Below are 288,358 nucleotides of genomic sequence, written 5' to 3'. Positions count from 1 at the left end.
AAACTCCCTGCCCTCAATAAAATATAATAAAATGAACAAAGCCAACAACCCAAGCAACCAAAAAAACCCTAAGTTAGAATTTTATCTAGAGGTGTCTGGTTAGACTGAGTTATTAGAAGTTTTACCTGCTGCTTTGCTCAAGGAACAGTGATGCCATGGCCACAGGAAATAATTGTGATTTCTTTTCTTTGTATCAAAAAGGATCAGCATTTATAAGAACTATGATTTGACGTAGTAAAAACAGTTGTACAGATAAATATGCAAGCAGAGGGTCATCGTTTGCTACAAAGCTGAAGAAAAGAGCTTTCTGTGGAGTGAGCTCATGCACACATTAGAGAAGAGATTATCCTGAAGTCCTGCCTCTTCCATGCATCCGAGAAGCTGGGACCTCCCTTCTTAATAGAGAGCAAGTCAGTTTTCATTAATAGGGGAAATGAATTTCACAGAATCACACAGAGAATCACAGAATCACCAAGGTTGGAAGAGACCTCAAAGATCATCAACTCCAACCTGTCACCACAGACCTCAAGACTAAACCATGGCATCAAGTGCCACGTCCAATCCCCTCTTGAACACCTCCAGTGATGGTGACTCCACCACCTCCCTGGGCAGCACATTCCAATGGCTAACAACTCTCTCTGTGAAGAACTTTCTCCTCACCTCCAGCCTAAACATCCCCTGGTGCAGCTTGAGACTGTGTCCTCTTGTTCTGGAGCTGGTTGCCTGCGAGAAGAGACCAACCCCTTCCTGGCTACAACCTCCCTTCAGGTAGTTGTAGACAGCAAGAAGGTCTCCTCTGAGCCTCCTCTTCGCCAGGCTAAGTAATTGCAACCATGGAGCCTTCTCTTTTCCAGGCTGAACAGCCCCAACTCTCTCCCAGCCTGTCATAGAATAGAATCAACAAGGTTGGAAAAGACCTCAAAGATCATCAAGTCCAACCTGTCTCCCAAGGCCTCATGACTACTAAACCATGGCATCAAGAGCCACATCCAATCCCCTCTTGAACACCTCCAGGGATGGGGACTCCACCACCTCCCTGGGCAGCACATGCCAGTGGCCAATTACTCTTTCTGGGAAGAACTTTCTCCTCACCTCCAGCCTAAACTTCCCCTGACACAGGACTCAAGGTGTGTCCTAACCAGTGCTGAGTACAGGGGCAGAATGACTTCCCTGCTCCTGCTGGCCAAGTGTGGGGAACAAGAAGGGATAACCTGGGTTACCTGTGGCCAGGTGTTCATGTTGTATCATATAGCAATCAGGCTCATTAGGAAGCCCCTGTCGATACCCTCTTCCTCCACTTGCTTCTATTTCCCCTTTAACGCAGACCCAAAGAGGAGGTGCACTTAAGCACTGCCTAAATCCTTTGCTGAGTCTATGGCTTGAACAAGGACACACAGAGTGAGGTCAAAGGTGTCAAACTACAGCTGTATCTCTAAAGCTGAAAACCTCACTTGCCAGTGTTTGAAATGAAGAATTGAGGTCTTTAGATGGAACTATAATAGACATACTTTCTGTATATTGACACAGGTAGGTCTGTAACACATCTTCAGCAGTAGGCTATATGTTACCTCTGACAATGTCAAACAGTATTATTATCTCCCCTTTCCTTTCTTTGTTTGTGCTTGGATAGAAGATATTTGATCTTCCTTCCTGAGGAAGATCCAATTCAGAGGCATAATGCAACAAAAGAGGAGAGGGGTGATCTTTTCAGGTCCTGGTGTGGTAGTAGCAATCAGAAATTGGAAGGAAAAGATTCCTGTCCCTGAAGATTTTTCTAAGGATTTCACATATTTGCTCCTCCCAAACCTGAAGCCTGCAATCAACTGGGGAAAAAAAAAATAATAGTGCAAATTGTACAAAAGAAACAAATAAACCAAGAATTGAAATGGAGCTTTTCTAATGTTTTTTTCTACAATTTGTGTTGAGTTTGCTAATAAGTTTATTAGACTAGACTAGACTAAACCAGGTTGTAAAAGACCTTTGAGATCATCACGTCCAACCTACCATCCAACACCATCTAATCAACTAACCCATGGCACCAACCCCCCATCAAGTCTCCTCCTAAGCACCTCCAATGACAGTGACTCCACCACCTCCCGGGCAGCACATTCTTGGTGTCATCTGCAAATTTACTGTTGATGGACTCAATGCCCTCAGCCAGATCATCAATGAAGATATTAAAGAGCACGGGGCCCAGCACTGATCCCTGGGGCACACCACTGGTGCCTGGCTGCCAGCTGGCTGTGGCACCATTCACCACCACTCTCTGGGCTCAGCCTCCAGTCAGCTCCTAACCCAGCTCAGAGTGCTGCTGTCCAAGCCAGGGGCTGACAGCTTGGCCAGGAGTTTGCTGTGGGGGGACAGTGTCAAAGGCCTTGCTGAAGTCCAGGTAGACTACATCCACAGCCTTCCCCACATCCACCAGGCTGTCACCTGATCATAGAAGGAGATCAGGTTGATATTTTTTAATCAAAAAATGCAGTGAAATAAGAAATTAACCTGAAACATCAACTGATCGCTCAGAGTGAAAACTCCATGCAATCAACTCCACCCTATGAAAGTATCTGAGCACTCTTGTTAGTCAATAAATTCTCTCCTTGTCCCAGAAGAGAAAATCATTGCATTCAAAGTGGGACTTTCTTCCCCTTCTCATCAGCTGCTGTGGCTCTCCTAGCTACACCCAGCAAGGGCACCCACCCTACGGACACACACACGTCCATGGGACAGATTCTCTAAGACAACATACAACTCCCAAAATGGGGGAAATCACTTTCCTAACACAATGGTGATGAAGCTACCTATACAGACCCTTTTTTTTTTCCCCAAATGCTATGTGCTGACTATTCAAGGAGAAAAATAAAAATGATTGAGAAGTTATTTTTGCTCAAAGTGAAGCTGCAAATGCAGTAACATCTCCAATATAACTCCCCAGGGAATTTTCAGCTTGCCATCCTAGCACATATTCATCACCAATGAATAATCCATTGATTCCAAATCCTGTGCAAATTCATGCACAGGCTGCCCCAGGAATGCTCAAAAAATACCATAAAAAAAGAGCTGTCACAATCTATTATTTTGCAGCCGAGCTTTTGAATGAGCTTTTAATTACAGACACACACACAAAAGATTAAGTTTAGACAGGTAAGTACAGGGAATGCACACAACGCACACCTTGAGACCCTTGTTCAGTTTTGCATTTACCTGAGAGACTCAAGTGACTCCTACAGAGCAATTATGCCAATCCAAAAGCAAAGTACATTTCAGGACAGTGCTGTTCTAAGGGAAAAATCCCTATAAATATTCAGAGCGTTCCTCACACCGTAAGAAGACAATTCAGAATGTAAAAGGAGGCTGTGTCTTGCATGCATTGCACCCAGAGGCTGGCCTTTCCTGCAGCTCTGAGCCCTGCTGAAAGCCAATTAAAGTGTGTGACTGGGGAAGGAGGAAACTTTTTTTGTGGTGTTGTTATTCCAAACAGAATTCCTCTGGAACTGTGGCTGTAAAGCGACCCCTTACATTTCTTTACATTTCAAATGCAGCTCCTTCCTTGAGCAGCAGTGTTTAGTGTTTTAGGTGGTGAATTTCAAAGCACTCTACTTGTTTCTGCTCTTATCTCACAGTGCAAATGTCACAGAATAATTCTGCTGTTACATTGCGATGTTATTTCTTGAGTTAAAAGACCTGACCACTATACATTCTAAGGTTGCTGACTTCCACTGCAATTCTTCTGCTTTCAAGCTCACATAATTTATACTGCTTTGCCACCTTCATACCCAGCTGTCATCTTCTTAACTATTAAAGTAATATAAGCAACTTTTAGGCATGCTTTATACTTAAAACAATGTCATATGGCACACAAAGTCCTTGCACTGTCAAAGGGCTACAAATCACAGAGGAGCTTTTTCCTCTTATTCCAGTCCTGCTGGGCTCTAAGCTAAAGTATCCTGGCATATATTCCACTGTATTGTTTGCATTTGAGAATCATAGAGAGGCACTATCAAATGTCTCTGTAATCATGTAAGATGATGTAACTGAAGAAAGATCACATAAGGTACTGTCAGAAGGATAGGATATATTAATGAAACATGATAAAATTAGACAAACAAACAAAAACACAAACAGAACCCCAAAGAAACCCAAAACAACAACAAGAAACAAAATACCACACCATCAAAGCAGGCAGCAAATGAACCAGAAGAATTACCCCATCATACAGTGCCTGTCACTGAACTAAGGTTATACAGCAATAACAAAACTGTCTTCAAATAAACCACTTAGGTAACATCATTGATTCTTCATTTCAAAAAGATGCTGCTCTTTGGGGACTAGATATAAATGCTGATGTGCAGAGAGTCAAAACTGCTTCAGAAAGGAGCACTCAGGTGGGTGAAACAACTCTGAGACCTGCTCAAAAGACCTTTTGGCCTGTTAAGGAGGTGGAAGGTATTTGCTGTTCAGTGGAGGGATCTGCAAAGGAGTCTCCCTTGGGGTTGAAATGGCAGGAGCTTTTGACCCATGCTAGCCATCACTGTGGGTCTGGCCACCTGAGTGCAGGGGATCATAAGAAAGGTTTGCAGTGGAGGAAGTTACTTTGCACCAAAGACAGACAACACAAGAGAAAGATGCTTACAACACGAAAAAGACTACATAAAGCGAGGTCATGCTTTCAAAGGAAAGATGGCAGCTTTCTTGCTTGTATCCAGGCTGTGGACTTTTTTAACCAGGGTCTGGTGGAAGAGTGATAGATTTTACAAAGCTTTTGAAGAACTGATTATAGCAAAAGCCTCAAAAAGAAGCAGTTCTAGAATTTAAACATCAGTATGCACCAATAACTTGTAAAAGATAGGGAATGCTGACTTCCCATACAGAGACTCCTGTAGTAGGAATCAAATGAATTTTTAATAGCTGCCTTCCCCTTCCCTGTGTGTAGAGTGTCCCACCATTGCTGTATGCATATTGGAAACACAGATAAATTGTATAAACAAGAGATGAAGGACATTTATTTTTATTCTATGCTGATACTGAGACAGAATATACATCTCCTCACAGACAAAGGAGTACATTTTTTTTCACAGAAGAGAAAGAGATTTTCACCTGAGACACCCATGTTTCCTGACACAAAAGAGCATTAGTTCTGAAATAGCATTTCCAGTTTATTGTGGCATAACTTCATTTTCTAATAGGAATGGATTGCCTTCTGAATCTGCAAAGCTGCACAGAAAATTAGCTGCTGCTAACTATGTCTTAAATAGAGGCTGCAGAGGAATTTACCTCTGGGTAGAGCTGCTGTGGTAAGACTAATCTCTCACAATTATATAGTATCATGCAAACCCTGGGGATACTGATTCTATTATATTTGATTGTGCCTGAGTTCAGTGAAATTCTTTAAAGAGACCATTTTACCAATCAGGCTAACAGCAACTCTGAAAGTGCTGTAGTAATCTGTATTCTTTATTAAGCATGCATTTGCTGACTAAACAAATGACTCCTGTTTGTTTCCATAAGATAATAGCTCTGATGCTCTATTTGTCTGAAAGTCTACTGTATGATTTGCTGCCACAAAGAAATAAGAGTTTTGTCAATGAGCAAGATCCAGCTGCAGAACCAAAGGTTAATTTCACAGGACCCACCTGGACATACCCATAAAATGGTATATTCTGCTGCTCTTTATTAACAACATTGAACATTTAAATCTATTAAGATGCAATTCATTACCTCTGCCAAATGCAAATGACATTTGACCTTTTCAGAGCAGTAAGATTTATTGTACAGTTTAAAGAATGATTGTGCCTCCTTTCTTGTGAAAACAGGATTTGTTTTCATAAGTTCCCAGCAATTTAGTAGCTATAATTCAGTGGGCTTGATATACTCCTGTAAATATTTGCAAAGGAATTTGAGTAACAGCTCTGGCATACCTACTTTGATTTCCTGAGATGCTTGCAGGAATGCTGCCACAAATCACATTGCAGCTAACAATATCAACTAGTGAACCAATGGCACAGTTAAAATTCACAGAATCACAGAAAACATCCAGTTGGAAGAGGTCTCAAAGATCACCCAGTCCAACCCTCAACCCAGCACTGAGGGGTCAACAATAAACCATGTCCCTAAGCTCCCAGTCCACATGCTGCTTAAACACCTCGAGGGATGGTGACACTACCACTGCCCTGGGCAGACCATGACAATGTTTAATAACCCTTTCAGTGAAGAAATCTTTCCTAATATCCAGCTTAAACCTCCCCTGGTGCAGCTTGACATAATTTCCTCTAGCACTGCTACTTGCCATCAAGGAGAAGAGGCTGGCCCCCTCCTTGCTCTAACCTCCCTTCAGGGAGTTGTAGAGACCAATGAGGTCTCCCCTCTGCCTCCTCTTCTCCAGACTGACCAAGCCCAGCTCACTCAGACACTCCTCATATGCCATGTGCTCCAGGTCCTACAGCGCAGAGAATAACTCAGTCTCTGTCTCCTGTTACAAATCTGGGTGCTGGTTTATGACAGCACATGGGATAAGAGTTGCAGCAAAACATAATTGTTATGAACACATTTTCATCCCCACTCAGGAAAAAAAAGAGTTATAGAATTAACTAAGTTAGTGTAAACATTTAAATGTGCCCTACAACATGTAGATCAAAAAGTAAATTGAAGTTCCAACACAAGTTCAGCATTCGTGTAAGTTTTTATAGGACTATAGCCTTAGAGGGTCCTTGCCACTTGAGTGGAAAATAGTCTGTGCTATGAAGGTAACAAAACTTCCCTCAAATCACAGCAAACTATGTAATACTACAATCACTTACTATTCCTTTTCATCACCTTCTGCTCCTTTCCATCACCACTCTAATCTGATGGCTGCAGTCACTGTTTCTTCCATCCATCACCCTCTGTTCCCTGTCCTCCCCTTCATTATGACAGATTAACAACTCCAGTAGTACAGCTGATAGGGTAAGCACATATGCAGTAGGTCCACCTCACTACACTAGCAATTACTATCATGGGATAAAGACAAAATAGCTGCCTTGGTCCAAGGACTGATGAAGACGTTTCCCAGTCACAGGCAGGGCTGCAGGCACAGCAAACTAATCCATAGTAATACAGCAATAAAGTATCAAATTAGATTATGACACTGATCGTATTTGTTCAGTGTTTTTTTTTCCACTTACAGGTTCCCAAAATTATCTCAAGCCTTTAGTAGTACCTCCTCAGAAAATAAATTCTCTTGATACAAAAACATTGCCTACAAGCAGAGTACTCAATTATGTAATTGTCTACATGATAACATTTTGTTTTTGTCGGCCTCAAATCCGAACACAAGTAACAATCCCACAAACAGGCAGGCTTTTACAATGAGTGAGAGTGTGTCTGCATTAGAAGAGCATCTTTTTGACTTAAAAGTCTCTCTCACTGGATGTGAAACAGTGATTTGAAGTCAGTAGATGCCCGGAGGTAGTTCTACTCTTCAACACCTTACAAAAGTTGTTACTCCATTTGTCTTCCTGGCACCCTAAAGATAGATGCTTTGCAAGCCCAGAGGACAGGCTGAGTAATGTCACTCTCGTGGGTCTGAAATTCAGCACTAGATGTCACCAAAACCAGGAGAAAACTGAATAAAAATTACAAGTTCAGTATCACAAGGTTTTTTTTAAGTCATCTAATTCATTCAGAGAGCAGAGAGTTAAAGCTATGGTAGCTGGTATTAATTCTGCCACGCAAACACCTGACTCGATTGCATCCTCTACCCTCCATCCCTTCCTACATGCATATTACTCAATTTCAAGAACTAATTTTACTAGAACAGCACAGTAGCTTTCAGTTTGCTGCTTCAAGCTGCAACACTTTTGCAGATTAGAAAACATATTACTATTTTTTAAACAAAAATCATGACCATGATCAAAGGGAAACTTTTACACTGTGCTGCCAAGGCAGGTTTATGATTCGGCTCCAGGCTGATGTCATTCCCTGTGAAATTATCAACCTTTATGAAAAGGAGCAGTTAAGTCCAAGTTCAGCAAAGACTTTCAATTTCTGCCTCACATGTAATCTGAATGCAAAAAGTGCACTAGTGAAAGAATATTTTACACTGTGATGTCTTCAAAACCTGGTGAGTCCTATAGGGGCTATTGGTACAGATGGCACAGTACACAGTTAAATTTGGGGGACTGAACTTGTGATAGGTAAACTTATGGATAATATCACATTTTGCCTAGAAAAGCAGCAGCAACAACAACAAATCAAAACAACAAAACAAAAACAAACAAACAAAAAGAACAACAAAAAAAACCCCAAACAACCCCAAAATAAACTATGATAGAGGGCAATAATTGGAGTGGTTTAGTCTGAAGAAAAGGAAGTTGAAGGGAGACCTCATCACTCTCTAGAACTACCTGAAAGGAGGTTGTAGCAAGGGGAGTGTTAGTTGCTTCTCCCAGGACAAGCAGAAATGTCCTCAAGTTGCTCCAGGATGTTAGATTGGATATTAGAATAAACTTCTTCACTAAAAGAGTTATCAAGCTTTGGAACAGGCAGCTGAGGTAGGTGGTGGAATCTCCCTCCCTGGAGGTGTTTAAAGGACACATAGATGTGGTGCTAACGTCTTGGTTTAGCACCAGACTTGGTAGTTAGATAATGGTTGGACTCAATGATCTTAAGTGCCTTTTCCAACCAAAATGATTCTATGAGTCTACCTAATATTTAAAATACACAGGCTAACCCTAGGTATAGCTTTTCAATTCTCAGCAACAGAACTGGCCAGTGGCTATCAATACACACTGCCAGATGGAGATTTTTACATTTCTTCATAAAAGCCCTGGAAAGATCTGAAGTTTTCTGTGCAAGCTGTTACAGATGCTGACTCTAGCACAGTTTGACTGAGGTGGATGTAAGAGGTTATGAAAATGAAGTGCTCGAACCCCTTAAAGGAAGCCTGAGTTATTTTGGAGACTTGCCAGGGATAGAAAGTCTCGCCCTCAGGAAAGCGGGGCATAAATCCTTCCTTTCATGAGCAGCATAATGGCATATGGCTGGGTTATGTTCAGAGTACAGGAGTTGAAGTGCTGCATGTTAACTGAGACCGAATGATGCAAAGTAAGGTTTTGCAACTCACAGCCTTGTACATGAATTTGTTACTATGTCAAATTATTTCCTCCTACAACAGTCAGAGCACTAGCCCTAGGTCTCCAACCAAAAACAACAAAAAAAACCAACCAGAATTAACCAGACTGGAAAAGACCTCAGACATCATCAAGTCCAACCTATCACCCAACACCATCTAATCAACTAAACCATGGCACCAAGTGCCTCATCCAGTCTCTTCTTCAACACCTCCAGTGATGGTGACTCCACCATCTCTCTGGGCAGCACATCCCAATGGCCATTCACTCTTTCTATGAAGAACTTCTTCCTAACATCCAGCCTAAACCTCCCCTGGTGCAGCTTGAAATTGTGTCCTCTTGTTCTGGTGCTGGTTGCCTGGGAGAGGAGACCAACTCTCACCTGGCTACAACCTCCTTTCGGGTAGCTGTAGAGAGCAATAACCTCTCCCCTGAGTCTCCTCTTCTCCAGGCTAAGCAACCCCAGCTCCCTCAGCCTCTCCTCATAGGGCTGTGCTCCAAACCCCTCACCAGCTTTGTGGTCCTTCTCTGGACACGGTTAAATGATTGCACAACTGGTACTGCAATGGTGAACCTGGAGTGGCAAAACAAGGTCATATTTTGGAATGTAATATGTACCTCAATAATATACTTTTGTATAATGAGAGGTAGACATCAATTTGACTTACTCTTGCCCTCCACTAGATTACAACCCCCTGAAGATGTAAATTGTGTTAATTATCCTTGGACTATATTCAGAAAGCTAGGACTTGCAAAAGAATAGACCTTCAGTTTGGCCAAACAGTTAATTATGAGGGTATAATGAAGTACAGAATGTGAGTACATTTGGCAAAATAGCATGGTGCCTAATGAGCCTCTTCAGGCCCAAGAGGCTCAACCCAGCAATGCCACCTGTCAGTGCTTTTGCCAGCCAGAAGACAGCTAGATTGACCAGGTACCAGAGAAAAGGGGGGGAAAAGAGGAGTAAGGGAGTAAAGAGCAATCTCCCTAGTACAACATTCAAAAGACAGAGAAAGAGAGATATCATTGTCCTGTATCTGGTCTGGATATAGAAAAGACAACTTTTAGTTTGCAGCTGTTAAATTTAGTTCTTTGTCATTTTACTGCCATAAGAGAAAAGAATTAAAATGAGTTCCTGCAAAGAATCGTGCAGGGCTTCTCATGGTTTGGGGAGTTTGGCTTGTTAGCTTTTTATGGTGAATTTTTTTTGGTTTGGTTTGGGTTTTGTGTGTGTGTGATTTCAGTTTCTTGTGGGTTTTGGGGTTTTTTTTTGGTGGGTTTGGGTTTTTTTGTTACTTTGTTTTGATGTGGTTTTGCCATAGAACAATTAGCATTGATCTAGTCTGCTGAACTGAAACAAGAAAAGGAAAACCTAGCTTTTTGAACACATTTTTGTCAAAGTCATTTGGGTAGTTTAACTCAAAATCATTAAAGGAAACAAAGATTCAAAGCAGCCATGATCCAATTAATATTTCTTTTGTCTTCAAAGACTTTGTATTAGGATCCCACACAAGCTAAAAACTTACAATAATTTACTGTACAAAAGAAAAGTAGGAGAAAAATAGGATGAGAGCATAATGCAACAACCCTTGGAAATGTTAAGTTCTTAAGGTAGAGTTTGTTATGCTTTTTTCTCATGCCATGCTCTCTTCTGCTTCTACTCATCTGTTGGAGAGCTGCTGTCATGATCCACATATGCCTCCCAGGTGTGTGGCATCCAGAATTCACTGGACCTGGCCATGTCAGGCAAGGATGGAACCATGACAGGACTCCATCAGCTTCTGCAGCTTAGTGTTCCCTGTCTTGTCCTTCTGTCTTCAAACAAATAGTTGTGCTCTGGCAATGTCAGTGCTGCTACTGCTGCCATGCTATTACAAGATACTGAAAGGTAAGGTTGGGAGTTTTCTCTGCTTCTGCTTTGTATTGCACATGTGCTTGCCACCAAAGTTCTACCAGCCCTACTTCACCATCTAACCCTAATCAACAGGTCCTCAGAAAACCAGAGACAGAATGGAATTTCTTACAACATCTAAAAGCCACCAACCTAAACATTAATTTAGCAGTGGTATCAGCCTATTATCTGAAGTTGCTTTAGAAGGATTCAGAAGCATTGACTAATCCTGACCCAGGCCCAACTCTGATCTGCCTCAACTTCATAGTTACACAAAAGAAAGAAATTTCTCTCCCTGTAAAGGATTACATTGCCAAAGGAGCAGAAATTATGCCCTGCCACCTTCGCTGAGAGGCCAGTTCAAGCCTAAGAACATGGCCTCAAGAGACAAAGATTCTCACTGCCTTCTAATTTCTCACTGGGTTCCTGGGCTGATATTGCTTGTGTTCTCCTCAGCTTGGCAATCTTCCCTCACTGCTGCTCTCACTACAGCTCAGCCTCTTTCCACTCTACAGTAGAGCCTCCCCGGCTATGTGAGCTGTGGTTTTCATAGGAGCTCCTTTCAAAGTGGAAGCTTGTGCAAACTGAGGGACACAAGTATTCCCTTCTTGAGCTGTTACAGCAAATGGCAACTGAATTCATTCTCCGGTGAAACTGGTCACGACCAATGGTGGAGCTAACAACTTTGCCTGCTCAGACTCCTACAGTGGAAGTACAGATGAGTTTCTGCCTCTCCCACCCTACAGAATGATAGGCTAGGCTTCTTTTTGTAATGAAAATGCTCCCCCCGCCTTCAGTGCTTTTATGATTACATGTATGCTAGAACAGCTTAAGAAAGGGAATTATGGGTACCTGTTCCTTTTATTGGTGTCCAGAGTGAAGCGTCAAGCAATTAAAAAGTGTTTGCTTTTCTCTTTTTGTTAAAAATCGTGAAATGAAGAGCCATGATCTACTTTATTCCTCTGCGTGGTCTTTAAAGCATAACTGTCTAGCTTGTGGCAAAAGAGAAGCTTAGCACCTGGTGATTTTTATCCCAAAGAAGGCTCCTTCCCTGCTGTTTGAGGATTTTTTTTCCTTTCCCCAAAAAACATTTCATAGATGTCTGTTTCCCGACTGAACTGCACACAGTCGCCTCACACCATATAGTGTGTGACCCAGATATGTACCTTACTGCTTTGCAAAGCACATTCTCCAGCACTGACATATAAATCAGCTTCTTGTGGCTGCTTAAAAATAGCAGCTATAGCTGTTGGGAAAGTTCTCTGCAAGTGCAACTGAAATACAAAATTGTGAGAGTAATCCACTGTGCTCTCCATGAGCCAAAGGAGAACCAGATGCACGCACTATCACCAGCCCCCACATGCAACCCCACTGGCACAGCAACAAAGCTGGAAAATCCTTGAGGTATGGTGAATGCTGTCAGCACTGCTAACATGATTAGGTAAGGGGATCTGTCTGTTTTCCTCATGCAGACATGTGAAGCACTAGTATCATTCAGCTTGGGCACTCCTCTCAAACTGGGTCATCTCTGTTGTAGGCCCTAAGCAGACATAAAATCCTCCAATTCATGCTAATGCTGTCAAAGCTAGCCTGATTATCTGTCTTTTTTTTCTCAGGTGTCAGCATTGGGCTTGGCCAAGAGGTAAGTCAGCTACTTGTTTCTGTGTTGTGGCTTTCAGCTATGGGTGCCTATTCCATTTTGCTCTCATGTCAAGTTCCATTAGAGATAAGCCCCTGAAGTAGACCTGAAGAGGCAAAAAGGCTTGCCAAAACTGTATTTGCTTCCCCACACTGAGAGCATTAATGACCAAACAGGATGATAAACAGGGGAGAATAAGAGTTGCCTTCCACCTAGCTTGATTTATGGTGAATTTGTCCACTGCAGTAATTAGGTCAGTAAGGTCTACAAGAAAGTAAACCATTCTCAGTAAGAGATGAACTCTCAGGATGAGTAAGGAAGTGAGCGCACATAGATGCACTAAAGAAAAGGATGATACTGTGGTGACTTCATCTACCATGTAGAGAGAACAAAGTCATCCCTGTGCTAGCTTTGATCTGCATGTGGAAGCAAAGGGATGGTGTTTCCTGACCCTTTGCCCAATGACAGGAAGACGAGCCCTTTGTGCCTAGGTGACAGTGTTAGGGACAAGCCATCACAGAGTCACAGAACTGTGGGGATTGGATGGGTACTTCTGAAGATCACCTAGTCCAAGCCCCCTAACAATGTAGGGTCACCTGGAGCAGGTCACCCAGGATTGCAATATCCAGGTGGGTTTTGAAAGTCTCCAGAGAAGGAGACTGTTCAACCTCTCTGGGCAACCTATTCCAGTATTCTGTTACCCTTACAGTAAAGAGACTTTCCCTTATGTTTTGGTGGAACATTCTGTGTTCTAATTTGTGCCTGTTGCCCCTTGTCCTCTCACTGGGCAGCACTGGAGTATGGCCCCATCCCCTTCCCACCCATGCTTTAGCGATTGGTCATCACTGAGAGGATCCCTTCTCATCCTGCTCTTCTCCACCCTAAACCTAGGTCTCTCAGCCTTTAGGACATCCCAAGGTTGAATCTTCCTCTTGCTCCCCACATCCCTAGGTACCTCTAGAGACTCCTTCCAGCATCTTCCCCAGGCAGATAGCCCAGAAGTAGGCAGCAAAGGACCAGTTCATTTGGAGGATTTCTCTTCAGCACAGATTTTGGTAGCTGCACATGAAACAATCATGCAGACTAAACTAAAATTGTCTAATGGGAATTTTCTCTGTTGAATGCCATTTGTCTACCTTGGGGACCAATCTAAATGATATAAAACTGCAATGGGGGCAAGGAATGGGAGGGAATTCATCAAAGAATATAAACCCAGCTGTATGCACACAAGGTCTAAATCCTTAAATTTGGAAATACTAAGTCCAAAATGAGTTATTAAATCAGGGATATTTTTTCAAGTGTATAAATGCCTCAAAGCCACCAACATAATACTTTTCAAGAGAGCTTATCCTTTTCCCTCAGGGGTAATAGCATAATGTTTTGAAATAATAGTATTTATGGGAATATATCAGCTGTATTTTCCCAGCTAGTGTAAATCAACAGAGCTGTGTAGTAGGACATGGAGTTGGGCCAAATCATACCAGCTGTTAGGATCTGGTAGGGCATGTAGTAAGAAAGGGAACTGTAGCATCACCCAGCAGACACAGAACCACAGAATCGCAGAGTGGTAGGGGACAGAAGGAACATCTAGAGGCCATCTAGCCCTGAAGGATACAGAATCAGAATTGTTAGGGTTGGAAGGGACCTCAAGGATCATCTAGTTCAAATTCTCCTGCCATAGGCAGGGACACCTCACACTACATTAGGTTGCTCACAGCCACATCCAGCCTGGCCTTAAAAACCTCCAGGGATGAGGCTTCCATCACCTCCCTGGGCAATGTGTGCCAGTGTCTCACCACGCTCATGATGAAGAACTTCTTCCTAACATCCAATCTGAATCTGTCCATTTCTAGTTTTGTTCCATTCCCCCTAATCCAATCATTACCTGACACCCTAAAAAGTCCCTCCCCAGCTTTCTTGTAGCCCCCTTCAGATACTGGAAGGCCACAATTAGGTCTTCTCGGAACCTTCTCTTCTGCATACTGAACAGCCCCAACTCCTTCAGTCTGTCCTCATAGGAGAGGTGCTCCAGCCCTCTGATCATCCTTGTGGCCCTTCTCTGGACATGTTCCAGCATGTCCAGATCCTTCCTGTAATAGGGGCTCCAGAACTGGACACAGTACTCCAGGTGGGGTCTCACCAAAGCGGAGTAAAGGGGGAGAATCACCTCCCTTGACCTGCTGGCTATGCTTTCCAGGATGTGATTGGTTTTTCTGTTTCCTTTCTGAGGGGGCCCACACCTTCTCTAGTTGTCTTTTTACCATCAATATACCAGCAGAAATTTTTACTGTTCCCTTTGATCTCCCTGGCTAGATTTAATTCTAACTGAGCTATAGCTATCCTAATCAGGTCTCTTGCTGCTCAGGCAGCTTCCTTATATGATCCTCCCCCCCCCCCCCAATTCTAGCTGTCAGCAGGAACACAGTATAGGATAACAAGTCACCAAAGATCATATGGACTTCCATTGCTTGTTTTGCTTCTGCTTTATTTAAAGCCAGACTCATCAGGATAAGTCAGCTACTGTGTTCTCTTGCTTTATCTGCTTGCAAATGAGTTGGCTTCAGGTTTTGAGCAGTAACTCATGAATCTCTTCAATAAAGAGCTCTGTCACTGTTGAGTACAGGTCAACATCTAGCTTTCAGCTAATACATGTTTCACTGATAGAATTTAGTTGTATTGCTGTAAAAGGTAATGTTTATTCAATGGAGTCCCACAACATCTGTTTGAAAGTACCCACCTTATCCCTTAGAAGAAAAATAAGGCACAGAGTTTAACTCACTGGCTTTTCCTTTCTTAACCCGTGGCACGGTTACAAGAACTCATACCACTATCATGCTCTAACAATAATCCTCAAAGCTTTATATTCTACTACCCATTTTCATGCAAATTTAGAACAGGAAATAGAGTGTCAGCAGTCAAAACTCCTTCAGTGCACGGGTGAGTCAAGAGACTCAGTTTGGAACCCTCTGCCTTGGTGCTTTCTGAGGAAACGTACTGCTTGGTGCTGTGGTAGATGTTTTGTATGGTAACACACTGCAGGCACACAAAAACCCCACAAATCCTAAAGCCTTTGACAATTTAGGTTCATTTTCTCTCTGAGATTTTAATCTAGTAGAAAAACTAGAAGCTGCATCAATCAGTTTAAAAGAAACCTCCTTACGCAGTGATCACATCTCTTATTTTTCTGCAGCGCTGGAGATGCACATTAGCTGCCCAACTGCATTATTACTGCAAAGCATTAATCTCATTTGTGCATTCTGGTTGCTCTCCAATGCTAAACATGCCTCTAGCAAAGCAGATCTCAACTTATTAGCAGAGATTTAACAAATTTCTCCTTCCCTTTGCCTCTCTCTCTCTTTGTTTTTCATATGATCCCTTTTAAAGTGTTTTCTTTTGGGGTTAGACATTAAACTTAAGTTGATGTGCTACATAAAAGCCTGCATTATCTCAACGGACAATAAATACATTTAAGCTACAGATTTATTTCTCTACTAGCTACGTGTTCTTCCTGAGTCACACTCCAAGGTTTATTGCAAGGCATCAAGCTAAAAAATCTTGGCTTATTTTTGGGTAAAAATATGGATGCTTGCTGACAGCAAAATTTTATTGCAGAGGTATTGGAAAGTACTGGCTGTTCACTATCACAAGCTCCCCTGAATCCATGCTATCAGCTAGAACTCTGTCATGGGTCATTTGTTGCCCCCCCCCCCACCCCCTTCTTTCTCTTAAGCAAGTGTGATCAGAGGAAAGCAAAAAGGCATCTTTGAAGCACAGATCTCAAATGGTCAGCCTTCAAAAGTGTTAAGCAGTATATATTGCCTGTTCAAAGGCTATCAGTCAGTGCACTTCAATACCCTCTTATATGCAGAGACTGCTTGTCTCACATTTCAGCTGCATTTTTGACAGCTGGAGTTTCCCTTCAGGTCTCTGAAATAAGAATATTTCCTGACCCAATACACCTGTTCCCACTAACAATAGAAACCTCAACATGTGAGCAAGGGATTCTTCCTTACTAAAACAATTCCTCTTGAGCATCTTTTGAACAAGGCTGGGCACAGGTCCCTTGAAGTAACCACCAGGTTTCAGAGAAATACACTGGTCCACATTCTTACTCCTTCAGAGAAGATTTTGAGAGAGATACTTACATTCCTTATTGACCATATAGAAATGTAGGATAACCTTTTAGCTGAATTATCACCACAGTAAGAGCCAGAAAGCAAAAAGAAAGAATGATAAAACATCCAGGGAGGGCCTACCAAGTTATACTCACTTTAATGTAATTGCAGCAGTGCCTAAAAGAGCAAAGAAAGCAACAGAGATATTCAATGTAACACATTAAATGTGTCCAGTTCTGGGCCCCTCAGTTTAGGAAAGATGTTGACTTGCTGGAATGTGTCCAGAGAAGGGCAACAAAGCTGGGAAGGGGTCTGGAGCACAGCCCTGTGAGGAGAGGCTGAGGGAGCTGGGGTTGCTTAGCCTGGAGAAGAGGAGGCTCAGAGGAGGCTCAGAGGAGACCTTATTGCTCTCTACAACTACCCAAAGGGAGGTTGTAGCCAGGTGGGGGTTGGTCTCTTCTCCCAGGCAACCAGCATCAGAACAAGAGGACAGAGTCTCAAACTGTGCCAGGCGAGGTTTAGGCTGGATGTTAGGAAGAAGTTCTTCATAGAAAGAGTTGTTGGCCATTGGAATGTGCTACCCAGGGAGATGGTGGAGTCACCATCACTGGAGGTGTTTAGGAGGAGACTTGATGAGGCACTTGGTGCCATGGTTTAGTTGATGAGATGGTGTTGGATAATAGGTTGGACTTGATCATCTCAAAGGTCTCTTCCAAACTGGTTAATTCTCTTCCATTCTAAGATAAATTTGCTCCAAGATCCTCTGAAGAGACAATCTTTACCCTTGTATTTGAGGCAGGTTTTTTATCAACAATAAGAGATAAAAGCAGAAAAAGTCACTCCAGAAGAATAAAAGTATAACCTTCTGCACTTTACAAATCCTGGTTCATATATACATATATGTGTATTTTTATATGTGTGTGTGTGTGTGTTTATTTGTGTTTTATTTATATATGTTTTTATTTTATGTATTTATGTTTTATTTATATATATGTTTGTTTATTTACTTATTTACATAAGTATACATATATACACATACATATGTACATATGCATGAGACATAATTATACAAATATACTGGTCTCTTCTCTTCTCTTCTCTTCTCTTCTCTTCTCTTCTCTTCTCTTCTCTTCTCTTCTCTTCTCTTCTCTTCTCTTCTCTTCTCTTCTTTCTCTTTCTATATATATTTAAGGAAGAGAGAAACTCTTGTCATGAACAGGACTGGAAAGAACCCAAAATTGAAACAAACAAAACATTAATGTTTCTAACATGAAGGCTATACACATTTTGCTTTGACTCTCTCTGGGCTCTCCTTCCTTCTTACATTCTCCATTTTAATATTTACTCACATTAATTTGTTTTTGTTTTATGAGCAGTATTTCCATATGAAATAGTCATAGCATTCCTGCTTCTACTGAAATATAAGATGCCTGTGAAGATGTAAATAACAGTTAGGAAGCAATCTCAGAAGATTCAAATAACACTTTTTGTTCTTTAAATTATTCTCATTTGTAATGTTTTAAGGCTCCAAGACAAATCTGCCTCTGTGTATTACTATTCCTCCTAGAACTCCTTCACCCTGTTGGCAGAGCTCATAGAATTGAATGTTAATGATATTCTAGTGACTGAGATTTTTCCTACACTGTTACTTTTCTCACATCCAACCATTCTGTTACATGTAAGAGCTGTTATATCTTTCAAATGTATGAGATTACTGCAGTAGGCAATAGGTGATTCTTACTTGTAACAGACAGTTTGTCAGTGAACTGGCATATTACAACCCTATGTGTTACAAGTGGGTGACTCTGCAACTGACTGTAGTTAAGGATTTAGCATATGAATCCATAGTGTGCCAAATGATCAAGACATGAAGAAGCATTACTGGGCAGACAATTACCTGCTTGCCATCCTCTATTCATAAACAGTGCTGAAGTGATTCCTGCACCAGAGGAGGTTTAGGCTGAAAGTTAGGAAGAAATTCTTCATAGAAAGAGAGATTGGCCATTGGAATGTGCTGCCCAGGGAGGTGGTGGAGTCACCATCACTGGAGGTGTTTAGGAAGAGACTTGATGGGGCACTTGGTGCCATGGTTTAGTTGATCAGATGTTGTTGGGTGATAGGTTGGACTCAATGATCTCAAAGGTCTTTTCCTACCTGGTCTGGTCTGGTCTGGTCTGGTCTGGTCTGGTCTATTCTATTCTATTCTATACTATTCTATTCTATTCTATTCTATTCTATTCTATTCTATTCTATTCTATTCTATTCTATTCTATTCTATTCTATTCTATTCTATTCTATTCTATTTCCCTATTCCTTCATGTACTGTAAATATTAACATACTGCTTAAAATGTTAGCAAGTATGAAAGTCATCTTTCCCTTTTCACGCAGGAATGAGAACAGTTGAACTGATACCTGCACTCGGGTCAATGAAATCAACTGCTAAGCCACTGGCAATGGTAAGTGGGCTCAGGTCTTTGTGGCCCTCAGCCAGCCATCTGGCCTTTATAGGCCTGCTGAAACAGATTTATAAATCTATTTGGGCACATATATCCTAAAGATTATTACAAATGGAACAAGTCAACTGTTTTGTTAGCTCATAGATTGTTCAGAAATGGCCTGATCTTCATACCATAATGGGAATCATCATTTTCAAGGCCTTCTGTCACAGATAAATAAAATAATAACTTGGCAGAACAAGCTTCAGGAGTTTGATCACCACAGCTGGGGTGATTCTGGCCCTTCCTGTTGACCAGCAGCTCAGTTCACCACATTTTGTCTATTTAGTCTTCTGTGCCTTGAGACCACCTCTTTCTTTTTGTCTTGGTATTCTTAGTTGGTTGTTCTCAATCCATTTAATCTTACCCAGAAGAAGTTTAGGAACACATAACAGGGGATGCTCTGGAAGCAAAGGGCTTCTCAGATATAATGCTCAGAGGTGATTTATTAAAAAGTCCAGATATTTTGCAAAGAGACACAGTAGTGCCTGAGGATCTGTTGTATAATAATGATTTAAGGCATGTATACACACTTATGAACACACACATTTGTCTGTCATAGAGTATCTTTCCTCAAAGCATCAATGCTTTGACAAGGTGATCATGACAGGAATCAGAAAGGAAAACAGGAAGCTCTGAAGAATGAATTACCATCTTTCAAGTGCCTGTGTACTTTGCCTTAAAAGTTACTGTAGCATAACAGTGATGCATACTTGTGTGCCTAGACACAGAGACTCATTTTTCTCACTTACTGATATTGGTCAGGCAGGCTATAAAATCAGATTTTCAGATGTTCTTCATATGCATGTATCATCCTAAATGCATGCTCAGCCATGAGTTGCTACAGAAGGACTTTCCTCCTTGTGTATATGGTCAGTATAGAAAAGATGAAAACAACCTATGCAGAACATCCTATTTATCAAATATGTCAGGAGAAATGATGAATTCACAGCAACAAAGATGGATTTCTCTAAGCCTTTTGAAGCATCAACCACATAGAGTCCATGACCTGGAGTGGGAGTAACAATAAAATGTGAACAGAAATCCACTGTGAAGTTGAAGGTGACCTGGAGAATGTTAGTTGCCTGTCATTTTAAGCTTAATTCCTGTCTATGTGTTCTCTTATGAGCAACTGTCCTCCTGGGAAAGCTTCAATGTGAAGTTTTGCTGGGACTATTGCAAATCCACTATGTAGGCACCAAATGATAATCATGTTTGAGTCAGATAAAGTGATTGGAAATATGAATGAAAGCAAGATATATTTTGCTCTAAGGAATAAACAGTATGGCAAGGGAAAAAAAAAAGGCTCAGTTCATATCTGAAGCTAAAAGAAAATTAACCAACTATTAACATGAAAAGTTATATATAGGGAAAAGTCAAGACATTTTATCATAAGATGAGATAAAGGCATAATGATTCACATATCACCCTTACTATTCTTCCTTATACTTGACAATAGAGATAATTTTCGCATTAGAGGTCTAAAAATCTCAAGGAATGTCACCTGCCATCCTCATCCCTACTTGCAGAAGTTTGCTAAGGAATTTCATAATGGATTTCTAATCTACATCAGCTGGCACTAGCTACAATGTCAAAGATCTGGTTTAAAATACATGTTAGCATGTGCAGATCTGGAGGGTAAGTGTGTTAAGACAAGTATCAGCTCAATCAAACTAAATATCTTGTAGTCTTCTGCTCTTCAATCAATTGGGGCAGAACAACATATTGTCAGTTTTGCCAGTTTGAGAATGCTGGCCAAGAAAGCAGCACCATATTCAGAGAGTAGACTCCTAACCCAGGACCTGTTTACCAGTACAAACAGCCTATATTTTGTAAACTGTAAATATCTATTTTAAAACTTGTTAGACATGCATAGAATGGATCTGACCTTCTGTTATAGGATACCTTGAGCAGCCTCTCACTCTAACATACGTTGCATTCAAGGCATTGGAAGCAGATACCATAGTATCATAGTATCATAGTATCAGTCAGGGTTGGAAGGGACCACAAGGATCAGCTAGTTCCAAACCCTCTGCCATAGGCAGGGACACCCCACACTAGGTCAGGCTGCCCAGAGCCTCATCCAGCCTGGTCTTAAACACCTCCAACCACCTCCCTGGACAACCCATTCCAGGGCTTCACCACTCTCATGGTGAAGAACTTCCTCCTCACCTCCAGCCTGAATCTCCCCACCTCCAGCTTCATTCCATTCCCCCTAGTCCTATCACTACCTGAGATCCTGAGAAGTCCCTCCCCAGCCTTCTTGTAGGCCCCCTTCAGATACTGGAAGATACTGAAAGATCTTATTCATTGGTCTGGATCTACCTGTAAAAAAGGACATTTCTAAAACATCCCTGCAAATACAGCTTGAAAATCAGGCTGATAAATCTATCCTTCATGGAATCTAGCCAGTGCCATCAGGACAGAAAGCAATTCATTCTTTTCAGGTGAATCCTGAATGTTGTTGACTAAATACAGGTTTCAAAGGGGACTGTAAAAGGTGATAATTTATCTTTAAGATGTTTAAAATACTTTACATATTCCAGATTATGACCAAAAAAGCCTCACTCTTATCTATCAGATCCATTAACTTGAACATCAATCTATGCTCAGACATTTGAGGACTTCTCTTCATCTCAGGTACATCTAGGCAACCATTTTTATCTCCGTGTCTCTCAGCACAGGCAAGGAATTCCACCACTCCAAAGCACTTTCACTCTTTAAAATCTACCTATTAATTAATTCAAGCCTTATGAAAAACAACCTGTAATTGTTGCTTAAGAGCAGGATATCTGTACAGAGTGCAACAGCCTCTGTGACAGCAATATTACTTGCTTAGCTAAAAAGTCAGGCAAAAGCAGGCACCCTCATGCCACCACACAGCTGGAACAGCACAGAACTCTCTAGTTCTAAAGGCAGTATCTGTGTTTTCCAAAGGTGCAGGCTCTTCTGAGAAGCAGCTCTCCTATTCCTTCATCATCTTATATCTTTCAATGTAAGTCTACTTAGAAGCCTCGAGGCTTGAAGTCTTAGAAGCTGCAAAAGTGGAGCAGAAAAACTTTCAAATGTGTTCAAAATACCAAGGAATTCATGTGGCAAAAAGTGCACCTGAAAAGTAATCTGCAACCTGTCTGCTCAGCATTCTTTTCCTAAATTTTCTCTTACACCTAATAGTGAAAACAGACTGACTCCAGAGGATTAGAAAGAGAAAAGAAAGTTTGTATGACTTCAGTGCCATAGCTGCTTGAAACATTCACTTTCCAGAGACAGCAAGGAGTTGCTGTTGAGTTCATCACATGATTAACACTTTACATAAAATTTGATGTAAATCAGTAAATCTGTGCACTTTAAAATCAGATTTATCTCTTGCTCTACTACCATATGAAATCACAATCCTAATTTCATGGTGGTGAATCAGCCTCTCTTATTCAGTGAGGCTGTGTCCATAAAGAGCACTGCCACAGTGCATCAGAGACACCCGAGCTCATTCCAATCACTGTACACACCTGTGGAGAGCTCTTGGATTTCAAAAGCATGGCAGCTGTGTTAGGAAGGTATCATGCTTTGCTGAACTGATATACTGCTCCTGGTTCTAAAAACAGAGTATTGGATTCTCCTTCAGGGATCTGATGCAGTTTGCTGGGCTATATACTAAGACATCTAAATAAAACAAACCTGACATATTTCATAACCTCATTTAAAGGTCTTGTCTGCAGGGGAAACCTGCATCATGCTAGAATATGGCTTGAGGAGTGCTAGGAATCAGGAGAGATTGAAATGTATCATGTCAAGAAGGATTGCTAAATTTAGCAATGGGCCAGATAGTTAATTCAAGGTTTAGTCTTGGCTACCACTGAGTATAAACTATTTGAAGAGGTTTATTTTTTTTCAAAAGAAAGGAGCTTATGATCTTAACAAGTAATGAATAAACTCAATGTACTGCAAGTGAAACCCAGGGAGCACTTGGTCTCTTCTCCCAGGCAACCAGTGCCAGAACAAGAGCACACAGTCTCATGCTGTGCCAGGGGAGGTTTAGGCTGGAGGTTATGAGGAAGTTTTACACAGAGAGAGTGATTGCCCATTGGAATGGGCTGCCTGAGGAGGTGGTGGAGTCACCATCACTGGAGGTGTTCAGCAGGAGACTTGACAGGGTGCTTGGTTGCATGGTTTAGTTGGTTGGGTGGTGTTGGATGATAGGTTGGACACAATGATCTTGAAGGTCTCTTCCAACCTGGTCTGGTCTATTCTATTCTATATTCTATATTCTATATTCTATATTCTATATTCTATATTCTATATTCTATATTCTATATTCTATATTCTATTCTATATTCTATTCTATTCTATTCTATTCTATTCTTTTCTACTACAGGACATTAGGTCAAGGCACACTGTAGTCTGCCCTGTTTACTTCAACCTAATACTAAAATGACAGCTTTTGCTCCGATTTCTGTTGTGCTATTTAATGTATTATGTAATGCCTGTTAAAGTGGTGGGGGATTGGTTTGGTCTTTTTTTACTGTGAGTTTGCTGTGTGCACAGTTGCATCTAATGCTGCCCTCACTACTTGACCTGAATGGGTGCTCCAGCATAATGTGATTATTACTAAAGTGCCAGGACTGGGCAGGTCACATAATCTAACTCCTCCAGCTCCCTGATGAATGCAGAAAGACATGTCTCTGCAAAGGCAAACAATTATAAAGCTGCACAAAACCCTGTATGGGCTTGTACACTCATCAACCACAAGGCACAGAAGTGAACAAAAAGAATGAGTCCAAGTAAGAAAGAACAGACCAAGCTAACAAACAAACACAAAAGGAATTCAGTTTCCAGCCCTGTTTAGTCATTCTGTATGTAAGACTCTGTAGATCTAGCACTTAAAATGTCAGCTTTAGGTGGACTTAGCCTTTCAGAGTTTGACAGTGTGCACCAATTTATATATAGATTCCACAGCAGTGAAAAATCAGGGCAAGAGCTACTATTCAGACCTTTGAAGCCAGTCAAATGTAATTGCAAATGGAATTAGGAATTATCTTCTTCTACACATCTATTCTGAGATTTCAATGGGAAAACAATGGTAAGGAAAACAACAATCATGCTGACAGTCTGTTAAGTGTTTCTACACAACTTTTACTCTGCCCTCTGTTGTGATCTTTTTTTAGAGGCTTTCTTTCAACACTGCCTGCTTGAAAGAATAAATCTTGTCTATCTTACCTTTTTAAAAAACCCAACAGCTTATAGTCAGGTCCTAAAGGAGTCCAAAACCCAAAGTATCAATTACAGAGGAATTAACTATTTACTACAATGTAGTAATTAGAGAGTTGAGGCTTCTCACATGACATTTCCAAAGGAACAACCTGCATTTTCAAACACTGCACAAAGTGGATTTCCAGCAGGGCTGCAAAAAGACTGGGAAAAAATGACCTTACAAGTCAGTTCACTTTATTTTTAAAGGCTCACCAAGGTCAGAAGCCCAAAGAAAGCTTAATTAAAGTTGATGGAAGATCCAGAAGTGAGGCAGAAAGAGTAAGATAGCAGGAAAAATCATTTTAAAAAACATATTGGATTATGTGAAGCCAGAAAGGCTTGGCACCATCGATTTCAGCAATGGGGTGAAGATAAGGAACTAAGTATTGCAGGAATTAAAATGAGGCAAAGCAGGCTGCTACACACATCCACTTTCTAATTCCAAGAGTTACAATGCAGGCTAAGACTTAAGGGTGCCTAAACCATACTTAACCACATACTTAACTCCCAAGTCTCCAATGAAAGAAAAAAAGAACAAATTAAAATGAGACAAGTCATGCTACCAAGCAAACATTTCAGACTTGCTTCCTGTTAATTGCTAGCACAAACTGCAATATTTTCCCCCCCACACACCATCTCAACCAGAAAAGAAAATACACCCACCCAATGAGCAAGAATGAAAAGCTAGGAACAACAGATGAGCAGAAGGCTGAAGTTCTCAACACCATTTTTCACAGGCAACATCTATCCTCACACCTCCCAAGTTGAAGGACTACAAGATGGGGTCCAGGAAGACCCTGATAATGTAACTGAAGACAAGGTTCATGACTGTTTAAGGAACCTGAACACACACAAGTCTATGGGACCTGATGAGATGCATCCCAGAGGCCAGAGGCCATTGGCTAGTGCAGCTGCCATGCCACTCTCCATGACATTTGAAAAGTCCTGGCAGTCAGATGAAGTCCCTGGTGACTGGAAGAAGGGAAAAACTGCACCCACTTTTTAAAAGGGCAGAAAGGAGGATCCTGGAAACTGCTGACCTGTCAGCCTCACCTCTGTGCCTGCAAAGATCATGGAACCTTTATTAGAATAAACCTTTATTAGAATAAACCAAACCAGGTTGGAAGAGACCTTCAAGATCATCGTGTCCAACCCATCAACCAATCCAACCCACCCAAACAGCTAACCCATGGCACCAAGCACCCCATCAAGTCTCCTTCTGAACACCTTCAATGACGGCGACTCCACCACCTCCCCGGGCAGCCCATTCCATAGCGCAATCACTCTTTCTGTATAGAACTTCTTCCTAACATCCAACCTGAACCTCCCCTGGCGGTTCAGGTTGGATGTTAGGAAGAAGTTCTATACAGAAAGAGATCCTCCTAGAAGTTCTGATAAGGCACATGGGGGTCAGGCAGGTGAAGAGACAGCCAGCACGGCTTTACTAAGGGTAAGTCCTGCCTGACCAGTCTGGTGGCTTTCTACAATGAAGTAACTGCATCAGTGGACAAGGAAGGGTAATGGATGTCTTCTATCTGGACTTCTGCAAGGTCTCTTCCTACCTTATTGATTCTATGAAGCTTCTCCACATCATTTTTCTGCAGCTGAAGAGAGCCTCCACAGTAATATGGAGTTATGTTCAAAGTAGTCTTTCATACAAGTGCATCTTAAACTGGCTTGGATGCCAATCAGGTCAATGTTCAAATGCATAACCCCCATCAACAGAGCAATTTTCATTATGTGAGTAAAGATTTTGCATCTTTGCCTCTAAGACACTCAAGCCCTCACTGACCACCAGTGCATTTTGCTACAGTTAGCAACACAACAGAGAGGCACAAGCTGGGTTTGAAACAAAGGTTGGAAACTCCTCCTGTGCTGCCTGACAGACAGTTACAAACTTTGGAAACCCGCATGGAGGAAAGCTTTCTAATGGCTTGTGGAGAGGGATCTGGGAGCTCATGCATCCCTGCACAAACTGGCTAGGTGCATCTGTAGAATGAAAATGGTAAAGGCTCCTCATGCAAGGAACTCCCCCAAATTAGTCAGGAAGTTTTCAGATGAGAGATGAATAGGATTATTCTCTTCCTTTTTGAATAGCAAAACACTAATTGCTCTTTTTGGCAAAGCATTTGAGAATGCAGTTCAGTATTTCATAATGCAGAGCTAGAGACTCTTGAGGGAGCATGAGAGAGATCTAATTCTAGCATGTTAACTGCTTTTTAGCTTGAGGCTGTGCTGGCTAGAGGAATACTACACTTGCAATCAATTTCACTAGCCCCTCTGTCATTTTCCAGATGTGCATACTGAATATTAGTTTCAAATAGGAATAATTAATCAGAATAAAATATGAGTAGTTAAGAATTACACAGACTTTTAATTATTATTTTTTTTTAAAGCAACCACAGATGCAAGTCTACCAAAATCTATCACAGCTTCCCTTACAGGCTGCTCTCAGTCAGGAGAATGCAACACTTGCTTGAGAGAGAGATGAGATAAGGAATAAAGAAAGTACATCCTCTTGAAAACACCGGAGGACTTTGAAGGGACCTAACTGATCTTAGAATGAACTGTTTGATTATTGCCCAAAGAAAGAATTTAGCCAAACACCAATATCATGACGTGTTTGGTGCTGCTACAGTTGTGAAACACATTCTCACTGTCGCTTTGGCCACATTGTCTTCTCACGTTCACCACCAGTCACGCCATTCCCATGCTTATTGAAGTCACTCACTGCCTCCTGAGCAGCGCATGAACCATATGTTTTATTTACTACAGCCATTTGTGCCATATATAGTCTGTGTGGAACAAACAATTAAGTAAATTAATTGATCACAACCATACTTTTATTTTTATGAGTCTGACTGCAGTCTGCAATTATTTGGAGATCTTATGTCAGCAACATTTGGCCTATGACATGCTTGAAGATTGTGCTTAGAGAATTAATATTGCTGTTCCCATTAGGTCACCTTGGCTTATGTTTCCACTCTACCCTTTCTTCATATTTAAGTGCATTCACTAGGAAAGTAACTGAAGCAAAGACAATTAAAGGAAGTCAGGTGAAGGGATTAAAAATCTAGAGGGCATTGTTTTTTCTTTGTAAAATGTTCCAAACCTGCATCTTTCTGAGCCACTTTAAATATTTCTGGACACATGTCTGGATTATTTAAAGGAAATTAGTTACAGTCCTTCATCTGTGTTTTCTTTCACTGCAGGGGTATGTGGCTGTGTTGCTTTGAGTACAGTCTACTTCAAAGGTTTCTACTTCAGCAGTACAATGAGGCACCTCCCTCCCAGACCCAGCTCTCAGTGTGGCACAGCATTGCCTTCGGCAGTTCCTGGCCTGGCCATGCACTGCTGGTCCCATCATGACTCTCGGTACCCTAAGGTAACAGTGGGGATACTTGCTGAGCTGACTGGAGCTATATAATAAATACCCTGTTTCAAGAGAAGTCTATGATCAGTGCAAGCTTGCTTGTCCCTATGACCCCGGCTGCAGCCTGCGGGCAGAATCGCTCTCTTCACAGGTGCCTCTGTCAGACCCATGCAGCAGCAGCTGTTTGTTTACATGTAAAGGCCATGCATGAATATTTCGGTCTTCAGAATCCTACTGTTCACTAATCTTCACCTGGACTGCTGTGACAAACTAGCTGATTGATTTCATGTCCAGTCCTCCCTGAAAAACTGAAGGGAAGTACCCATAGGTATTGCAAGAATAATATCTTCTTGATGAACCTCTGGCAGAGTGTACTTCAGTGAAGATTTGCTTGGTTCAGAGAAGGACTCCTCCTCTTGTTATATATCTTTCCTATTGTTGGAAGTTATCATCTGCACACAAGTGACAAAAAACAGCAAAGCCAGCATGGTAGGCAAGGAATTTCTTTAAACAGTTCCCCCCAGGCTTTCCAAATGCTTTCAAATAATTGTAATTTATTTTTCTTCATATTTGCCTGGCTTTAAGTTGAACATAAAGCCTTACCATTTACAGCTTTTAGGGGAGAACACAAAGATTCCTGCTCCAGGTAGGCTGCAGTAATGCTCTGTCTGCTCCTCCACAAAGAAGTTTTACCATACTAAACCCTGCACTTTGATTAAAAGATATAACATTTTAAAGACACCTTAACTTTGTTTCTAGGTGTTAAGCTGGAAGAGTGGACAACTTTAGCTTCCTGTGCTTTTCATGGGGTGCTTTGCTTAAAATCTGCCATGTCAGTCTCAGGCAGTTCTCACAGTATTCCCTAATGTGAAAATTTGCCACTGGCACTGCCCTCATAACTGTAAGCCTTACCAGTGGTGATGAAATGAGAGAGAAAGCCCACTGCCACTTGGTTTCAGTTTTGATAGCACAAAGGATACTGTGCAACCTTTGTGAAAACCAGAGATGCAAAACGTGGCTTGATCGTGAAATTCATTTCATTTCTGGCACTTGATGCTTTTACTGGATAAATGCCCAGTGATCTACACCTCTCACAAAGTCAAGAGACCATCCTATTAAATCTAAAAGGTTGGTTTGGCTAGTATACAGCAGATACTGACTCAAAGTACAGAAGTCATATTGACTTACTGAGACATTTATCTGCTATAATACATTAATCTCCTGGAATGACTCAGACACTTATCTGCTGGAATACATTTCTCTGCTGGAATGATAGACCACCTTTCACTCTGGTCTTCTGAACTACCACACCTCATACATCCACAGACACTAAGATCTGATAAAATGGATGACACAAGGCACGTGTCAACCCAGAGATCCTAAGGTGCATGGCAGAAATATTGTTACTTATTTTTCCCCGCTCAGGATCTAAAAGCCATGCAGTGTTTAAACAGTTGACAGAAATACTCTTTTCTTTCCATGGCTGACTTTAATGATGTGTGACCCATTCCTCTCTCTGTTATGAAGTGTCCTGCTATGTCATCCATGGTGAATAATGGGGAAGAAAGCAGAATATGAGCTAAATTCTACCCAATCCCAAGATCTAAGTCCAGCAGCAGAAGAAGGGAGTTGCTATAAAGCAAGGTACCTGGGTTTTTTTAACATTTCCATGAGACTTAGTGCCTTGGCAGAGGCCCCATCCAGGTTGTTATTTCATTGCATCCTGATGACTAACTCTAAAAGGACTTCTGTGGCCTCAAAGAAAAGTTTGCACTCTACAACATCCTAACCCTAACCCTCCTCTGAGGAAAGGCTGAGGGAGCTGGTGTTGTTCAGCCTGGAGAAGACTCCAAGGAGACCTAATAGCAGCCTCCCAGTACCTGAAGGGGGCCTGCAAGAAGGCTGGAAATGGACTGTTTACAAGGGCCTGTAGTGATAGGACAATGGTTTTAGACTAGAGAAGAGTAGATTTAGGTAGGACATTAGGAGGAAGTTCTTTACCATGAGGGTAATGGAACACTGGAGCAGGTTGTCCAGGTTGGTAGTTGCTGCCCCACCATTGGAGATATTCAAGGTCAGGCTTGACAGGGCTCTGGGCAACCTGATCTAATGGAGAATGGCCCTGCTCACTGCAGGGGGGTTGGGCTAGAAGACCTTTGGAGGTCCCTTTCAATCCAAAATGTTCTATGATTCTATGTCCATGAACCCCTTTCTCTACATAGTACTTCTGTTTCTACGGAAAAGAAATCCTGTGAACTGGAAAAGAGCCATGTAACATCTGAGCTGGTGAGAGAGAGCCCAGGTTGTGCTGTGGAACAAACTGAAAGGTCAAACTGGACAAGAATTACTGCACTTGGTCTTCTCTTCTCCACCAGACAAAAGGACATAATTCCTCCTTCTCAGCTAGCATCTCATATAAATAATTGCTGCAGAGCCAGGTATTGCCCTTGGTAGTCAGCAGAGAATACCAAGTCATTTGATTTCACAGGTACTGGAGGTGTCACTCAGCCATCTCCATCCTCAAATTCCTTCAGCCTCAGATTGAAAACGAGAATGAAACTGAAAGATGAAATTAACCCTTAGGTAACACGCATGAACATGTGAATGGGGTCTGTGTCACGAGTGCAAATAGCTTCTTTCTGCTCTTCCTTAAAAGCAGCCAAGAAAAATAATGTCAGATTCCCAAACCTTGCTCTTGGTTTTAATGAGCAAGGGAGAGCAGCACTGAAAGGACATGTAAGTCTCAAGTTGCAATACATCAGGCTGTCAAAAACATGGTAATGCTACACACCCTAATCTCTTTTTCACTCACCATAGCACAGTCAGTACAATTATCTTACAGCTATAAAATCTGCATTGCAAGTTGTCTCATTTCCTATTAAAGTTAAATAAAGGAAGATTATTAATTAAAGAGGACCTGACTATTGTTTTTTTTAGAGCCTCTTTCTTCTTTCCACAAGGCTGCAAATTCTTTTGGTACACAGTCATGTGGGTTTGCAATACTAGTGATGATAAGGGGAAAAAAAATGCTAAAGTTGGATGACCTGCAATTTTGGAAGCTATACATAACAGCAAGCAAATCTGAAGGAAAACACCAACATAGTGAATGTTTGCTTGCAAAAGATACGAAGGGCAGGGAAAACACTGGATAAAATTTGAAAGATGAGAATACAAACTGGGAGAAAATAACAGTTTGCTATTCATGCAGATACCTTTCTCAGTCATGTAAATCATTTGGAAAGCCTTACCTCTTCTCAGGTCCCTGGTGAGTTTGACACTTTTTTTCAACCTTCCAGGCTGAATTCATCTACCTCTAGCTGCTCACAGGTACCAACCTAAAGGAACATGGAAATAAATGACTCTATTTGATCTCTTCATTAAGAGGAGGAAACTGAGAAGAAAAAATATTGTAAAAGCAGGCTGATAAGATTTATTTTTTTCCCCTAAAATCAGTAGACTGTGGCAAAGTAGGCTATCTTTTGTCAGTGCTGGAACATTCTGCCCTGTACTCAGCGCTGGTTAGGCCACACCTTCAGTCCCATGTACAGTTCTCGGCTCCTCAATTTAAGAAGGACATTGAGACTCTTGAAGGTGTCCAGAGAAGGGCAGCGAGGCTGGGGAGGGGTCTGGAGCACAGCCCTGTGAGGAGAGGCTGAGGGAGCTGGGGTTGCTTAGCCTGGAGAAGAGGAAGCTCAGAGGTGACCTTCTTGCTCTCTACGACTACTTGAACGGAGGTTGTAGCCAGGTGGGGGATGGTCTCTTCTCCCAGGCACCCAGCACCAGAACAAGAGGACACAGTCTCCAGCTGTGCCAGGGAAAGTTCAGGCTGGAGGTGAGGAGAAAGTTCTTCCCAGAATTGGCCATTGGAATGTGTTGCCCAGGGAGGTGGTGGAGTCCTCATCCATGGAGGTGCTCAAAAAAGGCTTGGATGTGGCACTTGGTGCCATGGTTTAGTTGATCAGATGGTGTTGGGTGACAGGTTGTACTTGATGATCTCCATGGCTGCAGTCTTTTGTGGTTTTTAGCACTCAAACTTCTGCTATGATTCACTTAATATCTCTAAACATATTAATCATAACTGACATATTGCTCACAATTGTTGGTTTGGTTTGGAGTCTGGGTCTACTTTTAGCCAGACCAATGGATTGCCTGTGAATTCATGTTAATTCTGTTGTAAAACCTTACCTTCTGATAGTGCTTCTGTGGCTATAGTGATTTAAGGATGCAAGCTAGTTGACCTTTTCAGGATTGATGTTATGTTTTGTTGGGCCAGTTTTAATCTGTATACCATTATTTCCACCAGCATCATTTATCCACAGAGAAGCTGCTGCTAGATTGGAATTAACAATTCAGTGCTGCTCCTGCTGAGCACCAACTCAGAAGACCTTTTCTTGGGTAAATCACACACTTAAACACCTCTGTCCCTGGAGGTGTTTAAGCCCAGGCTGGATGAGGCTCTGGCCAGCCTGATCTAGTGTGGGGTGTCCCTGCCCATGGCAGGGGGGTTGGAACTAGATGATCCTTGTGGTCCCTTCCAATCCTGACTGATACTATGATACACTTTTTTTCCCTAGAAGCTGAATGAAACTAACATAGACTATCATTCACAAACACAAGTAATAGCTAAATGCAATGGAGATATGTTCATACCTAGCCTAAACTCTGAGGCATCTGGCATCTTCAGCTGTAGTGCAGTCCATAGTACAAGTGCCCTCCACTTCTCAGACACTGACCTGGCAGGAGATCCCCTGGCTGCCTACCAGTGCCTGGCTACCTCACCACAAAAAGACTTAGAATCATAGAATCATAGCATCAACAAGGTTGGAAAAGACCTCTGAGATCATCAAGTCCAACCTGTCACCCAAGACCTCATGACTACTAGACCATGGCACCAAGTGCCACGTCCACTCCCCTCTTGAACACCTTATACTTATGGTGTATAGGAAGACTCATGCCAGAGTGTCGTTGTTAGGTAGACTGGGTGTGTGGCTAAGGCACGTGACTCAGGAGCACAGGAATTCTTGGTGCCACAGCGTAGGTAAATCTTCTCTTTCCTTGTTGAAGGGTATTGTTTCCCAACTACATAGGCAAGTGTTTATGAAAAGGAATTGTGCACATGGAAGCAGTTATGTGCTATGGTAATGGAAGCCATAAAAGCCCTAAAATCAGTTGTTCCTCTAATTAAATAATTCCTCTCAGGAGAATCAAGAAAAAAAAAAACCCTACAAATGGACACTGTTCAAAGTGAGTAAAAATAAATGTATAAAAAACCACACAGGTTAAATGAGTTTTCCATTAGCAGACTGAACAGCTTGCTTTCAGGGAATAAAACCATGAAAGCTGAAGATATTCATTTAGTACTCACTGGGTCTGTTCTAGCTGATGTAGAATATAAAGTTTTGGGGGTTTAAAGCAGATTTGAATGTCTTGTTGTTTGGGTTTTTTTATTATTATTGATCAGCTGTCTCCCATCATTCAAGAGGAGGCTCAGGGGTGACCTCATTGCCCTCTACAACTACCTGAAAAGTGGTTGTAGCCAGGTGGGGGTTGGTCTCTTCTCCCAGGCAACCAGCACCAGAACAAGAGGACACAGTCTCGAGCTGCACCAGGGGAAGTTTAGACTCAAGGTGAGGAGAAAGTTCTTCATGGAGAGAGTCATTTGTCATTGGGATGTGCTGCCCAGGGAGGTGGTGGAGTCCCCATCCCTGGAGGTGTTCAAGAGGGGATTGGACGTGGCACTTGGTGCCATGGTCTAGTCATGAAGTCTGTGGTGACAGGTTGGACTTGGTGATCCTCAAGGTCTCTTCCAACCTTAGTGATACTGTGATACCAAAGTCCACAGATGAATGCTAATTAGTAATTTCATATTTGGGTGGATTGGTGGATTGTTCTCATGTGTGTACAATTTAGCAAGTTGTGGTGGTGTTCTTGTCCTTTAGAGAATTCTAAAGTGTTAGTTCCCTGTGGCACCCTCCTCCTTGAAAATACCTGTTCCAGTTAGCTAAGGCTTCTTTGTTTCTATGCAATCACACCATTGTGCAGATTAGGGAAGGCATTTGATTGTATTGGTACCCCTTGCACAAGGGGCTACCTTCAACATCAAAAGTGAATCAATTTTATAGGCACAAACAATAAAGTCCTTGAAAAGCAAATACATACTGAAGAGGCTAAGCCTTTTCTCTACATCCCTCTAACTCCAGCATTCAGTTCCAACCGAGAAAGACAGTATTCTTCATGCAGTATTTTTCCTCCTTTCTTTTTTTGGTGATTAGCCATAAAATGCAGTAAAGTGCCTGATGTTCCACATTAAGAAGGAAGCTAAGTAGTTTACAAGTCTTAGTAATTAATGACTATTTTTATCACAGTGAATATAGACTACTTTCTTATATCTATCTGAAACTGAATATAAGCCTCTATAAGCCTCCAGGCTGCATAATTGGTGCAATAGAGCTGAAAATGAGATGGAGGATATAATACAGCTCAAGTAATCCTGCCTTTAGCTGAAATGGAACAGTGAAGGCTCTGAGAATCCAGAAATGTTGTTTCCACTAAGATTTAAAGCCAGCTAGCTGTCTGCTGCTGGAGTGAAAATTGAAGCATTATTTATTTATTTAGTACACTTTAACTACTTAAAGCAACACAACCATATTTAGGGGTATTTTTTTATCTCTATCAACTTAAGTAATTTATACTTTCATCTTTTTTTCATGTGAGGGGACAGACGAGTGTGTATTCTCCATAGAAGTCTCAAATCAAACACTCTGGAAATTACTTCAGAAATTGCTAAGGGATTGGTTTTACCCTCTATGCACTGATGTAAGAAATAAAATCTGTTTTTAAGTCATAATGGGTTTAGAAAGGGTTTAGAGAACAGGAGGGAACACTGGAAAGGTTTACAGAGTCGTGACATGTTAAGATTGAAAAAGAGTGCTTGTTCTACAGTGCCTTGATGAAATCTGTCAGATTAGGATTTACTATTCAGCACATTTATCTCAGGTGTAAAAAAAAGTTTAGAAAAGTTATATATAAAACCCTCTCTTTTCTTTACAGTTTGCATTGCAAACAAGATTGGAATGGATGAATGATGATAATGACAAAATCATGTGCTCAAAATTATTGTATCTCCTTATGCTGTGAGAGCATTGGAAGCAATCCCCCAAATGGAGTAGCCTAGCTAAAATACAGATAGAATAGAATGGAATGGAATGGAATGGAATGGAATGGAATGGAATGGAATGGAATAGAATAGAATAGAATAGAATAGAATAGAATAGAATAGAATAGAATAGAATAGACCAGACCAGACCAGACCAGACCAGACCAGACCAGGTTGGAAGAGACCTTCAAGATCATTGTGTCCAACCTATAATCCAACACCACCCAACCAACTAAACCACGCAACCAAGCACCCCATCAAGTCTTCTCCTGAACACCTCCAGTGATGGTGACTCCACCACCTCCTCAGGCAGCCCATTCCAATGGGCAATCACTCTCTCTGTGTAAAACTTCCTCCTAACCTCCAGCCTAAACCTCCCCTAGCACAGCCTGAGACTGTGTCCTCTTGTTCTGGTGCTGGCTGCCTGGGAGAAGAGACCAACCTCTGCCTGCCTACAACCTCCCTTCAGGTAGTTGTAGAGAGCAATAAGGATATTCAGTTTAGTTTTCCTTTTATGTTTTCCTTCTCCCTCCCAGGGAAATCTTGGTTATTTTAAAGCTGCAGCACATGAAGTGCAGTCAGTAACCTATGCTTATGGATAAGGATTATATATTTTTTTAATTGTGTGCAAGGAGCCTAGCAGGGTAGAGCCCTGGGGCACCACTGTAAAACAATCATTAAATAACATTAAGCCTGTGGCAATAGAGAAGAAATCAGTATAATCATTGTACACCTTTCCTCCCAGATCCATCCTTAGCCTGAAATGTAGTTCTTGGTCTGACAGAAATGCCATCTTTTGATTACCACAGAAAAATCCTGTTAGCAGTCCTGCTATCGCTGCAGTCCTGCTATTGCTACAGCCCTACTGTGTTTGCCCTTGCAACAGATACATTATCACATTCTGCTTCATTTGCATCAGTAAAATAAGAACAACACAGATTTTCAATCTCAGAAATGCACTGTGTGCTTTCATTAATGATAGTCATGCATTTTGACACTGCTGGACTGAAAGTTGTGTGGAACTGCAGAGCATTGTTATTACCATTTCATAAGACTGAACTTCTTTAGCTTCCTCATTCCCACTCAGAAAGTGGAAACATCTCTTGGAAAAGAGGACTGGTAGATAATCACAGTATCACTAAGGTTGGAAGAGACCTCGAGGATCACCAAGTCCAAGCTGTCACCACAGACCTCATGACTAGACCACAGCACCAAGTGCCACATCCAATCCCCTCTTGAACACCTCCAGGGACGATGACTCCACTACCTCCCTGGGCAGCACATTCCAATGACCAATGACTCTCTCAGTGAAGAACTTTCTCCTCACCTTGAGTCTAAACCTCCCCTGGTGCAGCTTGAGACTGTGTCCTCTTGTTCCCTCTTGTTCTGGTGCTGGTTGCCTGGGAGAAGAGACCAACCCCCACCTGGCTACAACCTTCCTTCAGGTGGTTTTAGAGAGCAAGAAGGTCTCCAGAGCAACAGAACATTTTGATGATGTTTCTGGAGCTGTAGGTAACCAAGGGATGAGTGGTTTGGTTGGAAGGAGCACAGTATTACCACAGAAAACTTCAATTAAAAAAGTAAATGGTGAGAATGTCTCATAACAGAAAGGAGAGAGCTGTCCTTGTGCTCTACATTCATGCCTTGAAATAACTCATAACATTTTAAATATTTTTCTTTTTAATTAAAATCTCCTCTAATTTGCTCTGTAGGTTTTTATACGCTTCAAAATTTCATATTTTAATACTCTCCTGTCTCTGCTGCCATCTCTTGCTCTGGATTTCTCATCAGCATTATCTCCTCAGTATCACACAGTTAATTTTCCAGTTCTCAGAATTGTCTCTTTGTTTCCTCACTGTATTGACTTACTTAAAAAAAATGAAACCTCTTCTTCTCCGAAGGCAAATCCAGCAGAGCACACCACAGAATTAATTTCTTTAAATCAATCCACAGGGGAAGACACACAAAAACCTTTTAGCAGTGTCATATTATTCTCCCTTCCCCTCAAAACAAGCTGAGAATGACAACATTGTTGTCTGGATATATATACACACAGAGTTACTGGCTTTTAACTTGTTCTACACATTCAGGTGGGATGATGGATAGCACAGAAAGTACATAGCTCATGTTAATCAGAAGTTTAAACAGACTTCTGTTGCAGGCAAAAAGTGCTGTTAAAAACATATTTATTATGTTTGCTTTACAGAATTAAGTCTTGCAGGCAAATGTAGAGTTCCTAAACCTCAATAATACAGACTTGTGCACTACGTTATCCAGTTCATAATTACATGGAAACAACAGGTTTGGCAACTGTGCCACCTGCCCACAAGATAATGGGTACCTGCAACTTTCAAAGCAGCCTGCTTGCAGACCTGCATTACCAAAGTTGTGTTTGGTACATCAGGGAGCAGCTGGGGAGAAGGGACAAAAACATAAAAAGGAATAATGATATTTGTCATCAGGAATTAATTATGGGAAGACATTTTTTATATATCATCTAATATATTATTAAAGCCATAGAATTGGTCTCTCTTGAGCCTATGGGTGGATTAGATGCTGTACAAGCTGTGCAAGGTAGCACATGAGTAATCTGGTTGGGTTAGTGGGGGAAGATGATGCCAGAGACTCAAAAGATGAGAAGCTCATGGGAAAAGGGAATTTGTTTCTCGTATATTATCAGGGATAGCTTTGTACAATCAGTCTCCTGAAATCTCTTAAGCTTCCTGTGTCCTACTGAATGATAATGAGGTCTTGCAATGCATGCAGAAGCCTATGAGAAGTATTTACATCTCATCTAGTCTGACCTTGACATGACCACAGTCTAAAACCTGACCTGCAGGAATGGCAGTCTAGGTCGACCTTTATAAACCATCTCCCACTGCATTAAATGCTGTTCCATGGTGGCAAGGGCCGTGGACTGACAGCTCTCCTGCCCCTCCCCAGAGGCTCAGCTGTACCATACACAGTAAGAGTGATACAGAAACCAGTAGGGAGCTAATGTGAACTGCCAAGAAAAGGGCAAGCAGTTTTCCTTCAGGGAGTCTGCAACCTTATAGGCCAAGGGAAAGAAAAATGCTGAGATGCTTCTTGCTGTTTCCCATGTGAAAGTTATTTGCATATTTTTGCCAGCCTAGTGCTACAGATATGTAATTATATATATATATATAAGACAAAGAGACAGACAGAGAGGTGTGGTGCTCCTGTGTGGGTTCATCTGCACAGAAGAACAGATGTGAGCATCATCGGGTGCAGAAGAGACGAGGGCTAGCTCTGCCACCACAGCACTGCACAGTAAAGGTCATTTAAACTTGCGTGCTGTCATCACTCTGGCACAACAATGCAGCACCTGGGACACCTCTACAGGCCACCATATCACTCTGGAAGGATATATTGTGACAGTCAGGCTCAGATCTGACCCTCCCTTTGCTGCAGCGCAGTGACACAAAGCCTGGTACTTACCCTCAGCGACCCAGGCTTCAAGAGGCTCTCTTGATTTTCGTGGTTTTGCTCAAGAGGGGCATTTCTGTATAACTTGAACTGGACACAATAACGTCTGCTTTGGTGTCTGGGATTTCAAACCAAAGGGAACAGAGCTTTGATCAAGGAGAGGGAGGAATCAGGAGATGGGTAACAGAGTAATCCTGTCATGAAAGAAAAAAGAGCGTTGACCTCTCCCTTCCCGGCTGGTGCCCTCAAGAGGCCAGTCGTGCTCCACGTGGCTGCTGAGCAACAAGCCTAGGGACTGTCTGCACGCCAGCAGGAAACAAAAAGTAAGCCCCCAAAAGGTAAACAAACAGAATTGATTTGTGTAATTAAAGAAGAATATAATACGGCAGAAACATCTCATCTCCACAAGAAACCCCGCCACCAATTTCCAACGTGATTAAACTCTCATTGCTGCAAAATGAAACAATCTAATCAACAGTCTGTGCTCTAATTATGTCTACCTGATCTCAAAATATTTCTGAGCCTGTTCATATCCCCAGGCCCTTTTATCTTGACATATTGTAAAATCATTTCCAAAATGAATCAAGTAATGTGTTTTTTCTCTCCACGGCAGGTGCAGTGTTGTGAGCATAGAGAGGGTTCAGAGCCCACTGCTATGATATGATGATTGAAAGTCTCAGGCAAGTGGGGGGAGCAATGGAGAGGGAAATGAAAGTGCTCAAGGGGAGGAAACATGCCTAGTGCTGGAAACTGAAAATACACTGTATACAAATGAGGGTACAGAAGACTAACAGTGTGCTAAGAAGCTACACAGTGTAGGAAAAGAAGGGAGAGCAAAGGCAGGGCAATCGGGAGCACATTAAAGGAGGGTGCAGATAGCAGAGAGAATTTAAGGCTCTCTTTAAATTACCATCACTTAAGTTAAAAAAAAGAAGTATTTCTTTCTCTTTTTTGTTGTTGTTTTGTTGTGGTTTTTTTTTCCTCATCTTCACTCTCACAACCATAGGTCAAACAACTAATGAGGGTTAGTCAAGAGGGAGATGGATGAGAAGTGATTTAGGAATACAGATGAATAGTTAATACTGTAAAACACATATTAAGTCACCTCCAAATGAAAGTGAAACCCTGTCTCCCTTTTTCACTGTACAGTAAAGTGCATTACAAAGTGTTGATGCTGGCTTCCAGATCCTACTGCAACATACAGAATTAACAAGCGTGGCATGGCAGTGGCAAAAGATAAGATGGTTTAAATTTCAAAGACTAGAGGTACAACCCTTAATAATTCTACCAGTAGCCTAACAGCACAAATGATGAAGAGGGAAAAAGAACTGCAGGCATTCAAGGCTCTGTTTGCCATTATAAATAACTAAAAAACACACACTACTTAGAAACAACTTTTCCCTACACACATACACATTTCAATTCCAAGGTTATGCTTTAAATCAAGCTTGCTTCTTGGAACACTGAACATTAAAAGAACCTCTAGCACACAGTCAGAGTTCCCATTAAAAAAGCTCCAGACAAAACACCACAGACTGCTGCTTGTTTCTGTAATAATTGGGACTTATCCCAGATAAGAAAACTGTTACTTTTAATCAATATTACAACAGCAAGACCATTTGGACATGGGAAAAGACACAGAAGATAGTTTGCTCCTGCTGAATAAGCAATTTTCTGTGCTTCCTATGAAGGCAAAGATTACTACCTTTTCATGTATTTATTTTTAACATTTATAAACATTTCAGAGCTTTATTGTGAATCAGCAGCTCCTCTGGTCTCTTGTTTCTGTGGGTACTGAGAAGTAGATTCTGAAGAAGAAGATACAGGAATTCCTTGTTAAACATATGAGGAATAAAATTCACTATGTGAAACCTTTGATTTCCCATCTTTCATTGTTGTTGGTTTGGATCCCATAGACTTAATGCCTTTCCCACTGTTAGTCACTATTAATGATAGCAACTCTTTATAACAGAGATCAATACCTGAGAGAGTGGTCTGCCCTTGCTGAGAAGCAGCAGGGCTCTGAAATTTCAGCAGGCTTCTTTCTGGACACATCTAGTAGGTCCTTCAGTGCAAATGGGTACTCAAAGAGGCAACAGCTGGAGACTGAATAGATGAAACCCCATTATTTTGACAATGACCTCTATAACAAGATGTAAAACAAACAAACAAACAAAAACCAACCAACAAACAAACCACAAACAGCTACAGCTCTATCAGCTGTCACCAGGAAATACCATGGATGCAGCTTCAGAGCTAGAAGAGAAGGAAGAGAAGAAAAGCCTAGCTCAGACTTTCAGATCTATTTTGCACAAGCCAGAAGAGCACAGTAAAATTAAAGCAGCTTCTTCCATGAAATATTAATCTCTGTTGAGAACCTGCTGTGTGATACACACGTCCCACAGGAGGGTCTAAAGGCCTTGGGTGCCCAGTCCCAGGGCAAAGGCTTGGAGAACAACTCCTTATGGTGGAATGCCAGCAGGGATCAGTTTAGGACACTTTCCTCAAGAGTTAAGAGAGAGAAGGAAAACGAGCTAAACAAAAAATGAAACAAATCAAAACATTCTGGGCTGAAAAAACAAACAAACCACAGCTTTAGAACAAGGCTAGTAGTTCCCAGAGAAACTTACAGAGCTTAAAGGGCTTGCAGTGCCCATAATACAACAGAGACACTCACTTTGTAATAGGGCAGGCCTGATTATAGGTAAAAACCTGTGGCTGCACAGAGATCACCTTTTTAAACTCATTTCTTCTCCTCTGAATTAAATGTCTGTGTTACTTAAAGTGCTCAAATCTCATCTATTTGTGTACTCCATCTTTAAGAACCTTGCTGAGCTGATGAAGTTTTGCTGCTTCTCTAAACACAGGGAGACAAAGAAACAGGGTGATTATAAACTTCCAATTATGCAGAGAGTCGGTGCAGTTGCTGATGATTTATATATAGTTTGATCTTTTATAGGTCATCTTAAAAGTTAACATTTAAATTATTTCAGAAATTCTGACTCTTAAATTGGCTGTTTCAATAATATTATTGCTGCTGACTCCCTCGAGTGCTTGTGCTCCTAGTTTCCTGTTTTTAATTATTAATCTATCACCACATGTTGTGCTTCTCCCTAGCAACAGAAAGGTTAATATTCATCACTATTTTTTAAAGGTATTTTTAAAGGTAGGTGAGGAACAGTACAGAGGAAAATAGGGACAAGAATCAAGATTTAATTACTTGTTATTATGGCCATCTAGGTAGCTGAGTTGATTGCAGCTCTGCTTCTTCTCAGGCTCTTTAAGAGCACATCCATTAGTGCAAGTCTCACTGGAGGCTGAACACTGCTCCCTGTCTCTCTGACATTACCTCTGTGCCAGCTGCTTTTGGGAACCTGTGACCAGCAGCTTTTGTAATACTTGTCTGCTGAAGTAATAAATAAATAAAGATTCTAGAGAATCACTGATAAAATATGAAAGCCTGCACACATCTGTAATCTTATCTAATCTCATGCTTCATTGCAATACAAATAAGGCAGATACACTTCTAGTTTAGGAAGAATCAAATCCAGCTTCCATTCTCAGAAAGCCACAGAGCCTGCTGAAGACCTGAGCTTCTGCTTTACCCCGTGGATTGATTTTATTCTCCTGAGGAAAATCCAGACTTTAACAACTGCCACAATTTCTTCCCCACTGACAATTTCCAGTTCTCCAGAAAGCATTAAACACTATTTAACACTTCAGCTAGAATTTCCCTCACAGACTCCATTCAGTGTTTATTACCAGAATATAATATTTAGACCTTTCTCTATAACTGCTGTACTCAACTGCATCATTTATAGTGAAGTGAAAGTGAGAAAGGAAAAAGTAAATGGAGAAAATCCTTTCCCTAGCAATCTTTCCACCAATTCACATAATTAGTCACCTCTAGAACCTGAATCAAAGCTCAAAGTTGCCTGAGATGATTACTGCACGCCTCTGTAAAACCTCGGTTCATTCAGATGTGGAAGTTCTTGATGGACCTTCTTGTTTCCATTCTACTCTGAAAATAAAGATGCAAATGGAACAAGCTTAAATGTTCCTGTCTTTTAAACAAAAGCAATTCAAACACACATACTTTTGTCCCTTTTTAAATCCTCAATCCACTCAAAACAAGACTAGAATCCATCTGCATCCACTTCCCATTCTCTCTCTTCCTCTTGCTCTCAGAAATATACCAACAGGAGCTACAGGGTATAAAGCCAAGTTTTCCCTAAGCAGCTGAAATGAGAAAACTGCAATCTAAAAGGTATTCCAGCCCATATTTCTGGCAGATAGAGTAGGATATGTACTATAACGTTATTTCTCCTCATCATACCCAAAGGCACAGAATCCATCATTCTACTGAAAAAGCACTAGATCACAGGCATCACTCAAATTCAAAATGTAATGATTGCTTGATGCTCATGCTGTATTCAGTCACACAAAATACATTGTAAAGTCCTTTCTCCCATGCTTTAAAGAGATGCAACGACTATCCTGCCACAGAAATGAAGTGCCTGTTGCATGTCACCTTGACAAGAGCACCACATTTAACTGATGAAAAAGCAAGTTAGGGATTACAGATCTTTCTGGTGCAAGAAAGAAGTGGATGCAAGATGATGTTTTTATCATCTTGTAAGATTGTTAAAGGATTCCTTTTCTCAGAATGAACCTCATGAACATTGTTACTGCTCCACCTTTAAAAAAAAATTCAAGCAGATTTGGTTTTTAGTTTATAAAGCTTTGTTTCACTACCTGTGAAGCTAAAGGAAGGACCTAGGAATAAAAGTTCATTCATGCACTCATTCTTCCGGTTTTAGATAGTGTCAGGTGTCTGCATTCACAAGAGGACATTAATTTTCATAGAATCATAGAATCATAGAATACATAGAATAAACCAGGCTGGAAGAGACCTTCAAGATCATGATGTCCAACCCATCAACCAATCCAACCTACCTAAACAACTAACCCATGGCACTAAGCACCCCATCAAGTCTCCTCCTGAACACCTCCAATGATGGTGACTCCACCACCTCCCCAGGCAGCCTATTCCAATGGGCAATCACTCTCTCTGTGTAGAACTTCTTCCTAACATCCAGCCTAAACCTCCCCTGGTGCAGCCTGAGAAGGTTGGAAAAGACCTCAGAGATCATTAGAGTCCAACCTGTGGTTTTGATTCATTTATTATTCTCTACTGTAGATGATGCAAATATTTATCATGCAGAAACATGTGAAAAGCCTTTTTTTATATTCTGCATCAAAAAGATGAAGTAAAACTGAAAGCTTTGGTATACACAGGTGAGATAGAAAATTTAAGCTGTAAACTGCAAGCCCATTTTGAACAGGGGTTTTTTTTTATCAGAAAAAAAAGTACTAATCATGAAACTGACCTTGGTTTACTTGCTGTCACCAGTCAAAACATTCACATCTGCTCATCGTTTCATGCAGTTGAATTTCAGTTGATTTAGTTGGTTTAGTTGATTAGATGGTGTTGGATGATGGGTTGGACATGATGATCTCGAAGGTCTCTTCCAACCTGGTTTGTTTTGTTCTATTATATACTATATTCTCTCTTCTCTTCTCTTCTCTTCTCTTCTCTTCTCTTCTCTTCTCTTCTCTTCTCTTCTCTTCTCTTCTCTTCTCTTCTCTTCTCTTCTCTTCTCTTCTCTTCTCTTCTCTTCTCTTCTCTTCTCTTCTCTTCTCTTCTCTTCTCTTCTCTTCTCTTCTCTTCTCTTCTCTTCTCTTCTCTTCTCTTCTCTTCTCTTCTCTTCTCTTCTCTTCTCTTCTCTTCTCTTCTCTTCTCTTCTCTTCTCTTCTCTTCTCTTCTCTTCTCTTCTCTCTTCTCTAATTACACATGGTTAAGACAAAATACTTCCAAAGATACTATTGCAGTATCTCTCTGAAGACCCTGAAGTGTTATTTCTTCCTCAAAGACCTCTAGATGGCATACTTTAGTAAACTTTTGTGATTACACACAGACACAGTGGCCTCAGCACAGTTTGCAGCGTTTTCACCAATGTTCTTGAATTAATCTACTGTAACAACTGTCAGTTTAACGAGTTGCTAAAAAATATTCATGCTTTTGTGGTGCAAAGTGCATGGGAAAAAAATAAAAATAGGATAAACAACATTTAATTTATTACAAAAGTTCCTAAAATAAATTTCTCTGTCTGAAGAGCATTACTGGTTCTGGGGAAAATGAGCAGGCTTAGGGGGAAATTGAAAGTTCTAGAGAAACAAAATGTTTTCTGGAATAGAAGACATGCCTACAAAAATGACAGGAATCTGTGTTCCTCCTGAAGTCAGTAAGGTCCTTCTGAGCAAGAACTACACCAAGTTGGAACAGTTTATTCAAGAGGGGTCTCTGAGGAGGGACTGAGGGAGCTGGGGTTGCTTAGCCTGGAGAAGAGGAGGCTCAGAGGAGGTCTGTTCCTACTGAACAGTGCAAGGTATGGGCTGGTTCTCTCATGCTTTTGCTGTTTTCAAGCTTTTTTGAGTGCAGATGGACTGAGGGTTGCATGCAACCATATGCTGACTGTTCTCAGATCATCACTACACAACTTGGCTTTGCATACACACTGCTTTCTCAACTCACCTTGAGGTGCCTCCCTAATTACCTGCTGCACTCTCTTCTCTCAGCCACCACACTCCTCCATTTGTCTTCCTGCAAAGTCCTTAATGATTGGAAAAAGACAAGAGAAAGCTTTTCCACCTCACTCTCAGACAGCTCCCAAATATTTAGCTAGGTTATAGATCCTGAAGCACACAAAGCTACCTAATAATAATTTCTCTGGGGTCCAGGTGCAATCATACACACTTGGTTTAGGGCTGTAGCTATCAGATAAGCATATTTGAAAACATAACCCAAAAAACTGAATCATTAGGTAGTTATGTTTGATTCAAGAGGAGGAAGCTCAGGGGAAACCTTATTGCTGTCTACAACTACCTGAAGGGAGGTTGTAGCCAGGAGGGGCTTGGTCTCCTCTCCCAGGCAATCAGCATCAGAATGAGAGGACACAGTCTCACATTGTGCCATGGGAAGTTTAGGCTGGAGGTGAGGAGAAAGTTCTTCACAGAGACAGTTGTTGGCCATTGGAATGTGTTGCCCAGGGAGGTGATGGAGTCACCATCCCTGGAAATGTTCAAGAGCAGACTGGACATGGCACTTGGTGCCATGGTTTAGTAATCATGAGGTGTTGGGTGACAGGTTGGGCTTGATGATCTTTGAGGTCTTTTCCAACCGTATTGATTCTATGATTCTACATGTTGGGTTGGGTTTTTCTAACTCCTCAAATTAAGCCATAGAAGCCCTCTTGTCAGTATTGCAGCAGGTGGATGCTACTCTCTGCAGTTGTCAGAACACTATAGGAAAAAGAAAATTAACAAATGCTGTATAAAATAAGAATAAACAATACCCTGAGGTTATTGCAAACTCCAGCAGAATTTTGCAGGTGTTCTGAGCTTCAACAGCACAGCGAGACTTTTCCATTCATGTTCTGCCTGCTCCCTGAAAAACAGCACTGATGTGAATATCCAAGCTAAAGAAAACAAAACCCAATGTATATTTCAGACAGAGAGCTGGCTTTATATCCCATGGGTTATTATATAGCTATGTTCACAAACTGTGCCCAGGCATCTCAAGCATTTTGAACTACTCAAGCATAAAGAGAGCCAAGATTATTTATAGTCCTTTTGTGTGATATTGGATGAGGCTAGGTTGCAATTGGACAAAGGTAACACATACTATAACATTAATAGAGGGGCAGAGGGGGAAATTACCAAACTGAAGTGCCTGGAAGCCTGCAACCTGCAGCACAAACAGCCAATGTCAGAAGAAAGTCATTCCTCTCTAACAACACATGGATTCAGGTTCCTTTTAATCATTTTGTCTAGTTGTGTACTCTGTTTTATGATGGTTTAATTGTAGCTGTACTTCAAACGTGGAACACTGATGGGGGACAGCAGGGGAGCATTAGGCATTAAATTTAACTGCAAAGCTCAATGCAATTCTAATTATGGTGCTGCTATGACACCTCCATAATTACTCATTCTTATCCACTGGCTCTACTGAAATAATTCATAAGACAAAAAGCAAACTGACAATGCCAGCATTGTCACCACAGCCCAAATCTAGACAGGACTAAAACATAGTGATGGTTGACTTCTCAACACCCACATCCCCTCACAAAATTTGCAGAAGCCCTATTTTAAGCACTCAGTTTCCACATAATTGAATTTTGCTTTTCAGCCCAGTCTCAGTAACTGCATTTCTTGCAATCAACAGCATGTTTTTGCAGGCAGTGTCTGCTTCTGGAGGTGATAACACTCAGTGTTTCTAGTTCACCGCTAAATCTCCAGCTTGTCCAGGTCCCTCTGAATGCTGTCCTGTCCCTCTACAAAATGTACTGGATTCACATCTTGCTTTTTCTTAAGATGTAAAAATCAAATCCCACACCATCCATTAAATGGCATATTGACTCTTCTCCTGATTCAAACATATGCAGAAATCCAAAGTTGGTTGAATTTTCTTTACCCTCAGAAACATAATTTCTGATCTGATGCCAACCGTGGAATACAGCAAACCAAAAGGGATTTGCTGAGGAAGGAAGCTGAGGTGAGAATGGTTAATAAAGCACAGTCCTAAATGCTGTCATGCTATACCAGTGCAATATGAATGTTTCAGAGGTAAAAATGCTTCGCTAAGAAAGCCTCTAATAAAACCCCCAACATGTATATGTGTATATATGTGTGTGTATCTATATCTACATAACATGCAAAGAAGTCCTTAAGCAGCATCTTACCCTTGATTTCTTTATGTTTTTCATTTTCCCCATGCTCCCCAGTCCTGGGTTAGCACAGCCTGTTCTCACAAGCCCCTCTTCCCCCACACAAACAGAAGAGAAATTAACACAAAAAAAAACAACCAATTCTCTGGGTGTTTTACTAGGAACTATACAATGCACAATTACCTTAGCTTGTCTCACAGAAAAGCACAGCAAAAATGCCGAAGCAGCAGCAGAAGCCAGTGATAAAAGGATTCCCCCAGACCCAAGCATGCAGCAGTCAGCCCAGCAGAAAAAGAGCGACACCCCAAACCCAGAAACCAGGCTCAGCAACTGGAATGGGAAGCCTCTCATGTTGCAAGCTGAACTTCCAGCCTCATGACACTTTGCTGCAGCCAGCACTTTCATTTTAAAGCTGGCATGCTGGCTGCAAGGTATGGAATACAGATCAGCAGATTCAACTCAACCCATGACAGCCCTTTAAGAGTCGGAAGAACATCCACCTAGTGCCTGATACCTCTTGTAAGCGCAGCAGGGAAGGGCTGGACACATCTGTAGCAAACAGGATCTCAAGGGAGAGGTAACAGATTCACACAGTCACCTTCAAGAATATGCAGCACAAATAGAAGAAGAAGAATAAATGTGGCTGCCTTTTTCCTTTCTTTTCTGCAAAACAAATGGCATCCAGGGGTCATGTAAAGTGTTCTGCTTTATTAGTAGGTGTTCACAGATAAAAGGTAAAGTGCAGGTAATAAAACTCTTAAACCCGGCCTGATTTGGCAGTAAAGAATATAAATACATGTCTAAATCTCCATTTACCGCTGCTTCAGTGGATCAAAGCTTCTTGTCTACTGTAAAAATGATAGAATGGACTGCACTGGACTGGACTGGACTGGACTAGAACAGAATAGAATAGAATAGAATAGAATAGAATAGAATAGAATAGAATAGAATAGAATAGAATAGAATAGAATAGAATTAACCAAGTTGGAAAAGACCTTCAAGATTATTGAGTCCAACCTATCACCCAACACCATCTCATCAACTAAACCATGGCACCAAGTGCCCCATCCAGTCTCTTCCTAAACACCTCCAGTGATGGTGACTCCATCACCTCCCTGAGCAGCACATTCCAATGGCAAATCACTTGTTCTGCAAAGAACTTCTTCCTAACATCCAGCCTAAACCTCCCCTGGTGCAGCTTGAGACTGTGTCCTCTTGTTCTGGTGCTGGTTGCCTGGGAGAAGAGGCCAGTCCCCACCTGGCTACAACCTCCCTTCAGGTAGTTGTAGAGAGCAATAAGGTCTCCCCTGAGCCTCCTCTTCTCCAGGCTAAGCAACTCCAGCTCCTTCAGCCTCTCCTCACAGGGCTGTGGTCCAAACTCCTCCCCAACTTTGCTGCCCTTCTCTGGACACCTTCCAGCAACTCAACATCTTTCCTAAACTGAGGGGCCCAGAACTGGACACAGGACTCAAGGTGTGGCCTAACCAGTGCTGAGTACAGGGGCAGAATGACCTCCCTGCTCCTGCTGGCCACACTATTCCGGATCCAGGCCAGGATGCCATTGGCTGTCTCCACCTGGACACACTGCTGTATGTATGCATATATGTATGATCAGACATCACAGTATCACAGTATCACCAAGGTTGGAAGAGACCTCAAAAATCATCCAGTCCAACCTGTCACCACAGACATAAGGGGAAAATTAATAATTATGGTGATGACCTCTCCTGTCTGTGTAAAAAGGAAACCTAGGCACATGATAAAGAGATTTTCTGTCTTCTGTAGGAACAAAGCATCCTACTCACTTTTTAACAATCCATCACAACTTTTTTGCCCTCAAACTACCAGCTGAGGGGATTTTGCTAATTAGCTACAAATTGCAAGATGCAAAATTCAGGCAGCAGCTTGTTTCTTCTCAAAACAAAGCCAACCACAAACCATAAGAAATAACCAGAACATTCCAATGTCCTTGTTTGCTTTATCTTATATCTTTCCTAAACAAAACTGAGAGATGTGTGATCCAGAATAAACACCAACAGTATTAAGTAGCAAAAACTAATGGATGATACAGGCTCCATGATGCCAAACATAATGCCAAAATACTTCAAGCTAGGTCATTAAGATTTTCATCCACTACTCTGTCAGTAAAGGAAATACAATTATTTCACTTAAATAACTATCTGCTGCTATTTACAGATAATGGAAGCTTAAGCCTCTCAGTGTACAGTAGGCCACTCAGGGAAACACAAAAACACATCAGAGAACACAGCAAATACTGCAACTGTGCAGCTGTGTGACTAGGTTTATCCAGAGTGACCATGATTCCTGGTTACTGGAGCAAGCATATAGGTTGTTGTTCTTCTACCCCTGATTCAGGGGTGATGAATGAAGGCATGAACCCCACTGCCGCATAGCAATGAGATCACAGAAATTCAGAGGGCAGAGAATCTCAGAAGTCCTCCCAGAAGTCCTTTATTGCTGTGTTGTAGAATCCCCAGCATTACAGAATCTCACAGTCTCTCTTACAGAAGTCCCAGAAGCCCTGAACAGATGAAGCAGCTAGCAGAAGTCCCAAGCATGTCCCTCACAGCATCCCTACACCAAAGCCCTTGCCAGAAGAAGCAGCAAACTAACAGAGGCAGAAGTCCCTAGCAGCCCTAACCAAAGAGCCCTAACCAAAGCCTAACCAAAGATCCTTGAGAAGCCCTAAACAAAGTGCCTATTGCTCAGACTGGATGTTTTTTATACTCTCTGCTATCAGTCTCTTAACCAGTAAAATCTAACCACATATATAAGCTAATTGTTTTTCCCAATGAGAGGTGCCAGCATGTCAAGGAGGTGGCTTCTGCAGCATGATCCAATCAGAGGGTGCCAATGTGGGGACGTTGTTCCTGGCACACATGGAGTGTTACTGTTTTGCTCTAGGCAGCATGCTGAGGAACTGGTCAGCTAAGGAATCCTGCACTCTGCACACATCCAGCAGCTGCCCTCAGAACAGTGGCTGCAACAGTAGATGAAAAGATGACTACATGGATAAACAGATATTCACAATATAATATGGATATTGAAAACCTGGCCATAGACCAAGGCTGCACGGCCTTGAGCACAGGGCTGAGCCTGCCATGCAGGCACCTTTGTAATGCCTGCATGCCCCAGATAAAGTCATAATACTCACAGATAGCAACTAGAACAAATGAACTGATGCAAAGGGCTGTTGCAAGGCACTCCCTTACTATACATTGAAGTACCATTTTACCTTTGTGTGCTCAGTGCCATCTCTAATCCAAACTAATTGCTCTAAGGTGCCAAACGTATACAGCATAACAGCCAGGAACAGAAACATTAATCCTTGCTTTCCCCAGATAATAAATGTTGCTGGACAAAAAATTGTTGCTGTATTCTGACAGTGTTTCACCATTCCAGAAGGCATAATCACCTCAGGTGTTGCTACTCAAATAACCACAGTAATTCTGTCATGAATGTGGTGCTAAGAGAAAAATAACGTAGATTCATTCCGTAAAGAATGTACCAGCAATGCAAGCCAGTTTAATTACAAGCAGGATGATTTACTTTTGGACAGTTCACAAGTTAGATTTTTGCCCAACCATTGCAGCAAAGTTGTTTTATCTGATCATGAAGCAGACCTTGAAACATCAGTTTGCCGTGCAGAACTGCACAGTAAGTGGAAGTAGTTGCTGATTTTCACTGAAGTTATTTACACTCTGCAGCTGAGAGCAGTAACTTCTCAGCCAGCTTACAAAAGATACTCATGCTCATGCAGAAACCTTGGGGGTAAAGGGAGAAGAAATATGTAGAGGGGTTATCAGTAAATGTTTCTAGAATCAAATGTTCTCCAGGGGATGGTGAACTCCATAGATCATGCTTTAAAGTAGGGAAAAATAATGGAATAAACTAGGAATGAGTCTGGATTCTCAGTCCGCAGACTGAATGAGAAAAGTCTCTACAGCCTCAGCAGTACTTCCTTGACATTATGAGAAATCAAATATTGAAAATCATTCAAACATAAAATACTGGGGGGGGAAGGATGGAGGGGAGGGATGGCTCTGTAGGTAGCTCAAACCAGCTTTGATGCTCAGGTACTCAAGTCTCCAAAAGATCAGCGTAAGGTGAGTTTTGCAGTTTCTCACTGTCCTTTGCTGCTGGCTCTCTTCTTGTCTCTGCCTAGCAGACTCATAGCATAAGTAGTATAGTAAATGAAATTACCATCAGGAAATTAGCATCTTGGATTATCAGTAGTCACATAACACAAGGATTAGACGTAGAAAATGATCAGAGGAATTGTTTAGTACTCCAGAGAAAATACCATCCCACCAGAAGAAACTCCCAACACAGGCAGAGTAAAACTTTTTCCAGCTTCTGATGTGTGGTGGTTTTCCCTCTGTAGTAACAACACAAAGATACCTTAGATCAATCTGTTGTTGGATATAAAAACAATTAAGAAAGGATTATCCATCTCCAGCCTGAGATGAGGATGGACAGAGAGACTGTGCAGCTGCTGTTTACTAGAGGGGTCAAAAGCATCTAGGCAGAGAGGAAAGCCATCAGCAGAGCCCACAGGTGGGCTTCTACTTAATGGCAAGAAAAAGATCTCTCTCATCTAATGCACAACTTTGGGGTCTGAGTTTTAGCTGGTGGGGGAAAAAAAATCAGTGCAGGCTCACTGAAGCCATCCAAGTAGAGCTGCTCCTGCACCTTTTTGAACTGTGCTACCACACTTGTTTAAAGTGATGAGAAACATCTGGGCTTATGGATGCTTAATAGGAGAGGTACCAGAAGTCAGCACCAGTGGAAGACAGAAATCAAAGTACAGCCATATTTCTGTCCAAAAAAAAGGGGCTGATTTGGGTCATCTATCTGCAGCTATGACCTTGGCAAAATCACTTTGCCTTTCCATCTGGAAAGTGTGTTGGGAGCTGCTGCCTATATACTTGTGCTGTCTAAAACACACAAATTATCCTTTCATAATTAGATGTGATGGATGCAATTTTGATTTGAACCTCTGTATTTTGAAGCATTTCACATATCTCAATGGAGGCATAGCTCTTATTTCTAAGGAAACACTTGACTCCTCTGGTGTTAATCACACAAGACATATCTGTTTCCCACTAATATCTCCGTGGCGCAGAATTTAATTTACTTTCCACTATTTTACTTTTAATTATTGCAAGACTCCCAAGCAATAACCCGGAGCAACATATTGATGGGACAAGTCTTTTAAATGATCAGACATAATAATTATTAATTGCAACTTAAAAGTCCCTAGCAGCAGGTTTTTTTTTTTGGCCATAAATACTGCCTGACTTCAGAAGTGGAAAAGACTAGTATCATGCAACAGGCAGTTAATTAGGTATATACTGCAGATACCTTTGTGAATGGATTTGATTGTTAATAGGGTAGCTCTCAGATTCAAATACTGACTCAAGTGTTAGCATTCACGTCTCTTTTCCCCCCCAGGATTAATAAATTAGCATGCATGGGCCATCTAATTAAACTGCACATTATGATTTTCTCTCCTGTTGTGTAGCTACAGCATATGTGGAGTTCACATTTCTCCACTTTCACAAAGAGCTCAGCTAGGTGGCAAACCTTTAAATCATCCATAAAGGCAAACAATAGTTTTCATTTCTTTTCTCTGTTCTCTAGGTTGGTTTGGGGTTTTTTTTCTTCTGCAGAACATGACAGAATTTTACTGCAAGCTTGACTAGGAGAACAGGACGGTAAAACAGTGTGCCTGACACAGGTAAACCGCTAAATTATCCTTCTTAAAACATGCTATGAAAATAATTAGCAAGTCTCTGTTTCAATGCCAACCATGTTTGGGGAACTAATACAATCTTTTCAGAGGAAAGGTAGAGAAGATTTTTTTGTCAGAGTTGTGAAAGAGCTTTTAATTGCCCACATACACATGGGAAAATGATTTATGAGGTTTACTGTGTCTACAACATAGCTCACCCACTAAATCACTCCTTTCACTATCTACTTACCCCACCTACTGTCGTGGAATCATAGCTTCTTGGATTTTGGGGGGGTTTGGAGGGTTTAGGGTGTTTGGGTTTCACCATTGATATGAGTATTAGTAGTAATACCATTGGTATTCATTAGTATTTATTAGTATTAGCATTAGCATGAGTATTAGTTTGTTTTGATCTGATTTTGGTTTTCTTTGGTTTCTTTCTTTTCATAGATATTGAAACCACAGGTATAATCTTCTGGTACCAGTGCTGGTGAAAGCAGCCTGAGTCAGGGATTAGGGCATGTGGCCAGAAGAAGCTAACTGGATTTTGTTCTCAACTGTCCAGTTAAAGTGTAGGAGACTGGGCAAGCCATGTCACCACCTGCCTAGCATTTGCATCAGTGTGGACACAAGCACTTATAGGTTGGTGAGAAGTGGAAAAACCCTGAACCCTGCCCCATAGGAATAACATAGTGAGTGATTGCTTTGTAGAAGACCAAACACTAACTCCTGCCAAGATAAAAGTAAGCAGGCATTTTCTAATCTGTTTCTATTTGCAAAGCAGATTAACTTTAGGAAAATCTGGTGATTTCCAGTTGTGATCATAATTTTCTGCATGGAGACTGGGAAGGGAAGGCAGATGGGTAGATGCTTGATAAAAAAATGTAAATACTTGAAGTGCAGCAGAACCCAGAGGTCGCAGGAAAGACCAGTACAAAACTCCCTCTCTTCTGATACGCTGCTCAGCAGAAGGGGTAGGTGGAAAAGGAATAGCTCTAGTGTTATCATGGGGAGGTTCAGGCTGTGCCTGCAAAATTTTCCACAGCTCTTGAATAGAAAGTGGTAGAATGTAAATAAATCGCCATTGGGTGTAAAAAGGAAAATAATGGTAAGTTCTAAACAATCCCATCAGGAATAGTGTGGCCAGCAGGAGCAGGGAGGTCACTCAGCCCTGTACTCAGCACTGGTTAGGCCACACCTTGAGTCCTGTGTCCAGTTCTGGGCCCCTCAGTTTAGGAAAGATGTTGAGTTGCTGGAACGAGTCCAGAGAAGGGCAACAAAGCTGGGGAGGAGTTTGGAGCACAGCCTTGTGAGGAGAGGCTGAGGGAGCTGGGGTTGCTTAGCCTGCAGAAGAAGAGGCTCAGGGGAGACCTTCTTGCTGTCTACAACTACCTGAAGGGAGGTTGGAGCCAGCTGGGGGTTGGTCACTTCTCCCAGGCAACCAGCCCCAGAACAAGAGGACACAGTCTTAAGCTGTGTCAGGGGAGGTTTAGGCTGGATGTTAGGAAGAAGTTCTTCACAGCAAGAGGAATGTGCTGCCCAGGGAGGTGGTGGAGTCACTGTCCCTGGAGGTGTTTAAGAGGAGACTGGATGAGGCACTTGGTGCTATTCTATTCTATTCTATTCTATTCTATTCTATTCTATTCTATTCTATTCTATTCTACAGGGGAAAAGGAAAGCTACAGAAAACATTGACCGTACACACTTAATAGATTCTTCTTCCTAGTCCTTAGATCTTTACTCTGTGAAATCCCCCCACAAAGGAAGATTAAAGCAACCACATATATAACAAATGAGAGGAAAACCATCCACAAAGCAGGCACAAGGGTGTGGTACTAACTGTACAGGCAACCCAGTCTCCTGAAGAGCTGTTTTTTAAAAGTGGCTTTAATTCCTTAGGAAAAAGTTAAGGCATTTTCCTTGGGAAAAAATAAAAATGAATGCAAACCCCAAGAGAGAGAGAGAACCTCACCTCTCTCCTCAGTTCTTCTCCCTAGCCGTAATTAGTAGGGGATATTTGCATTGAAACAATCTCTTTTTCTTCTTCATTCATTTGATCAACTGTTTATCCCTCACCTGGAGCAGTAATCTCTTGTCTGTAGCTTCATAATCTTCTGCACTGCTGAAGGGATTAGGCACCCAGGTGAAGTATAAACAGCAGGCACAGATGAGCACAGAAGGCTGTTCTTATTTTTCAGATGCTATTTTCCTCACTGGTAGTTAAATAAGAGGAAACCCTAGCTACTAAGATAAACTTCTTAGGAAGTAATGCAGCAACCCTGCAAATGTAAAGAAGAAAAAAGAAAAAACCTCCAAAATGAAGATATAGAGCTGAGAGTGCAGATAATTGCAAAAGGAGCAGCACAGAAAGAGAATAAGAAGGTTTTCTTAAGAGAGAGACAGAAAGAGTTTATTCCAATGCTTTAACAAATCTGCTGCAATCTTTCCAATGCAAATCCTCTCCATCCTGAACATAGATGTGCTTTCCAAAAGAATGGCAAAGCTCAGCTGGAAGTGGGCAAGCTACTTTTTCACTCTATGATTTTCACTGAGCAAGACAGAGTCAAGATGAGCCCATGATTATTTTATAAACCTATGAGGTATTTCTTGCATCCAACTGGTTGGTTTTTTCTTTTTTCAAAGCCAGTGCACCTACTGAAGTAAAGCTTGGTGCTGCCACAACCATCTGCTGTGACTGAAAATCATTCTGATTACTCGTGCTCATTAAAGTGTATGAGCAAAACAGCTTTAAAATTCAGCATGTTTTTCGAAACCAAGACCTAAATCTAAATCTAGCCAGCTCAAGTTCCTTTGACACACCCTTCTCCTCTGATATTTGTCTTTGGGAATGGAATGGAATGGAATGGAATGGAATGGAATGGAATGGAATGGAATGGAATGGAATGGAATGGAATGGAATGGAGTGGAATGGAATGGAATGGAATAGAGTAGAATTAACCAGGTTGGAAAAGACTTTTGAGATCATTAAGACCAACCTATCACCCAACACTATCTAATCAAGTAAACCATGGCACTAAGTGCCCCATCCAGTCTCTTCCTAAATAGAATAGAATAGACCAGACCACGTTGGAAGAGACCTTCAAGATCATTGTGTCCAACCCATCCAGCAATCCAACCCACCTAATCAACTAAACCATGGCACCAAGTGCCTCATCCAGTCTCTTCCTATACACCTCCAGTGATGGTGACTCCACCACCTCCCCGGGCAGCCCATTCCAATGGGCAATCACTCTCTCTGTATAGAACTTCTTCTTAACATCCAACCTAAACCTCCCCTGGCACAGCCTGAACACCTCCAGTGATGGTGACTGCTGTTCTTTACCATTTCACTAGAGTTCTGATACTAAGCTCAAATACAGTCCCTGCCAATATTGTACACCTGGAGATTTTTCAGAAACTGCTCTGATTGCCTGAATTTGTGAGAAAAGAAACAGGTATTTTGAAATGCATTGTACTCATATCAAGCATGGATATGCCACAACTCTTACAAAAGCCAAGCAATGGCCAATGAACATGACTTTTTGATTATTCAGTTGTGCTTCTGTGTTGGAATTGGGTAGGCTCTCTCTGAAGCAGACAGCATGACCTAGAAAGTGAAGCCACTGTCAAAGCAAAATGAAAGTCAAACTATTAAAAACCAAGTACAGCTTCTTCATGCCTCCCTTCTCCCCTTAAAGTTACAACATGTTCCTACTTACATGGAATCATAGAATCAATAAGGCTGGAAAAGACCTCAAAGATCATCAAGTCCAACCTGTCACCCAACACCTCATGACCACTAGACCATAGCTTCAAGTGCCACGTCCAATCCCCTCTTGAACACCTCCAGTGATGGTGACTCCACCACCTCCCTGGGCAGCACATTCCAATGGCTAACAACTCTCTCTGGGAAGAACTTTCTCCTCGCCTCCAGCCTAAACTTCCCCTGGCATAGCTTGAGACTGTGTCCTCTTGTTCTGGTACTGATTGTCTGGGAGAAGAGACCAACCCCCACCTGGGCTGGTCTACCCCCTTCAGGTAGTTGTAGAGAGCAATAAGGTCTCCCCTGAGCCTCCTCTTCTCCAGACTGAACAACCCCAGCTCACTCAGCCTCTCCTCACAGGGCTGTGCTCAAGGCCTCTCCCCAGCCTTGTTGCCCTTCTCTGGACATGTTCAGGAGTCTCAATGTCCTTCTTAAATTGAGGTGCCCAGAACTGGACACAGGACTCAAGGTGTGTCCTAACCAGTGCTGAGTACAGGGGCACAATGACTTCTGTGCTCCTGCTGGCCACACTATTCCTGATGCAGGCCAGGCAATATTGTCTGAGGCTTAACGTGTTGATTTCTTCCTTATTAGCTATTACTTATTAGCAATGGACCTGCTTCTGTCACTGGTGTCTGGAGCTTTACATTGAGGCATGTAACCCAGAATTTATTCCTGAGAAGTTTTCTGTCCCTTTCACCAATTAGAATAAATTTCTGTGAGTGGACATAACAGGTGGAATAACATTGATAAAGTGTTAAAGGTGTGAAAAAACTCCAGTCAAACATAGACCCATACAGTTTTACTGATGCAGCCAGTCTCTTCAGTACTCCTGCCAACAACTCACAGGCAGCATCTAGAGACCTGTCAAAAGACTCTAGCTGAGCAGACAAAAACGAACACCTGAGCCAGGCATGCTGAAATCTGCTTATGCCTACATTTCTTCTGAAAAGGTGTTTAAAATTCAGCCCATTTAATAAAACCCACTGAAAAGTAATTCCCAAATGGATTGACAGATTGCACCAGGCTGGAAGGCAACCTCAAAAGTTCTCTTATTCAATCCCCTCCACTGAGCAGGAACACTGCTAAATACATCAGGCTGCTCAGGGACACAAGAAGTCTTGTCTTGAATGCTTCCGGGACAGTGCCTCAACCATATTCCTGGGCAACCTGTTCCAGTATTTTACCACTTTCATTGCAAAGAGCCTCTTCCCTATGTCCAAATTACATATACCCTGCTCAGTTTAAAACCATTGCCCCTTGCTACAAGCCCTTCTACACAGTCCTTCCCCAGCCTTTCCACAGGTCCCCTTCAGCAGTGTATGAATGAGGTGATGTGCTGAGGGCTGCTTCTGGTGGCATTAGATGTAAACGGTGTTTTAAACAAGGGTTAAGCCAATTTCAACACAAAATAAAAGCACAACACAAGAAATTTAATTGAATGATGAAAGTAATGTGAAAGGACACTCACTAGGAAGATATTTTTTTTCTCTGTGTGAAAACATCAGTCTTCTAAGTAAATGCATTCACTGCCTGGAGGTTTGCAGGGAAAGTTACCTCACCCAAACTGTTTGTTGCTAAACCCCCCTACTGAACTCCAGCTGTGGTCAAAGGCACAGCAACCTTCTGAGCAAGGGAATAGCTGCAAGTAGGCTTTGCCACAGTGCTGGGCTCAGTCCCCTTATTTTTCAGAGCAGCTGCAGGCTACTGACCTTCCAAAGTAAGCTGCAAAGCTCATCTCTTCCCTTGGGTCATGGAAATAGAAAAATGACTTAAAAGGCAAGAGATGAGACTAAAAAAAGCTACAATATGGAACTGGCTGTTTTTTCCCTCCTTCACATTTATATTCATTACTTCAATCACCAAGGTATACCTGAAAAGCCCAGAATCTAGGACAAGTACTTTAAATGCCATACATAACTCCCACTATCTCTGAAAATTAGAACCTCATTGGCTATTGCTCAGGAGCTGTTAACAAGGAAGGGAAATAATCAATGGAAATGTGCTCTTTGGCCAGGAACCAACTAAAAAGTAAAGCATGGAAAAGGGAGTAGGGGTGTGTTAATAGAACAGTCAACATTTCAACCTCAGAAGGAAACAAAGTCATGCTTTATCACACTGCTTTAAACCAAACCAAACCAAACCAAACCAAACCATATCAAACCAAACCAAACCAAACCAAACCAAACCATATCAAACCAAACCAAACCAAACCAAACCAAACCAAACCAAACCAAACCATATCAAACCAAACCAAACCAAACCAAACCAAACCAAACCAAACCAAACCAAACCACGAATTTAGGGGTCATTATAAAAATAAAAAGTCAATCTTGAGTAGCAAAGCTTCAAAAATATTTGTATTATAACCCCCAAAGTATGTAGGTGTTAGATTATGCAAAAGAAGAATTTAAGTTAAGCTGGGCTTTATATTAAATACTAGTTGCTCAAATGCAGGTTGATCATCTATGCTATTCAACCAAGACAATGTTGAAGACACTTATGACAAACCTGCCTTGAAAAGTGGCATTGCCCAAGCACTTGCAAGTTGTTATAAATGAGGATCTTTAAAAGACTACAGCTTTCTGAGTACACATCATCCTGGGTTAGCACAGCTTGATCTCACAAGCCCCTCTCCACCCACACAAACAAAAGGGGAAGCAACACAGAAAACCCCCTGTGGGTTGGGCTAAAGAGTTTTATTGGATATCCTCCAATGCACAATTGCTATTCACAGAAAAGCACAGCACAATGCAGAAGCAGCAGCAGAAACCAGCGATAAAATGATCTCCCCCAAGCACACAGAATTCAGCCCAGCAGAAAAGACCAACACCTTTTCACACCCAATAGTGATTTATTCATGTTTTTTCTGCTTGAAATCTGTGGGAAGAAATGTTAAAGGCATAGGCCTAAACCACCACAATTCTGCAGTTTAATCCAGCACAAACACACCAGGCAGTACCTAACAGAGGTTTGATGATTGCTTAATTAAAATTCAACAAAGACTTAGAATAAGCTAGAGGAAAGAAAATGTACAGTATAACAATCTGACTGATATTCAGTGCTTGCACTGGGTAATTTCAACAGGAGCTATCCAATGTATGTTACCAGAGAGGGGATGCTCAGTGTTCTTGAACGTCAGGTAACCTTTCTCTGTAAAGAAAGAAACGGCGGTGTTACCGAAGCTCAACTGATTTGTGCTGTGTTGCTGCCAATACAAACACATTAGTGACAGAGAAAATGCTTATTTTGTATGTATCAGGACAAAATATGATGCATTAGCCAAGAAAGCATTCACTGTGTCTCATCTAAAACTACTACTTGTAACCATTTGGTCTAGACTATCTCCTGGTTGCTCTTGGCACGTTTGATGTCTCAGCAGGTATTCCGACACCTACTGGCCCTGTTTGGGCATGGTCTCATTTTGTTGTGGTGCACAACAAAGAAAACTTGACTCAGACAGGTGGAAACAGAAATGTGGATGCAGAACAGTGCACAAGAAGAGGTGGATGAAAACCATGGAAGAAAGAAAGGGACAGGTAGAGGGGGAAATAGCAGAAAGCTCTCCAGGGTATAGAGTTATGTGCTCTCCTCTTTCAGTAATATCTCCAACTAATCTGCTGAACTCTAGGTAACTCTTCTCCTTGTCATCAGTTTTTTTAGGTTCTTTGGTTTTGTTTTGAAAAATGTGATGGAAGATTTAATTCAGGCAGGTTCAGTTTCTGACTTGCTACTTTCTGAATTAGTTGACCAAAGCTATCCCCCTCTCTTGCTTTATTTGATGTCATACATGCAGTCCAGGGATTCACCAAAATTCCTCCTCTCTGGGTTAAATCAGTTTTGTCTACCAAACCTTTCCATTAACACTAATTGTTCTGGAGTGTGCTGAATGTCCACATGTATTCTATGTGTGAGCTCATAGTGAAGGTATCATGGTCTACACTGAAGCATCAAAACACTAACCCTAGGAGCAGTTCAGGAGTTCAGGGAATCTGTAATGTTTCTCTTTCAATTACTCTAATCTGTGTTTGCACTAAGTAGCACATTAGGCTCTTAAAACAGTTGCAGTAGTGAAAGCAAATACTCGGACTCTATATTAAAAAACATACTGTGTGTCTGCCCTGCTAGCATTGCTAATTCTGACCAGAGCAGCTTATTCTGGGAGCATGTCAATGGGCTGCAAATGAGGTCAAAATAAGTGCACTAAGAATGCCTTATTAGCATGTAATAGCATTGACAAGTTTCCACAGGGTAATATTTTAATGATGATTTAGGGATATGTACTGGTAATGATTGAAGAAAGAAATAAACCACTCTGAAAAAAAGAGAGAAAAAGAAAGAGAAAGAGAAAAACAGAAAGAAAAGGAAAAGGAAAAGGAAAAGGAAAAGGAAAAGGAAAAGGAAAAGGAAAAGGAAAAGGAAAAGGAAAAGGGGAAAAGGAAAAAGGAAAAAAGCTTGGAAGGAGGGAAGGAGAGAAGGGCTGAAGGAAGGACTAGAAGAAGGAATTGTGAAGGAAGGACTAGAGGAAGGAATTGGGAAGGAGGGAAGGAACTCAGGAAGGAAAGAATTTGGAAGGAAGGAAGGAATTCAGGAGGAAGGAAGGATGGGAAGGAAGGGAAATAGAGGCTGACATAGCCCAAATGCTTGCTATCAAGAATATGTATCAGTCTCTAAGTTGTAACTCAAAGGAAACAGTGGGAATACCAATACTTAACCCATTCCAAAGGCTGCAAATCATGAAGAATTTTGCATTATGGAACCATCTGGGCCTAGGAGGGACTTGGAGTAGATGAAATAACCAATTTCAGCCATCTCACTTCAAGGCACTAAAAAATCTGAGTTTCTAGTTGCCATGGGTTGGGTTGAATCTCCTGATGAATATTCAATACTATGCTGATGTCATGACAGCTTCAAAATGAAAGTGCTGGCTGGAGCAAAGTACCACGGGGCTTGAAGCTCAGATTGTAACATGAGAGGCTTCCTTTTCCGGCCGCTGCTGCTGGTTTCCAGGTTTGGGACACCAGCCTTTTCCACTGAGCGCGTTTCTGCATGCTTAGGGTTTGCTGCGTGCTTGGATAGGGGGAACCATTTCATTGCTGCCTTCTGGTGCTGCTTCTGCCTTTGCTAATCTCTCAGTAAAATCTGTACCTCAACCCAGAGGGGTTTGTTTTTGGTGTTACTTTCCCTTCCCTACGGGGGGAGGAAGGGGCTTGCTTCTGGAGTGAGCTGTGTTAACCCAGTTTAGTTAAAAAATGTTGAATTTTCCATTCCATCAATCCAACCACCTCAGAGTTGTCACTGAAATGAGAAAACCTCAGAAGGCAAGTGGAAAAAAACATGAGCAATAAATTAATGTGGGAAGATGAGATGAAGTCAAGGGTATAGCAAAAGATCTTATATTGAAAATGAGCAACGTTTTTCTACTTCAAGAGGAACCCAACAATTTTATTCTCCCCCCACCCCATCCCTTAGCAGAACTGTAGTTCAAGCAGCATAATATAAAAATAGGCTTCTTAAGATGTGAAATGTGTTTAACTCTCATGATAAGCACCCTAGTCCTTCAACATTTAATTTAAAAATAGACATAAATCAGGAGAGCATAAAACAGTTTGCACTTGACAATAATTAAGGGGAAAAACATATTTACCATTGAGAAACTCTAAGCAAAAGGCAGCCAAAAGAATAAATGGCATAGGTTCCATTTGGCAGTCACTGAGGGTACTGCGACTGCTTTCATTGACCTTAAAGGAGATTTTGCAGCTTTTTCTACAGAATATTCCACCACCCCCCAGCCAAGGTATAGGATATAGAAGTCCAGTGTGATTTAATGTAATAATAATAATAATAATAATAATAATAAACAACCAGGTTGGAAGAGACCTTCAAGATCATTGTGTCCAACCCATCAACCAATCCAACCCACCTAAACAACTAACCCATGGCACCAAGCACCCCGTCAAGTCTCCTCCTGAACACCTCTAATGATGGTGACTCTATCACCTCCCCAGGCAGCCCATTCCAATGGGCAATCACTCTCTCTGTGTAGAACTTCTTCCTAACATCCAACCTGAACCTCCCCTGGTGCAGCCTGAGACTCTGTCCTCTTGTTCTGGCGCTGGCTGCCTGGGAGAAGAGAGCAATCCACTCAGGCAGAGTAATTTCCTGAATATTTGTACAACAATTCTCTAATGACACTGAGTTCTCCAGTCCTGAAGGAAAACATAATGAAAAGCTTACAACATATGCTCAACTTTAAGGATTTTACCTTCCTGGCATCCCTTAGATGCCACAGAAAGCACACAGGATGCCCTGTCGCAGTAAATGCTGCCTTGTTGGCACACAAGACTAACAAATTTGGGTGGGCTAGATAACTTAGATATCATAGAATCATAGAATCAATAAGGTTGGAAAAGACCTCAAAGATCATCAACCTGTCACCCAGCACCTCATGACTGCTAAACTATGGCACCAAGTGCCACGTCCAATGCCCCCTTGAACACCTCCAGGGACGATGACTCCACCACCTCCCTGGGCAGCACATTCCAGTGGCCATTCACTGTTTCTGGGAAGGACTTCTTCCTAACATCCAGCCTAAACCTCCCCTGGCGAAACTGGTTTTGTCTGAAACTGTTTTTATCTGAACCTACGAGTTCTCTCTTTCACTTCTACCCTTCCGCTTCTGTCGCCCATCCCAGCAGCGGGGAGAAGTGTGAGCGGCTGGGTGGGGCTTAGCTGCCTGCTGGCTCAAATCATAACACACAATAAGACAAATTAGTTTCAGCTAAAAAAAAACCCTCCCAAACCAAACTACAACTGCCATCTAAACATCCTGTCGGTAATGGCTTTGTGCACTGAAATGTTACACACACTACTTCAGTTTCTAAATCTGCATTTCAGATGAAAAAGTGCAAAATAAGGTTTAGCAAATTAGATATTAAAGATTTTGCTACTGCCTGCAGTTTCTGTTACATTAGACAAGCACATTATTTGCCTTAGCAAGCAGAAGAACAATGACTAAAAGCTGCTATGATGCCATAACAGCTACATTAAGATAGCTATAAAAAATAATTGTAGATTCACAACATCAGCTCTGTGCAAACATTTTAAGAAGCATTTCTGTATCTTTAATTTGGTTCACAGCCCTATATAAAGGGCAGAGCTTAAGACAAGGAACAGGGATTGACAATGGTGAAGTATTGCAAGTTCAGAAATACTAGTACTGGTCTATTTTACTCTATCTACGTGAGCAAATGTTTTAGGTGAGATCAAAGTGGCTGCTGCTGAGGTCCTTGCACTGCTATTATGTGTGGTTTGCACAACATACTGTGAACTAGATGCAGCTGCATCTCCTGTGCTGAAGTCTAAACTTCATGGTGTAATTTGAAGCTTCCTGATAGGGAGATTTGTTAGATTCATATGGGAAGTCCTTGCCATGGGTGGAGGCCAGACATAGCAATATTGGAAGTAAACTAATTAAACACCGTGGGACATTTGCAGTGTCTTTGGAGAAGAGATTGTTGCTTAGCTCCACCTCTAAAGAAACTCTTTTGCCCCAAAATCGCTCTGGGAACTGAGTTAGCACGTGGTAAGTGGAGACCATCAGGAGACTTGCTTCAAAACTTTTTTCATGGTGAGGGTGCACTGGAACAGGCAGACCAGAGAGGGGTTGTGGTGTCTTCTTCTCTGGAGATACTCAAAACCTGCCTGGATGCACTCCTGTGTGATCTGGTATAGATGATCCTGCTCTGACATGGGAGATGGAGGTCCCTTCCGGCCCCTAATATTCTGTGCCTATGTGATCTGTGTCATGCAGCATTACTACACATCACTTGGTTAGTTAAGCAGGATAATTAACAGAAATACTGTGCAGCAGCAATAGGTTGCTGTTGCTAGCAATAGAAGTGGGTAAAAAATAGTGGAGAATGTGTGCTTAACAAAATAAAGCCCAATTCCTTCCTCAGTTTCTGTGCCTGCAAACCTGCCTTCCCCATAGCCAGGTTTGTCACACAGATACCTGCTGCTGGCTGCTTGCATATTCTGCCCACAGTAGTCACAGTGAAAGACAGGATGAGCAGCTGGTCGATTCCAGTAAGAACTGGAAGAGAGGTAAGAAAAAGTATATTTTATGTGTGTTTTGTGTGTGAGGCTTCAATTTCTTGCTCATCTTCATCATTCTGTCATCTGAGTTCTTGACATCGTACCTGTAATCCCTGGAGCATATGCAGCACCTGCATATTGGCACGGATCTGACTGCCTGCCCTGAAAGAGACAGGAAGAGGGTGGATTTCATTTTACCAACCCAGCAGGTTGCAGCAGGGTTCACATCAATTTTGACTATTCCACTGGGCATCAAAGCAACCTTGGCAGGTGATGTATCTTCATAAGCCCTTTCATATCTTCAGAATTTGTTTTGCTTCCTCCAGTGCAAAATGCTCTGCATCTGGTGAGTTGTGGAGTGATTCTCTCAAATCCTGGGCAAGTCATTTGCCACATATCAGCTTCTCAGATTAGAGATGCATGGAGCACAAAGGAAACAGACTTCAAAATAAATGCACGGACATACTCAGACTTGTGATTTTTCCTCATGGGGAAAATTCCCCCAGAGCAACATTCAGGCATTGCTCAGCAGCTGACAGCATCAGAGGAATAAATGTAAGAAGCTGATGATTCATTTGCACATCTCCAATTGAAGTTTACTTCTCTACTGTTACGGTAATTGCTGTGAAAGCAGTGGATGAAACATAACTGCCAATCCTTGCAGGTCTGGAATGGTCCTGAAAAGAAGCCACCAAATGAGGCTTGAAGAATATGCAAAAATTAGGAAAGTTAGTATTTCGAAGCTGGGCCTCTCATGGTCTTTAACTGTCAAGTAAAACATGAGCCTCACCTTCATTTGTACTGCAGCCTTCTGCTTTTCCAAGCACCTGAGAGATTTGGCTTTTGCAGATCTTTTGGTGGACCAAAACCCCTTGCAAATCTCAGAATTATAGGGCTTAGAAAGGACCTTTGGAAATGATCTGGTCCAACCCCCTGCATCAATACCTGCATCAACATACTCACCTTGCTTGGTGCTGGGATCCAGAGAAAGAGGAAGGGAGAAGGGCACAAGCACTACTCAGGAGGTCCATATGATTCCATGTAATAGAAAATAGCCAGAGGCATGCAGGACTAAGCACAGCAGTCCTGTGAGGTGGGGGGACTGTGTAGGGACACCTGCCTACACTGTCCAAAATGAACAGGAAGAGTCACAAGCTCTGTTCACAAAAAAGCAATAGCAGGTAATGCAGGTTGGAAGATTATGCCCAGCATCAAAGCATGTCATGGCTTGGAACCCATCAAGGCTGTTAATACTAAAGGTCAGTGTGTTTAACAGGGATGTCTACCTATGAGTTACTGTCAGTGAAACATCAGCAATTATCTTTCATGTTCAAACAACCTTGCATGCTGTTTTACATCTTGTGTGTCACCACTCAAGTGTAAATGGACTATTACAATCAACCACTGTAAAAAAGCATGCACTGCAAGGCAAGGATTTCCTGACCAGGGCTTCTATCACAGCAGCAGATGCAGAAGGCTGAGATATTTGCTCCTTTCATGTTTTGTATCAAAACTGGCATGAAGATTTCTGAAAGAATAACTCTCTGTGTAGTGATGGAAGATTAGGACTCACCCCTCTCCACCCCATCATCAAGTACTGAAATCCAACACAGAACTCACTGATAATTATGTTTTTTTCCCCTCTCTTTTGGTGTTGCTATGCAAATAGCTGGGCCTAGGTAATTTCCAGCTATATGTCAGTATGGTTTGATGCTCCCTTTAATGTGTGTGTGCACACTTGGTGATAGCATTTCCAGGGATGCAGGAGCTACCAGTGACACTTTATGCCTGCCACATTCACAAGAAAAGATTGGGGGGGGGAGGAAATGGAAAAACCTAAAACTGCATTAAACACATCTGATCTTTTCATTAGGACTTTCTGCCAGCTATCCTCACATAGGCAAACCATGTCCCACTGGGTTTAAAACAGTCAATCACATTACTGAATGAGTCCTTGGGGATTGAAAAATAAAAAGAAATAACAGGTCATAGAATAGAGTAGTACAGCACAGCACAGCACAGTACAGCATAGCATAGCATAGCATAGCATAGCATAGCATAATTTAGCGTAGCATAACTATCATCGCATAGAAGAATAGAATAGAATAGAATAGAATAGAATAGAATAGAATAGAATAGAATAGAATAGAATAGAATAGAATAGAATAGAATAGAATAGAATAGAATAGAATAGAATAGAATAGAATAGAATAGTCCAGGTTGGAAAAGATCTCAGCAATCATCAAGTCCAACCTATCACCCAACACCATCTAATCAACTAAACCATGGCACTAAGTGCCTCAGCCAGTCTCTTCCCAAACACCTCCAGTGCTGGTGACTCCACCACCTGCCTGGGCAGCCCATTCCAATGGCCAATCACTCTCTCTGTGCAGAAGGACACATGGCCACTGTATTAATCCATGAGTATAACATACTGTATTACAATGCATCCCTTGGAGGAACAGCATATCGTAGATCCAGGAGGTTATTGAAAAGTAGAAGGAAGAGTTAGCTGTGTGTAATAGCAGGCTGTTAGCACAACTAGAAAAAACACATTTGTGTTGGATGCAGCACAGTCACTCCCACTTGTAAGCTGCAGGAAGACTGAAACGTCTATGAATTGTAAAGAGCCCATTTTCCAGCTAGGGTTACATGTTTTGGCAGCCTTACAACACTCCAGAGAGTTACACTCCCACCAAATCAGTTTTCCAGTCTCATTCACCAGGTGGCATCCCTGATATTTGTGCAAGGACCACCAGTGGAACAGCTTGGACCATCTGGGAAAGGAGATGCTGAGGCCAGCAGCCTGGCTGAATCATCACCTGTCAACACCTCCCACCCCCCAAAGACGTCAGGCAGAAGCTACACAGCTGATTTTAATTTTAGCAGCCAAAGGAGGCCTATGGAAAGCTGAGTCTGTAATATCCCTAACTCTTTACATGTTATTAAAACAAAACAGCAACCAACCACATTGCTTGTTTCTAGAAGAACAATGTAGGGATTCATGAAACAATGACTTTAGTGAAAGCCTCCTCCACATAGCTGCTTACACTGACATGTTAGAGATGTTGTGTCCATCCTTTACACACAATGCTGCAAGCACGGATTTTGCCCAGTATCTCTAATTTTGTGGAACTGCAGGCCATGTTTTAATGGGCTGAGGTTGATTGCACAAGGTTTAACAAGGCCAGATGCCAGGTCTTGCACCTGGGTCAACCTCATGCTCTACAGGCTCTGGGGAGAGTGGCTGGAATGCTGCCCAGCAGAAAAGGACTTAGGAGTGATGGCTGCCGGCCACCTGAACATAAGCCAGCAGCGTGCTCAGGAGGCCAAGAAGGTCAACAGAATCCTGGCCTGCATCAGGATGGTGCAGCCAGGAGGAGTAGGAATGTGGTGAGGCTGTACCTCAAATACTGGGTTCAGTTTTGGGCTCCCTACTACAAGAACAACCTTGAGTCGCTGGAGCATGCGCAGAGAAGAGCAGTGAAGCTGGTGAAGGGTCTGGAGAATAAATGAAGGGTCAGGAGAAGCTGAGGGAACTGGGATTGTTTAGCCTGGAGGAGAGGAGGCTCAGGGGAGACCTTATTGCTCTCCACAATTACCTGAAAGGAGGCTGTACTGAGGTCAGTGTTGTTCTCTTCTGTTGAGGGTGCTCCAAACCCCGCTTTCCCCACCTCCAACTGCAGAGGTTTGAATGCAGGAAGAATAAGGTGTGAAATCGCCTTCCCCCCTCCCTGGGGGCTCGAGCTGGGAAAGGTAAAAAAGTGCCCTTCTTTCCCTCACGTGTATTAGTACATGTATTCGCTGGCACTGGGAATTGTGACTGGCTGGGTTCTTTGCGCCCCGGATCCATTGGCACAGGACTGTTGTGTAGGGAAATCTTAAACAGAGTGACCACAAAGCGGTCTCCGACTCGCTGGGGACTCGGTTTCCTGGGATTCGTGCTGGGACTCACTAGATCTGTGGAGACATTAGCCGGGAGCACCTGGACCTGGCGTCTCCCTGGACCTGCCTACCCTGGGGTCCTGCTTCCTGCCCCTGCTGGAGCGACCCTGCCTGCCGTAACACTGCGGCTGGTGGCTGGGAACACATCGGCAGCGCTGCTTCTCTTGCGATGCTCTGACAGTGCTGCTCCAGGAGATTTCCCTCGTGGGAGCTGTGTCTAAGGACACTTTAACTTTGGTGGCTCCCTCTTCCTTTGGATTTGTGCCGCGTGAGTCACAAACCGGATTATAAAGGCTGCAGTTCTGGAGGCTGCTGTGCGAGGAGAGGTCCAGGGACCGCCTCCAAATTCCTACTCCGTCCTCATGAGTAAAATCCGACTCATTGGCTTTCCCTGGGGTCCTGGCTTGCCTCTGATTTTATAAGTGGGTAAAGCTATTTTGTGGCTTAGCCTTTTCCATTTTCTGAATGCTCTAAATTGCACTAAAGTTGCCCATAAGCATGCTGTAGAATTCCTGACTGAACAGAACCCGTTAATAAATGTAACCAGTTTTGTACACAATTTTGGGGCAGGGTGTTTGGGAAAACAGAGATAACTGTATTCTTATAATTCCTGCCTCGTTAATTTAATCACAATCAAAACATCTCCTCCCTACTATCAGGCGATAGAAAGAGACAAAACAGCCTCACATTCTGCCAGGGAAGGTTTAGACTGGATATCAAGAAAGCATTTTTGTACTGAAAGTGGCCAGGCATTGGGGTAGTTCGCGCAGGAAGGTGGTGGAGTCACTGTCCCTGGAGGTGACATAGGAACATGTGGACATAGCACTTCGGGACATGGCTTACTGGCCATGTTGGTCTTGAGCTGGTTAGTTGGACTTGATGATCTTGGAGGTCTTTTCCAACCCAAACAATTCTATGAAGTTATGGTTCTATAAGTAGTCTGGGGGGAGGGGGAGGGAGGGAGGTGTGTGTGTGTTTCACAACGTTCACTTCTCATAACCAGTATTTCTCATAAAACAATTGGAAATCTTGGAATTTTTGCCTTGGGAAAACAGTTTTCTGCACTAGCAATTTTTCTCTATGCCATGAAGCTCTTCTGTTCCATTTCATAAGGAGACCAATGCTCGTTCCTTCAGACAAACAAACCTAGATAGAAAAAAGACATTTGGTTTTTGGACATAATTGGCTTTCTCATGCAAATCTTTTTGTGCTGCCAGATAGAGTTTGCTGTTGCCTGACAAAACCATGCCACAGTCACAGACTTGAAGCAATTAGTGGAATGGAAACATAGGAGTTTAAGTGGCATTTAACAAACCCACCAAACATCTGAAGCTTCCTCTCTTAGCCCTAACCTAGAAATCCCCAAACCAAAGCTAACCCAAACTTATCTGAGGACTGTGATTGCCTCAAACATTCATAACTGCAGGTTACAGACTGCAGGACTCAAAGAAAGTGCTGCTTCAGTCTAACAGCATTGTGCAGAATGAAGACAGCAAATCCCAACAGCAGCAGTGGGAAATCCACGAGGGGAGCTTTGCACAAAAGTAGCAGTTAAGATTTCACACGTTCTGAAGATCGGGGTTTTGTTTCTGTTAGTTCTCCCTATCTTTACCATACCTTCCTTTCTAAATGTACTGTATCTGTTTTGCCATAAACCTCACACCCTGAGCAAAGACTGAGTGATCAACACGTTAAGCATACATCATCCTGTCATAGGCTGTCCTTGTTCTATATCTTTAAATGATCTGTTAGGGACAGTCAGAAGAATCAAGCAAGTTCAGAGGGAGTTCCCTCCCATCTTTTAACAATGCTGAGGATTATCTTGGAGTCAAATGGCATGGGGGGATTTTAATCCTCTCCTAATATTCCGAGCAATTACCTTTGCCTTAACTGCAGAAGAGAGTTTTCAGAACTAGTTCAATTAAGCATGCATCTTTCCAGGGTTCAGAGCAGCTTTGTAAATATGCCAAAATTATCAGCTAACCTGTGACCTATTACCTCAATGCCTCCAAGTGCTCACATTTTCTCATAATTCATTTCAGGCTTTAATTCACCATGAATATCCAGGAGTAATTTATATTTAGAGAGTACATATTGTCCTCACAGGCATGAAAAATACAATTTGTCTCATCTAATGAGTCATCATTAGCTTTTGTTTTTACTTGTCCATAAGCAGAACAGTTTACATGCATTCAGATGGAGTTGTTTTTAATGCTACAATTTATGTAACTTTTAAACAAGAGCAGTCACATGTCAGCTTATCACTGCTACTGCAACTTGTTTTTTGGATGAAACAAAGAAAAAGCCTACTGTTGAAAAAGCCTACTGTTTCTGACCAAGACAAGTCCTGATTAACAAGACCAAGGGCAGGGTCCTGCAGCTGGGTCGAGGCAACCCCAGGCACAAATCCAGGCTGGGCAGTGACTGGCTGGAAAGTAGCCCTGAGGAGAGAGACTTGGGGGTGCTGGTGGACAAAAAGCTCAACATGAGCTCTCAGTGTGCACTTGCAGCCCAGAAAGCCAATCAGATCCTGGGCTGCAGCAGGAGAAGTGTGGCCAGCAGGGCAAGGGAGGTGATCCTCCCCCTCTACTCAGCCCTGGTGAGACCCCACCTGGAGTACTGCGTCCAGTTCTGGAGCCCCTATTACAAGAGGGATCTGGAGGTGCTGGAAGGTGTCCAGAGCAGGGCCAGGAGGATGAGCAGAGGGCTGGAGCACCTCTCCTGTGAGGACAGACTGAAGGAGTTGGGGCTGTTCAGTCTGGAGAAGAGAAAGCTCCAAGGAGACCTCATTGTGGCCTTCCAGTATCTGAAGGGGGCCTACAGGAAGGCTGGGGAGGGACTGCTCAGGATCTCAGGTAGTGATAGGACTAGGGGGAATGGAATGAAGCTGGAGGTGGGGAGATTCAGGCTGGAGGGGAGAAGGAGGTTCTTCCCCATGAGAGTGGTGAAGCCCTGGAATGGGTTGTCCAGGGAGGTGGTTGAGGCCCCAGCCCTGGAGGTGTTTAAGAGCAGGCTGGATGAGGCTCTGGCCAGGCTGATCTAGTGTGGGGTGTCCCTGCCCATGGCAGGGGGGTTGGAACTAGCTGATCCTTTTGGTCCCTTCCAACCCTGAGTGATACTATGATACTATGATTACAAGATGGAGCAAAATCTAACACTGTCCCTCTGGGAGTAAGGCTACTGTACAATCCTTTTACAGCACAAGCAATGAAACCACATGCATCCAACTGTTTTATCCTTCTTAGAGTTTATTTTGCATGTAATTTTACACAGTTCACATCAGACACTTATTTCTTCTTTGGAAAAAAATGATGACATTGACACTTGCCTTGCATTACATTTTGAAACCTGGAATTGGTACCATCAGGAAAAGAAAATGAATCACCCTATAAAACATATTAGATCAGTACAGGGTAAATGGGACATGGATTAGAAGTTGCTCACGATTTCAAACAAGGGAAACAATCTGGAAAACAAACAAAAAGAAAACCCCTAAAAAAAGGAAAATGAAAAGAAGAGAATCAGTTCCAGTTGCTAAAACACTTCATTGTATTTGCTTTAAAGTCTTAATGCAATGGGAATGCTTTTATTAGCCCACTACCAAACAATGATCAAACTGGTGCAGAGGAAAATGAAGCATGATCCTAAACAGGATGATGGTACTCAACTGAAATGTAACAGCCTCTGTCGCACAGAACATAGCAGACTGGGGGATGTCATAGTTTCATAGTTTCATTCAGGGTTGGAAGGGACCACAAGGATCATCTAGTTCCAACCCTCCTGCCACGGGCAGGGACACCCCACACTAGATCAGGCTGGCCAGAGCCAGATCAGGCTGGCCAGTAAAGTCCTTTGGGTGTGAACTATTCTCTGTCACGCTGCATTATTCCATCCCCTGTTTTGTTCAAGAAGTAAGCCACAAGCAAGCATTCCAAAACCAGCGATGGATTTTCAGTGTTGGCACAGCTATTCAGTAGTTTACACAACGGCTCACACAGGGACCTGGGTCAAATGATGACTTGTAAATGGTCACGGACATCTTCCTCTTTGGCTACTTTAAAAGTTAGAAAATTCAGGTTTGTACAAAAGACATTCATCTCAGAACCAATTCAAATAGTCATGATGATTGTTCTTTAATAAATGGAACAAAATCAAGCATGTGTTTTGTTGGTTTTGTTTTTAATTGGGTATTATTTTTCCAGAATACTCTGCAATAAAGCTTCAGATATACAAAAATCTTACTCTTTACAACAAAAAAGTTGCAGCTCATGAAAGAACTTACTTTGACAATCGTAGCAGCACTCCAGTAATTAAATATCTTGATCTTATTGGAAAAAAAAAGCCCCACACCTTAGTTTGATCACTGTATTCTGAGACTGCTTCTTCATGAGAAGCTATGCTTCAAACGTTACAAAAGTGCAAGAACATCATCGTGTCCCAAGCTGAAAGGCAGCTTCTAGAAAGAGTGAAATCAGTATTGCAAGATCCTGGCATCAGAGAAACAAATGCAATGGGAAGGATCACGTTTTAAGTACACCTTGCAGCGTGGCAGCACTGCACTAAGAACAGAACACTCCTCTGGCTGAGCATTTCAGTCACTGAACTAATACAGCTGTGTGTTGTTTTCTCCCAGCTGCAGCAAGCGAGATGCACGTTCGACTGGGAGCAAAGAAGCCGTACACGCCCTGGCCTCGGCAGGCCACCAGCCGGCTGACCTGCTCCTTTGGCTGGTCAGCATCTCTGTGCAATTTCAATGACATTACAAAAATGGCAAGGTGTAATACCCTCAGGGGACCTTGCCCTTTGTTTGGATAAACATTTCTAATCCTATGTTGGGCTTCAGTGAAGAAGAGGAGCCTCGGATTAGGTCCCACAAACCGTTAAGGCTGCCTTTTAACCCCAAACTTGTTTCATTGAAGCGAACTACTTACTTTTGTGAGAAGTGCTGGTATACAATGAACATTTGGCTTCACTATCAAAACAAGGATTGTAAGAAATTACAAACTTTGGAGCAGGATCACTCTTGATGTTCCTGATGAACCTCTGTAAACAACAATTTTAATGGAGAACGCCTGCTCTTCTGCAATATCTTAAGTGTAATTTTGTACTACAGAACTACAAACCCAACGTTTTTCCTTTCTACTTCTTCTGTAGTTTCCTCAAAAGAGGTTCTAGCAAGTCAAGAGCTCTGTGATTATATGTGAATATTAACCTTACATTTTAAACACCTAATATTTCTATACTCAGTTTCAGAAAGCTTCCTTAGAGCAAGTTTTGTTATGCTTAGTACTAGCAGAGTGTATCAGCACTTCTACGACTTCTTTCTTCGGTGGCAGAGCAGTTCATTTTGGGATATCCGTATTGTGAAGCACAATAGCCACTCTGCTTGGAATGTACACCTGGTAAAAATATGACAAGAAGAAGAGCAGCTGAATAAAACATCAACCTCAGAACACAGTTTCTAAACAACAGTATGTGGAAAAACACATGACATTTTAATTGCTTAAGGTTCCTAATTCCTGCAATGCTGTGGGTCATCTTAATGAGTGATTATGGACTGCTTAGTCCTCAGCCCTTGAATTACACAAGATAACCTTAAAGTTTAAAAGGCACATGCATTGCAATCTCTCCTCTTTTCCCTCATTTAAAAGATAAAACCTCTCACCTGGGCATATATTAAAGTGGCTACCAGCAGAGGGCCTCATACGACTGACAATGGTCAATTTAGAAAGCCTGAGGGCATTTACATCAAAAAACTGTACAAGGGAAAACGTCAAAGTTTCACAACATTCTTCTGATGTGAATTAAAGTTGCCCCAAGGTCTATGATGTAATCTCATACAGATAAATATCAGCAATATGACACTCTTGGTATCTCTGGTGTTTCAGTGTATGTGCAATGAAACTCAAGACTAGACAGTCACCATTCACCACTGCACTACTGCATTGCACTTACCCTTTTTATCCACGATTATCACCATACATAACAAAAAATCACCTCCTAGCTCACTAAAGAACTTGTGGCAATGTGCTTTCCATGACATTCCTTCTGAGCATGGTAGAGTCAAAGTCTGCAAACAAGATGATTTGTACTACCTACGAATTACCTGGATATATGATACTCCATCAGGTGTCAAGTGTATGAATGTGTTTGCTGAATGAATCGATAAAAACACAATTATAAAAGGTATCACAAGACTGAAGATTATTGGCTTCATGCTGACAACATCCTTTCAGACAGCTCTTCATCCCCGTGGAATGTCTAATACTCTGCAATTTCAACTATGTTATCTGGTAACCAGAGCCTGATGGCCTGAAAAGGTTCCAGTTTTTGAAACAGAATAAAGCCATGAAGTGAAATGCTTTAGAAGAAGGAGGAAAAAGGGAAAGAACAGCTGATCTTCTTTGAAACAGAGCTAGGTCCAATGCTTTTTGGAAGACAATGAACATAATGATTCCCCCTAAGGTTTCTGTGATAAATAGTTTCAACAAATCTGCGTAGGAGAGGGAACTACTTAATGAAGTCAATAAAAAATGTCTGTATTGAGCAACGCAGCGCTCGGCTTTTGTAGGATGAATGGAGAAGGAACAAACCCAAAAGTTCTAAGAAAGAACATGTGAAAAGTTGTTTCAGTTTGGGCAACAAAACATTAATACAGGACACAGCAATTCTCACTTACACTCTGGTCAATAAAATATCAAATCCTAAGAGGAGTAAATTAGCCCAGCTCCTTTAAAGTCTATTTGCATCAGTGGTGCATCTCCAAGCAGTGGGGAACCATACCACTCCTCCCACTTCATCCTCCATCAGAATTTTAGAACTGGGTTTAATCACAAGTTCAGAACTTGGGCAAAGGATTGCATTTAGACTGATGATAGATATGTTTTCTGTTTGCTACAAAAAGATGCAACTGCCAACTTACCACTTTAGCCACAGGCTTTTTTCCTTACCTGGACAGATTAGACATGCATTTTAATGTGGTTTTGTCTTGGCAGGCTTCTTGCTAAATCATAGAAAAGCCATATACAGCATTATCTCCTAATCTTAGCATTATTTATTTGGTCAGTATAGCCACTTCTAAGGCTTAATTAAAAGTGCAATAAGCAACAAAGTAATTAGAATAGTAGAATCATTAAAATTGGAAAAGATCTTTATGATCATGTCCAACTGTAACTCAGACTACTGTGACCACTAAGCTAGATCCTGAAGAGTGACATCTATGCAATTCTTGAACACCTCCAGGGATGGTGACTCCACCACCTGCCTTGACAGCCTGTGCCAATGCCTCACCACTCTCTCAGTAAAGCAATTTTTCCTAATATCCAATCTAAACCTCCCCTGGTGCAGCTTAAGCCCCTTTCTTATTGCCCTATCACTAGTTACCTGGGAGAAGAGACCAAGCCAGCTCCACTAGAAACTCCTTTCAGGTAGTTGCAGAGAGCAGTAAGATCTCCCCTTAGCCTTTCCTTCTCCAGACTAAATGCTCTTTACATGACATGCCCTCCAAATTCCTCATCAGCCTCACTGCTCTTCTCTGGACATCCTCTAGCTCCTCAATGCTTTCTTTATACTGCAGCACCCACAACTGAACGCAATACTCAAACTGTGGCCTCACCAGGGCTGAGTACGGGGGCATGAACAATATAGAAATATTGATAATTGATTAAATATAGCAATAATAATTAAACAGGATTAGTCATTATTATTTTCACTACTATACAATTTCCTTAAAAGGCAAGGTACTACAAAATGATTAGGCAATTCCTGTAACAAATGTGTTGGGATTATTCCTTCCCCTCAGCCCAACAGTATTTCCAGACATACTACAGTTCTGTATGCTCTGGCTTTACTGTTTATTTAAACAGAAAACAAAACATCCATGTGAGGGCGAAATGTGACCAGTGAGGTTGGGAAAATTACTTGTTGTTCCTGAGGTAAGGTGAAATCTGGGAGATTAACATGCCAGGATCCCAGCAGCATTTTCAGTTTCCTCAGGCCAGATTTCTTGCCTCCTGCCTCTTCTGACATTCTGAATCCAGGAACATCCTCAGCCTTTCCACTCCAGTATCATTCCTCTTCCTTCAGCTGAGCTACCTGTACTACTGTACTTGTAGTAACATATACCCACTAAATTTAAGTTAGTGTCTCTGTCCTTTTCCTGAGTCTGCCGAGGTGCACTGAAGAGATCCTGCTCCAGCCATAGCCTACAATTCACCAAGTGGCACAATTCAAAAGAAGGCAAGGATCCATTACTGACAGGGTGAGCTGAAATGCCAGCACCTTATTGCATGCTTGAGTCCAGATACTTTCACATATACAAAAATACAGCTAAAAGATAATCACATTTTAGCATTGGAAGTACTTTAATTGATGTCTCCCTTTTGATTAAGAGCTCTGCTTGCACGTATGCTCATTGTTCTGATTTATATCAAAACACATACCTACAATCCATAACATTATAGAAACACATGAGCAACAGCATACAGTAAAAGGCTCACATCCTTAGACACTGAAACAACCATGCTTCCATTCTACTACTACTATCTGTCTTCCCAAAGAACTGGGGGGAAAATGGCAACCACAGTTCCTAGGTAAATTACCATTGATTTTTATTCTCTCTTTTTTTTGTGCCTCTCAGTTAGTAAGGTGCAAATTACAATAACATTAAAACAAATAATTTCAGTGCACTGAAATGAAGGTGCCTGTTCCAACATGCTATGATACGTGTCTGTAACAAACTCCATTCAATTCAACCTGGTATCCAGCACACCACCACTCCTTTTCAGCTGGGCTGTTATGCCACAAGTCAGTTTCTAATCTTTACTGATGCATGGGATTCCTCTGCAGAATTTTTCTTCATTAAGTTTTATGAAGTTCCTGTTCACTACATCCTCAGATTTATCAGGATGCACCTGGATTGGATCTGTAGCATTCAATTTATCAACCATTCACTCTAATTCAGTGTCACCTATAAATCCACAGAGGGTACGCTCTGTCTCATTCCAGTCACTGCTGCAGACTCCAAACTGTATCAGCCCCAGGAGCAATTCCTAGGACACTCCATGATACCAGTTGACAGTTGGACACTGCCTTTGATTACTACAACTGTAGCAGCCCAGCAAGTTTTTAAACACACCTAACAATCTTTCCCAGCCTGTGTTTCCTCAGCTCCTAGGTAAGGATGCTGTACCGGACAAAGCTGAAAGTCTTGTTGCATTGATTGTAGCAACCTCTAGCAGGTAGCTGGAGCCATTTCAGCACAGAAAGCAATTAGGTTCTTTAGGTGTGTTTTGTGTTTGCTAAATCCATATTGGCTTTCTGATTGACCCAACTAATACACCCCAGTTGTCTTCTCATGGGATTGAGGGGAGAGGATGACCAGCCTACAGATTCCTCTGCTTTCCTTTTCGCTTTTACTACATACAGGTTTTGTCTGGTAGCCAGAAATAATCCCCTACCACTGATTTTTCACAGATGGGAGTCAGCAGCCTGGCAATTACATCACTGAAATCTTTCCAGACCTCTGAGTGTATCCCTTTTATGCATAGTGTCTTTAAGATGTTCCTAGCTTCTGCCACTGCTGCTTTCTTTTGGATAGGGTACTCCTGTACTGTCTGTAGTGGTTATCACAGACTTGACTCCTCCCTTTCTCAAAGGGCTTCCATTTTTATACCTATTTTTCCTATTAGTATGCTTGTAGAGTCACCTTCTTGTCACTCTTCATTAACTCTAGCTACTTTTGATATATATAGTACATGGCCTGGGATATATATCTATCTTAAGATATATATCTTATAAGTATAGTCAAAGTATTTACATACTTTGTGCTGATAAAAACCATCCTAGGGAAGTTTGGTATTCACCAGTAGCATATATTATTATAGAAGAGAAATTTTTGACATTTTCCTGTACCCTAGAAGAAGGGCCTGAGAAGTTTATTCTTATCTTCACTTTTCTCTTTCATATGTTGTTGCTGAATTATATACTCCCAATTTCCAGATGTAATTGTACTGTTCTTTGTTGCTCTAACCTGCTTTATTTTGATCACAAGTTTTACCACATTTGTATCTTCTTCACCATTTCATGAGGCTCACTTGATGAACATGGACAGAAATGAAAGTCCAAAGTACGTAATACCAAAGAGAACAGCCTTGTAGCTATCCAATATCATGACTAGCATTTCATCATCCTGTGAATTTCTCTTCAAGCTTTCTGTGTTCATCTTACACACCATTCCCAGCTCTTTCTCTCCCACCAGACTCATTCATATTGGAAGGGGCCTCATGAGGCTCAAACTCCCTGCTGAAAGCAGGATCAACTATGAGGACAGACCAGGTTATTCAGGGCTTTAGCTATCTCAATGCATTGTCCCTCTGCTTTCTACATCAATTGCTTGTTTACTACTTTAGTTCCTCTGAGGCCTCACACAAACTGCACTATTTTAGGAAACCATGAAGACCACATGCAATCACACGTGAGGCTCACGAGGCCTTTAGTGATGGAAGAGTGCAGTAGGGGGAAGGGGAGAACACCAGATCTGTTTGGGACAGAGGTGCAAGGACTGATATGTAAATACAAGGTTTTGAGAAGCTAACGTGCAAATATTTAGTCAAACTACCACTGAGAGTCTTTTTATCCTCAATTAAGTATTCAGCAGGAATGATACACAATAATTGCAGTTGACTTCACAGGCAGATGTGCTGACAGAGAAGATGATGGAGGATAGGGATGTTGTTTGTAAGTCAAATGCATTAAAAAAGTTATTATCTCTGACCTTTTTATACTGCATGTCCATTTAATCTATGAGACACTTAAACTGTTTGAAACAAGGCAAATCCCATAAAGATCAAAGGCTTCTGGCAGTGAAAAAGTACAGACACTCTAACACAAAGTCCCATTTGTTGCAATCATCTTGTTTCCCACAAACTTACATGCTATTCTATCAAGATCACAGTCCACTCATGCAGGGTATCTCACAAAGGGAAATACCAACTGGTGGTCCCACTACTTGCCAGGAGCCTAAGATGCTTTTTGGCCATGCAAGTGCTTACTCCTTATGCATTTGGTAGGTTGGTTGGTTTGTTTATTGTAAATATACAGACATTTTCAATACAAAAGAATGTAAGGATGCCAAATAAAGTAAGCACTTGTAAACAACAACAGCTCTAAGAAGAAATCTTAATTTACAGATTTTGGTAGAGGAATACAATACATGGCATCCTCCAAATGTACCTAAAAACCAACAAGCAAGAAGTTCTGTGAATGACAAATTCTGCTTTCAGACCTGTCAGACTAGATTCTGTACCAGGTGCAAGCGCGACTAAAATTGGCTGGGACTGCAGTGAACTACTCCTCATTCCACTTTCAGGGTTGGAAAACACCAAGTCCTAGAAATCATTTCAAGGTCATTTTTCAACAGATGGGAGAATTACTATAACTCACAGCTAGATCAGGCACTGCAGAAAAATACTTCATAGTGCATATTGCAGCTGGTAGACGCAGAAGGCAATGTCACAGGAGTCTGTGCCAACATTATCCCAAACTTTTAATTGAAGGCTTTAGACAATCTCATGTCTCTATCACTACTAACTGTCAGACACTGACACTATTCTGAGGATATAATTAACCATCAATGAATAAAATATGTGATAGCATTTGCTTCCTGACTGTAATTTGTGACAGGAAATCTCAGACGTTTTGGGTTTCATTTTGCTGTATACTGCACACGACCAAGAATGTATGCTTGAAATACTGTGAACTTCTGCCTTCCAATTTTATTCTAAGTTTTTGCTTTCCAATGTACAGCAGTGGAGCACCAACATGTAGAAAATGTCTCAGGCTGACTTGCTTTATTTATGCAAAAGAAGTCCATGTACTGCTGTCAAGGGTTAGGCCTGGTTCAACTCAAACCAGGACTTCGGTGCAGGCTGTACCTCAATTTTTTTCCTCTACTATATTTTGCACTTCTTCTTCAGATTAAGAAAGGGTATTGTAAAGAGACAAAAACCCCCAATCCTGTAAAACACAAGCAGCTGACTGAAATATAAGATGGGACAAACCAAAGTGACTAATGGTATAACCTTGGAATCATTACATGTGCTTGTGGTTACAAGAAGCCTAATGATCAATAACTATGAGAAAAATGAATTTATAAGTCTTACTCATTAAGAGGTAAAAAAAAGAACTTGTTGGTATTAAAGACTTCCTGGTCCCCATAGTTAAGAGTTAATTTTCTAACTGCAAACATTCTTTCATATAATTTGTGTATCTGTGCATGCCAGGGCAGAAAACATTGAAAGACTACATCAGTCCCTTAAAATTCAATATATAAATCCTTATCATGGATGTTATGCAAATGAGCAATTTGAAAGCTAAGGTCACTGAGGACTTGAGATCATTTCAGTCTATGTGAGTATTTTAATTTGTCAATAGACTCAAGGAAGTGGGACTTGCACTTTGACAATGAGTAGGACACATTAAGGTCAAGGTTAAAAGATTCTATCAGTAGATGTCAAAAATAGAGTATCAGAAAAAGCCCCCAAACAGCACTGTCTGGGACAGGGGGGAAGGAACACTCTGAGGATTTTTTTGTAAATTAATTGGAAGGGACTACAGAAAAAAATAAATCTATAAAACCCCCAAATACCTGAAACAATTCTTTCTCTATAAACTGTACACTACTTTGTCAATGGTACAACATACTCTGCAATAGTCCCTGGAGCCTGCTTATTACTCACTTCTGCTGGTGGATGAAGTATCAGAGTGTAAACCCCATTGTTTCCTTATAAATCCTAACTTTCTGCATGGTACAGAAATATTCAGGTTTCTAGGACACATCTTGATCCCTAGTTCCATTTTACAGTAAGATTTAGTCAAGACAGAAGCCTTAGAAAAGACTGACAAAACATTCTGAAACTTGGGTGTTATTAAAAGTACTTTTTTTCTTCCCCTTCCTCAGTCTTAAGTTTCACCTCCAACTGCAACCACCAAGTACCAACAAAGGACTTCATCCATAAAGGGGCATGAGGATCTGAGAGGATCCATGTGTGCATGGCACTTAAGTTGTATCTTGCAAAGAGACGATAAGACATAACCAGAACTAAAAGTTTACAGAAGCAGTGAAAAAAGCACATACCCCAGAAAAAACACTTTTAAGGAGAATACCACAGTGGAGATAAACAGGAATAAAACTGGGAAAAGAGTCTGTTTTCACCATGACAAGATGGTTAATAGCTTGCTATTAGAAGGCTGATTATGTGGATAGCTATGTACATACATACATGTGTGTGTATGTATGTGTGCGTAGAAATGCATACTTGCTGAAAATTCAAAACAAAGCAAAGAGTGAAATGGGAAAAAAAAAGAGATTATTCTAGTTATATAAATCAGTAATATTACAGAGGAATTTTTCTAGGGCATTTTTCTATGGAGTTTTGAAGGTATGGTTTTTGATTTTGAAATCTGGTCCTCTACAGCATTACCAAACCAACCTGAATGGCCATCTGTTCATCAACTAAATTTTAGAGTGAAATGCCTAGCAGTGCTCACAAAGCTTCCTCTTCATCCAGGGTTCCTTGCTCCAGGAATTTCACATCACCCTTCTTCTCCTTGTGCAGTGTCACTTTGAGTATTTCTTTTCTGAGGTGATGTTTCTAGAATGAATCATGTCACATCTAATCTTCTATTTGTGTAAAACTCAAAACTATTTGAGCTTGACTTGAGAAGCAGAATTACTGCCTGTGATTTCATTTTGCCAGAGTCCTTGGACATGTTTTGCTGACAATGTTTACTTACACACCTTAAAGAAGGTGCATCTATCATTAAGAAAACATAATTGTTTGAATTTTGTGGTGGAAGAGGATCTAAAATTTTTGAAACAAGAAACTTTAGTCTTGTCCATTATGTCAAGAGAGTAAGATAATCAAAACAGCAGGAAAGGAACCATTAGAGTTTACTGGGGTGGCATCATATGTTTGTTGAAAAGACATTTGAGTGGAAGACTCCTACTTGGATCTTAGAAACTGCAGCTAAGAGTAAAGAAACTCCCAAGGCTGACTGATTACCCCAGAATTGGGATGCAAATTGCTATTAAAAATGAAAAAAAATCATTGTTTCATTGTAAAACAGGAGCTGGAGTTTTCTCCTGTAACTATTGTTCTTTCTTACTTGGAGTTCTATATTGCTGAATTTAGTGAAGTTTTGCAGATTTTTTTCCCTATTTACTTGGTGTTGTCCTTTTATTAACATTTTACCTCTATGTGGTGCTTGTGGTGTCCGCTGTGGTTTTGGCTGGAGGTGGTCTGTGAATTGGATTGCTGAAGGACATAAGAGAAAGTTTATGTGATCCATGTTACCGGGTCAGAAAGAAACCCAGGAGTGCCACTGCCATGCCACACTTTATGCTGCAGTAGTGCATTTTTGTCACATGCCTTATGTTCCACATGGTTCTGTCTTGAATGATTTGCATCTAACACTACATGTGAAAAATGCATTCCAAGTTACAGTTAAGTCAGTTGTACAGTTAAGTTAGTTGTAGATAATCAAGATGCATTCCCATCACCAAAGCAAGATAGTTGAATTGGACACATGAAGCAAGAGTTCTGGAGGCATTCATTTGCTACACAATCCTCAGAAATAAAATCACAGAGTGTTAGTTTCTTTATGTGCAGGTGAGCATAGATACTATGAAGGCACTGCCACACAGATAATAACAAGTCAAAATAAAACAGGTTCCCAAGATCCTTTATACCAAGCACGATGAAAGCATGAGACTTCTCGTCATGTATTGAAACTACATTAAAACAAGCAAACAAGATGTCAGTACCCTGAATGCAGTGACATAGAGTGAATGTGAGATTAGAACAGAACAGAACAGCATAGAATAGAATAGAATAGAATAGAATAGAATAGAATAGAATAGAATAGAATAGAATAGAATAGAATAGAATAGAATAGAATAGAATAGAATAGAAAGAATAGAATAGAATTAACTGGGTTGGAAAAGACCTTCAAGAAAGCAAAGCTCCAAAACTCTCTGGAAAGTTTCCTCCTGCAAAACATCCATGCAGTGAGTGCCATTTTTGCTTTGTTTTGCAGTTGCATACTTGGATTATAATCTTGCAGCTCCAGCAAGTTCTCTTTGTGAGGTATTGCAGGAAACAATCGCATTTGCTAGAAAGTCTCTTTAAAGGTTTGGTGCCAGCCACTCCTCTAAGCAGACTACGAGTTCCCCCGCTGTGGGCAAGCCAGCGCTTGCAGCATTACCTCTTCCCCAAACTAACTGATGTTTCTAAATCTCTGATTTGTCTTAAATTGCTTCAACTCTTTGTGTCTACATTTTGTGGAAATATTGTTACCCAACCGAATACCTGCACCTGTAAAGATAAATAAGTTCCAGCAGGACTTTTGGACTCATAAATAGTTTATATATGTTTTATAATATTCCTGCCTGGTTAAATATTAATAATCATGACAACATGTGAAGGTTTCAGGCTGTGCCTTTAAACATTTTTTGAGCAAATCTATAGTTGGATGTAAAAAGGAAAACAAAAGATTGTTCTAAATGAATTTCATTGGTCAGATGTGAGATGTACCGTAGCAATATCTCACATTAATAATAATAATAATAATAATAATAATAATAATAATAATAATAATAATAATAATAATAATAATAATAATAAACAACCAGGTTGGAAGAGACCTTCAAGATCATTGCATCCAACCCATCAACCAATTCAACCTCATTTCCTCATTCTGTCTATCCTGTCCTGTCCTGTCCTGTCCTGTCCTATCCTATCCTATCCTATCCTTTCTGCTGGCATTGCATGTCTGCTCCTGGACAGAGACCTCTTATCATCTAACAACCTTGAGATAAGACCACTGACTTTTTTTAACAATGCTTTTGAACTAACTGAAATTTCCCTAACATTTCTCCTTTTCTCTTTTCTTCTAGTTAACCAGAGGAAAAAGGGAAGGGGGAGGTTAGGGAGGAGCGAGGCAGAATCCTCCTGCCCTAGGAGGACTTCTGTGCTCTTTTCTCTTTGTAAATACTTGGATAACATTGTAAATCCTGTATATTTTGTACCTATTCATTGCATTCCATTATTGCTTGTCAAATACAGCTTCATTTGCTTCCCCGACTGAGCTCAGCTGAGCTCTTGTTGATGTGGGTGGGTTAAACCCTCACACAACACCATGCCACAAAAAAGGACAAATCAAAAGTATACTAGAAGGTTTCCATGCGTGTTGGCAAGGAATGCTGTGTGGCAAAACACTGCAAGAGGGCATGCAAACTTAGCTGATTTTTCTCTTTTAACATTACAGGTCACAAACAAATCATAGCATTGTCCTCTCTACTGTATTCATGCAAAGACTCATTTCAGAAAATAAATGAAGCACACACCACACCTCCTCTAAAATACTCCTAGAACAGACTCCATAGGTGTCCAAAAATTGAAAAGGTTATTCAGATGAAGGGAAAATGCAAATGAGTATTACTTACCAAAAGTGAATTGGGTCTATAATTGTGAGGATATTCTTCAGAGAAGTACTCTGTATTGTGGTCCAGCCTTTGATGTCCTCCATATTCAGCAGCATCAGAATCCAAAAGGATTTTATACTTAAAAATGACCATTAAGGAATCATGCCAAGTTACTGTTATATGGGAAATAAATCAAAGCAAAAAAAAACCCCAGATGAACTGCTGCAACAGAATTCATGCTAACATTCTCTCTCTACATATGTATGTACACAGTAAAAGTAATGCTAAAAAAGTCAGAGAAAACTTGGTGGAAAAACACACAGAACAGATGTATTGCCTTCAAAATTTCATAATTTCATCTTACCTTAGCGACTCCTAATAAAGAAAGTACCTTTCAGTCTCTTCTGGAATCTTCCATGATCAAGTTTACAGTAAACATGCACAACATTTTACTGGTATGAGTGATTTGAATTGTAGCACAAGCCCTGTGAGGAGAGACTGAGGGAGCTGGGGTTGCTTAGCCTGGAGAAGAGGAGGCTCAGGGGAGACCTTATTGCTGTCTTATTGCTTCTGGGTTTGGTCAGCCTCTTGAAAATAGGCCTGCTCAAAAGTCTAGGGATTGAGATATCAACAGAATTCTTTTAATCTAAGTCTTTTTACAATAAAACCTATCAGATTAATTAAGGGTATTTCAAAACTGCTATCTTACCAATTTAAATCTTCAGCAACAGGAAACATGATACAACACAAAAAATGGCCTACAAGTAACTGCACATTTACTCTGAGTTATTTCAGTCTAAAAGACTGCACAGATTTTGCTGACAGAAGGCAAAGAAGACCAAAAATACGTGCACATGAGGAAAAAAGCAAAGCTGTCAATTAGTTACCCAATCACTAATGTTAAGTAATCCCTTTCCCAAAAAGCATTTGCAGAAAAACTAGGGAAAGGTCCAGAACTGTTGGTCGTTGATTTCTAAATGGCAAGTGCCCAAAGGGATTAAAAACTGATCACATCTTCTGGCAGAATCTCTGTGTGGGATTTTTGTGTGTGTGTGTGTAGTTTTTTTGGTTGATTGGTTTGGTTTGGTGGTGGCTTGTTTGGGTTTTGGGTTTTTTTAGGGAAAAAAAAAAAGTTAGGAAAGTTATACTTTGTCAGCTTTAGTCCTCAATGGCTTATATTAGAATAATAAAACAAACTTTATTAGAATAAACCAAACCAGGTTGGAAGAGACCTTCAAGATCATCGTGTCCAACCCATCAACCAATCCAACCCACCCAAACAGCTAACCCATGGCACCAAGCACCCCATCAAGTCTCCTTCTGAACACCTTCAATGACGGTGACTCCACCACCTCCCCGGGCAACCCGTTCCATAGCGCAATCACTCTTTCTGTATAGAACTTCTTCCTAACATCCAACCTGAACCTCCCCTGGCGCAGCTTGAGACTGTGTCCTCTTGTTCTGGTACTGGGTGCCTGGGAGAAGAGACCATCATCAGCCTGTCTACAACCTCCCTTCAGGTAGTTGTAGAGAGTGATAAGGTCACCCCTAAGTCTCCTCTTCTCCAGGCTAAGCAGCCCCAGCTCCCTCAGCCTCTCCTCATAGGGCTTGTGTTCCAAACCCCTCACCAACTTTGTTGCTCTTCTCTGGACTCGTTCCAGCAAGTCAACATCCTTCCTAAACTGAGGGGCCCAGAACTGGACACAGTACTCGAGGTGTGGCCTAACCAGTGCAGTGTACAGGGGCAGAATGACCTCCCTGCTCCTGCTGGCCACACTGTTCTTGATGCAGGCCAGGATGCCATTGGCCCTCTTGGCTGCCTGGGCACACTGCAGGCTCATGTTAAGCCTACCATCAACCAGCACCCCCAGATCCCTCTCTGCCTGGCTGCTCTCTAGCCACTCTGACCCCAGCCTGTAGCACTGCATGGGGTTGTTGTGGCCAATGTGCAGAACCCGGCATTTGGATGTGTTAAATCTCATGCCGTTGGATTCTGCCCATCTGTCCAGCCTGTCCAGGTCTCTCTGCAGAGCCTCTCTACCCTCCAGCAGATCAACTCTTGCCCCCAGCTTGGTGTCGTCAGCAAATTTACTGATGATGGACTCAATGCCCTCATCCAGATCATCAATAAAGATGTTAAAGAGCACAGGGCCCAGCACTGATCCTTGGGGCACACCACTAGTGACTGGTTGCCAGCTGGATGTGGCACCATTCACCACCACTCTCTGGGCTCGGCCCTCCAGCCAGTTCCTAACCCATCGCAGTGTGCTCCCGTCCAAGCCATGGGCTGACAGCTTGGCCAGCAGTTTGCTATGGGGGACGGTGTCAAAGGCCTTGCTGAGGTCCAGGTAGACTACATCAACAGGCCTCCCCACATCCACCAGGCGGGTCACCTGATCATAGAAGGAGATCAGGTTGGTCAGGCAGGACCTGCCCTTCCTAAATCCATGCTGGCTAGGCCTGATCCCTTGGCCATCCTGTAAGTGTTGTGTTATTGAACTCAGGATGACCTGTTCCATGATCTTGCCTGGCACTGAGGTCAGGCTGACAGGCCTGTAATTCCCTGGCTCATCCAACCGGCCCTTCTTATGGATGGGCACCACGTTGGCCAGCTTCCAGTCCTCTGGGACCTCGCCAGTGAGCCAGGACTGCTGGAAAATTATGGAGAGTGGCTTGGCCAGCTCATCTGCCAGCTCTCTCAGCACCCTAGGATGAATCCCATCTGGTCCCATGGACTTGTGGGGATCCAAGCTGCTAAGGAGAGTTCCAACTACCGCCTCATGGAACATAGGGAAACTGTGCAGCTCCCTGGCTCCTTCTGCTAGCTCTGCAGACCAGCTGTCAGGAAGACGTTCTGCCCTTCTAGTAAAAATTGAGGCAAAGAAGGTGTTAAGTATCTCTGCCTTTTCCTTATCCTTGGTTACAATGTTCCCCTCCGTATCCACCAAGGAGTGGAGGTTTTCCTTCCCCTTCCTCTTACTATTAATGTATTTATAGAAGGACTTTTTGTTGTCCTTCACAGTAGAGGCCAGTTTAAGTTCCAAGTGTGCTTTTGCCTCCCTAATTCTCTTCCTACAAGACCTAGCAACATCCTTAAACATTCTGTGGGTTGCCTCCCCTCGCTTCCAAAGGTGATACACCCTCTTTTTTTCCCTCAGTTCCATTAAAAGTTCATGAACCATCCAGGCTGGCCGTCTGCCCCGGCGGCTCATCTTCTGGCACATTGGCACAGCCTGTCCCTGAGCCTTCAACAATTCTTCATTGAAGTAGGTCCAGCTCTCCTGGACCCCTTTGAGGGAATGTTCTTGGTCCCTCAGTTTAGGAAAGATGTTGAGTTGCTGGAACATGTCCAGAGAAGGGCAACAAAGCTGGGGAGGGGTTTGGAGCACAGCCCTGTGAGGAGAGGCTGAGGGAGCTGGGGTTGCTTAGCCTGGAGAAGAGGAGGCTCAGGGCAGACCTTCTTGCTCTCTACAACTACCTGAAGGGAGGTTGTAGCCAGGTGGAGTTTTGTCTCTTCTCCCAGGCAAGCAGCACCAGAACAAGAGGACACAGTCTCAAGCTGCACCAGGGGAGGTTCAGGCTGGATGTTAGGAAGAAGTTCTTCATAGAAAGAGAGATTGGCCATTGGAATGTGCTGCCCAGGGAGGTGGCGGAGTCACCATCACTGGAGGTGTTTCAGAAGAGACTGGATGAGGCACTTGGTGCCATGGTTTAGTTGACTAGATGGTGTTGGACGATAGGTTGGACTTGATGATCTTGAAGGTCTTTTCCAACCTGGTTAATTCTATTCTAGTCTAGTCTAGTCTCCTTTAAGCATTCTACTCTTCTCTCCTGTGACCTACCCCACCTTATACATTAAATTTAATAATTTATCAAGGAGTCTAATTGTCCTTTCAAACTATGTACAGCAAATGTGTTTGTCATGGCCTATGCTAATTTTAAAACAGTTTATCCTGTGTCCTTAATGCAGGCTATAAAAGTCCCTCTGGCAGTGCTCTCTGGCAATACAAAGCTAACATGGCTGCCTCTCCACACCGTGCAAGCTATCATATTTGGTCTAAGTACTGCTATCCAGATCCTCAACAATGGAGCAAATAAAAGAATTAAGATGTTGATATATCACATATTTCTCAGGGAAAAATAACTACCTTGATAAACCCACCCATTGGCCTCCCAGATTAATCCTCACAGAAAAGCTGCTGCCCACGTTTCAGAATCTTACTAACATCTGTTTTTAAAAGATGACTTTCATGAAAACATTCAAGCCCAATTGTGCATTGTAATGAATGACATAGTGGAAGTAATTTCTTTTGCAGTAGGGTCTCTCTTGATTCAGCAACAGACTGCTGGAAAGGCTAACCTGTCCTCTGAAGATAAAAGCCCCATTTCTTTGATGTTCTGACTGCACTTCCTAGACACTACAGGGAAGGAGAATAGAAAAGTGAGGATCTCTTAGAGAGTTGGAAATGGAAACCCCATCGTTATCTAACACATTTGTCACTGGATTACTCTGCTTTTATGCATTTTTAAATACATACTTTAACAGATTTTTAATGTAATCTATTGTATGTTTAATGACACATAAACTGCCACTGAATACATGCAAATCAGAAAATGGGATCATTTGTATTTTGTTCCTCAGCCCTTACGACTGATAAAAGAATCCAAGTGTTATATAAGAGGCTGATGGTCCAGCATCATGAACAGATTTACAGCAGGGCAGAGAATAATTTCTACTAACCAGCTGCAAAATTATATGTCTGAGTACTTATAAAGAAATTACACTGTATGGTTTGATTTGATTCACATAAACAGGGTAACCAAACATACAAAAAGACTGTAGGTGAACCTTCATCTTTTCATGATTTCTTTTAAAATCAGGATTAGGAACTCTTAATTGATTTGATTTGATTGCACAATTAAGTGTTTAAGCATCCATGCTTCTGGTTCTTTGGGGCTTTCCAAGCATGCAGCTGTAGTGTAGATATGCACACAAATATATGTTTTCCTTTTAGCTCCTATCTACATCAGCTTTCATATTCTCAATATAGCAAAAAATACCTAATGAAGATTTAATATTTATCCCTTGCTACCATTTCTTAGCTTACTGAATGATCTTCAGTACTAGAATAAATGGATGCACAGTGGTCAGGCTGAATAAACTGGCAAAGCAATGTAGAATAACTTACACCATTCAACCAGATTTAGCAGCTGAACATACAAGTCCAGCCAGCTTTACTGACTGAAAAATGTCACTCTGTGTCAACAATGCAGACTACAAATAAGTAAGGAACAACCCTTATGAAGTGTGGTTTAGAAAACTATCATTAAGACATCAAGGTTTCCTTGTACTGCCTCTCCTGCCTCAGGAAGGAGTGTAAAGAGCCTGAAGTGGTTAGGCTCTTTTGGGTTTAATAATGGGGTCTGTGTTGATGGGTTGGACTCGATGATCCTCGAGGTCCTTTCCAACCTAAGTTATACTGTGATACTGTGATACTGTGAATGTCACTGAAAAGTCCAGCCAAATTAATTTCAAGATAAAGGATACCTCTGCTCTTCCTACCCACACACTCCTACATTCTGAAGAAAGGTCTAATGTACAACTGAGAAGAAGTATATTAGAGCATATATGGATGAATTCTCTCTTTAAACTAAACACCTCAGCTTGATGAACTTCAGCTCTGACTGTTGAAGTTATTTGGCACTCAGCTCAGTCCTGAGCAGAAGGTAACACAACTTTCTGCGTTAATCAAATATGGATAGTGTTTGCTTAAACCAGATGTAAATTTAGACATAGGTAAACCTCTATTGTTTGGTAAACATGACTGTGAAATGCTGATTTACTTTGGTGTCACAACAAGCCTTGTTACAATAATGGGGAGGGGTGTGTTTTTGTGTGTGTGTAGATTCAGACACACAGCTAAATTTTAATACTTCCAACACTGCAGACTAATCTTTCATTACAATCACTGCTGGATCTTATGTAAGGGAAAGGAGACACTTCCCAAATCTCTAAGCCACTTTCCTATTCCTTTCTCCTTCTTTCCACAATGCTCTTGGAAAGGTTTATGTGTTGAATTTATACTGCAGACAGGCCTTGGAGCCTGCTGCCAACTCACAGAGAAGTTGTCAGCATTATAAATAAATAATTAAGATTATGAATGGTTTTGATGTTAACACTTAGAATTGTACCTACAATCAGAGAACTAGGCACAGCTGACCCAGATGTTGATTATTCATCTATTGATTATTCATCTATCTCAACACTGAAGTTAATTAGGCAGAAATAATTTGTTAGTTCAAGTTGCCTGTTTCTCACGTAAAGGCTTCTGAAAGAGCATAATTTATGAAGCAAAACTCCAGCATGAGAACAGGAATGGCTTCCTTTTTGCTTCACATAATGAAACAGAATTTGGGGAAAATAGCATACATTGTTCTAAGGGTTACACAAACTCACAGTGCTGGAAACCTGCATCTTTTCCTACACAGACTGAAGATGCACTCCCACATTAGTATGCTATACTTCTTATTCACACCCATTAACAGTCTATCAACTACCTTGATAAAATTTGGCATCCAATAATAATAACCTAAATTAAGTCTTTTGTCTCCATGTGCCAGATACTCCCTGAATTCTAACAGGCAGGGACAGTTACATAACTGCACTTCAAAGCGGCTCTCAAAGCAGTGTCTTTGCCTTCAGCAATCACAGGCCAGTAACTCATTCAAGTGACCTTATTTGCTCAGTAGAAGCTCTAGGTGCAGGTTGCAAGTGTCAGAGAGCCTGAATTATTTTAAGTGTTACTTTCCAGTTCTGGGTCCCTCAGTTTAGGAAAGATGTTGAGTTGCTGGAACATGTCCAGAAAAGGGCAACAAAGCTGGGGAGGGGTTTGGAGCACAGCCCTGTGAGGAGAGGCTGAGGGAGCTGGGGTTGCTTAGCCTGGAGAAGAGGAGGCTCAGGGAAGACCTTCTTGCTCTCTACAACTACCTGAAGGGAGGTTGTAGCCAGGTGGGGGTTGGTCTCTTCTCCCAGGCAAGCAGCACCAGAACAAGAGGACACAGTCTCAAGCTGTGCCAGGGGAGGTTCAGGCTGGATGTTAGGAAGAATTTTCTTCACAGAAAGAGAGATTGGCCATTGGAATGTGCTGCCCAGGGAGGTGGTGGGGTCACCATCCTTGGATGTTGTTATGGGTTAAGCTTTTCCTGGAGTCCAAAAGCTCAAATAGAACAGATTAAGATTGTCTCCCCTCTCCCTTTTTTCCCAGTAGGGTAAAAGCAAATTAGGCAAGAGAAAGGAGAGGTAAAATCACAAAAGAAATGGTCTGAAATCGGTTTGGAAGTAAAAAGGTGATTTTAACAAAACATATACAGCACTTGAGTAGCATGGTTTAGTGGTGAACTTGGTAGTGTAGGGTTAACTATCAGACCTGGTGATCCTAAGGATGTTTTCCAACCTGAATGATTCCATGATCCTATGACTGATTTTACTGCCATACATTAGCACTATTGCAAAGACTTGTGTCTCTGACTCAGATATTAATGTCAGCTCCATCACTTGCAGTTAGTGCATTTATCAGCAACAGTCTCAAATCTGGTGTAGATTAATAAATGAATCTATTACTTGCTTGGGGCATGAGGGGATAGTCAGAAAAAGCACAGTAACAAAAGCAAATACACTGCTGGCAGCTGGTAGTTCCATTAGCAACAAAAACCTTAGTGAATGAAAGCTAATATGGATCATTAGAATTTATCAAAGGCGTTTTATGATCTATGCTATTGTGAATAAACTTATACTGCACACACCTAGGCAAGGATGGGTGCCAAAACCTGACACAAACTGCAAAGACAAAAGCATCTGTATGCCTTGTTTCTCATACTTGTTTTGAACACACTTGAGCTGTTAAGTTTCAGTCTGACTTTTGGTGAAGCAAACTAAACAAAGGATATAAACAATTCCTGCTCACTGACTACTAAGTGAATAACAAACAGTTTCCAATTAAGTTTTCCTTATGTTAAAAAACAACAAACAATGACTGTTTCTGATCATGATGCAGCAGAAAGGTGTTCCAGTGCCTGTAGCAAACCAGCAAAAGATCAGCTTACTGAAACCCATCTGGACCTTGATTTGCAAAGTAAAACCAGCAAAAAGCAGCTTTTGCTATTTGCTTCACAAGAGCTACTACTGAGTAGTCTCAGCTGAAATAGGAACAATACATCCAGGATTCTATACAAACAATAAATGCATAATGGAGGTTCTGGTGGTATAAAATAGATACATTAAATGCTTCTGAAATGACTAACAAATTTAGAGCACAGATGAAAATAAAAACTGTGCTTATATTAAATAGCAGGCATGGTCATAAATATATTTCCATAAATAAAGCAAGCCCAAATAGTTCCAGAAGCCTGAGCAGAGCTCAATATCATCTTACATCTAAGTGCCAAGGAGTGGAACTTTTGTAGCAATGAGTGCAGGATGTTTATACACCCAGAAGACACAATGTCCAGGCACTCAATTCATGAAGTGCAAATCAGAAAATGAAGTTAGGAAAACAGATTCGCATATAATTGTAATTAAATCCAAGCCTGATGAAGATGTGCTATGGAAGGTAGAGAAAATAAGTGATGTAAATTTCTTGAGAGTGAGATCTAGGAAAAAAAAAATATTATTAAGCATTTCTGATAATTGAACCTCTAGCATCTTGGACAAAGAAAGGCAGAAATTGAACAACAACATGTGGATTTGCACAAGTTCCTGAGACTTAGTAGTATCATGGTATCAGTCAGGGTTGGAAGGGACCACAAGGATCAGCTAGTTCCAACCCCCCTGCCATGGGCAGGGACACCCCACACTAGATCAGCCTGGCCAGAGCCTCATCCAGCCTGGTCTTGAACACCTCCAGGGACGGGGCCTCAACCAGGTCAATTCAGCCGTCCTCAGAAGCTAGAGTAACACATTGAATTGAAGCAACTGAATTAGTTTGTTTCCTGAACTTGATGGTAAGTAAAGAGTAGGCCAAAACTGGAAATGCAATACTTTAAACTGACCCAGCAAGAGTCACCAGACCTTGCTTGTCAAAGGACAATCTGGATTTGGTAAAACTGAATTCCTCTATCCAGTTATCCTTACATTTTTTTGGATCTCTCTCAATGCTAAGAATTCAGTCCCAAATGCAAAAGCAGCCAATTACTCCAGAGCAGTGGTTTACTGCTCAGCTGAGCTAAAAGCACGTTCTGAGTCCTCCCAGTTATGAACCAGAAACTGTGCAACATTCTTGATGAAGGCTCAAGCTGCTGCATTTTCCTGTGTGGCTGTGCACACAGCCTCAGCTTGCTGTGGCCATACTCTGTAGCTCATTTAAGAAGCAGGAGTTGCTTGCTTTTTCATGACTCAACATAATGCCAAAACCCAAGGCATTACAAGGCAACTTTACTATGCAGTCTTTGAGTTTCTGGCTGTTGGTTTCTGCAAGAGCTTCTCTCGCGAAGAAGGCAAATTACTAACTTATTTTGTTGTTGTACATCAAGAATTAAAGCCAGATTATACTGAAGACAAGTAAGTGCTTTCTCACCTTTTAACTACAACTTGCATTTGTATTGGAAATCAGAAACAACAAAAGGATATTTTCCTGGAGTTTCAATACCCACTCTGTAGTCCACGTAACTTTGATACGGATGGAAGTTGAATATAAAGATGAGACTAGCTCTCTCAAATGCTATGACCTTATTGGATTCATGCTTTTCACTCACATAGGCCTAGGAAAGAAAAGAATACAGTACTGCAAAAGAGCAAACAAAGCAAAACCAAACCCCAAACAACAACAGAACACAAAAAGAAAGAGAATCCCCAACCCCTTCTTCCCCCAAACCAACCAACCAACCCTCAAAAAGTGCCACTGTTTCTACACCTCCTTTTAAGTGATCCAGTCAAAGATTCAAGCAACACAAGAAAGGTCACTAACATGCAATTTGAAATTGTTTACCTATATAATGTCATATAATTTTTTTCCATCACTTAACTGTACCTTACTTCTTGTAAGGCAATGTGAAATTAGGGAGGTATAAATATGCTAGGTATAGGACACTTCAAAAATTCCTTCTCAAACATTCTTAAATTCCATTTAGGAAAAAAGGCATTCCTTAAATCAATTCTTCAATCTATTTGTTATAGGGATCTGCACCATGTTTACAATTAGTAATTTAGAGAATGAAATATATGCTTTTTGTTTGGTCTTTTAAGTCTGTGTGAGAAATAGCTTTGATAAGCCATATTGAAACTTCTGCATGTATCACCTTTGTTCTGTTTGTTTAAGCCATTGATAACTAGACATCCATTAAAGCAAATAGAAGTCCAGGGGAGGGCCACAACATGGTCAGAGGGCTGGAGCACCTCTCCTATGAAGAACAGGGGCTATTCAGCCTGGAGAAAAGAAGGCTCTGGGGAGATCTTATATCTATGTTTCAGTATTTGAAGGGGACCTACAGGAAGGCTGGAGAAGGACTGTTTAGAAGGGCTTGTAGTGAAAGGACAAGGGGCAATGGTTTTAAACAGGAGCAGTGTAGATTTAAGTTGGACATAAAGAAGAAGTTCTTTACAGTGAGAGTGTTAAAATACTGGAACAGGCTGTCCAGGGATCTGATTGAGGCACTGTCCCTGGAGACACTCAAGATCAGACTCTATGTGTCCCTGGGTAGGCTGATCTTGTGGGAGGTGTCCCTTCTCAGTGGGGGGGAAGTTGGACAAGATGACCTCTGAGGGTCCCTTCCAAGCCAAAGCAATTAACCTGTGACTTATGGCTACTATGACACAATTAAACCTTGATAAATGATAACAACTGAGTTGCTTTGATAAAAAATAGAGGGCAACTTTAAATTTATTTTCTTTCTTTGTGAAAAAAAGGCAAACACAGAAGTGACAACCCGCAGATCAGGAGAGTGTAACTGACACTGCACTATGCTGAAAGTTTCTCAGTAACAGGTTCATTATTTACATGAACTTGTTCTGCTCCAACGCAATCCTCGGATTGGATTACAGACAACTTTATAGTCTGCTTTATCCAATTTGCAGTTACTAAACAAAAACAGCATTAACAATAAGAAAAGAGCTTGCTATGAAGCTCAGAGGAGACTGTCTCAGATTTCTATTACCAGCGGAAGATATTTCACTGACATGTTTTGACAACTTGAAATATATGACAGGGCATTACGCAGTGCATAATAAAGTGCTGTTTAAAAGTCCCCTATGCAAATTTGGTACTGTTGTTATTCTGAACGTGTACTGAGCTGGTGACTGAAAACTTATCACTCAGTCTATACAGCTTACCGGGGGAGATGCAAGCCAGCCAAACCTTTCCTCCAATTTATTCATATCTCTATCAAACGCATTTAGAAATCGATAGCGAAGAAGATTATCCTCAGTAAGATTAAACTGTCTTCTGGCATAGTGGTAGCTCTCATTATTCCCTCTTCTGGGGAAGTCAAGCCATTCTGGATGCCCAAATTCATTACCTGTATTTAAAAAATATTAAGGATCTGTGAAATCATGTGCTAAAAATACACTGGAATGGAATGGAATGGAATGGAATGGCATAGAATAGAACAGAACAGAACAGAACAGAATTAACCAGGTTGGAAAAGACCTTTCAGATCATCAAGTCCAACCCATCACCCAAGACCATCTAATCAAATAAACCATGGTACCAAGTGCCTCATCCAGTCTGCTCTTAAACACCCCCAGTGATGGTGACTCTACCACCTCCCTGGGCAGCACATTCCAACGGTAAATCACTTGTTCTGCAAAGAACCATCCAGCCTAAACCTTCCCTGGTACAGCTTGAGACTGTGTCCTCTTGTTCTGGTGCTGGTTGCCTGGGAGAAGAGACCAACCCCCACCTGGGTACAACCTCCCTTCAGGGAGTTGTAGACAGCAATAAGGTCTCAGAGCCTCCTCTTCTCCAGGCTAACCAACCCCAGCTCCCTCAGCCTCCCCTCATAGGGCTTGATTGAAGCAACAAAATACATTACAGTGTATTTCCTTCATAAAAGTTTTAAATTCCACAGAAATACATAAATTAGTCATTTCACTACTAAAATGTCTCTCAGAACTTTCATGCTTTTTAAACCAGTTTGTTTGGCCATAAAGCTGAGAGAGAAAAACATCTATGCAGTATGAAGTGGTGAACAAATTGTAACCTCTATGCTATCATGTCATGCTTAAATATTTCTTATTCCCATCCCTTAATCAGAGAAACAGAAACTCAGTTAACCACAATGCAAATTCCAGAGTCACTATGAACCCTCAAAAGGTCACTTCCATAGGTGAAATGCATTGGTTTTCGAACACTTGAAAGAGCTGAATGCTACCATTCACATAACCACAGAGACAGGCATCTCCTGTTTTATCAATGAACTTCAAACAATAAAGACAGCTGAATGCACTTTGACCATTCTTTCATTCTTTTTTTTTTAACTTTTTGTCTTATCTATATACTGTCAGTATTGTTTTTTGCAGTGTTATACCAATAACTATTAAAAAAGATGTCTTGAATCTAGGTTCCTCACTTCCAGAAATAAACCAAACCACAAAAGCATTCTAGTTCAAGCAGCAGCCTAGATTACAGAGAGAAATCACAATGCTTTGTGATGCATTCAGTATCTGACACTGAAAACAGGGACTTAAGGGATGTGGCAACTTGTGGATCTAACAGTAAGTGTCAACTCAGCACCCCTGCAAGCAGAGCTCCATTTCCAAGCAGGACACAGTGCCACGAATACACATTTCAGGCTGAGATAAAGCACGTTTGAGTGTCGTGTGCCCACCAGTTCAGGTCCCATTGCATTTGTGTAAATGCTATGATATTCAGCTTGGTTTTCCATAGCACTAAGGCTTCACAGTATTGCCATCCTAATTATCTAGCCTACTCAACTACAGAATAGACTTCACTTTAAGAGAAAGAACAGGTTTATCCAGACTTAGGTCACAGTCTATTTAAAAGGGGAAAGGGGGGAAAAAGGGAATTTGAACAAGAAAAAGCTTTGCTTAAGTGCAATCTATGAAGCAAATCTCAGCTGTCAAAAATAAAAGTTTGAGCCACAGCTCATTCAGGACTCAGTTCTCTTGCTGTATATACTGTCACTATTACAAGTTTAAACCAACATTTCAAAGCCTATGAGAGTTGCTTCATCTCAGACATTTTCAGAAATTGAACACAACATCTACTAACCATAGAAAGTGCTATGGCTGGAAATATGCATGATGATTAAGATGACCAAATTTAAGAGGGTTTCTATTAAAAAAAAAAAATGGTTCAGATAGTAACATTTTGACAAGCAGCTACTCAAGTTATGTCAATAACTGGAGGTCTGGGGGCAGAGAAAGGGCAGGGATGCTGAAAGAAGGCAAGCGGTGCTTCCTGCATGGGTACCCTGCTTGTGCAACCACCATCTGCTGTCTCACACAGCCTGGGCTGCCTGGAGGGCTCAGAGGTAGCAGTCAACAGTGACAGCTACAAATTTAGATTTTCAGTCATTTTTGTGCATTTTTATGCTTCAGAAGAACAAAGAAATTATAGAGAACAAAAGAGAAGGGCTCCATATATACTTAGGAGAATCTTGCACAGTGGTTTCTATTTTGTAAACAAACTGAAAAGTTGCAAATTACATTTCCTGTTCAAGAGCTAATCAGCTAAATACTGCATTGTTCAAAAGCAAAGACAACATATGAAAGAATCAGAATCACAGCAGGACATTGAAAGTGACCTTGGAACAGTGCTGGACTGAGCTCTTAAACTGTGCTAACAATACAGGACGGGAAATGAGGAAAGATATTGCTACAAAGCAGATACTGTAGCTAACCAAATTCAGTGTTCTCTTAAGAGCTCGGCAAGGTATTACTCTCTTTCGTGATCTGCACGCTATCAAAAAGGCAGACTACATGAGGGAGCCCAGTTAAAGACAGCAAAACCCATCAGAGAGTCAGAGATGATATGTATCTCGTAAAGATAGCCGAAGAAATTGTACCTATTTGTTCAAGGCAGAAACATAAAACCAGGGGAAATACACAACAGGAGACAGAGAATAAATTAGCCTAAAGTAGCCCATCATTTCCATACAGTATTTCACCAGAAGTAAAGCATGTCTGCTTCATGTTTATACCACATCCCCACCTCCACTTGCTTTGCCTGTTTCTTCCCAGCTTTTGCTGCATTTTGTTGTTCTATTTTTCGTGCGTTTGTGTGGGGTTTTTTAAGGACAATAGAAGTGGAACAAAACACAAAGTAAGTGCTACTGTTCTGGCCATTACTCGTGGTCATTAAGAAACAAAGGAACTTAACACAGTGCAGCAACTTGACAGAAGACCAAATTACTTGCTGATACCCAAAAAGTACGTTGAGAATCTAAACCACTGACTGCTTGCACTTTGAATGTGTTTCTGAGGGCACCTTCTGGACAAGGCACTCCTGGGTTTCCTGTATGTGTCACTCGATTTTAAAAGGCACCCCTATAGTTTGCTTTCTGAAAAGAGAAATCAAGTTAATAAATAATGACAGGACAAAAAAATTGCATTGCATTTTTGGTTATGTGTTTAAGATGTGGTATAGGGAAAAGGAACTAACATCTCAGGAGCAAGCAGGCCTTCCAATAAAGCCCTGAGAATGCTTCTGCACTTGAGATGCATTAATGCTATATATCTCTTAAAAAAATATCACGACTATTTTTGTCTTAATTGCTATTGTTTCCTAATTTACAGCAAATGAGATAAGGATCTCAAGGTACAGGTAATTGACCAATACTCACTCCTAGAGATAACTAACCCACTATGCACTGCCCCCTTTTCCATGTTCTACTTCCCATCTGTGACAAGAATCAGCACATTCACTTCTTGATAGCTGTGAAAGCCTCTAAGCACTGAGGTACTATTGGGATTTCTTTTCCTGTAATTAACTTGCTGTTTGATGTAAAGGCCTAAACTACAGACTAATAAGAAGCTAGCTGCTAGAAAATGATGCAAGACAATGGAACTAATGTGGGGGGAGGCAGAGAACAAAGATGAAACTAAGCAGAATTTCATTAGAGAAACAAAACACAGACAGATCATTGAAGTGCAATGAATACCCATTTTATCTGTGAAATAATTCAGCTATTTCCTACATATTGCACACATTGGGCAACTTTATCATGCACAAGATTCAAAGTTCACAATTCCAACCAATACAATTAAATTTTTCTTACTCCAATGAAAATCTACATCACACTTTTTTATTAACCTAGAAATTAATTTACAACACAAAATTAGTTATGCTGCTGCTGCTGCTAGCTTTGAAGCTGTGCCCCAACATGTCATTGAAGTTTTCTTGATAGCTCTTCTTAAGACATTTTTACTAGCAATTCCTTGTCAAGAGATGCCTGTGGCCAAGAAAGCCAATGACATCCTGGCTTGGATTAGAAATGCTGTGACCAGTAAGGAGGGGATTGTCCCCTTGTACTCAGCCCTGGGGGGGGGGGGCACACCTCGAGTATCGTGTCCAGTTTTGGGCACCTCCATACAAGAGAGATGTGGAGGTGCTGGAGCCAGTGCAGAGGAGGGCAATGAAGCTGTGAAGGGCCTGAAGAATAAATCTTATGAAGAGCAACTGAAGGAGCTGGGGCTCTTTACTTTGGAGAAGAGGAGGCTGAGGGGACACCTCATTGCTCTCTACAACTACCTGATACAGAATGAGATCCTGAGGAATTTTCCCCTGGGATGTCTGACTCTCTGCTCCAAGAAGAAATCTTCCACTTTATCTAAAAATGCAGTTTAGTGCTCTTCCACCAGAAGAGCATTGAGTTAATTTATAGAACACTAAATGAAGGCATCTGAATTTGCAGTCTTTCTCTCCTTCTTCAGTGCTCCTCAATTACTACTGCTGCCACAGTGAAGTGTTTGGAAGTATGGCTTTCACAGTATCAGCTATGACATTCCAATCCTATTTCTTATTATTGCAGTAAACTCTATCGAATCAAAATTAAAAGTTCATGTGGTTGCCCATTTCCAACAGTGGGCAAAAGCAGGTATCTAGAGAGAAGGACCATTCATTTTCAAGATATAACAATGACTATTTTTTCTTTCTAACCTCATCTCCTCTTGCAGGCTATGCATTATGCACAAAACTAACATGGAATTCTGCACTACATATTCAAGCAGTCAGCATAGGTAAGTAACAATTTCAAATGCCCCATGTAGCATTTGAATATCACTTTTAAACAGTGAACATTCTCCTACTGAGGCTTTAAGCACTCCCCTCTTCCCTGAGAAATACTGAAGGAGATTGTGATGGTGTTCCTCCCCAACATCACCCAGATCAGCGAGACACAGACATCATTCCAAAATGGTTTGAGTTTTAATTATTATGGAGTTAGACACTATCAATCCAGCACCACAAATGTAATGCTTGGCTAGTACATCCAAACCTGCTGTTCAAGAAGAAAGGCCAAAGTCATGACCTGGAATTGCATACTAGCAATGCTTCCAAATACAGAAAGTTTCCCAAGAAGAGAAGAGTTGCATTTTAAAGCCAAGTTTCTTGTACAGAGTTCTCTCAACATTATTTGTTTGTAGAAACAGACTTCCCCCAGTGAGCTGATGAAAAAGCATAGCCCTGGCAAAACCTAGCACTCCTACTGCTCAGCAGAATGTATTTGCTCTCGACAACTACCTCAATTCTACTACTTAGCAGGAAGACATTTGAATTTTTATTGCACTTCTATCTTGCAGCAAAAGAATGCAATGAGACTGATGCTAAGGAATCATGCACTGAGGATTTACAGGTAGATCAGTTTTGTTTGTTGTTGATTCTTATTCTTTGTGAGCCATTTTTTGGCTTTTTTGGTGGTTTTTGGTTGGTGGGTTGGTTGGTTTTTATTTGGTTGGTTTGTTTGTTTTTTAATACACAGCATATGAAAATAAATGCCAACTCCTGACACTGAGAAAGACTGGCCAGCTATGCCCTGCGCTTCAGGACTGCTGGTGTGGGATGGATGAGATATCAGCCACCTGTAAAATTCAAACATGTTGGGAAAAACATTAATTCAGAATGTACACTTTGAGAGTCACACCTTTTGCTAAGAGTTTATAACAACCCTGAGATAGGAGCTATTTACTTTCCTGTGCAGTTATTAAAATAAACGTGGTACATAAGAAGATTCCTGAGAACAACTGTATGAGCAGACACAGGCCTCTGTGCATGGGTAACGATAAAACTGAATGCTCCATACTGCCAGTTTCAAAAGGTCACACTGAAGTATCTTCATACAGTAAGAGGTAAAAGGGCTCCAAATATACCCCAGATACATATGCTTGAATTTACCAGCGAAGAGGTAGTTTCTGTGACTCAACAGCACCATCTGAAGCAAAGAGAAACAAAGGGTAAATCAGAGCCAGCAGAAACTAGAAATCAATGCTTATAAAAAAGCCATGATGTGGCACCATGAGTGGTAGAGGCCATCAGGGCTAGCCAAGACTGGACTACCTTGTTAGTCGCAGGGACTGAGAGGCAAAAATCCAGTTGTAGCTTGAGCCAGCAGCCCTTGCCTCCTACAGCTTCACAATACTGCTTATCAGCTGCTCCACGCTGCCTCGTAAGGAGAGAACTCCACACAAGCCTAGTCTAGCGCACTTGGCCTGCCTGCAGTGACCAACAGACACTCCAAGCATAACTGTTGACCACAAAATTGCAACATACCTCTGGGAAGAGTGATCTTGCTCTCACCTGGACTCCATGATCTCAAAGGTCTTTTCCAACCTGGTTAATACTATTCTAATTCTATTCTATTCACTTGTAGTCCATAGTTCCACTTCAAGCACTAAACAGCAGAATAACTCTGCATAAGATGTTATCTCGGGAAAAGTGATGAAATCTATGTCTAGTTGTTAACATAAATTCAGCATTTTCTAGACCTATTTAAAGACAAAGCAAAACCACCAACCCCAAATCAAAACATGATATGGAATCTTATGTTCTTCTTTTGGCATTGCCATTCAAACCAACACAGTGTTTGCCTTTCCATCTTAATGTGGAATGACAGCTAGCTTTGAAATACACTGACACTCCAAAGAACTAAACTGCTGCTTTGTAGAGTGTGTTTCAAAAACAGTACCTTGAGAGATTCCTATTTATGCTAGCATAATTAATGTGCACATCAGAACACCCACCCATTAATTTACCTGCCCATTTCAACTTGTTCATTGTTATCCTCAGGGTTTGATGGTTTTTGATTTGTGGGAGATTTTAAGATCCTGTTACATGGGAAATGAAAGGAGGTGACTGGTTTATTTAAGACACTCACCAAATACTTGAAAGCAATTTCTCTAAGTGATGCTTATTAGTGTTAGCATATTTCCAAAGTGCTACCATAATAATTGCATGATGACAGCATGACCTGTTGCAAGGTCTCTGCTCATTACAGTCAACTGTAACCAGGATACCTAAATCAACATTATTTATATTGTGGCATATATATATATATCTATACATATATTATTTTTTGGTTTGTTTTTCCATAAAGAACAGTCAGAGATCAGCAGTCAGGGCCTCTGGTACTTCTTCATGCTATGAAGGAAAAGATTCACATCTGCCTAATGATCACATGAACCACTTACGACAATCTAGATTAAATTAAGAAGCCAACTGGTTCATTCCAGGCACAGAAAGGATACGGTTCAAATTGAAGTGCCTTGTCTGTCTGTAAATGAGATCTACTACTCGAGGTGCAAAAAGGTATGTCTTAATGAGCAAAAAACTCTGCAGAGATTTTGCTTGCTCTTCAAGGCAGTAATAATTGTCCTGCTATTCCCGCTCTTTCACTGGAATAAGGACCAAGTCTCCCACAACTTTCAAAGTTATTCTGAACTTCTTGCAAGATGAAATGCATCTGTCAGATGGAGGGCAATTGCATCTGCATTTGGTAGAAAATCAGAATTAATTTTAAATCATTGAGATGTGCTGCTTCCATAGAAATGGTCTTGGAATGTTCACTAAATCAGCTCTTAAAATTTAGCAGAGATCTGCAATTGCTTCGTGTGGATGTTACGCATACAAATGTTTCATAGGGGTGGAAGTGTTACAAAATCTGACATAAAAGCCTTTGAAGCCTGGTGCTGGAACCATCTCTATTCACTTCTCACAATAAAAAGAATAATTAAAAGAAAAAAAAAAGGAAAGTTAAAATACAATATTAAAGTAATGCCTGCCTGTTGCTGTGTACAGCACCAGAAGAGCTGCTAAGAACCAGTCTCTAAAGAACATTACCTTCCAAAACTAATTTACAATTTATTACAGACAGTTGAGAACTTCTGATGCCATGCTTTCAGACTGTGAAATAAAAACCCCAAACTGAATGGTGTTGCACAGTGTAGGCTTACCAACCTTCTGAAGCAGGTCCAGGTCTGAGGGGGAAATTTCAACCCACCACACATGTGGAAATGGCAACTGGGGTTGCTTAGCCTGGAGGAGAGGAGGCTCAGGGGAGACCTTATTGCTCTCTACAACTACCTGAAGGAAGGTTGTAGCCAGGCAGAGGTTGGTCTCTTCTCCCAGGCAACCAGTACCAGAACAAGAGGACACAGCCTCAGGCTGCACCAGGGGAGGTTTAGGCTGGAGGTTAGGAAGAAATTCTACACAGAAAGAGTGATTGCCCATTGGAATGGGCTGCCCAGGGAGGTGGTGGAGTCACCGATCCTGGAGGTGTTCAGGAGGAGACTTGATAGGATGCTTGGTTGCATGGTTTAGTTGATTAGGTGGTGTTGGATGATAGGTTGGACACAATGATCTTGAAGGTCTCTTCCAAGCTGGTTTATTCTATTCTCTTCTATTCTAATGTGGAAGCTAGAGCACAACTCTCCAGAGAGGCCTAAAGCTTGGCTTTTTTTTTTTTTTCCTTTTCCCCTGAGGCAACAGGGGGAAAAGAATCTTGCAATGATGAGAGAACAGGCTTAAAACAAGGTGTTTGATGACATTTAAAATCTAACAGGGAAATGAACTAGACTAACTCAGTGTTACCACAGCCTTTGAAAAATCAGGTGTAGCAGAAAATGCCCTTTCTGCAAGTTCACGCTTTCAAATTCTCCTCTCTTTGTACTTCTGAATATGGCATGCCTAAAAGGAAGAGCTTTAAGACACATCAAAAGATTTACAAGATACTCTGACTTACGTGGTATCATTCCACTACCTTTCCCTCCTTGCCTGAGCTACAGGTATAAAGACTTCAGGAAAGATTTTCACCATTTGCCCCCCAATAATGTCTTTTGGTAAAGGGCTGTCAAGAGGTACTCAGAGTGTGATCAGGCAGAGCTTCTGCCAGTTTTGTATTCCACCTACCAATTCTCAGGTTTTAGGATAGAAGATTGTTCAAATAAATAGGAAATCTGAGAGCTGTTATTGCACTCCAAAATTTCCTGATGATTGGCCTATCAGAGAGGTAACTCTGGACACATCAGCCCGTAAGTTGAGAGCACTACTATGGAGTGTATGTACACAAGCCAAGCAGCACCGGTCAACAAACAGAAGCAGAGGATACCTGCCTGACTTCAGTCTACTGTTGATGATTCTTTTTGTGACACTAGTGATGATTATCAACAATAGTAACAATAAGAATACTAATAACACTAATAATAATAATGAATAGAATAGAATAGAATAGAATAGACCAGACCAGGTTGGAAGAGACCTTCAAGATCATTGCATCCAACCTATCAACCAATCCAATCCACCTAATCAGTTAAACCATGGCACCAAGCAGCCCATCAAGTCTCCTCCTGAACACCTCCAGTGATGGTGACTCCACCACCTCCTCGGGCAGCCCATTCCAATGGGCAATCACTCCTCAGAATAGCTAAAAAAAGTCTAAGAACTGTCTGTAATTTGTTGAATTCAGTCCATTGCTTCATGCCCCCAGCTTTTATAAAAGAATAGACTATTCAGTGTATGATATTTGTCACCCATAAAAAAAACAAAGAGTCTGCTTCAATGTCAGAAAAATGGTGTGTTACAACTCTTTGAGGAAAGCCAAACACATACAAACAACAAGATGACTTCCTCTCTTCCCCTCTAGCAATGCTGGAAATTCAAAGTGAAGAAAAGCAAAGCACAAAGCAGAGACAAGGAACCATTAGAGATTACTTGCACAACAGCATTCTGAATTGGGCACAGGAAATATTTCCCAGTAATGATTTTTCATTCCTTTGGTTTCCAAAAAAAAAATAGAATTGCTGAAGTGATAAATACTTTACATGGATCTTCTTCTTCAAGAAAGGAAACCAAGCCACTGAAACAAGTGAAATTGCATCTTTCACATTTTCCCCCCCTTCAGATAATGTCATTACTCATTCTCTTCTGTTTTTACACAGCCACACTATCATGGCAGCTTATTTCACTACTTGTTTTCTTATTGAGAGCTTAATGGGAACATTCTGTTGCCAGAAAACAATATATCCTTTGAAAATCTGATACTGATACACTGGGAGAAAGGAACAGAGAGACAGACTAGAGAGACTAGTAGAAACATCTTATTTCCTGAGCCTAGCCTCTGAATAAAGATATCCAGTAGTAAGTATATCCAGTCTGTCATTCTGAATACATACAGATGCAACTGTAACCAAAACACATATGTATCTCCTAAAGTCCTCTCTCCTCAAAAGAGACAAACAGCTAGATGAATTTCTCTCTGAAAAAGAACATTATGAATGAAACAACCCCACAAAAATTATTTTTCCATGCTGTGGAACACCAAGGCTCTGCTCAAGCTCTCAGAGTTACAAAGAGTCCATATGACAAACTAAGCTTCACAAAGTGTTAAAATAGTTACAATGTGTAACATTTTAAGGTACTTGGAGACTGCAATAAATAGACTAGACTAGACTAGAATTAACCAGGTTGGAAAAGACCTTTCAGATCATCTAGTCCAACCTATCACCCAACACCATCTCATCATCTAAACCATGGCACCAAGTGCCTCATTCAGTCTCTTCCTAAACACCTCCAATGATGGTGACTCCACCACCTCCCTGGCAGCACATTCCAATGGCCAATATCTCTTTCTGCTGAGCCTCCTCTTCTTCAGGCTAAGCAACCCCAGCTCCTTCAGCCTCTCCTCACAGGGCTGTGCTCCAAACCCCTCCCCAGCTTTGTTGCCCTTCTCTGGACACCTTCCAGCAACTCAACATCTTTCCTAAACTGAGGGGCCCAGAACTGGACACAGGACTCAAGGTGTAGCCTAACCAGTGCAGTGTACAGGGGCAGAATGACCTCCCTGCTCCTGCTGGCCACACTGTTCCTGATGCAGGCCAGGATGCCATTGGCCTTCTTGGCCACCTGGGCACACTTCTGGCTCATGTTCAGCCTACTATCAACCAGCACCCCCAGGTCCCTTTCTGCCTGGCTGTTCTCAGCCACTCTGACCCCAGCCTGCAGCACTACATGGGGTTGCTGTGGCCAATGTGTAGAACCCAGCACTGAGATACTGCATCCAAACTTCAGGGGGTTCTTAAATCTGAGTTAATCACAGCATATGAATTCTAGGATGACCACACTTAATGGCTCACACAATGAATTACTGAATGCATTTGAGAGAAACTTCAGACAGAGCTTTTCCTACAGTCCCAACATTCTGTATGAAAAAGACAAAGGAAAGGAAAGCAATCTGGAAGTAGGTAAACCTATTGATTGAATTCAAGGTGAAGAAACAAATCAAAACATTATTTAGTCAGAATATTGTAGTCTTTAGATTAATCTTCAACTATTGAGCCTTCTTTTTTTCATAAACAACAGCTAATTAAAACTAATCAATGCCAATCTAATCTAGTTTAATTATAGCTCACTGAAAAGTTTCTGAACTTGTTTTTTTTTCTCCACAGCTGCATTTATGAAAGAACAGAATGATAGACACTTCTTGCAGAGTTAGAAATGCAGATGATGTGCAATATTTTGACTGTATCACAGTTTGTTAAAAATGACACTTTTGAATGCTTGAAAAGAGAAATTCCTCTAAAAACCTGTGCTGCAAGTGTGAAGTATAAAGTTACAAGGTATAGAGGCCTATTACTGCATTTGTTCTTCAAAACAACAAGAAAAGTGAAAGCTGGCATATAAATAGAAAGGGAACTCATTTATTTATATACAGGGAACTCTGATTTGTGTTTTTGATTCATTAGCAAGCCCTCACACCACATAAACTACTGCATCAGTAAACCTGCTTGTATCTGCTGGCACATGGTGACAGAGGGGAGGCTGAGGGAGCAGGTTATGACTCTCAGGAAAAGGCCAGGGCACCACCTTGCCAGTCTGTACTATGGGAGCAAGCTTCAACTCACCTCTGCAGCAAGCCTAGTGAGTGGGTGCACGTGCCACGTCCCAGCCATCCAAGCTGAGGGCCAGAAGGCTTGACGGTGGTTTCCCCTGGCTGAAAGCTGCTGAGCAGGGTGAAACACCAGTGGATGGCAGCAGTCACTGACACCCACACACACATACAGCTGAAGGAAAGAAGCTGAGGCATGGGTCCAGCCTTCTGCCTTAGCTTCCCCAGCCCCAGAGCTGGTCCAATGATGGCAGCTTGCTGTGGGTAACTGTCTGAGGGGTTTTGAGCCTGCTGTTGCTTCTCCTGGCCTTCCCAAGAGCCTGTTGATGGCACAGCTTTCTGAGGTGGTGGTTACCTCTGGCTTTTGCTGGTGCTACAAACCCCACATGCCACAAGTGTGTCCAGCACCCTGTGCAGGCTTCCTGTCGTCCAGGGGGCTCTGTGAAAGGGGAACTCGTTATCACAGTATCACAGTCTCACAGTATCACCAAGGTTGGAAGAGACCTCAAAGATCATTGAGTCCAACCTGTCACCACAGACCTCATGACTAGACCATGGCACCAAGTGCCACGTCCAATCCCCTCTTGAACACCCCCAGGGATGGTGACTCCACCACCTCCCTGGGCAGCACATTCCAATGATGAATGACTCTCTCGGTGAAGAACTTTCTCCTCACCTCGAGCCTAAACTTCCCCTGGCACAGCTTGACACTGTGTCCTCTCATTCACAGTCTCATTCTCCCTTTGGGGTAGACGGTTCCGCATGGGTGCAGAGCCAAAGCTGGTGGCGTCCACCAGTACTTGAGCACTGCAGAGCCTGGCATGGACATGCTTAAGATTATGTTTTAAGTAACATTTCCTTTTATGCTGTAATCTAGGTTGTATCATTTTTATTTCAAATGTAATTACTATTCTTGGTGTAACTTGCATGCATACTTACAGCCTGCTGCTAGTGCTACTGCACCAGTTTTTGCACCATGCCTTTTCATGTTCATCAACGAGTTTTCAAAAGCCTTATGCAACAAAATCCCTTAATTTAAAAACAAATAGATTTTAAAATACCTAAGTTTCTCTCTCCAAAATACTTGAAGGAATATTTAATGCATGGCATTTTATTTTTAAGGCCAAAGAGCCTCGCAACACCAAACCACTGGGGAAGATGGTGCTGGTTTTACTGCGTCCAAAAGACAGCCAACACCACAAGTGTAAAGAAAGTAAATGAATTACTGTATAAATGAACTAACAAGTGGGAAAAGGAAGCTTTGCAGATGAATTTCCTATCAGTGAAATAGAGTTAAATGTCAACCCCAACAGTAACACCATCAGTCAATGCTCATGATTACAAAAAAAAGTGTTCTGGTTACTGCAAATCACCTTCTAGCTCCTGCAGAGCTCTCCTGCAGGAAGAGAGGCTTGGTCTCGGGAGTCCTAATTAGGAGTTGTTTTACTATAGAAAAGTCATGAAAAACAGTGCAAGAGGTTCATGTAGGGAACCAATCTCTATTTAAATCAATAGATTTGAGTTTAAGCCAATTTGAAATGATGCAGAAAGCAAAAAAAAAAAAATTGTTAGGAAGCAGAAAACCAAAACCCTACAGTGGCATAAAAAGTAAATATTAGTGCTGTGAAGTATCCCAATGACCTAAAATGCTATTTAGAGCCCCTTGGGATGGATCTTATGCCTATTCTAGGCAAGAAAACAGCTAACCTGGCTTGTCTAACTCTAGACAGACAAACAGATGTATCTGCAAGATAAGGAGACAACATGTAAACAAGTTCACTGAAAAACCTGGCACAGCTATTTCACATGTTCTGCAGGGCTTCCCCTAAGTGCAGGGCACAGGTGATAAGCAGAGCACAGAAAAAGAACATTTCAAGGAAAGGATCAATTATAGTTGTCTAGAGCCTTTCTTCAGGAGCAGGATGGAAAATGAAGCCAAAGGAAAATGAAGGGCTGCACAGACAGAAGAGTTTTGTAGTGCTAAATTAACTATTACTTTCAGGAAATGGGAGTGTCTTTACACTGAAGTTAACCATGGTCTGATGGGTAACAACAGTGGCTACACCATGTTCAAGGTGAGATGAGGAGAAGACTTCTGTAGTAGTCTCTAGGTTTTACAGTTTCTATTAGTCCCTGTTCAGCAAATGAGGATGTAGACTAAATCTTAAGGTTTGTTGTTCTGTTAGGGGTTAAACCAACAACAAAGAATTTTAGTCAGACACTGATTTCCCTTCAAATCCTCCTATTTAAGAGGGCAAAGATCTATGTCTTCAAGTACCTTTCCACACAATTTCTGGTTTTGATTAGGTTAACATTAGATGCATATTGTATTTCAATATCCCTACAGTTGCAGATGAATATACTTGAGTACATATTGAAAGGGGTTTTTTTCTCTTATTTCCAATTAAAGAAAACAAACACTCCCACTATTTAACACAGGCACATAGTGTGAATGCTTGGGGCCTCCTCTTCAAATGTCACTTAAGTTCAGACAATCAAACCTGTATTATCTATGTCAACATCTTCACGGAAACGTAGCTGCAGAGCAGGAAGCCCTTCAAGAAGCATCACCTGTGCCCCTACTAAAACACTGTGCAAAAGAACTTGAAACCTTTTTGCTTTCTCAAAGTCATGTGGTATCTTTTAACCAGTACTGGCCAGTCTCAATATTAAAATCTGTCTAAACCAAAAGTTGGCTTGAAGAAACTCCAGCTACATCAGGATTGTTGCTCCCTACCTGCTTTGGAATCAGAGCATTTAGACACAGGACAGGTTTCAAAGCATTTACTACTTTTTTTTACTATTGCTTTTAAGACAAACTGGCCTACAGAAGGACATTCATCACTGTCATGCTCATTTTTCACCAGGCATATGGAAGTTTTTCCTTTCTAGGTTAAGTCTTCCATGGCAGATGGGCACATGAAGCCCCAGAGGTTACTTGCAAAGCTGCACAGAAAAAGGAAACACAGATCTGAGGAAACAATCCTGCCAATAGGAGTGTTACATGGGAACCAATTTACTGAAATGACAAAACACTCCTATTTGCACTTAAGTTTGCATGCATCATTGATTGCCTGTACTGGGATACAAGCAATTGGGAAGGAAAATAAGAGCCTTCAGTGAAAATTAAACATCCAGACTCATGAAAAGGAAGAATAATAGCATTTTTGCAGTGCTTTCTTCTTGATACCTGTATGAATAATGGGGAACCACAGAGTGAAAAGTGAGAAAGGTGGGAGAAAGCCAGAATCACTGTTTGGTGTTCAGTGGGGCACAACTTCTCTCAATAGGAATCTGCTTGCATGTATGGAGTATAAATGACATGCCAACAGAGGTGCAATTATTCCAGATCTTTAAAGAGGAATTCCAGGATACATTTGAGAACACAAATTTCCACTCCTAAATAAATGCTCTTTAGAAGCTATTTGTTTTCCCCTAAAGTGAATATAGCATTGAGAAACCAGAAGAAAGGGACCTGGGGGGTACTGGTTGATACTAGGCTGAACATGAGACAGCAGTGGGCACACTGCTGGTGGCCAAGAAGGCCAATGGCATCCTGGTCTGCATCAGGAATAATGTGGCCACCAAGAGCAGGGAAGTCATTCTACCCCTGTACTCAGCACTGGTTAGGCCACACCTTGAGTCCTGTGTCCAGTTCTGGGCCCCTCAATTTAGGAAAGATGTTGAGTTGCTGGAAGGTGTCCAGAGAAGGGCAACAAAGCTGGGGAGGGGTTTGGAGCACAGCCCTGTGAGGAGAGGCTGAGGGAGCTGGGGTAGCTTAGCCTGGAGAAGAGGAGGCTGAGAGGAGACCTCTTGCTCTCTACGTGCTCTCTCTATTGCTCTATTCCATTCTATTCCATTCCATTCTATTCCATTCTGTTCTATTCTATGTTGCTCTGATATCTTTGTTTGCAGTAAAAGAAGATAGAAGATATTTATGGAAGGGCCTAGGAAAGCACAGCTGTTAAAGAACATTTCCACTTCTCCCTCCACCCCACAGAAGGTTTCTCTCCCTTACCCTCAGCATCTGCTGAAAACTGGAAGTTAAAGAACTCATTGGTCACTGGAGTTGCTTAACAAGTTAGTATGCTGCAATACATGGGTTATGTACACTGGGTTGCAAGCAGTCTGAATTTCTGTTGTCCTTCAACATTTATTACAATCTTTTCACCTTTTACATACAGCAAACAATAACACAGTTACTGAAACATTTGTAGTATTCAAAGACACACACTATTAATTGCTCTATCAACCTGCACTGAAACCCTGGACTTAAGGTGATGCCATGGAATTACTGATAATTGTTTCAGCCTTAGCAAGTCACTCTGTGACAGAGACATCTGCAGTTTTGCTGGAGTACTTTTAAAACACTGCTTCCTTAACTACTGCAGTGGCATTCATTTGAATGGGAGGGCACACAACTTGCACATTTTGCTGCCTGACTACCTCTGTGAAAAACACTTATCACATTAATTTCTTCACTCCTTGGAAAAATGTCTGTATCTCACTGGAAACAATCATTTTATAATCCTGAGCTGAGTTGTTCTGTGCTGAAGCTGCCTTATATCAAGGAAGAGAACATGTATCAGTACATGCAATGCCTCAAGTGAATACTAACCATTGCCTTGCTGTTTTCCAGGTTCTTAATCAGAAACATGCATTTTGAACATAGTTTAATGGAAGAAGGGTGATACACATCCCCTTTGGTAACACATAAAACTTAACAATAGAAATAGGAGTCAAGATTCAACTAACACTGCTGTAATTTTCAAGTGTTTCACCACCAGATAACTGAGACTGTCATTTACACAATGCTTCCAGCCCTTTTTCCCCCCTGAGCCTATCACAACTGCTCATTGCCTGCCTCATTAAGACACTGCTCTTCACCATGAAGTAACAAAATACATCATCTGCTTCCAGATTACTTCCTGACAGTTGATAACTGAAATAAGCACAGAGCTATCATTATTAAATTTACTGTTACCTAAAAAGCTCAGAAGAATATGACAGAGATGATAGACAACTCAGGTGTGCAAAGCAATGCTCAGCACCTGAAAAACCTGTAGAGCAGCAACTGAACATACCAGTCTGAGTTGTAAATCAGAGTATCCTGAATTAGAGATTATCACAAGTTATTTCTGTTAAAGGTAGGAAACACACTGATTTTATTTTCATGTCTTATGACACATCTCACAGACAGGAAAAGCAATGCATATTACCTCTTGTACTAAACCTCTCTGAAAGCATTTATACTCCGAACTTCAGCACTGTGATGAATACTGTGGATGTAAGATGATGCCAGATCATTTTATTGCCCTGCCAAGTACCCTGTAAATGAGAAAATAAAAGACTTATTCCTAAGATTACTTACCCATGAAGTTCAGATAGCTCTCTCCTCCGAGTGCATGAGTAATGAGACGAATCATTTTATGAAGCTGTATTCCACGATCGATAACTGGAGTGAGAGGCGAGAGCACGCTCATGTTTGTGTACATCTCCGCATCCATCAGCCGAAAGGCCAACGTCTTATCACCAACAAGTGCCTGCAAGAGTTCAAAACAAATGAAGACAACATTTGGGTACACCAGAAGTGGCTCCAGTATCATTTTTATTTCTTAAGCAGCTGCTCTGTATGGTGAGGGGAGATAAGATTGGTGAGAAGATGAGGACACAACTTGGTGGTCGCAGCCCAGTCCCTGTTCACAAAGTAAACATCCTACAATCACTGATGATCACCAGGTCACAGTGACCCTAGGTTCCAACTACTGCAACTTTGTATTTGGGGGTACTGGTTGATAGTAGGCTGAACATGAGCCAGAAGTGTGTCCAGGTGGCCAAGAAGGCCAATGGCATCCTGGCCTGTATCAGAAACAGTGTGGCCACCAAGGGCAGGGAAGTCATTCTACCATTGTACTCAGCACTGGTTAGGCCACACCTTGAGTCCTGTGTCCAGTTCTGGGCCTCTCTGTTTAGGAAAGATGTTGAGTTGATGGAAGGTGTCCAGAGAAGGGCAACAAAGCTGGGGAGGGGTCTGGAGCACAGCCCTGTGAGGAGAGGCTGAGGGAGCTGGGGTTGCTTAGCCTGGAGGAGAGGAGGCTCAGATGAGACCTTATTGCTGTCTACAACTACATGAATGGACATTGTAGCCAGGTGGGGGTTGGTCTCTTCTCCCAGGCAACCAGTAGCAGAACAAGAGGACACAGTCTCAAGCTGTGCCAGGGGAGGTCTAGGCTGGATGTTAGGAAGAAGTTTTTCACAGAAAGAGAGATTGCCCATTGGAATGTGCTGCCCAGGGGGGTGGTGGAGTCACTGTCCCTGGAGGTGTTTAAGAGCAGAATGGATGAGGCTCTTGATGCCATGGTTTAGTTGATGAGATGGTGTTGGTTGATAGGTTGGACTTGATGGTCTTTTCCAACCTGGTTATTTCTATTCTATTCTATTCTATTCTATTCTATTCTATTCTATTCTATTCTATTCTATTCTATTCCATTCCATTCCATTCCATTCCATTCCATTCCATTCCATTCCATTCCATTCTGTGAGTGCCATCACAAGGCACTATAATCTGCTGCCAAAATGGAACTATGTAAATTGAGGCAGGGATGTTCCAGAGTTGAGTTTTGATTGGATGCTAGACTCAGCTTTCTGTTTTCCCCTTGCAGCCTTTCATGATTACTGGGGCTCTTCATGCTGATTAAAATACAAAGCATGCAATCAATACACTAATAGCTGTCTGACCCTTTTTATGGTCCTGCATTTTACCTGACGGGATCAAACTCTGCAATTAATGCTGAGAACTATTTTGCCTACAGAAATCCGATGTGAAATGGTGCTGTCAATTCAGTAAACCACAAAAGACTTACCAGTTTGCTATTTTGATAGGAAACAGTGGAAGGAAAGCAAAAATCTCAAGCAAAGTTCCTGGGATGTAGAAATAAAGGGCTACTCTCAACAGGCCTGATTTACAGATGCAGAATGCATTTGAAATATGCAATCAGGAATGTGATTTGCTTTCCATCATTTCACACAGCAACAGAAACTAGTAATTCTGTCTAAAGACACAGACGGAATTACTAACTTGCTAGTGCTTACTGTTACTTGAAAGGCCACACAAATGCCATGTAACATTTGGAGTGTTTGGATGTAAAGAGCTGGGTTTTGTTCAATTAGCTCCATTCTCCTTTTAGAACAGAATAGAATAGAATAGAATAGAATAGAATAGAATAGAATAGAATAGAATAGAATAGAATAGAATAGAATAGAATAGACCAGACCAGACCAGGTTGGAAAAGACCTCTGAGATCATCAAGTCTAACCTATCATCCAACACCATCTCATCAACTCAACCATGGCACCAAGTGCCTCATCCAGTCTCTTCCCAAACACCTCCACTGATGGTGACTCCACCATCTCCCTGGGCAGCACATTTCAATGGCCAATCTCTCCTTCTATGAAGAGTTTCTTCCTAGCATCCAGCCTAAACCTCCTAAGGTGCAGCTTGAGACTGTGTCCTCTTGTTCTGGTGCTGGCCACCAGGGAGAAGAGACCACACAACCTCCCTTAAGGTAGTTGTAGACAGCAATAAGGTCTCCCCGGAGGCTCTTCTTCTGCAGGCTAAGCATGGGCTTATTGTGGCCATTGTGTAGAACCCGGCACTTAGGTGTGTTAAATCTCATGCCCTTGGACTCTGCCCATCTGCCCAGCCTGTCAGGGTCCCTCTGGAGAGCTCTCCTACCTTCTGACAGATCAAGACTTGCCCATGTATGTAATGTAGTATGTTTTTCCATGTAACACCTGAAGTTCTTTACCAGGACTGGGACTCTTCTCTCATGCCTCAAGTGAACACTGTGTAACAATCTCTGAGATAAGAATGTAATCAGGTACCTAAAACAAAGCTGCTAAACTCAGAACTACTGTCTCTTTAAAATAAAATAAAGGCCCTGTTTTGGAGACTTCTGCTGTCTTTGGTTATAGAAGGTATAGGAAATAGAATATCAATCTCTTTTATGTAAAGAGCTGAAGGTAAATTCCTCTCACCCTTCATTATAAAATGAATACAAGCATTACAAAGATTGTGAGCAATGAGTGCTGTCCAAGCCAATCAGTACTTCTCCATTTTTTCCCATACAGAACCAATACTATTGCTGTGCTTTCATCCAATTGGTTAAAAAAATACTTCATTTAGCTCTCCAAAAAGGAGATGTTTTCCATTCTTCTGGAGATGAAACATTTTCTTGAATGAACACAGCAGTCATAAACATTGATTCAGTGAACACATTTGCTGAATTATGATATTGGTTATGCTTATCATAAATAGTGCTTCATCTTACTTTATGGGAGATGTATTTTAAAGAGCATGGATTATATGCCTTCCTGTGTCACATGACAGGCAGGCAAACCAAGGAGCTAGGACATTTCTTAAAAACAAAGCCAAAGTGGTACCACTTGTCCAACTCCCAGCCCTTTATTTTAAAAACCCCACAAAGCCACAGGAGAGCCCCACTGGAAAAGCCAAGCACAGGTCCAGGCCTCCCTGTCTCTGAAATGATTGCCTGTGCTTCTCAATTTTCTCCAGAGTTTTTAAAAGCTATCCCCAACCCTCTGAACCTCCTCTTTCCCTTGCTTAGCAATACAGATAAATACCTGGTCATGACTCTCTGCATAAGCAATATATTTCTCCTCATACCGCCTGTTCGTTAAGGTGTGCACAATATTGCCCATGTTCCAGTCTTCGTCTTTCAGCTCCTTAATTATCTGCAGGGAAAAAAGTGAAGGTCATTAAAAACACCCTCTTGATGTTTCAAAAGCACATTACTACCTTTCTAGATTACCTTAGCAAAGATATTTCCAAGAGATTGTGAACTCTACTACTTTAGCTTCTGTTTCCAAGTTTTGAAGCAATGAGACTTCCTCCCATAATCCAAGGAGATTTTTCTTGAGAGTTCCACTACATAAATACAACAAACAGAACACTTTCTCCTCTATTTCCGCATATAAGCATGGACAACAGGACTTGCCATAAATTACATGAATCCTCTGATACAGCCAGCAATGTGATTGATAGGAGCTGCAAGAAAGCACTGCAGCAAAACCAGGGAAGAAATATGAGGGCATACTCCTACCTACACATGGTATCGAAAGAGCTCCTCTATTTCAAGCAACCCTGGTGGATGGCAGCTTCCAGTTAACAGTTTAACCACTGGGCTTTGTGGTGGAGAATGCATCACTGCAAGCTAGCACTGTGCTAGTGCCATGAAGTGCACAACACCTTATACCATTTTTGCTGTGCTAGATGACTTTTTAATCATGTTGACATCAACAGGAATTTTCTGTCTCGTATGATATTATTTCCTCTCTCTTCTAAATCTAGTCCAATTTGTTAGTCCTTTCTTTTTTCTATAGTACCTTATAGAACTCTATTGAACACTACAACTTAAATATGTAAATATGTAGAAAGCAAAATAAAAGTGATGAAAGGCCAATAATACCCAGATAGCTAATATGATGCCGTAGCATTCAGACTGGTCAGGTACTCCTAAACAGGCTTATTAAAAAACCCAAAGAAGTGCACAATTTAAGGCTCTGAACATATTCAAGTCCCTGCATGGTATCCTATTATGTACTACATCTCTCTTCAATCCAAACTAGTACAGCCATTGTTATGACAAACATCTTGCTTTACTTTTACAGATCCCTCATCATTAGTTCATGGAACCCTGAGGATGCTTCAGGTTTAAAAGCACTTTGAGGAAATTGCTGGCACGTACTTAAAAGCTGGGGAGAAATAAGAGCAAGTAGTTTAGGACAGTTTGACAGCAGTTGATAGACTCTGATTTTGAATTTTTCCTTTACAACTGTTTCAGCTTGTGGTTTTTGTTTTCACCTCAAGAAATGTGTTAACAAACTATGTCACCTCTTTCCCTAACACAAGGTCTTCTGTTGTGGTTGCTTCTTTTCCCCTGCCTTAGCTAGAAGCTTCCTGTGGGATAACTGCCTAGCTTACCATGCAACAGGAAAGCGAGCTGACTTATTGTGCTTTGGAACCAAGGTTATTTACAATCAGCAAGTGTCTGTCTTAAATGGAGATCCACACAGCTGGCTTGCCAGCAGCTGAAGGAGGGAATTTAGTCAAGATAGCCCTGCTTTGGTTAAAACGGATGAAGAAAGGCTAAACACCCAACTTCAAACTGACTTTGACGGCCAGAGTGCCCAAGAGAAGATCCTTGTCTAATTAAAGGACAGTTTTACATTGGAGTAAACACCTCTCACTATGCTAATTTAGTACATGCTAAATATATATGACTGTCCTGCCAAGCATCACCTAGAAGGCAGGGACAGTCAAGGTGAGGCTGTAAAACCCAGGAGAGGAAAATCTCAGGGAGCGGAAGGGTCAGGCACCAGCACTGGTAGCAGTATTGAAGCTGATGGTGTAAGGAAGCTGATGAACCCTTGCTGCATTCCACTGTACCATTTTTCTACCAGCCCTTCACCTCCTGGTTTCAAAAGTGAAAGGCACTGAAGACAAGTTAATTTAGTATTTTTTCTTTTAAGCTACTCCCTATACTTGTTGAATCATTAATGTTCACATAAAACATTTATTGTTTCCAGGTAATCAGGATAACCTGAGAGATTCAGATGCAATCTTCTAACTGGAAAACATTCTCTAAGACATCAGCAGAAGCCTTCTGAGGTAATTGAGTGTTTTATCCACTTTTTGTGATTCTCTGTATTAGGGAGAAGGTAATTTAAATCCTCATGATGGTCAGAGTTTATTAGTGCACCATTGTTCTTGAAGACCACTTCTACATCTTTTATTATACTTTTTATAACTCCACTGTATCATTTGCTCCTGTTTGCGTAACTCACTTCCACTTGGGTTGAATTTTCAGTGGCAATTACTATGCCAAATTTCAGGAGGGCTTGTTGAACGTTTCCAGGGTGGATTTTTTTGTTTTGAGTGGGTTTATTTTAACTATTGATATGCGTATCTTAACTTATTAGCTACTTACTTACATGCAATACAGATTAGACACTCTACAGCTGTTGCAAGGCACAGGCTATTTTGAACAAAATGAGCCTCTGGGTATTGCACAGGGAAAACAAGCATCAGCTAGAATGTAAAACACAGCCTCTAAACTTGCTCATCTTCTGACACCTACATGACATCTGACAACTCTCATTTTGGCTGCTAACACCTGTGCCCAGACCTGTCAGGACTTACTTTAATAGGACATTAACAGAACACAGTAAAATTTGTCGGTAGGATTCTGAAGTGGTTTTGTATGTGCATAGATAGGGAAATGCAGATTCATAGAATGGTTTGGGTTGGAAGGGACCTTAAAGGTCATGTAGTTTTACCTGCCCTAGCATTAGCAGGGCAGTAGACCTCCAGTAAACCAGATTGTTCAAGGCCTCTTCTAGTTTGGCCTTGAACACTTCCAGGGAGGGAGCTTCCATGACTTTCCAATGGCATCCTGGCCTGCATCAGGAAGAGTGTGGCCAGCAGGAGCAGGGAGGTGATTCTGCTCCTGTATGCTGCACTGGTCAGGCCACTCCTTGAGTACTGTGTCTAGTTCTGGGCTCCTCAGTTTAGGAAAGATGTTGAGTTGCTGGAAGGTGTCCAGAGAAAGGCAACGAAGTCGGTGAGGGGTTTGGAAGACAGCCCTGAGAGGAGAGGCTGAGGGAGCTGGGGTTGTTTAGCCTGGAGGAGACTCAGGGGTGACCTTATTGATGTCTACAACTACCTGAAGGGAGGTTGTAGCCAGGTGGGGGTTGGTCTCTTCTCCCAGGCAGCCAGCACCAGAACAAGAGGACACAGTCTCAGGCTGTGCCAGGAGAGGTTTAGGCTGGAGATTAGGAGAAAGTTTTACACAGAGAGAGTGATTGCCCATTGGAATGGGCTGCCTGGGGAGGTGGTGGAGTCGCCATCCCTGGAGGTATTCAGGAGGAGACTTAACGGGGTGCTTGGTGCCATGGTTTAGTTGATTAGGTGGTGTTGGATTAGTTGATAGGTTGGATGCAATGATCTTGAAAGTCTCTTCCAACCTGGTCTGGTGTATTGTATTGTATGTATTGTATTGTATTGTATTGTATGTATTGTATTGTATTGTATTGTATTGTATTGTATTGTATTCTATTCTATTCTATTCTATTCCTGGGCAGCCTGTTTCAGCATCACAGCACCCCTGCTTCTATCTATTCCCTGCCATCCTATCAGTATGAGCCCACTCTGAAGAACAGAATGTACTGTTATACAGAAATTCTCACCTGTATCCACTTATCTGGAATAGCCATGGCTAGTCGATAATCGAACCCACCTCCTCCCTCCGCCACAGGTCGGCAAAGAGCTGGCATCCCAGAGACATCCTTACATTTGAGAAACAAAACACAACCCAAAGAAGAAGTGGGGTGGGGGGGAAAGAAAATCATCATTTTCATAACACTGTGACTATTAGTTCAGATTTTCCACCATGCAGTTACACTTCTATAAAACCACTCTGCAAACTCTAAACAGCTTTACATTTTGACCTGGGCAAGGGAGGAACAAAATCAAATGGAATCAGTGAATGAGTTCTAAACCAGAATCTGCTGTTGGAATGCAAGAGTTACAGGGAAAAGCATTATGACATTTCTCAAATATTCTACCACAAAATAGCTTAACAGAATAAATATCTGAGGGAGAAGAGACCTCAGTAGATGCAGAATTTGAAATAATTAGCTCTCTTGAGCTCCAGGTAATCAATAGAAAGTAGTCAGAGAAAGACAAATTAAACCTTCATTTTGTTTATTGATATTCTGCATAAAGAACAGCATAAAAATAAAAAAGGCTGAACCCAAAGTATGCTAAGGAAGAAAAATACAATCTGTACTCCTTTCCTAAATGCACAACAGCAGAACTATTGATCCAGCTGGGCCTGGAAAGCCACATGCTGTCACTGCATGATTTTCCAGTCTCATATTGATGGAGGCTGATCCTTCTTAAAATATTTATTTCACCATTTTATTAAGCAGTTACACCACACAGCATTCTCTTTCTAAAGTTTGCTTATCTGCATAGAAAATGCAAATCTCCAACCACTGCAAAATATCTATCAGTACCCCTTTTTATTAACTGAAGCCAGTGAGAAGCCACCCACCACAACAGTTATGGATTAACATACATCTCTCCCATCCTCACAAAAACTTGTGGAATTAGCTTCTGACTAGATCTAGGGCTAAATTAGGATTCTCATTCTGGAAATCTGGATTCAATCCAGTTTCCAATCCAACTGCTGCAGTAGTCTAATGAAAAATACTTTGCAATTGAAGTTCTATATACACATGTGTATACATGCACAATGCACACCCTTCCCAATCTGATGTAAGTTAGGAGACCAGCTACATCATCATGAAGCGTGTGGACAGCATCCTGGGGCATGGAAGGCAGAGCTACCATCCTGAGGGACCTTGACTGGCTGGAGGAATCAATTAACAGCAAGCACAGGAAGTTCAGGAAGAGCAATTGTCAAATGCTGCCTGTGGGATGAACTAGCCCCTGCATTGATACAGGCTGGGGAGTGCAAGGCTGGGGAGCAGCTCTGCGGGGAAGGCCCTGGTGCTCTAGGTCAGCAGCCTACCCTGGCAGCAGAGATAGCCAGCAGCATCCTGGGCTATATGAAAAGCTAAGCCAAGAGGGGATTATACTGCTTTAATCAGCAGTCACAAGATCACACAGAAAACTGCATCCACATTAAATATGCTGCAAATACCAAGTAATGAAACCTTTGCATATAAAGGCAAGTTCAACAGCTCTCCTAAATCAGTCACAAAGGACTAAACACAGCCTAATGCAGGTCAGGATCATCTGAAACAAAAGCCTTCCTCTGTGATGCCTACCTGGACAAGGTCTGAGGCTGAGATTTAAGTAGCTCTGACATACTTTCTTCACAGTTTTAAAAGCCAGATTTTGGGGAAGTGAAATGCCCAATTTGGTGCAATTTACATCTAGCTATCTACCACGGAATTTCTACCTGAATGCTACAATAAATAAATGAATAAATAAAAACAATGCACTGTTAGGTTGGTCAGTATATTCTCTATCAAATTCAAATAGACAAAGCCTAAACATTTGCTCAGACCCATTTTTTTATATGCAGCTATTTTCTAACTAAAGAAATCACAGTGGTAGGGTTTTTTTGCCTCTTTTTAATTTATAATGTCAGGTATGATGAAATTTTATTTCATTTTTTTCTTCTCATTACACCAAACTTTAATCACTGCTTTATTATCATAGTATCACAGTATCAGTCAGAGTTGGAAGGGACCACAAGGATCATCTAGTTCCAACCCCCCCTGCCATGGGCAGGGACACCCCACACTAGATCAGCCTGGCCAAAGCCTCATCCAGCCTGGCCTTAAACACCTCCAGGGACAGGGCCTCAACCACCTCCCTGGACAACCCATTCCAGGGCTTCACCACTCTCATGGGGAAGAACTTCCTCCTCCCCTCCAGCCTGAATCTCCCCACCTCCAGCTTCATTCCATTCCCCCTAGTCCTATCACTACCTGAGATCCTATTTATTCAGAAGGCCATAAAGAAAAATAAGCATATAGCCAGCAATCCTTCAAAGCTTAGAGGTTACTGACAGTGAATTGAGGATGCCAAGTTCTCTTCTTACCTCTGCTATTGTTATGCATTCCGGATGTAAAACTTTAATCATGTGGTTGGCTAGCATTAGATAACACAAAGCATCTTCATCCACATGTAGGCCAAAGTATTCATTGTAATCTCCACTGAATCCTGTGCCTAAGAATAGAACAGAATAGAATAGAATAAACCAGGTTGGGAAAGACCTTCAAGATCATCGTGTCCAACCTATCATCCAACACCACCTAATCAACTAAACCATGCAACCAAGCACCCTGTCAAGTCTCCTCCTGAACACCTCCAGTGATGGTGACTCCACCACCTCCTTGGGCAGCCCATTCCAATGGGCAATCACTCCCTCTGTGTAAAACTTCCTCCTAATCTCCAGCCTAAACCTCCCCTGGCACAGCCTGAGACTGTGTCCTCTTGTTCTGGTGCTGGTTGCCTGGGAGAAGAGACCAACCTCTGCCTGTCTACAACTTCCCTTCAGGTAGTTGGAGACAGCAAGATGGTCTTCCCTGAGCCTCCTCTTCTCCAGGCTAAGCAACCCCAGCTCCCTCAGTCTCTCCTCAAGAAGAAAGGAAGTTTTAAAGGCCCCAGCTGCAGTATGCCCAGGAGATTCTGCAGTATGCAGGAAATTTAGTCCTAATTCCAGATGTATCCCTAAAGCAGCACAACTACGTATTAGCAAAGCTTTTGGTCATCCAGTAAACTTCCACACCACCATTTCTACCACAACAGAGCTTCAGCAGGGCTGCACAGACTAGAGCTGGCTAAGTTGCTTACCGATTCCATGATGGTGATACAGCATCGATGTTACACCATCAAATCGGAATCCATCAAAGCGATACTCCTGGATCCACATCCTCAGATTAGACAGAAGGAATCTCAAAACTTCCCAGCTGAAATGACATTCATATCTTTTATAAGCTCCAGAACCCTGGAGGTCAATTAGCCTTTCTTACACCACGTTCCCTATGTGCACACACAGCACTTGTACCAGACATTTTACCATGTTAATGCCTGTGCCTCCCTTTCTCATTAGCCTCTTCCTACAAAGTTTGTCATCTTTACATCTTTGTCTTTTAGTGCACATAATTTTAAGGTTGCAGGTAAAGGGTTAGGAAAATGGTTAACTATCTATACAGGCATCCAAATATGTTAGTGTTTCATTAAACTCTATCTATCTATCTAGTGCTTTAATATATATAGTGTTTTATACATAGAGTGTTTATAGAGAGAGTTATATATACACATATATTAATACCAATAGTTGCCACTGTACTTTTACTTTTTCCTCTCTAAAGATGATTATATTCTATAAGAAAAGGTCTTATGGAATTTGAAATCAAATTATGATAGGTGTGATTTCATCCCCAAGATTTCATGCATTTATAACATCTAGGCAGAAGCAAACCTGAAAAAACTGTTATTCTCTGCCCCCTCCCACCCCAGCAAATGTTTACACATCACACATCTCCAGCAGATTACCAAATGGCCTAGTGTGTTGCAAATGAATACATTTAAACAATGAAACAACATATGGCAGTTGAGAAGATACTGATGGAAATACAGAAGAGCAGGAATGGCGTCTAGCAGACACACAAAGGAAACACGGACATGACATCAAAATGCAAGAGGTTCCAAAGCAGAGAAGCACATGGAGGCATTTGTGAACAAAATTAACATTCAAAAGCAAAATAGTTTCAGCAATGGTAATATTACTCTGCATCACCTCCTCTCCCAGGACACTGCTCTCAGTCACTTCCAAGACCCCCATTTCTTGTTTTTATTTCCAGGCAGCTACCCTATCTGTGACTCTCAGCTCAGGCTGCCTCAGGTACATCTCTGGCAAGCTATAGCTCCAAAGAGCTCACCCATTTCAAACAGCCAACCACATGAGGTAGTGGAACTTTTCTTGCTCACATCTTCAACACTTGTCAATGTAATGACTTTTCTCAAATTGGTTTCCCAAGACAGCCCAGCTATGATCCCACTTATTACAGGGTATCTGTTGAGAGAAAATGTACACTACATAGCAGCATATAGAGTTTCAACCAACACCACCTGGTGCAGGGGAGAGAAAGAGTACACCTAGCACAAAGCACATCTGTCCCCATCACCTGTGTAAGTACTTGGCATAAGGCAGTGAAGAAGATCTTTCTACATTTAACTTTATTTAATAGACACCAGAGGCACTAGACTTGATTGGCTGTTGGAATGTGCTGCCCAGGGAGGTGGTGGAGTCACCATCACTGGAGGTGTTTAAGAGGAAACTGGATAAGGCACTTGGTGCCATGGTTTAGTTGATTAGATGGTCTTGGGTGATAGGTTGGACTTGATGATCTCAAAGGTCTTTTCCAACCTGGTTAATCCTGTCCTGTCCTGTCCTGTCCTGTCCTGTCCTTTAATTAGTTTTCTGGGCATGCATTGCATTACAAGATTTTTTGCTCCACCCTCATACTCCCCCTCCTTGCCCAAACTCACCCAATTCACAACATACTACAACACTAGGAAGAGCTCAGGAGCTTTTGTACAAAACCTTTTGTATATTTGTTATTTCTCTGATGAGGTAACTTACAATGAATGAACAATATAGAGAGAATGCTCTGATATTGAAAGGTGTCAAAAGCCATGTAAACTGGCAAGCTGGTCACATAAGAATACAACTTGGTGAAAATGCTGGCTGTATCTTTTTCTGACCCAGCATTAAATTTGCAGAAAGCTATTTGCTGCAAGCTAACCACTGTAAAAAAGAAGTCGAAGTAGTAGTTGCAATGCAGTGAGAATACTAGCTCACACAGATTTCAGGCCATGCATGCACAGAGGAGATTAATTGCTAAAAAAAACACCAACCAGACTTCCAAGTTGTTTTCTCCTCATTACAGACTGCTTGACTTTATAAACTCATAGTTACTAAGATGAAGAGGATCTGGGTGTTTGTAAAACATGCAAGTCTCAGAATGGGTACCAAATGTGGGTTTTTTCCACCATTGTTGGCATTGAAGACTTTGTTAAAAAGATGGAGAAACAGTAAGGAAATAAATTGTAAAGACTTTTACATGACAAAAGTGGCTACAGATGAGAACAGACAGGATGAGTTTGTCGAACCCAAAGATTAGTTAGGAAAGTGATGAGATCCAAAACCTGAGTAGAAGCAGCAGATGTTTCCCAACCATCTGATTGCACATGGGAGAGAAGATTGCAAATAAATAAATAAGCATTAACTGATTCTAGTCTAAACTTGTAACAAAATCACTTTTACAATAATGTCTAGAAAGGTTGTCCAATAACAGCAATCACATTGACTTTGAGAGAGAGAGCTACACAATCACTGCAGCATGAGCCAGAACAACAGGGGTTCTGACACATGCAAATCACACAAACAATACTGAGGTCCAGGACTTCATCCAAGGCAATTTGTTTATGGGAACAGCATCATTGGAAACAGAAGCAAGAGAAGTAACAAAACTTTTCAGAACATCAGTAGAGGCCAAAATCAGAGCATGACTGAAATACATTCAGCAAGGAATAATGCAGGAACATCTCTAGAAGTACAGTCTCATCATTTAATAGACAGATAGCGAGATGGGAGAAAACCATGTCTTAAACTATGGCCTAACACTCTCTCACATCTTTGCATACCATAAAACTGAGAAAGTTCTTTCACTGCATAGTATCATAGTATCAGTCAGGGTTGGAAGGGACCACAAGGATCAGCTAGTTCCAACCCCCCTGCCATGGGCAGGGACACCCCACACTAGATCAGCCTGGCCAGAGCCTCATCCAGCCTGGGCTTAAACACCTCCAGGGACGGGGCCTCGACCACCTCCCTGGACAACCCATTCCAGGGCTTCACCACTCTCATGGCAAAGAACTTCCTCCTCATGTCCAGCCTGAAACTCCCCACCTCCAGCTTCATTCCATTCCCCCTGCATGCATGGCCTAAGAGAGGAAAATAAATGATGCATTATCATTCATGAACAGAATGAGTTACCCTTAAAGAAACTTAATTCTGTGTTCACTCAGACATCATTCAAAACAAAGATGGTCTTTGTAGAGAAGTCTTGCTGGTTCTTTTCTCTCTGTTGAGGAGTCCAATAGATCACACATTAAAAACAGAATCCTTAGTCAAAACAGTGAAATAAGCTTATCTAGCTAGATAACCTGGTTTCACAAATTGATGAGAAGTTAACAGCTTTCCCATGCTAGGTCAGCAGAAACCTGAGTGTGACTTTTAAGACCTTGCACACTTAGGTTTTTTTCCTACTGTACTAAAAAAAAACCACCCCGAAAAGAAAAACAACCCAGAATCTAATTCACCATAACAATACTAAATTTGAATCCATGCTGAACATGAAATATTTAGATCCAAGCTAGTAATGCATTTAAACCAGTTCATTTTGCCAATGTGACAAAAAAAAAGGCAATAAAAAATCCTGGTTCTATCTAAACAAGTTTGAAGATGCAATTCTTCAACCATATTAATGCTGACACTCAGAAACTGCATTTATTGGTATGTGCTCTGGAATATGTATAGAATTGCTGACCTTATGATATTCTGGACTCTCATGGTGATTTATCTGTTTTCTATTCTTATTGCTCAATTAACATACAGTAGCACTGAATTGCTACAGTATGATTTTTCCCCCAAACATTTCAACAGCTGACTGGCTTATGTTCCACTAATATAGCCACAGAGAAACTGGCACTCAGCCTGATAATGCTAATTTTCACTGAACTTGACCAAGTTGCTTAGTATTAGTTTGTTTGGTTGTTTTGGGGATTTTGTGTGAGGTGAGATGATCATCCTGGCCTGGATCAGGAATAGTGTGGTCAGCAGGAGCAGGGAGGTCATTCTGCCCTGTACTCAGCACTGGTCAGGCCACACCTTGAGTCCTGTGTCCAGTTCTGGGCTCCTCAGGTTAGGAAAGATGTTGAGTTGCTGAAAGGTGTCCAGAGAAGGGCAACAAAGCTGGGGAGGGGTTTGGAGCACAGCCCTGTGAGGAGAGGCTGAGGGAGCTGGGGTTGCTTAGCCTGGAGGAGAGGAGACTCAGGGGAGACCTTCTTGCTGTCTACAACTACCTGAAGGGAGGTTGTAGCCAGGTGGGGGTCAGTCTCTCCTCCCAGGCAACCAGTACCAGAACAAGAGGACACAGTCTCAAGCAGTGCCAGGGGAGGTTTAGGCTGGATGTTAGGAAGAAGCTCTTCACACTGACATTTATTGACCAAACAAGGTTGAACACAGCAGCCTGGGGAGCCATCTGGGCGTCCTGTGGCGGTTTGCAGGGTCAGTCACACGGGAAGGAGAAGCCATGGTTGCAACTGTACAAAATGTTTTGACAAAAGAAAGTTCTTTACAATGAGAGTGGTAAAATATTTGAGCAGGTTGCCCAGGAATGTGTTGAGGCACTGCCCCTGAAGACGTTCACGATCAGACTTGGTGTGCCCCTGGGCAGGCTGATCTAGTCGGGGGTGTCCCTTCCCACTGGAGGGGGGGTTGAATAAGATGGCCTTTGAGGGAGCCTTCAACCCAGTGCAATCTGTAAATCTGTTCTAAGGTCTCTACTTGTCCCTTACAATCTTGTAACTGGATGAGGTTTGAAATGAGCATTTTCAACAGCAGTATATCTTTACTCAAAATGTAGAAAGCTGTTACCTGTACTGCGTGAATTATAACAGCACTTTGCTGAGCAAGCCAATGGGTGCAGTTCCCAGTTCTTTAAGTCTTCCCCATGCTACTGTCTCAAGACTTCCTTAATAGGAAGCTTTGATCATTAAAAAAGATTAATCTATATCTCTTTCAGCCATAACAATGATAAAGAGAGCCACTTTTTTCCCCCTAAAGCCTCTGAATTTTAAATAAATATTAATCTGTTATCTATATCCCTGAGCTTTTTTCTCAGATTTATCAAATATCTTAATTACTACCCCACTGTCTTCTCCTTCCCCATTTACTGCTTACAATCAATTTCTTACCACTTTACCTCTGTTCTCTGCATTGTGAGGTTTTGTTTATTTTAAAGATAAATTGATCCATACCATGACCTTTCTGTTTCACTTGATTAGATTATGCTTGCTTTGCTACCTGTACAGAATTAATAACACTGAAAGTACACAATTTAGACACTAAGACACAGCCAAGATGTTGACAGAGCTCCCCCAGAACAGACTTGCAATCTTTGATCTTTGGTCTGCAAAGCAGCTTTATCTCTAAAAGCAATAAATAAAACAAGTAACAGTGCATTAGAGGTTTGAGTTTCATCCTTCCTTAAGATCCATTATGACACTAAAACCATTCAAAACCTGTCAAATCCCAATTAGGTAGCTTAATCAGAGCTGCATCTAAATGTTTCATGGCCAGCTCTCTTCACAGCTAAGGAGAAGCTCTCACTTAGGAAAATCTGATTTATATTGCCAGTCCTCAGGACCCAACCATGGGACAAAGAGGATCCACTCCAAAAGTAAAAGAAGAATACAGATAGGTCACTACAAGCAGGTGAAAGGTTTTGACAAATCATAATTGCTATGGAATACAAATGAAATTATTTCCCCACTCAGATTCATGCATGAGTAAACAGTACACTGACATCAGGAAGGGAAGAAAGACCTACATTAAGGACACAGGAAAGATTCTGAACTAGAGGAGATAAATTAATAAAGAACACTACTTGCCTGAAATAAAAAGAAGGCAGGAAAGATGAGTACTAAAAGGCAGGCATCTGAAAGCATACCAAATCTTAACCTCAGGAGGCACAGAATCAACATCTCCCTGAAAGAGCTCTAGATGATCCACGTGGTAAACACTAACCCATTTGCATCTGTCCTAGATAAACACCCTCCTACTGAATCTCAAAGAACAGAGGCCTTCACCAGAACACACTGAACATTATAAACTGGTCTGAAGTACAGCCTAGCCTGAAACCAGAAGGGGATGCAGTCCTTACAAAAGTCTGAAACACTAATCAGTGATTAAGATATGGGGCCTCGGTATGGCCTTCTGCTTGTGCAAAGCCTTAGTATAAAAGTTTCCTGTATTCACAGCCAATACTGTGGCTCTTGGCAATGTTTTGCTACCAGTAGAGACAGTGGGGGAAAAAAATAAATAGTCCCCATGAACTTAAAGCAAAGAGCTACAGGAAGGCATGCCATTCCTAGTTAATCTTGTCATGATAAGGTGGCAAAACGTCACACAAAGTGGTGACCTGTTAACAGTCCCTCTCAATCTGTTTCTGGTCATGTATTTAAGTATCAACTCCACCATTAAGTCTACCAGCTGTGAGAATAGCAGTGGTGGTAGCAAAACACAGCACTTGTTCAGATCAGTGCTATGAAACCTTTGGACATGTAGTGACTGGCATCACTAAACCAGAGCGTAATCTCTGCTGGAAGCACAGATCCCTCTGCACAGCAACAGGAAGCTTAGGGCTCTTCCCTTTGCCTTTATTTTCAACAAAAAAAGGGTACTTAAAGCTAGTGATGGTCACAGATAACAGTTTTCCCAGTAGGAGCTGCAACTTCTGATGAACTGCTTAAGCAGCTTTCCTTTAGAGCAACTGTGATCAGGCAGCCCATTCCCAGAAGAGGGAAGTTTCCCAATGGCTTGACGTTAGAGAGAGCAATCTCACAGCTTGCTGCAAAATAAGAAAACAGACAGGAGAGTAGATGCAAAAAGCATCAGGTGTGTGTAAACCAGTCATGTTTCTAAGGAGGTCAAGATTCTATCTTTCCATGTTCCTGGATGGTATTTCATCATCTTGAACAGAATTTTCAGGCATGTACTTCTCGCAACTGTTAAATGCCTCTCCCTCATTTAAAGCATGACAGCAAATTAAGATGAAGGATGGATGGCTGTAGGAGTGAAAGACCATTCACCACAAGCACTTACCCTCAGCAGTTTTGAGGATGTCTACATAATGATGCAGATCTTTGAAGGGTTGATAAGAAAAAGCCTCCTATGCTTTTACAGGGCTATTCCATTACGCTGGGCTGTGTAAGAGGAAAAATGCCAAAAAATAAAACCCAATAGATGGCTAGTGCCTGACTGCCATCACTTAGAAATCTGTGCTGCACAAACACTGGAATCTTGCACTTGTAAGATTAAATGAATACTAAACATGCAACCCAGGCACATTTAAATCCAGGAAGAAGGTTTTATTCTTAGCCACATAAACTGAGGATGTATTTATGCCATCATAATCAGAAAGCCAATGAGACTGCATTATTACAAGAATGCTTCAAGTAAGATGATGAAAGTCAGAAAACTTTTTTGTCACAGAAAAAAAAAGTACTTTAACCAGTAGAATAGAATAGAATAGAATAGAATAGAATAGAATAGAATAGAATAGAATAGAATAGAATAGAATAGAATAGAATTAACCAGGTTGGAAAAGACCTTTGAGATCATCAAGTCCAATCTATCATCCAACACCATCTCATCAACTCAACCATGGCACCAAGCACCCCATCCAGTCTCTTCCTAAACACCTCCAGGGATGCTGACTCCACCACCTCCCTGGGCAGCACATTCTAATGGCCAATCTCTCTTTCTGTGAAAAACTTCTTCCTAACATCCAGCCTAGACCTCCCCTGGCACAGCTTGAGACTGTGTCCTCTTGTTCTGCTGCTGGTTGCCTGGGAGAAGAGTCCTATACTGAGGGGCCCAGAACTGGACACAGGACTCAAGGTATGGCCTAACCAGTGCAGTGTACAGGGGCAGAATGACCTCCCTGCTCCTGCTGGCCACACTGTTCCTGATACATGCCAGGATGCCATGGGCCTTCTTAGCCACCTGGGCGCACTGCTGGCTCATGTTCAACCTACTCTCAACAGTACCCCCAGGCCCCTTTCTGTCTGGCCACTCTCCAGCTCTGACCCCAGCCTGTAGCACTGCATGGGGTTGTTGTGGCCAATGTGCAGAACCCAGCACTTGGATGTGACTGTTATGCAGGGAGAAAGCACTCTTATTCAGTATATGCTGTAAGCAATACAACAGCAATATGCATTGATTAGGCTTGATTAGGGGAAAAGGTATCTTAGAAATAAGCACAACCTTTATTCAAATACAAGCACTAGTTCTGAAGTCCAAGAATAATTCATATCTGATAGCAATATGCAGCACTATGCAGTAAGGTCACTGATGAGCTCCTGGCACAGATGATACAATGCACAGTTAAATGTGGGTGACTGAACTTGTGCTAGGTAAATTGATGGAGAGCCTAACATTTTACCTACAAAACCAAACCAAACCAAACCAAAATGAAATATGACAGAGGACAACAACTGGGGTTGCAGAAAAAGAGGGTGAGGGGAGACCTCATTGCCCTATACAGCTACCTGAAAGGAGGCTGAAGTGAGATGGGTGCTGATTTTCTCTCCCAAGCTGCAAAGGAGAGGACAAACAAAAATGGCCTGAAGTATGCACCAGGTTACACATGAGGAAAAAAGTCTTCAGTGAAAGGTGTGTCAGACAAGCCCTGGAGCAGGCTGCCCAGCAAAGTGCTTGTATCATCATCTCTGGAGATGTTTAAAAGGCATGTAGATGTGATGCTTCAGGACACAGAAGTGGACTTGGTAGTGTTAGGTTAATGGTTGGACTCAATGATCTTTAAGGTCTTTTCCAACCTAAACGATTATGATTCTAGAAGTGACCCCAGAGACACATCACTGTGTGTCCTTGGCAGCTAACTCCTTTCAAGTACTCGGGAAGCTGAGGAAGAACAATCACACTCATTGCTGTGTACACTCCACTCCAAACACTGAACATTGATCATCTGCCTATCTGATTCCAGATCACAAAAACCTATGCCTACTGTACACACAGATGAGTGCATACACTAAGAATAAATTACAGCTATCTCAACATTTGTGCACAAAAGGCCAAGTCTTCTGTGATGGCTATCAGATCCAAGCTCAATCTAGCAAAACACAAGATTACAGAATACTGCACTTTGAAGGGGGAGCTTCAGCCTAATCCCTAACTGCAAAGACTGAAAGGAAAATAAATGATCAGTGGGTGTAAAAGGGAAACAATGACAAGGCCTATATAATTTATTGGATTGCTAATGGGAATAGAGAGCAGAGGCATAAACAGTTCTTGCTCTCTTTTCTTCTGTTGCTTCTGCTTGCAGCTTTCCCTCTTGTGGCCTTGCTGGATATCTCTGGTTTGACTGCTGTTGGAGGAGGGAGGGAGTGGGGGAATCTGTCCAGGGAGGTTCTGAGGAATTTCTGTCTTGTTTATAAATTGTAGGCAGATATTACATTACACATATATTGTATATTTTGTACATATTCATTGCATTTCATGTTTCTAGATTTCAGTTTGCTTGCAAATGTAGCTTCATTTGCTTCCATCCCAAACTGAGCTCGTCTGACAATCTTCATTTTGGGGGGGTAGTTCTCCAAATCAGATGGGGGGTAATTTCAACCCACCACACAGAATGACAGGATGGTAGGGGCTAGGAGGGACCTCTAGAGATCACCTAGTCTAACATCTCTGTCAAAAGCACGTTCACCTATGTCAGGCTGTACAGGAACTTGTCCATGTGCATATCGAAATCTCCAGAGGAGGATACTCCACACCTCCTTTGGTAGCCTGTTCCAGTGCTCCACCACCCTCAAAGCAGAGAATTTTCTCCTTATGTTTAAGTGAAACCTTCTGTGTTGTAGTTTGTGCCTACTGTCTCTTGCCCTATCACTGGCCACCACTGAAAATAGCCCTGGCCCCATCCCCTTGACCCCTACCCTACACATGTTTATAAGCACCTACAAGATCATCTCCCAGTCTTCTCTTCTCCAGGCTAAAGAGCCTCATGTCTCAGCCTCTCCTGTAAAAAAGATGCAACTGTCCTCTAATGTGTTTGTGGCCGCCACACTGGGCTGTCTCCAGCAGCTCCCTGTCCCTCTTGAACTGGGGAGTCCACAATATTCCAGGTGTGGCCTCACCAGGGCAGAGTAGGGGGGTAGGAGAACCTATATTGATGTACTGGTCACAGTCTCAATGCACCCCAGGATACCATCAGTCTTGGCCACAAGGGCATGTTGCTGGCTCATGGTGAACTTTTCTACCAGGCCTCCCAGGTCCTCCTCCACAGAGCTGCCTTCCAGCAGGTCAAACCCCAAGAGTCTGATGTGTGGGTCAGGAAGTTGTTTTACCCTCTGAATTTCCCAATTTTCCAAGTGCTTAGGTGTTTGATCAGTGTTTTGGAGTGATCAATCATCTCTGTGGTATTTTCTCAATTAATTAAGCAAGTTTATTAGTATATTCACATGACTTTATTGAAGTGGTATTTCAAAGAAACTCTCTTCAAATGAATTCTGGACTAGAGATACAGGCTTATGATATTGAGCAAGCAGCACAGTGTCCTACACTGCCATTTTTTCAGGCTGCTTCTATTTACTCCTCATAAGAGTAAGCTAAAAAATCTCAAATAAGGCATTCAGATATTTGCCATAAAAATGGAAGCAATAACTCAAGTATTACTTAGTAAAGGTTATGTCCTGAAAAATATGACTATAAGAACAGCCTTGGAGGCAAAGCAGATTGGTACTTCTTTTAATGCAATTGAATATTCTTGATGCTTTTTTTCTTAGAGGGATTCTTTAAGTCAATGAATAAATAAATAAAACAGTAGCACTGTGGACAAGAGGCTGCAGTTTCCAGAAAGCCTCCAAGACACACAGGTTTTGAAAGAGAAAATGCTTCAAAACCAAAATTGCAACTCTTTACAGTGCTGAAAAAGACTACATGGATTTCAGCTACAACTTGGAACACTTCAGTAGAACAGAATAGCATAGCATAGCAGAGCAGAGCAGAGCATATCATAGACCAGGTTGCAGTACCTGTACCGCTCATTCTCACCCAAGGACATTTTGGACTCAGAAATTGTTGAGAACATTTATTTTCTCCCCAAACAAAATTCTTTGTGAATATTATATTTAGAGATAGAACCACCCTTGCAAATAAACTGAATTTGCTGTTCTGTGACATGGACATTCCCTGGAGCACAAGGGCCTCCAGGTCCTCCTCTTTACTGCCCATGCTGCATGCATTGGTGTACAAACATTTCAGGGAGGGAGTTGGTACATAGTTTTCAACCTTGAGGGGTGGTAGACCTTCTGGTTACCTAAGATGCCAACACACTGCTCCACAAGCATTGGGCTACTACACCCAGAGTCCTCGATGGCAAAGCCAGCTGCATCCCTGTCCCCTCTTTAAAACCAGTGTAAAGGCTTGTCAGTGAGCCCAGCCAACTCCTGTGGGCTCATTAATCACCATTCAACATCCAACACAGATATTATAAGGGGCTTCTGAGATTCTGTCTCCATGTCCTGGATGGTAACTTAGGGATGTCCTCCACTGAGGAAGCAGGGGGTAAGGAAAGTTCACTCCTTATACTAATTGTAACTAATACAAACCTGAGATTACTTCCCCTCATACTCCCAGACTTTCTCTTCAGCATAAACAACTGCACTGGATACAGCCCAAAACTTTGTTTTCAGCACTGTGGGGCAAGACTGCTCAGTAATACGAGAGAGTTCAGCATGAAGGCAGAAAAGTTTGCACAATGAATCGTTATCTTCACAGCAAAAGGACATTTCCAGTGGTAGGCTCAGGGAGCCTGAAGATTATCTTACATCATCCCCAGCATGAGACTCAGGAAATGACTGCAGAGGTAAGCAGCCATCTGGCAAAATTGATTTAGGCATGCACCAGTCCCTACTACCTTTCAGCAAGCACAACATGTAAAATTGTGGCATCTGCACAAACCAGCACAGAGCTGAAGCACAGGATTCATATTAAACAGAAATCAATTCTTAAGCATAACACAGTATTTCTCAGTTTGCTGCACTTTCTAAAGCTACATTCTTCAGGAATGCAATTAGAGATGTTAGCTCATCTTACACTGTGTCAATAGCATTGAGACCTTGCAAGTGTGCTGCTTTCTGCATGCTTCATAAATACTTTTTCATGTAAGAGAAATGAGAAACAAGTTCATATTTAAATATACTTAGATATTACCATTTCAGCTATATAACTTGTACTTCCACATCTCTGAGCAACCTGCTGTGTGCCTCCTCAGCTTTATCACAACAAATTACCTCCTCATGTTCCATCTAAAGCCATTCTCTTTCAGTTTAAAAGCAATGCACCTTGTTCTGCCACTACAGGCCTGAGTAAGAAGACTGTACGTGACAGGCTGGAGAGCTGGGCACAAGCCAACCTCATGAGGTTCAACAAGACCAAGGGCAGGGTCCTGCAGCTGGGTCGAGGCAATCCCAGGCACAAATGCAGGCTGGGCAGGGACTGGCTGGAAAGCACCCCTGAGGAGAGAGACTTGGGCGTGCTGGGGGAGGAGAAGCTCAACATGAGCTCTCAGTGTGCACTTGCAGCCCAGAAAGCCAATCAGATCCTGGGCTGCATCAGGAGAAGTGTGGCCAGCAGGGCAAGGGAGGTGATCCTCCCCCTCTGCTCAGCTCTGCTGAGACCCCACCTGGAGTACCGTGTCCAGTTCTGGAGCCCCTATTACAAGAGGGATCTGGAGGTGCTGGAAGGTGTCCAGAGAAGGGCCACGAGGATGATCAGAGGGCTGGAGCACCTCTCCTATGAGGACAGACTGAAGGAGTTGGGGCTGTTCAGTCTGCAGAAGAGAAGGCTCTGAGGTGACCTCATTGTGGCCTTCCAGTATCTGAAGGGGGCTACAGGAAGGCTGGGGAGGGACTGCTCAGGATCTCAGTAGTGATAGGACTAGGGGGAATGGAATGAAGCTGGAGGTGGGGAGATTCAGGCTGGAGGTGAGGAGGAGGTTCTTCCCCATGAGAGTGGTGAAGCCCTGGAATGCACGGAGGTGCACCGTCCAGGGAGGTGGTTTGGGCGCCGTCCCCGGAGGTGTTTAAGCACAGGCTGGATGAGGCTCTGGCCAGGCTGATCTAGTGTGGGGTGTCCCTGCCCATGGCAGGGGTCTGGAACTGGATGATCCTTGTGGTCCCTTCCAACCCTGACTGATACTATGATACTATGAATTTGGACTGACAAGGAACAATTCCATAGTGTTTAATGTCATCTAATTTTAGAGCCCTACTGAAATATCCTATTCAAATTCAAGCAAGTGTGACTGCATCTACTCAAGGTATGATTGAATCGAATTGGCTAGAACTGGTGACCTCTGTATTTCAACCTACTCTGCTGATCCAAATGTAGAACAATTGGCTGAAATGTTTCAGTGTGCCTTTTATTCACCTATCAATTTATTGCCTTATTACTATACCACATTTTGCACAGCTGAAGTTTAGAAACTTCAGGCAAAGCTGTGATTGCTCTGCTGGAGATTAATATGGGAAACTGGACACTCCATGAAGGTCTGAGTTTCAGAGCATCTGTGGATTCAAAGCCTCTCAGTCTGTTATATCAACCTAAGTAGAACAGAGCAGAAAAATTAAACTTCTAGATGAATGTTTAATTAAAATAATGAAACAAATTCTCCAGCAGGGCTCTGCTGCATGTATAACAATTCACATACTCACAGCTGGAACATTTCTTTAAACTATTATTGAAATCATTCCAATTATCTTGCACTAAGTTTCAATATATCATCCCTTCTGTCAATGCTTTCAGTACTCATTCTCAAGAAAGGCAATTTATTAACTGCTATGTGCCCATACTTGAAAGTGCTTGCTTGCCAACACTGACAATGGCTGCTAAAAGGAAGAGAACACACAAAACCCCAAAGATTCTCACAGACATGGAAGGTCTTAAAAGTTTTATGAAGTACATTTGTGTCTTTACAGACACCTGCAAGGTTCAGTCTGTTAGAAGCAGAGTGCTAAGGATATATGCAGCATATGCAGGCAGGCTTTTAAAGTCAATCTCTAATCAAAATAATTAAATTTATGAGCTTGAGGGGGGAGGAGGAGGGGAGGAAGCCAACAACAAAACCCTAAACAACTAAACCTCAGTATTACATTACAGGCACTGCTTTCTTAAAACACTCATTAAAAAGCAATCTTTGGCAGCAAAATCCAATTCCAGTGCATATTATGGAGAGCTCCAAACTGATTTAGTGAAGTAAGACTGGCAGAAAAGAAATTAAAATCAGCATAGCTGAAGGTTTTACATCATGAAACACAATTTATATCCCTGTTCCTATTATAATTACCCTGCAATCAAAAACAGACCAAGAAAATCCAGCAACTGAGAATCCATCTCCCTGAGAACTATCACTGAAATGATGGACAAAGCATCTCCCCAGTAAATACATATTTGTGACCAACATGACCCACCACTGGATGCCATTGCAACAACACCTACACCTAAGTGCAGAAGAGAACACTCCTGCACACCTACACTCTGAGAAGCCAGTTCTCTTGTACATGATACATTAATCCTTAGGTCATTTCCCTCTCCTGACTGAGGGATAACCATAATGTAACCATATGTGAAAAGACTAACTCAGCACCATCAAGGGTCTGCTGAAAGTTCTAGCAGCCTCCTTTCTTCCACCTGCCTGACCAGCAGAGGCTCTTCAGCTGTTTTATTTATCAGACGCTTTGAGTGCGCTGCTTAGTTTGCTCCAGATAACATGCATGAATAAAACAGCCCTGAGATGGATGGTAGGAACACACATGCAACATTACATTGCATATGCTATAGATATTATGCAGGTAGAACACTAGCTGCATTTTCTAGCTCACATCTATGTGCCAACTGTCCTTAAGTGCATTAGGCAAGGAACCATAATCTTTATGCCACAGTACTTCATAAAGCATCAACTTACATCAGTTTGAAATGCTCAATGTGCAAATGTTACAGAGCAGAAACACATCCATTTCTTTCTGAAGACTGACAAAACATGATGATGCTTTCACATAAGGCAGCAAGTTTCCACTTCCACAGCTGGAAGAGCCCAACAGTGAATTGTAGGCTACTTAAGCCCCAAAACTTTCTCCATAGGTTAACAGAACGATGAGGCCTGACAGGTAGCCCCACTTAACCAAGGTCTCTACAAGGTTTAAATACTGAATGGCAGGAAAAGCATTGTCTCAATATCCAAATGCATGAGTACTGTGCCATTTTAGACATGAGACAGTGCTGGAGATATCTGTGTGAAGCTAGAACACAGGACACGGTAGAGAACTTTGGGCAACCCACATCACTTTGGTGGGAAAGTTGGAGGACAAGCCATACAAACCAGAACTAAACCACATTCTTTGTCGCCTCACAGCTGTCCTATTTCTGCTGCACTGATGGCAAGCCTAAAAGCAGATTCTGAACTGCAATAGTTTATAAGTTACTCAAAGAAAAACAGGAAAAAATGTAGCACATGGAGCTATGATCAGTTGCTCCACCCATGCTCAGGAGGCTGAGCTGGAAAGATCTTGTTAGGCAGCGGGGCACCAGCATGTCATCTGATACAAGTTGTGGCTTGTGGGAGACAACGTTTATTCTCTGAACCCTACCTGTTCATGGCTGTCACCTGGAGACTTCATAAAACTGAAGCAGAGAGACTAAAGAAAAGAAGATTCCTCCCACTACATTGCTTAGGTCAGTACATTTAATTTTTTTCACAGCACTTGGAAGTCATAAATTTCCAGAGAGGATTGCCAACAAATACAAACATGACAAAGCCTTTGGGTGGACAGGCCAAAGGATTCCCACTACTTATGATCTAATGATGTCACAAAACTAGAGCATGGACACAAAATCCAGTCTGAAAGGACACTGCAGACAGGGGCTCAAAACAGATGCCAGGGATATCTTATAACTAATACAATTTCTTGCTGGTCACAGTGCAGTATCCAAGGAAGTAGACTAAATAAATCCAGAATGTAATCCAACCTCTGACTTTCTGTCTTCTAGGCTGAGCAAGAACTTAAAACTTTGGCTAACTGCTCAGGTAAAAAGGCTTACAGTATTAAGTAAAAAAAAAAAAGATGACAAATCAAATACAAAAATTAGGACAGCAGATGATTTCTGTAGAATTTTACCTCTGCCATTATTCTTAAAGGCTCACAGGCTTTGGAGCACAGCCCTGTGAGGAGAGGCTGAGGGAGCTGGGATTGCTTAGCCTGGAGAAGAGGAGGCTCAGGGGAGACCTTCTTGCTGTCTACAACTACCTGAAGGGAGGTTGTAGCCAGGTGGGGGTTGGTCTCTTCTCCCAGGCAACCAGCACCAGAACAAGAGGACACAGTCTCAAGCTGTGCCAGGGGAAGTGTAGGCTAGAGGTGAGGAGAAAGATCTTCACAGAAAGATTAATTGGCCATTGGAATGTGCTGCCCAGGGAGGTGGTGGAGTCTCCACCTCTGGAGGTGTTCAAAAAAGGATGGCACCTGAAGCCATGGTTTAGTCATGAGGTGTTGGGTGATAGGTTGGATTTGATGATCTCAAAGGTCTTTTCCAACCTTGTTGATTCTATGATTCTATGAATATATCTATATATTATATACATATATATATTCTCCCTTAGGATTGTCTAAAGCCGAATGAGAGCACAAGAATTACAGAGCCTCAAAAATTAAAACAACACTCTCACATCTCAGTAAGCACAGAAAGGCAGAATCATTTACACATTTTATTTAGGTAGTGCTTGGAAAAAAATCCAACCAAATACAACTTCTCTTTGCTAGGTAATATTTTGTTCTCAGCTTTTAATTTGTTGTGCCTGATTAGGATTTTAGGCATATTTGCCATATGGAGAAATGAATATAAATTAAAATACAATCAACCACTCTAGCTGCAATCCCACCTGGTTTTCAGGGTCTGCAGCATCATTCCTAACGAACTTAGCAGCTGAATAATCTTTGAATGTACTTTGGGGAAAGAAAAATTGTTATACTTAGCTTGTGCTACATTAATTACAAGCAGAATCCTTCCATAAGATGGGACTGTTTACATGCATTTCAAGTGAGCTGTCTTAAACATGAGCTCAATACAGACAAGGTACTTAATTTACCATAAAATTAACTAGATTCTAACAGCTACACTATAGGTCCAGAGCTCATGGCACCCCTTATACCTTACAACATTTCCCTTTCATCAGTTCAGGGGTATGAAAGCTACATCTTTCATCAGGAACTAAGACAAAGAATTGTCAAGTTGTTGGTTTGTTTGGTCTTGTCTAACTAAATAAACTATAATCCCCACTCAAGATTTGTGAAAGTTTATTTCTGAATCTTCTGTTGTTGTTGCTGCCTTTTTAAAGTCTAGTTTACAAGACTTTTGCTGAGGAAAAAAAAGCTAAGCAGAAAAGATGATTTTATTTATTCAGCTGTACCAGGAGAGGTTTAGACTGGACATTAGGAACAATGCTTTCATGGAAAGAGTTGTCAGGCACTGGAAGGAGCTGCTCAAGGAGGTGGCTGAATCGGCATCCCTGGACGTGTTTAAAGCCATATAGATCTGGTGCCTGGGGACGTGGTGTAGTGACAGACTTGGTGGAGTGTCTGAAATGGCTGGGTTTGATGATCTTAGAGGTCCTTTACAGCTTGGATGATTCTATGATTTTACCTCCAAGTTCTCATTTTACTGTTCTTTCTATTCTGTTCTTCATTAAGGTTTTGTTTTCATCTGACATCTTGAAGAACATAATTCTTAAGCTGCTGTTCACAATTTATCACAAAGATGACAGATTTATGCAGCAGTTGAATAAATGTAATTAATAAAATCCCACAGTTCTACTGTCCATTAAGTGTTGCCACAGTACAAAATGTGTTTTTATCTTAAACTGCACCATATTACTAGAGATGTAACATTCAGGTTATCTTTTGAACAGTTTTCATACAATCATAGAATCAATAAGGTTGGAAAAGACCTCAAAGATCATTAAGTCCAACCTGTCACCCAAGACCTCATGACTACTAAACCATGGCACCAAGTGCCACATCCAATCCCTTTTTGAACACCTCCAGGGACAGTGACTCTACCAGCTCGCTGGGCAGCACATTCCAAGGGCTAACAACTCTCTCTGTGAAGAACTTTCTCCTCACCTCGAGCTTAAACTCCCCCTGGTGAAGTTGGAGACTGTGTCCTCTTGTTCTGGTGCTGGTTGCCTGGAAGAAGAGACCAAACCCCTCCTGGCTACAACCTCCCTTCAGGCAGTTACTGTTTTTCTTGGAGCTGCCCTCTATTTAAATCAATATTAGTAAAACCATAGTATTTAAAATACACTATGGAAATAGTGTATAGTGTTTTGCATGGATACAGATCTTTAGCCACCTAGTATGTACAGTCGCCGTCTTAGACAACTGTATAATCTTGCAAATGATGCTGAGAAATTAATTTACATTTTGGCTTCCAGTGAAGACACAGACAGACCACACCGACAAAATAAGTGTTAAGATCTTAATTCTCCTCCATGGCAGAGAATTAGTTTCTCTAAATTCCAAAGTAAATTGAACACTCTTTGTATTTGATGTTTAAGTACCTGTATATTTAACAGTTCTTCCCACTGCAGAAGGAAAAGGATTTAGTACAAGCACTGTAAAGGGAAAAAGCTGCACTAGCTGAAAAGATTTATCTCAGAAAGCAAGCTTTTCTGTATATCATTCAATAGATTGTGTTTGGTCTGATTTATTTTCAGCAGACCTTGAGCATCTGCAAGCAACTTGAGTCTCTCAGATTTTCATACTCCCCTCTTTCAGATTAGAACTGCTTGTTTACTGGTATGGAAAACAGCAAGCATGTCAATAAAGCTTAAATGAAAACAAACCCCAAACAACCCACAAAACCCCCATTTGCAATACAATGTCAATTCTGATTCTTTCCCAGCCTTGCTTGAGGCCTCTATGCACACAAAAAGAAAGCATTAAAAGAACAAATTGTTATATATTTTAAGCATTAAAATTTGAGTAAAAATACACAGATTTTTTAATGCTTCAGATATTAGGACTAAAGAAGCCCTTAGTGACTAAAACCAGCTCACTGCATAGCTTGTTGTGCTTGAAGCAGAGCAGCTCTTAAGAATGGAGTCAGTTGAAGCAAGAGCTTTGTCCCAGGAGATTTCAGCAATCTGACAAGTTTGACAACAGATTTGCAGAGCTATCTTTATACAATATGAAAAGGGCATATATGTTTTACAGTATCTAATTAAGCAGTCACACAACATAACAGACCTGAAGTGCCATTCTATACTTACTTTGCATAGTCAAAGAGCCTGCTGTCCCACAGCTGGTGAGTTCCTTTATAACCAGAATGGAAGAAACAATAATCTGTGCCATCGAATTTGTTGAGACCATCTTCAGAGTTTTTTGATGCATGGCTGTGCACAACATCCAGCAGCACAGTGATGCCCATTGAGTGAGCAACATCAATCATTTCCTTGAGGTCATCTGGAGTTCCGTAACGGCTATCAGTATGAAAATACAATGTGTTATGAGCGGCACAATCTCATCTTAAGCTGATTTATACTTCATACTGACTGCTGCTCTCAAGAGTTACATCAATGTCAGGAGTCCTTCATCACCTGCAAGCTGACAACTCTAAAATTTGTATCATGCATGCATTGTTTTGCAGAAGTGGTTTAAAACTTCCATTCTTTCCTTCTAATCTCCTAATCCATCAAACTCAGTATAAACACAGCTGAACGCCTCCTTACTTTGAAAGAGACAAGAATATATACATACCTTACTAAAATAAAGTAACATACAGTGGCTACAAAAGTAAATGTGCACTCCTGAAAGTCCACAAAATGCACCATGGGCTGTCCTGCCTACTTCTCTGGTGCAGACACTACACTCTCTTCCAGCTTTAGAAATAAAGATTTTGGCCTCATGTCCAACTTACATTTCCTTCAACTAATTATGTCAGTTAACAGTTTCTATCTGAATTTCACCTAGCTGGCACTTGAGCTTCATCAAGATGGGAAAAGTAGTAAGTAAGTAAATGAAAATAAATCACAACTTTAAGAATTACCTGAATACATTTTTCATCTGTTTGCATCCCAGGCCTCAAATCAAAGCACAGTCTGTAGCAACCATGGGGAAAAGTTCCCACAGAACATGCAGAAGCATGATTTCAATCAAGTGTGTTATGAACAAGTAGTGTACTGTTCTGTTTATCATAGAATAATGACTTCCATGTCATGTTTGTTACTATCAGGAATTCCACAACACAGAAAACCCACGCAGAGGAACTGCTGAGGCTAGATTAGCTGGAATATGCTATGACAGATGAAGCCACTTAGAATTCTTTTGTTTGTGTGAAGTGTTTCACAGAACAGATGATCACATTGTCCTAAGAGAAACCTAAAGCAAATACCTAAGTCATTGTTTTCTCTTTCCATTAAGCCCTTACTTGCAAACACATATGTAAAGGTGTACTGATCTCAATAGATGGAGAGAAAGGTAAAAGAATAAAGAATATATTGAAGTACTTAAACCTACCTTGATGCTGCAAAGAAACTTGTGACCTGATAACCAAAACTAGCATAGTATGCATGCTCCATAATAGCCATCAGCTGGACACAGTTGTATCCTATAAAAATAATAGAAATAAAAGAAATAAACCCCTGCCTTAAGGATTGCTATGAGAGGATTCAATACTTCTAACATATCCATTCCAGCCTTGTCTCATTTTGGCTACTTCTAGCTCTAATTGTTAACAACAAGATTGAGTCTATCTGAAGAAGGAGGTTCACCTAAGAGTCCCTAATCACATAATTTTGTATTAAAAATGGAATGGTCAATTTGTCAAGTCACCTGCAGAGGTGTATTGAAACACTTAAGATTTAGAAAGCAGTAAGTGACATGCAAATATAATATTAACCTACCTTCAGAATATCAGTTTTGCCAATCTGCATCTCCTGAACTTATACTTTGACATTTGCACTCAGGAGGTTTGGGGATGCACTGGCTACAAGTAACCATACCTTATGCTCTATGGGTTTTAATGTTGTTTTTTTTACCACTTCAAACCCACTGTTTTCAAGCTTCAGTGATTAAATTCCTCCTCTATGAGAGTCTTCCAGGAAAGAAAACCAAGAACTAATGTGTTTTGGGTCAGAGTTCACAAAAAACCTAGACATTACAGGAGGGTAGGAGATGCACTGTTTCTCACATCACCTAAGATAGTTCAGGGCAATATCAAGGGTGACAAATTTAAAGAGGAAATAGTAATGATGAAACCAGAGTACTTTCCACATATCTTAAATGATGATATTTTTAATATCACTAAATAAGTGCCTTGAACAACTAGCAAATCAGGACTATAAGCAAAAGACAATCTTGACATTTAACCTACAGCCTGTTGTGACTGCTACCACCACCACCTCCACCTCTTCCATATCAGTTTAACAAGGATCTTAATTCAAAAGGCAAAATATTTTTGTTTGGTTGGGCTTTTTTAGTTTGTTATTCTTGGTTTCATTTTAAAATTTTGCCCTGATAAAAAAGTTGTTATTAGAAGATGGTTGGCATAAGCTCAGCAATTCATCAGATTCATGGCTGCCTTATTATTCATGGCTCCTTGCACATATTTACAGCATTTTTATAAACACAACCTCAGATCAATCTCCTTCTGTTTGCTTGCTGTTTGTTTTGCTATGTCATGCACACAGCACTACAAAGTGATGCCTTTAAGTTTGACTTAACAAGTAAGACATTTCAAAACCAAAGCTGTTGGGTTTTTCTCTTAAAGACTTAACTCCACAGTATTTACTTCATGTAAGTATGAATGTGATTGATCATTTCTGTATAGCTTGCACCTAATTTTGATATTGTTTTTATTGTGTAGTTTATAAACCTTTTTCATGCCATTTCTCCTTCCCAAAGCAAAATCTGTAGGCAGAGCAGAAAGCTTTCATAGTTCAGTGAAATGTATTAACCCCCAGGAAAAACTGGGGGTGCTGGGGGCACCAGAACTGAGCACAGTACTCATCTAGGTGGGGTCTCATGAGAGCAGAGTAGAGAGGAAGAATCACCTCCCTTGCCCTGCTGGTCATACTTCTTTTGATACAGCCCAGGATACAGTTGGCCTCCTGAGCTGCAAGGGCACATTGCTTACTCACCTTGAGTTTTCTATGTAAACAGGAGGAAAGACAGTTTTCACTGTGAGGGTGATAGAACAGTGGAGCAGGCTGCCCAGGGGGGTTATAGAGTCTCCCTCTCTGGAGATATTCAAAACCCACCTGGATGCATTCCTATGTGATCTGGTGTAGGTCATCTTGCTCTGGCAGGGGGGTTGGATTAGAGCTTTCGAGGTCCCTTCCAGCTCCTAACATTCTGTGATTATCATCAACCAACTCCCCTAGGTCCTTCTCCTCAGGACTGCTCTCAAGCCACTCCTAACCCAGCCTGTATTTGTGCTTTGGATTGCCCTGACCTAGGTGCAGGACATTGCACGTGGTCTTGTTGAACTTCATGAGGTTGGCTTGGGCTCACCTCTCAGGAATATCAAATATCAAAAAATATCAAATACAAACTGAGGTGAATTGAGGTTTACTGTGCTTCCTGAGATAATCCTGTCAGGTGGGGGGTTTTCCATACATCTTCTCCACTATACTATACTTTCTTTCCTAAAAAAAAAAAGTGTATCATCATTACATTTAAAGTTTTCATGTTCCAGTAATCCATAAGAAATCTTCAGGGATTAAAACAAACAAAAAACTCCCAAACCAAACCATCACTGGAGGTGTTCAGGAGAAGATTTGATAGGGTGCTTGGTTGCATGCTTTAGTTGATTAGGTGGTGTTGGATGATAGGTTGGACATGATGATCTTGAAGGTCTCTTCCAACCTGGTCTGGTCTGGTCTGGTCTGGTCTATCCTATCCTATCCTATCCTATCCAACAAAAAAACCCCAACACCAAAACCCCCCAGCCCACACTTACTCTGGAAAAGAGCAAGGCTAGTTCTTTCTATCCAGAATATTCTTTGTCCCTCCTGAGACACAAGATGCACATCAGTAGAACCAGTTAACCCCACGGTATTTTCTAAAGCCTATCTCCCCGGAACAGGCCCTTTTTCCAAGTGGAAAGCAAACTGTGCTGAAAGCAGATGGTCTTCCAACATTATGTAGGCTTGCCATCATGTTTCACTCCAATCTGTGGAAGGGATTTTGATTCACATAATGTGTTTTAGTCTGTTTCCTCCACATAGGTTTCCCTTGTTTATAAAATTTTTGCTGCCCTAAGAATCTCTGTTTGTAGTGCATGTATTCTGAAAAAGCAAAACCCTCCCAGACAAGTGATGATGATCCGCTCTAATAACGGAAAATATGGATACAAGTTTCACCTCTGCCAGTATCTGTTATTACTTACCAAGATCCTTTATTCTAGGTAGCACATTGTGTGTGAAGTTTTTATAGGAAGCTACTTTCCCTTCTGGGGAAGCAATCCCCACATGAGATTCATAGATTTTTAGGCTTTTTAATCTCTTGGGAGAAGGATGCTTATGCTGTATGAGAGCAAAGAAAGAAAAGGAAAAAGGTTACAACACAGAAGCCTGGAAGTGTTGTCATAACCACATGACTTGCACAAGACTGAAAACAATTGAAGGTTTGTTTTGCTTTTCCTAAGACCCCAACCATTTCAGAAGTAATTATGCATTGTAAACTGTCAGAGAAAATGTCTGTTTTAAAGGAAAAGTCTTCGTGTGCAAGCAACACAGCATCCACAATTCAGCTCTGCTCTTACATCCTTTCGTAAATTACACAGCAGTGTACAAACTCTAGCAGCCATTGTACCACAAAGTTACTCTCAATTGCTATAAAGGCTTGAGGAAATAAAGCATGACAACAGACAGGCTTTTCTTTTTTGGCATACCTGCTTTCTGTAGGTATTTTAAGTTCCCTGCCTCCTACAAACTAACATTAGTAAAATATTTCAGTCCTGAAGAACAGTTCCACAGCACAGAACAAGCTGTGTTCCAACTGCTTGGGATTAAAAATGGAACAATTACACAACTTCAAGGCTGTAAGTGAATGTACAGAATCAATGTCTAGATGGGTGAAACCATTCAGAGAATGCAGGGCCAGCTGAAACTCCTCACAAAACCTCCTCTGCATACTTGAAGACCTTACACTTGACAGGGGTATTACTTAAAAACCAAACCAAACAAACAGCAAAGAAACAAAACCCCCACACTTCAAGAAACCCCAGAAAACTACCCCTTCAAATCTACTTTTCCCAAAAGCAGGTATCAGATATCTGATAGCAGATAGCAGATATCAGTCTGATATGCAAATGACATTGTGAAAAGTTAGGACAAACCCAGCAAAAAAACCACGCTTAAGTCAACACAAATTACAGGGATGATTTGAAGACCCAGGAGTTCTGGCTGTGGTTTGTTGCCTGTATTTTACTTCCATCTCTGCTCTGCCTAAAAGGATTATTTTTCTTTTTTTCTAATATAGTAAGGCCTTGTCTGTACCCAAAAATGTTCTCACCACTTTTTCCACTGTAGGTCATAAAGACATCTGGCCTTCTGGGTTGCAAGTGCACATTGCCAGCTCACGTTGAGTTTTTCCATCAACTGACACATCTGAGTCTTTCTCCTTGAGACTACTCTCAAGCCACACTCCTCACCCAGCCTATATAGCCCTGACCCAGGTGTGGGACCTCATACTTGGCCTTGCTGAACTTCACGAGGCGGGCTTTCACCCACCTCTCAACACTGGAAAGCATTTTCAGAGTGTCAACCAGACCATACAGATGGTATCATCCACAAACTTGCTGAGGGAGCACTCAATCCCACTGTCCATATGGCTGACAAAGGTGTTAAACAGCACTGGTCCCAGTACTGACACCTGAAGGACACCATTTGTTGCTGGTCTGCATTTGGATATTGAGCCATTGACCACAACTCTGAGTGCAGCCATCCAGCTGGTTCCTTATCCACCCCTCAAGTCCATGTTTCTCCTACTTGGTGACCAGGATGTCATGCAGGACAGGGTCAAATGCTTTACACAAGTCCAGGTAGATGACATCAGTTACTCTTTCCTTATCCACTGGTGTTGTACCTCCATCATAGAAAGCTATCAAATTCACCAGGAATGATTTGCCCTTGGTGAAGCCATATTGGTTAATGCCAATCACCCCTTCTTCATTCTCAGTATGTCTTAGAAAGGCATTCAGGAGGACCTGCTCCCAATATGAGAAACTAGGATTTGACTGGAGCATGAGCACTTTACTTTTGAAAGCTTTTTCTGACTTTATATGGCATTGACTTCTTACTGGAGCACTGAACTTTGTATTTGCAGCCAACTCTTCAACCCAATTCTGAAAATTCTTTGCTGTCCTGTGTACCAGGAAGGGCCACCTAGTCCTGGAATAGTTTTCAAGCTTGCAAGCATGTGAGAAGTCAAGTTTCAAATGCTACTGTGATCAGCAATTGGTTTTTACATACACCATTAAAGCCACTTGTGTGTCAGAAAGCCAAAATTAAACCTCCTTAATTTCTCAGGTAGCCACCCGAGTTCACCACCCTCTTTGTGCAGAACAATTCTTTCTTTGTGTTTCCAAGCAGGGGTACAGTGGTGACACAACACACAGTTTCATGCTTTCTTTGAAAATAACATTTAAGCCTTACTATATATGACTGTGGTGGATTCCAGTGTACCCAATCATAGTTCACTTTGTCTTCATCACGGACTACATATCTTGCCCAAGGAGAAATACGATAGAGGAGTTCACCGCTTTGAGCACGAATCACCACCTGTAAGCACAGCACAGACATGCCATCACATGGAATTCATATCATACCTGCTGCATGAACCATGATGGAGACGGAGATAGTACACTACACAGATATTCCATTTAAAGAACACACATAGATCTAGCAGGCCACAAAACAATTTCTAACACTTGTTTGATTTTCTCCCCCTTCTGGCGTTTGCCTGCCTCAGGCTCCACATCAGTTTCAGCTGTCTGCCTCATCTTCCTGTGTACAAATACACAGATATTCAGAGCAGTGTGGGAGAACAATTCATATGACAGTTACATACAAGATCAGACAATTTCTCTGCCCAGCATCTGCTCCTTCAGCTTCCAGTACCTGCATCTAAAGTAGACACTGATTCCATGCATGAGCTTTGTATTAGATTATGATTTATTTTCATAAGTCATCTGCCTTCATTTCCACTGATGATGATACAAGATCAAACATTACAAATAAAACCAGCCATGCTGTCTTGGTAATTCATTAGTTTTCAGATATGTATTTAAGCCCAGCATTCCCTGGATTCTTTTTATTTAAAGATAATCAAGACTGACATTGTTGTGGTTCAGGAAGTTTGTCATGTAGCAGTGTGCCACTTACACTTTAGCTGAGGAGAGGGAAAAAAAGGAAGAGATAACTAGGTACCTGGTGACCATGCAAGTCAATAGACTGTTCTGAAACACTTTCATTACTTTAACAGCTTGAAAGCACATGGAATAACTGTTGGTATATGTGGCTTTTAATATAATCATGATATTAAATTGGCCATCAAACCAAGTTCAGTTCTCCCCCCCACAGTGGACTATCTTTAACATAAATAGGTAAATGTCAGTGACTTGTTGCTCTATAAAATCAATAAGCTATTCTTTCAATATTCTGTAATCTCTTGTACTTCATTAGCTTCATGTCTCTTCATTTCTGTGACAAGATTACCCAAAAGTAAAAGCCCCAGGAACACAGGAGGAAACACCATCCCATCTTAATAATATGCACTTGATTTCACAGTATCACAAAGGTTGGAAGAGACCTCAAAGATCATCAAGTCCAACCTGTCACCACAGACCTCATGACTAGACCATGGCACCAAGTGCCACATCCAATCCCCTCTTGAACACCTCCAGGGATGGTGACTCCACCACCTCCCTGGGCAGCACATTCCAATGATGAACAACTCTATCGGTGAAGAACTTTCTCCTCACCTCCAGCCTAAACTTCCCCTGGCGCAGCTTGAGACTGTGTCCCCTTGTTCTGGTGCTGGTTGCCTGGGAGAAGAGACCAACCCTTTCCTGGCTACAACCACCTTTTAGGTAGTTGTAGAGGGCAATGAGGTCACCCCTGAGCCTCCTCTTCTCCAGGCTAAAGTGAATTTGAAAGTAAGTTCCACCCAAAACGTAAGAGCATGACAAGAGTAGGTCTTAAAGACTCCCTAGGAAATTAGTTAGATGCTGCAGTAACATACCCAGGTTTTTCTTCTACATGAAATTATAAACTAAACACTAATGTATTTCCCTCCATTCGTCATCCTAAGACTGCCTGGGGAAGGAAAACAACTGCTTGTACACCGAGATGACTTTTAGTACAATACACCACTGTGGACAAAGCAAAATCAGGGTAAGGAAGCGAAAGCATTACACATTTACAATGCTACTAAACAACCTAACCCAGTTAAAATTAATTTCTCCTAAACTCTAGTGCAGGACTTCTTGCTGCTGTAGGATCACATGGTCTTTGATCTTATTTCAGAAAGTAAGTTTGATTTCCAAGACAACTCCTGCATTCAAGTCACTGCCACAATGCTGCTATGAGATGATATTGCCTTTTTTCCCCCCAAATTGTTCATTCTTTTCTCAATCCCCTAAAATTGCTAGAGAAACAGAAATGGAGTTTTACTATCCGCTGAAAATACCTTTCCCTGTACAACTTATCTGTCTGCTTCTCTGCCACAAAACATATCCAACCCTGAATTCAGCACCCAGGACAGAATACACAGTTCTCATGATCTTTTGCCAGCGAATGGTGTAAATTGAGCTCATTCACAAAAGCAAATACAATTTTATCACCACCCCTACCTGCACACACAGAGGAAATAACAGAGCAACTATTACCATTCTCCTTCTACAGGTCATGCTGGTTTGTGAGAGAAATACAGGGTCCAGAGGCAACATGTTTGTGCATTTGTTCTGTAAGACACAGGATCACAGCACAACACTTTCCAGCAACGTAATGCAACCTGCTATGGAACCCAGGGCCAGAACTCAGAGCATCTTGTTTGACACAGTTCATTTGAAAGAAGGTTTAGAAAAAAATACACAAGCCTGGCAAACAGCTAGGATAGAACAGCACTGCTCAGAGCTTTAGTCTGATACTGCCTCATTCCAGTCAAATAGATTTTAGAGACCAGATAAAATGTTTCCCTCTTCACCTTCTCTTTCTAAGGCTACTAAATAATAAAAAGAAAGGGAATAAAAATCGAAGGCAAGCACAGCTTCTTCCTCAGTGCCTTACTCTTCTGGTCACCAACAGCCCCACCCAACAAAGCTCAGGGAGAGACAGTAAGGAGAAAAAGGGATCAGAAGCTGTTCAACTTTCCCTACTCAGAAATACCTTCCCAAATAGAGCTCCCATCCAAATCATTAAGGACGGAGGCATGACAACCATGTGACAAACTCACCAGAAGTCCCCTTCCACCCAAACACCTCACTTCATTATGCTTGATTCCTGCTACTCCTCATAACCAAAACATCCTCTCTCTCAAGATGCTTGCAGCCACTGCAGTTGTTTCTTAACAAATGAATTGAGTTTCTGAAAGAACAGACAGTGTTCTGCATCTGCCAGGGTGCTCCTCTTCCTATGCTGCAAATCACTGACACTGGAAGGATAAACAAACCCCAACATACAAAAGTACTAAACCACTCTGGTGGCAGTATGCCACATCTCCCCTTCTCCAACTTTTTTCCCCTCATCAGCATAAGAATACTGTCAAAATTACGTCAGTCAAGACCAAGCTGTCTTTGTGGGTTTGGTTTTGTCTTCCAAGGAATCTTCTAGCACAGAAATCTTCTAAAGGGACAAGCATTGAAATCAAATATTGAAGAAGATCTTCCTCAGCTGCTGGACAAAGGCAGAAACTACTTCAGAAACACTAGTATTTAACAAATCCATGCAGAACAATCTGTGTGATTCAGAGGCCAGTGGGAGTCTATTTGCTGTGCAGTAAGTTTTCTGTAAATACATCATCTCTAAACTTACTAGGGATATTTGTTTGCAGTTCCCCTTCTTTCCCATTCCCTTCTGCCCCCAGGAAAGAGAATAAATAAAAACATTATCAAGAGATGAACAAAGCAAAACCTTCTCTCTTCAAAGCCAAATCATGAAGTCATGCCTTGGCTTTCCAAAAGAGGGAGATACAGCTCCATTCCTGAATGAAGCATTTCAATTGCAGTAAAGAACCCAAGAATACATTCAACTAGTTGACTAGATCAGACTGAAGGGGAAAGTCTTTGCTCTTTTCTCCATTTCCATGCTTCTTTAGAAATCAGTAAATAACTGTAAAAATAAACAAAACAAAATATGCAAAAATAAACAAAAAAAAATCAGAAGATGGAGAGAGTAGCCTAACACTATTCAAATCTCTGCAGACAGAGATAAAAACACAGAAACATTGAACTGCTAAACTCAAGGAAACTATAGGAGAGTTAGAGCATCACTGTATCACTAAGGTTGGAAGAGACCTCGAGGACCATCGAGTCCAACCTGTCACCACAGACCTCATGACTAGACCATGGCACCAAGTGCCACATCCAATCCCCTCTTGAACACCTCCAGGATCGGTGACTCCACCACCTCCCTGGGCAGCACATCCCAATGCCGAATGACTCGCTCGGTGAAGAACTTTCTCCTCACCTCCAGCCTAAACTTCCCCTGGCGCAGCATGAGTCTGTGTCCTCTTGTTCTGGTGCTGGTTGCCTGGGAGAAGAGATCAACCCCTTCCTGGCTACAACCTCCCTTCAGGTAGCAGTAGAGGGCAATGAGGTCCCCCCTGAGCCTCCTCTTCTCCAGGCTAAACAATCCCAGCTCCCTCAGCCTCTCCTCACAGGGCTGTACTCAAGGCCTCTCACCAGCCTCATTGCCCTTCTCTGGACACCTTCAAGTGTCTCGATGTCCTTGTTGTAAATGAAAGCAATATCATGTGGAAACATTCCAAACAGATTTAAAAGGCACAAGTTTAGAGACAATGCTTCACTTAATCATCATGAACTACCCTAAAAATACATGGATTTCTACAGGAGACAACAAGAGGCTTTGCAACTGCTAGCGACAGAGCTGTGGCATTACCAGCTATTGAAGGATAAGCTGTTTCATGTTGTAGAAAAAGGAAAGCACCACACATATCTGCCATGCAGGATGGCATTTAAACTTTGCTTTCACTCTAGAACCCACATTTTGGGGGAAAAAATCAAAATCAAATTAGTAAAAGGAAAATAGACATCTCTAAAGTACACACATCAAGGACATTTTTTACTCCCAGCAATTTAACTAGACTCAAATTCTAACAACAGTGATGTAGACTCAAGGACTATAAAAACTTCTGTGCATAATATAAGAGCATTCACACATGTATGATGTAACTGAGAGGTTTGGGGTAGGAGAGCACAGTTTGAAAAGCAACTGTAATAATAAAGCACATTACACACAATAAGCAAAACTCTAATAAGTTGTTTCAAGCCATGTCAAGTAGAAAAGAAGCTGCTGAAGTATGTAATAGGGGCACCCAAGCATTAAGTATTACTTATCCTCAACTATAAAGTGTTTGTATAAAGGACAACTGCTGCATAATGCACCTTGCAGTTGGGTGGCTGTGGCATAGCACACTTGGGTTTGGATTTTTACATTCACAGCTGTTTCAAACTGGCAGCCAAAGGTCTTTAGGAGATGAGGCAAGTCATGCTTAACACTGTCCACCTCCTGTCACATGCTCCCATGGTATCTTATAACTGAGACCCAAATGGTCCTTCCACCATGCTTTTCCTCCTCTTGCTGTTATCTCCCTGCTCAACAGCTCAAGAATCTCTAATACTTTAGGTCATGCTCTCTTCAGTAGGTAATAAAAAGTACAGACCATTGTGATGTGTTCCCTCTGCTCTGAGGTTCTGTCATGGACAAGACCACCTGACCCTCTTCACATATTGTCTGGTGCATTCACTTAAACACTTTCTGATATTCTAAGTTGACTACCTCAAATATGTGATTATAATATCTCAGCAAAGTCATCAGCTCCACTCTTGGCTGTGTTGCCAGTACAAATTCCATCTGACAAGACTTGGGCATCCAAGATGTGGAATAAGTCCTTTAGAACACCAAAGTTTATCTTCCACTTTCTCCTTGATATTATAAACAGGAAGAGTGTACCAGTAAGTCACACTGAAAATGTACCTAATTAGTGACCCTGTCTTCAAAACACATTCCCTCCCAAAACCACAGCCATGTTTATAAATAATTAAAAGGGGCTCTCAGACTTCATAAATCCATTTTGAGATCCCTTCTTTAGAAATGTCTTTACCTCCAAAAAACCTCACATTTTGCTTTAGCACATATCTAACATCAACAGAAACAGTCTTCTGTATGGATACACTAAAAGGACAGCATTTTATATAGCAAAATCTCCCAGCAAAGAACAGTGTGATCTTCAAGTCACAGGAGAACTAAGCCTGTCAAAATAACTGCACAAGCATGTCCTGAAGTGCTGAGCTCAGTCTCAAAAATGCTCCAAAGAGCAAGTCCAGTACATTACAACGTTTCATCACTAACACAACCTCTCCTATGAGACCATAAGTAACAGCACCTTGTTTACCATATCCAAAAAGGCCAAGTCGAGAGACTTTGGCAATTCTTCCTGCTGGTGAAGCTAATCTATAAGCCAGAAGGCTACAGTAACTTGATGGAGCATTATGGCTCACAATCAAGCAATGAAATAAAAGTAGTGACAAAAAATTAACTAATGATTTACTCATTTTAGCACCACTGATGTCTAGAAATGTATATGCTAGATGACTTGAGTCCTGTTCCCTAATGTTCAAGATGACAGCAGTGCCATGCCTGCTCCTTCTTACATAGAGGTTATATAAACAGGATGATACAGAATGCTTCTTTCTTTCAGTTTGCAACTTTACAGACCTGGTTTGTTTGGGTTTGGGGGGTGTTGTTTTCTGGTTGGTTGGTTTCTTTCCCATGCTGCACACCATTTAAGATATTAAATAATTTAAGACATGAAACTTAAGTGACATAGAACTTCAGACTATGAGCAAAGCCATTCCCCACTCCCCCTCAGCTGAGGTGAAACCAAGAAAAATCATTAGAAGTGTTTACATTTGTATATGCAAGAAACCAGTGAACATTTTCTCAGGCAGCTTCCCACTGAGATCAAGTTTCACATCTTTTTTAGGGACACCCAGGGCTTTGTGAAAGCTGTCTGACTGCAGGTAACCTTCTTGCATCTTACCTTACAGAAATCCCTCCACACTCACATCCTAATGACCAGCCTGTCACCTCATTATTAAAAAGCTTCGTGGATTTTCACATTCTTATTAAAAACACCTTCACATTTTGACTGCAGACTGCTTGAAGTGTGTGAGACCTGAACTTGAAGACACTCTGATGTTGTGCTGCTGGACTTCCTGACCGGTAGGGTCAGCTGCAATGCCATTTGCTTCATCAGTGCCAGTAATTAGATATGATGAATTTTACTAATAGTGGTTCCCTGACACTGATTAGCCTACCAGCTCCCCATATTTGATTCCTTTTCAAGGTTTACACAGAACATGCAGTGGCAAGAACTGTAAGGATGACATTTAAATAACATTATTTATAACTGGCTTTCCTCTCCCCAGCACTGCATGGGCACAAGTGTACTTTTGGGTACTTCTAACCATGAATAATCTATGTGCTCTGACTCAAAGCAGTCCCTTCTTTGCATCCCTTAACATTAAAAAGGTTTATAACTTTGGACTGAAATACTACTCAAAACCAGCAGAAGTGAACCTTTAAAATACTCTGTACAAACTGAAAGCAAAATAAAATTGTGACTGTTCTTCACATTCAGCCCAAACTTTGCATTGAACCTGGCACTGCTGTTCACCAATCACCGAGCGTCGGGAATAACAACAGAGGAATCCCGTGTTAACAAGTGCACAAGGTATCAAATCTAATCACCTCACTACAAGAAGACACTCCCTCAAAAAGCCATAAAGTTTAGCATATAAATAAACAAACACCCATCCATGCAGACAGATGTGTGTGAAAAAGGAAAGGATACAGGTTTAGCAAACGATGGAATGCAGAGGTTTTAAAGGTTTCTACTGTTTTCTGAGGTGACCTTTCTAGGGAAAATTATTACTTGTTCCCTGAGCTGTGTGTGATGAGTTCTGTCAGCATACCTAGACCATTGTAAAGGCTGCTGTGGTACCCAGAAATGATCTGATAAAGCCCAATCAAATAAACTTTTTCTTATTTTTTTGTTTATTTTATTTAAACCTAATTACATGAAAATCACCAATGGGTACTTAACACACACGGCTTCAAAAGGTAGTAAGAAACCAACAGATTTAGTTACTGATGTTTTACAGAGAACTTCCTTATTTTCACCTTGCTCTTGGTAGAAGTTGCATTACAGAGGCATGCTAGCCATCCTGACTCTTACCTTCATAGCTCAAGAGAAAAAAGCCACGCTGATGCGCATTAAGCTACATGAATATCTAAGTGGTATTTAGATGCATACAATGTTTTAACTCCACACACCTACCCAACACATCAGCAGATCAATTTATTAATGCATACAATCCTTGCTCTCTCAAATCACTTCAGGAATTCCGTATCTACTGTCATTACTACAAAGCTGAACAACTACTACTGTTTTAATACAGAAGAACATTCAGAGATTCTCCCATACAGGTGCCCTACTCAGTGTTCCAGGGCGGCAGCTGCTTAATCATAATTCCCAATATTTGAGAGGTACTGATCTCACCATATCTTCATATTTAGCTGTATGAAATGATTTTAGAACTTCATCACTAGCCATGAATTTAAAAATCTTCATCTAGGTTTGAATTCTTACTGGCTTCTATTTTCAACTTGTTGCACATTTTGTATTGTTCCTTAGCATTCCTATGAAGATTATTAAACAAGTTCCCCAATGCAAATATGAAGATCTATATTTTTACCAGCACATTCCTTACCCCTAAACTGTACTACCACTATCTCAAAATTAGGGGCTTCCAGAGTACAGTGAAAACAATTAACAGGGTTATTTTGTTGTTGTTTTTATTTGTTGGGGGGGGATGTGGGGTTTGGTTGTGCCTGTTTTAAATTACGCTCAGTTTATGACATCTGTGAGAATTTGGGCTTGTTGTGGGGCTTTGGCAGTTTGTTTGTTTTGTTGGGTTTGGGGATTGCTGTTGTCTAAAAACAATAAACACCACAAAACCACAACAGCAGCTATACCTGTTCACTCACTTTAAGCTCCCTACTGTTCCATGCAAGAAAGAAACAAGTGTCCTTTTTAGCCGGTGATCTTTCTGTGCAGATGGATGTCATAAACCACAAGGGAGTCACTGAACTGTTACAAGCATCCATCCCTTCACACAAATGTATCTGAAGATCTATAGCAGGTTTTTTTAATTACTTATCTTCTTCAATGTTTATATTTACTAAGAAAAGGCTGCCTGAAGAGCTACAGTGGACAATGGGCTATAGAAAACAGGCAAACGTTTGACCTCTGCTCCTCATTTACCTTCCTATAAAATTATTTTCTGACCTGATCTAAATTAGTGTCAGCAGCTACACTCCATCCATTTCCCATTCTGGCTTAGAAATTACTTTTTAAAAAAGGAATGACCTTGTCACCATTTCAGAACTTGGCATTCACCTGTGCAGAATCAGAGATGAAAACAGCATAGACAGAATCTAAGGATAAGGGCCTTCTGGTGGAGACTTCACACCACCCCCCCCCCCCCCCCATCATATTAATGAAATCACTACATAAGTGTCTAAAGTACACTAATTTAAATATTTAAGAATAATGGTGGAAAAAGAAACTTTAAGGCCTGTAATTCCCTTATGCTTCTTTAGTAAAGCTAAGGAGAGAGTATCTTCATCACTAAGTAGTTTTTGTTGCCTAGTCTAGTGCGTGCAGACAGCGGTGCCTGTGTATTTAAACACCAGCTCTTCAATCTGCATAGTAATTTCCATCTACAGACAATCCAATATCCTCAGCTTCTACATGAAGAAAGAACTGCAAAACTACATTCTATGACACATTCCTGTGTTCTGAAAAACACATACACTTATGAACAATCACAGCAGAGCCATGTAGTTTGAAAACAGCCTTCAATATGAACATCAGTTTTCTGAACCTATTGAACCTAAATGATCAGCTATGGTAAGAGGCATGCATGCCTAGCACTTCCACAGCATTTTTATGCATATCTTTGTTTCAGCAGATTTCTTGTTTACCTAAGCTGATTTTCTGAAGAAAAATAAGGATTCTTTTCAGTGTGTTAGTTCTGTTGATGGGATCTCTCAAAATACAGTGGTACTATACAAATGCTCCAGTTTTCCCAGTCTATAAATGATTTCACAACATACTGAATTACTAATTACTGTCCAATTAGCATCCAGTATCTCTGAAACTCAAGCTCTGACTGCAACAATTCAAAGTCTTCTAAGTCCAACTCTGACTGGAAACAGCATTTGCCTACAAATAGTCAACTCCACTGATAGCTGTCATTGTACATATCTGCACAAAGCCTAACTGTGGCATTTGACAGCTCAAAGAAACTTTCCAGTACTTTCTGGAAGAAAGGGTTTTATCCTCATGGATACTTGAGAAATACAACCAATAAAACACAGCTAAGTTTTCCCTGTCTCTGTCCTTTCTTGAACCTAACCTAAGCCTACTGCTCAATACCATTAATTCCTAAAGGATAGGCAGTAGTTTTACAAATAGGTTTTACAAACTTGAATGCACCAGTAAAGCAACAAATAAAGATCACCTGAAAAGACATGGTTAAAAGAATCACAATTCCCAAACTAGTGAGATTTGAAGAGGATCTTAACCTCAGGTAGTTACATGAGGTACAGAAAGACATGACTGAAATATTACATAGTAATTCTCACTTTTCCAACTACATGCAAATACGCTTTTCATCTTGTAACAGGACACAGTATCACAAATCCACATTTCAGCCACACAGGCCTGCTCCTAAGCATCACAAAGAGAGCTAAACGTTAACAATTCACTCATCAACTGATTCTGCTTCTTAAAACAGTTAAAAGAAGATAATATTATTTAAAGGGAAACAAAAGGGATATTTTCAGCAGACAGAGTAAGTCTAGAACCAACACCTTTAGTTTTGATCCATGGGGCACAGGAGGGCAACCATCTTGTCCAGGTGGAATGAACAACTCCCACTTCCCATATTCCAGCTTCTTATATGGATGAGAAAATGGATCCCAGCCATCTGGAACATAAAAAAAATGAAATAATAAATATTAAGTGTATTTACCTTAAAATGTGCCAAATTAAAATTCAAAGTAGTAACAGTGTGTTACTTTTTGGAATAAATTATAGTAGCAGTAGGCACAAATACTTTTATATACAATACTACTGTACACCTTTGAAAGGGATTCAATGAAATGTGTCAGATTTTCAACAGGAAACTGTACTCCATCCTCACCGACAATGATTACATGTCTACTGCACCTGCTTAGATCAAAGTCAAAATGACATCCTCCTCCAAAAACCCATACGTGACCCTACCACAAAGTCAGGGTGGTATGAAAATGAATGGCAGAAAATTAATGCATAGTGTAGATTTAAACCCCAAAGTCTCACATTCTAAACAAGCTGGTAGAAGTATTTGCTACAACACTAAGGGAAAAACTAATCAGCAGCTGTTGATTAGGGAGAGGGAAAGCAGAAAAAAAATGTAATGAAACCCAATGTCCACAAACTGAATGCTCAAACTGTGCTTGGACACACACACTGCTCACTGCCTCTATTGTGACCAAATGGCATCCCATAGCACTCATTACATGGATGAAACAGGAAAAATAAAGGGGAAGCTGCACATGGACTTGGTAAGACGGGACAGGAAAGCACACAATACCAGACAATGACACCAGGGTCAGCTATCACTGATTCCTAACACAGTAGGGGTTGGAAGGGACCTCCAGAAACTGAATCCAGCTTCACCTCAGGCAGGCCACACAGGAACATATCCAGGCAGGTTTTGAAAGTCTCTACAGAGGAAGACTTCACAAACTCTCTGGACAGCCTGCTCCAGTGTTCCAGCATCCTCACTGTAAAGATGTTTTTCCTCATGTTGAGGTCAAACTTCTGTATTCCAGTTGGTATCTGTTGCCCCTCGTCCTTTCACAGGGCACCAGTGAAAAGAAACTGGTCAGCGAAAACTGAAAGGCACAGATCTAACAGGCCAGACAACGTGACCAAAGCCTACCCAGTAGAGAGCAACCTCAAAACCAGTGAAGAGATTATTACAATAGAGCAGTTCCCATGCTCAAGGACATAAATAGAATTAAGTTGTTATTCCACTGACATGACAGTTTTTATCACAAAGTATTTGGATAGAAACAAGATACACATGTTAGCAGAAGGAAAGTATTTGCTGAACTACTGCTTAATTATAGCAGAAGAGTTTGCATGCTAGAGAGACTTTGATGGACCTTCCCACTTGGTTTCACTCTGCAGTTACAATCAAAAAAATGATAATAACAGATAAATACTACTACCATCTACTAAGGTTACTAAAAATCAATATTGGACAAACAATAGCTTAGCAATAAAGTAATCCTGATAAGAATGTCAAAATTGCAAACACTACAGGTAGTGTTTACACACTGTAATACATAGAGATTTTATTTCAGGGAATGGCAAAAAGATGTAGAATACATCATTAGGATGTAAAAAGAAAGAAAATAACCAAAAAACCCCAACATTTACTTTTAAATAAGCAATTCACACAAGCATGGAAAATAGAAGAAAGAAAAGTAACAACCCTCTTAAGAAGTTGCAGGAAGACTGCTTCTTTAAGGAACATGTTAGGATTTATGATAGTCAAGACCTTCATACAGGTATTACTAACAACTCTCAGCCTCCTTTCCCCCCCACCCAGATATCTTCAATGCTTTTCCTGAAACTCCAGTTGAGCGTGAACTGAACTAAATATGTCAGATGATGACTTGCTAATACTAAGGAAAACAAAACATTAGAGCAAAACTCTGAGACCCAGACTCAGTTGGGGAAAATTGCCTGAAGCTGAGTTAATTACACCAAAACTGTTGAATTCCTACATTATTCTGTTACATCAACTCTTCCCTGCTTTAGAGGGGGAATGGTTGCATATCCTTACCTACTTAAGCACCTCTGCTCTCCAAGGCAGCTTTAACAATCCTGCCCAAGCTGCTTAAACTTTCCCCTTCACCTGCTAGCAATACTGAACACTCCTGTTAATTCTCCCTCTTCTCAGACATGGTGCTTCATTAGTTGGTTTAGGTGGTTCACAACTTAAGAATAAATGCAAAGCAATATACATCTGTCCCAGATGGTCCTACTTAAAATTATTGTTTACTACTTACCCCTGGAGGTGAACTCATTTAGGAAGGTTAGAACAGAAAATATTGCTTTGAATTAAGGTAAGAGGTATAAAAGGCTAAAATGTCCTGAAAATTGAAAGCTTCCTTCAAAGGCAAAGCAGTTCAGGCTCCTCTCAGCTTTACTGCTTAGTTTTCAGATTCTTCAGCAAAATGTGGCCAAAAAATGACTCATATTTAAAACAACCAAACAAAAAAACCACTAAGCAACCAAACCCTGACAGACTCTTCAGAAGCTGAAAACAAATAAAAAGCCAAAAGTCTAAGTGTGAGAACAGAGACCTCAAAAGACTGACAATAGCTACAAACAGAGAAAGGCTCAGAAGTTCAGCTAATTGACAAAGACAGGAGTTTCTACACAAAATTTAAGGCCCCAGGCATGTCTTAATCCAACACAGAAGGCATCTTGAACTGCCTGGTGCTTTTACTTTCTCTCATCTGTGAGTAGATCTTCAAAACCCAGACAATTATTGCAATATTAAATCCTACCTCAGCAGCATGAGGCACAAGAGAACTTCTTGCTCAGAGCTGCATCTTTGACATGCTAAAGAATCACAAAATGAGCCTTGATCTGGAAGGAAATTCAAAGCTATAATGGCTTGAATTCTGCCATTTGCTGTTAGAACTCAATTTAAATGCAATACTTCCAGTTAAATCATAAATCCACATCCTGTTCCATCTCCTGGTTTGTTTTCACATTGACAGGTACGTAGCCTTGCAGCTCTGAGGCTCAGGCTTAACTTGTTTTGTGCTAGAAATCTTGCCTTGATTAGGGGAGCCGAGCACTTCTTGTATATTTACCAAACCATTCCGTTGTTCCAATGCAAGAGCTGCTACATTAGTGGTAACTAGAGATTGAAAAGAGAAAAACTTCAAACACTGAAGTTGACTTCCCAAATGCAAGGATCACTCAGAGAAATTAGATTTTTTTATGTTCCACATACTTGTGAGCCAATTAAAGATGTTCTAAGAGAATACAGAGTTCTGCAAGCATTCCAACAGCTTTCTTGAGGAAAAGGTATCAGATAAATCACTGCTCAGACAAGAAAAGGGGCACCAAAATCCCACAAGACACTTTTATACCATTTCCTTGGAATATCAAATCAGGACATAAATGGAGACATTCTCAAAGGACGCTGTAATGTTCTACATAGTGGCCAGTTAGGTCTTCCTCCTACACTGCCTGATTTCCAGCAGCTCAATAGCAGGGTCGTTAACATAACCTGCTTTAAAAGTGATTGAACAGCTCCAATGCTAACATAAAAGCAAATGTCATTGCTTCTCAGATAGGATGTCTCCCCGGATATTAAACAGCAGCTTATACTTCAGTCTACTGTCTTCAGATGTCAGCAGCCACAGAAGTACAGCACTCTGATTTTACCTATGAAATCTAGGTATTTTTCTTCAAGAAGCTTTGAAGAAAGTAGCTAAGTGCAGTATCATAGCACAGCAGTGTCTAGGCTCCATTTTGGCAAAAGTTTCAGCTCTGGGGGAGGGAAAAAAAAACCAGAAAGAAAGAAATCTTTGTAAGAGATGAAGTTTCCACTTAGGTGTTAGATACCAAATTATGAAGGCTAGTAGCTTAAATTAGCAGCTTTGCTCAAGAGGGGATTGGACATGGCACTTGGTGCCATGGTTTAGTCATGAAGTCTGAGGTGACAGGTTGGACTTGATCATCTTTGAGGTCTCTTCCAACCTTGGTGATTCTGTGAGTCTGTGAACTGCTGTCAGCTTTGGCCCCCACATTGTGGAGCAGAGAGGACCAAAAGGCTGGATGTCAGCAAGAAGTTCTATACAGAGAGAGTGATTGCCCATTGGAATGGGCTGCCTGGGAAGGTGGTGGAGTCACCATCATTGGAGGTGTTCAGGAGGAGACTTGATGGGGTGCTTGGTGCCATAGTTTAGTTGTTTAGGTGGGTTGGATCGGTTGATGGGTTGGATGCAATGATCTTGAAGGTTTCTTCCAACCTGGTCCATTCCATTCCATTCCATTCCATCCCATCCTAAATTTAACTCTCTTTGCTCTGAAAGAAACCTGTCAGTTTAAATAATAAACAAACCTCCTCCCAAAAACCAACCAGCCTGCCTCTTCCTCCACCCTCCAGACCCAGTGGAAGCTCTCCCCACTAGTGCAGGAAAAAAAGCAGAAGGCAAAGTAAACAGATATTCTGGAGTGACCAGCACTTTAGAGCTAATGTAAAGTAAACAGATATTCTGGAGTGACCAGCACTTTAGAGCTAATGTAAAGTAAACAGATATTCTGGAGTGACCAGCACTTTAGAGCTACTGTTATCTGGAAAGAAGGGAAGGCATAGAAAAGAAAAAAAAAGGGAATTTAAAGAAGAGGAAGCACAAGTAATGGCAATATATTCTCTGTTGACTTCCAAGTTGGTACATACATACTCCTGCAAGCTTCTTAAAAACACTAACTTTTTTTTTATAATGAAAATATTGTTTACCAATAACCTACTGAGTCCCTGCGTGGCAAACCACAATTCTGAGTGTTCTGGTTCTGTGCAATTGCAATTGGATGATTTATTTGGATACAGTTGACTGTAAAGCAGCAATAAACTGCAAGTCGTCACAAATTTCCCCAGTAATACAGTGTGTAAATAAAATATTCAGCATGCTACCACTGGGAGTTTTTAATGCAGCTATAATGTTGACACTGCCTCTGGTATCAGAAACTCAGCTGACTAATTGCCTCATACACTTGATACACTGAGATGCTAAAAGTACTAATTCACAAGGCAATGTTTTCAGACGTTCATTTAATACTTCGAGCACTGCACTACAGCACCGCCAGCTACAACACCTTTTTTTGGAGTTTGAAAGAAAAGGCAGAGCTCTGAAAGTGCTGCAATTTTCCTGAACTTGTTTTTCATTCTCCACTCCAAATAAGTTGTGTGCTATGATGAGATGACAGATATTTACAGAATGCCCAGTGATACTAAGAATTATGCAATAAATAGGAGCTACCCCTTTCATTACAAGTGTCTCAGAATGAGGCCTAAATACCATAATTTGGGCTAAAGTACCCTGATAGCAAAGCTTTTGCTGTCTGCTGTAAGGCATAAAAGTCATACACCAACAACTTTACATTTCCAGAACTGAGGTTTCACATCTATACAGATACAGAACTAAACTAGTCATGTTCATCTTAAGCACAGTTTGGAATGGAATGGAATGGAAAGGAATGGAATGGAATGGAATGGAATGGACCAGGTTGGAAAAGACCTTTGAGGTCATTGAGTCCAAGCTATCATCCAACATCATCTAATCAACTAAACCATGGCACTGAGTGCCTCATTCAGTCTCTTCCTAAACACCTCCAGTGATGGTGACTCCACCACCTCCCTGGGCAGCACATTCCAATGACCAATCTCTCCTTCTGTGAAGAACTTCTTCCTACCATACAGCCTAAACCTTCCCTGGCACAGCTTGAGACTGTGTCCTCTTGTTCTGTTGCTGGTTGCCTGGAAGAAGAGACCAACCCCCACCTGCCTACAACCTCCCTTCAGGTAGTTGTAGAGAGCAATAAGGTGTGCCCTGAGCCTCCTCTTCTCCAGGCTAAGCAACCCCAGCTCCCTCAGCCTCTCTTCACAGGGCTGTGCTCCAGACACCTCCCCAGCTTTGTTGCCCTTCTCTGGACACCTTCCAGCAACTCAACATCTTTCCTAAACTGAAGGGCCCCGAACTGGACACAGGACTCAAGGTGTGGCCCAGCAGTGCTGAGTGCAGGGGCAGCATGACTTCCCTATCAGTATATTCATAAATTCTGGAAGAAGTTTTAGTTTTCTGTGACAGCTTACACTTGTCATTATAATTTTTTACTAGTTTTTTCATACTCAAAAACTTATCTGATTAAACAGCAGGAATATAATCTTTTGTGTCTTTCCATCCAACTCCTAGGAGATTTGCAGACAAAACCATATCATTAAGTAAAGCATTAATAAACCCCTGCTATTCATCTCCTTACAGAAGAACTGAAAAACAAAGTATAAATGGAATGGGTTTATAGGATATACCATCATCATTAATTTCACAACCTAAAGAGCTGCTGTCATTTAAGCTCCATGTTTGTTTCTCTGTACAAGATTCTCAACTTTGTTCCATGTTTCAATTACAGCTCCCTTTACTAAAAAGTTTGATAAAGAATTCTTATTCAAAGCAATCCTGGTATTCAATTCAAATACAATATAATCATAAATGCAGTTTGAGACTTTAACCCTTCTGAAAACTTAAAGAAAGGTTAAAGGGATTCAGTTTTAATTAAACACATCTGTAACAATCTGAATCTAAATCTTAGGGGTTTGCAACCCCATTTCTCATCAGAGTATTATTAAAGCTCACCTGAATTGAATGGCAATCTTCCATTCCTCTAGGCCATCCAAGAACATTATCTTCCCCTTTGGGAATGCACACTTTACTATGACTGATGAATACAATATATTGGACAAATGCATTTTTTCCACATTAAAGTGAGTTCCTTTTTAGTCTCTTGACTTGTTACTGCCACATTTCATTAGCATATAGATACAACATCTCCAAGATATTACTTCTAAACTTCTTCCTGGTATAATGTATTACATGAAATACTTTAAGTAAAGTTTAGAAAACCCTTCCAGTTTTTACCTGCTGTATTGTGGCATATGTGTGCTCTCCCTCAAGTTGCCAACTCAGTTTGCAAGTTATATCCTCTTGGTAAAATATTACCTACTAATTTCATCTAAAGTCTAATTTTATAATTGCCATCTACATATATACTTAAATACATTCTGATCTTCAGCTGTGTTGAGGAACTGAACTTAGAGTGTATGAAACCTATCACATAAAACACTTGAGCAATGAGTGGGACTGCATTGAGGTGAGAGGTAGGGAGAGTAATTTTACATATATAAATATACATATATATGTACACACACATACAGATAGACCTGAGCTATTGAATTATCTTCATGTAGCTCTCTTGCAGGCAGTATTGACAGCTGAAAGCACTGTTATCTAGCATAATACTGCATAATATCTGCATAACACTGACCATACAGTAGTAACATTATGTTCTCAGGCTATGGCAATGTAGAGTAAAATGTTATTAGCTTAAGCCAGGTGTCCTGAAGGGTGAAACCCCAAAACACTCCCTAGCCCAGGCTGAGCACCTGCAAAGGTGCTAACCTGGACACTTCTGGAGTCCAGATGGTCAAGGCAAATGTGCAGCACATGTAGTTAACCTTGTAAGCACTTGTGAATGTGCAAAACTGGACACTTCCTGGGGTCCAGATAAACATGTAGTGCTTGTAATTAACTTTGTAATGCAGCTGTGAACTGTGTGCACCCCATGTTTGGATATGCCCCGTCCTATAAGTCCAGTTATCAGGTTTCTGTGTTACCAAAGGACACTAATTGTTTAGGCTGGATGTTAGGAAGAAATTCCTCACAGAAAGAGTGATTGGCATTGGAAAGGGCTGCCCAGGGAGGTGGTGGAGTCACCATCACTGGAGGTGTTTAAAAAAAGTCTGGATGAGGCACTTGGTTCCATGGTTTAGTTGATTAGATGGTGTTGGATGATAGGTTGGACTCAATGATCCCAAGGGTCTTTTCCAACCTGGTTAATCTGGTAATTGTCTTGGGACAGTATTTAAACCATCCAAGAAGTTGGGCAACTTGTCTTGCTCCCACCAAGGAAGCAACAAGAGCCAAATGCTGCCAGAGTTGCAGCTGAATGGCCTTCCTTAAGCAGACCAGCTACACCCAGGACTTCCACCTGGACCAAGGCAGAAAGGGGAAAGCTCCAAGAGAACTGAATCCCAGAAGAGCCATGGAAAGACTATGGCCCAGCAACAGAGCACACAAGAGAGAGATTCCCCCTAGCCCTCTCCAAGGCAAGGGCAAGCTCCAGCCCATGAACTGGGCACAAGAGGAGAGAGGCCCCTAGCCCTCTCCGAGCCAAGGGCAACACAAATTCTAGTCACAGCATCTGGACAGAGGAGCAAGCTGTGAGCATGCAGCTAACCTGCCACAGAATCCCATTTGTGGGAAACCACAGATCACAGAACCTTTATTTCCAATTTAAATTGGTGTATTGGAAATTCTTAGATCTGTGCTTAAATCATTTCAGTGTCCTCACTCCTGGAGTGTAATACCCACAGCCAAATAACAGAACCTGTAAATATACTTTGTACATAAGTTATGGTGGGCTTTGAAGATGCCACTGCCAGGAAATATGGAATATAAAATACATTAAATATAAAATATCTTAAAATATACATTTCATTGCCCCATGATACATGTTTTTACTATCAGAATTACATCATTGCTATCAAAGCCTCTGTAAGTGAAGGGGTTATTTATCTAAGACACAGTGCTGCAGAGAAGATATATTCCTAGAAATACTTACTGAAGTCACCTGTGAGAAACACTGCTTCTGCTCCTGGTGCCCACTCTTTGCAATATATTCCACCATCCACAGACTGCTGAACTCCAAAGCTTTTGTAACTTTCTGTAAATTTATCAAGGCCTCCTTCGTTCTCCTCAATGTTCTTCAAGCGGTTGTAAAACAAAGAATACCTTTCAAGGAAAACAGAGAAGAGTTCTTGTGAAGCTTACTAAGTTCCTTTCAAGCATTAACAAGAACATTAGAAAACACTAAGACACACTGGCATGCTATGTCCTAAGGCCACAGTACCAAACCCACTCAGCTCTACAGAAATGGAAAACCACCACACCCAAAGCACACATTTTCCCCGGTTTGTTACACAGTGCAAAGCTGCAATTTTCACCTTTGTCTGTATATTCTCTACTCCATGTGAACAGTTTGCACTTCAAGTCTAATACTATGACTCCTGATTACCAGTGAAGAAATCACAGTATTGCTGCACAACAGGAGAACTACACACCGTGAACAGCCTGGCACTTTTTCCTCCCTCCTATTAACATTGGACACAGGCCTCCTAGGGAGAATTGTATAGGCCTGCTACATCTCTCACAGCCAGTTTTAATAGACAATCTCAGGACACTGAGAACCTGGCAGTACAGCATATAAGCATAGAGAAACCAGCTTGGCACATACAGAAAGAGCTTCTTAGGCAACTTCTTTATGGAGACCATCAGCAACACTTCGTAGTCCCTCAACACTTCAATGATTTGGAAAACAAAATTATCATTTCATGGAACTAATTATTTGAACTTTATCTGAAAGGCTTTAAATACCTGAATACCTGCCCTAAATACCTGAATACCTGCCCTAAATATCTGAATACCTGCCCTAAATACCTGAATACCTGCCCTAAATATCTGAAATGCCCTAAACCTCTAAATGTAAGAATTCCCTATTGTTAGCTGGAATGTTTCATATTTTTCCTCTCTTTTCTCCTAGTAGTTTCCATCAATTCAGGAAACATGCCAGGTGTACAATATAAACCAGAGGGTTAACACTGACTCCTATTACGTGAAGATGCACAGCCAAAAGTTTCAGCCAATCATTGAATTATCACTACTTGTACATTCTTTGTTTTGATGGAGACATTCCCAAATTAATCCCAGTGTAACATACAGACGTGTTTATGTTCTCCACAAATGGAAAGGAGCCTTTCTGAAACACATAAAAATTAATAGGAGTTAGAATCATAGAATTGTTAGGGTTGGAAGGGACCTCAAGGATTACCTAGTTCCAACCCTCCTGCCATGGGCAGGGACACCTCACACTCCATCAGGTTGCTCAGAGTCACATCCAGCCTGGACTTAAAACATCTGCAGGGATGAGGCTTCTACCACCTCCCTGGGCAACCTGTGCCAGTGTCTCACCACCCTCATGGTGAAAAAACTTCTTCCTAACATCTAGTCTGAATCTACCCATTTCTATTTTTTTTCCACTCCCCCTAGTCCTATCACTACCTGACACCCTAAAAAGTTCCTCTTCCTTCTTTGTGTGTGTCTTCATTTGCAGGGCAGACTGACCCTCTCCCTCCCAATCTCTACAGCTGTGGGGAGCAAACACACATGCACAATAAAGTATTTTGGAGGGCAGAAGTCCAAGAATGAAACAGATTAGGACAAGCTGTTGGTCAGGATGTAAAACATTACAAAACCTTTTTTATGTAGGACAGATTTTGAACAAGTACCACTGCATTGTTTATGCAGGGTGCACGAGCACATTGCTTGTGAGTAGGCTAATTCACATAGGTATTACTGCTGTATCAACACTGCAGAAATTGTGATTCCTCCAACAACTAGTGCTCTGTGCAGTTGTTTTTAAACTATATTCTAGAGAGCATTACATTTGATTTTTTTTTCTAGCTCTCTCCCAAAATGCTCACAGAGAACTGCAGTTTGCTTAAAGTTCAGCAAAAAGTCAGCAGCTGCTGAAATGGATCAATTGTGCTTTGAACTATTCTGAACACTCATCTCAGAACAAGGTAGGTGATGATGTCGAACAGCACAAGCATAGCTCTGTATCCTGCTCCTGCTTTAAAAGAAAGGATTGAGTTACATGCATGATCATGATCTAGATATAGAAAACTTAAGGTTTTGCTTTCACAGAAATGTTGGCTTCTACTTCTACTCAATGAAAGCTTGTTAAACAGTTTTCATCTTCCAAAGTGAAAGCCCAGGATCAAACACAAAGTGACAGGAAACTCTTTTGTGCAGCCAGTTCCAAAGATACATACTGTTTACTAATGGCAAGCAAGTGTTAAAAGAAGCAGACATTTGATTGATGAGACTGTGATTGCCTCAACACAGGAAGTGATGTTCAGCTATGCATGTCTACTCATATACACAGTCAGATGGACTCTGGACACAGGTTATGTTTCAAAAGTCAGATAATCTTGTAAAACTTTGGACATCTGAAGAGCATCAACAACAGCATCCAGAGCCACAAGTCAGGACAAAAAAGTAACTTCTGCTTTCACAGCTCTCAAGTTTGTATAGTTATATGAATTTCTGAGAGGATTAGAAGGTAAAACGCTGCCCAGCCCTGCCTTGAAAATGATAACCAATAGCTTTGAGACAAAAAAGCTAAACACAGCAACAACTGGATCCACAGGATTTCAGGTCTGGAGTAACTGGAAAAGTTATACATCAAGTCCCTCAGTATGGCCAGGTATGACAACACACACACCTGGCAAGTATGGACAGTAGAAGGGAGCTACTTTCAATGCATTCCTTGGTCCTGGAGAGAAGGACAAAGCTGGTGAAGGGTCTAGAGAACAAGCCTTAGGAGAAGCAGCTGAGGGAATTGGGGTTGTTTAGTCTGGAGAAGAGAAGGCTGAAGGAAGACCTCCTTGCTCTCTACAATTACAAGAGAGGTTTTAGTGAGGTAGGCGTTGGTCTCTTCTCTCTAGTATCAAGTGATAGGATGAGAGGAAATGGCCTGGAATTGTGCCAGGGGAGGTTTAGATCAGATACTAGGAAAAAATTCTTTACAGAAATCATCATAGGATGCCCAGGGAGGTGGTGGGGTCAAGAAATGTGCAGGCATGGCAGTCTGGGACATGGTTTAACAGCCATCACGGTGTTAGGCTGAAGTTTGGACTCGATCTTGGAGGTGTTTTCCAACTGGAACAACTGTATGATTCTGGCAGTCACACTTCTTAGTGAAACAAGGCTTTTGGAAGAATAATGAAGAAGCCTGCCTGCAAGTCAGCATACTGAATTGTTGCTCCACTTCAGGTCTTTATTCTTCCAAGCCACCAGAGACAGTAACTGCTTCCTGGCCACCTCTGAAAATTACCACAAGGGCAGTCTCATGTCTAAAGCTTACCTGGCTAAATCTAAAAGTTTAAGTTTCTCAGGCATCACAGAAATCTAATTAGGAACTAATATAAGCAAAAAGGCCTTAAAAGCATATAAAACATCCTCATTCAAGCAGTCTGATGCTGAACTCCACAACGGCTGCACAGCTTCAGAGCATGTTTACGCCTATGCTTCTGGGTTTTTTTTAAATGGAATTGCAGATATTGCAATTTACAGAAAAGTCAATCATCTTATTTGTGTCAACACTGAAACTAATCATTTTAATCCCTCTTCTGCTTATGATGCTGATTTTAGTACCTATTCATCTTCCAGATTATTTTTGTCCACAAAAGCTTTTGTGTCATGATTTTATTTCCACAATATTGGCCCAGTATTTATGCTAATTTATTCAAACAGAAAGGCAAACAGAGCAGTCTTTGATCACACTATCTGGTGTCCATATGGAAAGCCCATTTCTGCAGATACCAAAAGGAAATGAAAGAAAATGCCCAGCAAGGTACTCTGTAGCCAGATTTCCCCATCTTCCAGCAAATACAAATATTTACAACAATGGCAGTGTTCAAAAAAGAAGAAAAAGCTACAAACCAAAAGAAAACAAAACTCTCAGCTGGTTTGGTCTGTTCTATTTCCTCCAGTGTAGATGTTGGAACAACTAACAGACCAAAAGTAGAAAGTTAAAAATGGTTTGGTTTCCCCCCCTTCCTCTCCATTTAGCCAATAGCCATGAGCAGCCAGTTTCTTCAGGAGAATTCCATCTTAGATAGGTGAAATGCTTTAATAAAGTCCCAGTAAACAACATCCACAGGCTTTCCCTCATCCACTAAGCAAGTCACCCTGTTTTAGAAGGAGATTAGGTTCATCATACATGACTATCTTCTCTCTAGAGATATTCAAAACCTGCCTGGAGATGTTCCTGTGTGATCTGGTATAGGTGGTCCTGCTCTGGCAGGAGGGTTGGACTAGAAGATCTTTCAAGGTCCCTTCCAGCCCCTAATATTCTGTGATTCTGTGATTAATTGGGTCCAATACATCTATACAGATATACATGGTCCAGGCTCACTGGATGAGGGGTAATAGCTTTTTTATCTCCAAAGATGCAACAGGTATCTTTAACCACCATAAGGAAATCACGGATGTGGTAATTGCTGCCTCACGAAGCATGGCTGCAAGCTCTCTGGAAAAGCCTGTGCTGCACTCTCATCAAGTTTTCCTGGAAGGCTAAAGTACAATTAATTTATTTCAAGGTAGTCAAAGGAGGAACATGTGGGAATATGAAACTGGGCAATCCTGAAAGAATCATCACTAATAATGCCCATTTCTATTCCTGCTGTGACCCCCTACCACTTCAAAGAAGACAAAGAAATGAAAAGCTGAAAACAGGAGACAAAAACATAGATGCAACATCTCTGAATATTTAAAGCACAAGGGGCTGTTCACAAATTACCTTTTCTAATATTATTGCTATCACTTCAAAGATGCAGTTAATCACTCTAACCAACATCAAAGCCAGTGCAGAGTCCCTGCTCAGATTAACGAGTCCCAGATTCTCATCTGCTCATTTAGTTATTCCCTCAAGCTGTCCTCATGTAGCGGCTTACAAGGGAATGGATTGAAGGGAGGCAGGAGTAGGATGGATCAAGCTCTTCCTAAAGCAAATATCTGCAGCCCTGCAACTCAATTGCATCAGACCATGCAGAACTAGAATCATGCAGAAGCAGCAAATACCTGTTGACAACTGCCTCTTCAACTTCATTCATCACTAGTGAAAATGTATCAACACAGAGGCCTTGGGTTTTATTTGTTCTCTATGTCCCTTTAAGCATTTGACTCCTCAGAGAACTACACAAGTAATCACACTTCAGGAAAACAGTAAGTGAAGGCACAGTAGATCTCACGTCGGCATGCCTACTTCAGAACAGTAGATGTACTGCATTTTAACTTCCATCATCTTGCTAATTTTAGATGACTGTCTTGCACTTTCTGCATAGGAAGGTCTCATTCTCTTCAGGTAAGCTTTTCTCTAGATTTGTAGGTAGATTAAGCAACATGTGAACACCTGTAACTGCTGAAGTTCTGAGATACATGTTCTAGCAGAATGAAATAGCAACGGCTGATGTTCACACAGACCCAGAAACAGACAATCATTTCATTTTGCTTTTCTGTGAGTTACAAGTAGAGATGTTACATGCTTCTGAAGTCATGACCTGAAGAAGTCTGAGTGGCTAAATTTGAATTTCCTAGAAGTTTTAGTTGCTCTATTAAAATTATTCACTATAAAAGTACTTTGCCACTGAGGTCAGAAGCAATTTAGCACACATTTTCAGCTGAAAACTAAACATGCTACAGGTTGTCCAATTACATTAAGTTCCTTTCAGATGTAATGAAGTTAACTGCTGTTCAACGAATTTGCAGAAAGTTATTTCAATAAGGGACTTCCACAGTCACATCATTCCTGTTACAATTCCACACCTGGAATACTGCATTCGGTGTTGGGCTCCCCAGTTCAAGAAAGAGAGAGAACTGCTGGAGAGAATCCAATGGAGAGCCACGAGGCAGCCAAGGTCAAGCAGAAGCAAGTGAGGAAGTGAGTGGGAAGAGAGAGAAATTGTTTTGGGAACTAAATCCTGTGGTAGGTGCATGGGATTGTGTAGAATAATTGTTATTTTCCTTTTTTACACCCAATAGCCATGTACTTACATTTTACCACTTCTCTGTTCAAGATATGTGAAAAAATGGTAAAGGCATAGCCTAAAACTACCACACATCAGTAATCATTTGTGCTGTTCAAAGTTATTCATACAGAACAAGTGACTGATCCAGCATCAGCTGTTTTCCAAATAAAGTGTAGTGACATGGAAGTCAGGCCCAGAGTCTGGTACCTAAGAGTATGGCAAAAGACTCTGACAGAAAACAAAAAGGAAACCAGGTTGTCTTGGCATCCTACCAGCAGCTGCTGTTTGTAACATAGATGTAAAGACCTCTAAGCTATGAAGCCTAATAAAGATAAATATCTTTCAGGAGGGTAGCATTTTAGCAAGATTACTTGCTGACTTGAGTTCTGGCACCGTGCTTTCTGCACAGTACAAGGGACTAGTAACAAGCCTCTTCCCTGCTTTAAACATTAGGATAACTTAGTGGCCTCACTAGCATTTGACAGCTGTAATATTTTTGCCATCTGCTTTATAATGAACATATGTAGTGCTCAGTTCAGAACCAAATGCAGGAGTGATTACAAGATGTAGCAAATGAAAACTTAATCATTTAGTAATAATTGCTCCACTGACTTATCTAAACCAGCCCCACTTCTAAGAACACCTTTCTCCACAATATTTAGAGGCTCTCTTACCCAGATCCACAATTGCTCATTTACTACCACTTTCAGTTTCTTAGAAACACATGGATGCACTTCACAGGATAAGTGTAACAAATTACTGGTGTTTAGAAGGAGCAAGAGGCAATTCCTTTCCATCAGCACCCTGGCAAACTACTTAGAGACATCAATTCAAGCAAGAGAGGAAAGAAGTGTATACATAAGCATTAGCATTTGCTACAAGACATTTTATCTTTTACCCTCTACCGAGCTGGGGGTGTGGTGGTGTTTGTTTTGGCTGTTTGTTTTAAGCTAAGTACATGTATGTATTTTTTAAAGAGCCACCACCAAAACCACCACCTTCACCCCAAAACGCTTGTGATACCTAGCAATGTTACAACTTCCCAAAACAGCAAGCACTGCTATGTATATGCATGAGCCAAAGCCCTCAGGGCAGCTTCCCTCTCATAAGGGAACAGTTCAAATAAAACATCAACTACAAAGTAATGAGGGTTTGATATTTCATCTTTGTACACAGAGAAACAAATTTAGTAATAGCACACTGCATTTATTTCGTTTTACACCTCTGAATATTTATCAGATCAACAGCCCAGGTATGAGATTCCATTTAATGGAATGAAAGTTATTGTCTCACTATGGCTCTGCTACAGAGTCTTAATTATGCATTAATTGTACACTAAAACCCCATTTAGACACAGTGATTTGCTTCTCTGTTAGGATGATATCCAAAGAAAATTAGAGGGGGGGTTAAAATGGACATAACTCCAGAGAAGCCCCATCCTATTTCAGCAGAACGCTGCAGAAGTGAAGAAAGACAGATTTCTTTCTCAAAATCAGTAGACTAAGACTGTGTTAGCTCATGTTTCATATTACACAAGAGAAAATAAACTGAAAGGTCAGTGGAACAGTTACAGCATTGCCCTTTTCCAAGGTAATCAGCAGAGCATGTAGCAAAGACGTGAACACAAGCGTGACTGGAAAGACAGTAGCTGATAAAGAGGCCTGTGCTGCCAAAAGCATGTGGGACAAAATACCTTGCGCTCAACGTGCAACCGTGAGCGAGGCACACGGCAAGTCTTACCTCAGTAACTCTGATTTATTACTTCAGCAAGAACACAACTTCAAATTAAACAGCTTCTCATGCTGCCAAAACACACTACAATATGTAACACTGACCATTAATCACATTCCCAGGTAAGCTACAGGAATCCTATTGTTATTAATTTGTCTGTAATAGGGACAGGATACAGTAAAAATTCATTGTGAATGCATGAGTTTTTACTTTAAATATACAAATCCTTCTTGTTATTAAGCAGTATTTAACCAGAAACTGTAGGGTTCATTTTTCCTCTTAAAAGCATGCGTTTATTAGTGGAACAGAATAGAATTAACCAGGTTGCAAAAGACCTTCAACATCATCAAGTCCAACCTGCACCCAACACCATCTAATCAACTAAACCACGGCACCAAGTGACTCATCCAATCTCATTTCAGACACTTCCAGTGATGGTGACTCCACCATCTCCCCAGGCAGCCCATTCCGATGGCCAATCTCTCTTTCTGTGACAAACTTCCGAACATCCAGCCTAAACCTCCCCTGGCACAGCTTGCAACTGTGTCCTCTCATTCTGTCACTGGTTGCCTGGGAGAAGAGACCAACCCCCACTGGGCTACAACCACCCTCCAGGTAGTTATAGACAGCAATAAGGTCTCCTCTGAGCCTCCTCTTCTCCAGGCTAAGCAACCCCAGCTCCCTCAGCCTCTCCTCACAGGGCTGTGCTCCAAACCCTTCACCAGCTTTGTTGCCCTTCTCTGGACACGTTCAAGGAACTCAACATCTTTCTCAAACTGAGGGGCCCAGAACTGGACACAGTACTCAAGGTGTGGCCTAAGGTGGCATGACCACCTTCCTGGGTAGCCTATTCCAATGCCTGACCAAACTTTCAATAAAGAAATTTTTCCTACTATCCAATTTTAACCTTCCCTGGTGCAATTTGAGGCCATTTCCTCTTATTCTATCTTTTGATATATACACCTACAAAAAAGTGTTTTGTTTTCCCTTTCTCATGTACACAAACATGTTCCTAATGTGGGTTTCTTCCTGGCCTTTAATCATTTGTCACCCAACTTTAGATCACCTCTCAATTTTATAGCCATCACCCCAGAAAAGAAAAGCATGCCTACAGCTTTTATATTTAAAGGATAGAAAAACAAGTAATAAATACAGGATGGTAAGGAAGGTATGCTTTTGTTGCTGACCACTGTGCCAGGTTTGGATTGGTCTTCCCTGGTTTGATCAAGGAAAGTTTTCTTTTCAGGCTCAGTAGCTGTACAAGGATATCTATACAGACTCCACATACAAGTCACCAAGCATGCCTCCTGTTTGCCAGCTGGGCTCCCTGTAATGCTGCTGAAGAAAGGTAGCCCTTTTAGAAGCTAATTTTAAGGAGAAAAACATTTGCCCTAGTGACTGGAAAACAAGATCTAAAGGGATTTAGGGGTGGAAGGAGGAACATCACTGAGTTACTTTGCCTTCTACATTATCACGCCAGCTCCAGGTGCCTGTACAGAAGCACAGCACAGGTTTCAGCAGCATAAGCTTGTCTAAATGTAATTCCTATCAGCTTTCACTGCAGACAGGACCAGCAAGGAAACCCAAACACTCTTAAACATTTATACAGTCCACAGCACAAGGTATCTATAAATTAGTATCAACATGCTAGAAGTATAATTAGGACTTGTGTACTTCAGAAATGTCTCTCACTACTCTCAGGCAATCAAGCCTATTCCCACAGAAGATGAGCAAGCCAGACAGTATCTTTTGTTGCTGCTGTGAATAGTTTCATACAACAGCTTAAAAAGCCAGCATTTTCAAGGTGCAGTCTAAAAGCTGCTCTGTTTTTCCAGACTCCAATAGGAAGTGCAACCATAGTCTCACAGTTAGAAGGTAGACCTGGGAAGGTTTGACACTGAGTCAAGAGATGCAAGATGAACATGCTGCCTACTGAGCAGAGGAACCTAGTCTAACAATTTCATATTTCTCTTGTCTGCTGAAGAGTCCATATGCACCTTCTGGAACTACAAAACATAGATGCTTTCATATCAGATTTTGACACAAGCTTGATTCACAAAGAATCTTTCCTACAGAAAAATAACTATTACTAAGCATTCCCTTAGGTCACACGGATAAACTTCAACAGCACAAAGGTTGAGCAATGTAGTACCAGACTACTTGTTGTAGAGCATCTCCCTATTTGTTAATTTCCACCCTCACTATAATATTCCTGTGACTGTTCAGTATGCTTTTTCCTCTTTAGAGGGGAATTTAGACAATTCACACAGACTGATGTGCTCAGAATGTTGCATTTCTAAGTACTTGTCTAAGTTTAAAGCACAAAATAGAAAACAAAACCAAACCCAAAGTGACTGAACAAATGTCAATGCATGTACAATCATCTACAAATCTGGGTGTTTACATTAGATGTATATGCTACTACCACCCCTTCATTCTTCCCTCTCTCACCTGAAATACATACAACAGAAGATAAAAGTACTATATCTTTTATTGGAACTAAGCCTAGAAAAACCTACTGGCTCAAATCCTCAGCCTGGAGAGCTGCCAAAGTCTACAAACTGAAGCCAAACAGGACAACAGGTTAGTCCCAAAGCTTCAGCTGGCACAGCCTCCTTGTTTGAGGTCAATTTGATAAGCACCAGCACAAGGGAATAACAAAGGAGGAAAACCAAGAACCAGCTTCAGGTATTCACAATTTGTCAGGAAACTAACCTCTTCATTTATGAGCTATGTATCAAGAATAAAGCTGGTAAAGACTTCTGATGCACTGTGGAAGAAAAAGCACTGCTAGGCACACAACTATTGTATTTGATCCACCACAACATATTTATTATATCAGAGTAGATTGGATATTTATTGTTCCATAAATCATTCTTTCTCTAAGCAATATATAACCCCCCAAAAAATTCCATGCTTAAACCTTTTCCTCTCTTCCTTGAGAGATGAACTTGCATTCAGCTTCTACAACAAGGCAGCACACACAGATGCATCCATAAACAGCCTCCTACTTTTCCCCTCCTAATATGCACAGTTTGCACCGCGTCAGTCAGAAGCCTTTTTCCATTCTCATCTGAATTGGTACAAGATGAAAGATTTTAGAGAGGAAAAAAATATACATGAAAATTGACAGGGGGAATGGCAACTGAATGGAAGAAAAAAACAAATTCACCTGGGACCTGGGCCCAGAAAAATGGTACAATCTCTATGCCCTCTATGTTTGACACCCAAGTGAACAAAATCCTGACCAATCCAGTCCCACTGCAACACTAATCCGGTTCTGAGTGGAAAGGAGGGACACAAATAGAGTTCAGAGGTTCTCTCCAATCAGAATTCTCTATGAATATTTAGTGGTTTACACCTACTGAAGCTAGCCAGCTCTGCTTAACAAACATGGCAAAATATACAAAAGCAATGCAGATGATGATGGACATATCCCACAACATCCTGCAAATGCCAACCCATCCTGAAATACCTGAGGCTTCTGGCCATCACATACTCCTCCCCTGTGCCTGAATTAATTTTCTTTGTGTGTGTATCTATGCATACAAATAAAGAAATCCCACAGTGCTGAATCAGACAAAAATATGGACAAAAGAGCCCAGCTGCTACCTTCAAACTTCAGCTTCTGTTAAGCAATGTTTCTGCAAACACCTTATCAGTATACAAAATGTTGCCATGCAATTGAAGATCAGTTAAAGCAACTACTGACACATGCAAGGGAAACTTTACCTCATTACCTGTAAAATGCTACAGTTATAACCACATGTTGGCAAAGAATTGATGTATGTAAGGAATTTAAATAGAACTGGATGTAAGTTCCATGTGTATAGTGTGCACTATGCAATTACATACACACAGATATACATGGTGCTGTTTCAGTGCATGCTGTAAATATAAACCCATTTAATACTGACATCAAATTCCAGAGGTTTTAAGACTGAAGTATAAACCACTTTGGGTGGGGGATTATGAATGCAGGACTGCATTCATACTGGACATTATCCAACACTATAGATTTTTTTTCTTCTTTCCTAATTGTATTAGCCAAATACTGCCAGTAACATTTTGGAGTCTTTCTTCCTTGCTAACAAATTAGACCATGAGACAATCCATCACCTCAACTATTCTGCAACAGGGATGAGAGCTGAGCAACCTCCAGGAAAGGTAACACTATTTTTTGAACTGAAGCACAGAAGGGCTGTTCAACACTGTTTTATCTCTAAAGGAAAGTGAGCCCTTGTTTTCCATTTCAACAAAACCAGAAGGAATGTGACGCTTACCTTTGGTACCTTCCTGCTACTGCCTGGCAATCCTTCCATCACTGCTGTTGTCAGCCTGTCATTTATGCCAGCAGCAAGATTTTTGACACAAAATTCTGTCATGATACAAGTTTTACAAACCCTAGGACCTTACTGTACACTCCAGACAGCTTTTGCTAACTTTAAATCAAATGCATCAGTCTTAATTCTACAAGCCTGAACTCAAAAACTCCTGAATGATCAACAGGAGATGGCGAAGGGGAGGACAAGTCCTTCACAAGAGTCTCCATGATAGAGATACTCTTAATGCTAAATTTTCAGGACTGCAACAATGTTCTGTGAAGCTTTTGAAGAGGCACAGGTTATCTGGGGTAGCACATCTTTCTTCCTGAGCTGGGTTCTTTTTAAGACCTCTATATCACCAGGGAGAGAATGTAACTGTTTGACTCACTTCAGTGTGATAGCTAGAATTAGTCTAATGTCACATTACATAACAAAGGGCTGTAAGTATGTATCTCCCTCATTTGAATCTCTCTCAAAGGAAGCTTGGATTCTTATAGTCCATCTTTAATTTACTCTAAGAACTTGTTTTTATTATTCTCACTATTCCCTGAGCTGAGCATTTAGTGCCTTGAAGACTGTGCAGGCTAAATGAACCATACTTCTTTCAAACATTAAGCCACAGAGCATTCGTGTTTGTCCAGAGCACTGTTTGTCGAAGTTCAGATACCTTTGTTCAGAAGGGCCTAGCTGCTGTCCCAATACATTATATTTCACAATCCACTCACATTTGTTTATGACAAAAAGCTTTCAGCAGCAGACCAGACAGGTAAGAGACTCTCACAGAAAGGCCATTCTCACTCCCAGTCCTTCAGTACGAGACATGTAAGCAGAGGCCAGTACCCCAGTCACTCGCATGAACCTCAAGTATCACACAGCAGCTACAGCTAAGTTTATGTCCCACGTGTAATCACAGGAGCAAGAGAAGCTCACTCAAGCTTCTCAGCACATGAGTTATAGGTGTGACAAGGAGAACAACAAGCAGTTTTCAGGTCTAACCTGAACACATGTTCTTCCCCACACCCCCCAATACATGCACTGTACATATACCTGAATAAAACAAGTTTTCACCTTCTCAAATGACTTGAGAGAAAATTTCTTATCACCTATTCCCAAGTATAAACTTTCACATTGTTTACTGAGAAAAATCTGCTGTAAAAACAAATTGTTGAAGCATCAGCATCAGTACATGTAAACAATTATATATTAAAAAAATCATCTGGACAATATTAGAGCTCAAACCATTCATCCCTCTTCTGTAGTGTGAGAGTTGCCAGAGCTGCACTGCAACCCCATAACACTTGAACTGGGGGGGGGCACATCTCTACTTTTAACATAGCTAGTATGGATTTCAGCTTCCATACATTATATAACACTGTTCTGCATTATACAAGACCTAGACTGAGAAGTCACAGAGTCATGTAATTTTTCATCTGGATGAGTCCAACAGTTTGCCCTGCACTGTAAGGGAACCACTAAAGCCTGCCCCTCATGACAGAGGTCATCTAGGAGCACTGTCTCACCAGGTCTCCCATTCAGTTCCTCTGAAGCACAGGATTTGGGCACTCCAACTCTGAGGCAAGCACCAAGTCAAGGGCCCATAGACAGAACACGACCAGCTCTTTGTCCACAACCTTCCTTTTTAGCAAGGCCTTCCCCCACTCCTTCTTTACATCAAGTCTGGAGCACAACCAGGCTTTGAACTCACCAAGCAACAGGGCTGCTTTTTCCCATACAGTTCTCAAAACAAGTGTCCACAACATAATTTTGTGTGTCTAACATTTCAAATAACTCAAAATGTAGGCAAGAGTCTTTTAAAAAGCCCAGAAGCCAAGAAAGCTAATTTAAATTCCTTCTATTAGAAGCTTAAGGTAGCATGAAGGGAAAAGCTGTTCTTTAATTAACTCATTATTTACATATTATGTCATCAGGCAAATCAGGTAAGCAAGCAGTTTCAAAAGTATGTTGGCAGAGGCAGATTAATGAGTGGTAGTGAACATGACACATGGTAGCTTTGTACTGAAACAGAACAGAAAGCAAAGCCTGTGCTTCACAACTCCTTTCATTGGTCAACTAGCTCTCCACTGATCAAAGTTCAGCATTGGACACCATCCACATTGGCTTTAAGAATAAACTGAGTAGCATCTAGGCATGAAAGTAGTTTGCTGGCTAGTTTTGGGGGCTGGTTGGGGTTTTTGGGGGGTCTTTTTTGGATTTGGTGGGTTGTTACTAGTTTTGGTTAGTTTTGTTGTGGCTTTGACGACTGGGTTTTGGTGATTTGGGCTTCTTTGGGAGGGTGGTGGTGCTATTTTGGTTGTGGTTTCTTGTTGAGTTTTGGTTGGTTGGTTTTGGTTTAGATTTTGGGGGTTTGTTTGGGGCTTTCATTTGTTTGTTTTTCTCCCTTTGCAGGTGGGGGAAGGCAACAGGAATTATCTCAACTTTAGTAATTCATCTCCTCTTCTGTTTGCTCTCAGAAACAAAAAGAAAACTAGAACTACGTTTAACTTGCAACCTGGACAGCTACTCTGGAGACTGTTCAGTGAGCTTCAAAGTTTACTGACAGTAACTGGAGGTGTTCAGGAGGAGACTTGATGGGGTGCTTGGTGCCATGGGTTAGTTGTTTAGGTGGGTTGGATTGGTTGATGGGTTGGACACGATGATCTTGAAGGTCTCTTCCAACCTGGTCTGGTCTATTCTAACAGTTTAGAAAATCCCCACTGCTTGGACAGTTCACCGAAGTTCAGAGGGGAAAAACCTAATAAAACAAATCAAACACACACATCCCCAAAAGAAAAAAAGAAACCAAAACCACAACAACCAAACAAACCCAGCTCACACATAAAACCCTCACACAAACACAACCACAAACAGAATTCCTAAAGAAAGCCATAAAAGCAGACCCAGAGACTGCCCATGGATAGCACACCCTGGATACAGCTGAACAGCCAAATTCATCTAATTTCATTAACAACTTTGGAGACTAATTCCCATCTTCCTAAAAAGCTATTTCTTACTTTGTAATTATTGCTCTGGAGGGAATCTCCTCCAGTACCTTATAAGCCAAGCAGGTGTTGCACTTTGCAAAGGAAAGATTTATTATCAGCCTCAGAATCCCCAACTCTCCAAGGACCACGAATGCTGACTCGCACGCCCACAATACATGCTGCAGGTTACTCCTTGGGAAAAGCACCTACAAATGCTTACCAGAAAGATGAAGAAAGGCTCTGGGTGAAGAAGAATGCATGAATCAGGCAACTAATGTAATTAACAAACAGAAGATGCAACACTAACTGTCAAGATCTGAAAACAGAGTTTGTGTATTTCACCTTTTCATAACACGCAGCTAATTCAAGATTGCTTCTCAGTAACTGTGAGGCTATTTGTACTGTCAGTAATTTATCATGACATTTTTACCTGGGTTTGGGTGAGGTATAAACACTTCCCATAACATCCAGCATTCACTGGTGTCCTGACATAAACATCCCCACTACAAACTGCACCATGAATATTAAAGAAACTGTTCCCCTGAGGTTTGACTCACCTGTGTCTCTAAAAAGTTAACAAAAAGCAGCTACATGGTTCCACCTGCTAATAAAAACTTCTTCACAGTATCTGGTCAGAATATCAGAACAGTAAGAATAGGTGAAGAGTCACTCTGAAACACACCATTATTCTACCTTAACATAGATGGTCCAGTTCAGGGCCCCTCAATTTAAGAAGGACATGGAGACTCTTGAAAGTGTCCAGAGAAGGGCAACGAGGCTGGGGAGAGGCCATGAGCACAGCCCTGTGAGGAGAGGCTGAGGGAGCTGGGGTTGTTTAGCCTGGAGAAGAGGAGGCTCAGGGGAGACCTCATTGCTCTCTACAACTACCTGAAGGGAGGTTGTAGCCAGGAGGGGGCTGGTCTCTTCTCCCAGGCAACCAGCACCAGGACAAGAGGAGGACACAGACTCAAGCTGTGCCAGGGGAAGTTTAGGCTGGAGGTGAGGAGAAAGTTCTTCACAGAGAGAGTTCTTAGCCATTGGAATGTGCTGCCCAGGGAGGTGGTGGAGTCACCATCCCTGGAGGTGTTCAAGAAGGGACTGGATGTGGCACTTGGTGCCATGATTTAGCAGTCATGAGGTCTGTGGTGACAGGTTGGACTTGGTGGTCTCTGAAGTCTTTTTCAACCTTATTGATTCTGTGATGCTGTGATCTTACACACAGAATACAATGATGCAATTATTAGACTCCCTGCATTTGACCAGCTGTCTCATCAGCTACCACAGCAGAGCACAACAGAAGTCAGAAGCAATACTCCACTACAAGATTCTTGTTGAGATTGTGTAATCTGCAATCACTGTGTCACTAAAGTAATCATCAAGAAAAGTAATACTACAAGTTGCAGTTATGATGTGTTTGTTACAGACATCTTATAACCACCCTAACTATGACTGAAAAAACCCAACTACAGAGCAGAGCAAACCACACACTCCATCTCTGTGCTCTGCTTTCTGGCTACGTGATGTTTTCTGAAAGAGATGCAAGCAGAGGTTTTGTCACAACCTCTAGGGGTAGTCCACAAATCTTCACAGAATCAAAGGCTAGGAAGGACCTTTAATATCATTAAGTCCCACCATAAACCAACTACTGTACCCACTAACCCATGTCCTGAAGTGCCACATCTACATGTTTCTTGCACACCTCCAGGGATGGCAACATCACCAGCTCCCTGGGCAGCCTGTTCCAATGCCTCACCACTCTCTCAGTAAAGATGTTTTTCCCAATGTCCCAGTGATCTCAGTCTCTTCACAGAGGAGATGATCAAGTCCCCTAATCATCCTCATGGCTCTCTGTTGGATTCTCTCCAGTAGTTCTCTGTCATTCTTGAACTGGAGAGCCCAAAACTGGACACAGTATTCCAGGTGTGGTCTCACCAGGGCAGAGTACAGAGGTAGAAGAACGTCCCTAGACCTGCTGGACACACTTTTCTTGATGCATCCCAGGATACCATTGGCTCTCTTGGCCATTGCTGTTCCATGGAGAACTTGCTGTCCACCAGAACTCCAAGGTCTTTCTCCATGGAGCTGTTTTCCAGCAGGACAGCCCCTAGCCTGTACTGGTGACTGTTGTTATTCCTCCCCAGATGCAGGACCCTGCACTTGTCCTCATTGAACTTCATGAGGTTCGCCTGCACCCAGCTCTCCAGCCAATCCAGGTCATGCTGGATGGCTGCACAGCCTGACAGGGTGTCAGACAACACCCCCAGTTTTGTATCATCAGCGAACTTGCTGAGGGTACTATCAGTCCCCTCTCATCCAGGTTGTTGATAAAGATACTGAACAGCACGGGGCCCAACACTGAACCCTGGAGAACACAGTACGCCCTGCAAACACTGCCAAAAGATGTCAAACATTAGTGCCATCTATTACATTTGTAATTACTTGGTGAAAGCTCATACCCCACTAAACTTTGAGGTCTCTACAATACCTTCCTCTCTTCTTTAGGGGAAAGCAAGCCACACCAGGAAATTCATCTTGATGAAGTGCAGTGAGACTCAGAGTACCCTTGACTTCAACTATTTCTCATTTTCCTCTTATCTTCTCCAATAGAGCTGTTCTTGGGCAGCTTATTCCATACAAAGCTTTACAAAGCCAGAAAAGTCATTTATAAACTGCAGGAGATTGAGTCCTAACTTTACACTGACATTTAAGACTCAAACTTCAGCAACATGGATTCAGGAAGCTAATACACTGGAGACAGATATTAAAAGCCCAACAACACTCTGCATCTCCACAAAACAAAAACCAGCACAAAGAAAATCCCACAACAAACAAACAGCAATGAAAAAAACCCACACAACCAAGACCCCAGCACACACAAGGCCACACACCCCAACACTTCGTTTAGAATAAGAACATTCAGACACTTGTGGAATACGTAAAGGTGCAGGTCAGGAAAGAATGAAGAATGTCACAGAAGTCATCTGCAAATTACTGCTCTGTTTATTCCTACTTTCCAGTGACACACATCTTCCAGACTTTTTGCAGCAGGATGATGAGGGCCACCAAATGGGCCTGGGATCCCTGGGAGGCAGGACATGCTAATGGCAGCAGCAGCAGCATAGGCAGCAATCAGGATAGCTGGTCCCTCAACAATAAAAAGTTTATTCTTATTTCTCTCCTAATCATCACTCATGGTTTTCTGCAAGATTAGAAACATTGAAGCTAGGGTTTGAAGTAATCAAACTTGTGCTTCTCTGTCCCATAAGGAAACAAGTGTCAGCTTTCAACCACTCCAGCAAGGTGGTAAACAAGTTGACTTAGTAATTCTCAGGCTTCGTCACATTGTTTCTCCAACAGTCATCTCGCCATCCCGCTCCAGTTCGCAGCACTCACTGGAGATACCAGAAGCAATGCTACAGAAACAGCCCTTCTAACACCAAAACACAGCACAGGCAACTCTGGTCTTTAGTCTCCTGCTTCTTCTCCGCTAGCTGTCATTGCTATGGCATTTGATTCAAAGAACACCCAAGGCTAAAACACGCATACTGTTGAGCTGAACAGCTGTACGTATTGTGCTTGCACCCAACAGTGTAACAGAGGTGATGGTAAGCATCACACTAACTTACAGCTACTGCAGAATAATATGGAAAGAATGAGTAACAGAAAAGGTTCCAGAGTCTGAGAGCTTTCTCCCACTGACAAATCCCTTGGTTTCTTAGTTTCTGGCAGACAACCCAAACAGCCTGGGAAAGACGACCATGAAAAAAAAAAGTTAGAAAACAGAGTAATGGAACAATACAAAGAATGGTTTGCTTTGAACAAGCAAGGACTGGGCAGATGAAAGAGTTTGGGAAACACACTGGGGTTAAAAAAAAAGCAACCAAACAACCAAATAACCAACCAAACCAAAAAATCACACACAAACACAAAGTCCCCAAACAAAACAAAGTCACCATGGTTTACTACTATCACATTGCTTTACTTAGCACACTGTAAATATTATCACTCCAACCTCATTAAGCATTTAAAGCAAACCTGTATATGGAGAAATCTCACTGGCATTTTTACTACTGAATGATCAACTACATACATAGGCTGCTGACCAGAGACAGCAATACAAAGAGCCTCTGAAACTGATGTCCCAGAGTAACCAACCCAGCCAAATACCTGAAGTCAAATCTGTTTCCTCTAGAAGTCCATGAGCTGCACAGATGTGGGGTTAAAATTTGTACTTCAGCTGGTCACAGCAACATCTAAAGGCTTTACACAGGTGTACCCAGAAGGTGTCTGACCCTTCAGAACATGGAGGCTGCTCTTCTAAGACCAGATTTCTACTTTTCACTGGAAGAACAGTTAGACATTGGTAGAACAGTTAGACATTGGAATAACCTCCCAGGGGAAGTAGTGGATTCCCTGACACTGGACAGTTTTAAGACTCAGCTTGACAGGGTGCTGGGCCATCTCATTTAAACTGTTATCTAGAAAGGTTGAACCAGATGATCCTTGGGGTAACTTCCAACCTGGCATTCTGTGATTAGAAGTGCTTGTTGATGTATTAGCAATGCTACTGGCAAGCAGTATCCTTTTTGCTGCAAAAGCACTCAGTGCAAATGCTGCTAGACCAAGGACTTCATCACTACAAGTTTTCTCTGGGCTGGAGTGGGCAATAGCACCAATGTGTATTACCAACAGCATGCTCCTACACCTACAAACTGTACAAACACTTCTCCAATGTTGCACGCTATACTGGCTATGTATTTATGTGGATGCTTCCTATTTTCTGTGGACATTCTGCTACTTCAACACCTCTCTTTCTCCCCTTTTCTAGGTTTCCCTGACAAGTATCAAAGTGCTTATCCAACTTACACCCTAGAACTATGTATTTTTGAGAAAACACTGTGGTAATTGGAAACTAACCAACAGGTACTGGATTTGCAGCAAACTACACTGATACCCACTACAGAAAAATGAACAAACTGTTGTAGAGTGGTATCTGGATTAAAATCAGAACCTGGAAGTTAACATTTCCTACCTCCATAGAGCCTGGCAGATGTTTCTGTCAGAAGTCATTACCACCAAAATGTTCTACAATGACACATAATGGATGTAATTGTCACTTACATTACCTCCACTTTAAGTTAGAAATCAAAGTCAGCCATGACTGTTGCTCAACACTCAGTCTGATTCCTACTTTGATGGCAATACTTTATTTATCATATGAGGGAAGCAGTGCAGGGAGGTGGTAGAAGCCTCATCCCTGGAGGTTTTTCAGGCCAGGATGGATGTGGCTCTGAGCAACCTGATGTAGTATGAGAGGTCCCTGCCCATGGAGGGGGGTTGGAACTAGATGATCCTTGAGGTCTCTTCCAACCCTAACAATTCTATGATTCTATGGCCTGAAGCTTCCTCCATTACTGCCCCCAAAAAACAGAGAGTGATGCCTACTTAGATTTGCTTTAAGAAAGGGAAAATAATCTGCTTAGAGAGTAGATACAGACCTAAATACTATACTCTCCTGCAGCTTCTCTTCATCCCTTCAGAGTTTGTCAATAAAAGGTAATTTTCCACTGGTGCTACACACTGAAATTAGTTTAGTATCCCACAAGGACCTGCTGTTCTTCAAAACAACTGCTAGGCAGTGGCAAGTAAGTAGCCCTGAGCTGAACAAAGGAAGCACAAGGGCAAAGAAGGCAGCACCCTAACTGGGAAAAAACGTGGGGGTGGGGCACGTAAATACAGCTTTTTAGCTTCCCAAATGATGGACCAAAAGGGAGAAGGAAGTGCAGGCACCACAGCAATTGCAACATGAAAAATTTGGAAGTCACTGCTAGGCCAGTTGGGGAATTCTGTAGGCTGTTTTTTTCTACACCACTTCCTCTTTCAACTGAGAATGAAAATTTTACAGGACACATCCTACCCCTATTGAAAGAAAAGGAAATGGAAAAACCTTTCCCAACAGACTGTTTCAACGGGAAAACCTCATAAAGACATTAACAGAGCACATGCCACCAGTAGGAGAAAACACATACTGTTTAGTGCCCCAAACCAAAATGTTTTAGTACAAACATATCCACCTACTGCATTGGAAATAGAGAATAATTCATGAGCTTCCCAAAGATTAAGTTAAAACCTGAGAGTTCATCATAACTGAGAGGATTTGTTTGTTCAGACAACAATTTGAGTCCCCTGGCTCACTCAGCATGCAAATGTTTCTGCCACCTTGTTCTCCACTACTTTTAACATTCTCAAAAACCCCCATAGTCTGAACAGGAGCTGAAGTTGTCAAGCATGCCTTTTCAGATCTGTTCCCTTCCTTCTTACAGAGGAAAGATTCCCCCCATCCCATTTTTCTGAGGTACAAGGGTTTTGGCAGGGTGAGGAGAGCAAATGAGTGAGACAGAGAGAAGGTAAGATCAGATGACAAGTTCAATCAAAATACAAACTGAAGAAAGATCTGTGACCTGCCAGCAAGTATTTATTTCCCTTCAGTTCTTACCTTTATCTACAAAGCACACAACCAGTGATACTTTCAGTGGTTCTAATTTCTACTGCTCACAAATGCTGGATTTGAGCTTTAACTTCTGGAGACCCCAGGCATCAACTCCTGACCCAAACCAGCATATCTGTTTCACAAATACTTTTAATGCAGTCTCTGATAGCATTTGTGCAAGAAAATACAGAGCTATTGTGCAAGCACTTAGAAGCAGCATGCTGCTCAGACTCTCTCAGAAAACCCAGCAGCTGTCCCACCAAAGCAACACTTGCTGTTGCTACTAAGCTAACCATTTCCAAGAGGAGTAGCACTTAGCAGAATGAACTGTTTATGCAGGACAGATCAAGCCTTGTTGAAAGCAATCAATAATTCATCATTTCAGAATGAGGTGCATAAGTCTTAGACTGGAGAGCATTAACTCGTGGCTCACCACTCCCTGTCAAATCAGGAACGTTTATGCTGTGGGCATCTACCACAACAGGTATCAAATAATGATGTTAACAGCAAGCCTTGCTTGCATAAACAGGGATGTCCAAGGATATTTTTGACAGCATGAAATACCTAAGGTATGGCACATACAACAGAGTTTATTAAAGCTCTGTTATTTTGCTGGGATAGCAGGTACAGTACAATCACGATGTCCCCTAAAGCTGCTAAAATGAGCTGCTGACTCCTATGTTTATGCAGTGAATTCATTCTAGATGGGCCATTTCCAAACACTTGCAGCAGTGCAGCATGTTCTCATTTAAAACAGAGTAACTCAGCATGATTTTAATAGGAGATTTTCAGGCAATTCCCCCTGGCATTTTTGCCTTTGCTCCAAACCATCTTATCAAATGCCAATACATCATCGGTTGATGACATCACATTCACATACAACCATGGGGAATGCCTGGAGGCACACATCCTGCACATGTAACCTGCCTATCAGTAACATATCAGGAAAAAGGCCCTCAAAATACAAACCTGACTCCCCACACATAGCTGGCACAGAGTTTAACAACCACCTAATGCATTATTTTGCACCCCAAAAAAGAAGTTCCCCACACCACCTGCAATAAACTTAGCAATGTCTATTCATGAGCAGCACTGGAGTTCATTTTCCATTTGTACAAATGTCTCCTAAAGAGATTTCTCTATCAGCTTGCCTCTGGAAATAAACAGAAACCCCATGTCTCTTCCAGTAGCACATCCTCATAATGATATTAACCACCCTTCAAGATCAACGAAGCCTGTTGGTACCTGTTAGTTTATCCATGTTCCTATAGGCCTTTTCTTGATCAAAAAGGGGGCAAAATGCTGATAAACTTGAAGCCCATAATCTCCTGAACTATTACTTTAGCAGGATTTCTCCACTTTCCTACTCCTACCATAAAGGACAATCTTGACTTTGCTGTCTCATACCAGGGTCTCTTTTAAGTAGCAGGACCCAGATCCCAACCTCCCTTGAAGGACTGTGAAGTACAAAAATAGCAAACAACAAATTATTCAGTGTAAGACCAGTTCACATACAGCAGCTGAAAGCTCACATTCTCTATTTCATGAACTAGAGACTTAGAAGTTGTGTATTTCAAGTTGTTTCAAACTTACCATAACCTTCCAGCAGTGGTGCTCTGCTTTGGGGAGAACAGCTCTACCCCTACTGAACTGTATGTCTCACAGTGAGACTGTTTTCTCTAGCACTGATCACAAGGGCAGAGATGCTAGCACAAAGTCAGGTGAAGCACATTACAACAGCAAGAATACAAGGGAGCCAAAAGTGTATTACACCTGAGCAACAGCTCCAAAGAAAACAGGGGAGGACATAAAAGAGAAAACATGAGGGCTATCACAGCCTTCAAGGAACATCAGTCAACAGAATGAGAGCTGCATGATTAAAGGAGGTGCTTTTCTTTCCCTTAAGCACAAGACAAAAGTAGGTTAAAATAAATTCAGCATTAGAAAGATCCAGATCAATGGAACAATATGAAGATGTCCACATAAGTGAACTAGTTGCCTTGGGTCCTTGGGTCACTAGCTAGGTCTTTAGACATCAATTCTGAGTTATTAAGGGCCTACAGTAGAATTTAATCACCAATAGTGTCCAGGTAATATTTAGTGGTAAGTTGCTTCCAACAGCACCAGGAGATTAAGCAGATTTTGTTGGTCTGATCTTGGAGGCCTATTAGTTACAGCACAGCCAGGAATAAGCACGGAAAACTGTCCTTCAACTTGTTAACATGAGGAACTACAACACTGTCAAATAAGCTGTCAGATACTTGAGGCAGAGGCATCCCTGTTGGAACAAAGAAGGGGTTTTGGCAGAATGATTGGCTTTTTCCCAGAGGAAGCCTCATGTTTTAAACATTTGAAAATTAAAAACAACCCCAATCTTTTTGTACCTGACACACTGCCTCAAGACATCACTGCCTTTTTTAAGGTAATTAATAACTCTATTAAGCAAATTTCAGAAGCACAAAGTACACTGCAGCACCAATGGCAAGGTTTCAGATGTGTTGCTGCACAAGTGCAAAGGAGCTGCCTCGGTGGAAGACAGAAGACTGAAAGAGCAGCTACGACTGGAAGCTACATGGGGGGCAAGCAGAAGAGACAGGGAGGAAAGAGGTCTGTGTACATACACAGTGAAACTGAATAGGGGGATGAAGGCACCTCCATGAGGTATGATAAGCATTTAGGGAAGATCTCCATAACAAGGATGCTGCCTTTATTACACGTTTGGAAACAGTAAACCAACATGCATAAACACTATTCAGCAAGACAAAGCTTTTCTTCCCTGTTACAATCCCAGAATGGTAGGGCTTGGAAAGTTGCTCTGGAGATCAAGTCCAACTCCCCTGACAGAGCAGGTTCACCCAGGGCAGGCCATAGGCAGGTTTTGGAAGTCACAGTATAAGGGTATAACAGTATAACTAACTAAGGTTGGAATTGACCTCGAGGATCATCGAGTCTGATCTATACCACAGACCCTGTGACTACACCATGGCACCAAGTGCCATGTCCAATCCCCTCTTGAACACCTCCAGGGATGGTGACTCCACCACCTCCCTGGGCAGCACATTCCAATGACTCGCTCAGTGAAGAACTTCCTCCTCACCTCAAGTCTAAACCTCCCCTGGCGCAGCTTGAGACTGTGTCCTCTTGTTCTGGTGCTGGTTGCCTGGGAGAAGAGACCAACTCCTTCCTGGCTACAACCACCCTTCAGGTAGTTGTAGAGGGCAATGAGGTCACCCCTGAGCCTCCTCTCTCCAGGCTAAACAATCCCAGCTCCCTCAGCCTCTCCCCATAGAGCTGTGCTCAAGGCCTCTCCCCAGCCTTGTTGCCCTTCTCTGGACACCTTCAAGTGTTTCGATGTCCTTCTTAAACTGAGGGGCCCAGAACTGGACACAGAGTAGGAGACTACAACCTTTATGTTCCAGTGCTCCAGCATCCTCACAGTAAAGTTTTTCCTCCTGTTGAAGTTGAACATCCTGTGTTGCAGTTTGTGTCCACTGCCCCTTGTCCTCTGACGTGACATCACTGAAAAGAGTGGCCCCATATCGACACCCACCCTTCAGGTATTTGTACACATTGACCAGATCCCCTATCAGCCTTCTTTCATCCAGGCTAAATAGCCCCAGGTCTCTCAGCCTTTCCTCATAGCATATATGTTCTATTCACTTAACCATTACTGTCTACCAGGGCTCCCTCAAACATCCTCAGATAAACTAACACTTGGTAACAGAGCAGAGAGGTCCTCTCTTTTCCAGAGAAGACTTACTTTTGATTCATATACAGGCTAGTTTGGCTTCAAACCATCACATATGTTTTGGTGCTCCAATGTGAGGTAACAAAAGCAGCTGTCTTAATTAAGACAGTCAGATTTTTTGGCAAGAGACAAAGGGACTGGGATAACAAAAAGGGAGATAACAAGAGCATTCAATTAAGGCTTGCAGCTTGTTAAGAGAGTTTTGTTTGGGTTTGGGTTTTTTCCTGTGCTGTGTTGGGGTATTTGCTTTCTGCCAGTGGCTGGCACCGACATGCTGGCATTCTGTATCTACTCCTTCTGATGACAAGCTTTATCTCAGGGGAACGGTTTCCAGCTCTGACGCTCCTGTGTTGGATCCCACACGCCAGATTTGTGTAGAACAACACAGGACTTTCTCAAGAACATCCCTGGGATCTGCCCCAGTGCTGAGTAATGACAAGTGGCAGGGTGTGTGGGAGTAACTTCCTAGAGCAATGGAGTCCCCCAGTGGTTTGGAAATTCACCCTGAGCAAGTGCAAAATCCTGACAGGCTGGTGAAAGATTTAGAAAAAGGCTGTTGGCATCCTGGGAGCTCCCAAGAGAACTAAATCACTGCAGTGTGCTGGGGACTAGCACAGGCATATCAAACCCTTCTCAGCAGTGCTCAGGGTGCTCAGGAGCAAGAGAAGGTCTCCAGGCCAGCAGACAAAGCTGCAGCAGAGAACCAGCCTGTACCAGCATCTGGTCCTCCTGTACAGAAAAGAAGCCTCGAGGGAACACAGCTTGTCCTGCAAAAGGTAGGGACAAACAAGGGCCATCACAGGAGCAAGAGAAAGAGCCAGGGCTGCTTGCTCAGTTCTCATCTCTGAGTTTGGGAGATGGCCAAGGACAAACAGTAAAAGAAACAAACAGAAGGCCTCAGAAAGACAATGCCAATCTCTCCTCTGTCCAGGCTTCTTTCAGCTGTGAAGGCACAGTCCCAAGAGCTCCACCAACTCAAGAAGAACATGCTTTATTGCCCACTTGTACGTTCCCATGTCTCAGCCATAAGGAGCAGCCCAAGGGAAAGAATCTGGGAGATACACACCAGAGTGTACATTGTGATTTGAACAGCATGACCATGGGGAGGATATGAGGAAGTGGGATGGAAACCCACATACATGAATTACAGGGGAATTCTGCCCTGAAGAATGCTGCCCCACTTTCCAGTGCAAAACCAGACAAACTGATACCAATTCTGGTCCTCCTGAAGGGACTCCCAAAGCATATTCACAAGATGCAAGCAATCCTAGTCAGAATGAGGGGCATCCTGCCTCCAAACAGACAGAGGAGAGGGACAACTAGATTTATTGGACTGTACAGAACTGACAGCTGGGCAGGCTGAAGAGGTGAGATGCATCTGTGTTTCTGGTGTGACAGAGGATCTCCACTCCTACAGGTGTTGGAAGCCAAGCACCAGAACGCAAACCAGTTTATTTTCACTTAGAGAGGTGGAAGGAGTCACTGGACTCAACTGCCCCAGGAGTGGAAACACAGCCCCCCTCTTTAGACTGGTCAGACTGATCTAGAGTGCACTGGAACAGAGTGGAGCTATAGAGCATCTGCAGTGAGAAGTCTTCTGTGCACAGCAAAGCAGTCTCATTTTGAGTGAGAATGAACAGCAACTGGTGTATGATGTACACTGATGTTGATTGCTGCTGGGCACAATGCAGATGGTATATAATAAGGAGTGGAGAATGTCATGGACTGAGTTGAATCTGCTGCTGTTATTTCATACCATGCTGCAGGCAAAACAGCTTAAAATGTGGAAGTACTGGATGGAGCAAAGTATTAGGGGGTTGAAGGTCAGATTGTAACATAGGAGGCTTCCTTTTCTAGTTGCTGCTTCTAGGTTCCAGGTTGTTTAGATGCTGTCTTTTCCACTGGGATGTCAGCAGGACAAGGAGGGATGAGGGGAGTAGTGTTCTAGCTTTGGCTTTTGGCTCACTTGCTTTTGTTTGCTGCTGCTTTGTGCTGTGTTTTTTCTGCACATAGGCTAAGGTAATTATGCATTTTGTACTATGTTTATCTGACTTTGCTGAGTAAACTCTATTCTTATCTCACTCTGTCTCAACCCTGAGTGTTTGTGTGTTACTTTTCCCTCACTTCTGTATTGGGAAGACAGACAGGTTAACTCACTGGTTTATTTCGACCCTTTTAGTTCTTAGTTAAACCATTTAACAAAGTGCCATGCCTACATCCTAGCCCTTTCATGCCATGTTTGAAGACTAGCAGCTATTAAGACAACTGCCAATTTCAATGTTTTGATGAGGACTACAACCAGATATGCATCTATTAGATGTGCATTAGCCTATGTAGCCATTTCCTCACAGAGTCAAAAATTAAAGGTCAGTGATGCAGTCAGCTATGCTTGTGAGGGTTAGCAATTCTCATGCACAAGAGCATTGGCTTCTACAGGACTCTGGAATCAGACGTTCAGAAGCTGACTGAACTTATGAGACACCACACAAAAACACCACAATCAACCAACAGTGTATGAATGTGAGATTTCAAGTGATTTAGTTTAGCACCAATACTGCAACCTATTTATAAATTGCACTATTAGAAAAGTTTCCTCTGAGGTCTACATAGTTAGATTAGAGGCAACTGAAGGAGCTGGTAAACTCCACTACACCAGACATGTTGCTAGAGCAGAAAATCCTCATGGGCAGCACTTTCCAACACCACTCAATAACTCCATCAAATGCAATTAATCCTATACAAAATTATACAAAGTCTTCAGCCCAGATAACACATGGGAGTTGGGAAAACACATCACAGATGGCCAAGCAATGCAGCAGTGATATCCTGTGCAAACACTACCATGCCAGGGGGTGGCAGCAGGGAAGAGTATTTGGGGTTGTTTCAAGCCCTGGACAGTGTTTGGGGCAAGGCTGAGTGGTTTACTGTATCTAGATGATACATCTATCAATAACAAGAACTGCCCACCTTCCCAAAGAAACTACCACTCCCCAACTCAGGGTCAAATTTGGGCATTCAGAGAATGGAAAACAGTTACAGATTTCTTTTCCCCCCCCCTCCATAAACACCATTTGCAATAATAAGCCCATGAATGACAAAGAACTGAGAAGGGAATGTGCCCAGAAGACCATTTCTTCCCCTTAGTCATTCACTTAACTATGGGAGTCTGCACTTCATGCTTAGAACTTAACCAGGTGCTATCAGCACATTTTAGACATCATTACTTACAGAAGCACTTGGTTCCCAAAGCACCCATGCAGTGTTGCTCAGTGTTTTATTAAACAAAGCCAAACAAGCAGAGTCAGGTGTTCAAAGTAGTTATACTTTGAGAAGTTAAAGGAGAAAGTCCTTGCAATCAAAAGGAGTATTTTCAGAACTTGAGGTAACATGATGATTGATTTCACCATGACTCTGGCAATTCCTAAAGTGACTCAGTGTAATACTGCTACACTGTGGAATTCAAGTTGATGCAAAGTAAAGCCTGTCTATACTTCAACATCCCCTTCAAAAAGAAATGAAAAGGAAAGTTCAAAGATCCCAGGATTAGACATGCTGCCATGTACCTTGTACTTGGCCTTGCTGAACCTCATGAGGTTCACCTGGGCCCACTCCTGCAGCTTTTACAGGCCCCTCTGGATGACATCCCTTTCATCTGGCATATTGATCACACCTTTCAGCTTGGTGCCATCTGCAAAGTTGCAGAGGGTATACTCAACCTCACTGTCTAGCTGATTGATGATAATACTAAAGAACAGCACCAGGCCCAGTATGGAACCCTGAGGGACATCACTTGTCACCCATCTCCATCTCAACATTGAGCCATTGACCGCTGTCCTCTAGATGTGACCATCCAGCCAATTCCTCATCCACTGAACAGTCCCCCCTTCAAATCCACATCTCTCCAACTTGAGAGGAAGACATTGTGGCAGACCAGATAGATGATATCTATTGCTCTTCCCTGGTCCACTGCTGTTGTCACTCCATTTTAGAAAGACAACAGATTGGTCAGGCAGGCCTTGCCATTAGTAAAGCCATGCTGGTTGTCTCACATGACCTCCCTATTCTTCATGTGCCTTATTGACATTCCTAGGAGGATCTGTTCCATGATCTTCCATGGCATAGATAGAGGGCTAACAGGATGGTAGCTCCTAGGGTCCTCCTTTCTACCCTTCCTAAAAATAGGTGTAATGTTTCTCTTCCAGTCACCAGGGACTTGAAGTGACCACCATGGCTTTTCAAATATGATGGAGAGTAACCTGACCACTACATCAAACAATTCCTTCAGGACTCTGGAATGCATCTCATGTCCCTTGGACTTGGGTATGACCAGGATCCTCAGGCAGTCACAAAGCTTGTCTTCACTTACAGTGGGAGGGACTCTGTTCCCCTAATCCCCAGGTTATGGTCCTTCCACTTTGGGAGGTATGAGGAAAGAGGTTGCCAATAAAGGCAGACATAAAAAAGCACTGAGAACCTCAGCCTTCACCTCATCTGTTCCTACTCATCTGCCATTCTTGCTCATGGCAGCAGGTAGATTTTTCCTTAACTTACTTTTTCTGGTTGACATCTTTCAGGAAGAGCCCAAGAGATTGATTTCTTCAAACCAGATATGAAAAAGCTAATTTTGAGGAGGACTGGGCTGCTGATGTTTCCTTACAGTCTCAAGCTAAGGTACACAGGAAAAAAAAAAAGACCAGAGACAATAGACAAATTCACAAGAAAAACTATAGTATTAAAAGCAATTTTCAGTGAGGGCAGCCAAAGACAAGGAGAGCTGCCCCAGGAGGCTTGTGGAAGCACACCGTCAGAGATCCAGCAAAGCCCAAGGTCCTAAGCAACCCAATCCCAAACTGTAAGCAGCCCTGCTTGGAGTGCAAGACTAAACCATCAGTTTAACTGCCTCCTACAACAGTCATGCATAAACAATTGCAACATTTCCACTAGCACTGGCTATGCCAATAGGGTGCCATGGCTGAAACAGCTGACATATTCAAGCCCAAAGGGTGAGTCAACAATTTGCTGATGTCACTGCCAGCACTAGACTCTAAATCTTTTATTTCTCCTCCCTTCTATAGAAGGACATACTGTTACTAAGTCAGACAAAGGGACAACTATTTTAATGGTTTTGCACAAGGCATAGTACAGGAGCAGCACAGACAAACGTTTAAAAAGCTTTGTTTCTCAAGCATCCTTCATCCTCTCTCAGAATCTCCAGGTTTCATTTCTCCAGGCAGTATACAGCAGGATAGCTGTAAGGGACATCATTCCTAACAGTTCTTAATTACTTTAAGTCAGATCAAAATCACTGCAAACTCCAAGAAGAAATTTCAACTGCTGCAGGAAAAGTACCCACATATTTTGTTTGCTCAAGTCTGGTTCACTTCTTTCTCAGAGCCCCCTAATTCAAGTAAAATTACGCTGCTACAGGGTGCCAGGCGCAACAGCTGCCTCCTGTCCCCTCTATCAGCAACAACTCAGCCTCTGAACTGGGACACTATTTGTATCTTTGCTGTTTAAACTACTCAAGTTGCAAAAAATGCCACCCAGCAGGGACAGCAGGAGCAAAGGCAGGGAGAGACAAAGCCCCAGCTAGTAATGTTAGAAGTAATAAGCAACAGATTGTTATTTGTTCAGCAGCTGAGTGGTATTTCTGTCCAGTTTTCCTACTGTAAAGGAGTAAATCAATTGCCAAAACCAAGTATCTACTAGGAATTAACCCTCCTGCCCTGCTTATGATGAGGTCATGGAAAGCAACTGACAGCTGATCAGCTAACACACGCAGCTAACATACTGGAGACTCAGAACACCCCAGATGAAAGATTCTTCACATAACCAGCAGTTAGGAACTCTGCAGCCTTTCTCCTGAGCACCTCTGGATAAAAAAAGAACCACACACGTACCTGAAGCTTTTAAATACAGGATCACAACTCATATAAGCTGGGATAAGCATTTCCCTACGCTTACATTCTGCATCCTTGCCACTCTCTACGATCCACAGGATCACAGGCAAGACAGGCTTGTGGTTTGGTCTTAGAGCATTTATTTCATTGTAGGTTATCACTAAAGTATTCCTTTATTCTTTCAAACTAAGTAACAGAATACTTGTTTCCACAATAACTCTATGTAAGTGACAAGGTTCAGAAGCCAGAAAGAGGCAAGTTACAAATGGGATCAACTAAAGTACTGGTCTAAAGATGGGTGAACCCAAGAAACACACAATTTTTTCTGCAAACTTACTGTATTCAGCACAGCCATACTCTCCTTAGAAATACAAACTCCATCATCCATAATGTGTCCCTTTAGACAGCAGGCACATTCAGGAAGCCCAAATGTTTTAATGAATGGGTTTAATGAAGCCTATTTATTACTTCCTGCACCTTGGCACCTCCCTGAAAGAATCAGGTGCTGTACAGTGTTGCACCCATTACCACAAGCTTGCCCCAAACCATTGTTTAAAATACAGTTATTCTAGCATTAAGAGATTACAGTCTGAAGGAAATGCTCTGTAAATTAGTTTAGTGCTTTACTTAATCCCTAATCCCATTTTATAAGATCTAGCTTTACCACTATTCTTTTCCAGAACCCAATGGGACACCTGCTGATGCTAAGCCAAAAGCATTGTGTGGTACAATCATGGAAAAATCTAAGTACTTTCAAGGGGAAAAAAAAAAGTGGCAAATTCCCTAACTTCCCCTCGCACACACAGAGACTATCCTGAGACTTCTGGGATAGAGCACTGGCCAGTACAATTTCATCAAGAGGCCACTAGTGAAACGCAGCACCTAAAGCCCCACCACAAAACCTCTCCTTTCCAGGGGGCTGGTAAAGTTTCAGGAATCTTTCAAGGCCGACAGTTAGGCTCTGCAGGTCACAGGTCACCTCCGCCTGAGCTGCTCCTGCCAAGCTCTTGCCCCGGCCTGCCGGCTCGTCCCAGCCAGAGGGCTGGTGTCGCAGCTGCCGACCAGGCAAACCCGGGATGCTTCTAACGGCAACCTGAGGCACGCTTCAGGCGCGCTCCGCCGCCAATCGACTGCAGGTGTGCCGAACAGCGGAGCCGCGGAGCCGAGGATAACGGAACACGCACCTGAAGAGCACCGCTTCAGAACTAGTTTATTGACAGGCTACCACAGATGGGCTCGAAAACACTTTTATTGACGACAGCTGCTCGGCCACCCGCTGTCCCCCGCGGCGCACCTGCCTGCCCTTCACATGCCAGCCTCGCCCGGGGGCCAGCCCCCGCCCCGCCGTGACAAGAAGGTCTCGCTTTTAAGCGGGCCCAAGGGGCACAACGAAGCTGCTGAAGGGCCGCGAGAGGCCACAGGGAGCGGGACGGCTGAGCCTCTCACAACACTAACGACGCCGGCGGAGAGGCCCACGGTGGAGGCCTTCCTATAGCACCGCGCCCTACTGGGCGCAGGAGGCCCCGCCGCAGCCCAGGCACGGCTCCGCCCGCAGTGCAGATGTCGCAATGAGAAGGGTCGCCGCAAAACCCTCCTCGGGCTCCTGCCCCCACGCCACCACCGGCGCGGAAAGCGGAGCGGCCTCGGCGCTGGCTGAAGGACAACCCCACGCTGCGACGGGGAGGGGAAAGGAGGGAGGGGGAGGGGACACCGCACGCCCCGGCACCCCCAGAGGCGGGCGGTCGCCGCCTGCCCGCCCGCCGCCCCTAACCATGCCGAGGCGGTGCACCCCTCCCCGCGGCACAGGCCTAGGCCGCTGGCGGGCGGGCCGGTACCTGCGCTGGAAGTCCGCCTTGAAAGGGGCCAGGTAGGGGTCCCGTTCCAGCAGTTGCTGCAGTTTCGGTGGCTGCGTACCGGCGGCCGCCATCTTGCACGGCACCGAATCCGCGCCGTGCCGCTGCTATATACTCCCGTGGAGGGGGCCGGCGCGGGCGGGCGGGGGATGCGCCCCCTGCCTCTCACCGCCCGGCGCCGCCCACCGGCCGGGGCAGCCCGCTGGAGCCGGGAGGCGGCCGTCATCGCCGCCCCTCCCCGCCGGCCGTGCGAGCAGCCTGGGCCGTGCCGTGCTTTGCCCCGCGGTGCCCAGCGCGGTACTATCGGGGCCCCTGGTGCCCCGGGGGCTGCGGGAGCCGAGGAGAAGGGGTGCTGGGGCCACATCTGTCCGCGCTTCCCCTCGGCACGGATAAGCGGGGAGCTTAGTTTGGCAGCCCGCAGCGGGGTAACCGCAGGAGAGGGGGCGAGCGGGAGTGTAAAGAGAGTCGTTCTACCAAAACCGGTGTGGAGTGTCGGGACGGGCAGAGGCAGCGCCGCGGAATGAACGACAGGCAGGCCTGGGCCGCGGCGCTGGCGGAGCCGCCCATGCTGCTGAGAGACGGGGCGGGGCGGGGGGCGAGCACTGTCGGTGAAGGAAATGAGCTCTCGGAGCCGACCTCTCCGGCAGTGCTGGGCAGAGCGGGCAGGAGACGTGTGTCTGCCGTCCTTCGGCCGTGCCTAGTTTGTTTTCTTAGTGCCTCTGATGTCGTTTTCAGTGTGTGCGCTGCCTGGTGAACCCTGCATTCCCACGCACAACGCCGCCACCACCGCCGCTCCGTGCCGTCCCCTCCCCCCTTCGCTCCCCCTCTCCTGCCGCCCCAGCCAGATTTGGTGTCATCATGAGTGCTGGAATAAATTTCTCGACTGTTTGATAGAGTGCTGGCGTGCTCACCAACAAGCTCAGCAAAACAAGACTCCGGGGGCATCCGTGAGTTCTCATAAACACCATGTCTGGACAGCAAAATGTCGCTTCACTGGACACAAAGCTTCCCAAACAAAGTAAGATTAATTCAGCTGACCCTCCTGCAGCTATAAATAATAAATAGCACAGGTAGATCGCTGTGGGATTTTTTTTAACGGCTATCAGCACGTCTTGTTTTTGGATAGGCCACCAGATATCCAAGGCAACTAATTGCCAGCCTGACTATGCCTCCAGACCAACATTTAACACTTTAATTTAAGGGCTGGCAATTTGGCTTTGTTTAAACACCTCGTGAGAGGCCTCTTTTGAATGCTTTTCAGTCATGGTTTACAAACTTTTCAGCTCCTAGATACTTTACCACAGCATCTCCTAAATTACTACTCAAGTTTGTAACTCATACCCCCCTGTGAGTGTTAGTGCTACTTCTCCTTCCCACATGCCATATAACTCACCGCCTGGTGTGTAGTCAACACTGGTAATTCATTTATTACTTTACCCAAAGCTGGCTACAGTGAAAGCTTCCATAATGATTTCTGTCATCAGCAGGGTATGCTTAACTGCACTGTGTTTCCTTCATTGCAGCACTTTGTAACTCCACACACCAAAACCCAAGTATTTGTTTGGGGGGAGGTTGTGTGAGTTTTGGTTTGGTTTGTTATGGAGCACAACAAATACTCTCTGTCCTGAGTATGAAATAATACTCACTGTGGAAGCTGGCCTGAGAGAAGGCCTAAGCAGCTGGTGGAGGGGAGAGTTACTACTTTTTGAAAGGAGCAGCATCTGTGCTGTAACAGAATAGCCTGTCATAATCCACCTCTGATAAGACTTTTTGTTCCCAGTGTCCACCATGTCTTCAGTGACACTGGAGAGAGAAGAACTGTTTTTAGAATTACCTGTGCTTCCTGTATTGCAGTGATTCCAGTGACTGTGATAAAGCAAAGTTTGAGAACTCTCACCATCATCTCATTTTTGTATCATACTGTGTGCCACATGTACTTTTGTGAATGTGTCACTCCCGTTCTCACAGGTAACTAATTGGCAAACTAAAGAGAGTAATTCCAGATGATTACAAGAGCCAGGAATTTGTGGGGTTTTTTCCACATTTGTGTGTTACCTGTACTGCTGCTTTGGGGTTTCCAGATGTTTGGTTCATTAGAGATCACCTGCTGTTGAAGTGGAGGTAGGAAAGCAATTTGTGCACTCTTTAAACTCACAAGCATGGGAAACAGGAGCTTCACTCTTGGCACAGTCTCTTTGGTTTTCTTCATTGTCCAGAAGCTCAAGCAAGTTCACAGCACCATTATCAGCTGTTTGGCATACACACAAGAAAGAGATTTATAAATTAGCAGTGGTTTGTGTACACAGAAGGACTGTAGCTGTCACTTTCAGGCCCCTAAGAACAGGGACCCCTTCATCTGAAAAACTAAGTAGAAACAACACAGTATCCAGCCTCACATCTGAGCAAACTTGAATTTCAGCAAGTTAAATCCTGCAAAGAGCTGTCTATAAAAGATGAAGGCCAGATGCTATATTTAACACTGTGAACTGAGGCATTGATAACCATACCATTGGCACCTACTCATGCTCCAGTTTACTACTTAGGCATGATTTTATATGCCTGCTTTGTCACAAGTAAGTCAAAAAGATACTAAGACACACTACTGTGATCATCAATTGCACTGTGTTCTACCTGAGACTCAAAGGGTGAGCTTGGCTCTCAGGTCATTGCTTTTAGTACTCTACCTGGAGGCAAAAAGGGTAGTTCATGGCAATGAATATTGTCTCAACAGCTAAATGCATCTTTGTGCACTTTCCAAAGGTTGATGCAAAGCTGGCAGCTAGTGCTGCCAGAAGAAATGGGAAGATTGGAATAACTGTTCTTCTTGAGGGACAGCAGTGGATCATACAGGAGTGGTGTCTAAGGCACGTGTCTGGTACTCAGTACCACTAAGGCAGGAGCACAGCAATCCACTCTAAACTAGACTTCCAAAGGATGCTCATGCTTAAGTGATGTATACATCTCTGAGCAGTACCTGTGTGGTTACAATTACTGTAACAGCAAGTTAGATTTTTTGTTACTTTTTTAAATATGCAAAGTTCAAATAGAAATCAAAGTTTTGGGCTAAAGAACTTTTGCTATCAGGAAAGCATTGAAGGAAGAGAAAAAGTGACTCTTGTCATGCAGTACCTCCATTTTGAAGTCAGTAATATTTTGAATTCATGGTGTAAAAGATGACAGAGATGCTGAACTGTAGGAACTGGGTTAGGAAAAAAATGTTGTTTTCATTAAGGCACTGGTTCATATTCTTCCTTATCAACAGGAGCTGTTCATAGCTCAGCCAGAATGGATCTGTGGGGTCTTTGCCTCGTGCAGAACCAGTTGCTGAGCTCCAGGTGCTTAAACAAAGTGGCTCAGAGCAGCCCTGGGCCTGGCCAGGCTCTGTTATGTGCTTGCAGACCTCAGTCACCCTTGGAGTACAGGATTCTGCACTACAGCTGTCATGCAGTACTGCTAATTTCTCAATTGCCTAATCCCACAGCTATGGGATGGACAGAGAACTCACACATCAGCTACAGTGTGCTTCCTTCCCTGCCAGTTCTCGCATTGTGCAGAGCAGGAATACTGTGAGGGGTTGACGGAGCTACGTTTTAGCCTACAGGGAGAGAAAGAGGGCAGTGGCCAAGGATGATGCGTGCCCAGCTGTGCTCTGTGGTGGCTGTGGACAGTCTGTAGACTCATAGCTTAATCTGTGTGAGAAGAGATGGCAGGTAGCAAAAGGAGGAAGACAATTTTTAACTCCACTGTTGACAGCATTTAAGAATGACTGATTTCTCAAAGTGACAAGTCACGAGGCACATCCTTTGCATGTTTAAATGCAAGACATAAAGGCTATATCTACGATTTGTCACCATTGCAGTCTGGGCAGAACCCCTCCCAATTCCTTTTCCTGAAAGCCCTTTTACATCTAGGTGTGGTTGGCCCACTTTGCTTGCTTGCATGTGAGCAGATACATGCATTTCTAATTGCCATTGCACCTTTTGATGTCAAACATTGGGAATGGAAATTTAAGAAGCTGCTTATCCCAAACTTTGGATTCTCTTAAGGTGAAGCACATAAGAGAAGAAATGGTCAGTGTTGCACAGCTGCTTCTAAAGACAGACTTCAACACCTCCAGTGATGGTGACTCCACCACCTCCCTGGGCAGTGCATTCCACTGAGGCAGGGAGAAAACCAGCACTGAGGTTTGTGGTTTAGTCTGGTTGGGGGAAGGTTTTGGGGGCTTTTCACGTGTCCTGTATATGTATTAGGTGTTAAGCAAGAGTCTGCTTTCCAGGCTTGTAGCACTGCACAGCAGTAGTCACAAATTCATGATTCTCATCATCAGGAACATGATGTGGTTGTCTGTCTCCTCAATTTTGAGGTTCCTACTTGGAGTCTGAGAAATATACAAGAGCCCCCCCCAGACACAGTTCACATTCATGATGCTGTTGGTTACATAGTGACTGCCCTTGGCTATCCAATCTTTTTCCTGTAAGAAGGACATTGAATTGCTGGAGCATGTCCAGAGAAGGACAGCAAAGCTGGTGAAGAGTCTGGAGGAGGAGTCTTCTCAGGAGCAGCTGAGGGAACTGGGATTGTTTAGCCTGGAGAAAAAGAGGCTGAGGGGAGACCTTCTTGATCTCTACAAGTACCTGAAAGGAGATTGCACTGAGGTGGGAGCTGTTCTCTTCTCCTTAGTATCAAGTGATAGAACAAGAAGAAATGTGCCAGGAAGGTTTAGACTGGATATTAGGAACAATTTCTTTACTGAAGGAGCAGCCAGTCATTGGAATAGGCTGTCCAGGGAAGTGGTGGAGTTAACACCCCTGGAAGTATTCAGGCAATGTGCGGAGAGGGCACGTCAGGAGGTGGTGTAATGGTGTAATGGCTACGGCGGTGTTAGATCGATGATTTGACTCAGTGATCTTAGAGGTCTTTTCCAACCAAACCAATTCTGCTTCTGTGATTCTCTCTCTTTGGTTTGCTTTGGTTCCATCTCTTCATTACAAACAGCTTAACATTTATATTTTAATTCAAACAGCAATCTTTTACAATCATACATCATTTTTCACCTTAAGATATCACTTGCAATCATACATTATGCAAGTAACGTTTGGTTTTCCAAGTTAATGTGATTCTAATTCCACTAGAATAGTTTAAGGGAGGATGGCTTTCAGTCAGTTCCCCTCAGTTTCAAACCCTCTTCTTGAGTCTTTTGTGTATCGTGGAGTTCTCCCTGGATATTGGATTCAGTTGCCTAATCCTACTCAGAAACTGGTTGATGTCCCCATTCAATCTGATTTTAGTTTAACTAGCCACTTCGTGCAGATATTCCTCACACTTGTGCAGTCAGGTCCTGCAGCAGGATGTCATGCATCAGCAATCACACTTCTCACAGCAGTTCTGGTATCTCCTGCTTGAAAATTCAGCTTCTTTGATTGTTAGCATTTCATTCTCTTCCTCTACCTCTTCAATCAGATTAGCCTTCTGAATTGTATAGATCACAGCCTGTGCCAGGTATTCAGTCTCTTTGCAGTATATTTATCTTCTCAGCCAACATCCAGCCTCCTCATTTTCCAGTTGCCCCATACTTCCACCAGGACAGCAGGCCATCCCCAAAGATCAGGCTGTACTTTGGTGTCTGTGGAGGTGAAGCACAAGCAATTAATTGTCCTTTTCCTTATGCCTGTCTTCAATTAGTGATCTGGTAGCAGGCTTGTAGGAAATACTGTTCCAGTATCACATCTCTTCCCTACTGTTCTCTTGTTGTTTCCATCTGTGTGTTTGTGCTAGGTCTGACTGTTTTCTTACCATTTCCTACCACTGCATACCAAAGCATGGACTGCTTTGCTGCTTTTACTTTGTCATCCCCCTTTTGACACTCCTACCAAAGAAGAATATTTGAGAGTAAATGCTGTCAAAGCCAACAGTTTGTTCATCTTCTGCTTTATTTTTGTTATTGTTTCCTATTATTTAGTGTCACCCAGGTCACTTCTTCCCTTATATAGGTTGCTATCTCATTCCATACTCTGCCAATGTCTCTAGGTCCTAAAGCTAAATGCATTTCTACATTCCACAATTCTTTTAATGCACCCTGGCCCTCATTCAAAGCTTGTCCATACCTCCTGTGCACAACATTTTGGACAGAGCCTCACAGCTTTGTCTTTATTCTCATACACCTCTGCTTTCTTCTGGCTTGTGATCATCCAAACAATAAAACTTTCCAAATTCTAGTCTTCCTTTTTAAATCTCTCCAGTGTTACACATCCACTCTTAGAAGGCAGCTGCCACTGCAGGAACTGACTGATACTCAAGAACCTGTACCTCAAAGACTTATTCTCTCCTGAATATGCCATTGCCTCACCTCAGCTATTTCTTCTCAAACGGAGAAGAGGGTGGATATTTCTAGGAGCAGAGTGGACATGTCTAGTAAGGGGTGAGATTTGTTTTTCTCTTCCCTTGGTTACCCTGTCAATGTATATGATTTTGTCTTTGACAGATAAACCACAACAGTCTGTAGTCACATGGGTCATGAGAAAGGAGCAGAGACAGAGAGCTCTGATCACCTAGGACTATGATCAAAGGCATTTAAAACAAGTATCAGCAAACTGGCCTTCCATCCACTGACCACCTATCATCAGCCTGTGCTGACTGCTGTCTATTTTCTCCTCTTTCTCTCAGATTTTCAGCAAATCCTCATATTCCATCTCAGAAACTGGCACTTACCCAGGTGAGAATTTCCAAGAGTGAGTCACAGTGAGATGAGAGAGTGAGGTAACTACTGTTTCTCTGTTTTCCTCAGATCCTGGATCACCTGGGCTGCCTCAAATTAATTTCTTTTACTCTATATGAGGGACCTGGCAGGACACAGGAATGCACACCTGCTATAGTCCTGGTCTTCTATGATAACTATAGGCTTCTGCCTATAGAAGCTTTTGCAGGGTGTTAGTTGCTCACCAGCCTACTGGAGAGTATTTCCATGTTTTGACTGATCTGTTACACTACAAATCTTGGGTACTACACCAGGTACATGACACTTAGAATTTACTGTCAGTCCAGTAAATACTCTGACAGGCCAAAGTAATCTGATCAATAGAGGAAAGCCTCAGTTTTCTTCAGTCACCTTTCCGGTGTGCCTCTAGGTCCTGAAATTGAGTGCTTAAGCCTTCTTGATACAGATGGAGCTTGCTTCATGACAAGTCATCAGCCTCTGAAGTTTTCACAAGAAGATCAAGGAGGTTTGTGTTGGGGAGTTCTCATTCCTCAGGCTTCTGTACATTTGGTCTTATTTTTAAACTGTTTCCTTATGACACCTGCTTCTCTCTCCTTGAATTCCAGATAGTTTGAATACTGCACAGTATCTTTACCCCAGGGCCCTCAGCAGGTATCTGCCATTCTCTGCAATCTTATTCCACTGTTATGCAAACCTTAACTCCACTAAACTCAGTGGAGTACATATTCTTTATGCTGGATTTCATTACATCTCTTAAAGAATCTGAAGAACAGTTGTGGTAGGATAAATGACAATACATGGACCAGTGGGTTGACTGAATCTCAAACCCATCCACTTTGTGTCATCACTGACTCTCAACACAGTGTCCCAGACACAATTATTGGTCTAGATAGGTATTTTTGCCTTAATACCAACCTCCTCTAACGTTCTTTTTATCAGTGATACAGTGATAACGTTCTTTTTATCAGTGATACAGTTCACTGTCTCTGATTACTCCGGTCAGTAGTTGTGCATAGTAGTGCACTATAAAGAAGGAATCCTTTCAAAAGTCATTCATGTCTTACCCCCATATTAAAAGTTAATCTCACAAACCATAATAAGTCCTCTCCTGATATTTTTATGTTGGTCATTATCTGGCTCTTTTTGCGGTTAAGGCATTAATTTATGCAAATGAAGACATTTCTTAATTGGTAAGATCATTGTGCAAATTGTTACAATTATTTATGCTGTTTCCTCCTGCTGTTTCAGCTTCCCCCAGTTAGAATACTGAACTGCTTTTACGGTTCATGAATTATCTGTGGCTTCTTGACCTATGCACTCATTCAGCTGTGTCCTCAGTAATTCCTACGTTGTCATCTGTTTCAACACATGCACTAGAAAAACTCACAAAGGTTTCTATCCTGGGAGCTGAATCATCCTCTAAATCAGGACCATCATACTCTCAAAACAAAATCTTCCTCTGCAGAACTTAAAGGCAAGTGTTACCTATGTGGTATTACTTTGGATATTACAGCTTCTCTTACTCCAAATTGCTTGTGTGTCTGATAAAAAGCAGGTAACTCAGCAGTGCCAACCAAAATTGTCTTTGTATTCCTGTGATGTCATGTAATACCCAAACCTCAGTTATCCTTTTCAGTCCCATTTCCCATTTTTTTCCATTCAGTTTCCACTTTTCCATTTCGAGATACACTCACATCTTTCCTGGTTTGGTTTTTGCACAAGTCACCTGAAGTTCTGTGAACTTGACTACTTTCCTGTCATTCAGGAAACCTTGAGTGCCTAAAGAACATATCCTCCTGTACAATCAAATTATTATTCCAATGATACCATTAAAAAACACTTATGGTGAGTATCAATCTGTCTTAAGTCATCTCATATGACTAACATTTAAAAGGGCTGACTAATGGATACAGACATGAAACATCCTGAAAGTGAGGAGAAAGCAAGACCAGCTGTTTATTCCTTACCTTTTTCCTAGCAATGTAGAATGCTGTGCAGATTCTTTGTACAGACTTGCTTTTAACCTTGCCTCTGTGTTCACCAAAAATGCATACTCTGGTAGGTTGAAAATACATCACTGCAGGTGTTCAGGAGGAGACTTGATGGGGTGCTTGGTGCCATGGGTTAGTTGTTTAGGTGGGTTGGATTGGTTGATAGGTTGGACACGATGATCTTGAAGGTCTCTTCCAACGTGGTTGTTGGTTTGTTTTTATTATTATTATTACTCTAACACTACTACAAGTTATTAACGTAGGGGAGTTTTCCTGTTTATTTCCAGTTTGCTGGGTTACTTGCAGCTCTGAGTAAGATTTACATGAAGACTACTGAAGAACTCTGTAGATGAGTTGCATTACAATGATTGAAATAAAACTTTCCAGCCCATATCTCTAGTCTACTTCTTTTCATGTTTCAGGAATTTTTGTCCCAGATTTGTTTTTATGAATGCTGCCTTTATTAAATTTGTAATCTCCCAAATTAACACTGATTTGTAGGAGGTTTTCTTTCCCCTTGCTTTATTTGCTTGCATATTTATCTTCTCCCTATCACTTGTTGATTTGATGTTTCTTTGTGATTTTGTTTAATTGTAATTATTTTTCCCATCTTGTCTTTTTCCAGTAGGTGATGGGGCATTGATGCCCTTAAGGGATTTAAAGTTACATGGAAGAAAACTGATCCCTGTGCCAACAGATGAGATAGGCTTTATGGGTTCTTCACGATCTCTTTGCACACTGGTAAAAGGACAGGATTGTGGAACATGAGATACAAGTGTCACCAAAATATTGCCCTGGTTTTGTAAGGAGCTGCACAAGAAGTCATTCCTTTTCTGTAAAGTGAAGCATGACTATGCAAACTGTAAAAGGAAAACAACACTGCCAGCAAACAATAATTGCTATATGTTTCTTGATATTCTAATGGGGCCACGAGGATGCTCAGAGGGCTGGAGCACCTCTCCTATGAGGACAGACTGAAGGAGTTGGGGCTGTTCAGTCTGCAGAAGAGAAGGCTCCGAGGTGACCTCATTGTGGCCTTCCAGTATCTGAAGGGGGCCTACAGGAAGGCTGGGGAGGGACTGCTCAGGATCTCAGGTAGTGATAGGACTAGGGGGAATGGAATGAAGCTGGAGGTGGGGAGATTCAGGCTGGAGGTGAGGAGGAAGTTCTTCCCCATGAGAGTGGTGAAGCCCTGGAATGGGTTGTCCAGGCTGGTGGTTGAGGCCCTGTCCCTGGAGGTGTTTAAGGCCAGGCTGGATGAGGCTCTGGCCATCCTGATCTAGTGTGGGGCGTCCCTGCCCATGGCAGGGGGGTTGGAACTAGATGATCCTTGTGGTCCCTTCCAACCCTGACTGATACTATGATACTAATTTTCTTTCTATAGAGCAGCAATGAGCAAACACCACCTATTGCCTGCTGTTTTTCTGAAATGCAGAAATGATTTGCAAGTTTAACTTGGAACTCAGGTGTCATGCCCCAGATTTTCCTTCTCAGAATAAACTCAGCTACTTCTGGTTTTCCATCTCTCCTGGTTGTTCGCATGATGCCATTTGTACGTTGGGGACCGGTTCTGGATAAGCAGCAAGAGCGCTTTCCGCAGGGAGGATACTGGGGAGCTACAGGTGGGGATTTCTATATTTCATTAGTAAATTGCATTCATTTTGTAACCTACTCAATACTCAGAAACATTAATAAAGGCCTTTTTATAAATCTGAAGCCTTTTTACAAATCTGAACCTGAAAGTGCCTTTCAGGTTGATGTGTTTTACACGCTGCTTTGAGTGCAAGTTTGCACATTAGCTGAAAGAGGTTTGATTAGTTTTATTCTTTCTTTTCACAAAGGTCTTCTGCATTGTATATTAGCTCTATTGGCAAAAAAGTATAACATCTTTGATAACTTTCAATGATGTTAGACAAGATTCAACAAAGCCTTTAATTTCTTTTGTAAACCTGCATAGTTAAGAACAAGAGAATCTTCCAAGAATATGGTATTTGTGTGTAAATCTAATACTGTCATTCACAGTTAGACTTAATATTCAGAGGTTATAGCTGTGTGAGCTATTTAAAAATCAAAAGGAGCCCAATCAGAATGTAATCATGTTTGGAGGAGCAGTACGTAGAAGTTATCCCTCAAGATAACTTTTGGTTACCCTTCTAAAGGGTAACCAAATATAATTATTTCATGTGGTGCTGTATAATTGAGATGACTTGGAATTCCCCCTCTTGTGACACTTTTGCTCTAGCTGTTAAGTTTGACAGGGTCAAAACTCCTTCACCTGTCATGGGCTAGAAAATACTTTTAGTGCTAAGAATAGCTCATTAAAGGTGGATGGAAAATCTCCTTTTCCAGTGTGCATATTAATTACCATAACACTCAGCAAATTCATCTTTGCTGGCAGGCTGACATACCTTGCTGCTGTGTCAATGAAAACTGAGGGGTTTTGCTGATTTAAACTGTCACTTGCCTGGAATAACAAGATATAGTGAAGTGAAAACATGGAAAGTGGAGCAAGGTTTTGTAAAAAAGTATGATTCTGTTCTAAGCAAGCAAAACAGCATCGATTTCTTTGTAGAGAGAGCTTGAATTGAACACAGGACTTTTGAGTCAGTAAGCTCTGATGATCTGATCCACTGTTGTTCTGGACCTCATATGACCCTCTGCTGAATTATTGGCTCTGCTTTTGGCTTTGCAGCAATGTCACCAATAGCAGAAACCGTGTTAGAAAAACTTAACAGTGTGATTGAACCCTGGAATTGACATGTACAATTCCAGGGACATCTGCAGCATGAAGGCAGAGGATGAACACTCCCTTCCTCGAGCAACACTCGTGGAAGGAATAAGGGGTTAACACATTGTTAAGGAAGAAGGGCTAGAGAATATGTACATCACAAAATCTATGTCTCTGTTCCCCCATGAGCACCCTTACCTTTTGCTTTGTTCTCTGCCCCATCACAGGTATAATCATCATGGAGCCACACTCCAATGTGGTTCTCTGTTCATTCTAGAATAATTTCTTTGGCCCACTTCCCAGAATGCAGTGCACTGCGAGCAAAATACATCACTAAGAAGTCAGTATTGCATACAGCCTTACTTGGCTTTCAGGTGATGAAATAAGATCCTAGTTTTCTCTATGGCATGTGTAGATAGATGTCTGAAGTCTGTGAACTGACAAATGTGACTTGGGGATGACTGCCAGAGTTGCAAGGCAAACAAGAAACTTGCAAGTACTGGATAATGACATTGCTTGTCTAAAATCCACTGAAAGGTCCAGCATTCTTACTGACAGGTGCAAACCATCTGTTGGGATTCTCCAACAGAACAGGCATCTTCAGGTCATCATCATTACAAAGTGACAAAGCATGAAAGGAGGATTTCAGTACACCTTCAAAGCACATCATACTAGGGGAACAAATGCTAAATAAACAATCTCAGCATAATTAGGTAGAAGATAATGAGCTAAGGAGTCTTGTTCAAGACCTACAATGGCTACCACTGCTGCTGCAGAGGTGAAGTGAAAAAGTGAAAGTCACTTGCAATTTAGAATGCCTTATTTTCATACTTCCAATAAAACCCCACGGTATCTTACTAGAACTTGGCCAATTTTTCAACAAAACCCTAAGCAAAAATAGTACATACTTTATTTAACTATTCACCTGTGACATGAAGGGAAATGCAAAGCATTAAATCTTTTGGAGACTTTTTCTCCAGTTGTTTAAAATCTCCACTATAAATTCAAAATTGGTTTTGTTCTGGAGGTAACACACAGATAATCTGGAACTAGCACTCATACCTGAGCAAGTTAGTTCCTTTGGCTTGTTTTGACTGAACTTGCACAATCTTCCTGTTAGCTGTGGAGACTTTGTAGATGGTTGTTGCTGGATGTTTTGGTGTGGCGAGTTCAAATGCTTTTGTGAATATCTCTCAGTTGTTGTTCCTGTAATGCTGTGATCATCAAAACCCAAATGAAACAGTAAATTACTGAGCATGTTCTTCATGAATTTAAACAAGTGTTCCCTGAAAAATTGTCAGCATTCCCTGTCTGGCAGGCAGCAAGGCCTTGTCCAGCCTGGCCTTGAACACTTCCCAGAGGGGACACCAACTTCCCTGGGCAACCTGTTCCAGGTTCCACCCTCAGCCTTACCTGGAGATAGGTAAAGTAGCTTGTTCCTCAGTGAACAGTTTCACAATATTGCATTTCATAACTTGAGAAATTCTTGGAAATACAGCTCATCACAGACTGGTTCCCTGTTTCCTTGAGTCTTTGATTAATTTCAAGCAATTCATCATGAAAATATCAAGCAGTTCAACTGAGTTACCTGTAATATCCATGAAGCACATATCCCCCAATCTCTAATATAAAGTTAGAGGCCACTTACCTTGCTGGTTAGCTTCCAGTCAGCATAAGGAAGGATCATGTTATGACCCTTTACTATAGTTGTTAGAGAAATCTAAGGCTGTTTCTTTTAACCTTTTAACCCCCATATTGATTGGTTTTAATGGGATGATTCTTGGTAGCATTACAGATGGCAAAAAGGGCTGGGTTTTTGTGAAGGACTTGATCCTTTAGCCACGTTAGGCAGCTCCTGTTCCTCCCTTCTCAGAGAAACATCTGTCAGAGAAGTGGTGGCAGCCTGAAGCCTCAGAAGAGTTCCTAAGGCACAGCTCACAGGTAAACCAGTTTACTGTAGTTCGTTTCCTAATCCACTTCATGCTGTTCTACAATGTTATATTCACCTTTCTCACCCTCAGAATTTTTGCCCTTTTTTTGGTGGTTTTTTGTTTGCTGTTTTTTGCTCTAACCTGCAATATCCTTGCAGACCATATTTAATCCTGAAGAGTGAGGATGTTAATTGATTTGAAAATGGCAATGATGCATCTAGTTCTGTCTTATCTGTGGTGCTCTTGGTACACATGAGTATACCTGCATCCCAGAATAGAAAGTTGGACACATTTTGCTGTGGTGTACCTAGGTCCTCTCTTGACCTGTTTTCAGTGGCACATTACACAGCGAATCGAGCGTGAATCCCACAGTATTTTCCTCATCCTGCTCCCGAATAAGAACATGTATATGCTTAAGACTTTTTTGGTAATTATTGCTTCAGTTAACACATAATTAGCTCCCTGAAAAGAAAGGGGTTTAACCACCTCCACTTTAGCTGAGACCTCTATGAGTCTTGCCAATCAAGGAGGGTTTGAAGTCTGCAGTATAATCATACTTGCAATTAATAGGAAATAGCATTTTAAAGCATTAACTCATTTGTCCATACTACATCCTTTTCGGGCAGGCAAATAAATGTTATTATCCTCATTTTACAAACACATTGATTAAGTGACTTACCTAAAGGCCACACATCAATTTCAGTGCCAAGATTAGCATGTAGAAACTTCTGCATTGCAGTCACAGGGGAAAAAAGAAAAGAGATCTGTATTATAAAGTACACCTGCCCTCTGAAACAAGCAATCACTTCTCATATATGTAGCCTTGATAGGATTTACCCACTTCACATCCCCCATATGCTTGCATGCTTTGTCAACCTGTTAAGCTGCTTCATGATGATGGCTCAAAATGGTTCCCAGCATGCCTCTAACATAGGAAGCTTTTATGTCTACCTCCCATTTTCAATCAAAAGGCTGGAAAACACTGCCTGGAGAACCTGTAAAACTTCCACATTGTTGGCTGAGCTTATGCAGGCAGAGGGGAAGGGAAGAAAGAGGAACTCATGCTATGCAACGTGAAGATGATCAGTGGTCTGCAGAAGTAGTCAGATAATGATTTGGAAGAAATTAGGAAGAACTTCAACTATGTTAAGACTTTTTTTGCTTCTTCAACCAAGCAGATTCTCAATTTCTGGGTTTTGAACAATTCACTTTTCTGTTGCTGCTGTTGCTACTGTTTGGAAATTGCAGTATTTGACGTTAGTAACATTGGAAGTTGAGTCTTCATTGAGTCTTCATTGAGTCTTCAGCTCTAAAATGCAGTAGTGTCTCTAGTCTTCACTCTGTTGAGCTATTGGATAAATTGCTCCATTTTAAAGCTCCTGGTTTTAAATTTTGAATATGTTTTGATTTTCATCTTCATTGTCTAGTTTAGATAGATTTTGTCTGCCTTCATCTTACTGACTGATGGGCAACACAAACCGTACATTTGTGCAGTATGTGTACCTTGCATGTGTGCAGTTCATGTGGCAAATGAAAGTATAGCACGTGATGTCATAGTGTGCAAAAACCTGTTAAATAATACTGAGATTCTAGTGTTGAAAACCTTCCCTATTTACAGGCAATTATTTCTGAGGGAAAATACAATGGTTGCTGTATGTTTCCTCTCCAGAACAAATCCTCCCTACTGGGAAAAACAGCACGGCAACTCAGGACAGCACTTTTAACAGGCTCACGTGTAACAGTGTAACAGTGCCATGTTCTGATCTGGGTACAGTTCACAAGATGTTTGGGACTCAACTTCTAAAAATGGTAGACAATAAAATTGTGTAAAGTGCAGTCTAACAGTTAGTCAGCAGATCCATAAATCTGTCATCCAGGGCCGTGGTGTCATTTGCCAGCACACGAATTTGACCTAGTCATTGAAGCTGATACTGTGCCAATGCTTGAAAGCAGATACATTGAAAAACTGGGCAGCATTTATGCTAGATACTGATATTTCAGACCAGCTTCACAGGCGATGAATTATGTTCTTAATAAGCAGGCATGACAAAGTTAAATTTAGAAGTAGAATTTGGAAGAGTAGCCAGGTTTTAACTGAAGGTCATTTGTGCTTTCTTTGTTGTTGTTTTAACCCATGCGCATGTAGACACAGGAACTGTGTGAACTCACCTTCAAGATACCTCAAATATTAACCATATAAATTATGCATTTAGTATTTTTTCCCCCTGGGTTTTAAAAGATTATTTTGTTGCATAAAACTAACACCACTGAATTTATGGCTTGTGAATCACCTGCGGATTGCAGCATCAGAACTTATCAAATAAGTTTGTGCCTGTCAGAGTTTTGTGTTAGGTCCATTATTCATCAACAGCAAAGGGAAAAATAAAAGGGCAGTTTTCTAAACAAATGCTTGAATGTCTGTGTTTTCTTGGCACTTCACTGCCTTGATCTTCTATGCAACTCTAGGCCTTATTCTTTCACCTGAGAATTAGTAAGGTGTCATATACAGAAGTGGTAAATTCATCTGCATTAAAGTGTGATTGAGGGTTAATCTTGCCTAGTAGAAAAGAAAATCATGGCTGGGTGGCCATAGATGTGATTACGTGTCCTGAAGCCTGGTAAATATTGTATCACACCACAATTTAAGAGGCTTAAGGACTTCACAACCTTAATTGTGTTTTAGTCATGGCAGCTCCGTTCAATTACATACTCCAGCTTATTAAAAAAAAAGAAGGAAAAAAAAAAAGGAGGGAGAAAAAAGGAAGGAAAAAAGGAAGGAAAAGAAGGAAGGAAAAGGAAGGAAGGGAAAAGGAAAGAAAAAAGGAAGGAAAAGAAGGAAGGAAAAGGAAGGAAGGAAAAAAGGGAAGGAAAAAAGGAAGGAAAAAAAGGCAGAACACAGAGGCATTCCAGTGTTTCAAATGGTATTGTGGTACATCTGTCCTGCAGGGCTGTTGCATTATTTTGGGTATGCCCTGTTTTCTCCAGTGGTAGTTATGTGAGCTAAGAGATACAAACCACAGGCTTCTGCATTGGGGAAAAGAAGAAAACCAAACCCACCTACAACATAACCAATTATATAATCAAGAATAAACCAAGAGGAATTAATAAGAAAGGCAATAATAATGGAAGACAACATTTACATGACAATTACATGGGAATCACAGAACTATTGAGGCTGGAAAAGACCTGAAATCATCAAGTCCGGCCTATGGCCTAACATACCACAACATCAGCTAAGCCATGCCACCAAGTGCCACATCCAATCAGTTCTTAAAGACCTCCAGTGGTGGCAACTCCACATCCCTGGGCAGAACAGTCCAGTGCCTAATCAGCCTTTCTGTGAGGAAGTACTTCCTAAAGCTAAGCTAAACCTCCCCTGGCACAGCTTCATACCATGCCCTCCTGTCCTGTCGCTAGTTGCCTGGGAGAGGAGCCCGAGCCCCACCTGACTACAGCTTCCTTTTAGGTAGCTATAGAGAGTGATAAGGTCCCCTCTGAGTCTCTTCTCCGTGCTGAACAGCCCCAGCCCCCTCTGCCTTTGTCTCTTTAGCTTCAATGTTCTGTGAAACAAGTAGCTAGCTAGTGTTTTCTGAGGTGCATTACATTACTTAGTGGGAACCTCATTTGAGGTTCATCCTTGGGTGATACCATCAACATGACTAGTGAAGAGAAGTTTTCTTTTAGGTCTTTCTGGTTTGTCATTTATTTTCCTGGGCTTCTCATAAACTCTGTACTACTTCCTTGCTAGAAGAAATTAATGATTTTTCACTAGGCACTTAGATTCCAATCTGCTACAGCACTTAGAGGCATGCCTATGCTCATCTCCTGAAACTTTTAACAGTCTCATTGCCTTTGATGAAACTTCTCACATCATGAAAGTCACAGGCATGCTTTAGTGTTTCACTGGATTAAGACTTTAGCCATTTTTCCTTTCTTTGCATTTATTTCTAAGACCTAGCTTCTTAAAACTATTCTGGGTCAATGATACTTCAGCATTTTATAACAGTTTTTGGCTTAGTTTTCTTATTCATGTATTCACTGATAACTTATCTCTTTCATTCACTTCCAGAATCCACTTATAAGTCAGGGTGTGTAATGAAATTAAATATTCAGCTGTCCTTTCAGAAGAAGTTAAATTTGCCTAGTGAATGTAGGGTGGTGCAGAAAGCCTTCAGAAGCCCTTACAAAACAGAAGTATTTGTCCAGAAACACACTTTATGCAGTAGCTATGGGTGAAACTCTCTTTGCTTCTCAGGTACAAGAAGCCAGGCTAGCCAATCAAAACTCTCCCATGTGGCCTGAAAAATCTGGGATGTATTTTGAAGCTTATGACTGCAGCATCAGATCAGTGATATGCTATCTTTGTTTCAAAGGAACAATCCTCTGTGTTCGTCAGTGCTGCATTAGCTGATCATTTAAACTTAACATCGTACAACACATGGTAAAAAATCAATTTGGATTCTTACCTCCAGAATTCCAACTTTAAGTGTGGAACAGAGTGGAGAAAATGGATGTTTGTGTGAAGGAGGTGCCTTGTATTTCCCAACCAACCCTTCTGTGGTGGGTTGATCCTGGATGAACATCAGGTGCCCACCAGACCCACCCTATCACGCTCCTCCTCAGCTGAACAGAGGATGAAAGATACAAGGGGCTTGTGGGTCAAGGTAAGGACAGGGACATCACGCTGCAATTACAGTCGTGGGCAGTGGGCAAAACAGACTCAATGGGGAATTTATTGCTAATCAAATCAGAGTAAGATAATGAGAAATAAAACCAAATCTTAAAGACACTTTCCTTTCATCCCACCCTTTTTCTCAACTTTACTGCTTATTTTCTCTACCTCCTCCTCTGCAGTTGCACATGGGGACAGAGAATAGGAGCTGCAATCAGTTCATCACATGTACATCTGCTACTGCTTCATTCTCATGGGGAAGAAGTCCTAACATTCTTCACCACTGGTTGCATGAAATCTCTGTTTCAGCACCTGGAGCAGCTCCTCCCCATCCTTCTTCACTGATCTTGATGCCTGCAGAGTTGTTTCTCTCCTCACTCCTCTCTCCAGCTACAGTTTCTATTGTACAGTAACTTTCCCCTGCTTCTTAAGTGTCTTGTCTCAGAGGCACTGCCACCATTGCTGCTGGGCTTGGCATTGGCTAGCAGTGGGTCATTCTTGGAGCCAGTTGGCATTGATTCTGAGAGACATGAGGAAAGCTTCTAGCAATTTCTCACAGAAGCTATCCCTGTTGACCCACCACTACCAAAACATTGCCATGCAAACCCATATACCCTCTTATGGTACTTTGCAACTAAATTACTTCATGTAACTCACAACTTCTAAAGAGATTTGAGGGTTATGGCATTCCATTCATTTAAAAACAGATTGCATACTAAAAATAAAGAATAATGACTCAGAGCTTACCTTTCTTGAGTCTGGAGGTGAAATGGTAAATACTTAATACAGGGAACTCTCCTGAAGTTTTGTTCTTCTTTGTGTTTCTGTATAACAAAAACCAAAAATAGAATAGGATAGAATTGAATTGATCAAGTTGGAATTACATAGAATTACAAAGAATAAACCAGGTTGGAAGAGACCTTCAAGATCATCGCGTCCAACCCATCAACCAATCCAACCCACCTAAACAACTAACCCATGGCACCAAGCACCCCATCAAGTCTCCTCCTGAACACCTCCAAGGACAGCGACTCCACCACCTCCCCAGGCAGCCCATTCCAATGGGCAATCACTCTCTCTGTATAGAACTTCTTCCTAACATCCAGCCTAAACCTCCCCTGGCGCAGCCTGAGACTGTGTCCTCTTGTTAAGAAGAGACCTTTGAGATCATCGAGTCCAACCTACCATCCAGCACTATCTAATGAACTAAACCACAGCACCAAGCGCCCCATCCAGTCAAAACGAATTTCTTAGCACACAGCTTCCAGGTACCACACTCATGGATACCCCCATTTCCATAGTATAGATGCAAAATCCTTGTCCTACAAAATCATGTGAAGATTTTTCCAGTGATAATAACCCTGCTAAAGACAGTGAGAATATAATTGAAGAGCTGCTATTCACTGTTGAAAAATACCACCTGGGGATCAAATCTTTCCCTTCATACAATGCAATAGCTAAATGGACAGAAAAAACAAACTGTTTCCATATACTTTACTGTCTTAATATCACCAGAAGATCTGCAAACATGATATATATGTTACACAAATTACAGTGTATATGTAGGTATTATTCAAGTACTGTTGAGAGCAGTGTGCACAGTGCAGCATTTGTACTTAAGCCCACTTTTCAAGCTGGGAAAATGACAAGGCGTAAGCCTGACAAGCTTAGTGCTCTCTCTGCAAGTTCTCAATAGCTGAATATAATTTGTTTCCAATTCTGATTGTTAAAAGACATTTACCTAGGCAAAAAACCTATTAGGAGGAAACAGATGATGCTTTTGTGTAACGAAGTGAAGCAAAGAATCTTTTTGCCAGGTGCCATCATCCCATGGAGAGGCTGTAGCTCCTTTGGAGTAGCTATATATATATATATATATATGTATGTATTAATGTAAGAGATAAATAAGGATGTTCTGGTAGGAAGAGAAGCATAAGTATGAAATACAAGAGAGCAACTGCAACTAAAAATGCCTAACTGGATATTTCAGCTCCCTCTCCAGTTATCTTCCAATGTTGTCAAATCCATGTACATCCCAGCTCAGATCCTTGGTCTCTGTCTGAATAATTTCAAAGATTTTTGTTTTAATCCCTGAAGATGGGAAAACAATGTTTTGTAAAAGCTAGCTGGCATGGAAGCAGTAAGTCTTCACAAATCTTCATGGATCCTAACAGTTCCCTGCCAAAACCAAATGCACATACCACAGGCACTGAAAGGAAGTCCAAAGAAGTTTTTCAAGCAACTTTCACATAGGAAAGAGCAAAGTTCTTCTCTAGGCCTCATCTCTTCAATGGAACATGATGTGAGTTGAGGTGGAGGTAGTATCAATTTAACAGCCCCCAAAGCTCAGATTACTTACCCTGCTTCCTGCTATGCAGCGTAACCATGGTGGAGCCTTGACATGGAAAGTGCACTCAGATTGCTCATCGAGTGCACACAACTCAGAAACCCCAAGCTGCCTGTTCTGTGTTAAGCCAGCTTGCCATTTTCGACACGGCTGGCTCATGTTCATCTTACTATCGAGCAGTAAATATCAGCAGGATGCAAAACTCAGTTTGGGATCTGGTTGATAACCAGAGCTCCTGGAGCTAAATTTCCCAAGTATAGTATCTTAAAGCTCTCTTAAGTCTGTCTGTACTCACATGCAGTTCATTTATCTTGGAGAGATGTTATAGATGATGCAACTGCTATGCTTCAGAATTATTTCTTTCCCCAACTATACCAGAACTGGAACTGTGATTGCAGCCATCAGCTTTGTTCCAGACCTGTTCTAATTTGGTAAAATTCCAGCCAGGATTAGATTTTAATTTCAGTTTTATTTTGCAACAAATACAAAAGACAAACCATGTAGCTCACGAAGAGAGCTGAATTTCCTGCAAGCCCATAGATGATTGAGTGTTTTGGTTTCAGATTATTTCTAGTTGCCATGTGGCACTACATCACAGAAAATTCTAGTACCTGCAAAATGCAATTTCTTGGTAGGTTGCATGCCAAACTGTCTTCATTTTTAGCTTTCCAAACTTTGCTAAGGTGAAGCACATACAAATAAACTCTTTATAAGGAGGTGAAAAGTGATTTTTTTTCCCCTTTAAAATAGATTTCTGCCATAAGACCTGTGATGCCTTGGGAAAGCTGCTTTTCTTCTCTTTTTGTTTTCATTTAACTGTCTGGGTTTGCCTAAGCCTACTGGGGAAAAGAGATGTTTGCATACTTTACTTTTCTGACATGTATTTAGAATAGAATAGAACAAACCAGGTTGGAAGAGACCTTCCAGATCATCGCGTCCAACCCATCAACCAATCCAACCCACCTAAACAACTAACCCATGGCACCAAGCACCCCATCAAGTCTCCTTCTGAACTCTACTTGTAGGGAAGAGCAAGAGAAAGCTTAGAGAGTGGTAGAAGGACCCAAGTGGAGCAGTCTTAATGGAACAGTTACAAGTTCATTTTACCCTCTAAATAGTGCCAACCCTAGGTTATATCTGTTGGATCTCTATTTCTTGGCTAGGAATCTAACATTTAATTTCTTTAATCTGTCCCAAGACAGAGTAATGATGTTCTCAAACCTTTCCAAACCTTGTGAACTACTCACAACAATATTATTAGCATTATTACTTTTACTCTTCCTTTCAAAAATGGGTGATTTGGGAGTACTGGCATGAAAGACAAAGTGTCAGAAGTACTCAGAGGTAGCGCTAGCTGTGTCCTTCTGCAGGCTCAATAGTCACTCCTTGAGCTGAATAAGAGAGTCACACTTACCACTTTATCTCTACATCTTCAAGTAAATAATACCATGCCTCATTATATCCATATGCAAAATGTGAGGGGGAAAAGTGAAATTGCTTTTACAAAACTGCACAGCAAATCAGTAGCAGAATGAGGAGATAACCAAATCCCTTCTCCCTCCCAGCCTCCTGCCACTTGCCCTGTCTCCTGGACCAACTTGCAAACAAGTCTGGTGGCTGCATGCTTGTTGAAGTGCATCTCTTTGTGTTGTCTTGTCAGGACAAGACAATTTGTTTGATTTCACAACATCATGTGCTACCAACACAAGCATGTCATTGACGTTTAGCATGCATCTCCATGGCCAATACCATCTGTGTCTGTAGCAAAGTTCTTAAACATAATGAAAAAGGTATGAAAACAATGAAAAGGTAACTGTAGGCCAGCAACCTACAAATATTCAAGTTCTGTAACACCACTGAAAGAAACAATGATGCAAGATCAATCCTTTAAAAGCTTCTAGCATTACTGTCTGACAGCTACAAAGTATTGGGCATGGAGGTGCTCTTCAGTGGTGCCTGAGCTGCTCAATGCCATTACACGATTCTCAGATGCAACATCAAGTTTCTCACTTCTTTATTTCAACTGAGAAGAAAGTTTCAAGCTATTGATATGGACAAGCTATTGCACCAGACACCATGTCTTCAAAAATGCTAACTTAAAAGTTAAAATACTCTGAAAACATTTTGAAAATATTAAAGTTTCTTCTTAAACCTGCTGATGCCTTCTCTTCCCCCTGGATTTGGACTGGGTCTGATTCTTGATGGGAATGCTAGCATTTTCCCCCAAAATATGAAAGTACACAGGTCTGATTTTTTTGTTTAAGAATGATACTTTAAAATGAAGACAAATCATTATAAATCAGAATATGATAGTGGGGGTTAATAGTGGCAAAAGCAGTTTGCCAAGTTCTGTACTCAGGCATGTGAAGATAAGCATCACGATCAATGAGAAATGCAGCTGCATTAGGTAACAGTCCACATTTAGAAACAGGACCATAGGGAAAGGTTCTAGCTGTTCTGTATGGCTGCTGATAATGTAGTTCCTAAAATTAGATGGAGGCAGCAGTCCTGAAAGAAGCTCTGTATGCATACAACCCTGTGTCCAAGGCAGAGATGTCAATGAAACCTAAAAGGTATCCAAGCATGTGGGGTGTCTGTTCCCAAGTGTCCAGTTGCAGGACACAGATGTCAGGCATGCTGGAAACAATGGAAAAGGGATACATGGAGATACAGGGCTGGGAGGCAGGAGGGAGGTTGGTGCTGGGTAGGCTGGGAGAGCTGCACAAGGGCTGTGAGCGAGCAGAGTGCTATTTGTCTGCAGTCTCATTCTCTGCCTGTGAGAAATAAAACCAAGAAGCATCCCCTGTTTCTCACAGATGTGAATGCCTGTCACTCTGCTGATAGGGGCACTAATTATACCCTAAACACCAGTGTGAGAGCCCATGGTGACCACAGCCAGCTAGCCCAAAGAGAATATTCATGAAGACATGTATCTTGACTCCAGTCCATCTCTAATTAAATCTAAATTAAATTTCACCAAGGAGATTGCATGGACCTAATTTTTATACTCTGTGATAGATCCATCTTCCTGATGCTAACTAGCTGTTAGCTAGAGACAAGGAACCACTGAAGAACAAATCATTTCGTGTTTTCCTGGTGTATTAGCTCACACCACGAGGTTCCTTCTGATAGGCATTTATATTTATGCACATCTTTTAACTGTACACATAAAAAATATAGCTTTGGAAACAAATCATAGAATCATAGAATCAGTTAGGGTTGGAAGGGACCACAAGGATCAGCTAGTTCCAACCCCCCTGCCAACCCCACACTAGATCAGGCTGGACAGAGCCTCATCCAGCCTGGGCTTAAACACCTCCAGGGACGGGGCCTCAACCACCTCCCTGGACAACCCATTCCAGGGTCTCACCACTCTCATGGGGAAGAACTTCTTCCTCCCCTCCAGCCTGAATCTCCCCACCTCCAGCTTCATTCCATTCCCCCTAGTCCTATCACTACCTGAGATCCTGAGAAGTCCTTCCCCAGCCTTCCTGTAGGCCCCCTTCAGATACTGGAAGGCCACAATGAGGTCACCTGGGAGCCTTCTCTTCTGCAGACTGAACAGCCCCAACTCCTTCAGTCTGTCCTCATAGGAGAGGTGCTCCAGCCCTCTGCTCATCCTCCTGGCCCTTCTCTGGACACCTTCCAGCACCTCCAGATCCCTCTTGTAATAGGGGCTCCAGAACTGGAGGCAGTACTCCAGGTGGGGTCTCACCAGAGCTGAGCAGAAGTTCTTGACATGAGAAAATAGCCATGTATTCAAAATCTAAACTTGGCTGTGTCTCTTTCCTGGCCATCTTCATTGTAACACTCTTTTTTCACAGATCTTCCCCTATCAAAGCTCTGTAAATGTGCTAATGGTTGCCTTGGCCTCACTAAAGTTTTTTTTCTCTTGTCTGTGAGCATAATTTTTCTTATGCATGCCTTCCATCTGGAAATGAATTGCACTGAATTAGCCAGACCTTTCTCAAAGTGCACAACTTAACATTAAGTTTTAATTAAAAAGCCTTTTTCATTAATTATGTTTTATCCTAGGAGGCTCTAAATCTTAGTCTGTTTCTGCCAGAATAGGCATAGATTACTGCCTTATTTTAGCACTGTATTTATATATTCACTTTGAATGAACTCAGATGAAGCTTTTAAGGTTTTTTGAGGATCATGTATAAACTGTTCTTCAGGTACTCTCTTCCTTTCATCTGTAAATATTGAATGTAAGCAGTCATTTGGGGCCTCAAGCCATGTCATCTTTAGTAACAGAGATGATTACCCTTTCATTAGTCACTGACAACAAATGACTATTGTGAAAACAAGGTGACTGTGTTCTCATGAAGATACCATCTTATCTATAGGATTTAGAAGATGAATGATAACTTTGTGTCTCATTTTCTGAATGCCCAACTGAAAGCTGAAAAGCCCAGAATGCCAGATGGGAAACAAGATTGTCTAGATGTCCTCAACTGGTCAGTCTCATTTGTGCAACTTGAGGTGTTCAGATCTATGATGACACTCTCAGTTCCTGCCACAATAAAAGGTCACTTTCCTGCCTTCCATCCCTTCTCCATCTTCCTTACAGCCTGCCTAAAGCTACTGTGCAGGCTGTGGGATAGTCTGAAGTCCTTAAGCAATGCTACCTATTAATCATTAGCAGTCACTGTAGATGTATTATATAAAATAATTAAGAAATATCTGTCCCAGATGTCTACACAAAACTTCCTGTGCTACACAGATAAAATCTGAACAGAGCTAGTTCCAATGAATGTTGCTACCTGCAGAAAAGGAGTGATTTAATGCCACACATCTTTCATTACTATTTAGAAACTGATTCTTAAAGAAAGATGCTTACATCTGTCTCTTGCTCCAGATGGTGCATTTTAGCTGCCTGCATTACTCACAAGTTGGTTTTACTTTTAAACAAATACTTAACCCAGAAGTGATCTTATAAAGCATTCTCCATTCCTTGCAACTGAAACCTAAATTTCATTGCTGCTTTAATTCTCAGAGCAGGGAGTTTCCTGTCTCACAAGTCAAAAGTACAAGGCAAAAAAACCTCTTTTGTAATATTTCAGTGCAGCAGACACAGTTGTAAAACTGCCTGATATTGTACCCTCTAGTTAACCAGGAAAGAGTCAGGCAGCAAATTTAATCCAAAGTTCTCATGAGATCTGGCAGTGTGCAGACAGGAAGACAAACCTGCACAACATTTTGTTTGTTTGTTTTTCTGGCTTTTCTGCCATATCCCCAGCTCATTGAGTTTACATTTATGTTCCAGCCTCCAGGATTATTTGCTCCATCTTAACAGAAAATCCAACAATGTATGTAGCAATGCTGTGACCTTGTCCTAAAATCCACCCAGGAAGAGACAGTAAGCAGGCTGCATCTCTCTGCCAGAACAGACACATGCTGGATGCTGGCTTTCTAGCTAAGAACCATAGTGGGATGGTGCAGCTTCTCCTTGGGAAACTAGAAAATGGATATATGTATAGAATGCCCCATAGGAATGTCAAAACACAGCAAGGTCCCAGCAAAGGTATGGCCCAGATCCACCATATCAGTAACCTTGGCCACAGTAACCCCATGCAGTGCTACAGGCTGGGGTCTGAGTGGCTGGAGAGCAGCCAGGCAGAAAGGGACCTGGGGGTGCTGGTTGATGGTAGGCTGAACATGAGCCTGCAGTGTGCCCAGGTGGGCAAGAAGGCCAATGGCATCCTGGCCTGGATCAGGAGTCCTGTGAGTCCTGTGTCCAGTTCTGGGTCCCTCAGTTTAGGAAAGATGTTGAGTTGCTGGAACATGTCCAGAGAAGGGCAACAAAGCTGGGGAGGGGTTTGGAGCACAGCCCTGTGAAGAGAGGCTGAGGGAGCTGGGGTTGCTTAGCCTGGAGAAGAGGAGGCTCAGGGGAGACCTTCTTGCTGTCTACAATTACCTGAAGGGAGGTTGTAGCCAGGTGGGAGTTGGTGTCTCCTCCCAGCAATACCTATACCTAAGCATCTAACCTAAGCTACTGCAATGGTTGTCAGCCATGAGCAAGTGCCTCTTCTGTTTTGTTTGAACGAAGAGTGCAACACAAGGCTTACCTTAAAAAAACCTCTTCTTAATCACCTCTTGGCTGTTAGTTTCTTCTTTCTAGCTTTGACAGGTGACTGACTATAGGAATGCACTTTTGGGAATGGAGACCTAGCACCACTGTGGGTGTGAAATGGCAGGTAAGAGCCCCCCTTGTCAGCTCAGAGGCCACAGTCAGCTAGCAACATAACAGCTATTGTCCTGTCTCTTGGAAGGGGCTCCTGCTAAGCTGTAAGACACGATTCACAGTGCAGACTGGAAATGCTTACCGATTCTTTGCTGTGGGTGTCTATTTACTGATACTGACAGACACCTCTCCCTGTGTGTCTGGAACAATAAACTCAGAATGCCTAAGACCAAGTCAAATAGGCTTTGCAAGACTAGCTTAAAGTAAAATCATTCTCTCCCTGGGCTTTTTATAGAGCTTTTTTGTACAGAGAAAGAAATGCAGGCTGGATTGCTTTCCGGAGGGATGTGAGGGATGAGACATTTCCTAAGGGTGCCTGTCCCTGTGTATGCTGCAATTCAGAAAACTGACTGCCAAATGCTCTTCTCAACCAACCTCATCTAAACACAGGCTGAATAAACTCTGGCCTTGTCTCATGTAGAATCCAGTCTTTAGAGAATAGCTGAAAAAATAACCATAACTTTAATCTGCAGATATCTTAGAGTCCTTGCCTAGTTAGTATCCTGTTGTTAGGGGGACTTTCCTTAGTGTGCTGTGCTAGTGCAGATTTGTAGGTGGGAAATTTCCATTCTGAGGGGTGTTATGGGCTGAGTTAGATCCCTGCAATAACTTAGTCTGTCAGAAATCTCTCCCAGAGAGCAGATCTCACCACACTAGGAGTCTGGAAGTAAAAATGAGATTGTATTTGCAAAAGAAACTAAATATAACAGTATGAAAAGCAATAAACATCTACAGAATATATTTACATACATGTATATGTGTGTGTGTGTGTATATATATGTACATATATACACACAGAGTTTCACAACAGCACAGGACTCCCCTGTACATTTGATTCTGCTCTTTGCCCTCTCTTGGGGACAAAGGGCCCCGAGCAGCTATACAAACCACACACTCCCTCTCCGTGCCCCCTGTACCTTTAGAGAAGTAGCACAGAGAAAGCCCAAGGTCAGAGGGAGTATAGTCCAAAAGCTAAAACAGAGGGAGCAGCCCAGAGTGAGGAGGCAAAAAAGAGAGCAAGCAAACTGCTGCAAGATAGAAGGTTTGCAATGCTCCAGTGGAGCAATTTTAACCTATTTATTGCTATTATTCTTCAGACCAATTGAATTAGATGGACTTATCATTATTGTAATGTAGACTCTGAGGAATCCACCCCTCTGTCCAAAAAGCTTGGGAAAATTCTGGTCACAACTGATTTTTAGTTTCAAACGATAACAAAGGGTCCTGGAACCAAAGCAAGGCTTTACTTAGCAAAGTGCTTCCCCACTTGGTTCAGTATGTTCACACATCACATGATCATAATTTATCAGATCTACAGATGTTATAACTCTGCTAAGCTATTGCCCAGGTGTCAGTTGAGGCTGTTGGCTCTGATTCTCAACTATCCATGTGTTTAGAACCAAAACTGGTGAAGTTTGGGCTCATGCTTTGACAGTGTGTCCCCACAATTCTTTCTTCTGATTCACTTAGGCCCTTTTACAGTCGATAAAGGATAACTGAAGCTGCCATCGAGAAGCAAAATCTTCCCAGCTACAAATACCCAATTATGAAATGCCGCTGAGGGTTGAATGAATTCCTCGCTGGCCCTGTAGGTGATAAAGTGATGGCCAGAGACTCGGGCTTCATTATCCGGATCATTATCACAGCTCCTATGACTCCCATCTTAATGCCAGCAATTAGTTTGCTCAGATTTTCTCTGAGAAATTTTCTGTATGAACCTAGCAAACTACATCCTGATTGTTTTGTTCCAGCCTTCCAAGACAGAGGCATAAACACCGTGAATGACTGTATATCTATTGATTATGAGCTTAGACAGACTTAACACCCACACAATAATAAGGCATCTCCAAATGAGCATTAGGATCCAAGGCAGATCAGGCATGCAGCAATTGTACCTATCAGGCTCATTAGCTAACCCTGACCATCCTTCATGCTTCACAGAAGTGCTTTCTGCATTTTAAAATAACATTAATGGGGGGAAAACGTGTTTGGGGTTTCAAATTATTGCTTCTGTGTAATGTTTTTCTAATGCATGAGTATTGAAACTTGGGTTTCATTTGGGTTCCTTGTCAAACCATCAGATCTACTCCTACTATACTATAATACCATGCCAGGCATGCCTTACACAAAATGAGAAATGTAACAGAAAATGCCTCGAGACAGCTACTTTTAGAAGAGGCAGTTTAGACTACTTAAATTATATCTTGCATTGGTTGTTTTCCCACACCACAGTGTGCCTTCCATTTATTCATGTGCCATAATTACCATCCTTTCTAATCTTCCATATAAGAAAGAGAGGTACTTTCCTTTAGCCTTTGAGCTGTGATAGCTGAAAAGTCATCAAGAGCAGAGTAGTCGTTCCCAAGCCTAGACAGAAATCTCATTTTCCAGGTTCCAGTGTTTTGACACATATCTTTCATCATACTGAAATAAGAACTACACTGGGCAGAGAATGGACAGAGAGCGGTGCTGAGGAAAAAGACCTGGGGGTGCTGGGTGATGAGAACTTCAACATGAGCTGGCACCATTCCCCTGCAGCCCAGAAACCAATCTCACCTGCACTGCATCCCCAGCAGCATGGGCAGCAGGGGGAGGGAGGGGATTTTGCCCTTCTGCTTTTCTCTGCTGATACCCCACCTGGGGTCTTGCGTCCATCTCTGGATCCTCAACACACATGGAACTGTTAGAGCATGTCTGAAGAAGGCCACAAGGATGATGAGAGCTGCTGTGAGGCCAGGCTGAGAGAGTTGGGTGTGTTCAGCCTGGAGAAAAGAAGGCTCCAGGGAGACCTTAAAGCAGCATTCCAGGATTTGACAGGTTCTACAGAAGAGCTGGAAGGGGACTTTTGACAAAGACATGGAGTGATAGGCTGAGGGGTAATAGCTTCAGACTGGAAGAAACTGGGTTTAGATGAGACTTTAGGAATCAATTCTTGCGCATGAGGATGGTGAGACAAGGGAAGAGGTTGCTTGGAGGCATTGTGGAGACTCCCAGCCTGAAAGTGTTCAAGGCCAGGTTGGATGGGGATAGGACCTTGAGTAAGCTGGTCTAGTAGATGTGTCCCTGCCCATGGCAGGGTATCTATTTTTATATCTGTATCTCCCCAGCATACAGCATCCACGTGCCTTCCAAATCTCAGGCCAATGCTGTAGTTGCCAGGCTACATATCATTACAGTCCTTCATTTTCTCTGTACCCATTTCGGCTCCTGCAAAACAATGCACTGAAAAGAAATGAAGGGAAACATTTTTCAACAGAATTTCAGCTACTTTTAGCAGAATAGCTTGTGTGTCTTCCTAGATATTGCCAAAGAACAGGAGAACTTAATGCGATAGAGAATGTTTCTCTGACATTACAAGACTATGAATAGGACAGCGCAGCATGAAGAATGATGCCCCAGACCAGAAGTCAGGCTATTATTTTCAGCACTATATATGGCAGTATCACTTCTGGTCTATCTCTGTTTGTAAGAATGAACCATTCCAATGCCTGATTTCAGCCTGTGATCCTGTCTTTGTGCCAATTTGAAACAGTATAATTTGGCAGTCCCTTTAAACTGAGATCATAACTGGCCATGCTTTATGAGTGCTCCCTTCAAGAGGCAATTCCAAAAGCAAAAGGAAAGAGAAGCCTGCCAGTGAAATAGAGTTATGGCTACATCTAGAGTACTCTGTGATATAAGTTACTGAAAAATGAAAACAATCTCACAGAATATCATTGTGCAGAGCAAATGAGCCATGAGAGATTTGGTGGGAAGAATGAAAGGGAATACACCACTGTAATAACTTCAGCTTAAGAAGTGTCTGTGAACTGAAAGTACATAACAGCTTTAGTAAACACAAAGTTTGAATGTCAGGAAAGGTCTTACCTACAGTCCTTTAAAACAAAAGGCATACTTCATCTTTTATTACTAGTTTGATCTCCAGCAGCAGATTTCAACTTCTGATACAAGACTGTTACTGATGCTGAAAATAAAACCAACATGAATTAATTTACACATACAAAGAAGTGAAAACTTGTAAGCCTTACATTTTTCATTGCTGCTTGACATCTTTTCCTATCAAAAATATCAGGATGCCTGCTTCTGGAAAAGGTCTCATTCTTGCCTAGTTATCTTTACTTTTTGCCTAGTTATCTTTACTTCTTGCCTAGTTGTCTTTACTTCTTGCCTAGTTATCTTTACTTCTTGCCTAGTTATCTTTACTTCTTGCCTATCACAAGGACACAGTAATAGAACTTGAAGATTCACTGAAATTGCAACAACAGCATGTCCCCCTCCATGGTGCTATATCTCCAATAAATGAAATGAGCACTGCTGCATCTCATGAGATCCATTTCTTTGTGAGAAAAATGCTGAGGGCAAGCACCATTTGTTTTCACAGATGTATACTGGGTGTTGCCTTTTTTTATCTACTCTTCCTTTCCCACTAACAAGTAGAAATCGCCCTGGCTAAATGTGCCAGTGAAGAGACTGGATACGGCATTTGGTGCCATGGTTTAGTTGATTAGATGGTGTTGGATGATAGGTTGGACTTGATGACCTCGAAGGGCTTTTCCAACCTGGTTAATTCTATTCTATTCTATTCTATTCTATTATTCTATTCTATTCTATTCTATTCTATTCTATTCTATTCTATTCCATTCCATTCCATTCCATTCCATTCCATTCCATTCCATTCCGATGCATTCCCTGTACATGAGAAGAAATACATTTAAGAATGATTAGCAGAGTGGTGTTTTAATAAGCATTCCCATTAGGCATTGCCTTACTCTTGGTTGCAAGCTTTATGTCACATAGGTCAAGGTTGGCTGGTTGGCAAAAGGCCCTGCAGAGCAAACAGCAATGCGTATGTCTGAGAGTGGCTCTTGCAGGTGAATCAGGCTGTCTCTGGACACGTGTGCTGCAGTGGACTGATGCCTCAACACATATAAGTGGTTTGGCAAGGGGTGGGAATATCACAGCAGTCATCAACAGTGCTGGTGCAGTGCTTTGCATGAAGGCTTAGGGATGCAGCACCAACCCCCCCAAATGAAAGCATTATAAATCACTAAAGTTACTTCAGAGTGATTTGAGAATCAGAAAGTTAAAAAGGAGGGCTACCTACCACCTGAAGAGGAGGACATGTGCTGCCAAAATGATCTCCAGAATCTGCATTAAAAAAATGACTTGCAAATAACTGCATGCTACTTGCTGGACAGCAAGGTGGTGTTCCCAGGCTGCTCCCTCCACTCCAAGCACTGGAAAAGAGTCAAAACATGTTCCAAAGCTCTGCTATAAATGAGGAGCTTTCAGATAACTTAGCAAGGCTTGTTTGCAGGAACTCATCTCTCATAAAAAGCTGGTTGCTGCTCTGGGGAGGAGTAAAATAGCTACTGATGACATTCAAATCATGATCTGTCTTCTCAGCCATTAATTTTAAATATGATTCATACTCCATTATGCTCTGGAAGCCAAAGAAATTATCTTTTATTGTGCCTAGCCATTTTTCATCACTATGTACTCATAATGACCAATTTTACTCTTCCCTTCTGATATGTGCTGGAAAATGTGCAGAAATTAACCCTAATGTTTACATTTGTCTTTAATTCATCTTCAGAAGGATTTCCCAGTGTAAATATATATTTATACAATGTAACAGAATTATTAGCACCCAACATGTATAAACAACATTAACTTTCTAATTGCCTAAGTATCAGCGTTGGTAAATCAGACACAAGTCCAGGTCAAAGTCCAGGGAGCAAACACTACTGAACTTTGTCCTACTTAAACACACATTCAAGTAAAAATGTACATCTTAATGACTGTCTCAGCACATGCTGGGGCATTTTAATAACCATGGAAGGGAAGTAAGAAAATGGCTGGCTCTGCAATACTCATCCTTGTTTGCAACACCAATGCAATTTTAGGTTTGATATATTTAGTCATTTTTTTTCCCCAAAAAGGCCAAAACAAAAGGTAGATCACAGGAAAAGGCCCAGCCTTAAGTTTTCAAACATCCAGATGGAATTCTTTTATTCAGCTGCCTACCTTTGCACAAATCATTTGCTCTCTCTGTGATTCAAAATCCCACCTGTGAACCAGATATGCTCTTTATATGTTTCCACAAAAAAAAGTATTGTATTTTAAGATACAAGGTCCCTCCTTACAACTTTGGAGGGCAGTGGCTGTGCAGAACCCCATGTAGAGGTGAAGTTCTTCCTTACAAGTCTGTACAAGTGATGTTACACTGCTGTAACTCTCATTTCAGTTTTATTCACAGAGTACACAGAAGCAAAATACTATTTTTATTGTGTCCAGGGCCTGCCTCTGTCCCTGCCCAGTGAGGAGCTGCTGAGGGTAGTAGGGCTGCCCATTCTGGGAAGTACCATGGGGTTTGTGGCAGGGCAGCACACATTTAGAATAGAACAGAACAGAACAGAACAGAACAGAACAGAACAGAATAGAATAGAATAGAATAGAATAGAATAGAATAGAATAGAATAGAATAGAATAGAATAGAATAGACCAGGTTGGAAGAGACCTTCAAGATCATCATGTCCAACCTATCATCCAACACAACCTAATCAACTAAACCATGCAACCAAGCACCCCATCAAGTCTCCTCCTGAACACCTCCAGTGATGGTGACTCCACCACGAACTCAGATAGCCCATTCCAATGGGCAATCACTCTCTCTGTGTAGAACTTCATCCTAACCTCCAGCCTAAACCTCCCCTTGCACAGCCTGAGACTGTGTCCTCTTGTTCTGGTGCTGGTTGCCTGGGAGAAATGACCAACCTCTGCCTGTCTACAACCCCCCTTAAGGTAGCTGTAGAGAGCAATAAGGTCTGCCCTGAGCCTCCTCTTCTCCAGGCTAAGCAACCCCAGCTCCCTCAGCCTCTCCTCACAGGGCTGTGTTCCAAACCCCTCCCCAGCTTTGTTACCCTTCTCTGGACACGCTCCAGCAAGCCAACATCCTTCCTAAACTGAGGGGCGCTACTTCTTGTTCCCTAGAATATTACTCAAACAAATAATGAGGTAAGATCACTGAGGTAAGTCTCAAAGCACACAGTTCAGTTTCATAAATATCTGATGGATTAGGAGAGAGAAGCAGGTAATATTTATTATCACTAGCTAACTCTCAAGTAGTATCTGATCTAAAGCAGTAAGCAGAGCAGGACAAGCAGCATGCTCAAAGAAAATGTAATTTTCATTCCTGTCTGTCCAGTGTAAGAGTTCCTGGGTAGCAGAACCTGAGTCAATTGTTGTGGGGTTTATTTAAGAAAAGAAAAAGCAAGCTGCTCATTATGCTTAACAGCAATGAGTGTAGAAAGCTTATAAATGTCTGGGTTTCCTTTTAGAGTAAAGGAGAGTAAGTTACTTCTATCAGGGATAACAACTGATACTATGAGGCTCATGCAGCTTGTCACGTGTGAAGCAAATCCTACACCTCCCATGAGCACCAGCTTCAGAGAGCACATTTCCAGCTTGCTTATTACTCTCCCCTCATTTTATTTTTATTAAAAACCTTTTTCAAATGAGTGAGAAAATGAAAATTAAAACAAAGACTGCAGCAACACAAGAGGAAGCGATCTATGAAGCTTTATATCCTAAAGCTGGTTCAGCATGCCTGCAGAAGAGCACACCGCAGGAAAAAGGCGGCAGTCTAATTATCAAACTTATGACCATTCAGTTATTTATGCTGCAGATATTTGCCATGATTCATTGCAGAGCTTTAAATATGCAGTCTAAGGAAATAATTTCTTTCCTGAAAGATGACTGAGATAGCTAGGGATAAGAAATGAAAATGAGCTTGTACAGAAATGACTATATGGCATCGTTTGATGGAATGCAGCTATTGAAATTGCCTTAGCATCACTGGTGGTTAAAAAGCACTTTTCTTAAGTGATTGACATCTATTTTCAGAACTATTTGGTGGAATTTGTACAGTTAAGAATGATGCTAAAATTCTTCGTGAAGGAGCTCAGACCAAGATATTCAGCTGTTCATTTACTGAGTGTCAGCTAGGCTCTTGGCAGGTTAGAAGGCCACATGCTATGAAATTTTGTTTTGTACATGAACTCACATAACAGGGCTCTCATTGCCAGAAAATCTAACTGAAGAACCACCAAAATGTAACTAGAGAATGCTGCAACAGTTTGCATTCAGTATAATGAGATGGGAGCAACATAGGACAGGATTTCTACGTACAATACACTAAATATACCTGTTACAAGTTTCTTGTATCTTATTCTTTGTTTTTTACTGCTCTTCAATAATGACCATTGCTGAAACAGTATTTAAGTCATGAACTACACAGCTCTATACAAATGGTGCCACTGGTTTTGAATGCATTAGGATCAGATCTGTGAGACAACCCTATTTCAACCTTGAACTGTCCTGCTCCTCTCTGTTGTGTACTCTTCTTAGCCCTATTTCCTTTTGGGTTTGTGAAAGTTCATCCATGTCAGTAAGGTCTCCCCTGAGCCTCCTCTTCTCCAGGCTAAGCAACCCCAGCTCCCTCAGCCTCTCTTCGTAGGGCTTGTGCTCCAAGCCCTTCACCAGCTTTGAGAACATCCTGCAGATACCTGTATGCATACATATATATATGCACACATACACATGCACACATACACAGGTAAGCTCTGTAAAAGCAGTAGTGCAGATGCCTTTTATTCAGCTTTAAACAGAAACTCAGTAATGCAGTTGTAGCTATACTGCACACTGCTCTTGGCAGTGCTAAAAATAAGTCATTTGGCTTAAACATTTCTAAGCAGAACACTTTATAACTTAAATAATATGATTTTTATTCGAGATCCCATTCAGTCTAATGCAATTTTTCTGAGAGCATGCACTAATTTCTGTGGTTAGCATACCCTTGGGAGGATAAAAATGTTAAATATGGTTCTTTGTGGGGTTCAAGAGATCATCTTGCCTTATTTAGAATAGATTACCACTAGTGAGGCTTACATAGCAATAGAATTCATGATTATGATATGTATTCTATATAACTAACTATTGAATTGTAGCCAGTATCATTAAACATTGGCAGGTTCTCACTTTGTTTTAACAGTTGGAGGCTTTTGGTCAAGCAAATTGTGTTTTCTATATCTAAATTGAAAGTTTAAGTTGTGGAATTGAAAAGCTCTGCTAATTGAAAGTGGAGAATACAGAGTATGAATGAGGGGTAAATTGCAGGTAAAAGGACTGAAAAGAAGGGAACACATATGGATATTTTGATGTTTACCAATGGGGTCTTAGTATAACAACATAATCTAGCCTTCATTTTCCATCTTCATTGCCTTCATGGGGAAGTGGTGACTGGATCCTCACTGTTATAAATGAAAGCCAAATATAGTCTGCAGAAATCACTTTTGTCAGATTTAACCAAAGAGTGTTGAAAAATGGTCTCAATTTTTCACCTCCATTTAACCTCCTCTTTAACATTTATAGCTCTCTAGTGAAGCTTAACAATAGACAGAGGATCGGTGATTCTTTCTGCCAGTCTGTCAAAGTCTTGGGGCCCCTCTATGGAATGAGAATACTGTTTATAACTATGTTAGACTGACTTTGCCTCTTTTATGAGTTACCTCTTTGCTTCTGACTTTTAAAAAGCAAAACCAAACCTACTTAGCCCTATGAAGAAGGCTGAGGGAGCTGGGGCTGCTTAGCCTGGAGAAGAGGAGGCTCAGGGGAGACCTTATTGCTGTTTACAAATATCTGAAGGAAGGTTGCAGCTAGGTGTGGGCTGGTCTCTTCTTCCAGGCAACCAGCACCTGAACAGGAGGACACAGTCTCAAGCTGCACCAGGGGAGGTTTAGGCTGGAGGTTAGCAAGAAGTTCTTCACAGAAAGAGAGATTGCCCATTGGAATGGGCTGCCCAGGGAGGTGGTGGAGTCACCATCACTGGAGGTGTTCAGGAAGAGACTGGATGGGGCACTTGGTGCCATGGTTTAGTTGATTAAATGGTCTTGGGTGATAGGTTGGACTTGATGATCTCAAAGGTCTTTTCCAACCTGGCTGATTCTATTCTATTCTATTCTATTCTATTCTATTCTATTCTATTCTATTCTATTCTATTCTATTCTATTCTGTCCTGTCCTGTCCTGTCCTGTCCTGTCCTGTCCTGTCCTGCTTTTAATTGTAGTCTTGAAACTCAGAGATGAAACATATGAAAATAGGTGAAAGCAATCATCTATTGCAGGAAGCTGAGGGCAGTTCTAAAGTTCAAGAAGCTTTTCACAAAGGTGAAATGAATGTAATCTTTGTGAGAAATGTCAGTTTTATTCAGGGCAACTGCAGTCAAAACATGAGGGTTTTAACTGGAACACTTAAGAACCGTATGCTGAGAAAACGAAAAGAAGGAAATAATATGGGGAAAGGTTAACATCTTGACATTAAATTGTGGGCTTTAATAAAAATTATTGTATGTTTTTATATGATCAGGTACAACTGCCTGCTATGGCAGGTCATAAAACAAAAATGAAAATACTCATTTCATCTGTCAGTCTCCAGTTGTAGTAGAGCTCTTCAAGAAACTTAAATGTGCAGGTCTTGGAAATGAGCTGAATCACTCTGTGAAATAATCCATTTTTACATTCAATGTCTCTGTGATAGAAGTATTATATTCAGATTGGTTTGGTTTGTTCATTAATATAGAAAACTTTAGTCCAAGTTTCAGAGACAAACCACCACCCCTTTAGCCTGGAGAAGACGAGGCTCAGAAGAGACCTTATAGCTGTCTACAGTGACCTGAAGGGAGGCTGTAGCCACAGGGGGGTTGGTCTCTTCTCCCAGGCAACCAGCACCACAACAAGAGGACACAGTCTCAAGCTTCACCAGGGGAGGTTTAAGCTGGGTGTTAGCAAGAAGTTCTTCACAGAAAAAGGGATTGGCCGTTGGAATATGCTGCCCAGGGAGGTGGTGGAGTCACCATCACTGGAGGTGTTCAGGAAGAAACTGGATGAGGCAGTTGGTGCCATGGTTTAATTGAGTAGATGGTGTTGGGTGATAGGTTGGACTTTATGATCTCAAAGGTCTTTTCCAACCTGGTCTATTCTATTCTATTCAAGTCTAGTCTATTCTAGTCTAGTCTAGTCTAGTCTATTAAAATATAAACTATGCACTAGACACAAAATCTCTATGGTATTATATCACATCTGCAGCAGGAATTACTTATGAAGTTACAAAATACATTCCCAAAGGACCAGTATCTTCAAGTTTTCAATGTGTAGTTCAAATGATCCTAGTGTTGGCTTCTGTGAAAATGACTGGCCCATTCTTGGTTTTGCACCATTGTCCTGCACCTTACAATTGGTCTTGACTTGCTTAAGGTTTGAAAAATATGATATTTTCTGCTAGCTACAATAAAATTGATACAAAGGTTTAAATATCAAAACTCTAGCAAAGATGAAGAGGAAATTAGGGCTAGAAATCAGCTGATTTTCTTATTCTTAGATCCATCCAGATACAGAAGACTCTACGTTAAACACCTCTAAGCAAAACTTATCTTACTATTTATTTCAAAATATCAAATGAGGCACTATGCTCTTAGCTACAGTGTTCTGAGAATGCAGGGGGGGAAAAAGCACTGCTAATGATAAGCAGCCCTTGTGAATAAGTTGTTTTCACAGTGCTCTGCCAAGATCCAAAAGTGGCCAGATTGTGAAAGCTGCAGGCTGTCTGCCGTGTAGCTGACAGGTATCCTGAGGAGAACAAAGTCAAACACTGCAGCACATGTAGGCCAGAGGTATGACATTGTTGGAGATATTGTATGCATTTTGTGACTCTGATAATTGCAGTGACAGCAGATTGGAGAACAGAAATCATAGATGCTTATGTGCAGGTGTTCTAGGGAAAGTTTCCAGCAGTGTTCTCTTACACCTAATGAGGTGGTGATTCAGTGTATGCTAGAAGTCTCTTTTCACCCTCTTACAGCTATCTAGTCATTACCTCTGTATTATTTTTCTTTAAAACCATGTGATAGGTAAATGTGAATTGTTTGTTTGTACATTTTTCTTCAGTAAAAGAAAAACAACTAGAGTTTTGTGGGTTGGAAAAAAATAACCTTCTGAAAGATGTCCTTTTAATCTCTTTAAAAACATTTGGGTGATACCTAATTTTTTTGTGACAGAAGGCATTGCCATCCAAAATGCCCTCTGAGAATCAATTTTTTTTTGAAGAAAAACCAAATCAAACAACGCCCCAACAAGTAGGGAGTGCTAGGACAACATAATCAAGGTGTTCCAAGTCCTTTATGATCATACTGATTATACAGGTGATGGTCAGGGCACAGTCTCAAGCGGTGCCAGGGGAGGTTTAGGCTGGATGTTAGGAAGAAGTTCTTCCCAGAAAGAGAGATTGGCCATGGGAATGTGCTGCCCAGGGAGGTGGTGGAGTCACCATCACTGGAGGTGTTTAGGAAGAGACTGGATGAGGCACTTGGTGCCATGGTTTAGTTGATAAGATGGTGCTGGGTGATAGGTTGGACTCAATGATCTCGAAGGTCTTTTCCAACCTGGATGGGGGATGATCCTGTCATGTCTGCATACAAACACAACTGCAGGAGGACTTTGGTGCATGATGCTCAACCTTCATTAATGTATAAACTATAAGAGGAATGCACAACTTAAAAATACAATAGAATGGGCAAGCACACAGGTTAAAATACATCCATGAAGAGCAATGCCTGATACTGGGGTTCTATATCCATCATAACTAAACCAGCAGGAGAACTGTAATTGCATCTAAATTAAAGAGGAACAGCTCTGAGAGTTATGAAAGCAAAAGAGAAAAACTGAAATGCTAAAAATTCTCATTTTAATAAGCAAGTGCAAAGTCCTGGAAAGAAAATTGTGGTTTTGGCAGGGGAATCAGCAGGCCAAATTTAAATGTTAATTTTGATCTGTAGTGCAGAATGCATTTGGTAATAAAGGTTAGATACAATTTTTTTGGAGCAAGTATCATGTCATACAGTGTGATTTATATCCTAATTAGTTTACAGCCCTGTAGCCAGTCCATCTTACAAACAATTAGCTGAGAGATTTCCTTAACCTGCAATTTTATATGAGTAAAATAATTTCTATCTTTTCTTCCTCCTGTTGTCTTCATTTCTTCCCCCTCCTGTTAACATTTCAAGAACAAACCTGAAGAGTGCAAACCCCTTAAGTTTCTGAATAACATTCAAGAACACAGCTTACTAACAGTAGGCTTTTTCTCCAAAGCAAGACATCACTGGTATTTCCTAGATTATAACACATGTGATTTATATATATAGACTAGACTAGAATATGGGATAGGATAGGATAGGATAGGATAGGATAGGATAGGATAGGATAGGATAGGATAGGATAGGATAGGATAGGATAGGGTAGGATAGATCAGATTGGAAAAGACCTTCAAGATCATTGAGTCCAACCTATCACCCAGCACCATCTTATCAACTAAACCATGGCATCAAGTGCCTCATCCAGTCTCTTCCTAAACAATTCCAGTGATGGTGACTCCACCACCTCCCTGGGCAGCACATCCCAATGGCCAATCTCTCTTTCTGGGAAGAACTTCTTCCTAACATCCAGCCTAAACCTCCCCTGGCACACCTTCAGACTGTGTCCTCTTGTTCTGGTGCTGGGTGCCTGGGAGAAGAGACCAACCCCCACCTGGCTACAACATCCCTTCAGGGAGTTGTAGAGAGCAATAAGGTCTCCTTTGAGCCTCCTCTTCTCCATGCTAAACAATTGCAGCTCCCTCAGTCTCTCCTCACAGGGCTGTGCTCCAAACCCCTCCCCAGCCTCCTTGCCCTTCTCTGGACACCTTCCAGCAAGTCTTTCCTAAACTGAGGGGCCCAGAACTGGACACAGGATTCAAGGCTCTACTGTTCTACCATCAGTTGTCCATTGATATTTCAAAATCAATGTTTTGATAGTTAAAAACCAAAATGTTTTAAAGGTATTTATTGTACAAGAGATGCTTGGCATTCTTTAAAGAGGGAAATCTTCCTTCAAACACACCTAAGGCATTACAAAATAAACTTTTGGAAGCAATTGCTTTAGGCTGAAACCTGACACAAGAAACTACACTTATCCACAGTGAAACAAATTTAATAGGCATTTCACTCAGGATAAATTTAACCTTGTCTTAAGATGAGAACAAGAATTACTTTAACTTAAAAACTGAATGCAGCTGTGGACAGAATGTGCCAGCTTCAAATACAGATGCTTTGTGATGACCTGTTTCGCCAAAGGAGATTCAAGAGAGAATAGTCACTAGCTGTGATGTGCCAATTGCTGGTGCTGTAAGCAAAGGCTATGCATAAAGCAGTCATAAGCTTCCATTTTCAAAGGTAGCATTTCAGTTTGCTTCAAAACCAAGTAGCATCAGGAGTCAGAAATAAAGTGTTTGAAACAATTGGTTAAAGAAAAGGAACAAAATTCTGAAAAGAGAATGTTTCCTTAAAGCTGCTGATGATTACTCAAATATATCTTGGGGCAGAGATAAAAACAAGACTTGGCCACACTTGGTGATGCAATTTAATAATGACAGTTTCTGAATTTCTGGAAAGCTTTTCCTGAGGTATCATTTGTTGTTTGGTTTCATAAAATCCCACTAGCAACAGCCTGTGATCAAAATATGTTTGTACTAGGTGCAAGCCACACTTTGTGAGTCAGGGGCTAGCTACAAAACATAAAGCCCAAGTTTAAACCAGTCCTCCTACACATTGGCTATTGCCAATAATTACACCAAAACATTTGTGACTGTCACTGATTTTGAGATGAAGAGCAAACCCATGTGTCACTAATAGTTATAATGCAACTCATTGGGCAACTTTATATTGTAAAAGAAAATAGCTTTTTAGCATCAATAACAGAATAAGTAGATTTTGTGCCCATGTACACACAGGCATTATACAGCAGGCAAAATTTTATCACAATACTTTCAGACAAGATTTCTTTTAGTGATTCCTCTCTCAAAAATGTAAGTGAACAAGTACGTCTTGAGACATGGGCACTTTCATTTTAACTTGTGCTAAAACACTCTTCTGGATTCCATCATTTCAAAGCTACTCTTTCTCAGCAAGATGTTTTAAGTTGTAAGTGTCCATTAAAATCACCATAATCCCTATGACACGATAGGCTGCAGCAGCTCCCTTGGAGTTCTGCACTCTGCAATGTCAATACCCTCTAAATGGAGGTGTTTAATCTGATTAGGGGCAGATTAAGGAGGCACAGACACGAAAGAAGTAGTTTAACCTCTCAATTATCCATGGATTATGGCATTTGTCTTTCCAAAATATCATTAGAAGTGAAAGTGAATCTATTAAGGGCACAGGAAAGTACTATGTAAAGCAAAGTTGCACTGCACAGTGTTGTGACCTCCCATTCCCTGTGCAGACTGCTATGACAGTAAAATAATGCTACTAGCACAATGAATATGTTAACCAAAAGAAAGCCAGCAATGGCTAAAGTGGAAGTTTAAGCAGAACTCAGAGGAAGAAGCAGCACATAAACCTTATCAACAGTGACTCTAGAAAGCATTTGGAAAAGGAGCACATAAGATATATCCCAACTTTTCCTCAATTTCTCTCTGTGTTTGGCAGTAATTTACTGCATGCTTGTGCAAAACCCTGTGAAATCACTTACCTGTGCTGTAACACGGAGTGTGAACCAAGTTCTGTCCAAGAACTCCATGTATCTTCTTCAGAAAAGAAGTGAACAATCCTGCTGCTCTGAATAATCAAATCAGAAGCATGAGAGTATCTCTTGATATTTCTTTGAGACATTTGCATTCAAAGCTTATGGAAAAAAATGAGAAAGGTGGAGCCACACTGAGGCTAGTCAGGGGCAATAGGCGGTCTTCTGGAGCTGTGGTACCTAGAATAGAGGTTTGTCTAAAGGTTGCATCAGCAATCAGTGAGGTTATTGAGCTCTCCCAACTGGCTGAACAATCATATTTACACAGATCATAGCATATAATCTCTGGGGTCAGAGTGGCTGGAGAGCAGCCAGACAGAAAGGGACCTAGGGGAACTCATTGACTGCCTGCTGAACATGAGCCAGCAGTGTGCCCAGGTGGACAAGAAGGCCAATGGCATCCTGGCCTACATCAGAAATAGTGTGGCCAGCAGGAGCAGGGAAGTCATTGTGCCCCTGTACTCTGCATTGGTTAGGCCACACCTTCAGTCCTGTGTCCAGTTCTGGGCTCCTCAATTTAAGAAGGACATTGAGACTCTTGAACATGTCCAGAGAAGGGCAACAAGGCTGGGGAGAGGCCTCGAGCACAGCCCTGTGAGGAGAGGCTGAGGGAGCTGGGGCTGCTTAGCCTGGAGAAGGGGAGGGCCAGGGCAGACCTTATTGCTGTCTACAACTACCTGAAGGAAGATTGTAGCCAGGTGGGGGTTGGTCTCTTCTCCCAGGCAACCAGCACCAGAACAAGAGGACACAGTCTCAAGCTGTGCCAGGGGAACTTTAGGCTTGAGGCGAGGAGAAAATTCTTCACCGAGAGAGTCATTTGCCACTGGAATGGGCTGCCCAGGGAGGTGGTGGAGTCACCATCACTGGAGGTGTTCAAAAAGGGATTGGATGTGGCACTTGAAGCCATGGTTTAGTTAGTCAGGAAGTGTTGGGACTTGATGATCTCTGAGGTCTCTTCCATTCTTATCGATTCTATGGTTCTATTCTAATCAAGTGGAAGCTTGAAGACAGCTATTCATATATGAGAGAAGAATTCTTATTGCCATTCTACTTGCCTAAATCAGAACATACACGTTCCAACTGTCTGACCTTTCCTTACATACACTGGTGCAAAAGCACGTGGTTATACCATTTACCACAATTAATGTATCAATATAAATCATACTGCAGAGAAAAATCAGGGCCTGTAGCTCGCTCTGGTCCTGTTTGGCCCCGTATGTTCTCTTTTCTTTTGGCTTTGTACAAATGTGCACTGGCAAGTGCTCATCTACTGCATGCTGAAATTCAGAAAGACTATTTCTACCCTGAAATAAAAATAAATCAAATATTCTATTCCAGATTTGACAGCCTTCTCCATAAAGAGACAGAGAAAATTGGGAGTTGTTTAAACCACATCCTATGAATCATCTTGCATGCTCAAATGTCAAGTTGTATTTCACATGACTCACCGACTATCTGGATTTGTTTTCATGCTTTTTTTCCCCCTGGTTGGGTTTGTATCCAATATCCTTGTACTCTTCCTTCTACTACATGGAAAATCCTCACCCTCTCAAGCAAACTATATGGGAGGAATTACTTTAAAAGTAAAAGAAATAAAGACCTGGAAAACCAATCCAAAAACCAAATCAGCCAAGCAACCAAACAGCATCAACCCACTGTGAAGTAGTTAAATGGAGAGAGAATGATCTCATTGGGAATTACTGACACACGGTAGCTGCATGCTTCATTGGACACCAGATCCCCCAGTGACTCTGTTCATACACAAAGCTGGAAGATGTCAATTTTCCTCAGATGTGGGAAACACAAAATCCAAGTATGCACTACTTTTACAGTTCCTTCTTCTCTGAGTCTCTTGGCTACTCTGATTCTTCTTGCCACCTTGATATTGGCAAGACTCCCATGGCCTGTGCAATTACATCAGGCACTGAACAGTGCAAGCTAATGTGAATCCAGTCTTGTCATTTCTTGACCTTCTTATGCAGTGATACTGAATGGGAGGTCTCAGCCCCAGCCTGTCCATTTTTGGGGTCTTGTCAACTGATGCAGTTTATAACAGTGCCTATGACAAGGCCAAAGCTGATGTGTAGTCAGACAAATAATTAAGCAGCTCACTGCAAAGCCCACACTCCCTTCTTTTGCTCTTCATGGAGGAATAGAGGGGAGATAGCAAACATAGGCTCATGTTCCATGCTTTTGGAACATAATTGTTGGCAACACTTTAATTCTGTGACTATTTCTAGCACATCAGTAAAGCTTAAAAAAATTATATGTCCACCTCAGGAGAATGCTTTTATTATGCTATCTCCTGAACCAAGCAGCTTCAGCTCATTGAAATTCAAGTAATTAAATGCTTGAGCAACCATTACAACTCTAGACAAGAATGCATGGACACACAGTCAAGTGCAAAGTGAGCATGACAAATGCCATTCCAAGTCCAGCTCTTTCCCATCTAATAGTCAGTTTGGTCATTCTCTACTGCCCTCTTGAGATAGCTACTACTAGGCACTGGAAGGAGCACTGATGAATCATCTTTACATCTAGCAATATTGTTGAAATAGATCAGACAGATAGGCATTTATTTGCTTTTGTAAACTTGAATCTCAGTCCAGGAAAATATTGCTGAAGTTATACTGACATAAGACAAAGCTTTTGGATTCCCAGTGAGCTGGAGTCTGTGAGTTATTTGCCACGGAAGGATATATACTGGCAGTATCACTTGATCTAAACTTTGAAAAGCAACACTGAAGGTACATTTTTTTTCAAGGTAGAGACACTTATCTTTTAAAGGTTGAGATGTGTTTCTAAGACTGAAAGAGAGAGGGGGGTAGGACATGACAACTCTACAAATGAGAGGTTTTTTTTCCCAGCAAAAGTAAGCTTAATTTTCAGAAGTTTCAGAATACCTTATTTATTTATTCATTTATTTATTAAATCAAATGAAATCCTGAGACACCAACCTTATCCAACTGCTGCTAGAAACTTCTCACAAACAGTGCTGCATTTCAGGCAAGAATACTAACTTTAGGTGCCTCAAGCTGGATTCCCAAAGGCTATATTTAGGCACCTGTTTGCTTTGAAGAGCGCTGAGGAACCAGCTACTCGAAATGATTTCTTGTAGGCAGCATAGGAAAGCAGACAGATGCCTAATTACAGCCTAGGGAGCTCCTCTTTAGGCTGCTTCTGTAGAAAGTCTTGGCCTTTATCCCTTCTTGCAGGTAAGAAACCAAGTCCTTTTCTATGATAATTTGGAAACCTTCACCCTTTGTTACCTGACTTTACCTCCCAAGATGAATATTACATATATCATAAAGCAAACTGCTTTTATTAAATGTATATCTAGAGGAGACTTGATGGGGTGCTTGGTGCCATGGGTTAGTTGATTAGGTGGTGTTGGATTGGTTGATGGGTTGGACACGATGATCTTGAAGGTCTCTTCCAACCTGGTCTGGTCCATTCCATTCCATTCCATTCCATTCCATTCCATTCCATTCTATTCTATTCTATTCTATTCTATTCTATTCTATGTACATGTATGCTGCAATAAAAGAGTATTCAAAACATATGCTAAAGCTGTTAGGTGTCATTAGATTTATATGCACATTATGGCAGAACTTTTCAAGACAAACTTTCCTTCTATCATAGAGGTGCTTACAGCTAAAGGGAATGACAAAATATACTTTCCCATATCCTAATGTTTCCAACCACCAAACTGGAGATGCATGTAGACATGACAAACGTTGCCTCTGTGGCCATCTATGCTTTGTCCTAATGATTAGCTGTCTGCTGACCCAACATCAAATAAACAGCACTATTTCTCTTTTCAAGACTAAGCAATGTTTTAACAAAAAATAATCATAGACTCAGAGAATTGTCTTGGTTGGAAATGACCTTTAAAATCCTTGAGTCCAATCAGTATTTTATTCTACCAAGTCTGCTGCTAAACCATGTTCCTCAGCACCACATCTCTGCATCTTTTAAACAAGGGTGGAGATTCAACCACCTACCTGGACAGCCTTTTCTAGTGTTTGATAACCATATCAATGAAGAAGTTTCTTCCAATACCCAATCCAAATCTCCTCTGGTGCAACCTGGGGCCATTTCATCTTGTCCTGTGTTACTAGGGTGAAGAGAACAATACCCATTTTGCTGAAACCTCCCTTCAGGTAGTTGTAGAGAGCAGTAAGACCTTCCCTCAGCCTCCTCCTCTTCAGACTGACCTACCACAATTTCTCAGCTGCTCCTCACAAGCTTGGCCCCCTCCACTTGACACCCACCCCTCAGATATTTATGCACATTGATGAGATCCCCTCTCAGTTTTCCCAAGACTGAACAGCCCCAGGGATCTCAGTCTCTCTTCATAGGGGAGGTGCTCAAGTCCCCTAGTCATCTTTGTGGCTTTCCATTGGATTCTCTCCATCAGGTCTCTGTCTCTCTTGAACTGGGGAGCCCAAAACTGGATGCAGTATTCCAGGTGTGATCTCAGTAGGGCAGAGCAGAGGGGTAGAAGAACCTCCCTACACCTACTGGACACACTTTTCTTCTCAGAAAACACAGAGTTTCATAGTAACCTAAGATTTCTCCTGTATGTGAGCATGTTTAGAGTTAGTTAGTGTTGCAAATGTGTGCACATATGCATACATAGAAATAAATATACATGAGACTGGGGATACCTACTCCTTGTCATGTATTGACACTCGTTCCTGCCAGTGCACTTTTTAATTGCTCAGACCAGAGTACATCTTTATCGATGCTTTGGCATCATCATCTTTAACTTCACAACCCATCTCTTTGTTCCTGTTCAGAACACACTTGTGTATTATGCACTGTGAATCCCAAAGATAGGATCTGGGGCTTCATCAATAATAAATTTACATTATAAACCCTAAACTCTTAATTATTTATCAGCCAGCAAAGACACCTTCTCATGATGGTTTCCTGTTTTTCAGGAAGCCCTGTCTTTCAGGCCTTTTTTGCATAACCAGGTAAGTGACAGTGACTCTCACCTGTATCTGTCATGTACAGGGAGAAATGTGTTCCACTTACAAATGAATCTATGGACTTTCATTTGCTTCATTAGAGTTATTCATAGGCCTGCTAATTAATTCTCTTTATTTCATAGTTCCTACCAATTTTATACTCATGGAAATCTGAATTATTGGTTTATATTGACTGGGATTGCTCTGGAGCTCTGTTTCTGAAGTTTTTGTCATACTTGCCACTTTTCCTTCCTTGGCTACTGAGGATGATGCCAAGAATTAATTGCAAACAGTCAGCAGCTCAAGAGTTTCATATCCATGGGTGAATGACATCTGGCCTTGGCAATTAATTCCTATTCATTTTTAAAATTCAGAATAGAATCACAGAATCAATAAGGTTGGAAAAGACCTCAGAGATCATCAAGTCCAAGCTGTCACCCAACACCTCCTGACTAACTAAACCATGGCACCAAGTTCCACGTCCAGTCCCCTCTTGAACACCTCCAGGGATGGTGACCAGCACATTCCAGTGGCCAATCTCTCTTTCTTTGAAGAACTTCCTCCTCACCTCCAGCCTAACCCTCCCCTGGCACAGCTTGAGGCTGTGATTTGTTTTAAAACCTTTTTAGTGAAGTTTCATCTCAAGACAGTTTTTCTCCCTTTCCATTGTAATGAGAAGTTCCTTCTGCTGTGGAGATCCTGATCTGTGACACAAGCCGCCTTGAGCTATGACAAGTATATTATCTACACATGACATAGAGCTTTCTAACTCAGCAGAAGCTGGGAGCTGCTGTCTTCCTGGGGCTACCTGTCTGGCAAAACCTTGACTTTTTGTGGTAGGTTGACCTTGGCCTGCAGCTAAGCCCCCAGCCAATCAGTTACTCAGTTCCATTCCACCCTTCCAGTAGGAGTGGGGGCAAGAATCAAGGAACAAATGCTGGAGACTTGAGAGAAAGAGAGTTTCATAAGTAATGCACTGTACAGGCTGCTATGAAGAAAACAAACTCCATCACAACCAGGCACAGGATAATTCTGTGAAAGATAGCAACTCCCAGGTACCAAAAGAGGTCAGAGGCTGCCCTGGATGGGACACAACTATCTCCACAGTCAACTTATCACAGGACACAGCTGAGCCCATCAGCCAAGCTGAGGATGTCTCAAAGAAAACACAGTTGAGGAAGGGCAGGAATCAATTGGGAGAGGAAACAAATCAAGAATGAGAAACAGCTTTGAGCACCAAGGTCAGAGAAGCAGGACGAAGAGGTACACCAGGTGCTGGAGCAGAGTTTTCTCTGCAACCCTTGGAGAGATCATGCTGAATGGATAGATATTCACACTGCAGCCCATAAAAGACCCCAACCTATAGTGATGGATATTTCCTGAAGGACCTGTGGACTATGGAGAGCACATGCTAGAACAGGTTTATCCAGAAGGACTGCAGCTGTCAGAAGGACTGCAGCTGTCAGAAGGACCCATGCTGAAGCACAGAAAAAGCAATAGTTTTGTGTTTGGCAATATATTCTTACCCAGCACATCCCTGGGCAACCCTATATTTTTTTTGCTGACTCTTTGGGCATTCATCACCCCCATCACAAAAATAAAAGCAAAGTCCAAACACTATTGCAGCATATGTGATAAGAAATAGAATGCATTTCTTGCACAGCTATCAGTAACCCTCTGCCCTTGTAGCAGGGGAAAATCCAGTTTTCAAACCTGATGCATGTATGTTGCCAATATAATGATCTTCTAACATGCAAAAAAGAGGCCAGGAAATGATTTAAAATGCCATCAGCTTCCTCAGAACCGGTTTTCTGCTGATATGCCTTTCTCCCTGAAGTGCTCCCCACACTCTTTCTGAAATATTCATTGCCCTAATGATTTCTTCAGGCACTGCTCCTGTACATAAAGATTAGTTCCTCCCATCAGGAAAGAAGCAGGTATGCAAAAAAAAATGTTTGCTTTCCTTCCTCTGCACCTATAGAGCTGATTTCAACCTGAACTTTCAGATGTGGAACCGTTACTATTAGCCATGTATTTGCAATTAGCAAACCAAATTCCTGATTTCTTTTTGTTTCTCAGATTGATTGCACATCCCTGTTTCCCCCATTATCTTCCCTATTTCATGCACTTGCATTGTCCCTCTGCAACACTGCAGGGCTGGATGCCCTAGAATTCACAGAATCATCTAGTCTCTAGACACTTCTGCAGCTATCAAGGCAATTAAAAATGTGTTTTATCTGTCACTTAAATAGAACCCTTTTCTCCCCTCATTGTTTCCTTGCAAGCTCCTTGTGTGTCTAGGAAGCCATTCTGTAACTCCTGACACCTCTGATACAAGGCAGTGCTTTAGCATAGCTTGCTAGAATGAAAAAAGCAATTTTAGAGACTCCACTAATGGAAGCAGAGTGAAAGTCTTTGCACCCACACCGTTCTTCATGGTGCTGCAAGGTGGTGACCCATGGCACCCAGAGCACCAAGATCAGTTGTGCACCTTGAAGACTGTTGCTACAGTTGAAGCAGTTCTACATGTGTCTGGTTAGGCTTTTCCACACTAAATTTGTGAAATAGGCAGACTTTATTAAGAGCTACTTCAAGCAATGACATACTCAGTCCTGCACTGCACTGCATCATCTTGTAGCGTGAGGGGTGCCAATGCTCATTTCTACCATGAGTGCAGCAGAAAGAAAGAGGAGTTCAATAATAATATTTAGTACATGGTGGTCTGAGATCAATTTGAACCAGAAATTAAAGGTGAAGAACTCTATTGCACTTACCCAGAATGGATAAAGTTGAGAGCTGAAGGAGTTCTACAAACCAGAACTCTACAAGTGCTTCAATGGTGCAGTAGCCAATCCAGGAATTAATCTGCTCCATGCATTTCACAAACACTTCAAGTAGCTTCTGATGACAGAATAGAATAGAATAGAATAGAATAGAATAGAATAGAATAGAATAGAATAGAATAGAATAGAATAGAACAGAACAGAACAGAAAGAATGATACCTCAACATAAGAGACTTGATGGGGTGCTTGGTGCCATGGTTTAGTTGATTAGATGGTGTTGGATGTTAGGTTGGACTTGATGATCTCAAAGTTCTCTTCCAACCTGCTCTGCTCTGCTCTGCTCTGCTCTGCTCTGCTCTATTCTATTCTATTCTATTCTATTCTATTCTATTCTATTCTATTCTATTCTATTCTATTCTATAATGTTAGGAGACTATGATGCAGAAGGAGAATCTATAACCCTTTACAAAGAGCATGTTTTGACCTGACGAGAGTGGATGCTTTCACAAAAATAGCTGAAGAGTACCTTCCCTTAAAGAAGGGAGCTCAACCTGAGTCAAAAGTCTGAATTGATCTGAGGAAGTTTTAAAGGATCTGAAAAGTCAGGATCAAATTTTTATGTGAGAGAAGAGTTCTGATAAAAAGATTGCTGAAGACACTGAACAAACGCTGTCTTGATTCAAACCTCACACAAAACCAGAAAAGCTGTTCACTGAAGATTCTGTAGAATCAACAGCAGAAACTGTGATGAAAAGTGGGTCTTATTTGAAGACACAGTTCTGTTATCTTTTTCTGGGCCTGATTACACGCCTATTTGTTTATCAATGTCATCAGTGCAATGTGCCAGCATGTCTTAAAAGCGTTTAACATCTTTTCTGCTTCCCTCTTGGCAAGATTTGAAACAAAAGTTTAACAGAGCACAACAGCTGGAATAAGATTTGAATCACTGACAGGTCTCCAAAAGAAATCACTTTAATACATGCATTGTTAGCAAAGTCCAGTAGGGATCAGTCTGTCATCCAAAATATCCCATAATTTTATGAGCAGTCTAGGTGATGCCTACAGATGTCTACAGATAGCATGAAGGTTACAGTGCTGTAATAGTGAAAAGTTCTTGCTACAGCAAGATATGAATTTACTGGTTAGGATGCTGCCAAAGCAAGAGTGTGTATTAGTATGGCAAAGCACAAAGAAAAGCACTTGGTGATAAAGAATGAAGATTTCACCCTGCAGGGCAGTAAAGTTTACTCCAGAATATCAGTCAAAGAAAGGGAGCAACCTGGATATGAGCTCTGGTGTCAGTGATGCAGTTAAACAGATTAGTTGTCCCTTGACTATATGGAATGGGAATGCACATAGGCTAATAAGCTTTCCTGGAGCACTGCAGCACATATGCAGTGTTTGGAAATTGCCTCGTGGATGCACAGTCCAGGGATGTTTGGAAAGTTCTTATCATACCACTATTTACAAGCATGGCCTCCATCTTTGTGGTCCATACACAGAATTCATCTATGCTCAGAAAACAGTGCTCATGCTGTGTAGGCCTCAGATTTTTGAACATGTGTTAGCCATTATGGCTTTCTGCATGTACCTTATGGCCTGTTTGCAGCATAGCTGAAACTCTCCATTTAGAACAGGGCTGGCTCATGGCTGGAAATTTCTGCTGAGACCCCACCTGGAGTACTGCCTCCAGTTCTGGAGCCCCTATTACAAGAGGGATCTGGAGGTGCTGGAAGGTGTCCAGAGAAGGGCCACAAGGATGCTCAGAGGGTTGGAGCACCTCTCCTATGAGGACAGACTGAAGGAGTTGGGGCTGTTCAGTCTGGAGAAGAGAAGGCTCTGAGGTGACCTAATTGTGGCCTTCCAGTATCTGAAGGGGGCTACAGGAAGGCTGGGGAGGGACTTCTCAGGATCTCAGGTAGTGATAGGACTAGGGGGAATGGAATGAAGCTGGAGGTGGGGAGATTCAAGCTGGAGGTGAGGAGGAAGTTCTTCACCATGAGAGTGGTGAAACCCTGGAATGGGTTGTCCAGGGAGGTGGTTGGGGCCCCATCCCTGGAGGTGTTTAAGCCCAGGCTGGCTGAGGCTCTGGCCAGGCTGCTCTAGTGTGGGGTGTCCCTGCCCATGGCAGGGGGGTTGGAACTAGCTGATCCTTGTGGTCCCTTCCAACCCTGACTGATACTATGATACTATGAAATTCTGGCCAAAGACATGTTCTCACAATTTCCAGATGGGAAAAGAATATATAACTGTAGAGACAAAATAAAACCCAGTGTCTAGCTTCCTCACACTCAGTAAACTTTAGACCTAGGAGGCAGAAGAAAGTGAAAGAAAATCAGAAAAATCTCTTCACCTCTAAGGAAAGTATGTCTACAAGTGGCAGAAAGAAACTGTATCTCAGCATTTGGTGACTGTGCTCCAAGGAAAGATGTTACTGGAATTCTGAGAAAGGTCCCTCAAATAACTGAGAAAGATCCCCCAAATAACTGAGAAAGGCATGTCACAAATTCAGTCTGTTTCATTTACAGTGCAGAAGAATAAAGGTGGAATAGAATTAACCAGTCTGGAAAAGCAACCTATCACCCAACACCATTTAATCAACTAAACCATGGCACCAAGTAGCTCATCCAGGCCCCTCTTAAACACCTCCAGTGATGGTGACTCCACCATCTCCCTGGGCAGCACATTCCAGTGGCCAATCTCTCTTTCTATGAATAATTTCTTCCTAACATCAGCCTAAACCTCCTCTGGCACAGCTTGAAACTGTGTCCTCTTGTTCTGGTGCTGGCTGCCTGGGAGAAGAGACCAACCCCCACCTGGCTACATCCTCCCTTCAGGTAGTTGTAGACAGCAATAAGGTCTCCCCTGAGCCTCCTCTTCTCCAGGCTAAGCAACCCCAGCTCCCTCAGCCACTCCTCACAGGGCTGTGCTCCAGACCCCTCCCCAGCTTTGTTGCCCTTCTCTGGAGACATTCCAGCAACTCAACATCTTTCCTAAACCGAGATAAACCTTCCCAGTGCACGCAGTGTACCTAGATTTCACAGTAACCCACATACCTGAGATATCAGAGTTTCATCAAAATACATGAACTGAAATATGAAAGCATGCCATAAACTCAGCAGCATTTTCTGCATACTCTGAGTTAGTAACAGCTTAGCCTGGAAGATGGCACACTTGCTCTTGCTTGGAGTATTTAAAATAGGATTCAGTTATCTTCAATGTATCTTTTGAAGTTGATTTTGTGCTGTGCATATAATGAAGTTCAGACTTATGGTAACTTTATTGGATTAAATAATTAAACTACCAGGAAACGTGAGCCATGTAGTATTACAGGGCCAAATTCAGGACTCTGCTGATAGGAAACTGTGCACTCAGTAATCACTTCTCTGTCGTGTCCTTAATATTTGGAACATTCTGTGACGGGAGGGAATCCAAGCCATCCCTGCATTTAGTGGTAAAGGCACATTTCAATTACCTGAGCAGATCTGGCAGCACCAAGGGTTGATAACTACTTTAATTTTCATGATCATGATATTACAAACACTGTGGGAGGCAAATCAAACCCCCTCATACCTGACAAGTAAAAAGAACTGCTCAAAATGATGAGCTGGCTCTTCCACTGCAATAAATCAACAGTACTTCATCTGCAATGAAATCTTTTGGATTTACACCAGGTAAGGGTCTGACCAGCACATAAGGTTTTGAAATTGGGAGAAATCATTTTTCTTTGCTGCAATACATCTCATTCATCAAAAAAAAACCACCCCACAGTAAAACACTCAGAAAGGTTACTTAGTACATTGTCAAGTAAATGCATCCCTGTAAATCAGAGTCAACCTGGCTATGTCTCAGATGATACTAGTGTTGCTAAGGTAACTACTAATTTCTACCCTGGAGTAAATGGTTACATAAAGTTGACAGCTTATTTAATTTTATGTGCTAGACTCTGGGCCAGAGCATGTCTTTTATTTCCCCCTGTGATGCTGACCCTAGATCAGGTTATGCACTCCCCTGGCTGCTTAAAATCAGAGGTCACTTTTATTGCCTGCCAAAAACAGCTATGAAGGTAACAGCCAGCAAATCCGATCCCTCTGGTCTGCCACTTTCTTCTATCCTTTGCCTTTCATTTTGTGTCGGGTTATGAGTCAAATTCCTTGACTCACACATCAAAGCTTAGAAACAGCATCTCTAAAATAGCACGTAGCTGGCTTCTAAGTAAAGGCACAGAGCTGCCATCAATCCAGTTTTCCCACCTTATTTGAATCTCCATTAAGCAAACCCACTTGTCTTTACCTTTTACATGTTCTTTGGTGGGCAGCTACTGATATCTTGTTGAAAAACCACAGTAGTTCTTACATGTTTATTGGAAATCCTCTAAAATGATCCTTTCAAGTGCAAAGTTTTTTGTGGCAACAGCACCTTAACCTGTTCCTTCCCCTGCCTTATGATGCACTTTGCTTTCTGCAGTGCTAACACAATCATTTGCTGGCCTGTGCTACAGCTCTGATTAGAAATCTCTCCTAAAAATGAAAAAAAAAGCCTTCCACAACTGCTTTTTTTATTAGCCCAAATCAATTTCCTGATTAGGTGGAAAAATGGCCCTAGAAATAGGCATGCTGTCAAAAGTGAGGATGCTGGTATGCATGACAACAGGAAAATGGGGACATAGGAGAAGGACAAGGAAAATCAAAGACCTAAACCCTCATTTCTTTTGTATCCCAAACCCACACTATATAGATTTTGAATTCTGCATTCACCATTTCCTTCCTGTCTTAGAAGATGCTAGACTGCAGCTTTTGTGGTGAGTTCTTGCTTCAGGTTCTGATCGCATGGTCTGAATATGTCTGGAATGCATGCTTGGAATGCACCATTCTGATCTTGAAGGTCTCTTCCAACCTGGTCTATTCTATTCTATTCTATTCTATTCTATTCTATTCTATTCTATTCCATTCCATTCCATTCCATTCCATTCCATTCCATTCCATTCCATTCCATTCCATTCCATTCCGATCTAATGCACACGTAGCTAAATTCAGGCAGACCCCCTGAGTTTTATAGAGCAGCATCAGCTTACACCAGAGGAGGCACCAAGTTAAAGAAGATGCAGCTTAGCAGGCCAACTACCTGCACGTCTCAGGATGGGTGAAATAACTGTTGAATAGTCATTGGCTTGTAGCTGCTTTATGAAATGACTTTTAGAACACAATTTATGAGAGGTTTAATCTCATTTGGAGATGCAGTGCAAAGGAAAAATAAAAAGAAGCAGCCTGAATTCACAACAAAATCTTCATGTAACTTGCAAAAAAATAACTCACCTTGTGAAGGATCTGTACAGTCACACAGACTGTAATTGATAGAAAAAAAACCAAAATAAGCTCATTTTCCAGGTATGGAATTACAGTTATCAGATTTACATTCCAGAATGTCATACCTGTTTTCAGTACAGTTTCGTGAGAGAGACTTAAAGATGCTATTTACATTTTCAGTTCAGTGCTACCATCACATTTATACTGTTTATTGATGGAACAAAAGGAAACAAGATGTATCAAAAGATATGGCATTGACAGCTTGTCAGGTGTCCTGTTTCTTCTGAGCTAATCACTGACCTATACAGAAGATGGAGTTCTGTGAGAATTGAACTGCAACAGTGGAAATATGGGATTAAAAAAGTTTCACGTGAGATCCAGAGGTTTGGGAATGGTTGATCCCCGTGACAATCATAGAATCATAGCATCAACAAGCTTGGAAAAGACCTCAAAGATCATCAAATCCAACCTCTCACCCAAGATCTCATGACTACTTGACCATGGCACCAAGTGCCACTTCCAATCCCCTCTTGAACACCTCCAGTGATGGTGACTTCACCACCTCCCTGGGCAGCACTTTCCAATGGCTAGTAACTCTCTCTGTGAAGAACTTTCCCCTACATGCAGCATCAGTGATTGGATGCAACATATTTATATCTGTAAGATATAAAGTCTTATGACTTTAGACTAGCTCTATGAGAAGAGGCTGAGGGAGCTGGGGTTGCTTAGCCTGGAGAAGAGGAGGCTCAGGGGAGACCTTCTTGCTGTGTACAACTACCTGAAGGGAGGTTGTAGCCAGGTGGAGGTTGGTCTCTTCTCCCAGGCAACCAGCACCAGAACAAGAGGACACAGTCTCAAGCTGTGCCAGGAGAGGTTTAGGCTGGATGTTAGGAAGAAGTTCTTCATAGAAAGAGAGATTGGCCACTGGAATGTGCTGCTCAGGGAGGTGGTGGAGTCACCATCCCTGGAGGTGTTTAAGAAGAGACTGGATGGGGCACTTGGTGCCATGGTTTAGTTGATGAGATGGTGTTGGGTGATAGGTTGGACTTGATGATCTCAAAAGGTCTCTTCCAAAGTGGTTGATTCCATTCCATTCCATTCCATTCCATTCCATTCCATTCCATTCCATTCCATTCCATTCCATTCCATTCTGGAATTTCTCAGGAAAAACTGCTAAGCCTGTAGCTTGTTTAGTGGCTGAGGTGTGTGAAGTGTTCCAGAAATACCCTGGGAGGCACAAAGGCAGTGAGTATTTATTTGCACAACCCCTCTGCACTCTGGAGCCTTTTCTTGCATGATCTGTTTTCTGTTTAGTCTTTGAAAACTAAACTGATAATAGAGATTACTTTCTTAAGCAGCCAGATGCCCTTAACAAATCTGACTGGAATCATTATTCCCTTTGATGTACCTTTATGAAACAGTTGTCAGATAGTAATGACTTTCGGTCGTCACCATGCCTGAATCTGAGGCTGTGCATTGTGTAGTAATAGGCTCTGCATTACATTACCACTTTCCTGTGACATATAGTGTCCTGAATCCATTTTGGAGAGAAGAGATCTCAATGTTCCTAACAAAATGTTAGCAAATTAAGATTCTCTTTTCAACACCCACCCGGCGTGTAGAGACTGAACAATCAATTAACTTTCCTGAAGTCAAGACTGACTTTTTAAAAGAAACTCTGCACATAAATCCACTTTCTTCAGTAGATTGGGGGATTGTCACAGTTAAAACATCACTGCTTAAATACATAACAAAAAAACCCACAACAGAGTTTAGAGCAACAGTTTTCATCTATGCAATGGCAGTGGAATCAAGAGACAGGTTTTTAATAAGTTATTTGTTAATCTTTCAGAGTTATGGACATATATATATATATATATATATATATATATATATGGAGCTGGGGTTGCTTAGCCTGGAGAAGAGGAGACTCAGGGGAGACCTTATTGCTCTCTACAATTGCCTGAAGGGAGTTTGTAGCCAGGTGGTGTTTGGTCTCTTCTCCCAGGCAACCAGCACCAGAACAAGAAGACACAGTCTCAAACTGCACCAGGGGACATTTAGCCTTGGGGTGAGGAGAAAGTTCTTGACAGAAAGAGCCATTGGAATGTGCTGCCCAAGGAGGTAGTGGAGTCACTGTCCCTGGAGGTGTTCATAAAGAGATTGGATATGGCACTTGGTGCCATGGTCTAGTAGTCATGAGGTCTTGGGTGACAGGTTGGACTTGATGATCTTTGAGGTCTTTTCCAACCTTATTGATTCTATGATTCTATGCTTAGCATTAAGCTGTTCAGAAGACTGCTGTGCATATAATAGTCAAACCTAAAATACACTTAGTCAAGTGGTCTAAGTCAGTATGGCTACATGTTGGTTAACTACAACACAGAAGAAGTGTTGCAGTATATCTTTAGGGATAACTACACAACTTAAAGTATTTGGAAATGTGTGATGTTATTCCAGAACACAATATTTTAGAAGTTTCTAGGGCAGAAGTCACTTGTAAACCTGTGTGCTTTTCTGCCATGACTTATCACTTCCTACCCAAGTCCTTCCACAAGTCCAGATTCTGTTTTAACAGCAGAACACATAGTAGGATGATCTTCACTCCCAGAGACGCTGCAAATAAAGCCAAGCTATGTGTGTGGTGGGCTGCCTTGATACAATTGGCCTCCTGAAAATGAAGATTCTCTTCTTTGTAGAGGGCAGTAGTTGTGGTAGATCCTGGCAGGACTCTGCCTAAGACCTCCTCTATGTATATATATGAAGCAATAACCTCTTTTCTTCCTTGGCAAATGATAGATCTGACCATCTAACAGGACTTTTTTAATGTTACAACCTTGTGTCATAGAATTCTGTGATCACCTACGACTTCTTCACAGTATCATTAAATACATGCTGTTGGAAAGGCTTTGGGAGTCATCTGTATCCAGCTCCCTTCTCAGTGGTGGGATAATTTTAATTTAGTTGTCTCCAGAAATGGAGAGTCCAAAACTCTCTGGGCAACATGTTCCAGTGTTTAACCATCCTCACACTGAAGAACTTTCATTCTTAGATCCAATTACTATTTCCCTTGCTGAGGCCTCTGTTCATTACCTTTCCCTTTTGGTGACAAAAGTCTAACTCCCTCTTCTCTATAAATCCCTTTTAAGAAGTTGAAAGTGACATTTAAATCTCCTCCTAGCCTTATGTTCTTCAGTCTGCCACTACTGAGCTCCATGACATTTCTGTCAGCCCACTTCTTTGGACTGCTGAAATATCTCCAAGTGACACTTCTTCCTACCAGTGTATTGATTGGTCCCTGCATTTGTGTCATCTGCACACTTGATGAGCATTCTTTCATCATTCCCACCACCTATCTCATTAATGGAGATATTAATCAGTATTTTCCCCTATATCAGCTGCAAAGAAATGCCATTAGCAATCACTTACCAGTTGGACTTCACAATATCCTGTCAGCCTATCAAGTTTTCCATCTGTCCAGTCTATCCACTTTGGCTGCACAAATACTACTATGGCAGACTCTGTCCAAGGCTCTGTTTAGTAATAGTGTACAATATCCCCTACTCTCCCCTATGCACCAAGCTAGTCATATCAGCACTGAAGTGAGAGGTTGTCAGACACAACTTTCCCTGAGTGGATGCAAAGCAGCTGTCATCATGGGCTTTGTGTCCCTATAAACTGTAAATCAGTGGAACTTGCTCCATAACCATTTTCAAGTCCAAAGGTGAACTGGCTGGCATGAAGTTAGTTCTCTGCTTTTAATGAATGTGAACTGAGTTGCCATTTTCTAGTCATTAGGGACATCTCTGAATGGCCACGGGCTCATGGCTCATGAAGCTGGCTTCAAATTGAATCCTCAGAATCCTTGAACACAGAATCTTGGTGAATGGCCTGGGTTGGAAGGGACCTCCAAAGGTCATCTAGCCCAACTCCCCTGCAGTGAGCAGGGACATTCTCCACTAGATAAGGTTGCTCAGAGCCTTGTCAAGCCTGACCTTCCATATCTCCAGTGATGAGGCCTCAGCCACCTCCCTGGGCAACCTGTTCCAGTGTTCCACCACCCTCATAATAAAGAACTTGTTCCTAACATCCCATTTAAATCTACTCTAATTTAATACCATTGACCCTCATCCTATCATTATAGGCTTTTGTAAGCAGTCCCTCTGCAGCCCTTTGAAGGCCACTGTTGGATCTTTCTGGAGCCTTCTCTTCTCTAGACTGAACAATACCAACTCCTTTAGTCTCCCCTCATAGGAGAGGTGTCCCAGCTGTCTGATCATCTTCATGGTCCTTTTCTGCACCCCCACCCCCCAAACTATCTCACAGAATCATAGAATTGTCAGGGTTCAAGGGACCTCAAGGATCATCCAGTTCCAATACCCCTGCCATGGGCAGGGATACCTTCCACTAGATCAGGTTGCCCAGATGTCTCCATTCTCCCTCCCTCTCCCTTTTCTTTCTTTCTCTGTTTTGTTTGCTCTACTTACTCTCTCTTTCATAAATAGTCTTGCTGTGATACATGACCTTGTTTGTGTCTTAATTTCATTCATGGAAATGTTCAAATAAGAACTGTGTCTCCTTCCCAACATTTGGATCTAGACAGTTTGCCCCATTTTGTTCTGATTCAAGCCATTATACTTAGCTAGAGACAAAGTGAATTGTCCATTACAGTGTCACAGTATCACAGTATAACTAAGGTTGGAAGAGACCTCGAGGATCATCGAGTCCAACCTGTCACCACAGACCTCATGACTAGGCCATGGCACCAAGTGCCACAGAAGAAGCACTTCTTTAGGAAGAAGCTCTTTACTATGAGTATGGCGAGACACTGGAATGGGTTGCCCAGAGAAGTTATGGATGCCTCCTCCCTGGATTTGTTTAAGACCAAGATGGATGAGGCTTTGAGCAATTTGGTCTAGTGGAAGGTGTCCCTGCCTATGGCAAAGGGGTTTGGAACTACATGATTTTTAAGGTCTCTTCCAACTGAAATCATTCTATGCTTCTAAAATCAGAAGATTCTCAGGCTGGAGCGATTTATCCTGCTAGCAAATCACCCAGTGGAAAAGTATTAATTTCTTATTGAGCCAGGCCAGTAATTTTTTGTGTACTGTGAAGCTGAGAATGACAGCTTCATACCAGGCATTAACCTTAGGGCTCTTTTCCAAGAGGTTTTTTTCCTAAAGATCTGAGAGGCAAGCTGCTGTCACCAGGAAGGTGCACTTGCAAAGCAGCACAGGCACAATTACACAGACTTAAACAAAAAGTTCCTTGTTTAGAGAACATTAACATTTCAAAACCAAGCTTTCATAAAAACCTAGGAAAATATCATTTGCAGTTTCACCAGCACTTCAAATCAGTGTGTTATTTCTATGCTTACAGCCTGGCTTCAGTGCTATGATTTTCCTTTTCCCTGTAATACTTCTGCCATTCAGAGTACACAATAGACACTTTACTCTTCATAGCAACTAGTCAATACTTTCTTTACATGTCCTCAGGATATGTGCCTTTGTTCAGGCTGTGTTTACTATACACTCCCTAAATCTGCTCACACAAGGACTCTGTGAAAGAGGAAGAAAGAGAAGTGCATTCTTCCTGGCACTATTCAATTGCTTCAGAATGAGAGGCCTGTAAATACAAACCTTGTCATAATAGGTGTTCCGAATTATCCCCACAAGTGACACAGGAATACATTATCCTGCCTTTCTATAACCTTTTATTCAAAGACTATCTTCTTTCAAGATTTTTCCCCCCCACATTTTAATCTCTGAAGGAGGTAAGTCATGGGAAGCATACAAGAAGACAATTAACTGTGCAACAAGAAGTAGATGGAAAAGGTCAAAACAGATTGTAAAGTGGCTCCTGAGCACAGTTATTTTATTCACCTGAACCCAGGTCTCTCATCATGCCATACACATTTACCACCCTGCCTCCTCACCTGCTGCTGGTGTCCCCATCATTTCCTTTGCCTGTTGGTATCATCAGGCTTCCTGACCACAGATCTGTTGTGTCCCTCACACACACGTATTTTTTTGCCTTTCTCTCTAATCAGCTTCCTGAAATCTTAGTCCTCTGTCCTTCAGCTGTCACCCTTGCAGCTTTCAGATCAGACAGCACCTTTCCTCGGAGCTTTCAGTACTGTACAAAGTTAAGGGAGGCTTTTAGAGCACAGGAAGGCCGGTGTTCCTGCTTTGATGCCCTGCTTTGGTCAGACACCTATCAGCACCAAGCAGAGCTGGAACTGCAGAGAAAAATGACAAAAGCCAGGTTCAGGAGAGCGAGAGAAAAAATGGTAGCAGAGCAGTGATCACATACACACCCACACATCCCTGAGCATCTTCTGAGCACTGCTTTTCCCTCATTTCAGTTCTACTTTTTATCAGAATTATCTAGTCATTCCAGGTGAGATATGCCGGGAAAGTGGTAAAGCTTCCACTCTGTGTGGCTATGGCAGCGTAAAACACTCTGCAGCACAGAATCATAAAATCATAGACATAGAATGGTCTGGGTTGGAAGGGGCCTCCCAAAGGTCACCTAGTCTAACCCCCCTCTGCAGTAAGCAGGGACATTTCGAGGTATTTATCTCCTCAGACCTGTGCAGAGAAGGTGCTTATTATTTACTGCACTGGTTAGGCCACACCTCAAGTACTGTGTCCAGTTCTGGGCCCCTCAGTTTAGGAAGGAGGTTGACTCGCTAGATTGAGTCCAGAGAAGGGCAATGAAGTTGGTGAGGGGTTTGGAACACAGCCCTGTGAGGAGAGACTGAGGGAGCTGGGGTTGCTTAGCCTGGAGAAGAGGAGACTCAGGGGTGACCTTATTGCTCTCTGCAGCTACCTGAAGGGAGGTTGTAGACAGGCAGAGGTTGGTCTCTTCTCCCAGGCAGCCAGCACCAGAACAAGAGGACACAGTCTCAGGCTGTGCCAGGGGAGGTTTAGGCTGGATGTTAGGAAGAAGTTCTATACAGAGAGAGTGATTGCCCATTGGAATGGGCTGCCTGGGGAGGTGGTGGAGTCACCATCATTGGAGGTGTTCAGGAGGAGACTTGATGGGGTGCTTGGTGCCATGGGTTAGTTCTTTAGGTGTGTTGGATTGGTTGATAGGTTGAACACCATGATCTTAAAGGTCTCTTCCAACCTGTTTTATTATTATTATTATTATTATTATTATTATTATTATTATTACTATTAATAATAATATAATCCTCATTTTGATCATTTTGATTATGTAGTGCAAATATTGGCTTGTTCACAGGAGTTCTTTGCTTAGATCTGTGATGCATGTCTGACATTTCCTTCCTGTTCTGGATTTTATTACAAATTTAAACATAATTCCTACCATCCTTCCTCAAAAGTTCTCTACTGCTAGAGTTCACAGTAGACTTAGCATCACATATTTTAGAAAGTGTCTTTCTCTGTTTCATGAACTATCTTTAATTGTTGTTATTTTTTTGAGCAAGTACCATAAAACACATTAAAGGATATTTGGCAACATGACCTTTGTGGACTACAGGGTTCATTGGATATGTCTAATGGCAGATTTCATAAACTGACATAATTTACCCCCCCCCCATAGAATCAAACTTATATTAAAATATCAAGACAAATTTCATAACCAGGCATAATGCAATAATAGAATTTTTGGTTTTAATTAAATAGAGTGTCTTCAGGACTGGATTGCCATCTACATTCTTAATAATATCCAAGTCAAGTTATTGGTGGAACACAAAAATCAAACCCTATCAGATTTAGGAAACTGAATTGTTAGTGATTAGTAAGTATCAGTTGCCTGATCACTTTGGATAGGTCATTGACAAGGGCAATTGGATTCCTCCTTGCCTTACAATCAGGATGCATCTGGGCTTCCAAATGTATTCTTTGTCATAGCTGTGCTAGATTCAGTAAATGTTAATCCTAAAGTTTGTTCTCATCAATGATTTTTCTTCTTCACCAGTTAGGGCACTATAGCTGTTAAGCAATGAACTGCAGACACTATCAGCAGAGGCACTGCTAATTAGGAGGAGTATGAACCAAAATTACTAGATTCAGGTGTAACATAGATATCGGGTATCCTTGAATGACTACCTAACAGAAACTTCTGTGCGGTTGCTATCTGAAGGGGTTAAAAGAATAGGAGCTGCAGGTGCCATAGACATTGCTGGAGAACAAGGTGAAGATCAGATGAAATGTCACACTGTCTGCCAGAAATAAAGTCCTCAAGCTGATGAGGAGCTGGAAAGAGTCCTAATGGGAATGTGCCCACTGATGATTCTTTGCATATTCTCAACCTGTTGCACTAGTGGAATGGAATGGAATGGAATGGAGTGGAATGGAATGGAATGGAATGGAATGGAATGGAATGGAATGGAATGGAATGGAATGGAATGGAATGGAATGGAATAGAATGGAATAGAATAGAATAGAATAGAATAGAATAGAATAGAATAGAATAGAATAGAATAGAATAGAATAGAATAGAATAGAATAGAATAGAATAGAATAGAATTAACCAGGTTGGAAAAAACCTTTGACATCAAGTCCAACCTATCACCCAACACTATCTAATCAACTAAACCATGGCACCAGTCTCTTCCTAAACACCTCCAGTGATGGTGATTCCACCACCTCCCTGGGCATATACTTCCTTGATGATGGCCAGCTTTCACCCAGAAGGACACAGAGTCCCAATCAGAAAAGATTATGCATGCATCTAGCTCCCTGATACATGTGGTGCCTTCTCTTGTTATTCTACCTGCTTCACTCTGCTTTGAGCGTACAGGAAACAAAATACTTCTGCTTACGTCTGGTGGAATTCTGAATGTTGTCGATGCATATCAGTTCCCAAGGCCATCACCTTTATATCTCCCCACTTACCTACTTCTAGGCTTCAGCATGTGCTGTCAAACCTGAAAAGCCAGTGGGTTTCTGCTTATCTTTCCTCCCTCTGTTTGCTTCTTCTTCCTTATCCATAAAGACTTGTAAATCTACAAGAAATATGGCTCTACATAGAATTTGGAAAGCATCTTCTTTGGTTGATAGGACTTCTCATTACAAGGCATGCAAAGAATGCAACAAAGCCCATGGTGGAGAGCGAAAGTAATTGTAATTCTATCAAGACTTCTGTTTCAAGCAAACTGCTCCAAATGTTAATAGATTTCCAACGCAACACCAGCTAATCCTACACTGTCAGTTTATATAGTGGGAGAATCACCTGTGCTGACATGTTTAATGTGCTCTTTGTAGCCAACCACCTTGAGCCATGATCTCGTCAGTTCTCGTTATGCAGATGAAGTGGAGGCAGATCAGTTTGTGGACCGGAGATCTCTGGGGACAGTTGGACACAGTACCACCCTCCCACCAGGAAATGTGTTCATCCATTAAGGAAGCCGCACTGCAGCAGCCCCTGACACTCCTCTCATCCCCATATCCTGCCACAGACTTTTCCATGACAGCCAGCAAATCTTTATGCCTCTGAGCAGGCAGCAGATGTGGGCAACGGTGACTTGCCACGGGAGGTGACACTTCTCCCTGTGGGTCTTTATTAAACTAAGAGCACAGCAAGTGGCAGAAGTCACTCCTACTAGAGGTTTTGTCCTTGGCATGAGAAATAAGATGTTATCTGACTCATGGTCATTAAAAATCCCACTGAACTTTTCACCAGGCTGGGCTTTAACGCTGGTGTCCTGATCATATTCCAGAGTGGGTAATTGCATTTCACCATTTAAATTCCCCTGATGCACCAGCTGAATTCTCCTGTTCACCTCTTGAGCTGAAATCACTAGCACCAGCAACACCAAGGTTGCTGCTACATACTGCCCTGCTGATGGCTGTGTTTTAGCAAAGAAATCCAACACTTCCTACATCCAGAGCATTTCAAATCCTTTGTAGAGCATCTCGGTGCATGCAAATGCTGCTACATATACACAAGAAATAATCAGTCCATAACAGGAAAATCAGGCAGCACTAAAGGATTTCAAAACAAATTAGGCTTCTTTCCTCATAAATCATTAATTAAAAATAATAATCAGACAATATAACATATATAAATTAATATCTTGGTCAGGTGAAGAAGCAAACACTTCTCTAATATAACAAAGATACTGATTTCTGAGCAGATAAGGCACTGCAGCTCCTAGCAATCCTATGATTAAATCAGCAGCTTGTGATGAAAATAGTTGATTACTGCTTATGATTAATCACTGCTTTAATAATTGTCTGCTTCTGTAAATAGTAACATGAACATCTGGATAATATTTCATTGATAGCTGTCTCTATAATTGCTTCAAACCACAGCCATGACCTATGAGTAGAAACTAACTGAAAGACAAAAGGTGATGCCTTTAAGCCTAATACCTAAACCCAAAACTGTGTGAGTAAAAGAAACGTTGTGAAGGTTATGTTTCATCTGTAAGTCAAAGGGCCAACTGAAGTACTGAGGCCTGAACAACAGGCCCCAAATCAAAGCTGACCTCTAGATCAACCTCCCAAACAGGCATTCTCTGTTATTGGGATCTGATCATTACTGAAAATTTTAGTATCAGATACAAGTGTCTGATCATTAGTGAAACACATGTTGATTTATTTCACTGTGTCCAGTTCTGTCATTTGGCAACACATAACTTCATCTCTGTTTCCCTCAGTTAAAAAATACATTTAAAATATATATATAGAGGGGATATCTGCAGATCCCCAGAGCCACTGTCCTGAGTAAACTGGAAAAATGTAAGCATTTCCCTGAGGGATTTTGATCTGGTGCTAGGTTACCTGTCTGAAGTTAATCATCACAGTACTTCTTTCAGTGGGAACTAGTCTCTGCCTTTCAGACTTGATCTGTTTGATTTGTTAAAACACCAGTTTGCAAACCCTGTAGGCAGTCCCTGTGCCTGGTTTCTGAGTGCTCTGCAGGCACACCTACCTGCTGGTCCTACAGGTCCTGACCTGAGCCTCCAAAAAGTGAAGGCCGCTCTTTCCTTTGGTTTTATTGGACTCACATCAAAGCTTCCCACTTGGAGGCAGCAGGTGCTGTGGAGATAAAATGCTCCCACTGCCAGAAATTAAGGGTTTCATGTAACTCAACAGCATTAGCAACAACTGTAGAATGTAAAGACCTTTTAAGCTCCGTAACCTGCCATCAGAGCAATCTGTGCCATTAAAACATGCAAGCAAATTTTGTGATTTGATAAAGAAAAAAATAACAATCCACTGAAATCAGTAGGCTGAGTTAATATAGAGGAAATTAAAACCTAGAGATGGCCTGGCAAAGTGCAGTTTGTCTGTTGTTGATCATTGGAACACAAGCCCTATGAGGAGAGACTGAGGGAGCTGAGGTTGCTTAGCCTGGAGAAGAGGAGACTCAGGGGTGACCTTATTGCTCTCTGCAACTACCTGAAGGGAGGTTGTAGACAGGCAGAGGTTGGTCTCTTCTCCCAGGCAGCCAGCACCAGAAGAAGAGGACACAGTCTCAAGCTGTGCCAGGGGAGGTTTAGGCTGGAGGTTAGGAGGAAGTTTTACACAGAGAGAGTGATTGCCCATTGGAATGGGCTGCCTGGGGAGGTTAGTTGATTGGGTGGGTTGGACGTGATGATCTTGAAGGTCTCTTCCAACCTGGTCTATTCTATTCTATTCTATTCTATTCTATTCTATTCTATTCTATTCTATTCTATTCTATTCTATTCTATTCTATTCTATTAGATTCAACATGGAGTTCAAGCAAGTTTATCATCTTACCTGTCTTGTTCATTTCACCTGCAGGAATAACACAGAGAAATACCTTTTTTTACAAAAAAAGATCTCTTTAAAGCTGTCTTATATGACCTGAATATTCAGGACTTGAAGTGATATACAAAGAGACACTTTTTCCACTTTAATTAAAACAATGAGAAACTGGAACATTAAACCCATTGAATTTTTTATATCCAGATTAAATGAAGAACTTCAATGACAAGGCCAAGGATGGAGCACTGTTGAAACAGCAGCCCCGAGCAGAATGATCTGTTAAAAGGGATTAGAGAAGAAATTATCTAAATATTAATAAAAAGGACATTATTAGAAATTGTATTTCTTAATTTAGCACCAATTTATTTCTTATAAATATTTTCTATTTAAGGCCTAATATGCATTAAATATTGATAAAATCTTTATTAGTTTCATAGTGGCATGACAATTTTTTGATTTCCTGAAACAATAGGGCAAAGAAGTCCTCAACTGACAGATTTGGTTACCTGTGAGCAGAGGTGTGCTGCTGGACCTTGCACTAATGACAAAGAAGGTCTGGCTGGGGCTGCGAAGGTTGGAGGGAGCTGGGCTGTAGTGCCTGCGGGATCATGCAAGGAAGTAGCAGGGCAGTAAGCAGGATTTCAACCCTGGACTTCAGAAGAGCTAATATTGACCTCTTCAGGGTCCTACTTGGAAGAATCTAGAAGGACTCTAAAAGGAAGAGGGGACTGAAGAGAGCTGGTTAGTATTCAAGCAGCACCTCCATCAAGCTCAAGATCAGTGCATGCACATTAGTAAGAAATCAAGCAGGGGAGGCAAGAGAGCTGCATGGATGAGCAAGGTGCTTCTGGAAAAACTTATGACATTCCCATCATAAGAAGGGCACAGCTATTGGAGTGAGTCCAGAGGAGGGCCGCAAAGATGATCCAAGGGCTGGAACACCTCTGCTATGAGGATAGGCAGAGGGAGCTGGGGTTGTTCAGCCTGGAGAAGAGAAGGCTCTGGGTGGACCATAGAGCTGCCTTCCAATACCTGAAGGGATCTTACAGGAAGGTTGGAGAGGGGCTTTTCATCAGGGTGTCTAGTGATAGGATGAGAGGGAATGGTTTCAACCTGATGAAAAATAGGTTTAGGCTGGATCTTAGGGAGAAGCTATTCAGTACCAATGTGGTGAGACTCTGGAAGAGGTTGCCCAGGGAGGCTGAGGATGCCTCCTTCCTGGGGGTGTTAAAGGCTAGGTTGGATGAGGCCTTCGGTAGCTGAGTCTCGTGGAGAGGCATCCCTGCCCACAATGGGGAGGTTGGAATAGATCATCTCTAAGGTCCAACCTAAGCCATGCTATGATTCTATGAAGTACACACGAGGTGGAAAACAGGACTGGCCACATGGGAGGAATATAGGAACAGACAGATTAGGTAAGGATGCAATGAGGAAAGGTAAGGCCCTCTTGGAATTAAATTTGGCAGAGGATGTAAAAGATAAAAAGAAAGGCTTCTTCAAGTACATCAGCAGGAAAAAGAAGACTATGGAAAATGTGGGCCCCCCGCTGAATGAGGTGGGTGCCCTGGTGACAGAGGATACAGAGAAGACAGAATTATTTAATACCTTCTTTTCTTCAGCCTTTGCTGCTAAGACCAGCCCTCAGGAATTCCAGTCCCTGAAAGTAAGAGGAAGGAAGGCTCTCCCTTAATTGAGGAGGACTGGGCTAGATATCATCTATGGACATCCACAAATCCATGGGACCCATTGGGATGGACCCACAAGTACTGAGGGAGCTGACTAAGATTAATGCTAAGAAGTTCTCCATCATTTTTGAAAGGCCATGGGGAGCAGGAGAAATGTCTGAAGACTAGAGGAAAACCAATGTCAGGGGCCAACAGGCACAAGCTATAACACAGGAAGTATCACTTAAATATAAAGAAAAACTTCTTCACTTTGAGGGTGACAGCACACTGGGACAGGCTGCTCAGAGAGGCTGGGGAGTCTCCTTCTCTGGAGCCTTTCAGAATGTGTCTGGATGGGTTCCTGTGAAACCTGACCGAGGTGAATCTGCTTTAGCATGGGGCTTTATACTAGGTGATCTCTGGAGGCCTCTTCCAATCCCTACCATTCTGTGCAATTGACAGTCCATAGGGAATTCACCCCAGACTTACAGACCCACCAAGGGAACTTCTGTGCAGGGTCTGATTGCTCCTGGCTGTGCCCTGGGAACACGAAAAGAGTCACAGGTGGTGCCACATGAACACGCTTGCCTGCACGATTCCAGCCAAGGTATTTTCAATCCTTCCAGGAAACAAAAAGCTCTGAGTGCAAAGATTATGAATACAGTGCTACAGTAAACAGATTGAAGGCTGAAAAATGTAAACTGTGGGAAACTCATGGTATAGGAAGTCTCTTTCCCTGACAGTAATGCCTCATCAAGAGAATTTAGTTCATACCACTTCCCACTCATTACTCTCTTTGAGGAGGTAGCTATAGTTCTCAAATGTGTAAACATGATTTATTTCACATGTATCCTTCTCTCTTCCTTCCACTTTCCCTTCCTTCCTAACATGCTCTTTTATCTGTTTGGTGATGGTGACATTATCCCAAAATGAATATGTTTGGCTGTTATTTGTTACAATTGCTCTCAATATTTGTAGTCAATCATTAAATGCAAACTACTTCTATTCAGCCCAAGGATTTTTTATAAACCATGGGAAATAGATCCACTTGTGCCTGTACCAGTATTCATGTAATGTGATTTGATATTCAGCAGCAGCTACTGTTGCTGTTTTATGAGCTTTAATAATCTCAATTTTATTGTTTCAAAACGAATACTCAGAATGGTTGAGTTACTCCTAAACAGATGAAATATGTTACCCCTAAAGGTGTAAGCACGTCTTAAGCATCTTTCAAGCAAACAGGAAATCATAGCTAGCTGACATCATGCCAGGAATAGTCATGAGGTCCGTGGTGGCAGGTTGGACTTGATGATCTTTGAGGTCTCTTCCAACCTTGGTGAGACTGTGAGACTGTGAATTTTAAGTTTGGAAGTTCCAGAAAATGTTAGTGGTGGGGTTTTTTGTGGTGGGGTTTTTTTTGGTGTTTTTGTTTGTTTGTTTTGTATGAACAGAGAGACCTAAGTGAAAGAATCAGGCTCAGTATTTATTAGTTTTAGTGTGTTATTGCTTTGCAGTCTTTACAGTGGAATAGTAAAGCCAGATCTTAGCAAATGCTTCAATCACTTCTGCTATTGACCTCATCTGGCTACCATTCATCATGCAGAAAGTATTCTTTCGATGTACAAATCATAAACTTGCCTTCAATTTTCAGTAGCACATTGAGAAGATGAAGGAAACAGAAGACCAATAGCAAATGCAATCACGTTTCTTTTCCCCCTTGTGAAATCTCCTGAACTGCACTCTGCTTACAAAGCACCAAGCTTTTTAGCCATGTTGTAGAAAGCAGCAGAGGATCCATGCTCATGGGTTCAGAAACAGATTTTTCCCACTTTGTGTTAGTAGTACAAGTATGGTGTCCTACTCAGCAGTGCTCTTTATTCCATTCCTCATAGCCACACTAGGTACTAGGTACTAGGTTATATCATTTGCACACAGGAGAAATAGATCCCAGTTGCCTCACTATCTATGGAGGAGGGAGCATTTTGCTGCATTCACTCAATTGAGGTGTTTTATCCTACTTTTCCTTTCCTATTTTGGTTTCAGACAAGAAGGCAAACCTCACCAACCCAGCTCCCATTTCAGATGAATTTTTTTTCCTCTAGGGAAGAAATAAAGAAAATCTTCACTGAGTTTATCTGTTTATAATAGTTAGGGGAAAAAAGTTCTCCTGACACTGCCAAGCTCTTTCCGAGAGCAAAGACTGCTCTTCCTCTGACTCAAAGAGTCTTCATACTGAAGGCAGGAAGTATGTTTAGTATTACAGAGTAAAATTTTAAATGTACCTATTTTTCAGTCCTTAGGCTCTCATATCCATGGCAACCAGGGACATCTGGGAAAAACCTACAACTCTGGAGTAGACACACACTTAACATAATATTGATGTAATATTTCCTAATGGAAAGTCCAGATTGCTGTGAATTCTCCCCTTTCTCTCTCCCTGTCTTGGTCTTATTTTATATTGTTTAATAATGTTTTCATGTTATTGCCCAGTTGTCATACAAACTCAGCACAATTAAAATACAACACTCCCTCTTCCTCTTCTCTAAATTAGTCCCAGACTCAGAATCGCCTTAACTTTCCTCCAACTCAGTTACACAACTTCTCATCATTTTTTGAGCTGTCCATCCATATAGTCCCACACAAACTCATCTAGATCTTGAGGATTCCTCAGGCACAAGATAGTTAAGGACCTGAGCTTTCTGGAATGACAGAAGTAGCAAATATTCATCCAAGTCTTCGTTCTGCTGTCTCTCAGCTATCACAGTTCCCACCCCTCTGGCATGAATACCCTACGGCCTTACATGTATTTGTTCAAATTTGGTTTTGCCAACATAACCATCTTGGGGATGGCATGTTCTTGCACCTTACAGAAGACTGTCCAACCTTACTGGGCTCCTTTGCCTTCCAGAACTGCCTCCCAGGGGACTCTGTCAGCCAGCCTTCTAAACAGGCCAAAGTCTGCTCTCTGGAAGTCCATGGATTCTACTGCCAGATAGATAACCATCTCTAACCAAGATAACAGCTGTAACTGCAGCACACTAAACTCATGCTACAGAAACAGGACAGTCAGAGTAATGTAGATCATCTTAAGTGGATCCCCGCAAGACAAAATGTGGCATCATTTGTTCTGTTGCTCCTCGGTGTCAAAGGAAAGCTGTTGGTTTTCAAACAGAATAGAATAGAGTAGAGTAGAGTGGAGTGGAGTGGAGTGGAGTGGAGTGGAGTAGAGTAGAGTAGAGTAGAGTAGAGTAGAGTAGAATAGAATAGAATAAACCAGGTTGGAAAAGACGTTTGAGATCATTGAGTCCAATCTATCACCCAACACTATCTAATCAACTAAACCATGGCACCAAGCCTATTGTAGTTGTTTGAGTTCATGCAGTCTTCCCCCCCGCCTATGTTTAATTTCCTTGTTGAGGACAAGGAGTCATGACTGGAACACAGATCCTGCTTTTTCATCCATGTATTATACAAGGGTTGGGAAAAAATAAAATGCTCAGAGTGAAAGCTTACATGAAGAGTGGATTATAAATATTCTACTTTTAATAATCTATTATATTCAGGCACGCTGTAGCTCTGTGAGACTGCTTGGGGCTTTCAGTAGTAAGTGATGCTTTATCTGATTGCATTAGTTATCTTGTTTCTTTCTTTTTTTTTTTTCAAAGTTTAATATATTTTTGTTAGTGCACCATCAGATAGCTAATAAGGTATAAAAAAAGTCATTAGCTTAACCTCAAAAAGATATCTTAGCCAGTGAACTATAAAATTCTGCATTAAGTGTCACCTGGAGAACTGTGAGGCAACTTCCATCTCTTTAATTCAAAAATCTGAAATTGAATATTCTGCCACACTTGAATAGGCAAATAATGAGTGCTGCTTATGCAGTTAGTGCACAGATGTGATCACTGCAAGGAAGAGGAGGGATATGTGACCAAAAAATTGAAAAGATATTAATGAGATTTCAAATGCAAAGTGAAAATGTGAACTTGCCATACACTTAAAAGAGGCTGAAACTAAGAGAATTGGGTTGGTTCTATTTCTTGTTTTTATCTAAGGGTATCTAAAGATGACTTTTTCTAAAGAACTGTGGCAACTCATTTTATGTAATCCCAGTCAAGAAGTTTGATCAGCACAGCTGAACATGTATACCCAAAGAGAATTCTGAAGAAGTCCATGGGATCTCAAATAGGTTGCAAGAAAAGTTTCATGATGAAGTCATTAAATTCTCTTTGCATTTCATATAACTTAGATATCATTTACATATCCATATCTCTCTATACAGATGCATACACACATAGACAAAAAGGCTGATCATCTGCAAGCCCACTGAACATTAAAAGACATCAAATAAACCTGTAACAGCAAGTAGTGAGCTAGAGTTCATTGAATATGGCCCATTGTAAACAGAACAAAAGTCCTCAGGAAATAAGAGCATCATCAAGACTCCATGTTTTGCAGTCAAACATAGCCTGCTTTGTTTAGTATAAACCATTGAGAGAACAGAATTAACCAGGCTGGAAAAGACCTTCAAGATCATTAAGTCCAGCCTATCACCCAACACCATCTAATCAACTAAACCGTGGCACCAAGTGCCTCATCCAGTCTCCTCTTAGACACCTCCAGTGATGGTGACTCCACCACCTCCCTGGGCAGCACATTCCAATGGCCAATCTCTCTTTCTGTGAAGAACTTCTTCCTAACATCCAGCCTAAACCTCTCCTGGTGCAGCTTGAGATTGTGTCCTCTTTCCAACCTGGTTAATTCTATCCTATCCTATCCTATCCTATCCTATCCTATCCTATCCTATCCTATCCTATCCTATCCTATCCTATCCTATCCTATCCTATCCCACCCTATTCTAAAAGCTACCAAGCATACTGTGTAACGAGGGAGAGCCAGTGGCTGAACAATATGCTGCAAGTTAGCATACCTCCAGATATAGCTGTTGAATACAGACCTAGTAGATCAGAAATGCAAATTTATTAAAAGATATGAAATAAATTATTCCAGCTATGGATTAATATTTGCTTGAATTTAAACCCATGAGTTTATAAAACAAACCCTCATACTCCATCTGTACTATGTACAACAATTCTTCATTATCAAGGCAAGGGGGAAGAATATACAAAATAATTTCTCACATTTACTACAGAAAACCTTCAACATATTTTCCAGTCCTGATATGAAAGTAGACAACTTTGTATTCCACTTCTTAAGCATTAAGGAACAAGCTATTTTATTTCCCATGTTCTTAAATATTCTGCTACTTTGTTTTCCTTTTACCATTACACCTCAGATGAAATCTCAGTATACTTTTTTTATGCTCCTAACCTGCTTTTTGCTATTGCAATTATCTTGGCAGGTACATTGTATGTACAAGTAAAGCATTTGAAGAGTGAATTCTTGCATTATACCATAAGAAAAAGGCATATTTTAATATGCAAGCCAGATTCTCCACAGCTACTTCACAACAAAGCATGGAATTAAGTAATATCAATGCTGAACAACTGGCAACATAGTTCAGTCCTGTGTAAAAGCAAGAATGTTTTTAACTCCTCTCCTATTTTCTTCAACAGAACCATCAGCAAAGAGAAAATAATGTAGCAGGTTTGTATGCAATATTTTCAGCTGAGGGCCACTCAGCCCTCAGCCTGTACCAATATGTGAGGGGATATTCTTTTCCAGGTGTGGGACTCTGCATTTCCTTTTGGTTGAAATGTTCACCCAACCCACTTTACCTGCAGTAAAATATAAAATCAGTCTGCACAGCAAAGATCTATGCAAAAATGGTGCACTGAGTCTAAGGAACAATATCACAGCAAATGCAGTTAGAATGGAGGAAAAAAATGAGAATAGAAAAGCCAAAACCAAGCAAGCAAAACCAATAAAATGGAATAACCTTACAGAATGAGCCCAGAGTTAGGCAGCTCTTAATGGTACTCAGAAATAGTGACAGCACGTTCTTCATTAAGCTTGCACACTTCTATCATAAAACTATGCACATGCCAAAGGAGTTGCAGGGCATGTGCCTGAAATAGTAATTTGAATTTGATCCTAGAAGGATGCTCAAATCTTACAAAGCATCAAGCACGTATAAAGTGCTCACTTCACCAAAGAAGTTCTCATTCACCTAATCCATGATCGGAGTTGAGAGCAACAGGTTGTAAATAGAGGCTACTTATGAGTTCCTGTGGCAGGATTCTCTCTTCACTTGATTATAGCTGGATAGTAGCTGTCCCAGGGGGGAGCATTTTGACTTTTTCTTCCTAATATAGAATCATAGAATCAATATGGTTGGAAAAGACCTCCTCCCTGGGCAGCACATCCCAAAGCCTAACAACTCTCTCTGTGAAGAACTTTCTCCTCACCTCAAGCCTTCAAGCCTAAACTTCTCCTGGTGCAGCTTGAGACTGTGTCCTCTTGTTCTGGTGATGGTTGCCTGGGAGAAGAGACCAACCCCCACCTGGCTACAACCTCCCTTCAGGTAGTTGCAGAGAGCAATAAGGTCTCCCCTGAACATCTTCTTCAATATGTGATTGAACACATTTCTGCTCCTTCCAAGAAATGGATCAATTTCAATGAAAGAATCATTCTGGTAGAAGAATATTCAACTCCAATTCCAACTGCCTGTTTTCCTGTTCCACTAAGTTAAAAGCTTCCAAGACTCTCAGTTCACACGTATACAGTAGCAGACTGTTGGAGTTTGAATAACCTCCATCATTAGATACTACCCAAAGATATTCCCTGAAATAAACCCTCTTAGATATGATGAGTGCTTTGCTACAGCTTAGGAATTGAGAATGCTGACACTGGCAACAGAAGACAGAATACAACTATTTTCCAAGTGTGACACCATTCTCCCTTAGATATCATCGCTGATAAAGATATTAAACTCTGCCAACTGGATTTAACTCCACTCAGCACTACTCCTTGGGCTCAGCCATCCAGACAGTTCTTTTTACCCAGTTCACCCATGCAAGACATCACAGCGAGTTATGTCTTGCAGGATGCTGTGGGAGACAGTGAAAAATGCTTTACCAAGCATTTGCAAATTCTCTTTTGAAGACCTACAAAGTGTTTACCACAAATGCTTTTCAGTCCTAAGCACTGAAAGATTTTGGCTTACGCTGGATTCCAGCTACCACTGAATTTCTTACTAGACTAAAGCCAGTAATAGATTTCAATTCAGCAGTAAACCCCACAGACAATCTTTAGGGAGACTAAAAACCACAGAAAAATTTGTATTTTCATCCATGAAAACAAGTCCACTAATCTTCATTGTGATTATAAGGCAATAATATGGATGAGCTGGAATTACAGGTTGATGTGCATGAATTTGCAGTTCTACCACCACCTGGCTTCACAAGAAAAAGACTAACAAAAGAATTCCACAGGAATTATACTGAAGTTCTAATGCACACAACTGAAACAAAAAAGGAAGCAGCAGCTCTGTGTCTGAATGTTAAAGTCCCCATTGCCACAACTCCCCATCAGGGACTCCAAGTTACAAGTGTCTACCTAAAAAGTAGAACTTGCCCTGTAATTCACTTAACAGCTCCACAAGGCACACAGCAACACAGTCAATACATCTGAATGGATTTTCCTGGACCTCAAGGATTTGAAAGAGATTGCAGCATGTATTTCAGGAGGCACAAAACCCCCCAGAGATCTAAAGTGCTGCAAAGAGTAGCCTGCCTGCGTCTATCCCAAACCCATGCATTGCTATGCAGATTAAACATTTAGGCTGCTGTTGGCTGAGAGCATTTGGAGAAGTAACGGCGTGTGTTCCAAACTGTCCAATTAGCTGCGAACAAAAGCAACCCCCAAAGTTATTAATGAGGCATCATTCAGCAGGGCAGCAGCCATGTATTTGAATACTGGTATTAAATTTTTAAAGAAACAGGAGTGCAGTAATTAAAATCAATCAGGAAGAAAAGAATAAGTCAGTTGATTCTTGCTGTTTGTTTGGGTGTTCTTTGCATTGTTTTGCCAGCCCAGCACAATTGATCATTCTCGTTCTGGCTAGCACAGATTAGAAAGCTGTTCAGCTAGATAGAAGAAAGGGGTTGCCTTGTGGAATATGCATCCAAATTCCAGGAGCACATCCACTACATTCAGCGAAGCAATTCCCTATTTATTTATTTATTTATTTTCTTTCTTTCTTTCTTTTTAATTCATTTTCAGACCAAGAATTTCCAGGGCAACGTAGTCTTGAAGTTTAATGCATTAACATAGAAAGAATTTCTGGTTTTGTTGTTAGGACTGTTTTCAAAGTACTACTGTTAGGAACAAAACACCATCTGAACTGAAACAGCAGAAAGCAGTTTATGTCCTAGTATCATAGTATCAGTCAGGGTTGGAAGGGACCACAAGGATCATCCAGTTCCAACCCCCCTGCCATGGGCAGGGACACCCCACACTAGATCAGGCTGGCCAGAGCCTCATCCAGCCTGGGCTTAAACACCTCCAGGGACGGGGTCCCAACCACCTCCCTGGACAACCCATTCCAGGGCTTCACCACTCTCATGGTGAAGAACCTCCTCCTCACATCCAGCCTGAGGAGGAAAAAGGAAGAAAAGATAGAAGGAAGAAAAAGATAGGAAGAAAAGGAAGAAAAAGATATTAAACAGTGAACTGGAAGGAACAGCTAGAAATCGTCATAATGAAAACAATTCCTTTTCACTTCAGTGTGTGTCCAGTTGCTGTCATAATAGCAATGCATCTGGATACCTAATGCAACTTAGGCAACTGGGAGGGGGAGGAGGGGAAAGGGGAGAGAGAAAAAAATAATGAAGCCTGAGAAGACAGACTGAAATCTTCCATCTAGAGTCTCTCAAACAATAGACAGCAACAGCTTATCCTCAGAGACAGTTAAAGCAACAGAGAAATGTTTATCAGTACTAAAATCTTGAGTGTTATCTTCCCTGACAAGAATGCTAGGGCCAAGCAAAGGAAAGATCTGTTTGAGACTGCAGAGGATGCCCATGCAGCACATCAGCTTGTACAATTGACTGTAAGGATAAGCAAAATAATGCTAAGATCTAACTCATGGTTGGTACTTGGAAGCAAGAGGAGCCAATGAGTACTAAGCATGATAGGGATATCAAAACACAGTTACATGTAGGCATTCACTTCAATGCTTTAATGACTTAGTCAAAAGTTCTGCAGCACCAAAAATCTCATTGATAGGAGGGAAATGAGTATTTCCAAATGTATGGGAATGAGATAAATTTTGTAGGAAGATTTCTAGGAAAATCCCAGATCTCCAGAGCTGACCTCTGGGAGATTGTAAATACACATGTGGTACTTGAAGGGAAGGGGGGAAAATTGTAATGACTGAGTTGTCCCCAAAGGATGAAAAGCTAAGACCTGAATGTGAAGGAGCTGAAAGACCTTTTCACCAAACATATACTACTTGCATTGTGATTTTATCAACAATTACCTCTTTGCCACGTTACAGCTCCCATCTTTGCTTAGTGAGATAAAGACATACAGGATAAAGTCCTCAGCTTGCACCGAAATCAAGGAAGGCTGGACCATCATTTTATTTGTAGCCAGAATTTCACTTGCAGGGCTTGTAAGGAGAATAGAGAATGTACAGAATCTAAGTCAGGCAGCCTCCTGCCTCTCTTATTTCTTACATTATCACTGATATTTTCACTGAAGGATTTCCTGAATCAAAGTTTCCTCTGATAGCATGACCCCCCTTCAGTATGTAACCCATCTAAATAAGATGACATATTTAGATGGTAGGTAAATCCTTAATGCCAATACAAACAGCTTCAGAGAAGGGAAAATGTCATTTGATTCTTAAAAGGAGAGAAAAATACCAACTGATAAAATAGTCAAACAGGGCTTGATCACAATTTATTTCTGACCTTTTAATGTCTTCTGTTCTCAATGATTTTCTGTCATTTCTGCCTAGCTTGGACCAGAGACCTGTCCCAGAGGTACTTAGCTTTACGTTGCTGCTTAACTTTCAGCCTCTGTTTTCAGGATTGAAAGATAAGTAACTAATTGTCACTGAGATATCCTAGGGTTTATCAGCTCTCCAGATCTGCCAGGTCGGAAAAAGGCCTACACTTGGAAACTTTTTCATGCTTTTTCTGCATGAAAGATAGTTTTATAATATAACTTGGTTATGGCCTATTTCTGTCAGTGTCACTGAGACCAAAAGTCTTACCTGCCTGCTGTTCTGCTAGGCAGCAAGTGCTTCAATTTCAACCTTATCACTGTTATCTTGAAGTGACAAAACAGACTCATTCAAGAATCCAGTAAACTTAAACAAGCATACAAAACACACACCTCTCTTTTGCTGCCTTCCCCTTTGAGTGTGGCTGGTTGTTATCCAAAGCAACCTGTTCTGTGTCTGTGTGCCCACCTAGCACACACAAAATGCTGGTGGCACACGGAAAACGTCTCCGCTGGTGTTTATGCTGCTGCGTGTTTTATCTTGCACCACTTCGCTTTTTATTTTTGCATATAACATCTGAATGGCTGAAAAGGCACAGATGTTGCAGGAAGGTAAAAAGAATGATTTGAAACACAATTCTACATTTTTTGTTGTGCTTTAAACCAAGCATTTATGGGGAAATGCTAAAAACTGTTGAGAAAAATGACTCTTTGGAAGACAGACAGACAGTAGACCGTGCATGTACACATGGGTACAAATCATTACATTAAGATAATAACAAAATGCTTAAATGATATGCTTGCAGCTTAGAAGAAGAAAAAAAGACCAAAACAGTGCCACACATCTGTCAAGTCTGTTGTTTTTCCAAAGAAGCTACTGCCCTTGAGTTACATTGCTAGACCTTATTGGAGAACAAGCGATACGTTGTTAACGTTTAGATCAATAAACAATTATTGTTCTTTGTGAGGTACTGAAAGGGGATTTAGAGACTTTACAGGTAAGAGGCATAATTTACCAGCAGCTGCGAAGCAGCTAAAACACTTTCTTTCTTTGTGCTCCCCTCCCGTTTCTATTTGTGCAGGCTTCAGTTGAGACCATGTCTGATGCTAGCCAGCTCTTTGCCCTGTGGTGCAGCAGACACTCACCGTGGGATTGGCGGGCTCCTGCAGTTCCTTTCCATGGCTAGCAGGGCTCTGGCAGGGATTTTGAACACTCCTTATCTGAGGCTCCCCGATAGCTGTCATTCAGCTGCTTCATCAACTTGCAATGATTTTAGCTTTTAAATAAAATAAGGAGATACCTGAGAAGCTCACAGCCTTGCAAACACATAAATAATGCTACAGAGTGAAGAAAACTAAAAACTAAACTGAAAACTAAACAACCCCCCCAAACACCTGCACTTTCTTTAGAAGTCAAGTAATGAAAGTCACCAGCCACAAGCATTTTATAAATCATGAATGGCCTGAAATCCCAGGCACCATGCCTGTTTCCTTTATGCACGCCAGAAACTCAAGTTTCAAGAGTTGCCCAGTTGTAGTGGTGTTTGTAAAAAACCTCCTGCAGCAGGAAATTTTAGCCTTTTCCAATAGAAAGGTAACCAATCAGCTGATTTTACTAACACCAGTACACTTTCAGCTTCTTTCTTTCCCCTCATTTTCTCACTTGCCTAAAGAATTTTTCTTCTAAACAACATCCTCTTCCTCTGCCTTGTTACCGCCTTCACAAGGCTTAGTTGGATCAATTGCATCAGGAATGAAGCTTAGATGCATGAAAGTGCTAGGACCTATAAAATGGATCATAAATTGTTTCTGGAAGAGCTTAGTAATGATACTTTGCCAACACCTGCTGCTGCTAAATACTCTGTTCTGATTTTTAGAGCTACAACAGTGACTAAATCCCAGAAAACTTTAATAACGTGTCACCAAAAACGGTTATTGGGAAGTGAGTAGAACAGGAGCCTAATTGATGTTCTTTCCAGGTTGCTGGTGTTATTAAACCAGCAGCTAGTGCCCTCAGACGGGATTCTCTTTTCCCTTATTCTGATACATCTCTGTGGTTGTATACTCAGGTGCCCCAGAGCCATTTCATGAGAACAAATCAGCACCTTGTAAACATGCAGTAACTTTAACACAAAACACTGATTTCAAAGTTCTGTACAAGTATTAAAAGCCCAGTTAATGTTATGTTTTTGTGGATCAAGGAACAAAGTAAGACTCTCATGTTTGACTGTCAAAAAAGGCTTTGCAACACCTCTGTATAAAATCCCAGGAATCCTAACTAGTCTGACCCTTCTGACCTCTCTGAACATGGAGTAGCAACAGCTTCAGACGTCATTGCCACCAGAAATTATTGATCTTCCACTAAACACCTTAATGAGTTGCATCTTCTGCACCATCTCGTGATATTAAATAGCTGTTTTATATGTTGTGTATGTCTGTGTAAGCTTGTGCTCTTTTCTTCTCAGTGAAGTGTGTGTGGACCTTTCAATTTGTCATTAAAACACACACTACCTTCCACAGAAATCCAAATGACACAGTAAGGAGCAGCACACCCTTTACTGTACCCACTCTAAACTCCTGGCAAGAATTACCTTAATAAATACATAAGGAACAACAGAATTTCCCACCATCCATGTTTTTAAAGTATCACAAGTGAGCAACATGTTCCCCATCTTTGTACCACTGTTGCCTAAGAATCAATGAGATTGATTTAGAAAAACCACAGCTCAAAGAGGGAATCAATTTCACACAAAGATGTTAGGAGCCTTCCTCTGATCAGTTCAGACGGTCTGAACAAACAATGAGAACTCAAACTATATAGTTTCTAAAACACTCATGAGGGTTCCTCATGCAGTCACTTGATGTGGGTTTCAAGTGAGGTTTCAAGAAAAAAAAACCAAGGCAGCAATCACCAAACCTCCTTAACTTGCATTTAAACCAAAGGAATAGCTTATATACTATGTACCTGGCAACTTGGTCAACAGTTAGTGCAGAGGCAAACCATTTATAAAGCATCACACTTAAGACAGAGCATACCAAATGCCACCAGCCCCCAAACAGCTTCATTTTGGCTTCCTTAATCTGAGCAGTAATTAATCAATCCATTAAGCAATGTCCTATGTTGTATGCCAATTAAATTTGTAATGCAGTGGGTTGGAGACTCCCCCCAACATTGAATTTGCCAGCTCAGACCATCTCAGTTGGAACCAAATGGAGCTGTATTTACAAGCAAAACTGCAGTCTACAATGGAATGCAAAGAATATGTACAAAACATTCAGTATATACAATATTTACAGGTATTTACAATTTATAAACAGCACAAGAACCTCCCTGGCCAAAGGACAGGGGAGCTGCAACAGCCTCTGCCTCCCCTGCCTCTCCTTCCTTATCCCCCTGTACACAAAAAGGGACAAGAGAACAGAGCAGAGAAGTTGTTTCGTTAATACCAATCACAACAAATCAGGGGAGCCAAGGTCAAGCAGAAGTTAGTCTCTCCCAGAGCAACGAAGCAAAAAGAGAGATACTTCTATGGAAAAATCAAATGTAAAGTTTAAGGAACAAGACAGAGAAGAGCTAGACAGGATTCTTTAACATTGCATATTTGCACTTCACAATTTACCTAGGAAGTTTATTTTCTTTTAAACAGAGTTTTCACATTTCTGTGGATGTGTGGAAAAAGCTTTGCAGTTTGTTGTCTTCCCTACTGAAATGTTTCCTTTATAATTGCTCTACAATAATCACTTCAGGTTACCTTGGTCAGCAATAAACCATTGCCCAAGCACCAATGCATTTGATACATTGCTATTTAGTTCTAAGATGCTTTTTTGAGGCACAAACCCAACACAAATCAGCAAATGATCACTGAGAAAGACATTCAGCTCCAAAGAAGCTATTGTATCTTCTTATATTGTTCAGTATTGACACTGTAACAGCAGAATGACTGCATGAAGGTGGCTTATATGTGACAGAGAATTCTTCTTTGGCACATAGCCTTTAAAGAGCTACCCATCTAATAAATCCACATAACAATTTCACATTTCCATGCTGGTGACAGGCACTTTCACTTATTTTAGAAACATCTCTCAATGTAGAATAGAATAGAATAGAATAGAATAGAATAGAATAGAATAGAATAGAATAGAATAGACCAGGTTGGCAGAGACCTTCAAGATCATCACGTCCAACCCATCAACCAATCCAACCCACCTAATCAACTAACCCATGGCATCAAGCAGCCCATCAAGTCTCCTCCTGAACACCTCCAGTGATGGTGACTCCACCACCTCCCTGGGCAGCACATTCCAATGAGCAATCACTCTCTCCATATAGAACTTCCTAACATTGAGCCTAAACCTCCCCTGGCACAGCCTGCGACTGCGTTTATAAATACATGACATATGTTTATGCTTGCATGAGCTCATCAGGCACAGGGATGTTCCTTTCCCTGAGAACTGGAAGTCTTGGCATTCACACTCTATAGTTTTCAGACATTTATATTTGCTTATAGAATCAATAAGGCTGGAAAAGACCTCAGAGATCATCAAGTCCAAGATCATCAACCCAAGACAAATAAACCATGGCACCAAGTGCCACATCCAATCCCCTCTTGAACACCTCCAGGGATGGTGACTCAGCCACCTCCCTGGGCAGCACATTCTAATGGCTAACAACTCTCTCTGTGAAGGACTTTCTCCTCATCTCAAGCCTCTCAGAACAATTCAGAACACAACCAAGCTGAAAGACAGCATTTGGTCTGGACAAGATTCAAGACCACCTTCTCAGATTTTGCTGTATGTATCAGCTAAATTGTATATACACAGATTCAGGAGTGTATTTCTGCTACTGCAAGGCAATCCTTCAAAGCTTTAACAGACCATTTGCTGCTGTGGTCGCTGTCAAGTGCTTGGCTCTCAGTCAGCAATGCAGCATATCTAGTCATGTTTTGTTGCTTGACAATTCTCTGTATCATTTGTACTTTCTTTCTCTACAGCTTGTCGATACGCTAAATGGGGCAAGAGTGACTGCGTGAGGGGGTGTGTCTGATGCTTTTTGCAATGGGTAATTCAGAGCAGCTTAAATATTTTAGGTACATTAGGTATAAGTTGACAGACTGTAACATAGCATGCTTAACAAAAGGAGAAATCAACAACTCAAATATGTTTTGCTAGTGTAGGAAAAAAATATCTAAGAGTTCTAAATGGTAAACTTTATATTTTGGTGCAAATGATTTTTGGAGGTGTGTTCTCCACCCTTTCCTTTTCTTGTTTTTCCCTTATAAGCAAGCTTAGGAAAGCAGAATCAGTTAATAATAATAATAATAATAATAATAATAATAATAATAATAATAATAATAATAAACCAACCAGGTTTGAAGAGACCTTCAAGATCATTGTGTCCAACCCATCAACCAATCCAACCCATCAACCAATCCAACCCACCTAAACAACTAACCCATGGCACCAAGCACCCCATCAAGTCTCCTCCTGAACACCTCCAATGATGTATTTTCCACCTACCAGAGTATGCATTTTTGGTGTGCTTACTTCACTGGAGGGATATCAGGAGATAAGGTTTTTCTGTTTAAACAGAATTCCTTTGGTACCAACCCCCTATTTCCATTTTTAGAAAGAACTGTTTCAAAATTCAGTCTTTTTTAATTTATGTTTTTTTGTTTGCTATTCTATCTCATTTAACATTAAAGTCCTGAACTGTTGAAAAAATAATCACAAAATGGGGTGTTTTTCTTTGCATGTTGCTTTAACATGCAACATTTACTGCAAGTGGATTTTAATTACCTTGTTTTCAGGCTCCTTTTCCCTGTTATGTGCAACCAGCGAAGGACACTGGAAAGAGAGAGTAAAATGCTAGCTCCATTGAAAACACTGCCAAAACTTACATCAGCTTGAACAAGGGATGACATGAGGTCATCTCAAATAGCTGACACAGGTGCTGTCCTTCCACTCACAGGAATGTGTAAGGACACCAAATGGCCTGAAAAAAGCCCAAACTGGGCTCAAATGGGACTGGGAATACAAAGTTTCTACTGAATGATCCAAGCAAGTCTGTTTGGAGAGGTTTGTGTTTGCTATTTGTCCCTTTCATCCTTGTTTCTCTGACTTTCTTCCTCATAACAAGACCCACTGTAACAAATACCTGACACCATTACAGATGCTAAGAAGTTTGTGACATCTCTTTGTCTTTGCTAGATTAGGGAAAGCTTCAATGCAATGTTTGCCTACTTGTCATTAGCACAGTTGCTAACACGTTGTGACAGTGAAGTGTTTGTGGTAACCCACTGTAGAATAAAATACCCACTCTGTATTTTTTGATGGTGTGACATCACAGAGATGAAATGAAACATACACTATTAAATGTCTGTAATATCTAGCTCTACTCTCCAGATCAATGCCACAAATTTAGCAATGTCAGTAGGGGCAGCTGTCCTCCTAGAAACAGGTAAAATTGTACCTATAACACATGAGGGTCATTCTTCTGTATTACTATTTCTCATTTTGAAAGCAAAAATACATTTCATTATGGTTGTGTAAATATCTAATGTTTATAATGCCTATAGCTTAATTAAAAGGCAATTTTTTCCTAACTGAAAGTTCTGCCTTTCTGTTTGTGGTCGCTCCTCTTTAATGTGTACAGTCATACATTCATCAGTAGAGTAATAGAATAGAAGAGAATTAACCAGGTTGGAAAAGACCTCTGAGATCATTGAGTCCAGCCTGTCACCCAACACCACCTAATCAACTAAACCATGCCACCAAATGCCTCATCCAGTCTCCTCCTAAACACCTCCAGTGATGGTGACTCCACCACCTCCCTGGGCAGCCATCCTCTTATTTCATGGAACAACAGAAACAAGCTTCCCTGTTCCTATTCCACTTCAAATTGACACAAGGCTTTCAAAGAGATAAGAGCTGCTAGTAGAAAACATATTTTTGTCTTAAAGAGCACAGATAGGAATTCAGATAATTCAGATAGATGCTTTGGTGTTTTCTTCCAAAACAATGATAGGCTCCCAGAGCCTTGGATGTTTTGGGTGTTGGCATTTTTTTGTTTGTTGGTTCCCCCCCAGTTATATATTGGTTTAAGTGTTCTAAATAGTAGGTATGTCCTGTGATAACTAATACAAATGTAGTAACAGCCTTTTCCTCAAGTCTGATACAGAGAATTTTTTCTACAGATGAATTAAAAGTTAACATTTCCCAGATTTGGGTATGCTAAGAATTAGGGCTTGGCTGGACACTAAATGAGTGACAAGTGCTCTCTGTTAACCCCTCTCCCATCCCAAAGAAATAAGAGAGGAAATAAGAGAGTCATATGGCTTGGAAAACTAAAACAGCTTTAATGAAAATAACAACAATGAAATGAACGTATATAAAAATATATACAAAGCCAATATCAAACCCCAAACCCCTGATGGCAATTGCATCACTGCCACCACTGATCCTCTGAGCAGGCATTGGGGAAGTACCAGACGGAATCCAGAAGCAGATGTAACCAGATTGAGGAGCTGAATTGTGGAACTGAATTCAGGAACACATGAATTGATATCAAAGACCCAATGGTAAAAGTCCTCCTCAGACACCACTCACTGAAGAAGAGCACGTGGCACTTTTGATCCTAAATATGATGTATATGGAGTTGGATGGCTCATCAGTCAGTTCTGGGTGACCTGTCCTCC

At 41.7% G+C, this 288,358-nt stretch overlaps 1 protein-coding gene and 2 long non-coding RNA genes across 11 annotated transcripts; 1 reads left to right on the top strand and 2 right to left on the bottom strand.

Moving 5' to 3' along the window:
* Window positions 1-72,040: 72,040 nt before the first annotated feature.
* Window positions 72,041-202,190, bottom strand: GBE1 (1,4-alpha-glucan branching enzyme 1). 2 transcript variants are annotated; one of them, XM_068144421.1, is made up of 17 exons: window positions 201,998-202,190; window positions 168,960-169,129; window positions 160,295-160,410; window positions 149,768-149,893; window positions 147,499-147,634; window positions 144,627-144,717; window positions 143,381-143,590; window positions 124,038-124,153; window positions 123,283-123,410; window positions 120,893-120,991; window positions 117,269-117,379; window positions 113,997-114,168; window positions 96,621-96,805; window positions 94,925-95,053; window positions 85,319-85,438; window positions 83,067-83,129; window positions 72,041-74,213 (listed from the first exon to the last, which is right to left on the bottom strand). In XM_068144421.1, the coding sequence occupies exons 1-17, from the start codon at window positions 202,087-202,089 to the stop codon at window positions 74,157-74,159; spliced, it is 2,121 nt and encodes a 706-aa protein (XP_068000522.1). In that variant the 5' UTR covers window positions 202,090-202,190; the 3' UTR covers window positions 72,041-74,156. The 2 variants fall into 2 exon arrangements, with proteins under 2 accessions (XP_068000522.1, XP_068000523.1); XM_068144422.1 differs by lacking the exon at window positions 83,067-83,129 and having other exon boundaries at window positions 201,998-202,188.
* LOC137444108 (uncharacterized) lies at window positions 201,585-224,786 on the top strand. 7 transcript variants are annotated; one of them, XR_010988077.1, is made up of 8 exons: window positions 201,585-202,029; window positions 202,751-203,983; window positions 206,062-206,199; window positions 211,347-212,343; window positions 213,677-213,823; window positions 215,323-215,390; window positions 219,853-220,044; window positions 220,235-224,786. It is a non-coding gene; the product is annotated as an uncharacterized lncRNA (long non-coding RNA). The 7 variants fall into 7 exon arrangements; XR_010988078.1 differs by lacking the exons at window positions 213,677-213,823; window positions 215,323-215,390; window positions 219,853-220,044; window positions 220,235-224,786 and having other exon boundaries at window positions 201,596-202,029; window positions 211,347-211,741; window positions 212,106-213,668; XR_010988081.1 differs by lacking the exons at window positions 213,677-213,823; window positions 215,323-215,390; window positions 219,853-220,044; window positions 220,235-224,786 and adding an exon at window positions 203,984-204,136 and having other exon boundaries at window positions 201,608-202,029; window positions 202,751-203,033; window positions 211,347-213,668.
* On the bottom strand, window positions 204,113-244,441 carry LOC137444109 (uncharacterized). Of its 2 annotated transcripts, none has more exons than XR_010988083.1 (7): window positions 244,264-244,439; window positions 233,751-233,883; window positions 232,514-232,610; window positions 220,800-220,876; window positions 216,060-216,108; window positions 214,512-214,663; window positions 204,113-204,263 (listed from the first exon to the last, which is right to left on the bottom strand). It is a non-coding gene; the product is annotated as an uncharacterized lncRNA (long non-coding RNA). The 2 variants fall into 2 exon arrangements; XR_010988084.1 differs by lacking the exon at window positions 204,113-204,263 and adding an exon at window positions 213,708-213,763 and having other exon boundaries at window positions 244,264-244,441.
* Between the last annotated feature and the right edge of the window lie 43,917 nt (window positions 244,442-288,358).

Source organism: Melanerpes formicivorus, unplaced genomic scaffold (genome assembly GCF_026170545.1).
Source record: "Melanerpes formicivorus ecotype bairdi unplaced genomic scaffold, bMelFor1.0.p_v2 SCAF_11, whole genome shotgun sequence".
Classification (NCBI taxonomy): domain Eukaryota; kingdom Metazoa; phylum Chordata; class Aves; order Piciformes; family Picidae; genus Melanerpes; species Melanerpes formicivorus.
The sequence above is the reverse complement of the archived record's forward strand: the minus strand, read 5'-3'. Positions and strand labels throughout refer to the sequence as shown.

Excerpts from the sequence above, each read along its gene's own strand:
- GBE1 (XM_068144421.1), bottom strand. The coding sequence starts at position 202,089 with ATGGCGGCCGCCGGTACGCAGCCACCGAAACTGCAGCAACTGCTGGAA. Across the intron at positions 147,635-149,767 it reads ATCCACCACAGTCATATATA|CATAAGCATCCTTCTCCCAA; the intron begins GTAAGGCTTAAA and ends GCTCTCATACAG. Across the intron at positions 83,130-85,318 it reads ATAGACCCAATTCACTTTTG|CAATCCAATTCACAGACCAC; the intron begins GTAAGTAATACT and ends TATGTCCTTCAG.